The sequence below is a fragment of the Podarcis muralis genome, chromosome 2 (genome assembly GCF_964188315.1).
Source record: "Podarcis muralis chromosome 2, rPodMur119.hap1.1, whole genome shotgun sequence".
Taxonomy (NCBI): Eukaryota; Metazoa; Chordata; class Lepidosauria; order Squamata; family Lacertidae; genus Podarcis; species Podarcis muralis.
In genome coordinates, this window is record NC_135656.1 from 97,677,985 (window position 1) to 97,966,342 (window position 288,358).

A 288,358-nucleotide genomic window follows, 5' to 3' on the forward strand; every position below is an offset into this window, starting at 1 on the left:
AAATATTGCAGACAGCTCTCCCAGGGAGAAGAGGGATGCGGGTGGCGCTGTGGGTTAAACCACAGAGCCTAGGACTTGCCGATCAGAAGATCGGTGGTTCAAATCCCCGTGACGGGGTGAGCTCCCGTTGCTCGGTCCCTGCTCCTGCCAACCTAGCAGTTCGAAAGCACATCAAAGTGCAAGTAGATAAATAGGTACTACTCCGGCGGGAAGGTAAACAGTGTTTCTGTGCGCTGTTCTGCTTCGCCAGAAGCAGCTTAGTCATGCTGGCCACATGACCCAGAAGCTGTACGCAGGCTCCCTTGGCCAATAAAGCGAGATGAGCACCGCAACCCCAGAGTCAGCCACGACTGGAGCTAATGGTCAGGGGTCCCTTTACCTTTACCTCCCAGGTAGACTGAGCCTTCCAGCCTTTTTATGATCTCAGGTGACTCCAAGCCAGCGTTCGCTAAGCTCGTGCTCTCCAGATGTTTGGGACTGAAGCTTCCATCAGCACAAGTTGGTGATGGATGCTGGGGCTCGTCTGCACTCCCGCTTGTCCCATGCCTGGAAAACATGGATCCAAGCAGTTTCCCACTTCTCCCATGCTTCCCAGGCACAGGTACAAGCGGTTTTGCCTTGCTCTGCCACTTTCCCCCAGAAAACCCACCCTTCAGCACTAAATTGGAGCAAGTGTCAATCTGAAGAAAACCTGATTGACATTTGCTCTGATTCAGTGGTAAACAGCAGGAGAAAGTGGCAGGACAATTGGAAGTGTGCGTGAGCCCAAAGTCTCTCTTCTTTTCAAACTCAGTAGCAAAGCCCAGGAGGAGCTGTCCAGGGTCCTGCTTTGCCTTGCCTTGCCTTGCCTTACTACAATCTGACTTAGACTTGAAGAGGCTCTGGTATTCCCAACCACTCCCCCCGCAGGTCCCAAGCCCCAGAAGAACAGGATACAAGGAGGAGCTGCGTGCAGAATTGGGCTTCTGTTTGTGAATTACCCTCCCTGAGAACACATAATACTTTCTGTCCTTTCACATTCCAATCAAGGTTGTCATGGAGAACAACAACTCTACATCCACATTCACATTGCCGCAGGTGTGAAATAGATGATCAGCATTGGGAGTTTGTCATCCACAGATTTTATTTTGGGCAGTTAAGGGGGGAAAGGAGGGCCAGAACCAAGTCTGGCAGCCACTGCCTTCACCCGTCTTGTAAAAGGCAATCTGATCCATGCTGAAGTATCAGCGGACAGTATTTGGCAGACCTAGATCCATTTTCACAAGCATAGGTTGGGCCTCTGCTACAAAACAAAAAAAACTGAAAGATGGCATGGTGTTCAGATGCCTTTTCTTTTAAAATCATGATTGCAGGATATTTCTTTTTAAACACAAAACTATTGTTGTGTGTTTGGGATTTGTGGATTTGTAGGTCACCTCAAACTAAGGTTACCAGACGTCCCCATTTCCCAGGGACAGTCCCCGGATTTACACATTAGTCCCCATACCAAATCCATTGAAGTTGAAAAGTGTCCCTGGATTCATTGGGGAAAAACTGGTAACCTTACCTCAAACGCATGGTGAGGTGTGATACAAGGGTGCATAGACAGAGGCAATCAATTACATGTATAGAGGGGGGGAGGACAAAATAAAAAAGGGAGAGAGCTGTAAATATGATTCCCAAGGTGAGAAATGATACACTCTGCAAAGATACAAAATTGAACACCAATTGTACAACCTGTGTGTTGGAGGGGGGTGTAAAATTCATATATGCATATATGGTGGGACTGCTCCACATGATTTTTGTGTGGTGATTTCTGTGGCAATCTCTGATTTAGTTCAGCAAAATCCTATGCTCACTTTGCCTTTGATATATGAGGGTTCTCACATTCCTTATAAGGATTTGGTTATGCGCCTATTGGTGGTGGCATGATTGGAAGTGGCAAAGTACAGAAAATCAAGAAGAGGTGCACTTTGTGGTGCTAGTTTTCGTGTAGGTGTCAGGTGGCACTGTCAGAAAGATTAACTCACCAGGTTAGGTTAACAAGGGAAACAGTGAAATAATAGTTGTACACAGATCTGGTTCCCTTTCCTTGCATATGTTAATGAGAGGGTGGAGAAATCAAGCTGCCAGGCTATCAGAGGTCCAGCTGGACAGAAAAGAAAAGCTTGATTTCTGTGTAATGATGTACGCAACTGATGACAAAGAACCATTGTACTCAGGCAGGTGCTCATTGTTGTAAAAGTTCACAATCTAAGTATAAAGGCAACACAATCCATTATATTGCGTGTTCGTTTTCTGAGTGTAACATTTTGGATTTGTTTCTGTAGAAATTTTCCTGAGATAACGAGCTTCCTGGAAACACACTGGGAACAATTTTGTTGTTGTCATTTAGTCGTTTAGTCATGTCCGGCTTTTCGTGACCCCATGGACCAGAGCACGCCTGGCACTCTTCTCTTCCACTGCATCGCCTCCCACAGTTTGGTCAAACTCATGCTGGTAGCTTCAAGAACACTGTCCAACCATCTCATCCTCTGTCGTCCCCTTCTCCTTGTGCCCTCCATCTTTCCCAACATCAGGGTCTTTTCCAGGGAGTCTTCTCTTCTCCTGAGGTGGCCAAAGTACTGGAGCCTCAGATTCAGGATCTGTCCTTCCAGTGAGCACTGGGAACAATAGTCACCTCAATGTTCTCTTTATGTGACACAAGGATAATCTCTTCCAATGTGTACCTATTCCAGTCTCCCTTGCTGTTTCAATAAAGCCACTTCTGCCCTCCAGAGGAGGTGGGGTTGTGGGCTTCACACTCCCACCACACACGTGGTGGCTGGAGCCCAGCCCCCGTGCAATTGGGGGAATCCCCAGCCGCGTCACCCCTGGCCAGCCAATTGGCTGGCTCTGGGGGCATGGTCTGACCTATTTAAAGGGGGCACAGCCGGGATCTCCCTCTTTTGCCCCTTCTAGCTGATCGTGTTTCCCACCCTCCCACCCTTTAAGGTTTTCGTTCCTTGACCTTGCTATGGTCACTGTTGAGGGGCCTGGTAGGAATTTTTCCACTTGGCAAATTGGCACCAGTCACTTGGTTTTCACCTACCTCATAGCAAATCGTCACAACTTTCTTGATATTGGCAGTTAAGCATTGGTATAGTTCTGTAGATGGAAGAGGGGAGGAAGCACCATCACCTGCCCCGAATATTGAAGGGTAGTCCGATGAAGGATTCTGGGGGATGTGGCCCTGTCTGAAGCCTATGGAGGTGAGGGCCTAAGGCACACCCCCGAGTGGTGACCCCAGGGGAGTTCCTAGTTGATGTGCATCATCAGGACTCCCCCTACTGGTGGTTAACCCTTCCCAGACTATAAGCAGATGGGCTGAATCCGAATATAGTCAGTTAGGACCAATGCCTAAGCCGATACCACTCATCACCTGTAACCAATAAAGTTGTGGCCTTATTTAGCCCATTAACCTTAATAATTGTGTCGTGTGTCTTTATTTCCACTGGGGGGGGGGGGACTCGCTACAAACAGCATGTTTACCAGGATAGGGGCTTTTCCTTTGTTGCACCTAACTTTTCTTACCTCGTCATGGGGAGTCTTGTTGTTGTTTTTTCCTGTTGGGTTCTGACAAGAGACAAAATCAGTATGGGGGGGGGTTTGGTGTAGCACTGAGATTTTGTCCTCTGCGGGTTTTTGTTGGGGTGGTGAGCTGGTAGTTTATTTTCTTGCTTTGTTGCTTTTAATAGTTGCAGTTGTTGTTGTTGTTGTTGTTGATGATGATGATGTTTACTCAACTTTCCCCACAGAATGCCTGCCCCAAGCCAACTTTCATTAAAATAATATCCAATTAAAAAAATCTTTAAAAACACTGGTAAAGGGCAGGGCTTGCCCATCCTTCTAATTAAGGGCCAGGGGTAAAGAGTCATTGCCTGGTGCCTAAAAATAGATCAAGATGGTGCCCAGTGTGCCTCCCCAGGAATAGCATTCCCTAAGTGGGAGCTACCACTAAAAAGGCCTGATCTCGTGTTGCTTCCCTCTAAACCTCCTATTGAGGGGGCACATGAAGAAAGACCTGAGATGATGATTGGATCTTGTCAGTTCATATGTCGAGAGATTATCCTTGTTAGCTCCTTTGTTGTTATTATTACATTTATTACTCACCCTTACCCACCATACGCTACTTCAGCTTCTGTTGGTCTTTCTTCTGCCCCCCCCCCCCAATAACTGTGGTCACAACCATTCCCAGATCACTTTTTAGGTTTAGGATTTACATATTCCAACGACTCCAGCAAACATTCAAGCTGAGATCCAAAGATCTACTGTAATCAAACACCATTGGATTCACGACTTTCCCCCTTTGAACAGCAGGCCTGCATGCCATGTGGCAAACTGCTTTTGGAAAGGAATTTGCTATGTAGCCTGGATGAGCTGTTTTTGAGAAACATAAGCCCCATGACTCGGGCATGGAAAATTAGTTGGGCAGTCCTTTGGATCTTGGCTCCATGGACTGGAATGCCATTCAGGTATGCTTATCATTCACACCCCAGCTCTCCAGAATCAGGGATGGAGAACCTGTGGCACTCTAAATGTGGTTGAACTACAACTCCCATAATCCCTGCTGATTTCCTGTGCTGGAGTTGGAGCCCAGTTACTAGAGAGGCACAAGTTCACCAGCCCTGCTCCAAAGTGACATCCCAAACCCTTTAATGACTCCAACAGAAAGTTCTGGAAACAATTGTTTGGATCCTAATATAAGTTAATTTCAGGGCATTCACCTTGTTTTGGGCTATTTCCCCCTGACAATCCTGTCTGCCCATGCCATGTTGTTCAGGAGTCCACCTCATCCTCTATAGAAGCTTTTAAGTTTACAGGTGACTTCAAGGAGGATTAGAAGGGGAGGGGAAATGACCCTTCTACAGTGGTACCTCAGGTTAAGAACTTAATTCGTTCCGGAGGTCCATTCTTAACCTGAAACTGTTCTTAACCTGAAGCACCACTTTAGCTAATGGGGCCTCTCGCTGCCACCGCGCCGCCGCACGATTTCTGTTCTCATCCTGAAGCAAAGTTCTTAACCCGAGGTACTATTTCTGGGTTAGCGGAGTCTGTAACCTGAAGCGCCTGTAACCTGAAGCATCTGTAACCCGAGGTACCACTGTATAAACTTCTTTTAGCTAACTTATTTTAGGATCCAAGCGAAACCACCCTTAAAACTTAGCTTGTTAGGGGCTGGAAGGTTTGTGTGTTTTATATATCCCACTTTGATAATCATTGTTTGTTTGTTTGTTGTTTATTATTATTATTATTTTAGCAACTTCAAAATAAACTCTGCATAATTTCCTAGTGGCCCATGAGCAGAATACTTGGTCTTGATGTAAGCATATTGGTTATGAATCTTACATTTTCATTAACAATCAAGTTAAACCATAATGTGCTCCTGATCACTGGTGTGGAAAGTTAGTATTTGGAAGAGTTCATACTAGAGGCAGCTGTCTACTGCTTTAAATGGAGAAAGAGGGTAATCCCATCAGAAGAAAAACCCAATGAAAGCGAAAATGTTTGCCCGCAATGTATTAGAATATCAAGAATCAGTATACGTGGAGACATGAAGTGTAGCTTTAAAAAAGAAAGAGAAGGAAGAATTTAAATCAGGTTTATAATATGTCCTACTATTTTGATTCAGTGCCCTGTGTCTGCAGGATGCTGATGCTTTTCCAGATAATCAGGGATTGGAGCTGGGACCTTGGTCACTCCACTACAGAGCTATGTCCCTTCCCTTTCAAGTGTGAGCATGGGATCATTACTGGACGGCAGAGTACTGTAGACTCAGCTACATTCGTCACAATACATTTTGAATATGTTATAAACATCCAACACCAGATGGTGCCAGAGAGCACAAAGGATTATAAAATCCAAAATATATGGATATTTACATAGGGTTTTTTCTTTTCTTTTGTTGTAATGATTTGACTTATTTATAGCATTTTTAACCTGTGTCTAGATCCACCCTGTGTCCAGTTATGGGCACCACAATTTAAGGAGGATATATTGACAAGCTGGAACATGTGCAGAGGAGGGCAACCAAGGTGATCAAGGGTCTGGAAACCAAGCCTTGTGAGGAACAGCTGAGGAAGTATGTTTGGCCTGAAGAAGAGGAGACTGAGAGGAGATACGATAGCCATCTTCAAATATCTCCATTGCTGTCACATGGAAGATGGAGGAAGGTTGTTTTCTCTTGCTCTGGAGGCTGAGACCCAAACTAATGGATTCAAGGTGCAATAATGGAGATTCCAACTAAACATCAGGAAGAATAGTCTGACAGTAAAAGCTGTTTGACAGTGGAACAGACTCTCTCGGAAGGTGGTGAACTGACCTTCCTTGGAGGTTTTTAAGCAGAGGTTGGATGGCCATCTGTCATGGATGCTTTAGTTGTGAGTCCTACTAGATGACCCTTGGGCCTCCTCCCAGCTCCACATTTCTATGCATTTTCTTTTTCTTTCTTTTAAAAAATATTTTTAGCGATTTTTACAAATAATTTCCAAAAATCATAGAACATACTTTCTTATCTTATACAATGTTTTGGACTTCCATCAACTGCATCTGAAGATTTTTCAGTCTTTATCACTTAATCTGCATTTCATTATTTTCAGTATTACATTTAATACTCCTTCACTAATAATTCTTAATTCTATGCGTTTTCTGCTCAGAAGGTGCTCTTCAGCCTACTTTCTAAACTCCTCTGTGTTCAACAAGCACATACTGAAAACACAACTTTACTAACATCAAGCCCATCTGACATACCCACATGGTTAAGCTAGCAAGTGTTGTTTCAAATGTTATTTATAGTGGTGTGTGTGTATGTGTGTGTGTGTGTGTTATTTCCCCCCATAATTGTTAGTTTCTGTTTGCCACTGAGCAGCTGCTTGGAGTCACAGGACTCTGTTTACATTCCAGAGACCTTCCAGGCTATTGGAAGTCTCATGGAGGCAGAAGACGGATGTGATGTTTACTGGTTTCCTGTTTCCTTTGTTCCTTTGTTTCAGTTGCTCTCTGCTCTCATAGAGAGAGGATGTATTTTGCTGTCTGCGTAGCTTAGTAATAAAGCATAGCAATGTAGCCATAAATCTCATCACTTCCACGTGCTGTTTTGGATTCTCTGCTGAATGGGGGAACATGCCTTGGAGCCTCATCAAAGGCTCAGGTCGTTAATTATTCGTCAGGAGGGTGATCCAGGAAGATGAGCTTTATCAGCTTGGCCGAGCGGAGATCCCGACCATAATCCCATAATACTGAACTACTAAGAACATAAAAAGAGCGTGCTGGATCAGGCCAATGGCCCATCTATGGGAAGCTTGCAAGCTGGGCATGAATGCAACAGCAGTCTGCCTACCTGTGATTCCTAGCAAGCAGTATTCAGAGGCATAACGCCTCTGGCACTCAAGGTAGAACATAGTAGACACTAACCATTGAAAATGCTTTCATCTTTTTTTTTACTTTACACGTTTGTTGACTTCCAAACCAGTCCCCTGGGAGTTGGCACCTATGATTCATGGTGGGATCCTGGATTGAGGAGGATCATTCATGCGAGTGATCCAGAAAAGATGAAGGAATAACACCTCGGAGCACTGCATTGCAGTAGTGGTTGACGCTGCAATCCTGACCTCAGTTGCTTGGGAGTAAGCCCCGCTGAATTCAATAGGACTTCAAAGTCTGAGTAGACATAGTTAGGATTGCGTTGTTACCTGGCAGCAGGTTTCAGTGTAAAGGGTTGCACTGTAAGAAAAACAAGGCCCTAATCAGGATGTCAAATACAAACTGAATATTCACGCAGTTGATTTTATATACGGATATATATATTTTTAGGCAGCACCTGTCCCATCATAATTGCTAGTTTCTACACAAAATTTAAACCAAAACGGAAGGATGTTCAGTGAAGCTCCTAACTTTACTTCAAATATAAATAAAATTACCTCTTGGAAGACAGAACACTTTGAAACCTTCAGGCTGAAAGCCAAATAGAAAGTGTTATAATGAAGTTAAGTTGCCCTCGTTAACTCTTGCCTTTCCTACCATGAAGGTTACAATTAAAAACTCTGTCTGTTTATACTGCGCCAGCTGCTTAGCTTCTTTCAATTCACTTTATTCTTTTACTGTAGATTTTAATTAATGAGGCTTCCTGGATTATTATTGGACTGGCTGCCTTTCTACAAATGAAAATTAGTCCCTTGCTAAAAATGTCATCTTAGTTGATCGATAAAAAGCTCCTCCAAATAAAACCTATATCTATCTATCTATCTTACCGTGACATTTGAGTGACTGAGCAGGTAATTCAATAGAATGATGTACTGTCCACCCACTTTGAAAGATACAAGTTGAACAGAGAATCAAGCTCTGCTACATTTAGGTGGGGTGGGGTGGGGGGAGGAAACATTATTCATGAAGCCTTACTGTCTGTGTAAAATAACCTGACACATAGCATGAGGCTATGTGTACCCTGTGTCAAAATATAAGACACGTTCTGCATCTATGTGGGGGAGGGAGTGTTATTGGGTGATTTTGATTATGTATTTTGTGGTTCTATATTTTTATTCTTTGAACTTCCCTGAAACCTCTGGGTATAGGGCAATATATAAATTCAATGGAGAAGAAGAAGAAGAAGAAGAAGAAGAAGAAGAAGAAGAAGAAGAAGAAGAAGAAGAAGAAGTTTCTATTGTTGGACCAGATCCAAACTCTATCACTTTATCTTTAACAGCAGCCTTGTCAAGAAAACAAAAACAAAATAAAACCTATCACAAGCAAAGGAATGTGCCAGACTCTGTTTCTTTTTTCCTTTTTTGTACTCAGCAGCACCAAGCAACAAAGTATATTGCCTCTGACAATGGGGGTTCTATATCACATTGTCATGGCCAATATAAGATCTATACTCTATGTATTTATCTAATTTTCCTTCTCATATCAACTTCTATACTAGTGGTCATCATGATACCCTCTTCCAAAGGATCCCATGCATTTGCAAAAATTAGGGATTAGAATCTCTCTCTCTCTCTCTCTCTCTCTCTCTCTCTCTCTCTGTGTGTGTGTGTGTGTGTGTATGATACACACACACAATGAAAAATTGCAATAACTTTATTCCTTTTGACAGAAGTGGTTGAAATTTGCAGGCATACGAGCCCTTCTTGGGTGGATTACGTCTGCCATATTACAAGAAAATTGGTCTAGGGGAGACATACTGGGTACCTCTAAATTTTGTTTCAAAACAAACTAAAATAGAAAATGTCTATAACTTATTCATTCATTCGTTTTGCAGAACTGGATGCTGTTTGTAGGCATGTTTACTCCTTCTGATAAAAGGGACTTTGAGCCACACATACTACTTGAACAGTGTTGGTTAAGTGTTGGGGACATCATTAATATTCTCAGGATCTGATTACAAGCCGTAGAAAAACAAACACGTGTATCAATGCTAATGACAAGTCTATAATACTACCTTCACATGCCTATGCATATCCTGAATTTGCAATTCTGTGCGTGCTTACCTGGGAACACAGAATAGTCCAATTGAACTATGCATGTATACATACATAGAACTGCGTCTACAAAAGCTGGAAAAGCCAACGTTTTTTCTTAATGCCGATTTAGATTTGCAGAACTTTGGTGTACAGCCCTGACTGAGAAATTTTTGCACATGGCAAGGTTGGCAGGAGGTCACACAGGCAGGTTTGACTTTTATGCCACATGGTGTGACTTTATAACATGCACAAATCAAAGGTGAGCACATCATAATCTTCCCAAGCCTTTCCTACAGTTCTAGGGGGAAAAAACTGATAAAATACGATGCAGTTTATAGAGGTGAACAGGAGAGAGCAACACCCTCCAAATCACCTGGAAGACAATGTCAGGACTTTAGTGAGCCTTTCCTGTAACTAAAGAGACAAATTTCAGCTAAACTCTGATACTATGGTACCATGAACACATACAATCCTATTACTTTCCTTGTCTTTAGAGTTTCTTGGAAAGTTCAAAATGAAAAACAGGGGTTTTTTTTAAGAGTCGCCAATTCAGATGTGCACTCGGAATCGTGGGGCTGTAGCCAATGCTAATCCTTACTCCGAGTAGACAAACTGAAATTCATGATGCTTGGTTAGTCGGGTCTAGCAGCGTCGCTGGGTCTACTCTGAGTAGGACCCGCTGTGGCGACAACCCTTAGATCAGCTTTTTCCCTAAATGGGCATGCCATCTGTTCTCTCTTCCTCTTTATAAGATCCATGACTTCTCTCGCTTTCTCATTCTCTTCAGTCCAGTGAGAGAAAGACGTCTGAAAAATAGAGTGCTGAGAGGTATTATTAGCGTATTGTTACGCGAAGGGGTCCGTGCCTTTTCATGAAAGGCAATGCCTGCCAGATATTCGCTATACTCAAAAGGAAGATGCTGAAGAACAAAGTGTATTCCTACCTTGAAAAATACCCCAGACTGAAACTGCTCCCGTCTCAGCAGCTCCGACTGTTCATTGTCAGTGTTTATTAATCAGAGTCTGCATATGTGGCCTACCGTCAGGTGACAAGGAGCGCAAGAGTAGCTCACAATGAATAATAGGCCTTACAAAGATTCCTGGAACACCTGTCTGCCTGTTGTGTATGTCCCTCTAAACGATTTCTTATGCAGCAGGATTTGTAGGGGTGTGTTTTCAAAACCTGAAGACAGTTCTCGGCAGCCCCATATGAGGGGATTCTTTGGGATTTCCACGTTGGAATTGGGCTGCCATTCTAGGAATACACTGGTACCTTGGGTTAAGAACTTAATTCATTCCGGAGGTCCGCTCTTAACCTGAAACTGTTCTTAACCTGAAGCACCACTTTAGCTAATGGGGCCTCCTGCTGCCGCCGTGCCACCGCCATGCGATTTCTATTCTCATCCTGAAGCAAAGTTCTTAACCTGAAGCACTATTTCTGGGTTAGTGGAGTCTGTAACCTGAAGCGTCTGTAATCTGAGGTACCACTGTATAGGAAGCGATCTTGCAATATGCCAGAGCATTGTTCCATTTGGCTCGATATTATGTTCATGGACGGGCAGGTTTTCTCGAGGTTTCAGCCAAGTCTTTTCCCCAGCCCCACCTGGAGAAATCAGAAGGAGGAGGAGTTTGGATTTGATATCCCGCTTTATCACTACCCTAAGGAGTCTCAAAGCGGCTAACATTCTCCTTCCCCTTCCTCCCCCACAACAAACACTCTGTGAGGTGAGTGGGGCTGAGAGACTTCAGAGAAGTGTGACTAGCCCAAGGTCACCCAGCAGCTGCATGTGGAGGAGCGGGGAAGCGAACCCGGTTCACCAGATTACGAGTCTACCGCTCTTAACCACTACACCACACTGGACCTTCTGAATACCGAGCAGATTCCCTACCTGTGAGCTACAGTCCTAAATGCACTTATTGGAGAGTGAATTCATTGAACTCTGCAGGGCTTCCATTATAGTAAGCAGGCTTAGGATTGCTCTGCGCCTGCTCCCCCATTATTATTTTTTAATCTACTATCTATTTTGGCAAGTTGCTTGCTGGCATTTGGGCACCTCTTAAGATATCATAACCACTTTTTACAAGGTTGTCCCCAAGATCAAGATTTTTTGTCTGTGCTTGGATACAACTGGATGCCATTTTGAATCAAGATGGCAAAACGAACTGCACTGAGGAAAGGTAGCCTTTTGTCTCTGAGGCAACAATGGCACATCAAGAGGCAGGACCAGCCTCAGACCCCACAAGAAGAGCACTCAGCTTCAGCCAAATATTTCTCAGGGTGGGGTGGGGGAAATAGGCATTCCCAAGAGAAGCTATTTAAAAGTGTAATGGGTCGGGTGAGGCTTGTTCTTGGAACAACATCACACTCTTGTGCAGTCTCAGATTGCACCTCTTGATCCTGGACCCCTGACCCCAGGCCTTTTCCCTGAACTGAGGGACCCTCGAAGCTCCTGCACTGGCTTGATCCTTGCCACATCTCTGCTGCCTAAGGGAGTCTGGGCTGATTTCTGCTCTTCTCCTGTTACTGAGTTTGCACTGTTAGTCTGCTAGAATAAAGCTTCGGTTCTTATGAGAAAGTGCACTTGCCACTGTCCTTGGGTGGGAGCAGGACATCTTTCCTCAAAGAGGTCAAGGTGACATAAATTATCCCCCCCAATTTACCTCACAACAGCCCTGCGAAGTAGGTTTGGCTGAGGCGGAGAGAGAGAGAGAATGAGAGAGAGAGAGAGAGAGAGAGAGAGAGAGAGAGAGAGGGAGGCGCTATGGTCATTCAGTGAGCTTCATGACCGAGTAGGATATGGACCTAGGTTGTGTACAAACCATACATTTAAAACACACGACTTCTTCCAAAGAATCCTGGGAACAACAATTTGCCACTCACAGGGTGAGAATTCCCAGGATTCTTTGGGGGAAAGTCATGTGTTTTAAATGTGCTTTTAAATGTACAGTGTGTACGCAGTCTACATTATACCACAGGCTCACACACTCTACCATGTTAGAAGGGTGGAGTCATGCATACAGAATATACCTTTTTTCTTTTTAGTAAAAAGGCTAAAATCTGAGATAAAGATCAAAAAATAATAATACACGTCTAGATGCTTACCTCAAATGCCAGAACTATTTCAGTGATGCCTTTGAACAGAAGTTCTTTACTTTCTGTCATATAAATGAATATGTGCCACTCATTCATAGGAGGAGATATAAAGTGCTAGAACTGGAGCGAAAATGGAAAACCTCGCTGACAGAGCTCACATGGGCAGGGGACAAAATGTGTCTTTGCAGGCCTCCTCATCACAAAAGGCTCCACCCTTCATGACAGGAGTTCCATTAGCTTCTTGAAAGCACTTGGGATTGTGAAATGGAACACAGGTACTCTTGCTGGTTCTCTGTAGAGGCCTCCAGCCTCTAGTCTTTGCAAAAGGCCTCTAACCCCCATATAATTAGAAGTTTGCTTAAGAGCACCTGAAAACTCTGGATTCTCTCTCCACTCATCAAAGCTGCCCGTTCCCACTTAGTGATAAGCAGATTTCACAGAGAAGCTTTAATAGATGGAAATTCAATCAAAGTAAATGGAAGGTCTAAAATAAGGAGCATTTAAAATAAGCGAATAAAGCAGTGGGTAGCTTCCACAATGTAGGGTATTGCTGAGTGCACATTACCTGAATTTTATACATTAAATCTCCACTGACTCTTCAATGAGCTGCTCATTTATACTTTCCATTCTCCCCTTGGAATTTTTTTGGGCAATATGAATTTTCTGTCATATGTTTCTTATCACCTTGTTTGTGTGGAATTTGTTTTTAATCTTCTTGGGTTTTCACTGAAGAAGATAAAACACAGAATCTTTCATCAAAAGTAGATTGATATTAAAAATACAATTGGAAAAGATTCTGAGTACAGACTTCATTTTATGCATTTCAAGCTGAAGAGAACTAAACTGTATGCTGATTGCATGGTAAACTAACTCTCTCTCTCGCTTTCTCTACACACACACACACACACACACACACACGGTTAAACTCACAGATGCTCTGATCCTTTACTAACTTAGACTGAAAGCAGAACCACTGGCAGCCTGGAGCAATTTTAACTTAAATGTGCTATTTCATGCAGAATATCAGGATGGAATTTTCTGAGCTTTTACTACAGTCAGAGTAGTGGCTTGAGATGCTTTCACTCTGTTAAAGAAGCACACGGTGATTTGAAACTTCTTTACCTTTTTGCATGTTTAACCCAGTGTCCCTGGAAAATTTAGTAAGTTCCAGTTGAAGCAACTGATATATTTTATGATATACAGAACTGGTTGAATTGATTGCTGTAGTCCAGATAGGAAAATCCTTATACAAACACAATTGTGGAGCTGGAAGGGGCCAGAGGATCAACTAGTCCAAATCACTGCAATGCAGAATCTCAACTAAAGCAACCATGACAGATGGCCATCCAGCCTCTGCCTAAAAACCTTGAAGGAAGGAGAGTCCACCACCTTCTGAAGGAGTCCACTGTCAAAAAGCTCTTACTGCCAGAAAGTCATTTCTGTTGTTTAGTCAGATTCTCCTTTCTTGTAACTTGAAGCCATTGGTTCAAGTCCTACCCTACAGAGCAGGAGAAAGCAAACTTGCTCCATCACCCATGTGGCAGCCCTTGGAGATTTCTCCAGTAGTACAGTAAGGCTCAGATACTTCAATTGGCAGTACAGGTCTAGGATGACATGGGATATCTCTTCTGGTTCCAGGCACTCTATCCTTCCCATCAAGATTTGGGTCTGAAAGGCTAAGGAAATCTGTGGCCATAGGAAGGGTAAGTTGTAAACAAGCACAATTTGTGACATTGCTAAACTTCAGAATGGCTGCTAAGGTATTTTTGCCTTAGCTTCCAACTTCCCAGCTTTGTGCTCTTTGAGTCAACATAAAATAGCCTCACCTCTGATATTAAACTAGCAGGCACGTGTAATGTGTATGAACTTGATTTTCACTGAACATTTGAACCTGATAAAGTTACAGCAAAACCCTAATTTAGACCCGCGTACTCACTACACAGCCTTTAAAATGTTTCATTTTGAAATTAATTATACAATGAATTTGCCTCAATTTGTGTCCTTTTATTATTCAATTCTCTCCCTCCCTCCATCACACGGGTTCATTATGTCTGATTTACTGCATCCTCTCTCTAACCTCTTTTGGCTAAATTCTAAGAAAGGCACCTCACCTTATGTTTTAAAGATGACTCGATGACTTTCTGGAGTAAATCCCATGTCTGAAATGATGTGCAAATGTTTTGCTGAATGGATAATGCACAATGTGGCTCCCAGCCAGGCCTGCTGAACTTCAAAACACTTGGAAGTGGTTGGAAGTTCACAGGTCTGACTCGGAAAGCTGTAATTGTACATTACCGATTCAGAAAAAGAAAGTTTTTTACAAGACACAGGAGCCAACATCCTTCTTCAGTTGTAATATACGGCCAAACTAGATATCAGACCTAAGAAGCTGTGTTACACTGAGTCAGAGCAGTCATCATCCCTCTAGCTCAGTAGGGTCTACACTGGCTGGCAGTTGCTCTCTAGGGTTTCAGTCTAGGGGACATTGCCAGCCCTACCTGGAGATGTTGGGGATTGAACCTGGGACCTTCTGCACTCAGAGCAGATACTCTGTCACTGAGCTATGGTCCTTCACTGACCATGGGATACACATGAAATGCCTCCCAGTGTATCAGCCAGTGTATTAGTAGAGAAAGAATGGAGAGGCTGAGCAATGCCTAGGAACATACTGCAATAATAGTCTCCTGGATCAGGCCAATGACCCATTGAGTTCAGCATCCTGTTCGCACAGCGGCAAACCAGATGCCTATGGGAAACCAGGGAGCAGAGCATGAGCACACCAGCACTCTTCACTCCCATGGCATCCATTAATTAGTATTTGGAAGTATTACTGTGAAGGCAGAACACAGCCACCAATGGCAAGTAGCCATCAACAGCCTTTACCTCCATGAATTTGTTTAATCCTCTTTTAAAGCCAGTCAAATTGGTGGACATTACTGCCTCCTGGGGGAGCGCGTTCCATAGTCTGACTATGCACTGTCCTAAATCTTATCTTGGTCCATGGAGTCACAAAGAGTCGGACAGACTAAACGACAAAACAACAACAAATCTTATCTTTCCTAAATCTTCCAACATTCAGCTTCATTCTGTTCCTACCATTTGTCGGCTCAAAATCATGCCTCAAACCTTTTGGTCCCGTGGGCACCTTTGGAAGCTGGGCAAATAAATCATGGGCACTGCATGCATACGGCAAGAAAGCATGCATCACAGCCTGTTCCACTGGCTACAACAGACTCATTTTTTCCAGCCTAATTTCAGCAGGGAGAGAAGAAGAAGAAGAAGAAGAGGAGGAGGAGGAGGAGGAGGAGGAGGAGGAGGAGGAGGAGGAGTTTGGATTTGATATCCTGCTTTATCACTACCCTAAGGAGTCTCAAAGCGGCTAACAATCTCCTTTCCCTTCCTCCCCCACAACAAACACTCTGTGAGGTGAGTGGGGCTGAGAGACTTCAGAGAAGTGTGACTGGCCCAAGGTCACCCAGCAGCTGCATGTGGAGGAGTGGGGAAGCGAACCCAGTTCACCAGATTACGAGTCCACTGCTCTTAACCACTACACCACCACCACAGAGGAGACACTGTGGACGCCAAGGAAAGTTCCTCTAGGCACCAGTGGGTGTGATGTTGGTGACCTGTGCTCTGCCATACCTGATTTCACCTTATAAGAACAAGGATTCATGAGGGGAAGGGGAGGGGGAGGCCATTTTGATCATCCCACTTCTGTTGCTTCCCCACCTTTAATTTTCAGTTCAAACACACACAGAGAGACACACACAGATGAGCACATTGGAAACTGTTTACATTGTACAGGTTATACTATTGGCCTCAGGAGAGGGATTCTCCTCAGGACCGCAGGGGAGAAAGGAGTTTATTTTCCCCTCCATAACTTCCCTGAACCCATGAATTCTCGCCTTTCCTCGATGGATGCAAAATGCTTTTGAAAAAGAATAGGAAACCCTGCACCATAGGTATTGGTCCTTATTTAGGCCTCAGCAGAAGCCTGCGTGCACCCGCCATTGAAATCACTTATTCCTTTAACATCAGCATATGCGGCCGCTTTGATTTCCACGCTGGACAATTCTTTGCTTTGTCTTTATTACATCCACTACACTTGTCTCATCATATCCTTCAAGCAGCTTCTTAAGCAGTCTTTGAAGGGGTCACAGTCACCTTTTATCGGTGGTCCTTCCTCTTGAGAAGTCATTTTCCTCCACTAGATCTCGCAGCTCAGATCTTAGCGCTTTTTACCTCCTTGGTCCTCCATTGTCTCTGACAGAAACTCAATAAAATTGCCTCTCTCTCCCCGCAATATAGAGCGGCTCTGCCTATCTGGAACCGAGTGTCTTGCAACAAATCTCTCTCGATAGGCTGGGGCTCCCTCTCTTCTTCGCTACATAGCAGCCTTTTCGATAAAGATGAAACATGCCTTTCGTAAACTGATGTGCTGCTTGTTTCCAACCCATTCATTTCAATCATAATTACTGTCCTCTGTGTGCGAGTCTCTGTGTGTGGAAGTTCACACCATCCGATACCAAAAGAATGAGGGATGATTATTACACTCTGTCCACACCAGTTGTAAATTTCCTTCAAACACAAACACACACATTCTTTTGCTCTTGTTTCTCTTCAGCTTGCTATTTCCTCTTGAACGTTAGTAAGTGTTTCCTTGGAACAAAATTTTTAGCTCTCTTGAGGTAGGTGGAAAGGTTAGTCCCTGAGTTCTTTGGAGCTACGATTTCACTGCAGGGTTCTTCAGATCACTTGCAATGAAAGGCACAACCGCAGACCACCCAGACCACAGCGGGGCAACCCGCAGCCCCCGTTGCCTCACGCAGCTCCTGGCCTCATTTCATATGGCTCACCACACTTCCTGAAGCTGCCTCATTTCCCCATCCCTCAGACTTCCTTCCTTCCTATTCATTTCCTCCTTATTTCCTCCCCTTCTGCTTTTAACAGTGGTTTTTTTTTTTTAACATTCCTTCAGAGCAACTGGAAAGTGCAGTATTAGCTGTGATTCCTGCACTGACTGGGCGAAACTTCCAACTCTACAATTCTATGATTTGATAAAAATTAAAATAATTTATTTTTTTTAAAAAAAACCCACCATGGTTGTATAGCTTGTGGGAAAGAAGCCCCTTCCTTACCCGCCTGACAACAAATTGGTTGGTGAGGTTGGTGGGTTGCAGGTGCACCAGTGAAGCCAATCCTGCACTCTTGCTAGTGCATAATAATAATAATAATAATAATAATAATAATAATAATAATAATTTATTTATACCCCGCCCATCCGGCTGGGTTTCCCCAGCCACTATGGGCGGCTTCCAACAGAATATTAAAATACAATAACCTTTGTTGTTGTTGTTGTTTAGTCGTGTCCAACTCTTTGTGACCCCATGGACCAGAGCACGCCAGGCACTCCTGTCTTCCACTGCCTCCCGCAGCTTGGTCAAACTCATGCTGATAGCTTCGAGAACACTGTCCAACCATCTCGTCCTCTGTCGTCCCCTTGTCCTTGTGCCTCCCATCTTTCCCAACATCAGGGTCTTTTCCAGGGAGTCTTCTCTTCTCATGAGGTGGCCAAAGTATTGGAGCCTCAACTTCACGATCTGTCCTTCCAGTGACCACTCAGGGCTGATTGCCTTAAGAATGGATAGGCTTGATCTTCTTAAACAGGGCTGCCTTCAGATGTCTTCTAAAAGTCTGGTAGTTGTTTTTCTCTTTGACATCTGGTGGGAGGGCATTCCACAGGGTGCCACTACCGAGAAGGCTCTCTGCCTGGTTCCCTGTAACTTGGCTTCTTGCAGTGAGGGAACTGCCAGAAGGCCCTCAGCACTGGACCTCATTTGCATTTGTCAACCCCGACCCTACTGCCCCTCTCTACCTCCTGGTAACGTGACCAGCAGAGAAGAGTTCAGGTGAGTTGCAGCACTGCCCCACCACTGCTACTTATTTGAAAGTAGTGTAACTATTCTGAGAGTAACCCTGTCAAATCCTCTTGGGTTCAGAGGATTGAGTCAATCTATATTGAACAATCCCGAAGTCTTTTGCCTTTGGCTCCAGTATGCATCACCCCCAAATTACTGCCAAAAGGACTTGGCCCTCAACAGTGGGTGCTGCTCATCCCCTGCTCCAAACCAGCTCATTATCTATCCCTAAACATTGGTGTACCTGGTTTTTTTATACTAGCCAAACCCTTTAGAAGCCTATTTTGGCACTGAGCACTAAATAATAAACAGCAAGTCACCATATACTTATTGATTGGTTGAATTTATGTCCCACCTTTTTTTCTCCAAAAAGATCAGGGGGGTAAGCATGGTTCTTCATGGGGTAAGCCAGTGTGGTGTAGTGGTTAAGAGCGGTGGACTCGTAATCTGGTGAACCGGGTTCGCGTCTCCGCTCCTCCACATGCAGCTTCTGGGTGACCTTGGGCCAGTCACCCTTCTCTGAAGTCTCTCAGCCCCACTCACCTCACAGAGTGTTTGTTGTGGGGGAGGAAGGGAAAGGAGAATGTTAGCCGCTTTGAGACTCCTTCAGTTAGTGATAAAACGGGATATCAAATCCAAGCTCTTCTTCTCCCTTTGCTCATTACTCCTCAAAACAGCCCTGTGTGGTAGGTTAGGCTGAAAGGCAGTACCTGTCTCAAGGTTATCCAGTCAGCATCATGGCTGACGAGTTTGAACCCTGTTCTCACAGGTCTTAGTTCTATACTCTAACCACCACATCACACTGACTCTGATGCAGATACTTCCTCAGACTCTTTTTGGAAATTGCCAAGGAATGAGTTTCCACATTGGCCTGAATATAAGCCTCACCCCACCCCCCCAAATTCCGACTGGGAAAAGTTAAAGTGTGGCTTAAATTCGCAACCTTACAAAAATGGGCTTTTACGATATTGCTGCTGAAACAGACAAACGGTAAAACCGAACGGGTGTGAGTGCCTGCAGAATTTTAACGGAGCGGCTCCCCCCCCCCCGAATTGTAAATATAAGCTGATTATATTTGGGTGTGGCTTATATGTGGGCCAATACGGTAATTTACCTTATGGGTTTAAACAGTTTATTTATGCCAGGACCGTTCGGTGAAGGGCAGTCTGTAGGTGCAAATAATAAAATAAATTAGTGTCAAAACAAATCAGTCATTTGTTTTTCTCAGTGAGAAAAATCTGAAAGATGATTCCTCGCCTCCCCCCCTTTTTTTTTCCTTTTTGCTTGAAGAATTCCCACTTAAGTCAATGGGGACCAACAACATTGTGAAATGAGTGAAGGTGAATTTACTCTTGGTCTATTTCATTCTAAATTAGAATCTGTTATCCATTAAAAAAAACCAACAACAACCACACGAAGCCATAAATGTTCTTTTTTTCACTGCTGTAATAGCTGTTTTATTCTTGACATGTACCAGCAGGAGCTCAAATGATATTCAGGGCATTTATTTATTTATTTCCTTTGAAAGCTCCATGCAGCCCTGGTGGTTAAAATGAGTTTGTATTTGTTAAATAGTGTTTTTTTTATGCTTAAATAAAAGGTTAATGATAAACAACATTCCTTGACCTGCTGAGCACTCACCACCCAAGCGCTGGGCATGGCATTCATCTTGAACAAATCAGAAAAGGACCTACATAAAAGATATTGGGAATGAACAGGCTATTTTAGCATCAGCATGCACTGACAGTGGTACCTTGTACCATGGTACCTTGGGTTACATATGGCTTCAGGTTACAGAATCTAGTCCAGCATCCCGTTCTTTATTGGTCAGCCAGATGGCCATGGAAAATTTGCAATCAGAACCTCTTGAGAGTTGTTGTTGTTGTTACAATAGTGAGCACAGACTGGAACCCCCATTGCACCAATAAGTACGTATTAAAAGGGTGGAACATGCACCTGCTCATTACTCTTTTTTAATAGCCATCCTGGTTAAAAGGTCTTCATGGGTGATTAATTTTAAGGGGTCTGGGATGCTTGTAATAAAAGTGTTATACAAGGGTCACTACACATATGAAGTCGATGCATTGACCCCCATGCTCTGGGATACTTCACAAGCCACAGCCAATTCACATGGGAGATTTGTCAGAGATAATGAGGAAAACGTCATGTGCAAAGTGGCTCTAATGTTTGAAATAGGAAAAGTCATCCTTGCCGCCCAAAGCTGCCTGCTGCCCTCTTCTTACAAAGTCTTGTGGAATGCTGTCCCTGTTCATCTGGATCCTTCATTGCATCTCTTTTAGGCACCAGGCAAAAATGTTTCTTTATAACTCGGCCTTCGAACTCTCTATGGCCTTTTAAACGTGATTGTGGGAGGGAGGTTATTGGTTTGACTCTCTTGTATCATGTATTTTGTGTTCTCATTTTGGATTTGTGTCCTCTGAATCGTCCTGTGATGTTCGAATGACAAACTGAATAAATAATCATAATAATAATATGGGGAAGAGGAGGATCTGAAAAATTTCCCCTGGAGCTTGAATTTCTTTTATTATGGATTGTCTTGTTGGATGTTTTAATGTGTTGTAAACCGCTTTTGAGATTTTTCCTTTAAAATATAAAGCGGTATAGAAATGAAGAAGAAGAAGAGGCAGCGGCAGCAGTTGTATCGTGGGTTGTAGCCGCGCTTCTACCAAAACATCTCAACTGTCCCGGGACTCCGGGCCAGCTTTAAGGAAATCGGCTCGATTTCATTGGGACTCTCTCCCACATAAATGGGGGCACAGGAGCATCACTCCGGCAGCAGCAAGGTGTCCTGTGCAGATCAGCCCCATGTATGTACAGCTGCACCACTTCAGCCCCACCTTAGGCACGCCAGTGGGCTTCTTTCAAAGCAGCATAGAATTGCCCGGGCGCCTGAATCTGGACATGGCGCGCGGGTGCCTTTTTACGCGCCGGGGAAGCACGGCGAGGCGGTGCAACCGGTCGCCGTGGCATTAATTAGGCGCTTTTCGGGGCCACTGGAGTAGCTCAAAGGTCGCCGCGGGCCGGCGGATGGAAGCGGACGAAGGCAAGCCGCTCCCCGCTTCTTTCTCCTCTCGGAAAGAGGTGCACTAGCCCGTCCCCAAGCAGCGGTCCCCAAGGTCTGCGAGGGCGCATTTCCCCTCAAGCAGACGCCTCCGCCACGGCGCGCGGGCAGCGCTGGCGCTTTCCTTTGCCCGCCCGCCCGCCTCCGCCTCCGCCTCCTCGCCCTCCTCGCCGGGGCCGCCCCCTGGGCTGTCTCCGCTCAGGCGGCCGCCCCTCCTCGCTGCCCACGTGTGGCTCGACTTAAGATGGCGTCTCCCATGGCAAGCCAGGCTGGGACAGCGCTGCGGGACTTGGCTTTGCTCAGAGCTTCCCTGCTGGCGAGGCGCAGCCCGGTGAGTGCGCCCGGCCTCTCCCGGCGTCTCCGGCTTTCTTGCCCTGGCGCCGCAGCGTCCCGGCGGAGGGTTGGAGCGGCTGGCCAGGCTTAGGCGGAGCTTTCCCTCACTGCCCTGGGTCTCCTTTGGGTGCTGCTGCTGCTGCTGTTCTTGGGCAAGGGATCCCGGTGGCAGTTCTGCGAGCTCGGCTTTCCTCTCGGCCTTTTCCTCTAGGAGCGTGTTTAAATTCCTTATTTAGCCTGTGCTGATATACAGTATGTATATATATTACTGGACCCGTTCGCAGTGATAACGGAAAGGCACTCTGTTCATGCTCAAAACACTCGAAGCGCATAACAGCAACCTTTCGCTCTGATACACAATCCTAGGGGTGTATGCTCGGAAGCAAGTCCCAATGATTTGAATGGCAGTTACTGTATGCCTCGCCTTTCAAACCACACCGCACCAACCAGGGCTAGACTTTGAAAGATTCTTGGCAACGTGTCCATCCCCTGACTCCCGTAAAGGAGCCTCATCCTGCCACTTAGTGGGTGCAGTTCCCTTTGCCTTGCTCATACAGGCAATCTCAGCTAAGCCCTGGTTTAGGTGGTTTAAGGAATACTTGTTGACCTTTTTGCAGCTTCGCTGGTGCTAGTCTGGCTCTGCTGTGCCATGGGAAAAATAAGGCATTTTAGCTCCCTGTAGCTCCCTTTTGCTCATCCGGTGCAGGAGGCTGCAGCTAATAAGCTTGCCATCCAGTTGGTTTGGACTTCGTTAAGATGCCGTGGTGCTGGCCCTTTCCGCTGCACAGCCCAGAGGGCAGGTGGGTGGATGGAGGAGAAACTGCTTGCTCGCTCCAGCAGGATCTAAACCATCCAGCAGCGGTTCTCAACCTGTTGGTCCCCAGATGTTGTTGGACTACAACTCCCATCATCCCTGAGCTCTGGCCTTGCTAGCTAGGGGTGATGGGAGTTTTAGTTCAACAACATCTGGGGACCTACGGGTTGAGAAAGGCTGGTGGCTTCCTTGAACTCACGCTTGCTCTCTGAAGGAAATGAAGAGGAGGAAGTGTTTCAGCTGTCACTGCACAGTAGCTAGAAAAGAGAGCGGGCTCCTCTGCTGCCCGTTTAATAAGTGTGTGGATAGAAGACAGAACTACTGACCACCCTGCCACCTTCGCTGCGCAGAGAACGAGGCCCTTAGAGGCCTTCTTATCTGTGGTGGCGGCACCTACTGTTTCTGTATCACAGTTTAGGCAGGGGTTGGTACTGGTGGGCTATTCTGAGGAGGGCCGTAGCTCAGTACTGGGGCATCTGCTTTGCATGCAGAAGGCCTGTGATTCAAGCCTCAGCATCTTCTGGTAGAGCTGGGAGAGAGGCTAGTGGGATTCCTGACTGCTAGTCAGGGTAGATGATGCTGAACTCAATGGACTGATTTCAGACTTTTGGAACAAGGCAGTTTCCAATGTTCCTAGGAGCCAACAGAGCCCCACAGGCCTCACAGTCAACCTTTCCTTTTTAAAAAATCCTCTTCTGCCATTGCAGCTCATGTAAACAACTCCTGTCCTTGCCCCCAGAGTTCTGGCCTTTTTATTTATTTTTCTCTTATTTTCCCTCTCCCCACATCACAGCTCTCTTCCTGTCTTGCGTCACCATATTCTATGATCTTCATTCGTACTTCCCCCACCCCAATCCCTTTGGATCTCTCTTAATGCTTCTTCCACTTCAGGGCTCCCTTTTGTTTTTAATTTTTCTTCCTGATAATATTTCGGAGCAGCTCATGGAATGTGATTTCCCTTGGGCTGTGGCTGTGACGGTGGTCCTGCCGCCAGCCACTTTTACCTTCAAGAAATAGGGGAACTGGCCTAGGGGCCTCAGGTCGGCGATTGACCCTCTCTGTGGGTTGCCAGTGGGTGCCTGACAGTGGGTGGCCCTTTAAGATGTGGCCTTGGCACACACCCACTGACCTCTTGCGTTTTCATTTAACAGAATAAATGTGGCTGCGTGGAGTTTGCACCCTCAGTTCATTAGTTCTGATGTTCTAAGGGTGTGTCTTGACATCACAGATAAAACTCTGTGACTGAGGCCTGGTGAGCTCTGGCTCTGTGCCTAAATTGACACTTCATAGCAGAATAACAGTAGCAGTGAGGCAGCTTAAAGCACTTACCGTAACATGCATAAGCTCAGTAATGCTAACCGTAACCCTGCAGGAAGGGGCAGTTCATATCTAGCCTATATTGCGTAAGTGTGAGGATATGTGAGAGAGTTTGTCAAAAGCTACAATTATGGGTGGCGCTGTGGGTTAAACCACAGAGCCTAGGGCTTGCCGATCAGAAGGTCGGCAGTTCGAATCCCAGCGACGGGGTGAGCTCCCGTTGCTCGGTCCCTGCTCCTGCCAACCTAGCAGTTCGAAAGCACATCAAAGTGCAAGTAGATAAATAGGTACCACTCCAGCGGGAAGGTAAACGGCGTTTCCGTGCGCTGCTCTGGTTTGCCAGAAGCAGCTTAGTCATGCTGGCCACATGACCCGGAAGCTGTACGCCGGCTCCCTTGGCCAATAAAGCGAGATGAGCGCCGCAACCCCAGAGTCGGTCGCGACTGGACCTAATGGTCAGGGGTCCTTTTACCTTTACCTTTTTGCAATCATGGTGAAAAGAAAGTGCACCCTCTTTGAATTCTGTGGCTTTACATAGGAAGACATAATAACAATAATCTGTTCCTTAGCAGGTTTTAAAATTAGGTAAATACAACCTCAGATGAACAACGACACCTGACATATTACATAGTGCCATGATTTATTTAACAGAAATAAAGCCAAAATTGAGAAATCATGTGTGAAAAACTAAGTTCACCCTTACTGCTTCCATAGGAATTAAGAGGCTAAGTAAGCAGACAGGTGCTGCTAATCAAATGCTCTTGCTTAATTGATCATCAGCAAGAGTGCCCACCTCTATGAAAGCTGAAGTTTCAACAGTTTGGTGGTGTGGAGCATTCAGGTATGTCTTAACGCAGTGCCAAGGAGGAAAGACGACACAATGCTCTTAGAGAAGCAATTGCTGCTGCCCATGAAACTGGGAAGGGTTATAAGGCCATCTCTCAACCAATGTAAAGTCTATCATTCTACAGTGAGGAAGATTATTCAAAAGTGGAAAACATTCAAGACGGTTGCCAATCTTCCCAGGAGTGGACGTCTCAGCAATTCACCCCAAGGTCAGACCGTGCAATGCTCAGAGAAATTGCAAAATACACACACACGTACACCCCCCCTCCAAAGAGTTACATCTCAGGCTGTACAGGCCTCAGCATGTTAAATGTCAAAAGTTTATGACAGTACAGTTAGAAAAAGATAACAAGTATGGTTTGTTTGAAAGGCTTGCCAGGAGAAAGCCTCTTCTCTCTCAAAAGAACATGGCAGCACTGCTTAGGTTTGCAAAGCTTCATCTGAACAAACCACAAGACTTCTGGAAGAATGTCCTTTGGACAGATGAGACCAAAGTGGAGATGTTTGGCCATAATGCACAGCATCATGTTTGGTGAAAACCAAACAGCATATCAGCACAAACACCTCATACCAGCTGTCAAGCACACTGGTGGAAGGGTGATGATTTGGGCTTGTTTTGCAGCCACAGGACCTGGGAACCTTGCAGTCATTGAGTCAACCATAAACTCTGTATGCCAAAGTATTTTAGAGTCAAATCTGAGGCCATCTGCCCGACAGCTGAAGCTTGGCTGAAATTGGGTCATGCCCCAGGATCCCAAGCACACCAGCAAATCTACAACAGAATGGCTGAAAAAGAATCAAGGTGTTGCAATGGCCCAGTCAAAGTCCAGACCTCAACACAGTTGAAATGCTGTGCGGGACCTTAAGAGAGCTGTGCATAAGCAAATGCCAGCAAACCTCAATGAACTGAAGCAACGTTGTAAAGAAGAATGGGCCAAAATTCATCCACAGCAATGTGAGAGACTGATGATGTCCTACAGAAAACGATCACTTCAAGTTATTGCTGCTTAAGGTGGTTCAACAAGCTATTGAATCCTAAGGTGTACTTAGTTTTTCACACATGGCCTTTCCGTTTTGGCTTTATTTATGTTAAATAAATCATGACATGATGTAATATGTCATGTGCTGTTGTTCATCTGAGGTTGTATTTACCTAATTTTAAGACCTGCTAAGGAACAGGTGATTGTTATTATGACTTCCTATGTAAAACCACAGAATTCAAAGAGGGTGCACTTTCTTTTCCCCATGACTGTACCTAGTGAATTCATGGTGGATCTTCCATTGTGGTAGATGGTTTTCATAGGAGTGGCTGGCCAGATCCATCCCCTTCCCACAATATGCTTGCAACATTATCTAGTCGCAAGTCTGGTATATGCTTACAACAATGGTCCAGGTGCTATTGCACTACAATATCTCAAAGACGCCTGCTCTAAGGGTACACAATGGTCCGTAGGTGTGTTTGCTCCATATTTCCTCTTGCCGTCGTCTGCTAGATTTCTTAAAACACGTGACCCACCCTTCACTACATAACTCCAGTTCTGCTGGAGGTAAAAAGCTGATATTTAGCTGTTGGTTTTTATGCATAACTGATGACATATGGTAAAGTAAAAACATTTAGCGGGATGAAAGGATGCTGAAAACTGTGCACCACCTGGAGCGGCGCAAATGCTGTTAATTGGTCTTCATTGACTTATAGGTCTAACAATCTTCCTAGCCCAGGTGTACATTAAATCCTAAGGACATGTGTGCTCTTAGCATTGCATTTTGTCAGAAAACAAGAAGCGTCATGGTTGGATCATTGCACGCATAGGTGAGCTGTGGCATCAGGGCTCTTCCTTTGCTAATTGAGAAGCTCCGTCTACTGAGCCAAGGTTGTCCCTGAAAGCAGCTGGTACCAAATGACTACAGACGTTATTACTCTGCATTATATTCTGCTATAAGACCATGGTATTATACAGAGCGTGCCCTCACTGGCACTCCAGAATATATAGCCTTCTGCTCTCTGTTGATCATTTCCTATTTAAAGATGCCGATATTGTTTCACATGAAATTATTTTACAGTGTATGTCTGTGGTTTGTTTTTGTTTTTGTTTTAAAAACGAGAGATTGTTGACCAGAAGATCCCTGTTCCCCTCTTTAGTTTTGATGTCCAGTTTATTAGTTATGGAAACTTGGAGCTGCTGTTAACTTATACAGTGGTACCTCGGGTTAAGTACTTAATTTGTTCCGGAGGTCTGTACTTAACCTGAAACTGTTCTTAACCTGAAGCTCCACTTTAGCTAATTGGGGCTTCCTGCTGCTGTGGCGGCGCCGGAGCCCGATTTCTGTTCTCATCCTGAAGCAAAGTTCTTAACCTGAAGCACTATTTCTGGGTTAGCGGAGTCTGTAACCTGAAGCGTATGTAACCTGAAGTGTATGTCACCTGAGTTACCACTGTACACAGTCTAGGGCTCCGCAGTCCTCCAAAATTTTTTATTTCATCCAGCTACAGTGATTTCCAAACATGGGATAATAATAATAATAATAATAATAATAATAATAATAATAATAATAATGATGATGATAATAATAATGATGATGATGTTGGAATTTGCGTGCTGCCTTTTAGGATAAAACACAGAAGCCCTCTTCAGGCATTCACTGTAAACAGGCACTGGGGTGAGTGGGAATAGGTTGGTAGCCTTACACGCAAGGAAGGTAGCCTAATGGTGATTACGTATCAGCTGGGTATTTGCCCCAGGTGAATTCATGCTGAACGTCTGAAGAGGATGAGGGGGAGCACAATTATTCATTCCCTGTCCTTTCCAAATTACTAATTCATTGGTTCCTATGCTTTTAGCAGAGGAAGGGAAACTTGGAGATGACTGCATTCCCTTGGGGGTTGGCTACATGCTGGCAGTGGGTGAGGCTAGAGTCAAAGATGTGTGGGGCATCCGCTTCCCTCTCTACTACCCTGTTTCTTTCTTTCTGTCCTGCCCCCCTCCTTTTTGCCATTGGATGGGTCCCATGTTTCCAGTTACCACAGTAGCATTTCACACTTTAGCCTACCCTGTTTGGAAGATGAATTAGGGATGCTTACTAGACGAATAGGGATGTGGGTGGCGCTGTGGGTTAAACCACAGATCCTAGGGCTTGCCGATCAGAAAGTCGGTGGTTCGAATTCCCGCGATGGGGTGAGTTCCTGTTGCTTGGTCCCTGCTCCTGCCAACCTAGCAGTTCGAAAGCACGTCAAAGTGCAAGCAGATAAATAGGTACCGCTCCGGTGGGAAGGTAAACAGCGTTTCTGTGCGCTGCTCTGGTTCGCCAGAAGTGGCTTAGTCATGCTGGCCACATGACCCGGAAGCTGTACGCCGGCTCCCTTGGCCAATAAAACGAGATTAGCGCTGCAACCCCAGAGTCGTCTGCGGCTGGACCTAACGGTCAGGGGTCCCTTTACCTTTACCTTTTACTGGACAAATGGAAGCTTCTCATGCCCAAGTGGTGTGAAGGACTGTAGAGAAATCTGCTTTGTAGACAGGAGGCCCCAGGTTCAGGCCCTGGTGTCTTTTCCTGGGCTGGGAAAGAACCCCGCCTGAAACCTTGGAGAGTTGTTGCCAGTCGGAGTAGACCAGGCACCCCCAAACTTGGCCCTCCAGATATTTTGGGACTACAGTTCCCATCACCCATGACCACTGGTCCTGTTAGCTAGGGATGATGGGGGTTGTAGTCACAAAACATCTGGAGGGCCAAGTTTGGGGGTGCCTGGAGTAGACAGTACCTCGCAGGATGGATCAATGGTACAATATAAGAAATGATGCTGGTGGCGTGGTTTTTAGCGCAGACTCCCTCGGGAGGTTGTGGACTCTCCTTCCTTGGAGGTTTCTAAGCAGAGGTTGGATGGCCATCTGTCATGGATGCTTTAGCTGAGATTCCTGCATTGCAGGGGTTGGACTAGATGATCCTTGGGGTCCCTTCCAACTCCTAAGATTCTATGATGCCATGATTCCGCATTGCCGGTATTTGTTCTTGTTTTCTCGTCCGTCAAGGTAGAACCTTTACAGTGCAAGCCTCTGAATCGTTACCTGGAAGCAAGTCTTATTTTGTTCACCGGGACTTCTAAATAAATACGCATAACATTGCAACCTCATATAAGAATGGACAAGAAGCAAAATATTGCCAAGGTCTTTGCATTTTAAACGTATTATAAAAATGATTAATGTCTGGAGCTGTCAGCTGGTTGAAATTGCCCTGGAAATCCCAATTGACCCTTGAAGGGTAGAATATAAATTTTTGAAATGGAAGCGATAAATAAATCTTGCTTTTCTTTTTTTCTTTTCAATCATGTCTCTTACCTGATCAGTCAGTTGCATTTAAACATATTTGCATACTTACCAGAACCCAAACATAGCTGTCTTCTTGAAATGTTGAAGGAAGGTAAATTACCATTTAATGAACCTAAAATCTGTTTAGAAGGAAACATTTCCCTTTCTAAAGGAGGGAAGTCAGTTCTGAAGAACAAGTATAAATGTAAAATGTAATACAATATGTGTATGTGGAGTATCTAATCGAAAAACTAATAAAGATTATTTAAAATAAAATAAAATATTTTCCTTTCTATCCTCTAGTGATGCTTGAGCTGCCCTCCCCAAATCATAATTAGGTCACCAATTATGAATGCTCTCTGCAAATGCTTAAGACATACAGATTGTTGTTGTAAACCGGGTAGCATTTTCCTTTTGTGCATGCTGTGGGGAGAAAAAATTGTTGTCTAGACCAGTGTTTCCCAACCTTGGGCCTCCAGCTGTTTTTGAACTACAATTCCCATCATCCCTGACCACTGGTCTTGCTAGCTAGGGATGATGGGAGTTGTAGTCCAAAAACAGCTGGAGGCCCAAGGTTGGGAAACACTGGTCTAGACAACTGCATAACACCCCTTTCCTTTCCACATAGCTGTGTTGTGCATCATGACATCTTGCATTACGATTGGCTTATAAATTGGTTTGTTTTGTGAATTTTTAAAGTTGGTTCGTCGATCCTGAAGCCTCTTCCCCCCACTGCCCCTGCTGGCCCAATGGTTGCCATTAATCTGTTTTGAATTAATTTTATAATGAAATGATTTTAGAATGTTTTATCATTGTTCAGGGAAGTTTTTAATATGTAACGCTGTACTGTTTTTAACACTTGATTGGGAGCCGCCCAGAGTGGCTGGGGAAACTCAGCCAGATGGGTGGGGTATAAATAAATTATTATTATTATTATTATTATTATTATTATTATTATTATTATTATTCTGTTGTTAGCCACTCTGAGCCCGGCTTCGGCTGGGGAGGGCGGGATATAAATAATTTATTATTATTATGATGTCACATTTCATTTTTCTAAATAGTGGGTTTTTTCTGCTCATAAAGGCTTTATATACATCATGCATGTGCAGCAAGCATAAGCCATGATCCAGTTGTGTAGTGAACTTGAATGAGAGTTTAAACTCAGAGTATTTATTTCCACTTCAAGCAAATTTGGTGTTGTTTTTTTATTAAGAATGATGGCTTCAGAATCTTTCACTTCAGTATTTTGAAGCTTTCGTTCTCTATAAGATCTCTCTTAGTTAGTCCAGCTTTTGGCCACAATATGTTGTGTTGGGGCCATGATGATGTGATGCTGCCATAATGGCTTTGCCTGGAAGTGGTACCTGTTCCCTTGCCTCTTCCTCCACTGTAAGTGCAAAAAAGGACCTGATGCCTGGCAAATTTCAAACGCTGGACATGTGCATTGTTAGAAGTTGAAATCAGTTTGTGCAATGGCTGAATATGCAACTAACAGCACAGCAGCAGTGGTGGGTTTTTTTTTTATGCCCCTGGTTTTTGGAACGCAGACCCCACAGGAACAAAAGAGAAGCGTATGTTCCCAGAAGTCTTAACTTGATTGTGAGGAGGAGACCAGTGGCAAAGGAACTCGCTCTGTGTTTGTGAATTGTGAGCTGGGTAAATGTGCAGAGTAAGCTGGATATTTTCAAACTTCAATGGCATTAATAATAATAATAATAATAATAATAATAATAATAATAATAATAATAATATCCCACCCATCTGGCTGGGCTTCCCCAGCTATTCTGGGATGCTTCCGGCATATATAAAAACACCAGTACAGGGCTACATAGCTCATAAGCATAGTAACTAGGGCTGCAATGTTTTGATCAAGAAATCAGGCGTTTGCTATTAATTGGTCAGCAGGTTTTAGAAATAATGTTTTTTAATACAAGTGTATTGCAGACAAGTGCTTTCATAGGAGGCATCCCCTCCTTTGTATGAGGCTGTGGGTAGTGCCTCTTACGCTTGCTGTGAAACAGAGAGACTTTGCGCTTAAGAAAAAAAGACATTTAAATTCAGTTTCATGCAGATTTAACTAAACAATCTGATCATTTTACAGTTGCTTACACAATTAATTAATATTTCCTCAGTCAGTCTACTGTTTGAAAAGTAACACACCTGAACAAAATAAGATATTTTAAATGAGTGTGTGCTCTTAATTGATAACCTCACTGTTTAAATTTGGTCTTTGCTCACACCAATTAACCAACAAATATATGAATTGAGTGAGCTACTAATTAATTGGCTGCAGTCCTATTAATATCATTTTACCAAAATGTTATTTGGCTTCGTTTGAACTAATTGTTTCTGATATCATTCATAAACACAGGTTGTTGGGTTTTGTTTTTTAAATCTATTTTAGATTTTTAGTTATAAAAGGGCCTTTGAGCAAAGCCCTTATCTATTTTCTCTACTAATTAACGAGAAGAAAATGAATATTCATGCTGAATCAACTGTAATACTAATATTGTTTTCAAATGAGATTAAAACTAGTCTTTAATAGTTTTTAGGGTAGCAGTTATTTGTGATCAGAATTTCAGCTGCAAGTTTACTCTCTGAGGTCAAATCCTCCTCCTTGCAATTCAATCTTAGGCTACTTTACTGCAGAGAGAGCTTTATTTCAATTAAAACTGCCATTAGCTGTTTTAATGGAACACAGATGATCTCTGTGTAATATACAAGTATGTTCTTTAAATAATACAAGGGGAATCAATATGTTACGGCCTTGCAAATACTTTTTTCCTGCTTTTGTATAGACCAATTCTTACTATAGGTTGCACAATGTATTATCCTGGGTTAAAATCGGTCCCAAGTTAACCCAGTATTGTGTGTGAGTGAATAGTGATAGATGGATTTGGAAGTGAGAATAGGCAGTTGTGGTTCAGACCCGGCATGTGAGAGTGAAGGGTGGGCAAGAAATTAAACTACTACTATTACTACTAATAATAGGTAAAATGGGAATCTTTGTGGGTGCTAAAGGATTGGAAAAGCTAAGAACATAATAAGAGCCTGCTGGATCAGGCCAAAGGCCCATCTAATCCTGCGTCCTGTTCTTACAGTGGTCAACCAGAATAATAATTTTATTATTTATACCCCACCCATCTGGCTGGGTTTCTCAGCCACTCTGGGCGGCTTCCAGCGGAATAGTAAAAGCAAAACATTAAACATTAAAAACCTCCCTAAACAGGGCTGCCTTCAGATGTCTTCCAAAGTCAGATAGTTGTTTGTTTCCTTGACATCTGAAGGGAGGGTGTTCCACAGGGCGGGCGCCACTACTGAGAAGGCCCTCTGCCTGACTCCCTGTAACCTCACTTCTCGCGGTGAGGGAATCACCAGAAGGCCCTCGGAGGAAGACCTCAGTGTCCAGGCAGAACGATTGGTGCAAAATGTTCCTGGCGCCTAGCTAATTTTGAACATTGAGGGGGAGCTCCCGTTGCTCTGTCCCAGCTCCTGTCAACCTAGCAGTTCGAAAGCATACCAGTGTGAGTAGATAAATAGGTACCACTGTAGCAGGAAGGTAAACTGCATTTCCGTTCACTCTGGTTTCCGTCAGTGTTCCGTTGCACCAGAAGCGATTTAGTCATGCTAGCCGCATGACCCGGAAAGCTGTCTGCTGTCCTTCGGCCTGAAAGCGGAGATGAGTGTCACACCCCATAGTCGAATACAACTGGACTTAACTGTCCAGGGCTCCTTTCTTTTTCACCTGTGCTTTCTGTAATGTACAGAACCTGTTTCTAGAGCCAAGGCAGTCAGAAATTCTTTTGTGAATGCATTATGGAAAATGGTCATCTGTGGTCTCCAGTGTAAGGCCATGATAACAGGGTGTCTATCTGCACCCAGACTTTGGCAACAAGCTGCTAAAACAGATCCTACATGCCTTAGGTCTCATCTGCTTGTTTTCCACTTGCCCCGTTCTTTCTAGGCATGGGTCCAAGCAGTTTTGCCTTTGCCCCACTGCTTTGCCCTGGAAAACCCACTCTTTAGTGCTAAATCGGAACAAATGGCAATCCATTTGTGGATTGGAAAACTCAATTGTTGTTTGTTCCCATGCAGAGCTACACAGCAGGTTTCCTGGGAGAAAGTGCTCAAGCAAAGGGCAAGCGTGGATTTAAATAAAAATGCTTACCGTACTTTTCTGTGTATAAGACAGATTTGGTGACTCAAATTTAAGAAAATGGGGGGAGATGGCACAAAGTTGTTGAGCTTACCCAGGGTTATTGAACTTTTTTGGGGGGGCGGGGGACACATGCCGCAAAACCCGCCTCTTGTATGTCCCCTCACCAACAGAAGCTGCAAATCGCCTGCCGAATTGCTGCAGCGATGACCGATCAACACGACCAATTAACTCAGCAACCAATAACACTCACAACGACAGGAACCAAAATTAAAACTGGACTTTACACAGAAGTAGCTTTTAAGGCTTAGTATGTAAATATGATCTTGTTCTCATGTATGATGAAACCAGTTAAGTCATGCTGAAAGTAATAGCAGTAAATAATGCTGTGGATAAAAGAAGCTGTCAAGTTCTGTTATTTATTTGTATGCCAAAACTTCAAAATGCCTTTTCTCCTGCTTAAACATGGTTTGTTTTGTGGAGCCAAGCATACTTCGGCTATTCTCTCACAAGCTTTCAATTTTGCAAAGGGATGTTGCAATTGTAACTAAGTTTTTAAAAGTTTCTGGATAGGGAGAGGCTGAAAGAAGTAAGGGTTAGTGCTTTAAAATGCATGTTCTTTGTTCTCCAAATACTGCAAAGCCTTTTCAAAAGGGTATGTGAAATACTAAATGTGTTGATAAAAATGTTCAATTAATTCAGTGTCTAATTACTACATACAAGTGAAAAGACTTTCTCAAAGGCAACATTCTTCAGTTAACTGCATCACACCATATGAAACTGTCTAGGTTGTTAATCATAATTTTACTTGTCCCTTTTATATAATTTCTTACAAACTAAAAATGCTTTGGGTTTTCTGACGTATCTGGAATAACAGATACAGGATTCGCAATGACCAGGGGAAAAATAGAGTTTAATAACACGTGTACCTTACGGCAAGAAATAATTCCTTCTCTCCTGCCCTCACAGAGCCCCACCTCTGAAATACCTGTCTGAGAATGCTACATTTAAATTGCAAGTGTCGTTTTGTTGGTTGTTTTTTGTTTTGTTCTTTTGCGACAAAATCAAAGAAACTTTCAACAACTGTGCACAAAAGCACATGTTATCGACATCCCATTGTGGGTTCATTGTTTACACAGGTTCTAATGTAAGATGATGAGTGGGCTCCTTGGGAAGGAAGGGTGTGATATAAATCCAGTAAATAAATAAAATTGTTGTGGAGCTAGGGGTTGCAGCTTGGAGGATGTGCTAGAAGTTTGCAAAAAAACCTGTGGTGTTTTGAAAGAGGATAAAGGGGCCCTTTTCTCCCTCTGCACCACCTAATCAAATTAATGGGTTGTCAATTAAGGGCAGACGAAAGGGGAATACTTTTCAAAGGAACGGATAAGCCCGTGTTTCTCAAACTTGGGTCGCCGGCTGTTGTTGGACTACAACTCCCATCATCCCTAGCTAGCAGGACCAGTGGTCAGGGATGATGGGAGTTGTAGTCCAACGACAGCTGGGGACCCAAGTTTGAGAAATACTGGTATAAGCGATGGAATTTGGTACCATAGGACACGGCGATGGCCGAGGGTTTAGAAGTGGATTGTAGAATGCCATGGATGTGCAATTGTGGTTAAATGGAGCCTCTGTGTTCAGTACCAGTTGCTGAGGGGCCGTCACACCGTGGGAGAATGTTTGTCGTCGTGACTCACATAGACATGCCTCTGGAATTCTACAAAACACTGGTCCTAAGAGGTCTACATTGGTTCCCAGCAGTGCTGGTACTCACCATGAAGTTGTTACGGTCAGTGTCACACTTATTAACAACAACTAAAAGAGGTGCGAGGACTGCATATTCTTGACTACCCCCGGGGGAAAAACTGGTTCCCAGTATATTGACCCTTAAAGCCCTAAATGGCTTCGGCACTGTATACCTGAATCGTATACCTGAATCTCCACCCGCATCGTTCAGCCCAGACAGCCCATGTAGCTCCAAGGGCCTTCTGGCAGTTCCCTCACTGTGAGAAGCGAAGTTACAGGGAACCAGACGCAGGGCCTTCTCAGTAGTAGTGCCCACTCTGTGGAATGCCCTCCCATCAGATGTCAAGGCAATAAGCAACTATCTTACTTTTAGAAGACATTTGAAGGCAGCCCTGTATCGAGAAGCTTTTAATGTTTGATGTTTTATATTTTCAGATCTGTTGGAAGTCTCCCAGCGTGGCTAGGGGCAACCCAGTCAGATGGGTGGGGTACAAGAAATGTTGTTGTTGTTCCTTTGACGTCAGTAAACCGTTTTTGTAAGCTCTCCTTCACAGTCTTCAGTTTGGAAACCTGTTCTTGTTTTGAATTTGGGACCACGGAAGACCCTCTAAGTGACTTGGGAGGGAAGCAAGCTTCTCTCTGTGTGTCTCACTGGAGAAGGAGAGAGAGGGAGAGAGAAAAAAATTGGGAGAACTTCCCTGTAGCTTGTGTTGTGCTGATTATGTTCAGACACAAAGCAGAACCTCTCTCACAATTCATTATCCTTGGTGTCAAATCCTTCACTCAGTAATCGTGTTTGCTGAAGAAGAATGCTTGGTCCCCTGTTATGTACCGATGATTCATGCGCCGCATTTGGGTCCCTGGGTGATCTGTTTCTTTGGCATCAAGCCTCGAAAGGCTTTCCTCTGGTGGCAAATTATTTCGAGGGAAGGGCTTGCTAATGGCTCCTTGCTTTACTCTCTCTGAATCTGGTAAGTGTTCTTACGAGCATTATGAGATCAAGACGGCGAATGGGTCATTATGCCAAATGATTGCCAGGAAGATCCAGCAAATTGAAGCCTGTTAGCCAGGAGTTTCCCAACACAGAAATTGCATTAGGACACAGTGGCCGCTCTTTCTCTTATTATAACAGGGGAACAATAGCCATGCCAAGAAATGTTGACACAGCCCAGCTTCGATGGACAGGTTGCTTGGTTGTGGTGAAGCCCAGGTAGACAAATCGTCTCCCACCTCAAGTGGCAGGGCAGGTATGGAGTGGCATAAAAGGAACTCTTCCATGTAAAGTGGTACCTCGAGTTACATACGCTTCAGGTTACATATACTTCAGGTTACAGACTCTGTTAACCCATAAATATTGCTTCAGGTTAAGAACTTTGCTTCAGGATGAGAACAGAAATTGTGCTCCGGAGGCGCGGCAGCAGCAGGAGGCCCCATTAGCTAAAGTGGTGCTTCAGGTTAAGTACAGTTTCAGGTTAAGTACGGACTTCCGGAACGAATTAAGTACTTACCCTGAGGTACCACTGTAGTGAAGTTTAAAGCACTTATTGGCAACGTTGGCCAGTCGTGTAATGCACTTTCATAACCATGCCAGAAGGTCCCCAAACTTAAAGGCACCACGTGAACCAATCTTAGGAACACATCCTTGTAAAACCCGTGTGACTCACAGCCCCCTTTGCTCCAATTTGTTTAGGATTCAGGGAAAGTAAATGAATAACCATAATAGAATTTTTAGGGCCCTTTCGCACGATAGCTCCTCCAGGGACACGCAGAGTTTGGTTCAGTTGCATCTAGGTGAAAGATGATGCTGTATTTCCATTTAGTGCTCCTTCGATGTGCGTCTTTATTCTGAAATTCAGACACACCTATATTTTCAGTGCCTTTATACGAGTTACGTTAAAAGAAAGAAAGAAATGCTCATTGCCAGTTAAATGCTTTGAAGCCAGAAGCCAATATATTGTACTTCTGGGTTAAGAAAATTAACTCATTTGAATGAAGGCTGCTGGACATTGCATATTAAAATTTCACAAACATAATCCCCGTAAAGCTGTGCATTAGGTGGTTCAGAGGCTGTGTGTGCTTTTTAAAAGCAACCTCATAATGCATTTCTGGCTTTCAAAACCATTGCTGCATATTTGGCCCAATGACAGTAAAGCAGGCAATTTTTTTAAAATACCATTGTAGCTTTATGCAATTGCCTGTGAAACTTGCTGCTGGTGAGTTTGCAGCTCAAGGTAGGGAAAATGACACCATCTATATCAGGTATAGGCAAACTCCAGCCCTCCAGATGTTTGGGACTACAATTCCCATCATCCCTAGCTAACAGGACCAGTGGTCAGGGATGATGGGAATTATAGTCCCAAACAGTTGGAGGGTCAGAGTTTGCCTATCTATATCAAGAGTGGGGGAGCTCTGCCCACAGGCCAGACTAGGTCTTCCAGGTCTCCCCCGGTTGCTTTGGATAACCTGCCCTATACCTGATGTCATAATGCCTTCAGGTGAGGGCAGGGCTTCAAACATCTCTCCCCCCCCCAACCAATCAGGAGCTTAAAGAGAGATTCCCATTGTTCCTTTGCTGGAGCAAGGCACACTGATGGGTGGTATGAGCTTGCCTTGCACCGGGAGGGTGAAGTAGTATCTTTTGAGGAAACCACTTCTCAGTCCCCATGCTGCTTCCTGAACCTCTGAAAACTGGAGGTTCAAAGAGCAGTGTGCTGGGCTGTTTGAAAGCCCGTTTGCAAGCATCCCCCTGCCTCTCTTTAAACCTTAGAAAACCAGAGGATCAAGGAGCAGTGCAGGTCTGTTTGCAACAGGGCTTTCAAACAGCCTATTTGGAAGGCCCCACAACCTGGGCTTCGAAGTACAGCATTGCCTGGCAGCATAGTGACGCCAGGTGGCTGGGCTTCCCCACTTGTCAAATTTGACAGGGGGTCCCACTGTCAGATCTGTCCCACTGGCCAGCAAAAGTTCCGCACTCTTGATCTAATTGACCCACTGTGTTGACATGGGGTCTATATAAACCCCCACCATGATCTGGGAACAGGTGGGTGTGGCCAGAAGTAGGTGTCACCTCTCCTAAAGGCAAAAATGCCGTGTGACATTTTAAAATGTCCCAGGCAGCCGCACTACCTGTACACTCCTTGGCCTCTGTGAACATGGCACAAGTTCTGGTAGGCTGGGCAGAATGGGCACTTAGTGGTGGAGGTCAGGGGGCTTTTGTACTGATAATGTCGCCCGTGCCCAGCGAGGCCTGATCTGCTGGTGCTTGGCAGCAGGCGTTGTTTGCCTCACTCCAAAAACAGACCTCCGTCTCATAGCGTTGTAGAATTGGAAGGGACCCCGGGGGTCATCTGGTCTGTACATGGAGCTTTCCTGCAGGAACCATACACATAAGATGCCTTCTCAGAACGTTCAGTGCAGGCAAATAAACAAGGAAGGAGGGTATCTGAAGGTTTTGCTAATTTTGAGTTCCCTGGACACTTTGACGGACACTTTGATTAAATCTGTCTCTCTGTGTTGTGACAAGGAGACCTGAAGATGCTCGTCAAGTATTTTTTATTAGTACAAACCCAACACATTTGTCCTACTTACTTATCCTTGGGGAAACCAGCCGCGGGTCCCAAGTTTGCAAGTTGTACCCGGCAGTTGAGCATCTTTGCCTAGGCAGACACCTGCTTGAAGTCCGTGGAGGTCTCCGAGACAGTTTAATGAGCAAAATAAAAACCTCCCCCTTCAACAACCTTCCATTGCATCTGCGTTATTCCTATCTTGTTTAACAGTGTTGACTGCCTGTCATTGAAAAGAGACAGGCAGATGCTCGGCTTAGAAAAGGGCAGTCTTGAAAAGGCTGGAGATTATTATTATTATTTTAAGATTCCCCACTTTTTCCCCCCTCCCGAGTCGAGACGCAAGGTGTCAAACAAAACCCCTACAATATCAAAACATGGGAAGATGGGACTGAGACAAAGATGACTAGAATACTATAAACAGTGACTGGCAACAACGGAACCTTTTAAAGCGGCGCAACAGTAAATTAATTTGCGAATTAAGGGTGGAGGGATTAGTCTCAGCCTAGGGGCTACATTCCAAGCTGGACCAGCTTCTGGTAGTCACAAGATAGTCGTGCCAGGGTGGGAGGTCAACAGTGGGTGTGGTCAAGGACAAGTGGGTGGAGTAATGGGTGATGTACAGCCAATATAAAACCAGAGGTTTCTTCTCTCTAACATTCTTCAGTGTCATTCTTGATTCTTAGGTGTCAGATGTTCACCTTTACTCAGGAGCAAATCCCAGTGACTGGCCCCCGAATAAACGTATCTTTGCAGTTTAATCTGACACATGCCTACTTTGAAACCATTCCACCAAATTCAGTGGGAGTTGCCTGAAAATGCATGGGATTGTAACCTCGGTGTCCTAACCCTTCACTTGCACCTGTATTCTACAATCGTTTGGGAAGGTCAAGGTTAATTGTGTTCCTTTAAACCTATAACAGACCTGACCTGTTTCTTACTCTTGTTATTTAATCTGATTTGATGGCATCTGAAGGCACCCTGCGGTTCTCTGTGCCGAAATTTCACTTATGATTATGGCTTCCTTTTGGAAGGCTTCTGGTGCTACCTGTAGGGATATTTAAGTTTCATTGTTCTCTTAGCCTCTTATTTCTCCCTCCCCGCAATGGATTTTGATAATGTTGAACCTAACTCTTACAACTTACTGATAAATGCCAGCAGGTGTTTCGTATTGTAACAGTCTCTGCCTGGAGAAAAGTTTTCATGATTAATATCTAGAATTTGTGCCTGTAGGGAGAGGAAATCATGAGCAGAAGCACAATTTGTCTTGGTGGGTGGGTGGGTTGGAGTTGCATGCATCTTTTTAAAAAAGCTCAGTAACAAATCTAATTTTTAGGATGTTATTTCTCAGAATGGAAAAACAGCAGCCCCAAATCCCTCGGGTTGGGTAAGGTAAAAAGGTAAAAGACCCCTGGACGGTTAAGTCCAGTCAAAGGCAACTATGGGGTTGTGGCGCTCATTTTGCTTTCAGGCCGAGGGAGCCGGCGTTTGTCCACAGACAGCTTTCTGGGTCATGTGGCCAGCAGGACTAAACTGCTTCTGGAGCAATGGAACACTGTGACGGAAGCCAGAGCGCATGGAAACACCGTTTACCTTCCCACCGCAGTGGTATCTATTTATCTACTTGCACTGGTGTGCTTTCAAACTGCTAGGTTGGCAGGAGCTGGGGCAGAGCAACGGAACCGCCGACCTGATCGGCAAGCCCAAGAGGCTCAGCGGTTTAGTGCGGTTCCACTAGCATTGGGAAGAAGTAGCAGATAAACAAGACAAGCAAAGGGAAAAGGACCAAAGGTTCTGTGTATTTTCTTATCAGTTAGGTGGGTCTGTACAGGTCTAACTGTTGGTGGCAGTATTCCTCATGCCCTGTCTCCAAGCAACGCCAGCCTTTTGCTCTGCAGGATGAATATGCGACTTTAAAATGTCCAAGCAGTTTTAAGTTCCTGAAGACTAGGCTTTATCTTAAGAGTGTGTGGTAGAAAGAATACTGACCTTCAGGATTCAATGGACCTTAAATGATATCCCGCTTTGCCCTAAATTGAATTAGGCTTTTATGACTGAACTGTAAATGAAAGAGTATGTTTGCCAGAAAATGAATGGTTACTTCTCGGCATATCACTTTCAGCCGCTTAAATAAAAGCGCTCGTTCGGATGTTGTGTGCCCTGAGTAATTCAGGAATGATAAGCAAGCCTGATGACGGTAATAACCGGGGAAGGTGAAAAATGATAAGAGATTATGGTTTGTGTCACCCTCAGGGCTAATCCTTGCAACTGTGGCGCATGGGGGCCTCCTCTTCCCTCTTCTGCTCGGACTGCATCATATTCACGGCCAGCAGGTCAACAGGATTGCCTTTTCTGGGAGTTAGTGTGCTTTTGAGGGGGGTGGGGATGGGATGATTCAGATAAAACTTCTTGTGAGAAGAGCGCAGTAAAGAGCAGGAGGAAAGGAGCTCGAATATTCATGCGATTTGCTGCACCTGTTTTCAAGGGCTGGGGGAGATGCAGATGAGATGTGCAACAGGATACCTGGAAGCAAGGCGTCTGACACATTGTGCTTTAGTGGCTCAGAATGCGAGGTCTATCTGCATTGCAAACTTGGATCCAATTTTCCATCTCTTTCATAAAAGAGAGCTAGAGGGAGAGAGATTCATTTTTCTTAGAATCTGGCCAGTTTCACATGGCAAATATTTCTTTGCATGCGTCCTTATGTGATGACAGTTGGTACCTGCCATGTGACCGGAGCCTGTTTTGTTGCATGAGCTTTTTTAAAAAAAATCAGCTGTCATCGCTAGGGACATGTTAACAGGAAATGCAAAGGGGGCCTGCAACAAAAGGCTGCAATGTTTCTGTCAGCCATTCCCTCCAACCATGCCGTTCCACCACGGCCAATTTTCCATTTTTCTTTTTATGTTTTTCTGTGGCTACTGGGCATGCTCAGTCCCCATTAGTCCTGCTTCCCTTCTCAACCACATTAGAGTTTCTTTTTAAATATGTACAGGAAACCTGCAACTGACACACATTCAGTTTCATGGGCTTGGCAAATATTTTTTTAAGGGGGCGGGCATCTGGAAAAAAAGACTTTGGCAATGCTGCCCACCATTGCACCCAATATGTTTTGACTATGGGCTTTCGGTGCGATCCCTGGAACATAACCCCCATGTAAGTTGTGGGTTTACTGAATTGGTCCCTACCTGCTCATGCTTACCTCTTGCTTCTCAGGGGACCCATTTGTTGGTACCTGGTGTTATGTACTGAAGTTTTCACCTAGGGCCAGCAGGGGTATACTGTAGATAGTTTTCACTCAGGTCCACATATGCAAATAAGGGATTGAAAGTGACGCTCAGTGATTGGATAGTTACAGAAAATGGTTACTGTTGCGTTGTAGTGGAGCTCTATATAAGCAGGCTGGCAGAACCCTTCAGTTCAGTTCTGTTCTGGCCTGTGCCGTCTGATATGTTCACTCACAACTTAACACCCACCACCTGAGTTAGCTATTTATAAGGGAGAGTAGTTGAGGCGCCACTCCTTGCCCCATTTATCTGGGAGGAAGCCCTATTGGATTTAGTAGGTCTTCCTTCTGGGCGAACATGATTAGGATCGCGCCATTATTCATCTTGTGAAATCCCATGGTAAAACATCATCCATGTGATGATCTGCTGCTTTTGTGTGTGGACTGAACTTTTGCATTCGTTCTAAAAATGGTTCAGTCACTTTTAGTCCTGGGAATTGGTAGTTCTGTGAGGTTTCAGCTGGCCTAACCCTGCCGCATATACACGATCCCAGGAGTAGGTTGTCAGAGGTGGGAGTCAAGCCAAATTGCCGGCAATGGTGGTTCTCAACTGGGGACAGCAAAATGTCTTTTCGTTGTCCCCCCCCCCCCCCAATACCTATATTTCAATTGCCTATATCCTATTCAAGGTGGGGTTTACTATATAGTAACAATTGAATGATGCATAATAAACGCTAAATCAATCTAATAAACCATACCAAAAATGGCTGAAAAGACTGTTGTAGCATGGGATCAATACAATGGGAGTACTTTGCAAGCGTTCTATGAAACAAAAATGTCTTCTCGGTCCATCATAACGCCTGTGGGGCCAGGTGGGTCTCCTAAGTGATGTTGGGCCACAACAGAAAAGGCCGTGTCCCAGGTTTGCATTTGTTGTGTGGCACCTGAAGCAGAAGGAGCAAAGTTGTCAGGCATGCTCATATGGATAAACTCACAGGTGTTTACTGAGCTAGAAACAGCTTCTTTTGCTGTATCTTTATGCATGTGTAATTCAGACGTTTATACCTTTCATTTGTGCCTTTTGGGGACTAAATGTGAAATGCTGACTCATTTCCTTACTTTATCACCTATTATTATTATTAAGATTTGCACACCTGGGCTCTCCCATCATCCACTGAACGTCCCTATAAATGCTGTTCGTTGCTGCCCTGCTTCTTATGAGTTGCGTTGGCAGTGACCTCTAATACTGCAGCCTGATTTGATATAGTCAGCAGCTGGGTCTCCTTCAAGACCTCCTGAGTTTTGGTGGAAAATTGCTCTTCACCATGCCTTCCGCTTACCTGTTCTTGCTCTTACCACACAGTAAACGTTAGGGCATGTCTGAAAAAGTTCCAGAGGCCTAGTCAATGTTTGCATTTACAGGAAGCAAGAAATCAAACATCCTTTTCTTTTGTAGACTTTCATTTGCTAGGATTGTTTGATCTTTAGGGCCAACTTCTTTTATCATTGCAAGTAGGTGATGCTTGCCATTGTGACTTGCGTTATCAGTGCTTTCAGAATTCACTTGTTCTCAGTTCTGTGCCTCTCCAATCATCTTGTGTCAGTCATATGGATATGATAATTGAAGGTGATTTGAAGTGTGTGGAGGAAAATAGAAGTACAGTGGTACCTCGGGTTAAGTACTTAATTCATTCCGGAGGTCCGTTTTTAACCTGAAACTGTTCTTAACCTGAAGCACCACTTTAGCTAATGGGGCCTCTTGCTGCCGCTGCACCGCCAGAACACAATTTCTGTTCTCATCCTGAAGCAAAGTTCTTAACCCGAGGTACTATTTCTGGGTTAGTGGAGTCTGTAACCTGAAGCGTATGTAACCTGAAGCATATGTAACCCGAGGTACCACTGTAACTGCAACATTTGTTACAGATCTTAACACTCCAAAAGTGAAATCCTAAACATGTTTATCTGACAATAAGGATGGCTTATCATACTGCAGCATGCCAACGTATTGGGATTTTAAAGTACAAATTGAGATGATACAAATCGTAGCTGGCAAAAGCGATGGATTTTTTATTCTCCAGTATGCCCTCTTCTTATTTCTGAATTAAGAATTCCGAGTTGCGAGACAAACTTTAGTCACCTATATATTGGTATGATTTTTAGAGTTCAGTCCTGTGCATAGCTACTCAGAAGTAAGCGCCATTGAGAATTTCAGTGGGACTTGACTTATGTAGACAGTTGGGTGTAGGATTATACCATTGGTGCTACTGAAGCCTCTGATAATTTTCTCAACTGGGATCCATTCCTCTTCAAGCAAAGGTAATTTTTCATCACCTCCACAACTTGCTGCATTGCTCAGCCATTCCTACCATTAGAGCATTTTGCTGATACGCTGTGCAAACCTAATGGGCTGCAAAAAACATTTGTTCCCCTTTTTCTTTAGATTTTCTTCTTAGGCTGAAATGATCTGTCATTCTTGTTCTGTTCTTCTCTGTCCTCCCCCACTTCCATTCCACCCTCTGGCAGTTCTTAGTATGCTATTAAAAAAGACAATGACCTAAAGATTAAGGGAAATTGTGTACACTTGTGGTAGTGGCTGGGTGTTATAGAAATGTACAAGAACAGTAGAAATATGTGACTCATTAACCATCCCTACTAGTGTGATAGTCATTCTCTTATTGCAGACTGAACACAGCACTTTCTTTTTGTTGTGGAACACCTTCTGTAATGAACCACTGTGGTTGTAGTGAGCCCACTATTGTACTTGGACTGTAGAGAACTGGGTTTAGATCAATATTCTGCCAGAAAGCTAAGCTAGTCACTATTTCTCAGCCCAAACCAACCTCATAGACTTTTTTGTGTGAGAATAAAATGTGTCAGGAGCATGCCAGCATTAAATTACACTGAGCAAATGGAGTTAACAGAGATACAATCTGCACAGGACTGTCAGGCCTAATGAGCCCAGCGACTCATCTCCAGTAGGTCTTGGCCCCGTGAAGCAGTTGCTGAGGCTGAAGGTCTCTGCCTAAGTTCCCCTCCTCTCCCGGGTTTTTTTCCAAGCAATTGGAGACTGTGTTTGGCGTCGCCAATCTCCCCTCCGCCATTTTCTTGCTGCTTCTGCCCTTCTCAGGAGGGAGAGAACCTCTTAACCAAGACTCTTCTCTGCCTCTTGGCCTCCCTCCTCTCCTGCCTAAGCTTCTCCCTGAGACGTCTCTCTGCCCCAGATTCTCTTAGCTCACCAATCCATGTTACCTCCTCAGCTTCCAACAGCTCCCTGGTCCTTCCCGTCTTCTCCCTTTGACCACTCATCATTGGCCCCGACCACTCCCTGAGCTCTGAGCCTTCTTCCCTTGGTGGTTCTCCAGCTGGTTCCTTCCGCCATTCCTCTGCATCCAAACTGCCCGTGACAAATAGAAGAAGACTCATGCATACATCCCCATGCTCTTTGGGAGAAGGATTTGATACAAATCCGTTCAGCGATAAATCTCCTAGGCAGACAAGAAACATAGGTGTTGGAATTAAGGGCAAATGATATGCTAAGGCCACACACACACATTGTTGCACTGCTGAAAGCAGAAGTCTAGTTTGAACGTTGCCGACTCCAGCTTCTTACACGCATGGACTCTCCAGATATTTCTGGACTTCATCATTCATCATCTCTGACCATTGGCCGTGCTGGATGGAGCTGATGGGAGCTGGAGTACAACAGCATTTGGAGGGCTACAGGTTTCCCATACTTTGATTGCTCTGTGTTTTTCGGTTCAAAGAATCAGAGAACTGTAAGTTGGAAGGGACTTAGCGGGACATCTAGTCCCAACAGTGCAGGAATCCTTCTGGTTAACAGCCAGACGCACTGACCCATTGAACCACCTGAAAGTGATAGGATACAGCTGAGATGATTATGTTTATGTTTATTATTACGATTATGATTTTATTTATTACCTGGCCTTCACCTTAAGGTCCCAGGGCAAGTTACAACAATTTAAAATACATTAAAAACAGTTTTTAAAACTTTTGCTTGTAAAAAACACACTCTCTCTCTCTCTCTCTCTCTCTCACACACACACACACACACACACACACACACAGAGTTAGTCCTGAAGATATTCATCTCTGGTGTCAAAAGTATTGTGCTCATTTCCTCCCAGATGCTTATCCTTTCCTAAAGGATCTTCATAGGCTTTGTATTTTAAAAGAGATTTTTTTTGTTTTGTTTTGATGACAAAATCTATTCAATATTCAGTTTGGTTACTAACAGAAAGTCATTGACGTGGTCTGCCAAAGGGGTGGAATGAGTTGACCTTTGGGTCTTCTCTGATTCAAGCCACACAAAAGCTGCCTATTCCTGTCTTGTATGTTCTCCCTCAAGACCCCATCTCTCCAGCCATGCTTATTCCCTGGTTTGCTTGCCTCCTTTCTGAAATAAGCCCTTATTTATGCAATCTGCAATCTGGCTATTGCACACGAAGGAGCCTTTTTTAGACAGGTTCCCACAGCTTCCCCTGTCGAGACTCCTTTCCCTCTCTGTTCTTCGCCGGCATTTTCTCTCCCCTTCCTTTTCTCATCAGGGGTAGCCCATAAGTCTGAATGTTGGAAGATTCTGGACAGACAAAAGATAGTGCTTCTTCACACAGCTCATAGTTAAACTCTGGAACTCACTGGAGCATGAGGAAGTGAAAGCCATCAACTTGGATGGCTTGTAAAGAAGATGAGGACAAATTCTTGATGGATACGTAATTATTTATCAGAGAACCTGCCTACTCTTGGAAATCGCAACTGTTCAAAACATACTGTATTTTTCGCTCTATAGGATGCACCCGACCATAGGACACACCTAGTTTTGGAGGGGGAGAACAAGAAAAAAAATTCTCTCCCTCTCTGCGCAGTGCTCCTTCAGTGAAGTGGCAGGAGAAACGGAGCCCCTTCCATTCCTCCTCCCGCTTCGCTGAAGGGGTGCTGCGCAGAGAGGGAAAGCTGCTCAGCGCCTCTCCAGCAAAGCGAAACCAGGAGAGCAAGAGGGATCGGTGTGCACCGATCCCTCTTGCTCTCCAGGCTTCAGCAAAAGCAACGCAAAGCCTCCAGAGCACGGCGGGAGCGCTCCCCTACGCTTCGGAGGCTTCGTGTTGCTATCGCTGAAGCCGTGGAGCCTGCATTCGCTCCATAAGACGCACACACATTTCCGCTTAATTTTTGGAGGGGAAAAAGTGTGTCTTATAGAGCGAAAAATATGGTAATTAGATGGCACAGAGATCGTTAGAGACCAATTTTAGTCATAAGTAGTAAGAATATTTTTTAAGCGGCTGGCTTCTGTTTAATTTGTTACTGCTAAAGAAGAGGAAAAAATAGGTCAAGTTAGCTCCCAAGTTATATTTTGTATTGTGTTCAATATTCCTAAAGACACTTCAGTTGTGGCTAGGGTCAAGATTCCTTGTGCAGTAGAAATGACATTTATGTCAGCTACCAGATTTTTTAAAAGCAGTTCTTCTTGACAAGATCATTGATCATAAGTTGGCTTTACTAAGCTCTCAAAGAAGGTAGAGCAGCTTTGTGTGCAGCAAAACTACTGGAAAACACACACCAAAGATAGTAAAATAGTCTTTTTTTGTGCACTATAAAATCTACTTTTTTCTCTGCTGTATTAAATATGCAAAACACTTCTGTGTTTTGCATAAATATAATTTTAATGTAGTAAAATGATGAAGTTAGGCATTTTATAAGATCAGAGCAAAAACATTAAACTTTCCCTTAAGGTACTTAAAATAAAAAAGAACATTTTCAATGCAGAGAGAGAAAATAATTTCATTTAACTTTGGGGTTGCTAATGCATATCACATGCAATCTTATTTCATTTGCAAATGCAGTGAATGTATTACAGTATTTTATACAATTGATTATACAGTTGTATATTGCAGTGTGAATCTATTTTCATCAGGAACTTCAAAGTGCTTATTTTTTTAGGTCAGGAAAGCATGCCTTTCCCAGAGCTTTGAAGTTTTCATTAAGCAAAATAGTCATAAATTGACTTGAGTTAATTACATATGCAATATCATTTCTGTTGATAGCTGGCACATTGGAACTGAGTCACAGAATCATAGAATCGTAGAATTGTAGAGTTGGAAGGGACCCCAAGGAATACCTACTCCAACCCCTTTGCAATGCAGAAATCTCAACTAAAGCATCCATGACAGATGGCCACCTAACCTCTGCTTAGACACTTCCAATGAAGAAGAGTCCACCACCTCCCGAGGGAATGTGCCACCTGGAAATCTGATGAGCATCCTCTCAATTCCTTTATCTATAAAGACGTTGAACAACAACGGGCCCAGTACAGAACCCTGCAGCACCCCACTTTTTCCAGGATGATGATGTGAGCACTCTCTGGGTTCGGTCAGTCAACCAGCTACAAATCCACCTAACAGTTACCTTGTCCAGCCCACATTTTACCAGCTTCTCTGTAAGAATTTCATGTAGGACTTTGTCAAAAGCCTTACTGAAATCAAGGTACACTATCTCCACAGCATCCCTCTGATCCACCAAGCATTTATTAAAAAAGAAAGAAGGATATGTCTGGTATGAGTTGTGTTTGAGAAACCCATCCTGGGTCTTAGTAATCACAGCATCCTTTTCTACATGCTCCCAGACCAACCGTTTAGTTATCTGTTCTAGGACATTTCCTGGTATTGATGTCAAGCTAGTACTTACCGTATTTTTCGCTCTCCAGGCTTCAGCGAAAGCAACGCGTAGCCTCCGGAGTGCGGAGGGAGTGCTCCCTCTGCGCTTTGGAGGCTTCATGTTGCTTTCGCTGAAGCCAAGGAGCCTGCATTCGCTCCATAGGATGCACAAACATTAATTTTTGGAGGGGAAAAAGTGCTTCCTATAGAGCGAAAAATATGGTACTCAGGTTTTCCTTTCCCCCTTTTTGAAGATGGGGACAACATTTGCCCATCTTCAGTCTGCAGGAGCCTCACCTGTTCTCTGAGAATTCTCAAGGATTATAGACAGAGGCTCTGAGATTACACCTGCAAGCTCCTTGAGTGCCCTTAGACACTGGAGATTTAAATTCATTTAAAGTAGCTAGGTGTTCCCTTACCACCTCTTTTCCAATCTTGGGCTGCAGCAATCTGCTTGCATCGTTTATTCTGTTATCACCAGGTTGGGCACTGCTTTCCTTTTCGGCGAAGATAGAGACAAAGTAGGTGGTGTTGAGATGTTCTGCCTTCTTTCTGTCACCCAATAGTATTTCTCCATCTTCTCCATGCAGTTCACCTACCACTTGTTTGTTCTTCCTCATCCTCTTCACATAGCTGAAGAAACCCTTTTATTATATTTAACCTCTCTTGCAAGCCCGAGCTCATTCTGAGCTTGACCCGCCTGATCTTCTCCCTGCAACTGTCAACTACTCGAATATACTCCTCATTCGTGCATTATTTAGCATAGATATATTGTCTTTTTTCTAAACCTTCTTTTAAATCAGCACCTTCAATTGTGAAGGCTTCCAGGTTGATGATTTTGCAATTTTGTTCCTAAATAAACTTTATGAACTATGTTAGGTAAAGGTAAAGGTACCCCTGCCCGTACGGGCCAGTCTTGCATGACTCTGGGGTTGTGCGCCCATCTCACTCAAGAGGCCGGGGGCCAGCGCTGTCCGGAGACACTTCCGGGTCACGTGGCCAGCGTGACATCGCTGCTCTGGAGAGCCAGAGCCACACACGGAAACGTCGTTTACCTTCCCGCTAGAAAGCGGTCCCTATTTATCTACTTGCACCCGAGGGTGCTTTCGAACTGCTAGGTTGGCAGGCGCTGGGACCGAGCAACGGGAGCGCACCCCGCCGCGGGGATTCGAACCGCCGACCTTTCGATCGGCAAGCCCTAGGCGCTGAGGCTTTTACCCACAGCGCCACCCGCGTCCCCTTTATGAACTATGTTACTCACCACTCAAAATGTATAGGGTTCTGTCCCTCCATTGATGGAAGTCATATAGAAGCTTCAGTCAGTAGAATGGTGAGAGGTGATTTTTCAGTGATTTCCCTTCCTTCCAGCTGCTCCTTGGACCTCCCAAATCTGATACAATTTGCGGGGGGGGGGGGGGGACCTTTTGAACAGCATGGGGTGGCAGCGAAGGGGCTTGCAGAGAAAGGAAAATTTGTACCCGTTTTCTGGATTCGTGTAGTGGGAATGTTTTCAGATATGCCGCCTTCCATTGGCTCCAAATGAACCTCCAAATCTTCCTTTCCCTTTCTTAAACCAAATCTGTTTCATTTGCTGCAAACTTCCTTTAAGGTTTCATAACTTCTATCAAGCTTAAATGGAGTTGTTCAACTTCTTCTCAGCGCTAATGAGAGGATAGATTTCTTTTGAGTCAAAATGTTTTGGTGAGTTAATGCTGAAGGCTGAACAAATGAAGACAGACTGAAGAAAAGCAGAATAAATACTTGGAGATGCGTTTAAATTAATTTTTTGGCGGAGGGAGGGAAGTGATTCACAGCTCAGCGTTAAGTAAGCTGTTTAAGGGGTTTTGTTTCATTGATAATGTTTTGAATGTCCTGCAAAACTTGACTTGTAATTAAGCAGAGAAATTAAAGGGGGGACCCTCCCTTCCCCTCCCTCTTTTATTTTGGTGTGCTAAGTAGATAATCCAGCGATTCTGGTGGATTAGTGAATACAGTTTCAGTTCTATGGATTTCCCTCCAGTGTTTTAGCTTTTTGCTAGTTAGTGGGTTTATTGGGAGATGAGCTTTGTGTAGCTTGACACTTAGCTTTTGTTTTGGTCAGAGGCTATTAAGGGTTTCTGTAATATTCCATGCTGATTATCCCATTTCCTGTGGATTGAAACAGCTTTCAGTGTCCTTATTCTAATGAACCAATTTATTGTTCCACCGCTCTTCCCTGGTTGCAAAGATTAAGTGTTAACAGTGAAGCCAAGTGGTTTTTCTCTGTTTGTTGTTTCTCTGTTTGAGACCCCCAAACCACTCTCCTCAATTTCTGGTGCATGGAACGCCTGGTCTTCTAGCTTTTGCTGTTCAAAGACAGTGAGTAAAATTAAACATATAGTAAGCATGGAAGGAAAATGGCAGCCTGCTTTGAGCCAGAAAGAACTGTATCTGGGCTCATATCACGAGGGACAAAAGAAAGTCCTAGTCTTGTTCTGCTGTTGGAGTGTATCTCAGCTTATTGACCCTAAGTTCAAGTTTCTCATATGCCCTGACTCCTTGTATGATTTGCCTTCTCAGTAATATGACATAGTAACTCTACTCACACAGGATAAATAGCACAAAGATATTAAACGTTCTTACCAAAATGAAGGGGCTTTATGAAGGGCAAGCTGGGAGCCAGTTCAATTTTTCAAAGCTCATTTAAGCATCGGTAAGCTCCTGATTTTACTCACTTTCTGACCTTTTATCATTTCAGTGTGATTATTTACAGGGGAAGTTAACGGGTTGTATATTTAGAATCTTAACATTAAACTCACCGGAAAGGCTGAGGTAGAGGGCGAGAGAGGGCAGGGGAAAGTTTTCCTGATGAATTTTACTTTTGATGTTGTCCCCGCTTCTTGTTAACCTTAGCGTCAAGTTGCTTCATTTTCCCTGATCCTACCCCCCCGAGTAAATAGTAATTGTGGGATTCTCGTTTCTCTTGACTTCAATCTTATCTCATGAAGACTTTCCGATTAATTTCAACTCTCTTTATCTTCTGGATTCTCCAGTGTGCTCTCAGGTTTCCAGGGAGGATCTCTAGAACAGCCAGAATTACTAGTGGGGGAAAAAAGAGGCTTTCTCCCAGGACACTGCAGATTGTAATAGAGAACACACAGTAGCCTACAGTGCAGCGACTGGGTCCTGGTCAGACCAGAAAATATTCCCAGGAAGTCATTTGCACCTCCCCTGGGAGCCTTTAAACTTTGGGCATCTGTCTGGAAGTGGGTTCACTGATGCACACTCAAATTGTGCACTCTCTGCTGTGTCACGGACTAGTTGTGATCCACTTGGCTCCAGAGAGTTCTGATATGGACAATGGTGTTGCAGACAGGAAAGTTGGATGAAGCGTGACCTTGTTTCCTTAGATTTAGTTTGGATGGAGAACAGTGGGCCTCCCCCACCCCTCCCCACTAAGAGAAATGGGGAGAATCCTCCACAGTGGTACCTTGGTTTACGAACTTAATCCATTCCAGAAGTCTGTTCTTAAACCAAAGCGTTCTTAAACCAAGGCGTGCTTTCCCATAGGAAGTAATGAAAAATGGATTAATCTGTTCCAGACAATGGAAAACAACCCCTAAAAACAGCAATTTAACATGAATTTTACCATCTAACAAGACTATTGATCCATAAAATGAAAGCAATAATCAATGTTCTGTACTATAAAATAAATAAGACAGTATTGCAGATGATAAAAATTAAAATTAATGATGATAGTGCAAATGAAAAAGCCACACAAACAAAAACGCAAAAGATTAGCAAAAGCAAAAGACCAAATATCACTTCAGAACACTGCAATTAGAAACGGAAGGCATTAATTACAATGGGGGGGGGGGACTCAAATGAGTGGGGCAAGGGCAGAAGCAGGAGGGAAAAGGCTTAAATTAAAATGGGGGGACGCAAATGAGTCACGCAAGGGCAGAAGCAGGAGGGGAAAGGCTTGATTACTACGCGGGGGACTCAGATTTGCTGCGGAACAGGAAAAATGGAAGCTCAGGAGCACGTTCGGCTTCCGGGGCAAAGTTCACAATCCGGAACACCTACTTCTGGGCTTGCAGCGTTCGGGTTCGGAGTTGTTCGTGAACCGGGGTGTTTGTAAACCGAGGTACCACTGTACTTTGGTTATGAGTTCTCAGTACAGGTCTCTGGCACAAACATAAATTAAGGTAAAGAAGAGAGGGTCTCTTTCATAAGTCATCAGAATAAAGTTGATGCCATCTTTTGTTATAGCCAATAAAGGAATTTGTGGGGTATGTGAATACAAGAATATATGAAAGCAGGAATTGGATTAGGTTGCTTAGGAGAGATGTGCATGTGGTTTGCATTGTTTCTCCAAGCTCCACCTCCCCCGGGTGGATCATTGTAAGATGTTTGGAATTGGGAAGACTAGGGCAGTGGATTGTTGCTGTTTTTATGAATGGACCGTCTTGCAAAGTTGTGGAGTTCCCATGCTGTGACTCTAGACTCTTAAAGGAGTTTTTCCTCCTTGCTAAAGACTTGAAACATATGCCAAAGGGGTTTTTGGTGCCTGCTCTTCCATCCTGGATCTGGACGTTTGCCAAAATGAGTTATTATCTTTTTTAAAGGCAATGTTTCAAAACAATGGATGGAAACATGAAACTGGACCTAATCTGTCATGGAAACCAAAGGGGAAAGGTCTTGAACTGGGATTGTCTGCATTTAGAGTAGCTGTCTTGCTTGGAAAGCTGCATGTATACTATGACAGACCCCTTTGGGTCACCTTATTATTCTCCAGCCCGAGAGAGCGCTGCCCTGGTGATCCTTTTCATAGTTTCTTTGTGGGGACTTGTAGGCAAGACATCTGCTTTGTCAGTTGTCTTCCATATTTCGTCTTAGCCTTCCTGCCTTGGGTAACCGCACATCAATCTTTCCAGGCTGTCTGCACCTCCCATAATCATTCTTTTGCCCTCATTTACCATCTGCTATCCTTCTTTCATGCCCTTTAACACACTTTGGAGGAGTACCAAATGACAAGGCGTTTGCATGTCACCTTTGTCCATTTATTGTAGGCCCTGAACCTGCAGGAACTTTAGCACATGCCTGCCAGCACTTGCCATGGTTTTTTTGTGTGTTTTTTCAAAAGTCTCATAAAAATAAATTTAGATATTGAAGCCTATTGTGGTGGATGAACCTATTGTCATCCTGTAGTTTTCTATACTGAAATCTTTACATTTTGATCAACTAATTGAAATTCAGTTAATCAGATAAACGAGAAACCTTTAATCATCTCTTAGTTTTCTACGTAAATGTATGGATGTTCATATCTGAATATTTTGGTGCTAGGTCTAATCATTATGCCTTCAGAGCATTGCAGCAGAAATGCCCGATTTTGCATCTGTGCAGGACGAACAGACCATTGAAATTTAAATGAGAAAATAATGTTTTATCCCTCTTGAAGAAATTGCCTGTGAATACATGATAAAAATTTAATTGAAAGAATAATAAAGATACTGCTTCTAGTCATTTTTTCCACACATACGGAAAACCAATTACCTCATCTGCCTCACCTTTGGAGTAGCTCGGGTTAGTCAGATATTGTTTTGAAGAGATTTGAAGAGATTTTGGGTGGGAGAACTGGGTCCACAGAGTCATCCAGATCCACAAACTCACCAGTGGACCTACAGACTGTGTTGAATGTTGGATATCTCAATAGAGCATGAGACTGTTAATCTCAGGGTCGTGGGTTTGAGCCACATGTTGAACAAAAGGTTCCTGCTTTGCAGAGGGTTGGGCTACATGACCCTCGTGGTCGCTTCCAACTCTATGATTCTGTAATCTAGTGGTAATGTGGAAATGGGCCTTCTCTGTAGTGGTGCCTGTTCTCTGGAATGCTCCCCTCCCATATTATTTAGGAAACATCAACCGTAGTGTGTTTCTAACCTTTATCTGAAACACTCACCTTTTGCTCTGTTGTTTTCTGATGCGGGATGTGGGTGGTGCTGTGGGTAAAACCTCAGCGCCTAGGACTTGCCGATCACATGGTTGGCGGTTCGAATCCCCGCGGTGGGTTGCGCTCCCGTTGCTCGGTCCCAGCGCCTGCCAACCTAGCAGTTCGAAAGCACCCCCGGGTGCAAGTAGATAAATAGAGACCGCTTACTAGTGGGGAGGTAAACGGCGTTTCCATGTGCTGCGCTGGCTCGCCAGAGTAGCTTCGTCACGCTGGCCATGTGACCCGGAAGTGTCTGCGGACAGCGCTGGCTCCCGGCCTCTAGAGTGAGATGAGCGCACAACCCTAGAGTCTGTCAAGACTGGCCCGTACGGGCAGGGGTACCTTTACCTTTTACCTTTCTGATTATTAACAGTGGGTTCTACAGTCCTGTTTTTTAAAAATCTTTTTGAAGTGGTTTAATGTCTGTTTTTAAACTTGCGAACCACTTTGAGATTTTCCTTGAGAGTAAGCAGTACAAAAATATTTAAAATAAATAGACTCCCTATTGGGACGCGGGTAGCACTGTGGGTTAAACCACAGAACCTAGGACTTGCCGATCAGAAGGCCGGCGTTTCGAATCAATGGGTGAGCTCCCGTTGCTCGGTCCCTGCTCTTGCCAACCTAGCAGTTCGAAAACACGTCAAAAGTGCAAGTAGATAAATAGGTACCACTCTGGCAGGAAGGTAAATGGCGTTTCCGTGAACTGCTCTGCTTCGCCAGAAGCGGCTTAGTCATGCTGGCCACATGACCCAGAAGCTGTACGCCGGCTCCCTCGGCCAATAAAACGAGATGAGCGCCGCAACCCCAGAGTCGGCCACGACTGGACCTAATGGTCAGGGGTCCCTTTACCTTTAGACTCCCTATTAGAGTCACATGTGTTTTCAAAGAGACTGCAAGTATCCCTTAAAAAAGAAAGAGGTAGGATGTTGATATTTGCCATGAAATTAGGCCTGTATACAATCAGAGTGAACAAATCTGGTGAAAGGAACATGACATAGCTGGACGTTTGTCAAATACAGCAGAAACATTTACATCAGACCATCAGGTGCTCCTGTTTGTTCACAGAGTGATAGTACATAGGGTTTTTTATTTCCTTTTTTATTACTAATGATAACCCTCCATGCCTACCAGCCTGCCCCCAAATACTGCCTCTCACCCTTCTGATAGTAAACAAACAAACAAACAAACAAACAAACAAAACAACGCTTCTCTAAACTTGCCTGTAATTCTCTGAAGTCTTGGAGTTGAACTGCGCCTTTCTTAACTTTAATATTTGTTCTGTAACTGTCCCGGCCTGCATCAGGTCATGATTCCAAGGGACACTACAAAACAGAATCAAACCACAATAAAATGCACAGATTAAAATATAATAGCTAGCACTTCAATTCACTTGTCTGCAGAGCAGCAAATTGACTATTGCTCAGTAGTAGAATACAGGCTATGCATGCAGAATGTCTGAGGTTCCGCCGCCAGCATAACAAGGTAAGGCTGGAGAAGACCAATGTCTGGAACCTTGGTTGAACCACTGCTATCATTGTAGACAGGGCTGACCTGGATGGGCCAACGGTCTGACACTGTGCAAGGCAGCTTCCTGGGTCCCTCTGAAAAGCCTGGGTGCCAAAATGCCAGCAGCCTCTGTGCCCTTCTCACCTCAGTGGGAAGGTGTACAAAGTGGGAACACTATCACTGAAAGGGAGGGTGTTTGAAAATCAGGGCACTACCACCAAGAAGGCCTTGTCCTATATCCCAGCACATAAGTGTTTTGCCTAGTGATGGGGCAACAAGATGGGGCTCCCCCACAGAAATTAAAACATGGGCCAGTTGATAATTGATCTTTTGTCATACTATGTGCCCCCTGCCTCTGAAGCAATATTTATCTTGCCATCTTCAATACTAAGGGACATTGATGCAGGTCTTTGTTAAATGTGACTAGGTTCTCTGCTTCTTTTAGTTGCGTTCTTGCTTGGGGTAACAAAACCTCATGATGGGGGCACAGAGGAGAAGCTGTTCCTAGGTTGCCCAGGGCCCAGGCACTAGTTTATAGTCTGTGACCTAATGTGCATTACGTTGGGCCCATCTGAAAATTGTATTGGCTCAAGTTAACTTACCTAATACACCTTTGGCTATGAACAGCTGCAACAAAGGTGTTGTCAGTTATGTTTATTGAATAATTCAGAGTCTGCAATAGAAAAGCTCTGCTCATTTTATTGATGAATTGTACCCTTTTTCATTATAGACAACTTGGCGTATTTCCTTTCACGTAGTCTTGAAATTGCAAAGAGTGCTTTGTATTACAGGTCATAGCACACAAGCAAATCGAATAAAATGTTGAACAGCGAGAAAGGCAGTATATGTTTACTCTCTTCTTTCCCCCAGCAATGGATTCCCAATTCATCTGCCTTTTCCTGTTAAAGACTGTTTTCTAAATGCTTCTCTTCCATCCACCCACATAATCAAGTTTACTTTTGCTAACATAATGCCTTTTAAAAAAGATATTTCATATTTCTACCACCCCATCCAAGGTCTAAGTGACTGGTAGATAATTGTCTGGTAATTTGCAATGCTAGAGCGAATGAGTGAATTTTATTATTTCGGTCACAGACCAGTTCCAGCCCACATACAATACCAAGGAAGTCATAAAACACCATAGGGATACATTTGAATTTGCAATTAGGTATAACAGGGACAATACAGATATAGCAACAGTTAAAAAATATATAAATTAAAACTTAGTCATTAACATATAACCTAAAATTATCACTTAAGGCCTTAATCATTATGGTAGCACAGCTTGTTCCCTAAGTTTTATGGCAATTGCACAGAATTTGGCTACCCTTAACATGATCTCAGCATCCTTGTCCTCTACCAGGGATTTTAGACACTGAAGTTCAGATTCATTTGGAGATTTCTGCATAGCAGGGGTAATAAATACTGAGCGTATATCCCCGTAGAAATGGCAGCGTAGCAAGGCATGAGAGACAGTTTCTACCTCCATCAAGCCGCAGGGGCAGACCCGTTCCGCGTATGGTTTACCCTCGAATCTGCCCGGCAGCACATTGAATCTAGCGAGGGTAAATGACCATCTGTATTTAGGTATTTGTAATTTTGACACATAATTTGCTGGGGTAAATCCTCTCCCATTATCTTTTATTGCTGGGTGTTTATTCATCTCGCTCACGTGGCATTGCAGTTCCACATCCCAAATTCATTGGTGGATTATTGCTCTCGCTTTCTCATAACCTACAGCTATCAGGGCCTGTGGGGAAAACCCCAAGCCTCTTAGCTTTTCATGCAGTGTAGCTTTCCATTTGGATTGGTAGGAATCCAGTAGGGTTAAAGGTGCCAACCCAACAGGGAAAAAGATAAGTTTTAACCAATAATGGATCTTCAGAATCCATATCTGAGCGCTAACAGGGAGCAATGCTAGAGGTGTTCCAACACCAGCAGGAAATCTGTGATCCCAGGTTGCAAACAATGTCAGTTCAGTGAGGCAGCATGGCGAGAGGGAGAGGGCATTTCCTTCCATTCCCTTTACATACTGTGTGTCATGGAACTAGTGCTTTCTTCTTCTGCAGGACTTGTGGCTGCTGCATGTACGGGGTTTATTTCTGAAGCCTACTTCTTTGTGTTCACATATTGCTGTTTACTTGTATAGCCATTGGTAGGCCTTTCATCTTATTGAACACTTCAGTGTTGTAGCACTGTGACATCGTCCCATTCACTATGTTCTCTGATTCCCATGTGTCTAATACAGAAGGAAAAAACTAGCAGGAACTCTCTCTCTCTCTCTCTCTCTCTCTCTCTCTCTGTGTGTGTGTGTGTGTGTGTGCGTGTGTGTGTGTGTGTATAGCAGCTTCTAGAAGAACCAAAACGAATATTCAGATTGTGAATATTCTCACAAAGTGGTGTTGGTGCATTCCCCCAGTAAAACATTTGTTTTTCTGCACCCTTGAGATATCTTTCATCCCGCTTCTCTTGGCGCATTCTCTCCTTTAGTTCCTCCAATACCCATAACCAAACAGAATTAATGTTTGAATAAAGCACGGACAAAACCTAGAGTATTTGGTGCAGGCATACGTCTAAGATTTCAGATGTTTATCAGATCCATCCTTCCTAGCGTACTTCTCTCTGCAGCAATTTGCATTGCATCCATGCTTCGTATTTGTTTTACAGACCACGGAAACAACCTCTGCGCTATCAATATTTAAAGAATACACATAGTGTTTAAAGATTTAAAGTTCTTTTGTCTTGTAAACCGGGATGGAAAGTGGCTGAGAGTGTGTATGACATGATCTCCTTTGGCCTCCTGAAATAGTTTTCAAAGCGTCTCCAGCTATGCAGCAGCACACTCCCTGCCCATTGAGCTGGCAGAGTTTTTAATGGGTCGTGGGCAGGTGGACAGCTGGAAGCTGACTTGACCACTCGGGGCGGTCAGCTGTGTACCAGTCAAAAACATGCTTGCTAGCTTGCAGTTTGCATTAAAAAAAATTAAAAAATAAAACTCAAGAAGCTGATTTAGAGTATGAAGCCGAAACATCTAAAGTAGGTTGTGAAAACATGAAATGATGGTTCAGTGAGAGAGTACCAACTCTGTGTTATAAAGTTGTCTGAAAATGTTACATGAAGACACCTGCTGGGTGGGAATCCCTTACAGACGACCGCAGTGCCTGGAGGCGAGTCAGGTTGTGTATCCACATCAGTGACCAGAGGAGAAATGACTGCAGGGAGGTGTATAGCCTCTGTGTTGCACCTGTAGTAGCAGACCCAGATGCTCTCATCCGCCCCAGCTGCAACAAAACATGTATCTCCTGTATTGGTCTTCATAGCCATGGCAGGCACTGTTACTCTCCAATGGTTTGACTTTGCATTTGAAGGCACACTCTTCCATTGTCTCCATAGACAGATGGATGCCACCCATCAACATGACTCATAAGGACTGGATATCCCTTCTCTGTGGTTTCCTCAAAAAAATGGATGGGGGGACGACCTTTGGCTCTTCAGATGTTGTTGGATTCTAACTCCCATCATTCCTGCTTTTTAATGTATGGGAATTCTGCTCAGGTGCTAAGAGTCACTGTGGAAGTAGCATTTGATGTTGTTGTTTAGTTGTTTAGTCGTTTAGTTGTGTCCGGCTCTTCGTGACCCCATGGACCAGAGCACACCAGGCACTCCTGTCTTCCACTGCTGCCTGAAGTTTGGTCAAACTCAAGTTAGTAGCTTCAAGAACACTGTCCAACCATCTCGTCCTCTGTCGTCCCCTTCTACTTGTGCCCTCAATCTTTCTCAGCATCAGGGTCTTTTCCAGGGAGTCTTCTCTTCTCATGAGGTGGCCAAAGTATTGGAGCCTCAGCTTCACGATCTGTCCTTCCAGTGAGCACTCAGGGCTGATTTCCTTAAGAATGGATAGGTTTGATATTCTTGCAGTCCATGGGACTCTCAAGAGTCTCCTCCGGCACCATAATTCAAAAGCATCAATTCTTCGGCGATCAGCCTTTATGATCCAGCTCTCACTTCCATACATCACTACTGGGGAAACCATAGCTTTAACTATACGGACCTTTGTCAGCAAGGTGATGTCTCTGCTTTTTAAGATGCTGTCTAGGTTTGTCATTCTCCCAAGAAGCAAGCGTCTTTTAATTTCTTGACTGCTGTCACCATCTGCAGTGATCATGGAGCCCAAGAAAGTAAAATCTCTCACTGCCTCCATTTCTTCCCCTTCTGTTTGCCAGGAGGTGATGGGACCAGTGGCCATAATCTTAGTTTTTTGATGTTGAGCTTCAGACCATATTTTGCGCTCTCCTCTTTCACCCTCATTAAGAGGTTATTTAATTCCTCCTCACTTTCTGCCATCAAAGTTGTGTCATCTGCAATCTTAATTCCGGCTTGGGATTCATCCAGCCCAGCTTTTCACATGATGAATTCTGCATATAAGTTAAATAAGCAGGGAGACAATATACAGCCTTGTCGTACTCCTTTCCCAATTTTGAACCAATCAGTTGTTCCATATCCAGTTCTAACTGTAGCTTCTTGTCCCACAAAGAGATTTCTCAGGAGACAGATGAGGTGATCAAGCACTCCCATTTCTTTAACAACCTGCCATAGTTTGCCGTGGAGCTTTAAGGTCCTTGCACATCGGTCCCCACCCACGCACATTATTTTGAGTTTGCTGGAAGAAAAACTGGGATCTGAAAGTCACTTAGTAAATACTGTGTTCCCCTGCTAGGGTAGTATCAGCTGATCTTCATTATGCTACCCCTTCCCTGTGTGTGCAGTGATGAGAGAATTTCCAAGGCTCTTGAGTGACTGGATAAAATGAAACTGCGCATTATTGGAAGTGGATCTAAATCATCTCAAATACAGCTTAAATCTACTATTCACCACAGCAGTTAGGTAGAGTCAGATCCACTGCAGTGCTTATGCAGTGTGTTCATGCAAGGGGAGTTCCTCAACCTTTTCCCTAGCTGCAATGCCCTGTGCCCTTGGAAAGGTTTTGTGGAACCTTGGGAAAGGCTTAGATTGTGTGGTGGAAGGAATCAGGGAATGAGGCAGAGGTAGCTTATGCCAGCTCTAATGGCAGAAATGTATGGCTGCCCTGTTCCTTGGAATCCATAAATGCTTTTGCCATCTTATATAAATGGGCTAATAAAAAGACAAAGCCGGGAATTGGTGTTTGTAATAATGGTCATAGTGAGACTGTTTTATTGGAAAGTCGGTGGATAAACAAATTATGGGAAATGGCAGCCTTGTCGGAATCAACAAATTATGTTCATCTTCAGGACAGAAGACAAAAAAAATCTAATGACTTGGCTCAAAGATGGATAGCCTTTATTTATATTGGAATAATAGGTACCAGATAAATGTCGATAAAACTGTTTCTGTTTATTAAAGACCATTTCACGCATAATGGATACTTCTTTTTTCTTACGCTGCATATAAAGAAACACAGTTTTTTAAAAAAGGCAGTTGTGCAGAAAGTGCAGGATTCCCCATCCTGAATGCAATTTTTAAATGGTCTTTGAGAGAATCAAACAAAAATTACACAAATCCTCTCCCCAATGTTGATGCTTTACCAGGCAGTATAACATTCCTCATTGCAGTGTGTGTGTGTGTGTGTGTGTGTGTGTGTGTGTGTGACCTGTCATACTAGTGCAAGTCTTCCTTGTATCATGTGCTGGTGCATGCAGACAAATCTCATCAAATCCCAGTCCGATCAGTTACTGATCACTGGGTTCTGTAGTCTTCAGACTTCAAGGGCCCCGTTAGCTGTACCTGTGTGGGCTGTCTGCCAGGGCAGTGTCCAGAAATAATATGGAGCTCAGCACAATTTATGGGTTTGACCCTCATGGTTTATATCAAGGCTGGGAAACCCACATGCTGCCATTGCCTAGGACAGTGATGGCCAAACTTGGCCCTCCCGCTGTTTTGGGACTACAATTCCCATCATCCTTCATCATTGGTCTTGTTAGCTAGGGATGATGGGCGTTGTAGTCCAAAAACAGCTGGAGGGCCAAGTTTGGCTGTCACTGGCCTAGGACCATGGCCATTCTGTCTGGGGCTGATGGGAGTCCAACATCTGAAGGGCCATAGTCTCCACCCCAGGTTTATAGTCTTAACAAGTGCACATGAAGGCTTGAATGTAAAGATTTCAGAAATTCAGCCTTGATCTTCTGAGAAGGATGCTTACAGCTACCCAAGGGTCATGTGTGGTGAACAAATTCATGGAGGATATGTTTATGAATGTCAGGATGCTGTTGGCGGCTCCTGACTGGTTGCCCAGGAGAGTATAAAGACAAGGAAAAGTTTCTTGCCATCCTTTTTTATTTCAGTCTTTACAGAGAGAAGCTGTAGAACAAAGCCTCTTGGATAATGGCATCTGGTTGACAACTGTGATAAACATGATTCTGGATTAGATGTGCCTTTGTGGTGATCCAGCAAAGCTCTTTTGATTAATTGTTGGAAGTACAACAGCAGGGATCACTCTGTGCATGACCTAAGGGTTAATTTTAGATATGTTGCTTAGCAACAAGGGATCTTTTCCCTGTATGTTTGGTTGAACATCTCCTTGCTTGTGTACAAGGCCTGAGACGAAACCTCTCTGTTCCTTTCTCTTCGAAATATACTCCTTTTTTGGCTCAGTTTGCTCAGTAAAGTGTTACTGGAACTTTTCTCTCTGGACTCCCATCTGTGTTATTTAAGTGACTTTCCTAACATTTATCTCATTTTAAATATTTATATCCTGCCTTTCTATGAATCACACAGTTCTAACTAAGCAGTAAAGCGGCAAAAAATAAAATAAAAAATTCCACATCTTTGTGCAAAAAAACCAAATACACCACATAGACCTTTAAATATTTATGTACATTATTATGTACATTATTATTATTAGAATTTTCTACTTAGAAGCAAAAGATCAATTCTCAGCGTAATGTTTTTAAAATAAAAACACACTGTGAGAAGATGGTGTCCTCTATTTTGAATGAAATGGAAATGCATATATATATATTTTAAAAAAGATATATCACAGACAGACACACATTGCTCTCTTGTAAGTAAATCTCAGGTGACATCCAATGAACCTTGTTCGAACCCTGGTTTCCCCTGCTGTCCATCTGTCACGGCCAGGCCAGACTGCATGGCTACCTCTGGCATAATGCTGCAAAGGACATAGAGGTTCTTGACAGCAGCACGCAGTGGCAGGAAGGGATTGTCAGAATGAGTAGTACAGCTGGCAGGTACCTGATGCAAAAGCTGGATTCACATGCTGCTTTGATTCCCTGCCAAATGAAAGCAGCCTGTTTAGTAAGTCTCCAGGGGGCTACGCTGCCAGAGGGATGGTCTGAGAAATGTAGGGCTTCTTTTCAAACGTGAAAGTTATTTTACAGCTCTCATGCGTGCGACATACGAGGAAGGTTGGTTCGTGGTCTTTGCAAATATCTGGCACATTTGTAGCGTGGGCCATGCTTAGCTTTGTATGTTTCCTGCACACTGATTTGCACAAACATACTGCTGTGAGATTAATCCGGGCATAGGTAATCAATCAATCAATCAATCAATCAATCAATCAATATACCCCACTCATCTGGCTGGCCTTCCCCAGCCACCTTCCCCAGCCACTCTTGGCAGCTTTCAACAAAATATTAAAATACAGTAATGCATCAAACATTAAAAGCTTCCCTAAACAGGGCTGCCTTCAGATGTCTTCTAAAAGTCTGGTAGTTATTTTTCTCTTTGACATCTGGTGGGAGGGCGTTCCACAGGGAGGGCACCACTACCGAGAAGGCCCTCTGCCTGGTTCCCTGTAACATGGCTTCTCGCAGCGAGGGAACCGCCAGAAGGCCGTTGGCGCTGGACCTCAGTTTCCAGGTAGAACGGTGGGGGTGGAGACGCTCCTTCAGATACACATTGCTAGGCAAACTCCAGCCCTCCAGAGACTACAATTCCCATAATCCCTGACCACTGGCCCTGTTAGCTAGGGATGATGGGAGTTGTAGTCCCAAAACATCTAGAGGGCCAGAGTTTGCCTATGCCTGGATTAATCAATATAAAGAAGCAGAAAGCTGTTTGCCTGGATCAGGTGTGTGGAGTCCTCAGGCACTGTGGCTAAATTTGGCTGTCTGGAATCCTGTACCCAACCCTAGGGCTTTTTCTCAGGCCACACCCATTGCTAGGCCACACCCCTTCTCTGAAAGCCACACCCTCTCACCAGCTTTGCTCCACAAACAACCTTCTCACATGCTTTTTACCATGCTGGAATGTGCCCTTAGATGATGATTGGTTGATCCTTTATGAGGGACCATCAATATCTTTTAAAAGGTGTTTTTTTGGAGAGGACGGCAAGATGCATTGGCCACACTAGCTCATAAGATCATAAGAAGATCCTGCTGGATTAGGCCAGTGTCCCACCTAGTCCAACATCCTTGTCCTGCAGTGACCGAACAGATGTCTATGGTAGTATTTTGAGCGCCAAGAAGGTCTACATTGAAGATCAGGTTTGCATTAGTGTGTTACTGTTTTAATATAAGAGAGAGAAGTTAGGGTGCATTGGGGGGAGAAATAAGGAAACACCATTGAAAATGGGATGGGAATTCGACAAAACAAAAGAAAAAGGTATTATGTATATGTGAAATTTCTGGACATTTAATAAAATACATCTGGAAAAGAAAGAAAATCAGATTTGCAGTGCCCATTTGAAACGGCCTGGTGACAAAATAGTGAGCTTCCTCCCTCACATTCAAGGTATGGTAATTCATTTTTGTGCTTTCCTAAATATTTCACCCACTTTTAAAAAATAAAATAAAAATCCTTTAATATTACTTGAGATGTGAAAACCGCAATGTAAACCATTTGGATAGCTGTTCTTCATAGGAAGGATATTTTTCTTCTCTTCAGAGAGAGGTTCTATTTCTCTGAAGCTTGTAATGTAACTTTTAAACATGTTTTCTTTAGCTCTGCAGAGCTTTTAATACACAGTCAATTTCCAGCGATTTCCAAAGTGTACAGATAATCAATGACTGTTGTATGCAGGGGTAGGCTGCATTCATTCATCTTCACTGGTAGTTCATTTATCGCAAGGAGTTTGTGTATTGTGAAAAAACCTGATTGAAATCCTGTCTCAGTTGAAATTCAGGATGGAAAGTGTTTGCTTGACGATTGGAATGTTTTTTATGGTCCACAAAGGGAAATGTTGATAAATAAGAATGCCGGGCGTGTGTCTTTCTGTCTTTCAATTGACAATGTGCTAAGGCTTCTGATGATTTCTTTATACTGTCATTCTCAAGATTAGTTGCCTGCCTTACTTCCAAGTAAATGTTTCAACTTGCTAAACTTGCTGTAAGATTCTATTGTAAATGGGTTTGGGAGCTCTATGCAGAAAGGTGATATAATTTTTTTACTGGTAAGTAATAAAAGGAAAACTAGTTTATTTTGCGATCCTGTACAAGCTCAACATGTGCATTGCAAAAGAGAAAAGTGACCTTAAGAATTCTTCAAATATTACGGTGTTCAGTGATGGGGTTGCTCTCCAAAGTTTGCATCGGATTAAGAAATAATCCCAATTCTTGCAGGGGGGGGCAGGCGGGTAGGGAGGCAGAGAATATATGAGGAACTGTGACAACTTAGCTGAACCAATAACCAGGATTAGGAAAATGGCAAACACATCAAATCCCTTGCTTCTATGCACCCCCTCAGTGGTTTCTCCCATCCTTTCCCTGGCAAGTGGGGGGGGGGGGGCAGGAGTACCAGCAGGAGCACCAATGGTACCCTCCATTGTACCTGCCTTTTGGGTTTATTCTCTCCCAGAATCCTATGCTTAGCAACTAACCTGCAAAGTTTGTTCATTGTGAGCGTGAGTGTGCACTTGTCTGTTCTGAGCGTATATTAAGAACTTGGCCAATGACTAAATGAAAATCTGTGAAGGGAGAAAGTACTATAGCTGTGGGCTTTGACAAGAAGTCATATTTCTTGAATGTAGCTGCAAAATGGCTCGCATCCAGATTTGTACATAATATTTTACCTTCCAAAATAGCTTCCACCTGTTGTTTCCTAATCAGATATTCTGATTTATCCTATGTCCTATCTGGTGATGAAACAAGGACTTATTGCCTATATGATGCAATGCATTTATTTATTTTTTAGTTGTCCTGATATTTCAGTAGCTTTAGAGTGAAGCAGGTAAGGTCAGAGGCAAAGCCTGGTCAGGTCTCTTTAAGCGGAGGTGAAAGAAATCAGGACCCTGGACAGCTTCCAGTGAGCCTCCCCTACCTCTGCTATGGAGAGATGTTCTCTCAGTGGAGAGTTGAGACCACCTGAAGTCCTATGAGGACCGGTTAGGATTATATTGTACTTGGTCCTGCGTCTTGGAAGAAGTTCTGTCTTAAAAGGCCCTTGTCTGATTCTGCAAGTGTTTGCTTCTACAGTGGTGCCCCGCAAGACGAATGCCTTGCAAGACGGAAAACCCGCTAGACGAAAGGGTTTTCCGTTTTGGAGGTGCTTCGCAAAACGAATTTCCTATGGGCTTGCTTCGCAAGACGAAAATGTCTTGCGAGTTCCTGCAGGGTTTTTTTCCTCCCCCCTTTTTTCCCAAGCCGCTAAGCCGCTTATCAGCTGATCCGCTAAACCGCTTAACAGCTGATCCGCTAAGCCGCTTATCAGCTGATCCGCTAAACCGCTTAACAGCTGATCCGCTAAGCCGCTTATCAGCTGATCCGCTAAGCCGCTAAGCTGCTTATCAGCTGATCCGCTAAGCCCGCTAAGCCGCTAATAGCACTAATCTGCTAAGCCGCTAATGGGCTTGCTTCGCAAGACGAAAAACCGCAAGACGAAGAGAATCACGGAACGGATTCTTTTCGTCTTGTGAGGCACCACTGTATTGTGAAAAGGGCATGTGACTGTTATTGGAGCGTGCCCTATTCTGTGGAAGGTACAGAGGGACCCTCTGCCCCAAGCAGCACTGCTTGTTTTTCTCCTCACCTGTATCCTAGGGAGGGCTGGGGTTGAGGAATCACAACAGCTCACACTGCATGGGTGACATCGTTCTGGCACTAGCACAATGTGAGTCTCCATCCTGTTCGTTCTCTCACTTAATTGGCTCAAAGAGAAGACGCCTTACGATGTTTTGCTGTGGATGGTATCGCTTTTCAGTTCGGCACTGAACCTGGAATGGGAATTTCATTTGCATAAGCTCTTGTTTGTCTGATTCAGAGAGCAGACAAATCTGGGATCGCCACCCTGTCACTTGTAAGCCACCCAGCACCAAGGTAGTGGAACTAACCACAGGATTGGATGTCGTAGAAATACTGTCTTAAAAAATGCATATGTTAAGGGCATACCCTTTCATAGATTTAATTTCCCAACATTGAATGAACATGGAAGGCCCTGGCACAACTTCTTATAAACTGAAAGGTTTTCTTGTTTATTGAATTGTAATTTAAAATGTTTAAAGGACCTATGATCATTTATATTTATCAATAGCGTTACTCACAAAAGCGTCTCAAAGTGATTTGCAGCACAGTATAAACATTAGGGACGCAGGTGGCGCTGTGGGTAAAAGCCTCAGCGCCTAGGACTTGCCGATCGAAAGGTCGGCGGTTCGAATCCCCGCGGCGGGGTGCGCTCCTGTTGCTCGGTCCCAGCGCCTGCCAACCTAGGAGTTCGAAAGCACCCCCGGGTGCAAGTAGATAAATAGGGACCGCTTACTGGCGGGAAGGTAAACGGCGTTTCCGTGTGCTGCGCTGGCTCGCCAGATGCGGCTTTGTCACGCTGGCCACGTGACCCGGAAGTGTCTCCGGACAGCGCTGGCCACCGGCCTCTTGAGTGAGATGGGCGCACAACCCTAGAGTCTGTCAAGACTGACCCGTATGGGCAGGGGTACCTTTACCTTTTTATAAACATTAGAGCCGGCTACATCCAACCAACCAATAAAAACATAAACGACATTCACCATGTGAAATAGTTGCTAACTTCTTGTTTGAGATGCTTTTAAGGCAGGGCCGAGAAATGGAATCCTGCCAGAGGCCGGATCTGGAATATCCCACTCTCTGTGGGCCATTTTGACAGCTTTGGTGACAAGAAAAATGTCAAAAAGTGAAAAAGTTATTGATTCTAGTAGCTGGAAAGAATTTGGAGACACTCTCCTGGTTCTTCCTTTTGAATTTCACTTTCCATACCCTGAGCCTGAAGTCCTGTGGTGTCAGGTTGGTGTGGTTTAGCACAAGCCACATTATGACCCAAATGAGGAGACCTGGTCACCTAATTAGGGCCACAGGTTCTCCATAGCTCATTTTTAAGGTTTCATAGGTTTAATATTTTGCAAGATGTTTTCATTTAATCGTAGAATTGTAAAGTTGGAAGGGACCTTAAGTGTCATCTAGTCCAACCCACTGCAATGCAAGAATAATTTAAATATATTCCCGTGGTGTTTTAATGACATTGAAGATGTGCATGGTACTTTTACATCTGTGACATTAATCGTAATGGCCAGTGTCAACCTTCAGCCTGGTGCCGTCCAGACGTTTTTGGACTACCTCAGGTTAAGAACTTAATTCGTTCCGGAGGTCCGTTCTTAACCTGAAACTGTTCTCAACCTGAGGCACCACTTTAGCTAATGAGGCCTCCTGCTGCTGCCGCCGTGCGATTTCTGTTCTCATCTGAAGCAAAGTTCTTAACCTGAGGTGCTATTTCTAGGTTAGCGGAGTCTGTAACCTGAAGCGTCTGTAACCTGAAGCGTCTGTAACCCGAGGTACCACTGTATAGCTCTCAACAGCCCCAGCCAACAGTCAGTGGGAGCTGTAGTTCAAAACATCTGGAGCGCACCAGGTTGGGAAAAGCTGGTCTTTGTTTTAGAAGGCTTTTTCCAGGACTCATGAATGTTTCTAAATGAACAGTAATTGGGCAGTTATGATCTTAAAAAGGTTACAAAACAAGACAAATACAGGCGTGGAAAGGCGCCTGCAGAAACCCAAGCGAGTAGAATGCCAAAACTGACCCGTGTGATTGTAGTGAAAGGATAAAAAGCTGATTATCTGTTCCCTTCATTCCCTCCCATTTTATTGCAAACCCATCATGTTCATTTAGTGTTGCCGTTTTTATAGAGAGGGAGACGAGATTTCAAAAAACGGACCTTTCTTTCTTGCTTCCTTTGTCCCCCCCAGCGCACAAGACCTTGAGTGACTTGAGGTTAAGCGATGCGTTCTCTTCTACCGCTGCCTCAAATGCATCTTGCTCCTCCAGCCCCATTTGTTAGTTGCCCCCAGAGGTCCTCGTTCCTGCTGCTCCTTAGTTGCAGAGGCAAACAAAGAGCCTGTCACAAACCCCAGCTAACTGTGCAGCGAACTTGGCTGAGAGCCTCAAGGTCACCTCTGACAGCTCTAAGCATCTGTGCAACTCCATTCCCCTACTGCCGCGCGGAGTCTGGCGTTCGCTCAAAGCGGTTGTACGCGGAGGGGGGACGTTGGCAGGCTCCCATGCACGGGCCCATGCACAAAGCCAAGCTGCGCTTCTTTACCCAGAGTGGGGCGGAAAGGAAATAACTTAGTTTGCGAGAGCTTCAGCAAATGTCATTTTCAGCCGGTATTCGGCAAATACTGTGCATGCTGAGCCATCATCTAAAGGGCAAAAAATAGAAAAGAAAGGAAAATCATAGTAAAAATGTGCATTTTTTATTTATTTTATTCTTGCCTTTAAGATGGCAGCCAGGAGTTTCTGAACCTAAATAATCTGGTTTGTGACTCTCACCAGGTTTGCAAATTGCTGTTGGAGGGTTTGAGGAGCCTTCCCCAACCCATCAACAAGGGCTCTCTGTTGACTAGACAGCAACTGCCTATTACAGTGGTACCTCGGATTAAGTACTTAATTCGTTCCGGAGGTCCGTTCTTTACCTGAAACTGTTCTTAAGCTGAAGCACCACTTTAGCTAATGGGGCCTCCTCCTGTTGCTGCCGTGCCACCAGAGCATGATTTCTGTTCTCATCCTGAAGCAAAGTTCTTAACCTGAGGTAATATTTCTGGGTTAGCAGAGTCTGTAACCTGAAGCGTATGTAACCTGAAGCCTATGTAACCCGAGGTACCACTGACTGTCATTTAAGCCACATGCCTTCCTTTGGTCAAAGGCTTCCTCTTCCATTGAGAGGTGGGTTGCCTGCCTCTGGGGAAATGCCTGAGCTCATTTTCTCCTGAGTGTTGATTCCCAGCTTTGCATCTAAAAGCCCTCAAGGCTGAAGGAGAGCTTGTCTGTGAGGAACTGCATCCAGGAAGCCCTATGAGCGCCTTGCAAGCGCATGTCAGCTTCATAGACGAGGATGTATCTTTCTAGCCTCAGTCTTGGGAATCAGTATGTAGCCTGTTCTGAGATGCGTTGGGCCTCTGAAGCTGTCTTTGAAATAAAAAACCCAAAGCCAGGGTCAGTTTCCCTTCACTTTCTTCCTTAGCTCCGTGCTTCAACATTGGACTGGGGCTGGTCTGAACTGTGCTGCGGAGGCAGCAGAGGCATCTTGTAAGAATAGCAGGATATGGAAAAGGTCCAGACCTCTTCCGGTTGGGAGGAGTGCATCTCAGAATGGTTCTGAGCCTTGGAAGCTCATTAGGATTTTTGGCCAGCCCAAGGCAAGCCAATGTCTGTATATCTCTGGGTCATTTTGAAGTTAGCATCACAGCCTGTCTTTGTCAGGTTCTGCAACCAAGAGCCAATTGAGACATCTCATTTGGGACTTTTTAGCTTAGTGAAAAGTTGTGGGTGACATGTTAGAAGTTTATAATGTTGGATAGAGAGAAGTTTTGGGGTTTTTTACACTCTCTCTTAGTGCTAGTGCTCTCAAACCTCCAGTGAAGCTGAATGTTGGACGATTCAGGACAAAGGAAAAAAAGTACAGTGGTACCTCAGGTTACAGACGCTTCAGGTTACTGACGCTTCAGGTTACAGACTCCGCTAACCCAGAAATAGTACCTCGGGTTAAGAACTTTACCTCAGGATAAGAACAGAAATTGTTCGGTGGCAGCGGGAGGCCCCATTAGCTAAAGTGTTACCTCAGGTTAAGAACAGTTTCAGGTTAAGAACGGACCTCCGGAACGAATTAAGTTCTTAACCCGAGGTACCACTGTACTTTGTCACACAGCACATAGTTTAACCATGGAACCTGCACCTACAGGAGACGGCCACAAACTATGATGGCTTTAAAAGAGGATTAAGGATATTCATGGAGCAGAGAGCTAGGATTAGCTACAAGCCCTGATGGCTATGCTCTGCCTCCACAGTTGGAGGCTGCAATGCTTCTTGGGTACCATTTGCTGGAAACTTCATGTGTTGTGGTTCAGTGTTTCTTGATTTAATGAACCATAGTTCCATTTACGTCCAAGCTAGGGAGAGCTAGTAAGACCAGAACGAGCCAAGATCATAAACCATGTTTTGGAGTTGGCTTAAGATCCTGGCATGCTCTGAAGCTGGTAACCAGAAGTTTCCTGATTGGGGCATAAGAAACAATGGTCAATTAGCCTGGGAAATAACAACAACAACAACAACAACAACAACAACAATAATGATTTGCATACTGCTCTATACCCGCAGGTCTCAGGGTGGTTCACAGGATAAAACCACAATATAAAACCACAAAATACATAATCAAAATTAAAAACAAGAGCAACCCAATTACGCCCCCCGGGCATTTTTAAAGGGCATTGAATGTCAGTCAACCAACGGCCTAGCTAAAGAGGAACATTTTTGGAAATGTTGAATTGTGGTGCGCTGAGGGCACAAAAACAAGGTTCGAGGCTTGTTCATCGCTTGCTTGAATAAGCTGAGCTGCGTACATTCCAACTGGGCTATAAAGTGCTCCCTTCATGGAAGATTCACTCTGTGTAGCATTCCCAGGCATTTGAGAGCCCACAGAACTCTCTCTCTCTCTCACTCTCTCATACAGCGTTCCTTGCACATAACAAAGCTTTTCGTTCCAGCTCCAGCCCTCCTGTGTTGATTGAATAAGTAAATAAATCTCCAAATATACCCTTTAAACGCCAGTTTATTGCAAGGAAAGTCAACATGTTCTTACTGTTTTGTGTTATTCACTTTTTTGTGGCACTGCCTATTTATTGCATCCTACAAAACTTGCATGTTTTGATGGTCGTGGTCCATGATGTACAGTCGTAAAGTAGAGGCAGCAGCAGATGGGCGGCTGCTTTTGATATAAGGCTTTAATATTGCATGCAAGCCATAGACGTATATAGCTGTGAGATAATTACTTTTTTCCCCTGTAATGCAAAGCTGTCGAGGAAGAACCCGCTTCTCCACTGTGTGTGTGTAGATAGATAGATAGATAGATAGATATAAACACATTGCAGTATTAATCTAATAAATAATCCCTGTGTGTCTGTTTTGTCTCAGGTGGTGGACCAATAGTGGTTTTTTGCTTGATGAACAGCTGTTTGATTCTAGCAGGTTAGCTGCCAGAGGGGCACAGTTCATCTCTCCATAAGGAGGATGTCTTCCACAGGACATAGAATGTAATTACAGCACGGCTGGGTAGTACTACAGTTGCTTAGGTTGACTTCTCATTGCTATTTACAGCGAGTTTTTCCTCCTTCTCTCTTATTACTAGAACTTAGGGGCAGCCCATGAAGCTGACTGCTGAAAGATGCGGGGCAGACCAAAGGGAATACTTTTACATGGTCATATGACACCCTTATGACGCCCCCTCCCATGGGAGGCAATGATGGTCGCCAACTTGTATGGGTTGAAAAGAGGAATGGACAAATGGATGGAGGACTGGTTATGGTTGCAGGCAGCACGCCTCTGAACACCAGTTACAGTGGTACCTCGGGTTACATACGCTTCAGGTTACAGACTCCGCTAACCCAGAAATAGTGTTTCAGGTTAAGAACTTTGCTTCAGGATGAGAACAGAAATCGTGCTCCGGCGGCGCGGCAGCAGCAAGAGGCCACATTAGCTAAAGTGGTGCTTCAGGTTAAGAACAGTTTCAGGTTAAGTACGGACCTCCGGAACGAATAAAGTACTTAACCTGAGGTACCACTGTACTGGGCATCACAAATTTAGAGAGCTCTGTTGTACTTGGGTCCTTCTTGTAGGCTTCCCATAGGCCTCTGTGAAGACAGGATGATTAATTTGATGGGCCTCTGGCCTGATCCACTAGGGCTGTTCTTATGCCCTTACTGTGAATTCTAACATGATTGTCAGTAACTCATTATGCGGCCAATCCTTTGCAGGGTCGCACCCGTATGCCAGATAACGCAAGCATGTGGAAGAGTACAAGGGAAGAACTGGCATACTCAGCGTTGGGGGCGAAAGGGCGGGTTAGCCTTGCACGTTGAGTTAGCAAGGTTTCAGGATGGATAAGCAAGTGAGAATTTGTAGCAGGCGTATCCAGGACCTCTGAGTTGCTCAGACAGCTAGCAACTTAGACAGTTTCATATAGTGCAGGGTATAGTGGTTCAGAGCGGTGGACTCGTAATCTGGTGAACCGGGTTCGCTTCCCCGCTCCTCCACCTGCAGCTGCTGGGTGACCTTGGGCCAGTCACACTTCTTTGAAGTCTCTCAGCCTCACTCACCTCACAGAGTGTTTGTTGTGGGGGAGGAAGGGAAAGGAGTATGTTAGCCGCTTTGAGACTCCTTAGGGTAGTGATAAAGTGGGATATCAAAGCCAAACTCCTCCTCCTCCTCCTCCTCCACTTCTTCTTCTTCTTCTTCTTCTTCTTCTTCTTCTTCTTCTTCTTCTTCCTAATGTTGTTGGGACTACAGCTCTCACTTTTGGCGACCAGTGGCCATGCTGGTTGGCGCTGATGGATCAACATCTGGAGAGCCACAGGATCCCCATTCCTTAAATAGTATATGTTGAACACTGGGCTGTGTGTGGCGTAGCTTGAAGTTTGGTTTTCCAGGTGGAGCAGACAGTGGTAGGATGGAGTTTTGAGTTTGTGTAGTTCACAATTTTGGTCTCCGGGGCATAGAACTGTAGAGTTGGAGAAGAACTCAACTGTCATCCTTTCCAACCCCATGCAATGCAGGAATCTTGCCCACAGCTATCCCTGGGTGGGTTCGAACCACCAACCTTCTAGTTAACAGACAGACATACTGATCCCTTGCACCACAGAGCCCCTCATAGAATTGGAAGGGACCATGTGGGTCATTGAGTCTAACCCCCTGGAATCTTTTGCTTAGCGTGGGGCTCGAACCCACAGCCTTGTGATTAAGAGTCTCATGCTCTGCCAACTGAGCTATCCCACCTTGATAATGTGTTGTGGTTATATGGCCTGACTGATGCCTGAGTGGCAAAGGGGATGAGGCCCAGGGACCATGGTTCAAGATCTATGACACCTTTTAATCTTGGCATTTTGGTTTGAACTAGTGTAAAATGTAGCCATGCTCACAAATATTTAACTAGCATAATTTTTTTTTAAGTAAGTATGCACAGGATCATAGGGCTTGAAGAAGCTGTTAAGCTGATCAGGTTCTAATTTTAGGTCAACTTGAAAGTGATTATGGCAGCAAAATCTGAAATAGTTGTGGCGCTAGAAGAAACCATGCTCTTACAAGATTGTAATAGTAGGCTAGATCTTAAGCGTTCATTGTGTTCAGCACTGAGGGCCAACTTGCCCTGTTTCTTAGATTTGCAGATCTTCAGCTGTATAGGAAATAGAAATTTAACAGCCAATTCAACCCTCTTCAGTTCCATGCAAAGGTTTCTCTGTCTCCCCCCATCTTCTTTTTCTCTCTCTGCACAGTTCAGCCACAATTGGAAGGAGTTAGGGACATAGCCGAGGAGAGAAGTAGCCAGATTTGGAGCACATAACAAATTCATGGCTGATGAAGGATTGCAGCACAGAGCTCCCTAACCAGTACTCTGCTAGATATCCATCAGTGGATATGGATGAAATATCTGCTAGATCACAGTGGCTCTCATTTTTTTAAATATAGATTTTATTTAGAACCTGTTTGGCCCTGATGCCTTTTTTTAAAAAATGTACGTTTCTTGTTCATTTGGGGATGCTTGGAAAGTCTGAAACTCAGGTGAGAACTGCACTGAAATTAAGACTGAAAATCTCACAGTTACACAAGAATAAACCCCAATATTGTGACTGGGACTTGTCTGGATGGAAGCGTGAACAACCTAATCTAATAACCTGATAACGATGTTTTGTGCTTTGGGAGCTTGGGAGAGGGAAACCATCAAGATGCAATTTATTTCACAGACACTAGAGCACACCTGGATAAAATTAAGAAGTACTGTACCATACACTGGTGCCATCTAAAATGCCTTCTTCTAAGGATGCGGAATATTTTGCTCATAAACATGTATACAGTGTACTCTATGCAAAAATCTTAAAGAGTTATTTCCTAGCCTTGTTTATTGCAGGTTGCAGGTGACCACAACTATGCTGCTTAATAGCTCTGTTGACTGCTGCATGAACTGCTCATAATGAACATTGTGATCTCCTCCCCATCTCATTTCTGTAGGCTGTTCAGTTGGCCCCTAGACGATGGCTAAACCTGCAGGAATACCAGAGTAAGAAACTGATGGCTGATCACGGGGTCACAGTTCAGAGATTCTTCGTGGCTGACACTGCAAATGATGCTCTTGAGGCTGCTAAGAGACTAAGTAAGTTGACTAGTAATGAAGTGAAACCTGCAGAGGCTGTAAACCAGCCTGGAAAATTATGTTGTTATATTGTTGCATACATGTTGCATACAGTCTTTGAAGCAAAGACACGTTTTTATTCTAGGGATCGGAAATATATAAAGATAACGAACATGGTTTCATATGCAATCTTTATTCCATTTAGTCCCAGAGGCTCTGAGTGTCAGCATATATACATATATAACGGAACGTGTAGTGTAGTGCAGAACAGCAGATGCTGTTGCTCAATATGACTCTTCCAGAATTTCATTTCCCTTTCTTGCTATCAGTCCTGCTAAACAGCAAACTTGGATAGTGAGCGCTGACAGGATTGTAGACAAACTGGGACCACTGATAAACAGGAGGGATAGTCCTATACTTGGGCGGGATGCGGGTGGCGCTGCGGGTTAAACCACAGAGCCTAGCACTTGCTGATCAGAAGGTTGGCGGTTCGAATCCCCACAACGGGGTGAGCTCCCGTTGCTCGGTCCCTGCTCCTGCCAACCTTGCAGTTCGAAAGCACATCAAAGTGCAAGTAGATAAATAGGTACCGCTCTGGCGGAAAGGTAAACGGCGTTTCCGTGTGCTGCTCTGGTTCACCAAACGCGGCTTAGTAATGCTGGCCACATGACCCGAAAGCTGTTCGTCGGCTCCCTCGGCCAATAAAGCGAGATGAGTGCTGCAACCTCAGAGTCGGTCACGACTGGACCTGATGGTCCGGGGTCCCTTTACCTTTTAGTCCTATACTTAGGGTAGGGCTTGGGACCCCAGTATTGCAGAATCTTAGAAAATAAAAAAAATAAAAAATCCACCAAAGGGGGCAACCTCCCCCCCAAAAAGCCCCCCAATGTGGGATGAGCATGCTCACTAATTATGAAATGTTGACTATCAGTTGGAAAAGGAAAGTGGTGTGTAGGAGAGAATGGAATGGCATTCCAGAATGGGGCAGGGCTGGCTGCCTAGGCCCCTAAGCATGAAACTTGCTGTTAGATAATGAGGGTACTACAATCTTGTGTTGCCAGGTCCCACATGTACTTTATAAAATAAATAAATGAAAAAGAAAGTATGGCTGGCGGGAGGAATTGTTGCTTAGTCTGCATGGTGACCAAGCTGCCAGATGCCATTAGCTGGTTACTAGATATGTATGCAAGTCTACATCTCTGCATTCTTATTTACTGAGCTGATTTTGTTATGTCATTAGTGTGCTGCCAAAACTCCCCTTGGCTGTTATGCCAGGGGGTGGGGGTGGTCTCCCTGTGCATGTGTGAATTGGAGGTGTTTGCAGTATTAATGTTAATGGCTTATATGAATTTTTAATGGTATAATGTGTTTATGTTTATGTAAGTCACTTGGAAACCTTGGTAATAAGTGACTAATACATCTAAATATTATTACTATTATTAAGTAGCAAGTTTCCTCAGACTCTGGGGCTTATTTCTGCAAAAAACCTGCATAGGACTGTGCTGCAAGCCATTGCTAAGTAGTTTATTTTATGTTCGTTACATTTCTACGTAAAAGTCCTTGGCTAACCAGGTAAATAAACTGTCACACAATAGCAATAAAAATGTTCCAACAGTAAAACCATCAAGATCACCAAAGGCAATTAAAAGCCAGGAAATGAAAGCTGTTTTAACCTGGTGCTTGAAAACATCATCTGAAGTCTGCATAGCTGACCCCATGTAGCAGGAATCTAACCTAGGTATTGCCAGCAGATTACACTTGTATGAACATCCACAGATGGGGACCTAACAGCACTCTGTTGCTGTGAACCCAGTTTTAGGAATAGTGCAATGTCATCCAAACCAGAGTTAACTATTTCATGGTCAACTCTATCTCCATCCACAAATATATTGATCGAGTAATTGAATTTCAGCCATCTCATTTCTGACTCCTGATACCTATTTAGAATGTCCACAGTCACACCTGGGTTCAAGGGAAAGGGGAAACGGAGCTTAATGTCTGATGCGTCACTCCAAATCCCCAAATAGCTGCATGCGTCATGTAGACATGAAACAGAATGGAAATCAAATCAAAACAAAACAAAACAAAATGTTTTGTGCACAAAACGTGCAGAATCCAGTATCATAATGTCATGGGGAACCTTCTGAAATCAGTCAGGTACAGTGGTACCTCGGGTTACATACGCTTCAGGTTACATACGTTTCAGGTTACACACTCCGCTAACCCAGAAATAGTGCTTCAGGTTAAGAACTTTGCTTCAGAATAAGAACAGAAATCGTGCTCCTGCGGTGCAGCAGCAGCAGGAGGCCCCATTAGCTAAAGTGGTGCTTCAGGTTAAGAACAGTTTCGGGTTAAGAATGGACCTCCGGAACGAATTAAGTACTTAACCCGAGGTACCACTGTAGTTGGTTTGGAATCCTAGCATATTTCATTGAGCACTTTTATCCTGCTTTATAGCTCCAAAGTAACTTACTAAAGATTCGTATAGTATAATGAGTCTTCCCTTATATGTTCTTTCGGCCACCACATACTGGGCAGCAGCTTGTACTGAGTACCTCTGGGGCAAAGGAGTGGGGCGGAATGAAGTCTTGTGGTGAAGTCTCACCTTTCCTTTCCCTGTTTTATGAAGGGCAACATGATTTCTGCCCAGCCTGTCACACATGTGAAGATTGGGCAAGTGCCATCTGACTTGGCTGCTTTGTGCTCTTGTCGTACGATTAATTCAGGTCAATTGGGATGACACACAGGCACTGATAGTTAAGAACTGAGCCAGGGACAGGTCTGGCTCCATGCCATTCAAGCCACGTACAACATTCTGGAAAAGTGGCAGAGGTATCCGGGAGCTGCATGGGCTTCTCTTAGCCCCGTACCTCGGTTGGAAACCTATTGGCTTTAATGCAGGCATAGGCAAACTCCGGCCCTCCAGATGTTTGGGACTACAATTCCCATCATCCTTAGCTAACAGGACCAGTGGTCAGGGATGATGGGAGTTGTAGTCCTAAACATCTGGAGGGCCGGAGTTTGCCTATGCCTGCTTTAATGGGACTTCAAAGTCAATTCGTAACTGTGTGCTTAGTGCCGGTAAGTGCTGCGTTCCAAATTAAAGAACTAAACTCTACATATGCAGCCTTGCTCTTCCATAGGTGAAAGTTGTTTCAGTAATAGTCCTTCAGATTGCAATGACAATAAGGCAGCAGAATGCAGCATGTGCCACTTCAGCAGATTAAATGAAAATTATCTCCTGTGAGGCTCTGAACTCATCATTTTTAATCTCTCCCTTTTCATTCTCTCATCAGCTCACTTTAAGGACTGCTGAGCCCAGAAAAAGATCTTGTAGCGTACCTTTACTCGCTGCTTTTAACTTGAGATGTGATACTACTTAATAAGATAAGGGCTTTTATAAATAGGACTGAAAAGAAAACTAGTTGTATGCCTGTCATAATAAAAAGAGTCGGATCTCTAGACTGAGTAATGTTCTCACTGTTCGGCATTTCCATGGTTTATTAATGATATTGCCATTGATTGCAGTGTATGATTACAGGGATATTAATATCGGAAGGGGGGTGGGAAGCATATTGTGTTTTTAAAACATGGAGCAAACAACAATAACAAAGGGGCCGGAGTTGTCAAGCATGGAATGTGTTTCTGCTTGCACAAGTTTCTGCCAGCTCCCCTACTTTTCTGCAGGTCCCCATTCCTGAGAATCACCTCACCCAAACTGGGCTCTGAAGTGGGGGTTCATACATTGGGCAGGTCATGGTTGGTCCATGGACTGGAGCAAGTCAGGAGCCCAGCTGTGACTGAACAATGGTGTATGAAACTGGAATGCATAGTGGGAATGCATAGTTTCAGAGCCTAGCCAATGTGGACTTGGAACAGTTCTGAAAACAAGCATGATACGGAACGATGGAGGAGGGTGTTTCTGCTGAAGTACGATAGCCCCATCTGTACTGGCATTCTGTTGGCTTTTGAAAATGGACCTGTTTACACAGGCATTCCCTTGATCTCCTGACCTTTTAAATTGCTCTGTTTAATTGGATTGTTTTATTGCCTGCGGGAGGCAGTGGAAAACAGGAGTGCCTGGCATGCACTGGTCCATGGGGTCACAAAGAGTCAGACACGACTAAACGACTAAACAGCAACATTGCTTCTTTTATTTATGGGTGCTTATATTTAAATATTTGTGGCTTTTTGCACTTTGTAAACCACTTAGGGGCCCATTTCAGCATTAAGCAATATATAAATTTATTTATGTTGCTGCTGCTGCTGCTGTTATTCTGCTGTCAGTGTTCCATCACTATGTCAGTAAAACACATGGCGGTGGAAAAATGTTTATGATTCATTCATTGAACTGTCTTGCATCTTCCATCTTTGAAAGCATGTTTCCATCATTCACGACGATAATGTTCCATTTTATTTAAGTGTATCAAGTGCACAGTGAATTAACTGGATTATTTAAGACATCTTTGAATTTTAGTGTAAAGGGAATTGCAAGAGCTATGAAATTACTGCCATGCTCCACTAAGCCGTTAATTAACACAGTCCTTGTAGTTAACTTGCTTGTTGGGGCATCATTTTGTTGTGTTTAGTTAAATTCGGTCTGAATAATGCATTTCAAAATTGATATGTTGTTCCTCTACTTATCCCTGCAAACCAACGTATGTTTCATTTAGTTATCTAGAACGTCATTTGGACCATTGCAGGATACGACGCCATGATAGTTACATAAACAGAAACCACCATTGCACTTCTGTAGATTTCCCAGATGGTATACAGAGCCATGTGCTTCTCTGCTGTACCCTGGGGTTGACAAACCCTGGCATTCTCTAGAAAAAAACAAAAAAAATTCCTTCCAGTAGCACCTTAAAGGCCAACTAAGTTAGTTCTTGGTATGAGCTTTTGTGTGCATGCACACTTCTTCAGATACACTGAAACAGAAGTTGCCAGATCCTTCTATATAGTGAGAAGGTGGGGAGGGGTATTACTCAGAAGGGTGGTGGGAATGGGTGATTGGCAGATAGCTGTGATGAGCCTGTTGACGACTCTTAACGACTGCAATAGGTCTTACAGGAAAAAGCAAGGGGTGAGAAGGTGAAAAATGGCTTTGTCATGTATAATGAGATAAGAATCCAATGTCTTTGTTCAGACCAGGTCTCTCCATGGTTTTAAGTTTGGTAATGAGTTGCAATTCAGCAGCTTCTCTTTCCAGTCTATTTCTGAAATTCCTTTGTAGTAAAACAGCTACTTTGAGATCTTGTATAGAATGTCCTGGGAGATTGAAGTGGTCTCCTACTGGTTTCTCCGTCTTGTGATTCTTGATGTCAGATTTATGTCCGTTTATTCTTTGGCGTAAGGTTTGGCCTGTTTGTCCAATATAGAGAGAAGGATCTGGCAACTTCTGTTTCAGTGTATCTGAAGAAGTGTGCATGCACACGAAAGCTCATACCAAGAACTAACTTAGTTGGCCTTTAAGGTGCTACTGGAAGGAATTTTTTTTGTTTTGACTATGGCAGACCAACACGGCTACCTATCTGTAACATTCCCTAGAAAGATCATCTTAGCTGGGTGTCTTCTCTTTCTCCATGCCCACAAGATAGATGAAGTGGTAAGACAGACAAAGACCAGTAAGAAACCTGGGTTAGTTGTGTTCATGTCTTCAACCAGACCTTCGGTTGATTAACAGTCTATGTCCTTTTAAATGTGTTCGGTTGGGGGGGTATTGTTTTATCACTGTTCTTATTAGGTATTTTGTGTTTATTTATATTGTAATTTTATGTTGTGAACCACCCTGAAATCTTCGGATGAAGGGTGGCATACAGATCATATAATATAATATAATATAATATAATATAATATAATATAATATAATATAATATATAGAATAGAATAGAATGTTCACCACAACCATAAAGTTTAAAAAACAGATTTAAAACTAAAAGAACTGAACTACAGGAGTTGTTTAAAAATACTTGGATGAAGCAAAATGTTTTCTCTTGGCATTGAAAAAACCCCCCATGAGGATACGCACTTGACAGCACTGGTTGTTCCAGAGCCTTTGTTGGCATAGATCACAATGTGTGAGTGTCCATTAGGTCTTAAATGGTTTGGGGGCAGATGTGACCATTCTCTGTCTCTTCACAAGGGATTCATTTTGGTTTTTCCTCTTTGGCTTGCATTCCCCTTTCTCTCTGGTCTGAATCTCTTCCTACCTGCATGATCTTCACCATGCTGAATGCTAACTGTAAAGGTAAAGGTACCCCTGACTGTTAAGTCCAGTCGTGGACGATTCTGGGGTTGCACGCTCATCTCACTCTATAGGCCGAGGAGCCGGCTTTTGTCCGCAGACAGCTTCCGGGTCATGTGGCCAGCATGACTAAGCTGCTTCTGGCGAACCAGAGCAGCGCACAGAAACGCCGCTTACCTTCCTGCTGGAGTGGTACCTATTTATCTACTTGCATTTTGACGTGCTTTCAAACTGCTAGTTGGGTAGGAGCTGGGACCGAGCAACGGGAGCTCACCCCGTCGCGGGGATTCGAACCGCTGACCTTCTGATTGGCAAGCCCTAGTCTCTGTGGTATAGACCACCCACGTCCCGAATGCTAACTGTAGTTCGATATAAATCAGCATTTGAAACCCAATTCTGATTATTGTTTCAGCTGACCATAGCATCCCAGCTTGAGGGGCGCAGGGAGCGTGTGAGCTCATGATCTCTCATTCATCATGAGTCAAAGACTGGGAAGCATTGCATCTGCGTTGAGCCAGGGAGAGACAGCCTTGGAATAGTTTGCCTGACTGCCACTGCTTGCAGTTAATAAACAGCTTCCAAAAGTTTCTGTTTGCAAATGGAAATTTTAGTGGTGGATACAGTTCCTTCAGATACAAACCTCTGCAGTACTAAAGTCGGTGGCAATGTTAGAACGCCCTATGTGTTTAGTACATTTCTTGATTAACGGTTTCCCTGAAAAATATGTCAAAAACTGCTGGAAGTTGCTAGTGAAAAAGGGGGAAAGAACATAAAAGGATTTGTAAACATGCTTAATGGAGTTGATAGACTCCCCCCACCCCAAGCAAAGCGGATGACTAGAAAATTAAAGTCATGGCATTAATGCATGCCTGCAAAGGGGATTCTGTTTAGTAAAAGACAGGACCCAAAGGATTTTTGGCTTTGCACATTGCCAAGCAATTCTTAGTTGAAACGACTTTATAAGAAGCACTGCTTATAAGTCAGCGTTAAGTCATTTTATGCTCCAGGTCAAGAGCTTGCAAGTATCCAACAAATAAGGAAATAACACATTCTGTATAATCATGAAAGTACTCTGTTATGCCCAATCTCCCTTATGATAGAAGCTCAGAATAAACAACTTTGTCTTTTTATATCTGTATTTAACATGGCATAACAAGCCAAGAGATTTGAGAGCTTGCTTCCGAATTCGTCTGTGAGGGAACGATCATAACGTATCATTAGTATTTCCACGGGGCTTTCGGTCGGCGTCAGGTATGAGGCTGAACTTCTTTAGAGAGAGGAGACAGATGGGATTAAGGTAGCAACCTAAAAATATCGGCATTGGTATTGGCTTCTAATGAACCTGAATAAACAACCACATTTGCAAGCCGCAGGTGCATTTGAAGTTGCTAGATTTTGGTTTTGCTGCATGAACAGAGTAAGATCAGATTTCCCTTTATGGCTTTGACTTGCTGAGGGCAGGTTTCTCTGGAAGGGGGCGGGGGGGGGGCACGCTGCCTTCAGTTAGTTCTTTGTGACAAAGGAATTTAATACCAGGATGTGAGCCATGCTAGTAATTGTTGTGTATTTTGGATTCCCACCTCCACCTATCCCTGATCAAGAATTTCATTTGGTGGGGTGAGTGAAGGTTCGGGCTGTGTGAGAAAACTTTCCCATTCACTGTCAAGAAGAGGAGAGCTCTGTGCGGGGTTGTGTACAGTGGTACCTCGAGTTACAGACCCTTCAGGTTACAAACTCCGCTAACCCAGAAATAGTACCTCGGGTTAAGAACTTTGCTTCAGGATGAGAACAGAAATTATGTGGCAGCGGCACGGTGGCAGCGGAAGGCCTCATTAGGTCCGGAAGGAATTAAGTTCTTAACCCGAGGTACCACTGTAACTTGGGTTACAAACAATTCAGGTTTCAGACTCCACTAACCCGGAAGTAGTACCTTGAGTTAATAACTTAACCTCAGGATGAGAACAGAAATCGCACGGCAGCAGTGGGAGACTCCATTAGCTAAAGTGGTACCTCAGGTTAAGAACATTTTCAGGTTAAGAACGCACCTCCAGAACGAATAAAGTACCTGAGGTACCACTGTAGTTCCTTGGGTTCAAATAGATGTTTCTGCAAGCAGACATTTTTTGCTGAAAAAGCAGCATACCCTGTGGGTGGGGGATGTGCTAAGCAGCTAATTTTGATCTCCTTAACACTCCATCATTCCGCCAATCCATCCCATTGCATGTATTTTGTGTGCACAGAACGAAAAATATGCACTTAAAGTACATACATTTAAATGTTTTTCAGTGAGTTCGTCGATGCACATTTGCACATTGGTAGTTTACATAATTTCATAAACCTCAAGAAGAGGTGGCGCATCAAGAAAAAAGAGGGAAACTCACTGGAACAACTTTGCAAGTGCCACACATTCTTGGAACTCTTGTTGTTAATCTTGGACCCCTGAACCTTGGCCATTGCTCCTGGACCGGATTTACTGTTGCTGCAGCTTTCACAGGCCCTGCTTCACTACCCCAGAATGTTTTTGCCTGATTATTCTTATATATTAAATTTATATACCACCCTTCATCCATAGATCTTAGGGTGCTTCATAACATAAAATTACAATATAAAAAACACAGAATACACAGTAAAACTAAGAACAAAAACCAACTTAATAATTCTCCCTCCCAGGGTGAATAGGAATCCCCAAGAAGCTGGCAAGGCGGACAAGGTCAAGTAACACGTTTTATTTTCTGTTTTTCCTTCTTTTGACACACGAACAAGGCACGGCTGAACGTCAGTCAAACTTGACAGATCTTATCGCGATGTCTCCCCTCCACTGAGCATAATTTTGCAGAATTCACCCCAAGCCTATCAGGGAACTTGGTTTCCGTCAATTTTTTCAGTCACTTCCTTGTCATCAGAAGGACATGCAGATCTTGGTGTCTTCTCCCTGCTGGAAGGAAGAAGAAGAAGAAGAGTTTGGATTTGATATCCCGCCTTTCACTCCCCTTCAGGAGTCTCAAAGCGGCTAACAATCTCCTTTCCCTTCCTCCCCCACAACAAACACTCTGTGAGGTGAGTGGGGCTGAGAGACTTCAGAGCAGTGTGACTGGCCCAAGGTCACCCAGCAGCTGCATGTGGAGGAGCGGAGACACTAACCCGGTTGCCCAGATTACGTGACTACCGCTCTTAACCACTACACCACACTGGAGAACTCCCGCAGCTCCATGCCCCTGTACTCTATCTCCTTGTAATTGTGTCTCTGTGCCCTGATGATGCCTCTTCTTTTATCTGGATGGAGAATAGAGAGGAGTGTGTCTATAGAAAACAGCTTTCTGTGCAGAGGTAAAATTTACATTCGTTGCTCCAGCCACTTCTGTCTCTGGCCATGCCCACTGAAGATTGCCCCAAAGTGAATGACATCTCTCGATTGTGAAAGGTTCCTCATCCCTCCCTTTATGCCAACTGGGAAACCTGAAGTTAAGCTGCAAACAAAGAAGCTGAGTATGTAGGTAAGAACTGATGTTGGGTTAAGGTGAACGAACAAAGGCTGCCTTGACACCTCTTCTAAGTAACTAATTAATCTCCATGCTAGCTAATTATCATCACTACTCCATCCCTCCTTAATATGTTTCATTTACCACCTATCTTCTTTTTTGCACCTGAGCCAGAAGGCAGTTTTGTTGCTGGAAATTAATATGGTGTTGAACTCCCAGTCTAGCGAGAGCTTCTGAATTTTCCATTTGCCATGCCGTCCCAGCATTATTTTGAGGTTCCAGGGTGCATAAATTGGCAGTATAGACTTTGGGGAGGGGTACCCAAATTAGGGACGTGGGTGGCCCTGTGGGTTAAACCACAGAGCCTAGGAGTTGCCGATCAGAAGGTCGGCGGTTTGAATCCCCGCGATGGGGTGAGCTCCCGTTGCTCGGTCCCAGCTCCTGCCAACCTAGCAGTTCGAAAGCACGTCAAAGTGCAAGTAGATAAATAGCTACCACTCTGGTGGGAAGGTAAATGGCTTTTCCATGCGCTGCTCTGGTTCGCCAGAAGTGGCTTAGTCATGCTGGCCACATGACCCGGAAGCTGTACGCCGGCTCCCTCGGCTAGTAAAGCGAGATGAGCGCCGCAACCCCAGAGTTGTCCGCGACTGGACCTAATGGTCAGGGGTCCCTTTATCTTTACCCAAATTTTGCCCCTTAAGACTTTGAATGTACTCGAGATTCTGTGAAATTAAGGGGTGGATTTATTCATGTTGGCTGATTTTACAGACACAGACAAAAGAGAGTAAGCCATTTGCCCAACACCACTGAGAAAATAAATACCTGAGCAGAGATTTTGTATGTAAGCCTGCTTGGCTGTCAGTCAACAAGGACCTCTTCAGTGTTGGTGGCATTTCTCATAATATTTTAAGTCAGTGGGTAGGGAACCCATGGCCCTACAGAATTTGCTGGATTCCTACTGTCCCTGACCCTTGGTTATGCTGATGGGATCTGGAGTCGAACAGCATATGGAGGGCCACAGGATTCCCTAACCTCAGCTCAAAGTAACATGTGGTCTCCAAACAAATCAAGCTTAATTAATAAAGCAGTGTTGATAGGGAAATTCTCGAATAAGAAAATTACTCTCCCTTCCTCCCTTATTCCCCTGCCCTCCAGCACTTAGAAGTATCCATTTATACTTTTAGAAACTTTCACTAAGGACGTGAGTGCAAGCTGCAGCATACCTTTAGCTATTTTATAACCCTTCTCTGCCACCAAACGTCTTTGAATCAAATAGATTTATAGTAATGTGAGTAATGGATAGGGGGCCAGCAAATCAAAATCTCATTTCAGCTGTTTGACACTAATGTTGTGCTGAGTTACTGTTCTCTGTGTTGGATTTCTGATCAAATTACTAAAATTGCCACTTGGAAGTGGGAATGGAGACGAAAATACAAACAAAATATTGTTATAAATTGAGTACTGAATTTCATAGTTAGCATATGCCATAGAAACCATTCTTTTTAATCCTGGCTATGTTGTGTGGTTTGTTTGTTTTTGTTTGTTTTTGTTTTAAGGCGTTTGATTGGTGACTTTTTCCGCAGAAGGCACAATACCTAATATATAAATGTGATAAAAAGCCAGATTGTGTTACAAATAACACGAGCACAAGGATAATTTGGGTTCTTTATTTCTAATTTATCGTGATGTATATACTGTTATTCTTCAACTGTGAAAATAACTAGGCGTGCAAGCAAGGATGTGTTGCGAGTAACTCCACCTTCCTAATGTGTAAAATACAGAACTATTGCATGCTTAACATGGGCTGTGTTTCCATGTACGGCAGTTTGACACATGCTTTATGGACTTCAAGTCCTCCAGTCTTCTCACTTGAGGAAACCATGTACACATGAGTGTACCCATGCCCACCCAACCACTTTTCCATGTTGAATTTTTTCCTCTCTGACGCAAGATATACAATAGCTAGCAGCATCCTGTGGTGAGATGTCTAACCTACATTCCATGTCAACAGCAGTTCCTGGTGAAGGCAGGATAGCCTACTTAAGACACTGCTTAACCTATGCAACAGGACTGGGCAACTTGTTGTCTCCAGATGTAGTTTGGCTCCAACTCTGTTGGCCTCAGCCAACAAGACTGGCATGTTGGAGCTCGATGGGAGTCATAGTCCAGTAACATCTGGAGAGCCACAAGTTGTCTATAGAGGTATTGTTGTTGGTTTAATTTTTATCCCACATTTTCAATGAGAAGCTCAGAATGCTTACCTACGATTGAAGAATGGGGGATGAAGTTAATGGACTATGCAGAACTAGATAAACTAACAGGAAGAATTCGAAACCGGCGGGACCAGAAATTCACGGAAGGCTGGAGTAAATTTACAGACTATTTGAAAAGTATTTGTGAAGATCAGATGACGTTTGTAGGTTTGCAAGAAGTTCTGTGAGGAGCATTATTAGAAGTATTGCAAAAATAGATAAGGGGAAGGATTATTTGTTAAGAGACTTAAAGGCAATATAAAGTTAAATGTATAAGAAGTGGATAAAACGGTGGATTATCAGATGTGCTGATGGAAGTCTAAAAAGATTGTATAAGTGATAAGTTTTGTGGTATATTTTATCATTTATATGTTAAAATCAATAAAAATTATTATAAAAAAGAGAAGCTCAGAATGCTATACATGTTCTCTTCTCCCCAATTTTTTCTCCACAACACCTCCGTGAAGTAGGTTAGTGAAAGAGAGAGAGAGAGAGACCCAAGGTTGCCCCACACTCTTCTCAGACAGGCATGTGATTTACACCAATTGCATATGTAGCATCGGAGAAGTGAAATTGCTAACACTAAGTTCCTTTCAAGTTGCCATTGTAGAGAGGAAATTCACTGCTTCCAAGCTGTTGGGCCTGGGAAAATCCTGGAAGACTCAGACTGCCAGTAGTGACCTCTACTTGCTACTACAAGCCAACTCCATAGAAATGGAAAACAGAAGGTTCCCTTGTCGTAAGCCCATTTTACCAGGGAAATATCCATAGTTAAAGGGGTGGGGTGGGGCTCCCAGTGACTGCTGGATCTTTCTATCAATGGCCCTTATAGAAGAACCCGAAAGAGGGATCCATCAGAGATTTGGAAAGGCCCCCTTTAAAGGGAAATGGAAGAAGGGAGGGTGGCCTGTAACCATTCCTCTTAATCTGCTATTCGGTTGATTTTCTGAGGATAGAGGAATAGTGCGGCATTCTTGTTTCTCGGCTTAAAAAGTTCAAGAACGTCTTCCTAGTTGTTTTTCTTGCTGTCAGAGCAGGCTAGGTATGATTGAATCAGAATTTCCCAATAGCATGGAATGCATTAGTACAGCAAGAGCTGTCAGTTTGTTTTGACATTAATTTTGCTGTCACTTTCATGTTCCTGAAATACTCAGACAAGATGTAAAATAATAGTCACGGTTGAAAAACCAGATAGCGTGTGATTGCCATAACTCTGTCTTCCTTCCAGAAACAGTGTTATCCTGATGTCGACCACTGGCATCACAAAGGCTTCCCCAGAAATTACCTGTTAATATTGCTATGTTCATTAGCACAGATTGGGTTAGTAATATTCATTTGGATCCAGCGCAGCTTCCTGTGAGCACTTCTCCATAGGCTGGAGGGGTGGAGCTTGCAGGTTTTTCCTGAGGGACAGGCTGTAGACGGTTGGTGGTAAAAATGGATCTCAGAATGTGGACCACTGTTTCTTTAGTTCTTGGCAGTCCCCGATCAGGTTAGGGATAAGCCACTCCTCCCCTGCATGTCCATTGCAGAACCATGTTCCCCTTCTGCTGCTTTGTAGCAGAGAAGGGACACCCATGTTTCTAGTCCTCTGCATGTCTCCAGACTTTTTTTTTTACTTCTGATATGTCACTATGATATGCTGAAAAGTATGACAACAGCTATCTGGCTATGTATTCATGCAGAAGAAGAAGAAGAAGAAGAAGAGTTTGGATTTGATATCCCGCCTTTCACTCCCCTTCAGGAGTCTCAAAGCGGCTAACATTCTCCTTTCCCTTCCTCCCCCACAACAAACACTCTGTGAGGTGAGTGGGGCTGAGAGACTTCAAAGAAGTATGACTGGCCCAAGGTCACCCAGCAGCTGCATGTGGAGGAGCGGAGACGCGAACCCGGTTACCCAGATTACATGACTACCGCTCTTAACCACTACACCATACTGGCTCTCATGTATGCAGTGCTGTTTTACCTTAAAAAATGTTTAAGGGTGCTCTCATTTTGACTCAAGAAAATCACCATTTTATAGTTCAAATCGGGGGAAATAGATACAGTAAATGGACAAAGATTCACAAAATGTTTAGGGGTATGCGTACCCCTGTGTACCCCCAGAAAAAAGGACTTTGTTTGTTTGTTTACCAACCACTCCTTGACACTATCTATCTATCTATCTATCTATCTATCATCTATCCATCATCTATCTATCATCTATCTATCTATCTATCATCTATCTATCTATCTATCTATCTATCTATCTATCTATCTATCATCTATCTACCATCTATCTATATCTATTTAAATCACATTTTTTACTCTGTAGGTGAATAATAATAACATATAAAATATACAGTGGTTCCTCCATTTACGAACTTAATTCGTTCCGGAAGCCCGTTCTTACACCGAAAACGTTCTTAAACTGAGGCGCGCTTTCCCCAATGAGGCCTCCCGCTGCCGGTGCCCTTCCACCGATTGGCTTCTGTTCGTCTTCCGGGGCAAAGTTTGCTAGCCGGAACACCTACTTCCGGTTTTGAGGAGTGCGTTGCCCTAGTCGTTCGTTAACAGGACTGTTCTTTGACCGAGGTACGGCTGTACAATAATTATCCAATATACGGAACTTAAAACATAAATTTAACTTCTAAAATTTAAAGCGTTCAATAATTTAAATTCTTTTCTTTCTTTCTTTTTAAGTAAAACACCTGAGAAGCATTCAGGGTACAGCTTTGTCCAGGTGTCTGAATCTCAGTAGGGATAGTGCCTGTCTAAACTCCTTGTGGGAGGGAGTTGTGGCTTCAAAACTGAAGGCTGCTGCAGGTAGAGGTGCTCTATCAGAGGTCCCCAGGCATGGAGAGCTTTGTATGTTAATGTCCTCACACTGGATGTGAGAATGTATAGGCAGTCATTGCCATCTCCAGGCACCAGTTCAGCATCAACACAGGTACGTCTGGTACAGATGCCATATTGCAAGTAGAGGTCCACCTGGCCTAAAATTGCCATTGTGGCTTGCAGCAGGTGTCTGTTACTTCCAAATAGCGGTCATGCAGATGAGCTGCTTGCATAGAAGAGATCTGGGTTGACAAAGAAGCAAAACACGTTGCTTCAGCTTTCCCCAACCTGGAGCTCTCCAGATGCTTTGACTACTCCTCCTATAGTCCCTGACCATTGGCCATGTTGAATGGGACTGATGGGAGGACCCCAGGTTGGGAAAGATGGGGTGCTATATTGTGAGCTACAACCCCCACACCCAATCTCTCTGAACAGTAACCAGGTGGCTAACAGTTGGAAAAGAGATTCATTTATCAGTGAAATATTCTTTTTGGCAAGCAAATGTTTGGAAATGCAACATCCAACTTTGAAAGTAGGTCAGCGTAGACTGACTCTGGTGTCTGTTCTGTAGGACGTTGAGTGCATACGCCTGCTCACATTTCTTGAACCATCTGTCTCTTGTATGTTCTAAGGAATATTATGCTTTCTATGGTACTTCATTAAATTTATAATTTTTGAGGGTGATGGGGTGGGGGAAGCGAACGCTATGGTGTTATCAGGAAAGAAACTAAAAACAGCAGTGCTAGAGGGTCGCAATGTCATTCCCGTGGCATGCCCCTGTTTAGCATGCACTAGGCTCCATATCAAAAGAATGCGGGTGGATACAGTACAGTGGTACCTCAGGTTACATACGCTTCAGGTTACACTCTGCTAACCCAGAAATAGTGCTTCAGGTTAAGAACTTTGCTTCAGGATGAGAACAGAAATTGTGCTCCAGTGGCGCGGCAGCAGCAGGAGGCCCCATTAGCTAAAGTGGTGCTTCAGGTTAAGAACAGTTTCAGGTTAAGTACGGAACTCCGGAACGAATTAAGTACTTAACCCGAGGTACCACTGTATAAGGGCATAAGAAGATTCATCATGTATCAGAACAAAAGTCCATGTAGTCTGGTAGCTTTGCTTCCTATGGTGGCCAACCAGAGGCTTCTTGGAATTCCACAAGCCGGGCTCAAAGGCCACACCCTACTTGTTGTTTTGTGGCATATTTCAACTAAACTGATAAAAATGATTGGGCTGTTTAGGAAAGCCTAAGTAGGTTGGGGATCCTCAGCTCTGGAAGGAGAAGGAGAAAGAAGAGTTAAGCATGATAGAATTTAATGACGTGCAATGAAATTGAAATCGCAAACAGTAAACGATAAAAATAGACGGCCTCGATTCACACAACACATAATTAATAGAATTTGTGTTGTGATAACAGTATCATAAGGTGTGGCCATTGGTTTGAGTGGCTTTCAAAAAGGTTGGATAAATCCCTGAGGTCGAGTCTGTCAATGCCTATTAGACGTGACAATTAAAAGGTATTGATTCTTTGGTCAGATGTGAGGATCGGCAGGGGGCTTTTAATCTGTATCCTCTCCCTGCTGGCAGCTGCGCATGAGAGTCAAGCTAGAGTGCTAGGCTGGGTCGACTTCTTATGTGATTCAGGGGGGCAGTTTTTATGTTGAGTAAAGTGTAGAGGAATGGATTTTAATGGTGGGAATTGTATTGTTAGGCTTTTTGCAAAAGACGGAGATTGTGTGGGTCGCAACGCAATGATAATGTTATCTTGCTCCTATTAAAGTCCATTAATTTTATTGGGTATACTCTCAGCATGACTAACAGATACAGCCCCTAAGTGTTGGGTTGAGTAACTGGTTGAGTAACCAGTTTTTCTGTATCAGAGAATCATAGAATCATAGAGTTGGAATAGACCACAAGGGCCATCGAGTCCAACCCCCTGCCAAGCAGGAAACACCATCAGAGCACTCCTGACATATGGTTGTCAAGCCTCTGCTTAAAGACCTCCAAAGAAGGAGACTCCACCACACTCCTTGGCAGCAAATTCCACTGTCGAACAGCTCTTACTGTCAGGAAGTTCTTCCTAATGTTTAGGTGGAATCTTCTTTCTTGTAGTTTGGATCCATTGTTCCATGTCCGCTTCTCTGGAGCAGCAGAGTATCTTGGCTTGCAAATGAAAAATGGTATGAACGTAGGAGCAGGGAATGAGAAAGTAAAATTGCAAGGTTGTAGGAAGCTCTACTGGACAGTGAGAACATATAGAGAAGATATGGAGAACAGTTTTTGTTGGTTTGTTTGTTTTTTCTGTTGAGTTGCACATTGCACAAGTGACAATCCTTGGACTAGCACAAAACACTAGTTAGATACCACCCAAGGTACTCAACGGGACGCTGGTGGCGCTGTGGGTTAAACCACAGAGTCTAGACTTGCCGATCAGAAGGTCGGCGGTTCGAATCCCTGCGATGGGGTGAGCTCCCATTGCTCGGTCCCTACTCCTGCCAACCTAGCAGTTCGAAAGCATGTCAAAGTGCAAGTAGATAAATAGGTACCACTCTGGTGGGAAGGTAAACGGCGTTTCCGTGCGCTGCTCTGGTTCGCCAGAAGCAGCTTAGTCATGCTGGCCACATGACCCAGAAGCTGCACGCCGGCTCCCTCGGCCAATAAAGCGAGATGAGCACCGCAACCCCAGAGTCGGCCACGACTGGACCTAATGGTCAGGGGTCCCTTTACTTTAAGGTACTCAACTTAAGCAGCAACATCACTTTAACTGTCTCCTGCACTGAGCTTCTACATACCTAAGCGTGCCTTCCCACAAACCTTTTAATCGCAGAAGTCACGCTTCCTTCAACCTCCAGTTCACTTTTGGTACCATTCACATGAACCAGTTATTCCTGATTAAATCATGGCCCACAAGCTTAAACACTGCCATCTTGTTTGTCAGCATGTTTAATCGTGATAAGGGGGTGTTGCAGTGTCTTGGAGTAGTATTTTATATATTGTAGAGACCACCCCTCTGTTGTTAGGAGGAGTTTCTCAAAACTAGTCAGTGGCCTGGTGGACTTGTCAGCTTGCTGTACATAACAAGAGAGCTTAGTCTCTTTCCCTCTCAAAATGCTGCTTTGGGTTCCCCACCACCACCACCTCCCTTCCAGCAGCCCTGCACAAAAAGCACTCCCATTCTTCACATCTCCCACACCTCCTGCTTCTGCCATCAGAAGGCTCTTTGTTCTGTTCTGGTCCTCCTACTGAATGCTCCAAGTCTCATCCCAGCAGGAGCCTGAAATCTGTTTTCTTTAGCGGGACCATAAGCATGGTGTATGTCATTCTTCCCTCAAGAAAAGCAGCATGCTCCAGGTTCTTCTGCCCACCTCCCTTCTGCCCAACTTCTCAGTTCTTCACAAACTAACAAGTTTTGCCCCCCTCCCCTCAAAAAAGGGTTCTGGGGAGACAAGCTGTCAGAAGGAAGGAGCTGATTAGTTAGAGACTTCTTGTACTTGCCTTTGGGCTGCATGGAAGGGCAGCTGGGAGAGAGGCCAAAAACAGAGGAACATCATTGGGGAGATAAGTGGAGGCTGGGGGAGAAACAGGGATTCAGCTGAGGATGGGACACCCAAATCAGGTGGGACACATCTAGCTATCTATTGTCTCTTCCAGGTGTACCAAACATGGCATCTTTCAGATGTTCTTGGACAATGACTCCCATCATCCCTGACCCATTGACTCTGCTGATGGGAGTCTGACAACATCTGGAGAGCACCACATGGGCCTCCCTGGTTCTACGCTAACTTCCCAGGGTTTCAGACAGGGAATCTTTCTCCACCTACCAGGAGATGTCAGGGATTGAACCAGGGATCTTTGGCCTGCGAAACATCTGCTCTCCTGCTCAGACGTGGCCATTGGATCCAGCCTTTGGTCTCATCAGGCAGGGTTCTCCTTAATTTTCGTAATTAAGATTGCTAAACTTTCATTTGATTGTGCCCTGAATGATATTATTAAGGGGAATAACATGCCACTGCCACAGACAGTCTTTGCCGTCTTTAATGTGTGTTGCTGAAATTGACACACACACTCGTTGTTTGTTTTCCTGCTGGCTTTTAATCCCGTATTGTTAATGGAAGGTCATGGATGCAGTTAAACTTGTGTGTCAGCTTTAACATGTAGATTTGTATTAAAGTCAGATTTCATTTTGCATGCAAACGCACACACGCTTTAAAAAACAAGAACTGATGTGATTATTAACCCTCCCTCCTTTCCAAATGCTTTTAATTCTTCCCAGTCACAAAGAAGGAATGTGTCTCAGGCCTCTCTTTCCAGGTAGTTGCAGCAAGTGCTTTGTCCCCCGGGTCTAGAAATGAAACTAACAAGCCCCGAGGGACACAGATAGCTGGGAGGATTTGCAGTGGGAAAGAATATGGTCTTATTTATAGCTCCTCGTGCCAGGTATACTGCTAGTATTTTAACTTTCCCCATGAATTTAGAGATGTCCACTGCCACCATGTGATGTGTAACAAAAGGAAGTTTTCTTTTTGTTTACCTACGCCTGGAAGTTACTCAAGTAACCTGGAATATGACGGAAAATAAGCTCTCTGCTGACTTGAAGGTCCACTTGTAACTTCAGTATTTAGTTGTCTCCTAAGCTTTACATATACAGTCGTACCTTGGAAGTCGAACGGAATCTGTTCAGAAGCTCCTGCAGCCAATTGGAAGCCATGGAAGTCCCGTTGGACGTTTGGCTTCTGAAAGAACGTTCCAAAACCAGAACACTCACTTCCGGGTTTCAATCGTCTGGGAGCGTATTTGTTTGGGAGCCAAGGTGTTCGAGATCCAAGATGCGACTGTATTTGCTCTCTCCCCCCCCCCCTTTAATTTAGTGAGGATTTTAGATAAGCATTTATAAAATATCAAGACATTACGGTGAGTAATTCCGTCATCATAAAATGTGCAATTGGACTCCAAACACCTCTTACATTCTGATATTAACTGGAATGCACCAGTTTTGCAGTTACCTTAGCTATTTCATTTCCCCTGAATCAGAAATTTATTTCCATTGTTCTGCAAATATGATCTTGCTGCAACGCACTGGGCCATGTAAATTCATAGGAGAAGCCATTCCACACACACACCCTGTCACTTATATGATCTGCCTACCTCATATTGATATGCATAGCAAGAACAGTCTTCATTTCTTAAGCCAAAATCTGCAGCATGAAGACAGAAATTACATAATAAGCTAGTGCTGCCTAGTGATTTAAAAGAGTGAGCTGTGGACTGGGATGAACTAGGAAATTCACCTTGGCCTTCTAAGCTATCTGACATGCCTTAGGCAAGCCAATCTCTTAGCCTCAATTTTCCCATTTGTTCTATGGGGAATGCTGTCTTATCGTCTGTATTTATAGTATAAAAGGTAAAGGGACCCCTGACCATTAGGTCCAGTCGTGACTGACTCTGGGGTTGCGGCGCTCATCTCACTTTATTGGCCGAGGGAGCCGGTGTACAGCTTCCAGGTCATGTGGCCAGCATGACTAAGCTGCTTCTGATGAACCAGAGCAGCGCACGGAAACGCCGTTTACCTTCCCGCCGGAGCGGTACCTATTTATCTACTTGCACTTTGACGTGCTTTCGAACTGCTAGGTTGGCAGGAGCAGGGACCGAGCAATGGGAGCTCACCCCGTCACGGGGATTCGAACTGCTGACCTTCTGATTGGCAAGTCCTAGCTCTGTGGTTTAACCCACAGCGCCACCCATGTCCCATTTATAGTATACAAGAAGCATATTGTGCATTTGGCATTTATAGAGAATGTTTCTTAGACTGATTCTCCTTAAACCTATGTGAACATAGACACATACACAAATGCCCATTGCTGGGGAGTCACAATTGGAGAGGCCTATTGCCTTTGCCCTGGCTGGCCACTGTTGGAAGCTTTGGTCTGATAGGATGAATGGACATTTGGCTTGATCCAGCAGAACTGTTTTTTGTATTTGCTCAATAGATTTTGACTGATCTCGATGCCAGCAATTATTCGTGGTCACCACAGACTGCACTCCTTCCCCCATCTTTCCTGTCCTGCTGAGACGATTTAGCTTCTCACTTTGTTCCAGACGTTTAAGACATTTATGAGAAGTGAGAATCTCTGCTCTGTTTCAGGGGTCTGTGAAGCCCAAGTGTGAAGTGTAAGTCCGATGCTCTCTTCTCCTATGTTCTGAGCACATGGCAGACGGCTCAAGAGAGGGCAGGGTCTGTCACTCACCAGCCTCTTCTCAGATCTTTGTGAGGCACAGAGAGTTAACAGGAAGGGCATCTCACTTTGTGATGGGCATCGTGGTCACCAGAAAGACACCTGGAGTTACTGCTGGTCGCTTGGTGAACGCATGCGAAGAGCACATTTGTTCAATATCCTTGAATATTTTGATGGTCACTATGTTGGAGATACTTTTAAGAGCAGCTCTTAAAAATAACCAGTAAATGTAGCAAAAGCTAGATTCTTCCAACTGAATCCAATAGTTGGAAGTCGAACGGAAGTCGGACTTCTGAAACATTCAGAAACCAAAGCGCTCAGTGGCTTCAGGAAGCTCCTGCAGCCAATCGGAAGCCATGGAACCCCATCGGATGTTTGGCTTTCAAAAATAGTTCACAAACCGGAACAGTCACTTCTGGGTTTGCGGCATTCAGGAACAAAAACTTTCAGGAACTAAGCTGTACGGCAACCAAGGAATACTCCCATTCTATAAAGAGATACACTCTTAGACGTGTTTAAATACTCTTTTTTAAAAAAGTAAAACCTGCAAATTTTGGAAGTACTATAGAGATTTGAAAGTCATAGCAACTTCTCAAATCTGAAGCAGCAGATTAAGCAAATGCCAGAACATCTTCAGCTGTACGAAAAGCTTTCCCAATTTAGTTAGAGATTAGCTAGGGGGAAAAGCACAGCACATAGAGGTAATGGAGTTTAATTGCAATTTCCAGTGATAGTTCAGTGTTAAAATCCAATCTTGTTAACGCTTCTTTACATGCACACAATTTGGTTTTGATTTTCACATATCATGCTTTAAATCATACCTTAAAGTGCTCGCAAAAAGAAATGTCTATTTTTGTTCACCTGGAAACAGACAGTTGCCTAGAACAACCTTTGCTGTCCCACCAACCCACCCACCAGCCTGTGTTTATACACTTGAGGGATGCTCTCCTGATAATACTCTCTACTTGTTTGTCAGCATAGTGAAAAAGGGAACCATGCAAAAGCTGGTCTGTTCAGGAACGTTCAGATTTACCCCCTCACGCATTTAAAGCGCACAAGAGAGAGCTGTGGGGTCAGCTCTGCCCCACTGCTGCTAAATCTGCTGCTTCATTGAGTAGTGGGAAAGGGTTGTTGTGTTCATGTGTCAATGCACATGCAACAAACAACTCCATGTGGCCCTTGTGCTATTCAGGATCTCCCCTCATATAGATAATAATAATAATAATAATAATAATTTATTATTTGTACCCTGCCCATCTGGCTGGGTTTCCCCAGCCACTCTGGGCGGCTTCCATAGAAACCAAAGATACAGTAAAATATCACAGATTAAAAACTTCCCTGAACAGGGCTGCCTTCAGATGTCTTCTGAATGTCAGGTAGTTATTTATCGCTTTGACATCTGATGCGAGGGCGTTCCACAGGGCGGGCGCCACTACCGAGAAGGCCCTCTGCCTGGTTCCCTGTAGCTTTGCTTCTCGCAATGAGGGAACCGCCAGAAGGCCCTCGGCGCTGGACCTCAGCGTCCGGGCAGAACGATGGGGGTGGAGACGCTCCTTCAGGTATACTGGACCGAGGCCGTTTAGGGCTTTAAAGGTCAACACCAGCACTTTGAATTGTGCTCGGAAACGTACTGGGAGCCAATGTAGGTCTTTCAAGACTGGTGTTATGTGGTCTCAGCGGCCACCCCCAGTCACCAGTCTAGCTGCTGCATTCTGGATTAGTTGTAGTTTCCGAGTCACCTTCAAAGGTAGCCCCACGTAGAGCGCATTGCAGTAGTCCAAGCGGGAGATAACTAGAGCATGCACCACTCTGGAAGTGGTGCATGCTCTAGTTCTCTTCTATAGAGAAGCAGAATGTACTTGCCAAGTGTGTAGCCAGCAGAGGAGAAGGAATGGTTGGTGGAGGAATAGACAGTGTTGGGGATGCAAGCTTCAGCGACCCCGCAGAACCCCTACACTTGCTTTGAACAAATGAAGGGGTTTGTTTGTCCATACCTCGCATGGGGAAGTCAAACAGAAGTTCCAGGTCTGTTTTGGGTTTTACCACAGAAGTTGCCGAAATATAGTTTGATCCCTAGAGAAAACCTTTGGTTCTGGAACGTTATCCTTTCTGAGAGGTACCATATCAAATTATGTGGCAAAGGCCCCTGCTATCAGCCCCAGCTACATAACCATAGAACTTTGAACTTCATAGCGGTACCATTGGAGGAGACCATAAAAATAAATAGTCTTGCACTCTCCTGGTCCAACCTTGCCACGGGGTGGGGTGGGGAAAGGGAGAAGGTGTACCACATGGGTAGACCCGATCGCCTTCTAAATCTGGCCTGTGGACAGTCTGGGAATCACTGTGTTTTTACATGAGTAGAATGTGCCCTTTTATTTAAAATACATCTCTGGGTTATTTGTGGGGCCTGCCTGGTGTTTTTACATGAGTAGAATGTGTGCTTTTATTTAAAATGCATCTCTGGGTTATTTGTGGGGCATAGGAGTCCGTTCTCCCCCCCCCCCCTTCCAAAATATAGTCCAGCCCCCCTCAAGGTCTGAGGGACAGTGGACCGGCCCCCTGCTGAACAAGTTTGCTGACCCCTGATCTACTACTTACTTTGAAAAGGTGCCACGTCCCCCTCTGGCATGGCATCATTGCAAGGAAGTCTTGGAGGTTCAGGAAACAGGAAGCAGTACACCTTCCTGTGTAAAAGAGGTGGCACTTTTTTAAGGTAGGCAGAGGTGCCAAGTTTCAGCAGAGGTTTGGAAGCCACTGGAAGGAGCTGTCCTAGATACTAGTGGATTTACATTGATTTGCCCCTAGAGATGTGGATCTGGTTGGATTTTAGGAAGTTCTGGAAGCATATTTATCCATCAGTTGAGCAATGCGCAGGATCTGGGGATCTGGTGGGATTCTGGATCTTCCTATGCAAGGCCCAAGTTGACCTCTTGCTTGAGGTAAATTGCCTGATCCCATGGAAGCCTTTAGGTGTGTCAACAATGATGATATGTGGGTTTCCCTGAAAATCTGCATAGGGTAATTTGCATTAGAAAATTTAGCATATTTACTTGTATTTAGTAAACAAAGCTAGAAAAAAAGACACTAGTGTTAATTTTTGTTCCAGCATATTTCAAATATTTCACCATGAATATTGGAGGGGGCGGGTGGGTAAGGAACTAAAACATACTTTATGTGATTATAAATATTATATTGGACAGAAATTTTAATTGGAATACTACTTAAAGACAACAGCATTTCAGACAACGATTTCATTGTTTAAATCTCAATAAAAAACACAAATGTACCGAAAACTGTTGACACGCCAACAAATTTCTGGCAACCCAAAGAATTGTGTACAATATGCTGACTCACATACTTTCTCGGGCTAATCACCTGAAAAATGTTAATTGCAACTATGAAACTGCCAAGCTTGCCTAATATTGTATTTGCCGTTAGCATCCATTCATTGTTACTAATGCACTTACAAAGCAGAGCAATTTCCACAAAAAATAATGCACTGAATTGAAAAAATAGAGGGATGAAAAGGGGAGACAGAAATGAAACACGGTTTAGGTCTCCAGATTATCGCTTCTGCATTCTCCTCCTACTTTTCTTTCTTTTCTTTTTTACTTCTAAATGAGACTTTAGGTATATAGCTATATTAGTACAGTATTCAAAATGAGTAATAACAGCCGTGAGAGCCACTGAGTATTACAGTCATACCTCGGGTTGCGAACGTGATCTGTGCAGGAGGCACGTTTGCAACCTGCAGCACCGCGTCTGCGCATGCGTGTGATGCGATTCAGCATTTCTGTGCATGCGCAAAGCACCGAAATCCGGAAGTAACCCATTCCGGTACTTCTGGGTTCAGCGCAGTCCGTAAAAACGTGCAACCCGCATTGTTCTCAACCCGAGTTATGGCTGTATTAAGAGCTGGTACAAAAGCACAAAATAAAATTAGCAATTAACATTCTCCTACATTTTTATCTAGAAAAGCCTGTCTAAATTTTGCTGCTAAGAAAGCAAACTAGGTCACTTCTAATGTTACATATTTATCCTTGTAATTTAGCATTTATCTAAATCTATAAAACAATGACCAGCTTCTATTTTTGGCAAAAGAAAAACAACGCCAAGTGTTCCTTCTAGAGTGCTATGAAAGAGAGTATAAATAAAATAAACATGCAGAATAAAACTTCTGCCTTGTGTGTTTGTGCATGCATGATTAAACTTTTAATAGATTTTTTAAAAAAACTGTTTTCTGAAGCATTTGATGAATAAAAGTCCTCTCTGTGGCAACTCTGGAATTGTTGGTGTGAGAATAGGTGCCTGCTTTAATAAGTTTTGAACAGTTCTTATAGGGTTGTTTTAGTATTGGCATATTTGCTGCCCTTGGCTCCTTTGAGGATATAAATTTAATTAATTTACTGCTACTACTATCATAATAATATTGTGAGTATGTGTGTGTACAAAGAGAGGGGTGCCTATGTAGTGTATCTCCAAAGTGCTGTCCTTCTGGAGTTTATTACTCTCTGTGGTTTTTTCTCTTGTTTCACAGTTTCTCATTGCTCTTGTTAGTCGTGGACAAAGATTTAATTGTCATTCACCTTTTAAATCTGAATTTTTACTTAAGATTTTAGTATTCAGCATGTAGTTAGAAGAAACAGCATTACACAGAAAATTAAGGATTTTAAGGCACCCTAGACAAATGGAGGAATGCAAAATCGTGACTGCATGTTACTCTTGAATATCAAGGGAGATATTGGAAAAGCTGGGTACTGATATAAAGAACACTCCGACAGGAACATTTAGTTCATTAACTTAATTGTAATGATGGAGAGAGAGTAAAGGATAATCTCCCACTGTCTATGTTTCTTTATCTGTTTGCAGCACAGTATTCCACAGTCTCTGTAAGGACAAGGGCAGCAATTTAAGTCCCCTGTGGATAAGTTACTGAAATGCCCATTTTTTCCAATGGAGCTACTCCTATTGTAGGATGCAGCCCATTATCATTACTAATTACCTAATATTCCACATTCTGGAGTTCTTTGGTATATGAGAGCTGAAACCTGATGTGAAAGTCCTTGTGTACTAACAAAAAACCAAACACATTTCTATTAACTTCCTAATCAGCCATTTCCCTGTTTGTTGAGGTGACTGGAAAGTCTAAAGGTTTGCTTGTTCATAACAGCTGTCATTTAACTACAACGCAGCTGAACTCAGCGATTCCTAAACAGACCATAACCATAAAAGATCTACCTGTCAACTTACAAGTCAGAAACTCCTTTGGTTCAAAGTTTGAACACAGTATTTTCGGAGTTCTCTTTCCATACTACTAAAAGAAATAGGAACTATGCACTTGATTACAATATCTTGCTAGGGTTGTGATAGCTCCCAAATAACTAATCATGAAGTAACTAATCCAGGTAATATCCTTTTTTCTCTTCTGTCTGGTCATTGACTCTTCCCTCTCAGGTAGCAAACCAAAATGGTGATATATTTTCACCCTCCATCTACTTGTTATAGGCACAGTCAGATTTAAATACAGTGGTACCTCAGGTTAAGAACTTAATTCGTTCCAGAGGTCCATTCTTAACCTGAAACTGTTCTTAACCTGAGGTACCACTTTAGCTAATGGGGCCTCCCGCTGCTGCCGCACGATTTCTGTTCTCATCCTGAGGTAAAGTTCTTAACCTGAGGTACTATTTCTGGGTTAGCAGAGTCTAACCTGAAGCATCTGTAAGCTGAAGCGTCTGTAACCCAAGGTACCACTGTAGTTGTCATTTTCCTTTACCTTTTGCTGACTTACAAGTTATGTTAGGAAGTACTGATGGAAGCCTGGTTACTGGAGAGTGAATTGAACCCATGACCTCTCCAGGGTAGGGTCTTCTGCTCTTTCCCCAGGCCATACTGGTGTGAGGAAATGACAGATTGCAACTGACAACCACAGTTTTCCTGGCATTGAAGAAACTGTGCAGCAGACAGAGGCATGCAATTCAGTTGTGGAACAAATTGGGAGTCCCACTCATTGGATTCCCTTGCCGGACGTCCCATCAAAGGCACAGATGTTGGGAGCTTCCCTTCTTCACATGTTTAACATACGCTTGGAGGGGGTGCCTGAATGTGGACAGTGTTCACTCATTCTCTCTCTCCCCCACAACCCAGTTAAGTAGAAATTTGTCAAAAGACCACTACCCAAAGATATGCAATTATGACAATGTCGGAGATCATTTCTGTGGTTCCCTCTCTGTTCCTGAGAAAAAATGGGAAGGAGGCACATCTCCGTGATATAGGAGTTTGGTTTTTGTGTCACACCAAGGCAAATCATGGCCTTGCACAAAAATACCACCCCTTGGAGAGTAGATTGTGGTTGCTTTGCTCCTCCCTAGTCCTTCTGTGCTACACTCATAGTTTAGCTCTCCACAAAAGTCATGAGCTACAACCAAGGGGTTTTCAGCTTGTGGTTTGTCTGGGAGAGCTATACAATTAGCCTGGTTTCAGACTACGTGCTGAGGCAAACTTTGACTTAGTTCACTTAGTGCAGCAGCAGAGCGACCAGGCAATAGCAAAGCAGATGCAATCTGACTTAAGTTCCGACTAAGCCATGTTTTGGCTCAGCACCACGTGGGAAAAGGGAATCTCCTTTTTTAGGTGGTCTCAAGCAGCAGGAGTGGGAAAGAGTTCTGCAGGTGGTTGTGGAGAACAGGGGTAGACAATAAAGACCTAGGTGGACCTCAAGTAACAAGATAGACACAAAGGAAGGTTCATATGCTCACATTCATCACCACTCCAAAACATGGCTCCGTTCTTCAGCTAAAGCTGAGTACCTCCAAAGACATTTTTATATGGTCTTACAGTGCAGAATTTCCCTCTTTTCTTCTTTCTTTCTTTCTTTCTTTCTTTCTTTCTTTCTTTCTTTCTTTGAGATTCTGTTTAGAATGCCTTTACAAGGTTCATTTTGTTTTGTTTTTTTGAGATATTAAAAAAAATCTCCACATTGAGGCAACTTTGAGTGATTAGAAACAGCTGTTCTGTGAATTATTCTGCAATGAATGAATTTCTGAGAGCATTTCTTTCCTGTAATCGAGTTTCCCAAAACAACAAAGATGATTGGTATTCTTTGTGTATAAATAAGGAAATAAGAGTTTGTGGGGAGAATGAAGAATCTTTTAATAAAACATCGTCCCTTTTCTACTTTTCGCTCATCTGGGAAAATCAATTTTTGGGTTTTTTCAAGTGCAGAAGAGAGATCAAAAGGAAGAACTGACAATCTAAACAAAGGGCAAGGTGCGAAGCGCTGCTTGCTCTCTATTCCCTGGTGAGCTTTATCTAGGCATTTCTCTAAGCAGAATGCACTTGCTGAAAAATAAAGTTTATGCCACACACCCTCCCATAAATCAATAATGTTATGAGTTATAGAATTTTAAATGGAAAAGAGCTTCAAAATATCAAGTGCTAGATTAATTTTTATGGCATTTCTAGGTTTCTTGCGACTGGAAAAATGACATACAGAGGCTTATTCAAATAGTTTTCAGGTGCAAGTTAACACGCAGCACTAAGCGAAACCATAACTTAGCACAAATGAGCAAATGTTTAGGTTCCTGGAGTGAAGCTCATAGCCATATCTCTCCACTCCTGGTCCTGATGCTGCCACACTACCCGAGGCTAAGCTATGGTTTAGAATTTGGCTTAGCATTACAGTCAAACCTCAGAAGTCGAACACCTTGCCAGTCGAACGTTTTGACTTATGAATGTTGCAAACCCGGAAGTGATTGTTCTGGTTTGTGAACGTTCTTTGGAACCCACATGGAGCCCACATGTCTCTTCCTGCAGCCAATCGGAAGCCGCGCGTCGGTTTCCGAACATTTGGGAAGTCAATTGGACTTCCAGAATGGATTCCGTTTGACTTCCGAGGTAGCACCGTATGTCCAAACTGAGGGTCATGGTTTGTATCCCCCAGGCTAACCATAAACAGTAAACCAAGAACAAATATTGGTTATAGCTTGTGGGTTATCTAGAGCCAGACAAGCCATGAGCCTGGGTTCAGACATAATGCTAAGTCAAACCATGGCAGGACTAGAGGAGCAGCACAGTGGCTACGATCAGGCTAAGCCATGGTTTATGTTCAAACCCAGTTGGTGAAGAAGCAGCACCAAGGGCTGAGTGCAGCAGTCATGGTCTTCATTCTGGGAACCCACACATTTCCTGATTCATGTTAAACCATGGTTTGGATTGGATTAGTGTCATGTGTGAACTGGGCCAGTGTATCCTACTTACCTCATTGAGGACAATGCTACTTATACAGAGAAGAGTTAAAGTGAAGGATCCAAAATATTTTTTTTCTTTATGCAAAAATTGCAAAAATTAGAATACTTCCCCCATTCCCCATTTCACAGTAAATATGACTACTTCTACCATAGAAAGCACAAGAAACTTTGGGATAGCCCTACATAACTGTTCTGCCCTACTATTTGAGTTATGAGTTCCAACAGCCTCAGTCAGCTTGATAGAAATTGTAGACCTAAACATCTAGAGCAGCCTTTCTCAACCTTGGGTTCCAAGATGTTGTTGGACTATAACTTCCACCATTCCTAGGCAGCATGGCCAGCGGTCAGGGATGGTGGGAATTGTTGTCCAAAAACAACTAAAGACCCAAGTTTGGGAAACTCTGGTGTCAAGGTTCTCCACATGAGGAAGGGAGGAGATACTGGGTCAAACTTGACTTCCAGAATCCAAAGATGTCTATCATTCGTTCTTGAAGGCTTCGGAATTGTTTCTTGAGCAGCAAACACACACAGCATTGTATAGCAAATACTGATAAAATTCAAGAGCTGGTTATAGACATGATGTGTGTTTGGTGTGAGGTATGTAGCCTATTGTTAAATACTAAAATATATATTTAAAAAAATTCTCTAACACAGACGTCGCCAACATGGTACACTCTAGAAGTTGCTAGACTCCAGTTACCATCAGCCCCAGTCAGCATAGCCAGTGGCCATGCAGTATGGGAGTTGTAGTCCAACAACATTTGAAGGATGCACTTTGGCTACCCAGTACCTCAAATGTAACTGAATAGAGATAAGCTTTTTTGGAGGGGGTACCTAAAACCACTCTTTGAACCCCAGCTTTAGTATCCAACCTCTTCAGAGCATCAGTTATTGAGTCTCCTTGTTTCTTTTAATGAAAATTGCATTGGGTCAACTTTCTACTTTGGATCGTGGTCTTAGAAAACAGCATCATTCTGGCTCGGGGAATTGTTTGGGAGAGGAGAATAGCTTTTGGTCTTGTTTGAGTAGTTTCAGGCGACTCGATCCCTCGATAGCATCCTTGGAGATGTCAGCAGAAAATTGCCAACTGTGCCCCCTTGGTCTGCGATGTCAAGGAAGTGACATTGTAATATTTCATTGCTTTATGTCACCAGCAAAAGTGTGTTAGCATTTCTTTCGGTTTAAAGGAACCCTCACTTTATTTTCTCCTCTCCTGAATGCTTGTTGAGAGGAGACCTGGGGGCCAGCTGAAAAGCCAGTCTTTGAGAAAGAAGAGAAGGATGAGGGCAACTTTTTGTGTCAAACCAGAATAGGCTCTAGAAAGCACCCTACAAATGTATTAGTTATATCAACAGCTACACCCCCACTCCCAGAGGAAATGTGTTCCATTTGATTTTTGATGCATTAAAGTGGTGGGCATGTATCTGATCTTGATTGTTATATATATAGAAACATGTTAGGATGGATATTGAATTATTGAGATTTGAATGAATGATTTTATTGCAGTCTGAAATGTTGTTTATTTATGAGCCAGGATATCTATGTTTAATCATACAGCGGTAAGCTTACAAGTCTTAATCAAAGTTTAGGCTTATTATCATGTTTTGTGTCTGCACTTCTATTTCTACTCATGAGTGGCCTTTTTCATTTATTGATTCATTTAAAATTTTTATCTCCTGCCTCATCCTTTGAGGCAGCATGGAAAGAGAAAGCAGATCCGTAAATCTCCCTTCACCCAAAATGTTTTGGGAATCATATGCCCTGTTGTTTTTGTAATTTCACCTTCCCAGATGTTGCACTAGGAGAAGGCCAGGTCGTGCAATGTAACAGGTTGACCTTCTTCCTCCACCAACAGCTGCAGCCCCCTGTACGTCTTGGAAAGCTTCTCATGATAATTGAAGGCTTGTCAAACGTTGTGAATCATATGGGGTTGCAGGAGGAGGGAATGATCACCCCAAATCAGGTGGATGAAATCATGTGCTCTGTTTGTGCAAAATTATTGCACCTGTTATGAGGCTATCAACCTCTCCCAGTATGAACCCATACGGCTCAAAATTTAGTAAGTGCCTCCTATACTCTGAATCCAAACTTCAATGTCCAAAAACCCTGGTTAGAGGACAAGGATGCTGAGATCACGTTAAGGGTAGCCAAATTCTGTGCGATTGCCATAAAACTTAGGGAACAAGCTGTGCTATCATAATGAATAAGGTTTTAAATGATAATTTTAGATTATATGTTAGTGACTAAGATCTGATTTCTTTCAGCAAGGCCTGTAAGACAGAGTTGTTCCGCCTGGCCTTTGGCTTAGAATCAGTTTGATTCCCTCCCCCTCTTTCTTTTTCCTTTCTCCTCCTGTGAAGAGGCTGCATTCTAATGTTTTAATGTTGTATTTTAATCTTATTTTTCAAATTGTATTTTAATCAACTTGTTTCTATTATTGGTTGTTAGCCGCCCTGAGCCCGGTCTTGGCTGGGGAGGGCGGGGTATAAATAAGATTTATTATTATTATTATTAATTTATATATTTTTAAACTGTTGCTATATCTGTACTGCCCCTGTTGTAAAGGTAAAGGTAAAGGGACCCCTGACCATTAGGTCCAGTTGTGACCGACTCTGGGGTTGCGGCGCTCATCTCGCTTTATTGGCTGAGGGAGCCGGTGTACAGCTTCCGGGTCATGTGGCCAGCATGACTAAGCCACTTCTGGTAAACCAGAACAGCGCACGGAAACGCCGTTTACCTTCCCGCTGGAGTGGTACCTATTTATTTACTTGCACTTTGATGTGCTTTCGAACTGCTAGGTTGGCAGGAGCTGGGACCGAGCAACAGGAGCTCACCCCGTCATGGGGATTTGAACCGCCAACCTTCTGATCAGCAAGTCCTAGGCTCTGTGGTTTAACCCACAGCGCCACCCGCGTCCCTTGTCCCTGTTATACCTAATTGCAAATTCAAATGTATCCCTATTGTGTTTTATGACTTCCTTGATATTGTATGTGGGCTGGAACTGGTCTGTGACCGAAATAATAAAATTCATTCACTCCGATACTCTGGAGAGGTGTTTGGGAAAGTACAGGTGCCTACAGGTGAGAAGGTAGTACAGGTAGGAAGGGGATAGCTGTTTGCCCTGTCCGTGTCTGAGCTAGGAGACACACAGACATCTTGGCTTGATGCCCACAATCTTTTGCTAGGGTCACACTGGCTTAGGCTCATTGTGCACAATGAAAGTCAGTTATGACTAAGTCCCACTACCGTAAGTGGGATTAAACTGCACAGTTAAATGCTTAAGTCATGGGAGGGTTAGAGCGTCCAATGCAAGCCTCGCTTATGTCCTCCATGCGACGCATGCACAAATGCAGGGAGAAACGATCGCACGTGGATGCAGCTGGCAGCGACCTCTGTCACTTGCTGTGCTTCTGCCAGCCACTGTTTTGCTACTTCTTTACGGTTGGCTAAAGCTTTTATCTAGTGCTTCGTTGGAGAGGGCTAGGAGAGCTGTTTTATTCTAGGAGAGATGATTACTCAACCTCACACATGTTCTGATTTTCCTATGCTCACACACACACACACACACACACACACACACACACACACTTTCCATGTTCCAAGTCCACAGCCAATGCTGTTTCTCTGAGGATAGCAGTTCTTATGCTTTGTTTTCCTCTAATTCAGATCCGGCCTTTATAAGAGACCTGCATCTTTTTTCTCAGAGGGTGGAGTTTCTCACTGTACACGGACCATTAATCCTCAATGCTCAGGGGGCTGGATTTTAGGAGAGGAGTAATCCATTTCTCTTTTTAATACAATTCCCTTTGTAGGAAAAATAAATAAAGAATAAACCAGGACTGTGTTGATACTCCAACATTGCTTCAGGCTGTAACTAAGAAGCTAACCTCAATTTAATTCCTGCTGCTTACATGTTTCATAGGCAGATGTACCGGGTCCTGTAAGTGTCTGCTGAGTTAATATTAGGTGGCGGCGGGAGCGGGGTGGGGGTGGGGAGAAAGACATAGGCATTTAACGTGGCAATCTCCCTGGCTCAAGAAAATGACTTGATTGTACACGTTTGGGTTTCTGAAGAGCGGTAATGAACTAGAAGACAATTATTGCACACATTATCTCATTTCATTTCTCATTTACCCAGTAAAATTGGCTTTAAAACACCAGTCCTGAAGGCTGTGTGTCAAATTTGCTTTGAAGAGCAATCTAGCGAGAACTCGCCAAGACGCTTTTCATATCTCCCCAACCACAATATTGTCCCTTATTAATCTGGTGTAACCGTAGCTGGGGGGGGGCACGGGCAGGGGGGCAATTGAGTGGATTCAAAGCCATAGGAGAGCAGCTGTTTTAATATTAGTTCTTTGTGAGCGTTTAGGAGGAGGGAAAATGGGCACAGTCTGGCATGACTTTGGAATTGGGCCACTCCCCCTTCTGTTCGTGGAGTCCCCTCATGCATAAGGTATGTGAAGAAGCCTTCAGTTGTTCCCAAGTAAGGGAGGCATATGTTTAATTTGTACTGCTTCGTTTTAAATCGAGTTTTATTATTTAGTGTAATTTATTGATACTTTGTTGAATGCATTTTGAGATGTTGTGCCCTACCCTGGGACCATGTTGTGAAAGGCAGGATATAAATTAGGGCTGAAGATTGTCTAGTCCCATAGTTCCCAACGTGAGGCACACGCCCCACAGGGGGGCAATTCGAGAATGTGTTATTAACGGTGAATGATGGCCTTTTAGGCTTCCTCCATGTGAACAGGAGATCATTTTTCGAATAATAAGAATTATATGTCACCGGGGGTGAGGCATCAGGATTTTACAGATGTTTAGGTGGGGCATGGACAAAAAAAGGTTGGGAACCACTGGTCTAGTCCAATATGGGCTGTATTGGACCAAAAACAAGTCTGCGTTAATGAACCAAGAACCATTATGTAAGCAAAAATGCTTTGTAAAAAAACGTGTCAACTAGGTAACGCTGGTTTGCATAATAATAATAATAATAATAATAATAATAATAATAATAATAATAATAATTTATTATTTATACCCTGCCCATCTGGCTGGGTTTCCCCAGCCACTCTGGGCAGCTCCCAACAGAATATTAAAAATAGAATCAAACATTAAAAACTTCCCTAAACATGTGTGTATTTTAGACAAAATTGCATTACAAAGCATTTTTTTTGGTGCTAAAATGCTGATGAATTTCCATGAGGCCTTTTAAAAAAATATGAAATCATGCCCTGGAGGTGTAAATGTGGAGGACCAAATTTAAGACTGAAAAATGGAAAACTATGGGCTTCCTATCACGATTGGCCACTGCGAGAACAGAATGCTGGATTAGGTGGGCTTTGGCCTGATCCAGGTGGGGAGTCTTCTTTTGTTCCTCATCTAGTCCGTCTTCTTCTCCCCAGTCAAAACAAAAAAAATTCCTTCCAGTAGCACCTTAAAGACCAACTAAGTTAGTTCTTGGTATGAGCTTTCGTGTGCATGCACACTTCTTCAGATACTTCTCCCCAGGTTAAATTAGGGCACAAAGGCCACGGTGCTCCCCTGTTTGTCCCCTGACAGAAGCCGGGAAAGATTTTATTTATTATTATTTTCTGTATCAGACAAAGAAAGGGGAAACATGATGGAAGAGGAGAGCAAGATATCAGAATGTAAAGGAGGGTGGAAGCGAACAGGGACACCATTTTTGGTCTAGTCTCTTTCTCCTTTCTGATTTCAAGAAGTATGTGGACCCTAAATTTCACATTCCCCATTTAATTGAGCAGTGAGAAGTTCAAGGGCAGCACTTACCCAGCTTTCATCTCTTCGGAATAAGTGATCACTGGATACTTTATCTTGTCTTTGGGTTTATTTGCAAATTGATCTGTTAACCATAAGGTGGAAGCCGACTACACTTCTGCAACCAGCAAATTCACTGCCCCACATGAGATTCCCCGAGAGGCAAAGGCTTATTTTTTCATTATCCTTGAGACATAGCGAGAACTAGAGTGTACAACAGCATAGTGAAGGGCTGAATAAAACCATAAGATTAGAAAGTGTTACACAAAGCCTGGAAGCTTTGGGTCATAATACAATACCACAGTATGCAACATCTTGCATATACACATCTTTGGAATAACGTCCAAATAAAGACTGAACATGACAAATGTTTATAACTAGAAATGTACTTAGGCCTCCTCACCCAGTAATATTTCGCAAGGATGATGAAAGATTCTATCTATATTTTTTGTTGTGCCCGTTAAGAAAATGCATGACTCTGTTAAGCTTTCTGCCAACATCCTTAAGTGTTTCCGTAAGGAACTCTGGTGTACAAATTTGTTTGTTATGTTTTGTAATGCAATTTGCAGCTAAAGTTCTTAAAAAATAATCAAAGGAGAGTTTCCGAAGATTGGGCTTCTGACTAACTAGATGGCTATTCTAGCAGTACAGTGGTACCTCGGGTTACAGACGCTTCAGGTTACAGATGCTTCAGGTTACAGACTCCGCTAACCCAGAAATATTACCTTGGGTTAAGAACTTTGCTTCAGGATGAGAACAGAAATCACGCAGCGGCAGCGCAGCGGCAGCAGGAGGCCCCATTAGCTAAAGTGGTGCTACAGGTTAAGAACAGTTTCAGGTTAAGAACGGACTTCTGGAATGAATTAAATTCTTAACCCGAGGTACCACTGTACAGAGGAATGGTGGAATGGGATGCTGATGGACTGCTTCTTAGGGTGCTGCAGAGGTTTTTGCCCCAAGACATCTTTGTCCCCAAAATTATTACAATTTTCTTGCATCTAGTTGTTCAGCCCTCTGAGAAGTTACTCAGACCTTTCTCTGTTTCCTCTGCTGAAAGTTAATGACAAGCATGTTGTGGTCATGAGTACAGGGATCTCTGGCCTTAACAGGATGCTGTTGCCCTTTCTAGAAGACCACTTCCCTGACTGCGTGATTTCACCCAATTTATACTATGCTGATTCGTAACTTCCAAGGATGGTAGCTCACATCTTGGTTTTTCCGTGGCAAAAGCCGGTTTATTTGAGATAGCCATTAACAGCTTCCAGCAGTTTAAGCAGAGATAATATTCATTCCAGCATTCACTCGTTCATCTAGCTCATGATTGATTACATTAAAAGCTGTAATAATAGAAGCTTAGTGCCATTAACTCATGAGTATATATCACACTTACTGTACAAACTAATATCTGACTTACTGTGTTGCATGACAGGAGCACGCTTGCTTTCCTTGGGCAAAATGCAAGAATGGTGCAAGTTTTGTGACATATAAAGATTGTTCTTCAAGCTTTGATGTGGGGAGTGGCAGCCACTCTACCAACATCTACATCTGTGTTTCCCAAACTTGGGTCTCCAGCTGTTTTTGGACTACAACTCCCATTTTCCCTAGATAGCAGGACCAGTGGTCAGTGATTATGTGAATTGTAGTCCAAAAACAGCTGGAGACCCAAGTTTGGGAAACACTGATCTACACATTCAGAAGGCCTGGTGAGGATCTCTCCCACATGGAAGATGTCTATGCATGTATAATAATAATTTATTATTTGTACCCCCCCCCCCCAAATCTGGCTGGGTTTCCCCAACCACTCTGGGCGGCTTCCAACAAAGATTAAAAATACATTAAAATGTCACAAATTAAAACTTCCCTGAACAGGGAATATTGGTACAGTGGTACCTCGGGTTACAGACGCTTCAGGTTACAGATGCTTCAGGTTACAGACTCCACTAACCCAGAAATAGTACCTCGGGTTAAGAACTTTGCTTCAGGATGAGAACAGAAATTGCGTGGCGGCAGTGGGAGGCCCCATTAGCTAAAGTGGTACCTCAGGTTAAGAACAGTTTCAGGTTAAGAACAGACCTCCAGAATGAATTAAGTTCTTAACCTGAGGTACCACTGTACACTCTTCCAATGTGCAACCAGTGGGTGGCATGGCTGCTCTTATGTTGTAGGGGTGGAAGCTGGGCACAACCCTGCTCCCTTAGCAACAAGTTCATATGAACACCCTCTGGATAAGCACTGAAGTCCTGGTGATTCCACTGGAACCCTATCATTCCAGTTGCTACCAACCTCGATGCCTTTAAAAGATGGATTAGACAAAGAGGGTGATCAATGGCTGCTAGCCACAGTTGGAGGCAGCAATTCTTCTGAATACCAGCTGGCGGAAACCACAGGAGGGGAGAATCCTGCTTGCTAGTTTCCCACGGCCATCTGGTTGGCCACTGTGGGAACAGGATGAAGGGACTAGATCCAGCGTGCCAGTGGCCTGATCCAGCGTGCTCTTCTTATGTTCTTCCCATGTTTTTATGACCTTATTCTCTGAATTGTGCCTAATGCCTTTGATCTTTTAAGTTCTCTTAGATCACCAGCTCACATTGTCAGAATCAGAGCAGCTGTTTATTTTGATTTTATCAACTTCCGAAGTTGGCTCGTGGCACAAGTAAAAACTAAAAATGGGGAAAAGCAAGATTCCCTCTCCGGAAGATGACTGAAGTTATGACCACCAAAGTTTCATTTTCTCCATTGTCTGAAAACTATTTGTATTTTTTTTTCCCTTTACCGAGTGAAGATTAGGAAATTAGTTTTAATTATTACTTATGAGGCACCATATGGCTACTCTATAATTTTGGCTTCCCATGGAGCCTTGTGTGAGTATGGAAAATGAAATTAATTAGGATTCACACTTTGAAATCTATTATTAACTTAATAAAGCTGGCAGCTTGTAGGGTGCCTTCGTACACTGTGTGATGTAATTGTTTATGATAACAAGCCACTATTTATAAAGCCGCATAGGAAATCTGACACACATGGGGAGTAAAGGTCAAGAAAGAGAGTCTACAAGGTAGATATCATTTCTATCCAAAGTAGTGCTTTGCAATTAACTCTGTACACATCACACACAAAAAACCCTTTCAGCAGCTTTGACTAAATTCAGCAGTATTTCCTTTGAAGCTGAGGACTGAAAACACAGTGGTGTGCAGTCTGCAAAGGCTGAGATGCTAGCCCATTAAGTCCTGTATATCAGCTTCCCCAACCTGGTGCCCTCTAAAAGTTCTGGCCTGCAACTCCCCATCATCCTTGACCACTGGCTACAATGGCTAGGGCTGATGGGAATCGTAGTCCAAAAGATCTGGAGGGCACCATGAGTAAGGAATGTTGGTGTGCAGGGAGAATTGGGCTGGCTTCTCATTGCAAATTCTGCTTTGTGTTTGGTTCACTAGAATCCCCATGAATAATCAATATGTGTTTAGCTTTATGAAGTTTATGAAGTGCCGGCTCAGGAACTCTTTGCATTTAAGGCATAATTAAACTGGTCAAGTGATCTTGAGAAGGCACTCAGAGTAAGCAAACATCAGGTTTGCCCTGCTCAATCAGACCGAGGTTTGTTTTCCTGTGCTAGCATTCTGTCAACTACAGTCGTACCTTGGAAGTCGAAATGGAATCCGTTCCGGAAGTCCGTTTGACTTCCAAATCGTTCAAAAAACCAAATCGCGGCTTCCAATTGGCTGCAGGAAGCCCCTTCAGCCAATCAGAAGCTGCGGAAGCCCCGTTGGATGTTCAGGTTCCAAAAGAACATTCACAAACTGGAACAGCCACTTCCGGGTTTGCAGCGTTTGGGAGCCAAAACGTCCGAGTTCCAGGGCGTTCAAGATCCAAGGCACGACTGTATTTGAAAGTCGGTGGCCCACAAGTGAATTGCAGATACTTTCTTCCCAACCGTGATGTGTATGTATATATATAGGTTTGATGCTGAAATATCAGTAGGATGCAGTGGGCTTGTGTACAAGATCATTTGAAGTCTCTTATTGTTTTATGCTAAATGCTTACAAATATTTAAGCAGCTCTTATAACTGGAGTCCATAAGGTGTTCCTATCTCTCGTCTTTATTTAGCATTCTGTAGCTCTGTGGTTCTAGAATAAATTCAACAACATATGAGTGTTTTAAGGCTGACATCTGCGCTATAAAAATGTGGCTTTTTAAAAAAAAGAATACAAGATGTAGTATTGTTAAAGAGCTAGCAAGACTTCAACATTCTTTTGCAATTAATACTTTGTTGATTATTTGTTTTAATTTGTACGCTGGCTGCCATTGAATGTTATATATATTTTTCTCTTCCTCCATTCCCTTGCACCTTGCAGAAAATTGTGAATGCATTACAGTGTCCCTTAGCTGACTCAAGCTGTGAGAATTCTTTTCTCGCAGTTGCTGATTTCCTTTGAGCAAGGGTTCTCAACGTGTCGCCACGAACCACGAGCTCCCTTCAGGTCATCTGTGGCATGTTTGTAAAGAACACTTACAATTTCAATTCTGAAGAATTCTATGGAATTCAAATTATAATGCAGTAAAATACAATATAAGAAAACAAAGAAGCAATAAACATATAACTAGAACCCATTCAGCATCTAACAGTTGCTACAGCAGTCAGGAAAATATCATGAAGTGGCCTGCCTGGACCCTCAGCAATTGTCAAGTGGTCCATGGGAAAAATACTTGGAGAGCCACTGCCTTAGAGCAAAGATTCCTTTGCTCAAATATAGAATAGACACATCTCAACCATCTACACTTCTAATACACAATAGCACAGCCAGTCTCAAACTAGTGCCCTCCAGATTTTTCGGACTACAGTTCCCTTCAGTCCCAGACAGGGCTGACAAACGTTAGTATTTTCTCTTCAGTTTAATATATCTGACAGGAACTTCCAGAGATCCTTCCAGTTTGTACCTCTTTCCTACTCTGGGCAGTGACAATCACCCTCACATCCCCATCTCTGAAGACTTTGGTGCTCTACCTCATGTTGATCCAGATTCCCCATTGGTTCAGCTTCTGCCTGTCCACCTCAGTGTCAAATAAGATATAGATGAGGTAATCTTTTTGTTTGCTAGTTTAATACATCTGGCATATAAGTGGAACTTGGCAGCTTGCTCAAACTGTTAGGCTTGCTAGATGTTGAATTTATATTCCCTTTTAATATTGTGTCCTGCTTATCTCTCTCCCCATACCCTCAATCATTAGCTTCCTAAAATAAGCCCCTTATCGTTTGGGATCCTGGAGATTGACTGGTAGTTTTCAACCACTACTGTTTATCTTCCACGAGTCACACTGCTTGGGAACATGTTCCAAGGTCTGTGCAAACACATTTGTGAGAGGATAGGCCGACTCTTGCAGACATCTGCGACTGGAGAGAGTCTGATGGCAGGTTCCCAGTTCCTAGGATAAAGCCTGAAGGTTGTGGGTATCCCTTCTGCTCATTAGCTTAGGGGCTCATCAGCTATTGCTGGCATCCATCTGTCTTGGGAGACAATGGAGGAGAGCACCCATGGGAGTGAAGTCAAACCATTGGAGAATTACAACGCCGGCTATGGCTGTAGAGATCAATATGGGAGCGGCATGTTTTGCTGCAGCTGGGGCACATGAAGGCATCTGGTTGAGTTGCTGCAGATGCACTGTGGTGTTTCTTCTCTGTGTGCTCCTCCCAGTGGTCATTCCTTCTCTGGTCACTACTATGGATGCATGACCTGACTGCCTGTCTCCAGCACTGTGGTCATCTGCAAGGGTTTATGTTGCAAGCCTCTCGTTTGCAGACATCTTAGGTGGCAAAAATAATTTGCCTTCCTCCCCCTTCTCAGCCTAAAAATTTGGAGCGTCTAAGGAACAATTCAGAAGTTTAGTAATTATATGTTTAAAATAAAGGTGTGATACTTATTTACCGTAGATTCCGGCGTATTAGGTGACTGGGCATATTAGACAACCCCCCAAATTGGCAGCTGCGAATTTGGGGGTTCGTTTTATAAGCCCAGTCGCCTAATACGCTGGGCAGCTCTGCACCGGGAGAAAGCCGTACCTGGCGTATAAGACGACCCCTGACTTTTTAACCTTTTCCGGGGTTAAAAAGTCATCTTATACACCGAAATCTACGGTACTTAGCAAAATGGATAGCATTACAAGAGATGGGATGTGTCTGTAGTAACAATTTCCAAATTTCACTTCATATGGGAGATTGGGGCAGCCATGATTGAATGGTCCTCCATACAAGATGATTTCTCTGCACTTTATGGGGTTGAGTTCAGGTGTAACAGAAAACCATGGCTTTTGCCAGCCTCGATTCAGAACTTACTCCTTATTTGAGCTTCCTTGTGTAAAACAGGAAAACCATACTTTTGAGTTGTTTTCCTGGTTTTCCCCATCTGCTCAGTGCTTAGCATTGTCAGTTTGCTCCCATCTCTATGGTGAAGCAGCCTGTTGAGATGGAGCAGTTTGTGTAACCATGGTTTGTCAGTGAAATCTGAACTCCGAAATAGCAGCAAAGCATAGTTATCACAGACTGTAGTGTCAAACCAGTTTCAAACTGCTGCATCAGATTCCCAAACAGCACCAAAACAAACCACAACTTGTGGGCTTAACCGATTTCAGATGCTAAAGCAAACCGTGGTTTTGTTTTATGTTTGAACCCAGCCTGGATATAAAGGAGAAGAGTTCTAACCTAGCCTTCTTCTTAACATTTCTAATGATCTATGTGCATGAAACTCTTTTTAAAAAATAGGCATTTAAGTTACAGGTAAACAATACAGTGGTACCTCGGGTTAAGAACTTAATTCGTTCTGGAGGTCTGTTCTTAACCTGAAACTGTTCTTAACCCGAGGTATCACTTTAGCTAATGGGGCTTCCCGCTGCCACTGCACAATTTCTGTTCTCATCCCGAAGCAAAGTTCTTAACCCAAGGTACTATTTCTGGATTAGCGGAGTCTGTAACCTGAAGCGTCTGTAACCCGAGGTACCACTGTAATGAATACCTGTCATGTACCCATTACGTCCACCGGAATGCTCTCCTCAAAGCTGTCTTTTATTTTAAAACAGTTTTTGGAGATGGGCTCAAAATTTGTATGTTGCAGAATTACCAGTGCTCAGTTTATTATTTGTTCTGGTGTATATTAAATTATAAAATGGTGGTGCCTGCTTCTGAGGAGACTTCATCTCTTTGCAGTAGTTAATATGTACCAGTTGCCTCGGGGCCATAATATTTCTCCCTCTCTCTCTCTTTTGTACTGTTTAATGCAGTCACTTTTCAATGGTGAAGTGGGGGAGTTCAGTGCTGTGAATGCTCGCAAATAAAAACTCTTGGCAGATTCCCCTCACACCCTTCAATAAACAGGGCAATAAGACGCATTCAGAAATAAATATATGCCTCACTTTCCTTCTGCGGTGTTTCTGTATATAATTAGTCTGCGGTTCCCCACCCCCTCTTTGTTTTGTTTTCCTCCTTTTGAATATAGCCCAGTGGCATCTATAAGGAGTGTCCCTCTGTAGCTTGGGTGAACTGTGTTCCCTCGATTCTCGATGGCGTTAGACATGAAAATAAGCTTTTGACCAGCAATTTCCAATTACTCAGCCTTCACTGCACAAAAAAGAAACATCATAACGAATTCCCGTCAGATTTCCACTCCCCTCCCCAGTCCCTTTCATTTTTATTCCTTTTATTTATTTTTTTGCTCTCCTTGTGTCTCTGTGTGAAACTTGCCCCTAAGCGGAAAGGTCAGCACAAGGACAGCGAGCCAATTTAGTTCTGTTTAGATCATGCAAGGAAGACTTGAATAGTACACAAATCTCTCTGCACAGAGATGGGCTCCGTCCTCCCTGTGTCTCATATTTGACTGCTCACATCTATCAAATGGATGCCAAGACTCCACAGGTGTTTTTTTTTGGGGGGGGCAGGGGGGTCGTCACTTGCCCTGGGTGAAAGAGCCGGGCAGGTGATGACAACATCTTTACTTAAACGTTGCCCTGTCTTCTACCTCCTCCTGTTCATATAAGAAGCTTTCTCTCCATAGAACATTTGCTTGTTGGATTCAATGTATTCTGTTGTAGTTTTTTTCCCCTTTCCCTCCTGCTGGTGGGCGAACTATTCTTTCCAGGTTTGGAATTCAAGTCTAAAAACAGTGTAATCTCCTCCTCTTCCTCCTCCAAACTAACCCCCTCTTTCCTTCTTTCCTGGCCTGTGCAATTTGGACTCTCCTCCAGAACACCTTCACAGTGGTACCTCTCTTACTTTCAAATCCCTTCTCAGATCAGTCCCCATACAAAATCCTATCATTCCTACTGAAGTTAAAAAGTGTCCCCGGATTCATTGAAAAAAATCTGGTAACCTTATCTAAGGAGTGATCTAATTCAGCATGTTTATATTATTGTATTTGGTAAACAAAGTTAGAATATTTGAAACTGCCAAGTTTCCGTAATATTTGAATAATATTTAACTATTATTATTATTATTATTATTATTATTATTATTATTATTATTATTTTCAGTTGACTTCCATGTGTTGTTAAGCGTGTTCTCCATAACAGAGAGCACGTGTTGCGGTTGGGGAAAACAGGCCACCATGCAGTGACTAGGCAAATTTGGTGAGGAACCCAAGCCTTTAAGTGGTTAAATTTGGATTGCTGGGGAGTTTTGAATGTGGCCAACTTGGAGGAGGGGTCAGAGTCCTTAAATACAGGGGCCAGACGTTGGACGCTCTCTTGGCCGTTTTGCATCGGATCACCCGCCCTTTTATAGGGTGGTTTTTTGTTTTGCTCGCTTGACCTTGCTATTGCCTGTCATGGGGTCGTCCGCCTTGGTGCGGGGGCCTAGTAGGAATTTTGCCATCTGGCTGATTGGCTGGTGCCATTTGGTTTTTGCCTACTACGTAGCAAATCGTCACAACTTGTAAGGTTGGCGGTTAGGCATTGGTTAAATTGGTGCTTGGAGGGGTAAGTGCCTACCCCTCCAAATGATGTGGAAAGGGAATTCCGTTAAAGGAATCCAGGGGCTTGCCATACAATTTGTCCTTGTCCCCGGAGTCGGACCTGCGGCCGTGCAAGCCCCACCGGAACATGAGGGTGAGAAGTGAGGGACTGTTGCCCAGTTTCAGATTTCTCACCCAATACTTGTTTCCCACGCTGGCTTCCGTTGGTGTCCGGAAGGACCAGCTCTGTCCTTGAGGGCAAGGACAGATAGTCATAACCAATGCCTAAGCAACCACTCACATTTTTGTATTTAAATAAAGTTGTGGCCAAAATTATGCCAAAAACCTTAAACAAAAAATCATGTGTGAAATGTGAATTTTTTGGTGGGTGGCACTGTGGGACTCAACATGCAACTAACGAACCTACGAAATGACCATGTTTTGTTTGTTGGTTGGTTGGTTTTGTAGAAAAATAAAGGACTAAAAAAAATTGTGTGCCCCTCACCACTATATTCCTATGTCAGATTTTTGATTGTTAGACTCCGGGCGCAGGGTCTTGTCTGCCTGGACTTTATAAAGTGCGCCTGTCCCAATCTATTGGAGTGTGTTGATTTATTACATAGCAGTAGCTTTTGCAGTGTGGTCTATTCTGCTTGCTTGGACTATGATGATAGGCTTCTGGCCACCAGAGCTCCCCAGCTTGTCTGCCATTGATAAGAGGTTCCCATTGCAATCCAGTGCATGTCTCCTCAGAAGCTAACCCCATTGTCATCAATGGGACTTGGTGTGTGTTGGATTATAGCATCAGTTACGCTTTGCCATCCTCACAGTAGGGCCCAAGTGCTCTGTCAGGCATATACAGTGGTATTTCTCCTTACGAACATGATCCGTTTTGGGGTGCCATTCGCACCCTGAAAAGTCCGTAAGTAGAGTGCTGCTACTGCGCGTGTGCGAAGCGTGCAGATCGCTTCTGCTCATGCGTCAAAACTGGAAGTAAACACGTCCGGGTTTGTGGCGTTCGTAACCTGAAAAGCCACAATGTGAAGCAAACATAACATGAGGTATGACTGTACTTTCTTAAGGAAAACTTATTTCTGTTTTAAAAAAAATAGAGAGAGAGAGGGGGAAAAAAAGATGTATATTCACAAAGCTATTCTAATTCTTCATTTTCTAGAGTTGGAGATAAATAAAAATTCCCACTGTGAATTCCGCAGTTCAGCCATGCATAAAGAAGCAGGCTAAAAAGCAACGGTTCTCTCTCCCCCTCCCACCTCCCAGCTCTGTTCTGCCATCATTACAAAAGACAAGGGGGGGGGGGGAGGAAGAAATCAGTCCAGGAGCACAGGTGTGCATATTGTTGCTGCTAGGGGCAAGAGCTGTGTATTTCGTTCTTAATGACTACTTGATTTCAACACTGCCTACTTCATGATGCATAAAAAAGTTATCCTCCAAGCTGCATTATAATAAATGCTATTATGAATCTGAAGACACAGCTGAGCAGTCTTTCGCTGCTAACGTTTATCTGCATTAATGATAATAATAATTTTAAAGAACGAAGGAAGGAAGGCGGGGAATACCTCCTGTGTGACTTCCCTTTGTCTGCTCATGTAGCTGTTGTGGGTAGAAATAGGGGACTGGCTTACCTGTTTTCCCAAGCACGATTGCTGTACTGAGTTGGGTCCATCATAGCCTCCAATGGTAGCTGATTATAGCATCTCTACCTGTTTATCACATCTCTTGCTTTATGTGCAGGTGAGTTTCAATGCGACAAGGATAGAGCAGCCACCGAGAAGGCTCCCTCCTGCATGCCCACCAAGCGTCCCTGTGAGAGAACCCAAGACAGAGAGAGGGGCCTCCCACAAATATCTTAATACCTGGGCAGGTTTTTCAGGTAGCAATCTCATATAGCTAGGACCAAAGGTGTGTAGGACATTATAGGCCACAACTAGCACTTTGACTTGTGCCTGGAAACAGATCAGCAGCCTGTAGAGCTCTTCTAATAAGGGAGTTGTATTCTCCTGATGGGACGCGGGTGGCGCTGTGGGTTCACAGAGCCTAGACTTGCCGATCAGAAGGTCGGCAGTTCAAATCCCCGCGACGGGGTGAGCTCCCGTTACTCGGTCCCTGCTCCTGCCAAGCTAGCAGTTCGAAAGCATGTCAAAGTGCAAGTAGATAAATAGGTACCGCTCCGGCGGGAAGGTAAACGGCATTTCCGTGCGCTGCTCTGGTTCTCCAGAAGCGGCTTAGTCATGCTGGCCACATGACCCAGAAGCTGTACACCGGCTCCCTCGGCCAATAAAGTGAGATGAGCGCTGCAACCCCAGAGTCGGTCACAACGGGACCTAATGGTGAGGGGTCCATTTACCTTTACCTATTCTCCTGATAACCAGCTCCAGTCGACAATCAGGCTACAGCTCTTTGAGCCAGCTAAAGTTTCTGCAGGACCATCTTACCCATAGGCGCTGGGGGTGCGGGGCAGGAGTCCGGGGCCTGAGAGTTGAGTCTGGGGAACAGCCCACCGTCGGCGCGAGTGCCGCGACGGGCTCTTCTGCTCTGCGCTGCGAGTTTGGGGGCAACCGAGCCTGCGAGACGCTGAGGCGGCCGGCCGGCTCTGCCCCCTGTGTGCCTGGGACTGGGCAACCGGGGGGGGGGGGCGCCGTGCAGATCTTTGCACCCCGGTGCCACATATGCTTAAGACAGCCCTGAGTTTCTGAGCACTTTCCAAAGGTAGCCCCATGTAGAACACATTACAGTATTCCGAACGGGATGTAACTAAGGCATGTGTCACTGTTGCTAAATCAGACATCTCAAGGAGCGTGTGCAAAGCTTTAACTGTGCAAATGTCCTCCTGGCCACCACAGAAACCATGGCCATCACCTTGCTCAGGTCTGAGTCCAGGAGTACATGCAAACTGTTGTGACTTCAGGGTTAGTGTTATCCCATCTGTTGCAGGCTGAATCTTGATTCCCTGTTTTGCCTTCTGACTGACCGAGAGCACACCTGACTTGTCAGGGTTAAGTTTCAGTTTGTTCACCCTCTTCCAGTCCGTTACTGAGAACGGACACTGGTTTAGAACCAAAGCAGCGTCCTTGGATTTAGGTGGAAAGGAGAAATAGAGCTGGATGTCATCAGCATGCTGGCGACACCAAGCCCCAACGCTCTGGACAACCTCTCCAAGCAGTTGCATGTCAATGTTAAATAGCATGGGGAAACCTTGAGGGACCCCACAGGCCAATGGCCAAGACATCAAACAGGACCACCTTCTGGGTTAACTGCTCCAGGAAGGAACAGAACCACATTAAAACAATGCCTTCAAGTCCTATCCCAGCAAGTTGGCCCGAAGGATACCGTGGCTGATGGTATCGAAAGCCTCTGAGAAGTCCAGCTGAATGAACAGGGACACACTCCTGCTGCCCAGTTCATTGGCAGTCATCCACCAAGGCAACCCAAGCCATCTGCCGCATAACCTGGCATGAAACCAGATTGAAATGGATCTAGATAATCAGTCTTCTCCAGAAACCCCTAGAGCTGAGATGCCACCACACTCTCCAGTACCTTGCCCCAAAATGAAATATGGGTATCTTCAGTATTCACCAGCATAGCTGCTGAGTCCCTCCCTGCAAGATTCAAGATGGCAGTGTGAGCCTTCTGGTAAGGTTTGCCTTATTACTGTGTTCCTTACATCATTGATGCCACATCTGTGATAGCTGAAGAAAGCATTAGCACTGTTAGAGTACTACTACTACTACTACTACAACTACAACTACAACTACAACTACAACTACTACTACTTTATTATTTGTACCCCGACCATCTGACTGGGTTGCCCCAACCACTCTGGGCAGCTTCCAACAGATATGAAAACATAATAAAACATTACACATTAAAAAGCTTCCCTATACAGGGCTGCCTTCAGACGTCTTCTAAGAGTTACATAGTTACTCAGCTCCTTGACATCTGATGGGAAGGCTTTTCAAAGGATGGGTGCCACTACCGAGGAGACCCTCTGCCTGGTTCCCTGTATATATCCTTTTGTACATATTCTCTTTGGTTTCACCCACAGCTATAATATAAGGTTGTGACATCATATCCTACTGGGGCCAGGCTGACTGGAGCTGTTGGAAATTATAGATCAGGGCACCAGCTTGCAGAAGGCTTTCATATACCAGACAACTAATTAAGCACATGCCTGTGCTAGAATCCATGACCTCAGAAGGTTGCCATGTACACGTAGCTTTTTGCCACATAGAAGAGGTACTTTGCGGCAGTCAAGGTACACCATAGTTGAGTTTATCTAGCTTCCCCCTCCTCAGTTTTTAATATTAGTGAAGTGTGTAATAACAGATATGAAAACAATTAATAACATTGGCTGATGGGATCAAGAGACTGGGTAATTTATCATTATGGATTTTAATGAGGCCTACAATCTTGTAATAAATACACAACATTTTGAAGAGGTTGGAGTTATATATATATAAAAAGATGATTAATCTGTCTTCAGTTCTGAAACGAGGGAGGGGAGAATGTATGGGGCAGAATCTGGAAACCTGTGTGGAAAGGCCTGACTGCATCTGTGGGGGATGAAAAGTAAGAGGGATTGCTTAGAATGTGGGTGGCATCAATTTAAAAATAAAAAACCGTGCAAGTTGCTACGTAGGCATTTAACATAAATATGACACTGCCGATTTCTGCTTGTGAGTGGGAGGCTGATCTCTGTCTTGTAGAGAAACTTCAATTTCACACCTCAGTTTCATTTATTCACTTGTTATTTGTGGGAGTGCTATCTTTATAAAAGCAGAGGCTGCTTTTGCATGCAGGTGTCTTGGCCACCATTCTGGATCTTCTTCCTTGGAAGGGGAGCAGGGGAGGGGAAAAGAATTGCCACTTCCTCTTGAAATATTATTGGTGCTGCAATCTCTCTGTGACTTGAAGGGTCATCAGCTCCCAGGTTAGGTTGTCTTCCTTTATTCTGGCCCCAGTCCCCTGCCTATAACAGCAGAAGAGGCTTTTCTTCTGCTACTTGGATCTCTATGCCAGGGGGAAAAAATTCACCTGCTAGGTTTCTGTGATAGGAATATAGCCCATATAAATAAAAGGCCCAGGAGTGTGAAGGGGCCATTGTTTTTTAAAAAAACATTTGTATCCTACTTTTCTCCCAAGGAGCTCAAAAGTGATGTACAGTTGTACCTTGGATCTTGAACGGCTTAGTTGCTGAACATTTCGGCTCCTGAACGATCAAAAACCGAAAGTGAGTGTTCCAGTTTTTGAACGTTTTTTTGGAAGCCAAATGTCTGATGGGGTTTCTGTGGCTTCTGATTGGCTGCAGGAAGCTCCTGGAAACGCTTTGGTTTCCAGACGTTTTGGAAGTCGAATGGACTTCCAGAATGGATTCTGTTTGACTTCCAAGGTACGAATGTACTTGGTTCCTCCTACCCTCTCCTCGTTTTTTCCTCCCAACAATCCTGTGATGTAGGTTAGGAAGAGAAACTGTGATTGGTCTACGGTTACCCAGTGAGCTTCATGGCTGAGTGGAGATTTGAACCTGGTTCTCCCGTGCCCTGGTCTAATTCTTTAAACCACTGTACCACCCTATTCATTTTGTTAAAACCATATTCTTTTTGTTAGCTACCGTATGGTCTGTACAAAAGGGGGAATATAAATCCCTAAATAAATAACTGGATCAAGCATTCATGAGAGCTTATTTAAAAGTTTTAATAGTTGTTTGATTATTTTAGTACAAGTGGCTCCCCCCCCATAATAGCCCAATAACACACTCATATCATGGGATGTTATTTATGTGTAGAGAGCAAAATATTTTTGTTACTATTCTTGCAGCAGACTGTAAACTCCCATCAGTGTGAATGGAATATTAGAACAATGTGTAGGTAGGTAAAATTAGCAATCCCACATCAAAACCTCAGTCACTGTTCTCACCCAAGCATATTGTTTCGTGATCAGGAATCCAGCAGTTAAATAGACACAGCAGTGGGCTGAAAACAAGCTGCTCGTTTCTGCTCCAGGCGTTTCCAGTGGACCAGAGCAATCATAGTTGCTAAAGTAGGTCCAATTTTTATTGATTCACAATAAGCTTTCATTATAGTATGGAGTCCTGTTGCAATTTCAAGGTGCAGCACTTCAATTTGTATTCACAACACTAAAACGCAAGGAGATGTATTGTAAAATCTAATACCAAAGGTTTTGTCCCTTGAAAGAATTGCTCTGTATAGATTTAATTCATTTGCTGCGACGGGTCGGCCCAGACTGAGAACAAGTCTTTTGAATTGGACACAATCCTCCAAACAAGCACTCCTTTCATCTAGTTGCCACTGAAATGAACTAGAGCTAGGAAGCAAGCAGGTTTAGAACGATGGCATCCAAGGCTACATTTCTCTCAAACCTTTAGCTCGTGGGCTGAGTGAGGGTGTAGCACAGGGTAGACAGACAAATACAAACCAGCCCTTTGTGCAGAGACAGGAAGGAGCCTGGCCTACTGTAAGAATGAGGTGCAGATCAGATCTCTTGTTGTCAAGGCTGAATTAGATAACAGGCAAACGTACTTTCAAAGGAGGCATAACAAACATTGTGCATTGTGTCCTGTGCCACAAGTGCTCTGCTTTCACTGCAAACCTGGCAGACTGAACTCTCTGTTTGGGGAACAGTTCCTTGGCTGCAATGCCAGCCTGCCTTAGTGTTGTTCATTCTCAGGGAAACCAAAATGCTTGTTTACAAAGCTATTGTACTACCAACCTTACCATATGCTTGTGAAACATGGACTACCTGTGAATGCCATCTCCAACTCCTCAAAAGATTCCATCAATGGTGTCTCCAAAAAATTTTACACATCACTTGGGAAGACAGGCGAACTAATATCAGTGTACTGAAAAAAGCAAAGATCACCAGTGTTGAAGCAATGATTCTTCAATATCAACTTCGTTGGACTGGTCATGTTGTGCGGATGCCTGATGATCGTCTTCCAAAGCAACTACAGTAGTACCTCAGGTTACATACACTTCAGGTTACATACGCTTCAGGTTACAGACTCCGCTAACCCAGAAATAGTACCTTGGGTTAAGAACTTTGCTTCAGAATGAGAACAGAAATCGTGCTCCGGCGGCGCGGTGGCAGCAGGAGGCCCCATTAGCTAAAGTGGTGCTTCAGGTTAAGAACAGTTTCAGGTTAAGAACGGACCTCCGGAACAAATTAAGTACTTAACCCGAGGTCCCACTGTACTCTATTCTAAACTTAAAAATGGAAAGCATAATGCTGGTGGTCAACAAAAGAAGTTTAAAGACTGTCTCAAGGCAAATCTAAAAAAATGTAGTATAAACACTGACAACTGGGAAACAGTGGCCTGTGAGCGCTCCAGTTGGAGAACAGCCTTTACCAAAGGTGTCACAGAGTTTGAAGACACTCAAACTCGGAATGTAAGGGAGAAATGTGCTAAGAGGAAGGCACGCTTGGCAAATCCACACCGTGATCAACTCCTGCCCAGAAACCAGTGTCCCCACTGTGGAAGGACGTGTGGATCCAGAATTGGCCTCCACAGTCACCTACGGACTCATTGTTAAAACCGTGTTTATGGAAGACAATCTTACTCGGATACAAGTGATTGCCAAAGAAGAAGAAGAGTGTTGTTCAGCCGGCTGACCCCAAAGGGCCGTTTCTTACCTACCAAACTCTGCAAGGGCCCTTTTTCCTAAGCCCCTGCTCCCAGTCCCCGTCCTGTTCTCACTGTGCAATTGCTTCTCGTCTTTGTTTGCTGCTTGGGGACTCACCACCTGCCTGCTGTGGACCATGCAATGTTTGCAGCCCACTTTGATTCCCACAACTGGACTACCTAGAGTCCGGCCCTTGCTGAGGACTGACAGCTAGCTGTGCAGCTGTTTAGACAGTAGCTGCTGTTAAGCAATCTCCCTGCTTCCCAGAACCATACCTGAAAGAGCATTTTTCTGCTCACAGCAGCCAAAGATCTTTCTCCCTACACATGAATATTAAGGTTCCTTTTCAACCTGTAGGATTTTTCCAACCCTGTAAGATTTTTTTACATGGCATAATTGGCCAGCATTCTTTTCATTTCTTTATAAAATTTATATCCTGGCCTTCCTCCCAAATCCATTGAATTTCAGAAGACCCTGGGGGTGAACCATATTAATTTGGCTTCCATCCCTCTGAAAGGGTGGAGGGTGGCACTGTGGGTTAAACCACAGAGCCTAGGACTTGCCGATCAGAAGGTCGGCTGTTCGAATCCCCGCGACGGAGTGAGCTCCCGTTGCTCAGTCCCTGCTCCTGCCAACCTAGCAGTTTGAAAGCACATCAAAGTGCAAATAGATAAATAGGTCCGGCGGGAAGGTAAACGGCGTTTCCGTGCACTGCTCTGGTTCGCCAGAAGCAGCTTAGTCACGCTGGCCACATTACCTGGAGGCTGTACGCCAGCTCCCTTGGCCAATAAAGCGAGATGAGCGCCGCAACCCCAGAGTCGGTCATGACTGGACCTAATGGTCAGGGGTCCCTTTACCTTTTACCCTCTGAAAGGTGGGGAATCTTTACCAAAAGACCTCACTGGTCTGACCATCACAATAATGTTATTCTACCACCCTGCATCATTTTTAGATGGTCACTCTCACACCTTGGGGCAGAGACCATATGTAGAGTATGACCCATGGACATCCACAGAGAGGATAAGAGGGCATTCCTAGCTGCCCGTGCCTGGTGATCAATAACATCTAGATTCCCAGCTTTCATTTTAAAAAAGAGTAAGTTTCTCGCAATTGCAGAATCTAAAAGACAGGCAAATGTACAGGCACTGTTCTTATTTGCTGGTGGCCCAGACACTCTAGAGAGGGCTTTTTTTATTTTATATCTCTCCTGCCCCAGCCCACACATCAGACTTCTTACTCATCTCCTGTAATTTCTCCTCCCCATTTCCTTTCATATCTAACTTGCATCCCAAGTTGTATTAAGCAATTTCTTATCATTCCTACTGATTTGGCCTCAAACCTCCAATTCGTGCACTACCAAGTTTCAAATCAGTCACCCAAATCCTTTTCTAACCTAGGTGAAAATGCAGACCCAAAAGTTGTTGAGCTCCCCCCCCAAAAAAAAAGTTGTTGAGCAGAAATAATTGCCTATTTTGAGTTATAATTTATGCAAATCAACAAAAACAGCACTGCCGACATGGCTTGCCATACGTCCATATTTTCCAGGACATCATTTCTGCCAGGGTATATCTGGGAAATTTCCGGATGTATAGAAACCCTAGTCTAACCCTAAGCTGTAGAATCTGCTGGATTCCGTTCAGCCAACCCCATCTTAAGACAGGGCTACAAATTTCAATGTCTTTTCCCTTTAATTCAGTGGAGATTCACATATATATGAGGTTAGCCAATCATCCTGTTGTAATATAATATAAATTCTCAGGAAAGCTTTTTCATGGCTAATAATGCATTTTTAAGATTTGCTGGTACAATACTTAATGACTGAATTGGTTACAAAAGCAATGCACTTCTAACAAGCATTTGACTTATTTTACTAATTTGTTGTTGTTTTTTACTTTGGAGCTCTACAAACACACTAATGTGTTTCACAGTATGTCTTATCGGCCAGAAGATGGGACTAGCAATTGATTGAGAGGCCTTAATTGCAAAGTGAAGGAGTGTTGAGAATGCTACATTATATTGCACTGTAGCACATCCCCTGGTTGTAAATATCAATATGATACTAGTTGTGCCAGCCACTTTCTAAAATTACATAAAATCAGGGCTTTCTTTTCAGCTGGAGCTCACCGGAATTCAGTTCCGGGACTTCTTGGGTTGGCACCATTGCCATTACAGTGGTACCTCGAGTTACAAATGCCTCAGGTTACAAACGCTTCAGGTTACAAACTCCGCTAATCTGGAAGAGTTACCTCGAGTTGAGAACTTTGCTCCAGGATGAGAACGGAAATCATGTGGCGGCGGCGCAGTGGCAGCAAGGGGCCCCATTAGCAAAAGCATGCCTCTAGTTAAGAACAGTTTCATGTTAAGAACGTATCTCCGGAACAAATTAAGTTCATAACTAGAGGTACCACTGTATAAGAAAACAAGGGAGGCATTCAATTGTGAGTTCCGGCACCTGATTTATTTATTTATTTTAAATAGCAATACAGTGGTACCTCGGGTTAAGTACTTAATTTGTTCCGGAGGTCCGTTCTTAACCTGAAACTGTTCTTAACCTGAAGCACCACTTTAGCTAATGGGGCCTCCCGCTGCCGCTGTGCCGCCAGAGCACGATTTCTGTTCTCATCCTGAAGCAAAGTTCTTAACCCGAGGTACTATTTCTGGGTTAGCGGAGGCTGAAGCGTATGTAACCTGAAGCGTATGTAACCTGAGGTACCACTGTACAGTATAGGGATTTTCCCCACTTTCTCACACAGAGACATACATATACATGCAGGAAAAGAGAGAGAGATCTAGTATGTAATTAGAAAAAGATTTCTCTCTCTTGGAATTATTTGTAGATTTATTGGAGCTGAATGATAGACGTTAACTGAAGAGATCCATTTTAATGTCGTTTCCTGAATATGGGCTTATTTCATTTCCATACAAAGCCTGTTAGAAGCTGCACCTTTCTTTTGTGCATCATCCTGCGAGGACAGTCGAACCATGTATATATTTTCGGATACAATTAAATTTCCTGTGCGAGGTACTCTTTCCTAACGCAATCTGGGAATTCAGGCAGGAGACAACACGGAAAGCGCGGCGGCAAATAGGAATTGGTTGTGGTGCGCTTTGTGAGAGTCGGATCTTTAAATAAAATGGAAACGGCGACACTGGAGGAGCGAATCAGCTTGGTAAATACTAAACCATCAGGCCTAGTTACTGTAAAATAAGATTTGGCTGGTTTACTTCATTTTCCAGAGCTTGGGCAAATAACTGTGGAATTAAATTACTCCATGTCACTTTCCCCTAGGGTGTCAGGAACCTGTTTGTAAAGTGTTCCGCTAAGTCGCTATATTGATTAGTACTTGAGGCCTAACCTTTCCATAGTTATGCTTACTTTCCTTATGCACTTATTTATGGCTTTCATACTTGTTGCTGTGAAAGTTCTTTCACGGCCTTGATGCTCTTTTGGCAGGTTCACCGAAGTTGTTTGTTTTTTTTTAACCGCCTCTTTCATCCCTCCCTTACCCCTCGCTCTCGGTCTGTCTTCTCTCCTTATTTGTTGTTGCCAAGTGAAAAGTAATCAGTATGCAGGCTATGAATGCAACTGACTTGGCCTGAAGAGCCTGTGGCACAAAGGGTAATGATCGCAGTCATCATTGACAGCACTTACCATGGTGCATACAAGGCTTTCATTGTCGGGATGGTTAGCGACTCAAAGTAATCTAATTAAATGCTCGTAGCGTCTATTAACAATGCCAAAATAGATGTTTTATCACAGCGGACGGAGCAATTCCTGGCTTTTGCTATCGTCAGTTGGAAAGTGGCTTATTTTTTTAAAAAAATCATCTTAATAATTTGTATGCTTAGACAACACAGATATGAAACTGGATTCGTTTTTTATTTGATTTTTTTTGGGTTGCATTTAAATTTCCTTGTTCTGTGCCTTTTGGCGGCATGAATTATAGAAAAGCTGGGGATGGGGGAAAGCGGGGGGTGGGGGGGTATTGGAATGCACGGCAGATCTTCAAGGGGAAGGATTTAAGGTTCAAAGTGATAGGTGTCAAAAAATAAGTGCTTGGGAAGCAGATCTTTTCTAGTGCACGCCTCCGACAAGCTGTGTGGAGGGGAGAATGTAATTTCTTTTCCTGGCTTAAATTTTATGCTTTTATAATAGGAAAACACACACACACAAAATTTAACTCATCAATCCTGTTGCAAGCTCTGCCCGTGTATGCATAGATCTCCTAGGCTTCTCAGTAACAAGCCAGATATGATGCAGGAATGCTGAATCTTAGATCTCCCACTTCTTTTATAGCAGCAGCTTGGGTGGGGTGGGGTGGGGTGGTGTTAGTGGGAATCTCCGTTTGGATGGAGTCGCACAATTTGAAGGCACTCCATGATCCAGCTTTGTTGCTTGTGCTCCAGGTGGCCTCAGAGGCCATGTGTGCATGTTTCCAACGTAGACTGGTTGCCCCTTCTGAGTTAGGGTTGATCGGCCACAATGATCCATGCTCATGCGACTTCAGGATTGGACTACTGTCATGTGCTTTGTGTGGGGCTACCTGGTGAACCCATATTCACCTATTTTGTAGGAGCTGCACCTGCTGCCCATTCGCTACTAGGCCCAATACGAATGTTAGTGTATGAACCCATACTACGCAAAGCAGACCCCCCACTGTAAAAAGAACCTCCTTCTCTCATATCTGCCCTAGGACTCTGTCAGAGATGCTCTCTCCATGGTCCATTGATGGGCAAGGCCCAATATCACCAGGGGAGGGGGAGGGCCATTTCCACAACAGTTTCCTGATTTTGGAACTCCATCCCTTTGGAAATACAATGTTCTCTTCGCTGAGGGCATTTAAAAGTGAATTGAAAACACTTTTCTTCAGACAGGCATTTGAGTGAGGGCTGTAACTCAGATGAGCTTGTTTAGAACCACTGTGCTGTTTTAATTATTGAATTATTGAACTGATGCACTTATTTTAACGTTATTTTATTGGTTGTGTGTGCTACCCTGCTATACGTTGGATGAAGGACAGTCTAGGGAAAAGGCAAAAACAAAATTTTAGATTTTATTTATTTATTAAAAATCGTTGACCACTTGCCTTTCGGAGTGGTGCACAACAGACTCAGACAATAAATTCGTTCACAAAATGCATTCATATTAAAATCCCTCAAACCATTAAATAGCCTGTCTATAAAATCACCATCGTTTAGTAGAACAAGGACAGAGCACAGCAAGCAAAATGTAAAGAGCAAGGGAAACAAATAGCTGGGTAGAAGAGTACATTGTATTACGTTACAATTAATATGTCACTTTTTGACCAAAATGGCCCCAAAGCAGTGAACAATCCAAAAGAGAAATACAGTAAAAATACAACAGACCAATCAAAGAAACATAAAATAGCAAAGTCACCTAACACCCACCCACCACACTGAATATACATTTGTACATTGAATGAATATATATTCATTCTCTCACTACTGACACAGCTTCCAAGCATTGTACTTAGAAGTAAGGTTAACTCATATCTCCACTCCCTCCACTCCCAGTCTGCTCCCATTTCTCATCTAGGTGCATGCCCATCCACAAGCAGTTTCCCAGAAGACGTGTCCTCGCTTTCATTGTAGTCTGCGGGAGTGACCAGTAGTGACCCAAAGGGGACGTTTCTCTTCGGGGCTGTCCCAATGGTGGCAGGTCGCACAACAACATGGTTTGGATCGCACAACAACGTGCCTTGCGTTTTGTTTCACAGACGCTACAGAAATTGTGTTGAAGGCTCAAATCTTGGCCGGAGGAAGAGGAAAAGGTGTTTTCAGCAGCGGGCTGAAAGGAGGCGTGCATCTAACCAAGGAGTAAGTTGGGAAATTACAGCAATATTATTTGTTTGTTTTTTTAAGCCATCCATCTTAATGTCGATTTTTGCCTTTCTCTCTCCCTTTTCTAGCCCTAAAGTGGTAGGGGAGCTTGCTGAACAGATGATTGGATACAATCTCACCACAAAGCAAACTCCGAAGGGTGGTGTCAAAGTTCAGAAGGTAGGAGAGTCCCCCACCTGCAAATCATAATAAATGTTGTCAGGTGTAGCTTGAAGCTAGTAGACGCACTGCAATATGTCTTGTGCTGAGTGAGGCAATTGGTCCATCTGCCTCAGTACTGTTGACACCGACTAGCATTGGTCCTCCAGGGTCTCAGATAGGCCTTTCCCAGCCCTAGCTGGGGATTCTGGGGATATGAAACAGTTGCCCATCCTTTTCACAGGAAAGCTAGCTGTCCAATGGATGCAGGGCTGATATGGACTTGATATGGTGGGAATATCAGGAAGAGGGCTTGAGAGTGTGATGGGAGGCTTGGCAAATAGAAGTTATTAACAAGCAATGATCTAGCAGAAAAAACCAGGAACTAGATTATGCCCAGTGAATGCTAAATGTGATAAGCAGATAATAATAAAGCATTCTTGACTTAAAACGTTTATCCCAGCCTGCAGTTAACTGCTCCCTTTTATGTGCAGAAGTCACATTGATTTCACTGGATCTGTAATAATTGTGCGCAGGATCGTTGCCAGGATGTTTTAGGTGCATGAAAATGACACCCATCTTTCCTAAATGCATGTGCTCTAAAAAGGGCCCGTATGTCTCCAGTTACTGCTTAAAAACTGCCTTTGGTACACCGACAGGGAAATGTTTCTCTTTCACTTGCAATTGAAATATTGCACGTCCATTATTAGATGGTTAGGCTTGAAAAGCAGGCGTTCTGCTTTTCTTCTGAAATCGATATGGAATGAAAGCCTTGTATGTTTAGAACAGATTATTCAAATGAATGTGCACTGAAGTGCCCTTTTGATGTTCTCCCAACCGCGTGGAAGCTGCTTATCTTTCAAGAGCTCCTGCGCAGCTGAAAAAAATGCTTAAGTGACCTAACTGTGTGGGCAGTTTTTATTAATGACTAGTGTGGGTGAGAGAAAGGGACGGAGAAGCATGTTGATGGAATTTGCAGATGACATTAAGGTAGGAGGCAATGTCAAGTAATTTGGGAACCAACGCTGAGTATTTTTGCAATGAGATGAGACCAAATCAGCTGGAGGGGAATGGCGAGGAGGAAAGATAATGGTATTTATTCGTGGATCACAAGATGACTATGAGCCATCGTAAGATGGCTATCGAAAAGCTTGTTAAAGTGTCCCAATGGACTAGACAGGACTCCAAAGGCCAAAAATTGTTGGAGAAGATTTGTTTTAATGACAACCTCAGAAGGCCAGTGAACACACTGCAACTTAGAAAAGTTAGAACATATTCTTATTCACACTGGTGTATTGTCTGAGCTTGACTAAGGCCTTCTCAACATTTCTGCCCTCAATACAGGCTATCAGGACTATTTCTGTCTTGAGACACTTCTTTCCCCCTTCCCATTCCACAGCTTGTGGGATGATCACCAACATCAAGCATGTTGATTTGCTCCAAAGCCGTGCTCGTTAACAACTATAAAAGCCATCAAAGTGGTACCGTTTCAAAGAGGGCAGATTCAGCCCATTGAATGGCATAGAAGGGTGTTTCTGTCCTGCTGACACATCTGAATTTTGTGTCTAATTTCTCAACCATACTTGAAGAAAGATGAATAGAAGTTGGACCATTAAAAGTGAATTGCTGCTAAAATGATTTGGTCTGTCGCTGTAAAAAACCATTTGCTCAGACTAAAATGATCATAAATATGAGGAGCAGAGGTTACAAGTCTGTTGAGGACACCTCATGGAACTTGGCAATAGATTAAACTCATTGCCCCGAGTCAGATAATTGCAAGTACTTTGGCTCCCGTACAAGTAGATCTCTGCTTTCCTTCATTGGAATGGCCACTTCAGTACACAAAGAAAGAATCAGAGCAACTACTTTGACCTGTTTTCAAAAGACATGGATCACAATCTATTTCCTGTTTGAAGTCCGTTTTGTGGATTTATCCACAACAAACAATTTCCCTTCTTTCATCTCACCTTCCTAGCTTTCCTTGAAGCTTACAAGGACAGAAGCATGTCATGGTTGTTTGTTTGTTTATTACATTTATATGCCACCATTACCGGTATTTTCCAAAAAGCTCAAGGTGGTACACAGGGTTCTCCTCCTCCCCATTTCATCCTCATGAAAACCCCGCGAGGTGGATTAGCCTAAGGGATGGTGACTGGGCCAAGGTCACCCAGTGAGATTCAAACTCTGGTCTCCCAGGTCATAGTCCAGTCCTCTAACTGGCTGCCCTGTGCTAAATGGCACACAGTCTCCTGTGTTAACCTTCTGTAGTCCGTGAATTGGATGCATGTGTGTGTGTGTTTGGGGCCATTGTCCCCCCACCACAGTAATTATTTTAAAATGTTAGACATATTTGGCAGATGTCAAACACTATAAAATTCACTCTGTAGCGAGGATTGTGAAATATGGACTTACTTCCTCTCCACCTCTATTGCTGCCTCTGTTTTATACCCACCCCACCCCTGCTCCCAGAAGCCTGGGGATGTGATCCTGCAAGTGGTAGCAAGAACCACAAATGCAGAATTATCGGCAACCCAATGAAACTACAGTACTGAGGCCTGCTGGGAGGGAGGAACTAGGAACATTGTGGTTTATGTCCTGAGTACAGATGATGTCCTTATCAACAAATGAGCTTTAGAAGGTAAAGACTTTCCTTTCCCTGAAGTAATGCTTAATATGTTGGTGCAAGATCAATCTGTCTTAAATAAACAGCACTCCCCACGGCTCCTTCAGAAGTTGGCAGCTATTTTATAGGTTTACATAAAATTCTCTTACGGCCTCATGGCATTTGGAGAACCTGGTTATCTGCAAAGACAGTTTCCGTTTATCACAACTCACTACCTGTCCCTTTTCTCCAAGCAATTAGGGAATTAACTTTATTAAAGTTTGAATTAAAGATCTGGGTGATTATTTTTTAAAAAAGAAAGACTTCAATGTCATGGTAGATCCTTGGAAGATATTACACAACCGCTCAGTAATGGGTTCTAAATACAGGAGTCCATTCATTCATTTAAATTCATAGCGGTCCTCATCTTGAAGGCTTGGAGCAGAAATAATATAGTGCAAGGTAAAAGAGCATTCACAAAAGCCAGTCTACATGGATATATCTTGCAGAGCTCCTGAAAGATGCTAAGATTTCTGAGAGGTGGAAGTGCTGTCAGTATGGGACAGCCACTAAAAATGCGTTTTCATGCCCTCTTTATTCCTTAATCTAGGGTATCTATTGAGTCAAAGCCTGTTTGATTTTCAGAAGCAACTGAAGGGAAGGGATATGTCGGCATTTAGATTAGAATGCTGAGTTTCCACCTCTTCTCAAAGCATTAGGAGAATAACATAAGGCATTACAGTGGAACCTTGGTTCTCAAACTTAATCCATTCCGGGAGTCCATTCGGCTCCCGAAACCGTTCAAAAACCAAGGCGTGGCTTCCTATTGGCTGCAGGAGCTTCCTACACTCAGTCGGAAGCAGTGGAAGCCACATCGGACATTCGGCTTCTGAAAAACATTCGCAAACTGGAACACTTACTTCTGAGTTTATGGTGTTCGGGAGCTGATTTGTTCAACAACTAAGCCATTTGGGAACCTTTGATATGGATCAGATCAAAGGCCACTGAAGTACAGATTCCTGTTTTCCACCCTGGCCAACCAGATACCTCTAGTTAGCCCATGAGCAGGGCCTGTCTATGTGCATGAGGGACCAATAGAGAAATGATGGTTATGAGCTGGCTGAACATTGCATGCCACAGGCCAGTTGTATTCAAACAACATAGCGTGGTGAAGGAGACCACCTCAAGCCTGTATAAGAGCCTAAGAAGATCTCTTCTGGATCAGGCCAACTGCCCATCTTGTCCACCATCCTCTTCTCACAGTGGCCAACCAGTTGCTTATGGGAAGTCTAAAAGAAGGAACTGAGCACAACAGCACTCTCCCCGCTTGTGATTCCTATGCATTCAGAGGCATACTGAAGTAGAACAGAGCCATCATAAGCGGCCACTAACAGATAGCAGAGGGACAAATGGATATATGCAATGTCGTGCATAAACCACTATTATTATTATTGCAATCGTTGTTATTATATTTTTTAAGATCTGAATTCTGTTCAAAGTTGCCCAGAAATCTGTACCTGAATTACTGCAACAAATTAGAGCATACTGTATTTGTATTAATTTCTTCAAATGCCAAGGCTTTTTTTTTAAAAAAAAAAAAGGGGTTGTGTGCTTTTTTGGTTTTGAAAAGAAGGAAGGAAGGGGGTACAAAATCTAGATAAAAAGAGGGGTACATGCAGTGCCAGAACTCACCGCAGACACATCTCTTGATCTCTTATAATGGCAATGATGCCCACCTGAGAGGTGCTGGAACTGAGTTCTGGCTGAAAAAAAAGCCCTTGTTAAGTGTCAGGGGAGGAAGGGGGGAGAGAGATTCTCAGAAATGGGAAAATAGCAAAAACAAATATATGGGATATCAACAAAACACTGCCATTTGGGTTCATTCATATCTGTTGGAATTCTGCCCGGTCAGAGGAATGTGCCACAGCGTAGGCACCGGCAGATATTCCTTGTCGACCTCCCCGCGTCTCCCTCTGCTGATAAGCAGGCGAGGTCTCGGCGATTCTTCTCAGATGTGTGAGAGGAACACACCGTTCTTCCTCTCTCCCCTTTGGTGTCCCCCAGGGAGGGGAAAGAAGCAGACAGAAAACTATTTACATCTTTTATTTTCTGTCTCTCATATCAGTACAGAAAAACATGTCTGCACTCAACAACAGCAAGAAGAAACTCCACCCAAGTACATCCAGTACGGGTCATATGACACACACACTGAGCTAACATCCGGTGCTCAGTACAGAATGGACTGCCCCTTTGTTTCCATGGCAACAGTCACAAACATCCTGTCTGGCTTTCCAGCCACAAGCAGCTGACTGAGCTGCTAGAGCCTTTGCTGGCTGCAGCATTGGTGCTTTATGGTAACATACTCCCCCTAAAGTATCAATGCTTGCTGCGAGCAAAGCGTCATCCAGAGAAGAAAACAAACAGTTGTTATACTTATAACATTCCCCTGTTGTTTCAGCTCCACCCTTGGAACTACCCGCCACTGGTTTAACCAATGTACCTCTCTGGTTGTGTGACTTCGCATTAGCTTGGTTAACAACTCTCTGTTGTGCCTTTGTCTCTGACTCAGACACAGCTTCAATCTGTCCTTGATCGTTTACAACAGCAACATATGCAAGGTTAGCAAACTCCTTTGAATACCTCTTGGGTGGTACACCCTTTGTTGCTCTCTCAGACCTACGTAAGAGTTGCTTCTCTTCTCTGCTTTCTGGTTCAGCCTTTGAACTCTCTGGAGAACCAGTACTAAGCTTAATCAGTGGTTCATCCTTCTCTTCTGAGGGTCTAGTCATTATTTGAGATTTCCTCTCAATGACTGTGACAACTGAGCTGTCTGAGCTATCGCTGTCATCATCAGTACCACTGAACTCAATAAGATCAAACTCATCATCAGAATCATCTGAATCCTCTGTGGGAAAAGTGTGAACAATCACTCTCTCCTGTTCAGGAGCACTCTCTAGAAATTTTGTGAGAATCACCTGACCAGATTCAGACAAAATTACTCTATAGAGACCTTTTTCATAACCCACAAAAATGCCTCTGACATTCTTTATCCCACCTGGAGCTTCTGTTCTCACATGAGACCCGAAAACCTTAAAATAGGCAACAGAAGGTTTTCTATTGAACAGCTTCTCAAAAGGAGAACATCCCAACTCTGTTGAGACTTTTCTCAACCACACATGAAGATAGGACGCTAGCGATTCGGCCCAATATTCATGTGGTAAATGTGAACTAAGCAATTGCGCATGCATCCCCTTTTGCAATTCTTTGTTCACCCTAACACAGACACATTTCTTCCATGCTTCTTCGGAACTAGCAAGTTTGTGTCTTATCCCTTTTCCATCCAGGAACCTCTGGAAATCCTGTAACAGAAAAATTGGCTTGTCATCTGTGAAAAGACAATCAATGTTAGCATCATGCATACTTTTAACCTTGTCACAAAACTCCTGAAACTTTTCTAAAGTTTCCTGCGGTTTCTTCATCACATAAACCCAAGAATAATTAGTGTAACAATCAACACACAAAAGGTAATATTTTGCACCGCCTCTAGATGGTTCTAAAGGACCAATCACATCAGCATACACCCGCTGAAACGCTCTGTCGACCTTGCTGGTCACCTTCCTGGTGCTCACTCTGGTCACACCTGCAAGAGAAATTTCGTTAGAATCAAAAGTATTACATTTCATGTAATCACTTTGATCAAAAGACAACAAATACAGTCCATCTTTCTCTTTGGCAGTAAGAAACAGTTCTCCATCTTTGTAGATCTTGCATCTTTTAGCATCATAGTACAGTTTTAGTCCTTTCTTTGCAATCTGCGAAGCACTCAGCAGACTAAATCTCAGTTCTGGAACCAGGTAAACATCGCTTATAGTCAAGTTCAGACTCTCAAGATACACAGTCCCAATTCCGGTCGCTTCCAGTTCTTGACCGTTGGCTTGTTTCACAGTGAAGCTTTGCTTCTTCAACGTCGAAAACAGTTGTCTGTGTGGGCAGAGATGCTTCGTTGCACCCGTGTCGATTATGAATGCGTTCCCAACATCTGGCGTGGTTCCTTTCGCCATCATAGCCTTTGCAGGTTTCACCTCACACTTGGTACGGCTTTTGCTTGATGCCTCAGGCTTTGCTGAGCTGTTCTTGGCTCCTTTTGACTGTCGCGGCTTCCTACAGTTCCGCTGTAGATGCCCAGTCTGTCCACAATTATAGCATCTGACGGCGCTCAATGCTACAGCATGCTCTCCAGTAGCATTAGCAGTGGGAAGATTTGAACTCTGTTCTTGCCTCCCTCTGTCCTTCACTTCCAGTGCAGCAAGTCTGTCGTGTTCGTTCAGGACCACCGCACACACTCTCTCCGCGGTCAGGTCTCGAGCCGGTAGCGAACCAAGCTGACTGGCAACGGATTTGTAAGTCCGATTCAGGCTGTTTATCATCATGAAGCAAAACACTTCCTCCTGTAGACGAAAATTGCGTTCCACCATCTGTTGACGCAAAAACTTCATTTCTGTCAGGTGCGCTTGAACATCTCCATCAGGCGCTAATCTCAGATTGGTCAACTTCTCAAAATACAGCAACGCTGAAGAACCTGCATCTCTCTGATGCGTTGTACGCAGCGTATCCCAAACCTCTTGCGCATGTTCCAAATGCTGAATATGTACCAATTGATCATCTGAGACGCACAGAATTATAGCAGTCCTAGCCTTCACATTCTGTGACTCCCAAGCACGCGTTGGTGCTGCAGGAATGGGGTTCTCAATCACTCCAAACAGTCTCTGATTCTGTAGCAGGGCCTTCATCTTTACAGACCAAGATGAATAATTGTCATTGGTCAGGAGGGGTGGAGAAGGCAGGCCTCCCCCCTTCTTAGCATCCATTTTGAGTCCTTGCATTGACTCTAAAACACAAGCCTCTAAAATCCAATAGCTGGCTTGTTTACTTCCTTTGCACCTGGCAGCTCTGACTCTGGCTGCGTTGGAAAGTCCCTTCCACCAGTTCGTGAGGACCTAGTCATAACAAAACTTTGTTTTCGCCTCTCTGAGGCATAGACTGACTGTCCAGCCCTCTCGAAGTAACTTTCCAGTCCTCCTTCACTGAAGGACGTCGCTTAGCAACAGTGCATATCTTTCCTCGGACAGGAAACCACAAAAATGCTTGGCATGCAGGCCTCTTCTAAGTTGGAGCTGCTTACCCACACACGCTCTCCGTGAAGCAGAGAATGAATCAATCTGCATTCACACTTTTAAGCCCTTATAAATCTCATACCTTGGGCATCGGCTTGGCTGTCAGCTTTTTCTGGTCAGCTTCTGGCTGCAGAGGATCAGCCTCTCACACCAGGCTTCCATGAAGCAGAGGAGGATTCACCAGCCTCTCACGCAGATGTCCGATGAATCGCAACCATCCTCTGCTACCACTGTTGGAATTCTGCCCGGTCAGAGGAATGTGCCACAGCGTAGGCACCGGCAGATATTCCTTGTCGACCTCCCCGCGTCTCCCTCTGCTGATAAGCAGGCGAGGTCTCGGCGATTCTTCTCAGATGTGTGAGAGGAACACACCGTTCTTCCTCTCTCCCCTTTGGTGTCCCCCAGGGAGGGGAAAGAAGCAGACAGAAAACTATTTACATCTTTTATTTTCTGTCTCTCATATCAGTACAGAAAAACATGTCTGCACTCAACAACAGCAAGAAGAAACTCCACCCAAGTACATCCAGTACGGGTCATATGACACACACACTGAGCTAACATCCGGAGCTCAGTACAGAATGGACTGCCCCTTTGTTTCCATGGCAACAGTCACAAACATCCTGTCTGGCTTTCCAGCCACAAGCAGCTGACTGAGCTGCTAGAGCCTTTGCTGGCTGCAGCATTGGTGCTTTATGGTAACAATATCCCTGCTCAGCCATAAATACCTCACTGGGAGACCTTGGACCAGTCACTGTTTCTCAGCCTAACCTACCTCGCACAGGAAACCCTCAGGTTTCTAAAAGAAGAAGATGTAAGATAATTCTCCCATCATTCTCAGCTTTGGACAAAGTTAAAATTGCCCCTTTTAAATTTTCCTCTTATTTTTATTTCCTTTGATGTAAGGGCTTGCTAATAGGACCGAGGTAAGTATACTGTTCCTGCATTTGTTTCAAATAACTTGTCAAAACGTCCCTCCTTAGTTTGTGGTAGTTTCTCCTCTTGTGTTCTCTCATCTCCATTGTGGGTTATTTCCATAATCCTGAGGAAAATGAAATGGAAAGGAACTGTATGATACCAATGTCCTAATGAAGTCATTGATTTCTTCCGTGACGAGAGAAATCAATGATGGATTCAAGAATGTGAGTCGAACTCCAGTGCACATTTATTACAGTACAATGTGTTCTCTCTGAATAATGGCCACTTCCTCACTCGGAAGCCTGAATTTCCAACGCAGCTAACGAAATACTGTCTCCGTTGGATATTGCCAGCAAAGACGTGCTAATAATACATTGCCAAATTGTACTTTGCAGGTCATGGTGGCAGAAGCACTAGACATTTCAAGAGAAACTTACTTTGCAATATTAATGGATCGAGCTTGCAATGGACCTGTTCTGGTTGGCAGCCCACAAGGTGGGGTTGATATAGAAGAAGTGGCAGCTAAAAGCCCGGAACTCATCTTCAAGGTACATTTCAAAGCTTGGTGACTTAAGTTTTTAAAAATCTCTACATTATTACTATTATTATTATTTACACCAGCAAACCTTGTATGGGAAATTGGAGCTTCCCATGACCCCAGACTGAAAATTTCTTCCAATATCATGAAAAAGCAAACTGGGTGTGTTGAGTTCCTTTAGCCAGGTTCATACAGCATACAATAACAGGTCTAACTTGGTTTGGTTTGGTTTCATTGGGAACAGCAACAGACAGCTTACGGTACAAATGGGAAACTGTGTTAGAGATTGTCAGCTATGGCTGTGGTACTGGATTCGATCCACATCATTATCTCCTATTCCCCTGTGGACCAAGTTTTTCTGGTGGGCAGCTCTGACCCAAATCATGCAGGCAAAAATATTGTTCTTTGCAACCCCCACCAATGAGTACAGCTGATGGTGTCATGTGTGGGGAAGGAGGGCGTGGCTTGCCTTGGATAAAATCACCTCGCTGGTCAAATGGGGAGGACTGGAACATCTAACAAAGATCCTGGTCTGGAAGTTCTCTACTTATAAGTTACGACATCCCTGACAACCATCACTTCTTTTGCAGTCTTTCAACTGTGTATGCATCTGACTATTACAATACCAGTGCTCAAATGCAGATTGAATTGATACATTTACTCTTTGCCGCTATTATATCAGGTCCTCTGTGTGTACAGTGAATGTGTGTGCAGGAGCCAGTTTCACCAGCTGCTCGCAGAGACCATGCACACAGTGGCCCACATAGAACCCTGCCATTTCAGAGTTTGCAATGGTATGGCTTGCAGTCTCCATGTGTACAAGATATGTGCATTTGGCGCATTGCAGAATGGGCTGCTCATGTGCCAAACATGTGTTGTATTGGAGGGGTCAGAGCTCAGGGTGCTTTGCGTGGAGATGGCCCTAGGCTGAAATTCTGGTATCTCCATAGCTGTCAACTTTCCCCTTTTGCGAGGAATCCTATTCGGAATAAGGGAATTTCCCTTAAAAAAGGGAAACGTTGACAGCTATAGGTATCTCCAGAGGATTACAGAGACTTTGAAGAGTTTCGGCTACTCAGAGCAGCTTTTGGGATAGATAGGACCAGTGGTCTGAACAAAGTATTCCAGAGCTTCATGTGTTCACAGACACTTCTCCTGACAGAGGAGTGTCATAGCAAGTCAAACGATGACTTACCCGGACTGCAAATCTGATGGCTCCCTGAGAGGAGCTTAACACTCGCTCTGCTCCTTCCAAGTCCTTTTACTTTAGCTCAGCATGGCAGTTAAGCCAACTTCCGGCTTAGCGTGTCATCTGAACCCAAGATAACAGTTAAGCCATCTCCTCCTGGACCAAAACAAAGCTCTTAATATTCCACACCCCACCTGCAGCCTAAAGGGGCACATTCTAAGAGAATATTTGCCACCAGATTCTGCTGGTTTTCCAAACTGACCCTAAAGAGAAAGGTCACTTAGGTTGAACACAGTGGGGCTTACCTCTGAGGAAAAAGAAAATTGGAGTGTCAAGGTGCCTGGCTTCCACAATCATAGATGCGATTTCATGAGGGGAGCATCCAAACAAACAAGCATTGTTCCCTTACAGTCTGAAGTGTATTGTCCAGCAGTGGCTATCTATCTGGTTCTGCGCCTCTATAAATTAGTCTCTATTGCCCCCTCAGCAAGAAAATACTCTTTCGCTCCTTAGCAATACAAATGGTTTACTCGCTGTTATGAAATGCCGTTTCCCCTCACATTAGAGCTAGTTGTTATTTCATGTTACAGTACTGGAATGCTTGATTGTATTATGACCTTCTAATAGTGGTTACTGTCTTAAAAGTATTTATCATGAGACAGTCACTTAGCAACAAGGATCCCTTTTATACATTTGGTGAGCTAACGGTACATGCATGCAGAGTTCCATAATGCACATTTGAAACATACACAAACAGAGAAACGTTACCGGGCAGTGACACCAGTGCTCTGGTTCCTTGCCAGAACCAGTCACAAAAATTAACAGACTAAGTATTCATCGATGCCATCTGTACAGTAATTAAAAGTGAAAACTGGTGTCAGATTGTCTTGTCAGCATGCCACCCTGAAGAATTACATAGTTTTTTTGGAGGGACTCTCTTCCCTGGCTGGCAAAGTAATTATAACATACCCTATAGGCAGCTGCTATAGCCTCAGTCTCAGACTTTTGGCAACTTGCCACATTTTAATTAATAACTTGCAAATATATATTAAGCATTTTGGGGGTGCTTTTGAAGTTATGGGTCTGTTTTCAAACTGAATATCTTAGTTCTGTTTTGTGCACTTTATTGCAACAGGAGGAAATAGATATTTTTGAAGGGGTGAAGGATCTTCAAGCCCAACGGCTGGCAGAAAATCTGGGATTCAAGGGACCTCTGCAACAGCAGGTAAATTTTCCCAGGAACAAGACTGTGACTGCATTCAGATGTCTGGGACCCTTTTCCACTCAGTAGTTCTCTGGAGTTCCAGGAACTTTTTATACATAGGGAGGATTGCACCTAGTGTGGCAGTGACCTTGGTGGCATCAGAGCTCATGGGATACCACTGCCTCTGGTTTCCTTTCTCATTTAGGAGTTATGGCAGACAATCAGTGTTCAAAATACAGGTTCCAACTAAGTCATACTCGGAGCAGATCCTTTGAAATCCACAGACTTACGTTGATCGCAGTAATTGATTTCAGTGGGTCCCGTACAAGTAGACTTGGTTGACTTCATCCCAAGAATCTATTCTTAGAGCATGCCTACTTGGTTTGGGATAACAAATAGGTAGGATCTAGATGTAGGCTTGCTGAGCGTAGAACCGTTGAAATAAATGGATCTACTCTGAGCTGGACTAAGTTCGAATCCAACCCAATAAGCTTTTCACTACTTACTGGAAATGACCTCCTACTTTCTTCAGGCATTACCTTGAATTGTGCTTCCCCGTACGTCTTTCCAGAAGCTCATTCCCAGAATTCCATCATGTCCCATGACCAAGAAACAGCATCAGTGGCCCATATGTAGGTGAAGGGATGATGCTTTACTTTCTCCAGTACACAGGAATTTCCACCATTTGCAAATCCCTGCTCCTGGCTGCAACTTTATGATGAGGACAATGCCAAGTGGTACCCCAATGGCTGTATGTAGAGTGTACAAGATTACATGCACCCACAGTATACAAACTGTCCATTTTTTACTCTGCATAACAATGGAGATTTATATTACATTACGTTACGTTACGTTACGTTACGTTACGTTACGTTACGTTACGTTACGTTACGTGACATTACATTACATTACATTACATTACATTACATTATATATTACAGTCGTACCTTGGATCCTCAATGCCTTGCGAGTCGAATGTTTTGGCTCTCAAACACCGCAAACCCAGAAGCAAGTGTTCTGGTTTGTGAACATTCTTTGGAACCAGAACGTCTGACGTGGCTTACGCCGCTTTCCATTGTCTGCAGGAGCTTCCTGCAGCCAATCGGAAGCCACGCCTTGGTTTCCGAACGTTTTGGAAGTCGAACGGACTTCCGGAACGGATTCCTTTCGACTTCCAAGGTACGACTGTATATTAATTAATTATTTTAATTTCAGTTCTACTCTGCCCTTCCTCCCTAAGGAGCCCAGTGCAGCAAATCATAAAATAACAAATACAATACAAATATATAAACAGGTAGCACTTCATTCTTACGCTGGATGCTTATGAGAAATGTCCCTGGCCATCCCTTCCAGGGTAACCAATCCTGAAAAATCAATGTGAAGATGCCTGCTGGTTGAAATGGCTTTGGAATGCAGTGTTGATCTTTTTGCCACCACCATCCAACACGGCTCTCTTCTGCAATTTTTCTACAGAATTTTTTTCCTGCAGTTTTCTTCAGGTTATTATTGAAAAGCAAAAGCTTGCCATTTTGTAGATGGTAGATTCTCAGCATGCTTTTCACTCCTCTTAAAATTTATCATTCATGTTCCAAAATGGGAGCATGAAAATGCAAGCCACCAGGCCTGTTTTGCAACTAGCTTAATCTTTATTTTACTGCTCTGGGAAGAGAAGGATGATAAATTGTTTTTTTGTGAGGGGTTTTGCACAGAATTTCCCATATCATCAAAATGCCACTTTTGTAAAACCTTTGAATTTTTAATACACCACTTCTAATTAATTTCTATCCCAACTGTGCAATTAACAAATGCATAATCATTAAGATGATTAACACCCATTTGAAGATTTAGCAGTATCTTTAATGAGAGAGAATTATTATTAAATCTTTCTAGCTTTGCATGTTCTAGCACTTAATTATTAGCACAATGCATGAACTGCTTAACTAAACAACAGCTAATACATTTCTTCCCATGTGCTATAACCTTTGCAGTGTGATTTACTGGAGCATAGAAACATAATGGCTACATCAGTACAATCAAAGGTCTATTTAATTTGGTCTTATCATAATCGTTTATATTCCCCAGTAGGTAGATGCCAGAAGAATTCTAGTTAGTACGACAGTGAAATTCTTCCGTTTAACATACTGTGGAGTCCTTGTGACAAATCTTAATACTGCCTGATGACTGCCTTGTGGGGTGTTTTTTTTGGAGGGTGGGCTAAATTTCAGTTTGTACTAACATTTCCCATTGGTATCCAAATTATTTCAAATATTAATGTGGAGAACTTTACTGTAAACATGGTAAGTATTTGATTTGATAAAATGTATGGTTAGGGAACTGCCGTTTGTTCTTCAGATTAAAAACATTTGGGGTTTATAGTTCTGGCCGTGTGGAGCGGTTCATTCAAATTACAATTGGATCCATTCTTTAAAGGCCTTGACTGATGTTCGGTGCACAAAATGTCAGTGAGAACCATAAGTGCCGTTGGGAGAAGTAAACTATGAACAGCTACAAGTAGTCACTAAATTACTTATGGCATCAGCATGTGGAATCCTTGGGCAGCCGGAAGAAACCACTGCTGATGCCTGCCCTCCCCTCAGCTCCATGCTTTGAGCAGCACCACATGGCTAAACCCAACTGCCATTTTAATTCCTCCCAAATGTCCCTGATCATCGTACAGTTGCTCTGGGGCACTGTGGGAAATCAACATGGCGGTGTTCAGCCATCTAGTGCTGTCTCCGGCAACTACTGCTCTCCTCAAAACTCCCTAGGCCACTGGTTCCCACTTATATAAGCCACTTTTTGTGCAGAGAACATCAGTCAAGGCCTTTAAGGAAAGGTTCTCATTGCCTCCTCCATCCACGTGAGGTCTGGAAGGTGGCAACACGAGAACAGATTTTTCTGCAGTATCTCCCTGTTTGTGGGATGCTTTCCCCAGGGAGATTCAACTTGCACCTTCATTATATATCTTTAGGCACCAGGCGAAAATGTTCCTCTTCAACCAGGCCTTTGGCTGACTCTATGGCCTTTTAAATGTGTCTGTGGGAAGCGGGGGTTATTGTTTTGTTGTTTCGGTTTTAACTATTTATCTGTGCTTTTATCTTGGGAACCGCCATCTCTGAAGAAGAACGCACAAATACAATAATAAGCATTTAGGCCATTTAAGTAGGGGGCAAGGATTAAGGGGTTCTAGTGGAGCAGGTTCTTCGCAGCTAAGACCAGGAGCGATGGGCATGTATTGCTGAACGGCAGCGTTCTCATCAGTCCTGTTCCCCCTTCCAGCACACAGCCACAGGAGATCGTATGGTATCCTCTAGGTCACACATGTGAAGTAATACTGAATCAGCAACACAAAACATGCCCCAGAATCTTCTAATACGCATGGGAGTTCCTGAGCAGGGAAGGGACTGTGCAAGAGTTTTTTTCCTGAAAGCAGAAAGTTTGAGGATCACTGGAGCACCTGAATCACTTACTCCAAGAACAAGGAACTTGTGGTTCTCCAAATGTTGTTGGACTACAGCTACCATCAGCCCTGACCATTGGACACATTGCCTGGGGATTATGGGAGCTGAACAGCATGTGGAAGTTCCACATCCCTGAGTTAAAGTATTTGAAAATACAGTGGTGCCTCGGGTTACATACGCTTCAGGTTACATGTGCTTCAGGTTACAGACTCCGCTAACCCGGAAATAGTACTTCGGGTTAAGAACTTTACCTCAGGATGAGAACAAAAATCGTGCGGCGGCAGCAGCGGGAGGCCCCATTAGCTAAAGTGGTGCTTCAGGTTAAGAACAGTTTCAGGTTAAGTACAGACCTCCAGAATGAATTAAGTACGTAACCAGAGGTACCACTGTATTAGGATATGATGATGGGGTGGGGAGATATTGGAGAATAAAGGACTCCTTATTGTCCCCAGAGAACAAAATTTGGGGACAAACAGTTGAGTTGCCCTCCTGTAATATAGTTATCAAAGTAGAACACTGAATGAATTGTAGTTCATGGCAAGGAAGGTTGCGGGGGGATTATAAAAGGCTCAGCAGATCATGAAGTTAATGCCGTTTCTAAATAGTGGCCTCCCTATTTGCTTTTTTACAATTACATTTAAGGAATATGCAGCAGTTATTTAGTTAGTTCTGATCATGTGCCAATGCTACTTACAAGAAAACAGATAAGAGCTGAGTTTAGAGAGCAAAGAAGCCAATTTTTCAACAATTGTTTCTTCAGTCAGAGTTGCAGTTTGATGCTGGAAGGGAGGGTTTATACATTTTCCAAACAAATTCAGCAACTAATCTGCATTTGTCAGCTGCATATTGCTTCACAGTTTCTGAATTTAGTCTCATTAAGGTAATCACTTTAACTTCAATATCAGCATAATGTATTCATTATCAACTCTCAAACTTGGTTCATTGTGCTTAAATTAAGTTTGTTTGAATTAATGACACTGCTCTCTCTCTTTTTTTTTAACTACAAAGTTCTATTTAGTGCACTGCGAAGAGTGAGCCTCTGTAATGTTTGACGTTTCAAATCAGCATTCCATTTCCTCCTGGCTAAAATAATCGGCCACTGATTTAAAAGCAATAGATAGCATTAGTGTTTCATAAAGGAAGGTTATTATGTCATTAACTTTTTGTAGCTGCTTTTACACTGATACAGAAAATACAAACATCTTTAGCGTCTTAATTCAGGATAATTCTCTGCCCGCCTCCGCTGGTTTCCTTTTGTGTAATTATGCACCACTTTTTTTTCAACTTTAGGCTGCCGATCAAATTAAGAAGCTGTACAACCTTTTCCTGAAAATTGATGCCACTCAAGTTGAAGTGAATCCCTTTGGCGAAACTCCAGAAGGACAAGGTACGAAAGAGAAAAATAAAGATTTTAAAAAGCATATTGATCTAGCAGAGAAATAGGAATTTCTAGATGAGCTCACATGCATGGGAGTTCTATACTACACCCTTGTGCCAACATAAGCTCCCTAATTTTCTAAGAAAATGTGCCATGGGCACACAATCTGCCTCTTTTCCACCATTGTCACATTCAAAATCCCCACCTCCTTTCCATGGTTTGACTGTGATGTGTGATTCTGCGCTCATCGATGCTAAACTCTTGTCCTGTTTGCATGTTTCCTTGCATAAGCAAATCCTGACTCCTGCCCAAAACACGATGACAAGGGCTCTTACAGAGATCTTCATTCACATAAGTAATGATACAGCCAACTTGACAGTAGGTGTCAGGAGTTCAGGATACAGGCAAAGAAGTTTGGAACTGAGCAGGAGCAACCAAGATGCCCCAACCAATTTCCACACCCCTCCCACCAAGCTTTTAAAGGCCAGGTCCGGTGTGCTTGTTTGCATGGCTCTCTTGCCGTGCAAGACTGCTGAGGTTATAAATACACACTCTGGGAGGGTGAGTCTCTTCCCATCTATGGAGAGTGGCACCTGGTCCTTGACAACAATGCTGCGTCCTTCCCTATGGTTTTCCCAGTAGTGATGTATGGAAGTGAGAGCTGGACCATAAAGAAGGCTGATTGCCGAAGAATTGATGCTTTTGAATTATGGTGCTGGAGGAGACTCTTGAGAGTCCCATGGACTGCAAGAAGATCAAACCTATCCATTCTTAAGGAAATCAGCCCTGAGTGCTCACTGGAAGGACAGATCCTGAAGCTCCAATACTTTGGCCACCTCATGAGAAGAGAAGACCCCCTGGAAAAGACCCTGATGTTGGGGAAGATGGAGGGCACAAGGAGAAGAGGACAGCAGAGGACGAGATGGCTGGACAGTGTTCTTGAAGCTACCAGCATGAGTTTGACCAAACTGCGGGAGGCAGTGGAAGAGAGGAGTGCCTGGCGTGCTCTGGTCCATGGGGTCACGAAGAGTCGGACACGACTAAACAACGACAGCCTCTGCTGCCTCCAGCTCAAATGAAGCTCTACGCACCATGGGAGAGGCAAAAGCGGGAGAACCTCCATCCTTGGTCATCACAAACCCCCACTACCACCCAGAGTTCTGCTTCTGCTTCATGAGTCTGAGCATGCCTGATCCTGACAGGACCACTGGGATTGTGACATTGAGAGGTTGACGTCCCTGCTCCTCTTGCTGCATATGAGCACCCTAAATGTAGGCACGCTCGTGGATAGGGCAGTGGCTAGTTCTAAACAGAATCGCCTTCATAGCCATAGCTTGAAACTCACTTTAGGCCTGCGCCTCAACTGGTTAACATGGCATTGAGTTAAAGGCCAATTAGACTCTCAACAGGATCTTTATCTCCCTTAACAGATGTTTATTTATGGGAGGCTTATATACACAACTCTTCTCCTAACAGCTTCCAGCATAGTTACTGTCACATTTCAAGCAGCCAAAATCTCATTTTCCATGGATTTTCCGCCCTATTGTTGCTTTACTTGATTATTTTCCCCATTTCTGATACAATATGTGAGTGAAACTTGTAATGATTCATTTGTGTCATAAGGAATGTTCAGGGATGAAAGACAATGCAAAAATGCAGTAGTTTCTTTCTTTCTCGGCAGACAGACAGTATCCCAAGACTGTCCAAATCCCAAGAAACGTGTGGACTAGATTGAAGTCTAAATAGTGCAGTGCTTTTAGGGTGAGCAAGCTAGTTTTTATTCTATTTTACTTCTGATATTTCTGGGAAAGCTTTGCACCATAGATAGTCACAAAAGCAGTGTACACAACCGTCAATGATGATACCCATCAATCAAAATAATTCAGCGTTTGAAACAAAACCCACAAGTAAAAACATATGCTGTATTATGCTTGCTCATGGAATTTCATAAAATGCCTGCTGAAATGGAAATATCTTTGCCTAGCACCTGAAGTTCAGCAGGGAAGGGCGTATCTGACTGCAAATGGGAATTCCACAGAATCAGGCCCACAAAGCCGAACCCTTTCTTCCTGGTGGATGTGAACCATAGATCTGATCCACTGACGGAGAAAGAAATATAACTGTGCATAAAGAAACCCAAATAAATGAGAAACCCTTAATGGCTCAAATGATTTGACATATTTTTTCCTACGTCTTGGTTGTCAAAATGCAGCAAGTTGCCACTGGTTGTAGTCCACACAGTTATAAGCAAATAGCATAATCTTCTCCAGTAATTTGTATCTAACAGATAAACCCAGTAAGGAGAACTTGCCACATTTAGTGAATAAAACAGAATGTTTTGAGTCTTAGAGCGAAAATCTCTGGTTACTTAATGGCTCTCTTAAAAGCCACAGATCTTCGATGATGCAGGAAAGATACATTTCCCTTTGCCTCAAGATTGTGTTCCTTTGGACACACAAAATGAAATATAGTAAAGTGCCTTTTTTTTAAAAAAGAGCAAAACATCATAAAAATAATTCATTTATAGTAACACATGGCAATAATTCAGAGATTGAATTACAGTCATGATCAAGTGTGTGTTTGTTTTATGACCGTAACACACAATAGTCAAATTAAACTGAATTATTGGGAGAAATGATTAATGATCAGAATTTACAAATGTTGCCTCTGTGCAGGAGCTGCTGCTCTCCCCCTCGCCTCTAAAAAATTCCCTACGGCATTTTGAATAGATTTGTGGCACTACGAACAGAACAGTAAAAGAAACCAGATTCAAAAAAAATTGGAAAAGAAAGATGTATTATTTGTAAATTATTGTATTACACTTTCTAGCTGGATTCTAGGTGTTTTGCATTATACTAACTGCATGCAGATTAGGGCTGCAGCCACACAGCAGTTTATTCCATTTCCCTGATGTTTCCCTCACTGTTTATTTCTTCATTGTATTTGAGCTTACACGTAATGTAAAAGACACTTCCAGAAAACTAATGGAATATGGCACACATTTAGCACTCGTTTCCATGTGACCTGATTCCAGAAAAAAATCCATTTGTAGCTCCCTTAACCCAGGAAATTGTGCGAGTAAAGTGACAATATTTGGGGCAGGATCCCAGCACAGCACACTATACTTTCCTACCATTTTCATTGGGAGACAGAAGCATGTGTGTGCACCAAGGGAGGGGGAGAAGCCATGTTGTTAAGTGACATATTAATCACTGGTGTGAAAATTCACATCTCTGTAACGCTTTTATGATAATTTTTTATTGATTTTAACATATCAATTATAAAATGTACCACGAAACTTATCACTTATACAATCTTTTTAGACTTCCATCAGCACCTCTGATAATCCACCGTTTTGTCCACTTCTTATACATTTCTTAACTTTATATTGCCTTTAAGTCTCTTAACAAATTATCCTTTCCCTTATCTATTTTTGCAAAACTTCCAATAATACTCCTCACAGAACTTCTTGCAAACCTACAAACGTCGTCTGGTCTTCACAAATACTTTTCAAATAGTCCGTAAATCTTCCGTGAATTTCTGGTCCCGCCGGTTTCGAATTCTTCCTGTTAATTTATCTAATTCTGCATAGTCCATTAACTTCATCCTCCATTCTTCAATCGTCGGTAATTCTTCTTGCTTCCATTTTTGGGCTAATAATATTCTTGCTGCTATTATTGCACATGAAAAGAGCTTACATTCTTTTCTATTTATATCACTCCCAACAATACCCAGTAAAAATGCTTCTGGTTTCTTTATAAATGTATATTTCAACATTTTTTTCCAACTCATTCACATCTCCGTAACACAACAGGTATGAGAGGAACATTAGACAATGGAACAGAAGTGCCAGCATTATAATCAGGAAATTCTCCCCATGTCTGAGAGTGGATCCCCATCAGTTAAATGTGAGCAGCCCCATCGACATCTATGGAAATTATCAGCCATACAACCAAGTGAGATTTCAGTCTCATGCTTTCACTACTAAACATTTCCCATTCCTTTCAATGGAAGCCAATGCATTAGATAGTGGTGGGTTTATTGTACTCTATCCTGTGATCCTGACCTCAATCCGGATACAGTAGTTTGCAATTGTTAGGTAACATGTCAGTGTTGGGATACTGCCAGGGAGACAAAGTCCATCATGGCCCCACGTCGCCTCCGGATGTCCATCAATCTCCCGTAGACACGCAGTATCAGCAATTAGCGACACGAGCTCCAGAAATAGCTTGCCACATTCCAGAGCTGATGCACGCTCTTATCAGCAGATAATGCACAGCGAAAGATGCACGCAGGAGAGCATTATTTGAGTGTATTCAGCGTTGGTCAGAACAAAGAAAAAACATGACCGCCTGCTTCAGTGTTCAGGCACCGAGAGAGAAACGAAAGCAACAGAAAACATAAACTTCCTGTGAACAGGAAATACGCAGACTCTGTGACTCACAAAGCCTGCTCCCTTTTAAGGTGGAACGGAAATATCCTAACAATCACAAGAAACCTAGGATAATTATCTTCATTTACATTAGTTACAAGAAAGGAGATTCCGACTGAACATACGGGAAAACTTTTCAGCAGAAAGAGCTGTTCGACAGTGGAACTGTTTCCCTTGGGAGGTGATGGACTCTCCTTCCTTGGAGGTTTTTAAGCAGAGGTTGGATGGCCATCTGTCATGGATGCCTTAGCTGAGATTCCTGCATTTCAGAGGGTTGGACACGATGACCCTTGGGTCCTTTCCAATTCTATGATTTCAAGACTGATGACTGAAGCCCATATAAATACAGTGATGCCCCGCAAGACGAATGCCTCGCAAGACGAAAAACTCGCTAGACGAAAGAGTTTTCCGTTTTTTGAGGTGCTTCGCAAGACGAATTTCCCTATGGGCTTGCTTCGCAATACGAAACGTCTTGCGAGTTCTTGCGAGTTTGTTTCCTTTTTCTTAAAGCCACTAAGCCGTTAATAGCCGCTAAGCCGCTAATAGCCATGCTTCGCAAGATGAAAAAACCGCAAGACGAAGAGACTCGCGGAACGGATTAATTTCGTCTTGCGAGGCACCACTGTATCCTGCATTAATATTGGGAATGGCATTGGGTGTTCTGCATCCAGATGTGTATCCACATTCAATCTATGAGTGCGGTTATGAATAGGATTTGAATGTTCTGCTGCTTTGGAGCAAGTAGGCAATTTGTTTACCTCCTGTATCACACACACACACACCGGCACTGCTTATGAAACCCTAGATTAAATTAATATCCTTTTTTCCATTGAAAAGAGATCAGTGGTCTTCAAAGAATGCAGAAATAACTGTTCGTGAAACAGGAGAACTTCACCTTAGGCCCCATATGCACTGTGTATTTAAGGCAGTATCATACCACTTTAAGCAATGGTCGCTTCCCCCAAGGACTCTTGGGAATTGTAGTTTTTTAAGAGTGCCAAGACATATTAAGAGACTCCTCTTCCCTTCACAGAGCAACAGTTCCCAGAGTTCCCTGAGAAGTGGAATTGACCGTCAAGCTACTCTGGGAACTGCAACTCTGTAAGGGAATAGGGGTCTCCTAACAAATCTCAGCACACTTAACAAACTACAACTCCCAGAATATTGGGGCAGGGGAGCCATGCCTATTTAAAGTGGTCCCCCTGGATTCTTTGGGCGAAGCCATAACCCTAACCCTGCTGCTTTCAATATATATTGCAGGTGGACCAGAGTATAAGCAGGTACATTCTAGAGAAGGTGAACAGGAACTGCAAAGAACTCTGCAAGTGTTGTCGCAGTTCATGCTTAAATCGGAGATTAAAATGTCTGTCCTAGATGGCCCCAAGGACTGCCAGTGTTCTTGCCCCTTAGCATAAGCTGTTGAATTCGCGCATCTCTGACAGCTTCATGTCAATAGCAAAAGCAGAGGGAAAGCACTCCAAGAATAGAAGTGCCGGGGTTCTCTTTGATATTTGTTCAGAAGAAGAAAAAAGTGCATTTGTATAATCTATCATGTATGTAACAATATTCTTTTGACGGCAGAAAATGTTTTATAAATATTAATAGGTGGGCTTGTTTCCCTGCTGTTTTGCAATGTTGCTCTTGTTAATGGTGAAAGTTCTGCAGAAATGAGATTTCCATGGTGATGTTAGAAAGGGGAGTCCTACTAGCGGTTCAGGCATGGATCAGGGTTTCGTATCTCGGTTAAGAGCAAAACCTGGTTAAGGTTGGAGCTGGAAGCAGGAAGGAGATGTTAGAATTCCTGCTCCATGATTGCAGTCATGGGATTTTTGTCTGTCACATGACGGTGTATGTTTTGACTCCACAAAGTGGGAAGTGACGGAGACAGAATGTTTGTGTTACTGCGTTCCGTGAAGTGGGACTATTGTCCTTTGTTCTTTGCTGTCTGATGCTATGCAAGCTGCAAAGACTCTGCGGATCCCTAAGTGTGCCGGTGTCTGTTGGCATCGGTCACTGTGATGTTCAGGCAGAAGAAAGCTTTTGAAGCTCCCAAAAGAAAGACCACGAGGGAGAGAACATGCCAGTCGGGCATGTGTCTCTGCCAGGGTCCTACTCAAGTGTAGCACAAGCTCCTGACAGGAGAGTGCAATCTCACGGCTCCTCGTGTGTGTGATCAGCTTCTAAAATTCCAGCTTGTTTATATTTAGCTGCTTTTTTGTTTGTTTGATTACTTCTGTTTGATTTTAGGTTGCATTTCCTCTTGTTTTTAGATCTGTTTGTTATTACATTTATACCCCACCTTTCCTCCAGGAAGCTCAAGGCATATGTGGCTCTCCCCCTCTCTAGTTTATCCCCCTGTTTCTCTCTGACTGTGTTTGTTTGTGCAGGAAATATTAAAACAATCGCTTAAAGGCTTTACTAACATAATGCATAAGAGCTACAGCTATTACAGATTTGTAATTAAACACATGCATTGTTACGTCGGTCTGTTGAGAACATTTATGGGAGACTGCTCTGTTGAGCTTCCATTTTCTGCCCTCACTTTCATTGCGTGTTTTCGCCACGCTGGCGTTCCACATCTTAGTTTAAGACTCTTGACACCTGGTAGGCCTATGGCAAATTGAGTTTTGATGTCTGCTGTTCTAAGTCCCTGAAGCCTGCTTCGGTATAATTCCGTTGGGGGGCAGGGCGGGGAGTTATATTGATTTTGCAGAGATCAGGACTGTGGACTCTCGATACTGAAAAGTGTGGTGCTTAAAAATTATGCAACTCTATTTCACATTTGGAACTAACCACTCAATAGCTCTGATGTATTGATTTCATTTCCCTTTCATTTAGTTGTGTGCTTTGATGCCAAGATAAACTTTGATGACAATGCTGAGTTCAGGCAAAAAGAGATATTTGCCATGGATGACAAATCTGAGAATGAGCCGATAGAAAATGAAGCTGCCCATTATGACTTGAAGTACATAGGCCTGGATGGAAACATTGCCTGTTTTGGTAAGCAAAAATATGGTCATACTATACATTTCTGGCTTTGATTCAAAGACCTTATATGTTAAAAGATGGGGGGGGGAGTATTTGGAAACGGGGGGAGTTTCAAAACCAGCATGCAATAGGTCATAGAGGTAAATGAAAACCAGTCAACAATTCTGCCATGCATGCAGGTCTTTGATCATGACTAAAGTTGTCTTTTGGATTCCCAGCCATGTGTTTGACATAACTGTTAACAACCATGGAGGCTGCGTTCAAATAATCATATCTCAGCTTAATGAGCCAAGGTATGAACGAGCCTCACGGCTGCATCTACATCCCATTTGCACAAGGTCCTGAACAAAATAGAAAGTTTGCAGTAAACTTGGCTTTCCCAGGAAATAATAATAATAATAATAATAATAATAATAATAATAATAATAATAATAATAATAATAATTTATTATTTGTACCCCGCCCATCTGGCTGGGTTTCCCCAGCCACTCTGGGCGGCTTCCACAAAGACAAAAAAACACACACTAAGATGTCACACATTAAAAACTTTCCCATAGGAAACTATGGTTAACAGCTTCAGATATTGAAGTTAATATCTTGGCTTGTTCTGAAGCTGTTAACCGCAGTCTCGCAGGTTGGACGAAACAGGAAACTATAGTTAAATGAAGACTTCCTGGTTTGTTTGCCAGCTCAAAGGTTGAAATCAAAGGCTCATTCATAGATTGGCTAATTAAGCTGCAATATCATCGTCCAAACATGGCCACTTAGTAACATTAAAAATGTGCGGCAGAGCTGTTCTTCACATTTAAGCTGCATGCAGTCATTATCCTTGGCATATGCGCACTCTGTGAACATCAAAGATGCCAAATGATGGCGGGTGGGTGTTTTACTTACTCCACAACTGCATTACTGGAATTGTCAGCCATGTATCCAAAAAGTTGTCAACGTTTGAATAGAAATGAATTCTAAATAATGGAAGGAAAAGTAATTGCTGCCCCAAGGAATCTGGGCAGAATGTTTTGACTGCATACCCAGAACTATCATTTGAATTTAGAATCAGTGTTTTCTCTATTGCTTCCTGTATGGAAAACCATCAAAGAAAATGTGCTACAGAGAATGAATGGGGCCTTTTTAAGGGTTCATGCTCTTCTGCACATGCATAGACCTATCCACTGGAGCAAGACATTGTGTTCTGGTGGACGCCAGTCCAGGCTCCCCACCCACCACCCAGGCAAGATTTTAGAACAGTTGAGACCTCAACTACATGTCACTCAAGCAATCCGTGATCAGAATCTTTCACTTTTTTTAAACATCAAAACAGCCATATGGGACTATTAATGGATCAGGGGAATGGGGAGTGGACTTTAGCTGGTTCCTCCCATGAATTTCCCCCAATCTAAATTGCCTCTCTCCCCAAGCTGCTATTAGCAATTTGGGAGTGGGGGTAGATAAGTCTCTAGATCTATGGTTCCCAATTGGTGGTCTGTTGACCCAGGGGGTCAGTGGCGCCATTTACGTAACAAAAGCTATCATAGATAATTTAATTTTTTTCAAAAGCAGGGAGGTCCATGGCTTGGCTTTTTAAAAACAGGGAGGCCAAAGTACTTAAGCTAATTGGGAACCGCTGCTCTAGATCAGGGGTCTGCAAGGTTTACCTTGCCTGGGCCGGTTCACTGCCATGGAGATTGCTCTGTGGGCTCTATCGCACATGCGCAGATGCGATTTCGGCGCTGTAGGGGCTTGGTTCGGGGGTGTGTGTCATGGGCCGTTTAAATGACCCACCGTGGGCCGTTTGTGGCCCATGGGCTGCAGGTTGCCAACCCCTGCTCTAGATCATATTAGAAGCCCCAGTGCAGCTGCTTTGTTACTAAACAACAACAGAAGGACCGCAGATCTCAGGTATGTCATGGCTACAACCATACCATACATTAAAAGCACATGGCTTCCCTCAAAGAATGTTGGGAATGGTAGTCCTGTGAGGGGTGAGCTACAGTTCCCAGGATTATTTTTGGGTAGCTTTTTTCTTCAAATGAATGGTATGGATGTGACCCATGCCTGGCTTGGCTCTTAGTGAGAAGCATGGCACTATTTTTGAGAGGGCAGGGGGAAGATCCTCTTGTACACACAGAATCTTCCTACCCAAACCTTTGCCTTTGGATTATTGTCTCTTGTTTCCTTACATTTCTTGTTCACTTTTCTTTTTTAAAAGTTAGATTAAAGGTAAAGGTAAAGGTACCCCTGCCCGTACGGGCCAGTCTTGACAGACTCTAGGGTTGTGCGCCCATCTCACTCTATAGGCCGGGGGCCAGCGCTGTCCGGAGACACTTCCGGGTCACGTGGCCAGTGTGACAAGCTGCATCTGGCGAGCCAGAGCTGCACACGGAATGCCGTTTACCTTCCCGCTAGTAAGCGGTCCCTATTTATCTACTTGCACCCGGGGGTGCTTTCGAACTGCTAGGTTGGCAGGCGCTGGGACCGAGCGACGGGAGCGCACCCCGCCGCAGGGATTCGAACCGCCGACCTTTCGATCGGCAAGTCCTAGGCGCTGAGGCTTTAACCCACAGCGCCACCCGCGTCCCAAAAAGTTAGATTAGGTTAATAATAATAATAATAATAATAATAATAATAATAATAATATCTTATTATTTATACCCCACCCATCAGGCTGGGTTTCCCCAGCCACTCTGGGCGGCTTCCAACCGAATATTAAAAACACAATGCAGCATCAAACATTAAAAACTGCCCTAAACAGGGCTGCCTTCAGATGTCTTTTAAAAGTAAGATAGTTGCTTATTTCCTTGACATTATACTGTGGTTTCCCCAGCATGTTAAAAGCCTAACCTGATAAACAGAACTTACATGTGTGGCCATGTAAATCTGGGATCCTGCAAAAGACTGTATTGTTTGAAAAAAGTTTCAGTGAATGGAAATAAAAGATTAAATTATTTATCTGGACCACTTATATTTAAGCAAAAACTCTTTAGTGCTTTACAACATAGCTTAAAACATCTGAAATAAACAGGAGATACCAAAAAAAAATAATAATTCCCAGGGAATTTTTACATTCTGCAAACACTATTAACAACTAGAGCATCATTTTTAGTACCAAAATAAATATTAAACATAAAAATCAGCTTCATATATAGGAGGAAAATTCATAATAAAAATGGAAATAAGAGCTGAACCAGTCTATATTTGACATAAACATTTCATTTACACTTTTTTTTTAAGCCTTCATGGGATTTTTTTTTTAAAAAAAACAACACGTAGAGAAGTAGCTTTTTGCTCCTCACAGTTTTTGGCACATAGATTTCTCTCCATGCTTAATTGCGAGATTCAGAGATTGTGGTAGAACAAATTTGTAGCTTTGGTACTGAGGTCTTAATCTAACTGGAATTAACATTTTTAAAAGGATTTGTAGCTCATTAAACCAATAGCACCATCAAATTATATGTCTAAAACATCCCATTCGGATTGTAGGCTCCTGTTCAAGGAATTTTTTTAAAATAAAAGCTTACTTTGTAGAGAAGCAATCAATTTAACGTGCCAAAGCATTTTCTTCTCTCTTACCCAGATGAGTTAATGTATTTGCAACACAGGCAACATTTAACATAGCAAAGGTGTCAACCATTAAAAAAAAGAAGATAAAATCTAAAGCATTGTCATCAAAAGAATATCCAGTGGGAGTTTGGTTAAAAGGAGAACCGAGTTTTTAAATATTTTCCAACAGGATGTTAGCTTTATGCCAAGGTTAATGAAATTAGACATGGCCCATAAAACTGCCAAGGGAATTAAGGGATCAGTGGTAAGTGAAGGAGACGTTTCGTGGGGTTTCTGCTGGTTTCAGAATATGCTTTTTGCTCCTAATTCCCTGGGAAAGTATATGCAAGTTCAGAACATAAAACTGTGAAAACATCATTGTATTATGCACAATTAAAATTATGCCTCATTTATTAAGTACTAATCAATTAAAATTACCCTATGAATGGGCATAATTTAGCCTGCAAGTCACATGCAGTCCCCAAGCAAGGTTAGCTTTATGTTTTCTTCCCAGCATCTGTCAGGGTTCCTCTCATTTTCTATACAAAACCAGCCGGGAGCCTGCAACAGAACATTGCAGTATATTGCCCGACTCTAAAAGGGACTGTTCCTCTTCAGCCAGCCTGGAACAGGAACCTTGTGCCACTGTTTCGGACTTCTTAGCACCCCATTTCCCCCACCCCGCCATACTGTTTTGGGCCTTGAACCTAGTGGTGCAGCTAGAGTTGAACCATGAGGCCAAAGTCCAGGACTCTGCAAATCACCACTCAGAGAACGGCAATTGGAGAGTCAACAGCAAACAGGCCCAATGGTGTCAGCTGGGCATACTTGGGCTCTCACTGGTTACCACAGCATTCTTTCTGCTTTTTAAAAAAAGTATTCAATGTGATTTGATTTATTATATTCTTGTGTCGTTTTTCATTCAAATTAATCCCAAAACAACTTACAAACGAATAATAATATGCTTTATAGTCAGGGTTGTCTGGCCAGACACATACATGGCGACCTTCGCATACATAAAATGATGAAATTTGGTATTTTAGCAAAGCTGTGATTGTGGCAGAGGTTTCTTCTGCCCTCCACAATCAAATGGTAGCAAGATAGAAAGGACTTGGTTTATGGAATTCCTAGCAAACCCAGAACTTCCCTTTTCAGACAGTTGTATTTTTTCATTGTGTGGCTGTCCTGGAAGGCCCACTTTAAAAAGCAAAGGGGGGGGGGACACCCTTTAATTTACAAATGTATTTACTTAGATATGGTAAGGTGTCCTTCAAGTATTTTTGAAACCACTTCCTTAATTTGGGTTGTTCCATTTTGCTTTCAAACTGATAGGCACCTGAACCACTCGAATTTAAGGCTTGGTGACTATCTGTCTGATTTATATCACATCCCACCCTATCTCTGTGATGTAGAGTCAGTGTGGTGTGGTGGTTAGAGTGTTGGACTATGACCTGGGAGACCAGGGTTCAATTCCTCACTCAGCCATGGAGCTCACTGGATGACCTTGGTCTGATCGCTGCCTCTCAGCCTAACCTACCTCACCGGGTTGTTTGTGGGGAATAAATGAGGAGGTGGAGAACCACATATACCACCTTGAGCTACTTGGGGGGAAAGAGAGGATATAAATAAAACAAAACAAACAAACTTCAGCTAGCATCTTAAGGCACCTCCCATTTTGTGCTCCTCTTTTTCAACACTCCATGTACCACAGTGCTCCCTCTAACTCTTCTTAAAGAATGCATATATTTAACCGGGGGGTGGGGGAAGTACATTTGCAAATAAGGTAAAGGTAAAGGGACCCCTGACCATTAGGTCCAGTCGTGGCCGACTCTGGGGTTGCGGCGCTCATCTCGCTTTACTGGCCGAGGGGGCCGACGTACAGCTTCTGGGTCATGTGGCCAGCATGACTAAGCCGCTTCTGGCAAACCAGAGCAGCGCACGGAAACGCCATTTACCTTCCCGCCGGAGCGGTACCTATTTATCTACTTGCACTTCATGCTTTCAAACTGCTAGGTGGGCAGGAGCTGGGACCAAACAACGGGAGCTCACCCTGTCTCGGGGATTCGAACCGCCGACCTTCTGATCGGCAAGTCCTAGGCTCTGTGGTTTAACCCACAGCGCCACCCGCGTCCCTACATTTGCAAATAGTGCTGCTCTATTTCCAGAGATAAATGGCAATTGCAGCAGAGAGCAGGAAGTTGCTTTGTGGCCTTTCTTGCTCTCTTTCTCACACACACACCCAATAGTAAAACGTGTCTTAGTCCATTTAGTTCTGCATAATCACTGGGGGGAAATGAATCAATAAATAGCAGCCTAAGAATGCCAGACACCAAATATTGCTGATGTCTTCTTTGTGTCCATGTACATTAAACCTGAAAGTCCATCTCTTTTACACTGTTCCCTGCTCTCTCTCTCTCTTTATTGTATTATTAGTTACAGCGTTTTTCTACCACTCTTCAATGGTAACTTATCTGGGTAGTGGTAGTGGCACTTTCCAAACGACATCCCTACGAGTCTGCACCTCGCCATTTTAAAATGCACAACTCTGATTCTCTTAATTGCAGTCAATGGCGCTGGGCTTGCTATGGCAACGTGCGATATCATTTCCCTTAATGGAGGAAAGCCTGCCAACTTCCTGGATCTTGGTGGAGGCGTGAAAGAAGCACAAGTGTATCAAGCATTCAAACTGCTCACCGCTGATCCCAAGGTAAAACCTGTTGACTCCGCACAGACGCTTTCTCGATGCACTCGTATGTTTGTCTTCATAAAGCCAAAAAGTGTGCACTGAGTAGCATCGAATGCAGCAATTCTCTGAAGTTGTGACAGTTCGAGTCTCCTTGGCTCAATCCTATTCAGCTACAAGAGGAGGGCTTTCATGGCTCAGTGGCAGAGCTCATGGAAGCACAGCTCCTGCACTGAGAGGAAATGCCATAGCTCTGTGGACTGGTAGCTTCACATGCACAAGGTCCCAGGCATCTCCCGTTTGTCCATGCACAAAGTTACGGTATTCCTAGCCCTACTGATCTGTCTCAACACCCCTTTTGAGACATGCATCTGCATTCCTGGCCCCCGGTTATGTGTGCTTGGGCCGCTCACAACTACAGCTTGATCACGGGAGTGAGGTCACCACCTTCTATAAGCCTTCAGCTCAGATTCATTCACAGTCTAACCCAAAATCTAGCTGTGATCCCATTATTCTGATTCCTTTGGAAGCAACACCAAGCACTTTTTCACCCAACCATAGTTTTATTGCATTTGAAATATTTAAATATATTGATTGCATGAGGGGCAGATGGGGCTCTTCAGCCTGGGAAGGTCGCCCATGTAGAAGGACAACTCTAGTCCTAAACCTCCACTGCTTTGCAGGATATCTTTTGAGAAGAAAGGGCTAAGGAGTAAACCCTACACAAATCCAGAGTGGAGTCCCTAAGACAGTTGGATGGCTCCTTGTAGGCCTCCTTCCGGCAACTCCTGATGCTAAATGTATTGCTCTGTTTTCCTTTGGACCACATCAGCGAGGCCAAGAGGGGGGTCTTGTCATCTGGGCAGCCCAGGACCTCCATACACACTGCCCAGGCTTGCACCCTGGGGAGGTCACTTCAGTGCTGCTAACGCTGTGGTTTGACTTCACTCCTGAAGGCACACTCCATGGTCTTTTGAGGCAGATGAATGTTGATTGTATCACAATGTAAGCAAACCGTAGGGAAGAAGTCGTGTCATAAAACTGAGCAGGCCTTTGGCCGTTTCAACCACAGCCATCACATTTTGAAGCTAGCAAGCCCAGTAAGTCTAATCTCCCAATGCCACACATTTATGCATTACTAGTTGTGTGGCGCTGGTGCTGGCTCGCCAGAGCAGCTTTGTCACGCTGGCCACGTGACCCGAAAGTGTCTTCGGACAGCGCTGGCTCCCGGCCTCTTAAACGAGATGAGCGCGTAACCCTAGAGTCGGACACGACTGGCCCGTACGGGCAGGGGTACCTTTACCTTTAGTTGTGTGGGAGCCATTTCTGTGGGGCTATCTCAGAAGGTGGTGGGCTCTCCTTCATTGGAGGTTTTTAGCCAGTCGTTGGATGGCCATCTGTCAGGAATTTAGCTGCAATAACTGCATTTTAGGGAGTTGTACCAGATGAAACTTGGGGTCCCTTCCATTCTATTATTCTGAGTTCCTGCACCACTGCGATCCAATGAGCATCTGAATACAGAATATACACAGACCGCTTTCACACTTGCTCACCATGCCAGTCATGTAATGCCATTTTATTGGGTAGCTTATGTGGATATTCTAATGGCGTGAAGGAGAGAAGCACAGGAGTCTTGATGGGGAATATATGACTGGGGTATTTATAAATTTCCCAACATCATGGAATCACAGTGCACTGAGAAGCAGTTCCATTGTTCTTAGATGAGTACAGTGGTACCTCGGGTTACAGACGCTTCAGGTTACAGACCCTTCAGGTTACAGACTCTGCTAACCCAGAAATAGTACCTTGGGTTAAGAACTTTACCTCAGGATGAGAACAGAAATCATGCAGCAGCAGTGGGAGGCCCCATTAGCTAAATTGGTACCTCAGGTTAAGAACCGGACCTCCGGAACGAATTACGGTAAGTTCGTAACCAGAGGTACCACTGTATGTAAAAAGGGGCATGAACTGAGCCAGTTGGGCAGGAAAGACTAGTGTAACTACCCCTGCCTACATTTTTTTTCCATATTCAGATTATTACTGCAGCAGTGACTGGCAACGTGTCATGATTCAAGGGATAAATGTGAGTGGCGCCAAAGAAACAACACCACAACTGGATTTTTGTACTCGTTGTTAATATCACTGTTCGCCAAACAACAGCTCGGTTGGTAGAACGTGAGGGTTGTGGGTTTGAGCCCCACGTTGGACGAAACATTCCTCCACTGCAGGGGGTTGGACTAGATGGCCCTCGTGGTCCCTTCCAGCTCTACAATCCTATGATTCTCATCTCAGAAACATCAAGTTTCAATTCCTGGCTTTGCTGGAGACTTTCTGTGGCAAATGAATCAAAGAGCCTGGTGCATTTGATCATAGTGTCTATTCCGTTCGGGGTTTTTTCTTTTTTCTTTTTAACCCGTCGCAATTTTATTTAATAATTCTGATTTCCTTTCATCTGCTCCTTTTGTTTTTTCTGTTTCATGTTATCTCTTTTAATTAATATTATCCACTTGGCTCTCTGATAGAAATGCTTCCTGTTCCGTAAGTTGGAGGGAATTTGGCCACCTCGAGCTTGCCTCTCTACCTCGCTCGCCACGTTTGTTCTTTTTCACTCTTTCCATTTTTACTTTCTCGGTTCTTCCTCCAGCTTGCCTCCTGCTGCTTTTCAGAATATGCCTTTTTACTTTTCACTTTCATTTTTATTTTTTGTATATAAAGCATCCCACTGGACAAGTTGGGCTTTTGCCATCCTTTGTAAAATAAGTGCCCTGCTAAAAGCGGTGTCTGCCCTTGGGCGCCTTGCTAATAGGAATGTCAGACCTTGACAGGTAGGTACAATTGGAGCCTGTGGCTTTGTCCACTGTAGATTTCAAATCAGACAGAAATTATTGCCATCATCCTTTTTTTAAAAAAAGGAAAAATATTAACCTCTTTGGCTTTGACTGTATGCCTCTGTATACCATTGCTATTGCTTCCTGAGTTGTTGTTTTTTAAAATATATATTAAATCTATTCATGCTGCAGTTCCCTTTAAATCAGGCGCATCTGAGCTCCCTGTCCCTTTGGTCCTGCAGAGTGAGGCTTAAGCGTTATCCCTCGTGCCACTGCTGTGGTTGTGCACACCAGAGAGATCACGTCACCTTTTCCTTTCCACAGCAGGTTATGAGGAATTTTGCAGGGGGAACCGAATTGGGATTTCCATCGATACATTTCAAGTGATCTGTCTCCTGTGCAATGCAGACATGCATCAGCTAGGCATGGTTTCAGAAGAAGAATTACAGATTGCCTCTTATTCAGAATAACCACTCCAATAGTGTGGGGCAGTTTTCAAGGCACCATATGAGCTGTTGGGACGTAACAGACAAGAACGCTTTTTTTGCAAAGCCTTTCTAAAAATCCTCCTGCTCCACTTACATTTCCTCTTGTCTCTTCCGTGCTGCTTCCCATTCATCTGTCTCAAATCACCTTGTGTTTATGTTGCTGAAAAGAACTGTTTGGCCTTCCACCGCTGGCCCTTTAAGACTGGGACAGACAGCATCAGGACATTCATTCCCTGAGTTAGAGGCAGCCTTGAGATGCTGTAGCCAAGCTACTCCTCAAATCCCTATACTATCTGCTCTCAGATCCAGCACAAGCTCCCTGTCCTTACCTTCAGAACCCTCCATGGACTTTCCCTCCCCTACTTCCTTTGCTCTTTTATCTCAATACATCCCTGTCTTCACTATTCCAGCTCCACCAGCACCCAACACCTAAAGGTCTCCTCCTTCTTCATAGACCTGTGTGATGCCACCTCTTCCTGTTTTCAGATCCCTCCTCGAAGTCCACCTTTTCCATGAAGCCTTTGGTATTATCCTTTAGTGCTTCCCATGCCCTTCAGTGACTCAGTGTGCAACTAAGCCTAAGCACATGTTACTGAAACACATGCATGTTGCTTCCCTGTTCACAGTCTTGTCTCTACCAACCTCCCTCCTTCTGTTGTTTCTCCTCTGTCAAATTCTAGATTGTAAGCTCTTCACAGCAGGGGCCTGGACTCTTCCACTCTATAAAGCACACCCATGTACACTGAGGGTACAGTGAAAACTTCTTCTTATTCTTCTTCTTATTATTATTATTATTACTACAGTGGTACCTCGGGTTACAGACACTTCAGGTTACAGACTCTGCTAACCCAGAAATAGTACCTCAGGTTAAGAACAGACCTCCAGAACGAATTAGTACCACTGTATTATATTTGCAGAGCCAGTGTGGTGTAGTGGTTAAGAGCGGTAGTCTCGTAATCTGGTGAACCGTCCCCGCTCCTCTACATGCAGCTGCTGGGTGACCTTGGGCTAGTCACACTTCTCTGAAGTCTCTCAGCCCCACTCACCTCACAGAGTGTTTGTTGTGGGGGAGGAAGGGAAAGGAGAATGTTAGCTGCTTTGAGACTCCTTAGGGTAGTGATAAAGCGGGATATCAAATCCAAACTCCTCCTCCTCCTCCTCCTCCTCCTCTTCTTCTTCTTCTTCTTCTTCTTCCTCCTCCTCTGCCTTTCCCACCCCTAAAGACAGCAGTGGACAGCACAGAGGGGTGTTGCTGCTCTGCTTGATGGCAGAATTGCTACGACTTACTAGGATGGGGCAGGGGCAGGGTGAAGGCAGGATCAGAGCTGTGCAGTAGTGGGAGCACCCGATTGGCCCTGCCAGCATGCCTGCACCACCTCGATCTTGCCTCTGCCCCACACCATCCCAGTCCACAGCGATGCTGCTGTCAGGAGGGCAGCAGCAGAGCACCATTCCAGGCACCAGTTGCTTCAGGGCTCAAAACACAGCTGCAGCAAGACCTCTCCTCACCTTTAGTGCAGCGTCCAGATGACAAGAAGGGCAGGTGTGGGTGGGGAAGTTTACTTGTAATGACTTCCTTAGATGCTGTTTTTAGAAAGCTAGAGGGAGAGCATGGCTTGGCTAAAGGTTCTCCACCACAATTGGAGCACTGATGCCACGCCTCTCTCATCCTTCCCCCTATCCTTCAAGGTTGAAGACAGGCTGCCATTAGACTTTCAGGCATTCCCTTCTGGGAAGCGTTGTTGACATTGCCAGCATAAAATGTTCGGTGGCTATTACTGAATGGGAGTGGCTAATTGCATCCAAGAATTGAAATCTTTATATATCTGGTATGGTGGGGTGGGGAAATAATAACCTGACATTGTTGTGACAGACTTCACAATCCATTTATTTCTAGACACTTCTTGCGTTGTAATTTGTTTCTGTAAGTTGCTCTCCTCTTTCCTTCTGATTATTTGAGCAATGGTATTAGTATACAGGGACGCAGGTGGCGCTGTGGGTTAAACCACAGACCCTAGGACTTGCCGATCAGAAGGTCAGTGGTTCGAATCCCCGAGATGGGGTGAGCTCCCGTTGCTCCTGCCAACCTAGCAGTTCGAAAGCACATCACAGTGCAAGTAGATAAATAGGTATCGCTCCGGCGGGAAGGTAAACGGCGTTTCTGTGCGCTGCTCAGGTTCACCAGAAGTGGCTTAGTCCTGCTGGCCACATGACCCGGAAGCTGTATGCCGGCTCCCTTGGCCAATAAAGCAAGATGAGCGCCGCAATACCAGAGTTGGCCACGACTGGACCTAATGGTCAGGGGTCCCTTTACCTTTACCTTTTTATCAGTATACAGAAAGCCCGCCATGTTGAAACAAATCCTCACTGTTTCAGGGGCATGGTTTTCTGTAAACAAGTGAGTAATAAAAGAAGTTTCTTCGAGGTCACTGATGCTTCTGTGATCAAGTTCAGGCACGGATCTCACGCAATTCCTCTGTAAGCGTAGCAGGGGAGGCTGTCTGCTCTCCTCAGGACTGACCTGTGTGAACTCTTGTTTCCTTTCCATGAGGCAGAAGGTTCACACAAACCTCTGCATGTGACTGCAACACACTTGCCGTAGGCATGGTGTAAGCTCGGGTCCTGCTTGCCAGCTTCCCATAATCTTGTTGGCCATGGTGAGAACAAAACGCCGGACAAGCTGGGACCTTTGACCTGGTCCAGAAGGGCTGTTCTTCTACACTCATATAGCAGTGGAGTGCCTGCTATAGACAAGTGATTGACTCAGGTTATGTTGAGCGTGTCTAATGCTTGGCTGTGGTCAATTGCGCATTCTTAATTGTTAGAATCTTGCCCTTGGACCAAAATCTGCTTTAGATTATTCCTTCTTCATTTGCTTTAAAAAGAAAATCAATCTTTTCTGTATAAAATACCCAAGGCAGCTCACAAAAGAACCACCAAAACAACAATTAATTAAAACATGACATTAATAAATTTAAAGTGGTGCTTTAAAAAAACAAACCCATAGCCGCATAGGAAGTTAAATAAGTAGATAGATAGCCGTAGAAAAGTATAGGTAGCCATGGCATCATATGCCTGCAGAAATGAGGCGGTCTTTATCCTCCACTGAAAAACCAAAGGGGGGGGGGGGAGCCCCAATCAGCATGGCCAATGGCAATTGTAGTTCATCAACAACTGGAGAGCCAGAAATCCCTCATTCCTGTTCCAGAGTCTGGGAGAAACCAGTGAAAAATCTGTATGTGAATACCCACCCCATTTCATAGCATCAGAGAACACAGAGGGGGAACCTAATACAGGAGCCAGCAAACTTTTTCAGCAGGGGGCCGGTCCACTGTCCCTCAGAACTTGTGGTGGGCCAGACTATATTTTTTTTTGGGTGGGGGGAATGAATGAATTCCTATGCCCCACAAATAACCAAGAGATGCATTTTAAATAAAAGGACACATTCTACTCTTGTAAAAACATGCTGATTCCCGGATTTAGAAGGTGACTGGGCCGGATCCGGCCCCCAGGCCTTAGTTTGCCTACCCATGGCCTAATATTTATTGATTTCTAAAACTTATGTCACACTTTTTATGCCTGTTAACATTGCATATTTGCCACCACAACGTGGTGATGGCCAGTAGTGGACAGCATGGTGGGGCAAATGTGCTTACCTGACCACCTGACAGGGGAGTCACTGCTCTTTACTGGAAGGAGAAGCGATGAGGCAGGGAGGTCAGTGGAGTGCAGACACCCCAGCAGGAGTGCCAGATGGTCTCTGCTGATGTGTCTGCACTGCACAGACCTCGCTGCCTCTTAACACCCACCCCAGTAAACAGTATTGACCCACCTATCTGGAGCTCAGGGGAATCCCTCTAACTGATCATGCTGGTGATGACCACGAGCTTCAGTGGCTCTAAAAGGGGATTAGACAATTTTATCAAGGACTAGGCTGGTCATGGCTACTGGTCATGATGGCTTTATAGTATCTTCGGGATCAGAGGCAGTCACTGGGTACCAACGGTGGGAGAGAGCTAGTGCCTTCATCTCTTTCTTGTGACCTTTCTGGTTGACCACTATAGGACTAGGTGGGTTCTGAAATTTTCTCTGTTTAAAACAAGGTAATGTTATTTTAAAAGTAGGTTTGAAAAGGCAGGAATAGCTCTTGCTAACGGAACAGAAGCTTCTACTTATAATATTTAGAATATGGTCAGTAATAACATTAGACCTTTAATCAAACCAGCTGATTATTAATAACTGTTTACTTGTCGTATTCAGAGGAGATTATATTGACTGACATTTCTCCAACACTGTAAAATGTTGGCTATTGGCAGCTGTTAGCTCCCATAAATGGAATAATTGATGACAAGCTTAATTTGTTTTCTTCTGCAGCCATGCCTCAGTCCAAACACAGACTGTTGTTTTCTGAATATGGAATAAGCATTTCTTATTCATGTCACTTTTCTTAAGCTTGTTTACTCCTGTCCAATGAATCACTTCTGTCTAAGGCAGCGAAGGTAAAATAATGGCAGGGGAACATCAATGCCATTATGCTGTGTGTGTGTGTGTCTGTGTGTATATGAATTGGAGATCTTTTGGCTTTCCATTTTCTCAACATCTCAGGCAGTGACCAGAATCCCGAAAAGAAGGTATCATTAAATATTTCTGCTATTTGCTTATTTTTGGAGCTGTCACGGGTATGAAAATAATACTAGTTGTCCTTTTAAAAAAATACTTTCTTACCACTGCTGTTTTCCTTTTGAAGCAACAATTCTTCTGGATTTCTTTCCCTAAAATTGCAGCCTGTTCTGCAGCATAATGGGCAGCTTTTCTGATTATCAAGCGTAGAAGAGGTCAAATGGCGGAAGAGGAAATAAATGATATTTTAGATGTTTAGTAAAACAAAACAAAAAATAGAAAGTGGAGATAGAGGAGGGAGAAATATAGCACCACAAATAGGTATGCTGTCGCTATTGACGTAGAAGCTGGAAGAACCTGCCCCCACCCCCGTTTAGAAAACCTCTGGCTTCCATTAAAATACTTTAAGCTGCTTGCAATGATGAGTCTGGGCACCCAGTTTTGTGGGGTGGTAAAGAGAATTGCCTCCTTCATGGATCACTGCCTTGCCGTGGCGAAGGGGCTTGAATAACTCAGAGAATCTATGAGCTATGCCGTGCAGGGCCACCCAAGATGGACAGGTCATAGTGGAGAGTTTTGACCAAACGTGATCCACCTGGAGCAGGACCTGGCAAGCCACTCCAGTATCCCTGCCAAGAAAACTCCATGGACAAAGACAACAGGCATATAAAAGTTATGACGCTGGAAGATGAGCCCCTCAGGTCGGAAGGTGTCCAACATGCTACTGGGGAAGAGCGGAGGACAAGTACAAGTAGATCCAGAGCTGATGAAGTGGCTGGGCCAAAGCCGAAAGGACGCTCAGTTGCGGATATGCATGGAAGTGAAAGGAAAGTCCAATGCTGTAAAGAAAAATATTGCATAGGAACCTGGAATGTAAGAACCATGAACCTTGGTAAGTTGGATGTGGTCAAAAATGAGATGGCAAGAATAAATATTGACATCTTGGGCATCAGTGAACTAAAATGGACGGGAATGGGCGAATTCAGTTCGCATGACTATCATATCTACTACTGTGGACAAGAAACCCGTAAAAGAAATGGAGTGGCCCTCATAGTCAACAAAAGAGTGGTGAAAGCTGTACTGGGATGCAATCTCAAAAATGATAGAATGATCTCGATACGAATCCAAGGCAGACCTTTTAACATCACAGTAATACAAGTTTATGCACCAACTACTGGTGCTGAAGAAACTGAAATTGACCAATTCTATGAAGACTTACAAGACCTTATAGAAGTGACACCAAAGAAGGATGTTCTGCTCATAATAGGGGATTGGAATGCTAAAGTAGGGAGTCAAGAGATAAAAGGAACAACTGGCAAGTTTGGCCTTGGAGTTCAAAACGAAGCAGGGCAAAGGCTAATAGAGTTCTGTCAAGAGAACAAGCTGATCATCACAAACACTCTTTTCCAACAACACAAGAGACGACTCTACACATGGACATCACCAGATGGGCAGCATCGAAATCAGATTGATTATATTCTCTGCAGCCAAAGATGGAGAAGCTCTATACAGTCAGCAAAAACAAGACCTGGAGCTGACTGTGGCTCAGATCACCAGCTTCTTATAGCAAAATTCAAGCTTAAACTGAAGAAAGTAGGAAAAACCACTGGGCCGGTAAGATACAATCTAAGTCAAATCCCTTATGAATACACAGTGGAAGTGAGGAACAGGTTTAAGGATTTAGATTTGGTGGACAGAGTGCCTGAAGAACTATGGATGGAGGCTCGTAACATTATACAAGAGGCAGCAACTAAAACCATCCCAATGAAAAGGAAATGCAAGAAAGCAAAGTGGCCGTCCAACGAGGCCTTACAAATAGCGGGGGAGAGAAGGCAAGCAAAATGCGAGGGAGATAGTGAAAGATACAGGAAATTGAATGCAGATTTCCAAAAAATAGCAAGGAGAGACAAGAAGGCCTTCTTAAACGAGCAATGCAAACAAATAGAGGAAAACAACAGAATGGGAAGAACCAGAGATCTGTTCAAGAAAATTGGAGATATGAAAGGAACATTTTGTACAAAGATTTCCATAATAAAAGACAAAAGTGGAAATGACCTAACAGAAGCAGAAGACATCAAGAAGAGGTGGCAAGAATACACAGAGGAACTATACCAGAAAGAAATTGATGTCTCGTATACCCCAGGTAGTGTGGTTGCTGACCTTGAGCCAGACATCCTGGAAAGTGAAGTCAAATGGGCCTTAGAAAGCATCGCTAATAACAAGGCCAGTGGAAGTGATGGTATTCCAGCTGAATTATTTAAAATTTTAAAAGATGATGCTGTTAAGGTGCTACACTCAATATGCCAGCAAATTTGGAAAACTCAGCAGTGGCCAGAGGATTGGAGAAGATCAGTCTACATCCCAATCCCAAAGAAGGGAAGTGCCAAAGAATGCTCCAACTACCGCACAATTGCACTCATTTCACACGCTAGCAAGGTTATGCTTAAAATTCTACAAGGCAGGCTTAAGCAGTATGTGGACCGAGAACTCCCAGAAGTGCAAGCTGGATTTCGAAGAGGCAGAGGAACCAGAGACCAAATTGCAAACATGTGCTGGATTATGGAGAAAGCTAGAGAGTTCCAGAAAGACATCTACTTCTGCTTCATTGACTATGCAAAAGCCTTTGACTGTGTCGACCATAGCAAACTATGGCAAGTTCTTAAAGAAATGGGAGTGCCTGATCACCTCATCTGTCTCCTGAGAAATCTCTATGTGGGACAAGAAGCTACAGTTAGAACTGGATATGGAACAACTGATTGGTTCAAAATTGGGAAAGGAGTACGACAAGGCTGTATATTGTCCCCCTGCTTATTTAACTTATATGCAGAATTCATCATGCGAAAGGCTGGGCTGGATGAATCCCAAGCCGGAATTAAGATCTCCGGAAGAAATATCAACAACCTCAGATATGCAGATGACACAACCTTGATGGCAGAAAGTGAGGAGGAATTAAAGAACCTTTTAATGAGGGTGAAAGAGGAGAGCGCAAAATATGGTCTGAAGCTCAACATCAAAAAAACGAAGATCATGGCCACTGGTCCCATCACCTCCTGGCAAATAGAAGGGGAAGAAATGGAGGCAGTGAGAGATTTTATTTTCTTGGGCTCCATGATCACTGCAGATGGTGACAGCAGTCACGAAATTAAAAGACGCCTGCTCCTTGGGAGAAAGGCGATGGCAAATCTAGACAACATCTTAAAAAGTAGAGACATCACCTTACCAACAAAGGTCCGTATAGTTAAAGCCATGGTTTTCCCAGTAGTGATGTATGGAAGTGAGAGCTGGACCATAAAGAAGGCTGATCGCCGAAGAATTGATGCTTTTGAATTATGGCGCTGGAGGAGACTCTTGAGAGTCCCATGGACTGCAAGAAGATCAAACGCATCCATTCTTAAGGAAATCAGACCTGAGTGCTCACTGGAAGGCTCCAATACTTTGGCCATCTCATGAGAAGAGAAGACTCCCTGGAAAAGACCCTGATGTTGGGAAAGATGGAGGGCACAAGGAAAAGGGGACGACAGAGGATGAGATGGTTGGATAGCGTTCTCGAAGCTACAAACATGAGCCTGACCAAACTGCAGGAGGCGGTGGAAGACAGGAGTGCCTGGCGTGCTCTGGTTCATGGGGTCACGAAGAGTCGGACACGACTAAACGACTAAACAACAACAAAGAGAATTGCATTTGAAGAAGGATTAAACACCACCTCTTTTAACACTGCTATTCCAATCCTCATGAGAAGAGAAGACTCCCTGGAAAAGACCCTGATGTTGGGAAAGATGGAGGGCATAAGGAGAAGGGGACGGCAGAGGACGAGATGGTTGGATAGTGTTCTCAAAGCTACCAGCATGAGTTTGACCAAACTGCGGGAGGCAGTGGAGGACAAGAGTGCCTGGCTTGCTCTGGTCCATGGGGTCACGAAGAGTCGGACACGACTAAATGACTAAACAGCAACAACAACATTCCAATCCAGTCTCTGTTAAAAGATCAAAAAACCTTAGGAGATCCAACCATGGACTCTACATCTCGCATGTACATTAACAGTACCAATTCCTGACCGAAGCTCATTCTGGCACTGTCTGCAGTAGGAAGAGTAGGAAGAGCTTTGTCCCAAAGTATATTTTTCTCCCCTCCCCACTGTGGGTGAATCTTCATGGCAGCTCCAACTACTGTTCCTTTTCCGCCAGCGCCAAGCAAGTTGCTTGGCTCAAGGCAGCCTTAAAGAGGGTTCTTCATTACTGCTATGTTTAAATCAATCTCTCATAAAAGACTTTTGCATTTCTTGGGCGTAGTCCAGATAAGATAAAAGTGCCTGAGCTCCATTGAAATCAATGAGACTTCAGTCCACATCAAAGCGCTTGAGCTGCATTGAATGTAGCAGGACTGAAGAATGCCTTCGCTCTTTTTATGGATTACGCTTCCTGACACCCAATGGCTCTGTAAAGACTTCTCCTATTTGTTTGTTTGTTTTAAGAGGATGCCTCCCTCCCCCACCCTCACCCCCCGCTGCCCGGTATACCGTTGCTGGCAGGCGGTAATGAACGAAGCAAAATGTCAACGGCCTTCGCTTCTCAATGTAACGCGGTGTGTCAGCAGCGGATTTATTTGAATTGTCAGATTGCATGTCATTAGGTAATAGAGAAGCAACCATATTTTTCTGTGGTCATTAACAAGCCTTTTGCATTCCGATTCAAATAACCATGCATCTTTTACACGCCTCATTGCCCAGTTCTCCTCTGCGCAGCATGAAAGCGTCTTTCATTTGTGACTTGCTTTCCCCCCCCCTCCCCCCGATGCAAGGAACGCGGTATGAAGTTGCTGGGAAGCTGGAGGAAAGCTGGGGCGAAGAAAAGAAAGTTTATTTCAACAAAGGCATAGGCAGGGGTCAGCAAACTTTTTCAGCAGGGGGCCGGTCCACTGTCCCTCAGACCTTGGGGGGGGCAGACTGTGGGGTTTTTTTGGGGGGGTAGGAAATGAATTCTTATGCCCCACAAATAACCCAGAGGTGCATTTTAAATAAAAGGACACTTTCTACTCATGTAAAAACACCAGGCAGGCCCCACAAATAACCCAGAGATTCATTTTAAATAAAAGGACACATTCTATTCATGTAAAAACATGCTGATTCCTGAACCGTCCACCAGCTGGATTTAGAAGGCGATTGGGCCAGATGCCTTAGTTTGCCTACCCATGGGCATAGGGGTAATAAGATTAAACTATGGCCCACATCACCTAGCCTGCAGAGGGACTTGTGCTTAGGGTTGAGGTCACACTGGGTAGAGCATAATGTCTTGCATGCAGCCCTTAGCATCTCTACTGTCTAAGATGCAAGAGAGCATCCATTCCTGGGCTGTGTGACTCCACATAGTTCTAGGGTTCATAAATTCAAATGGAGATGATACAGATGAGGGGCTGGCAACCATTTGAGGACAGTGGACACACTGAAATTTCGCGAAAAGGTTGTGAGTGCCAGTAACAAAATGGCTGGCATGGGGTAGGTGGCATATCACAAAGTGACTGCTGTGGACATGTGGCATAGAGCAAAATGACCACCACATCCAAAGGGACAGAAAAAGGATAGAATCACACAAAATGGTGTGAGTTGAGCTTTTTGTACCTCCTTTCTGTATGAGAGAAAGAGGTTGTTCAGCCCTGGAATACAATGAAATACAGCCATGTTTAAGGGTGAAGATTCACTCTAAGACAGGTTGAGCCAGAAACTGAGCAGGAAGAGGAAACAGTCTTTTGTTCATTATGGATTTTTGAGGCAATATTTACCAAGACTTTTCTCACGTACCGCAGATTGCAGCCCCCCATCCACATACACAAGGCTTTAAACCTTATCAGCAACGGCATATCTGAATACAAAATTCATAAATAATATGTGGGAAATGTTCAGAATTTGACCTTGGAAAAGCCTTTATGATCTGGGGCACATAATTTCAAGTTTAGTTGATATACGCCATATAAGGCCTTATCATATCATATTTGATTTATTTAATGTCTATATAGTGCTTAATATATTAAAAATATCCCTATGCAGTATACTAGAAAGCAGCAACAACAGACAACTTAAAGAAAACATTAGAAAAAATACAGTTACATATAAAAATATAAAACAAGTTTTACACACACACACACACACACACACACACACACACACATTATATATATATATGAGAATATCAATTCATTTTCCTTCTGACACAATCATTTTCCATTTTCCTTCCTCCTTCTTACCCAGGGTCCAAACAAACTCTTGCCCACAAAAGTCTTACAATGAGAAGAGTTCCTGGAAACAGCGGACATCACCCTAGTCTCTCACTCTAGCCTTGCTTTTCGTAGGAGGCCCAAGGTGGATGGTCCTTCCTCAGGCTGCCCATAGCTGCATTCAGCTGCACTCTGCACACCTAATTCCATGTATAGCAGGTTTGTTGAGTTTCCCAGGGGGTCCAAAGGATGGGGAAAGGCCCCTGCTCCACTCACAGCTCTTTCTTCACCCACTGTTTGAAGGGTTTCTGTTTGAAGGAGACACACTCTTATGGGTCAGAATAAGGATGTTGTCATTAGGCCCAGGCCACATGACACTAAGAGACACCTGTGTGGATTGTGAAGCACTGTTTGAAGAGCTTTCAGGTGCTTATTCTGGTTCAGAGTTTGGCCACTGAGCCCTGAGAAGGGCAATGAAATAGACTATTTTTTACATTCTGAATTGCACTTTATTTTTAGCAGCATTTTAAACCCATCTTTTGTTGCACGGCACTCAATAAAAATACTAAAATACAATAGAAAACACTTAATCTGTGATTTTGCTACAATGCTTAGTCTTAATTCTGTTTTCTTTCTTGTTTTACCGGCAAATAACTGGGTGTTCAGGCAAGCGATTTTCATTTTGTATTGTTGCATTTAGTGCATTTAATTTCCAGTGTTTCCCTTTCCCAACCCCTCCTTCCTTTTTGGGGAGCAGGCGTTTTCAGCCATGATTTAGTGCACTGTCCTTCCTTATTACAAGGTAGAACCTTCATTTGCTGTGTGGGCATTTTTCAAGCCATTGGAAGGAGAAGTGATTTAATACCTTTTTATTTGATGAATGGAGATGTAATGGTTTGCTTAGAGTGGGGGGTGTTAATGGAGGCTTTGTCAAACTTAGCCACAAAGTCCTGCGCTAGCAGAAGCATGCTAACACAAGGCTTGATGCCACCAAGGCTTAATTAACCATTAAAATTCTTTGCAGGTGCTGAATTCCTTTTATTTTGAAATAGGTATGAACAGCTTAACCACAGAGTGCGGATACAGGTGGTTGCCTGTGGGCCTGATTCAGTTTGCTTCCAAACAAGGAATTTAGGGTGAAATTGCCGTTCTGCATTCACACACTTTCTGCGTGTGAATACTTTAATATCGTCATCATCATCCAGTCTTTGTCCTCTTCCACTTTCTTTAGTCTTTTCTTAGACTGAAGGAAATCTGTCCTTTTCTAAAATAACAAAATTTGGAGCAGTAACACATGATCTTCAGGCAAGGGCAGCCATGGGTGGCAGGGCGAGAGGAGTATGGGCAGTTGCTCCCATTGAATGAATCATCCCAATTTTTCCAGCATAAAGATAGAACAAAAGCCATCAGTGAAAACGTGAATTGTATGAATGAAGTTAATCTGTGTGTATTTTGGGACGTGGGTGGTGCTGTGGGTTAAACCACAGAGCCCAGGACTTGCCGATCAGAAGGTCGGTGCTTCAAATCCCCGTGACGGGGTAAGTTCCTGTTTTCCGGTCCCTGCTCCTGCCAACCTAGCAGTCCGAAAGCATGTCAAAGTGCAAGTAGATAAATAGGTACCACTCTGGCGGGAAGGTAAACGGCGTTTCCATGCGCTGCTCTGGTTCGCCAGAAGCGGCTTAGTCCTGCTGGCCACATGACCCGGAAGCTGTACGCCAGCTCCTTCGGCCAATAAAGCGAGATGAGTGCCGCAACCCCAGAGTCAGTCACAACTGGACCTAATGGTCAGGGGTCCCTTTACCTTTTAATTTTGTTAGAAGGTAAAGGTAAAGGACCCCTGAAAGGTTAAGTCCAGTCAAAGGCAACTATGGGGTTGCACCTCTCATCTTGCTTGAGGCCGAGGGAGCTGGCATTTGTCCACAGGTCATATGGCCAGCATGACTAAACCGCTTCAGGTGCAGCGGAACACCGTGACAGAAACCAGAGCGCATGGAAACACTGTATATCTTCCTGCCGCAGCGGTATCTATTTATCTACTTACACTGGCGTGCTTTCGAACTGCTGGGTTTTTAAGAGGTGATTTAATTATTGGTTGATTTTATATCAATGTTTATATTTGATGTTAGCCGCCCTGAGCTCAGTCTTGGCCGGGGAGGGCGGGATACAAATAAAAGTTTATTATTATTATTATTATTATTGTTATTATTATTATTATTATTATTCAGTTGGTAGGAGCTGGGACAGAGCAGTGAGAGCTCACCCATTTAGTAGATTCGAACCGCCGACCTTCTGATCAGCAAGCCCAAGAGGCTCAGTGGTTTGGACCACAGCGCCACCCGCGTGTTATGCACCAAGGGCAATGGGGAGGGGAAGTAGGGAGAGTGCTGTTGCACTCAGGTCCTCCTTGTGGGTTTCCCATGAACAACTGGCTGTCCACTGTGAGAACAGGATGCTGGACTAGGTGGGTCCCTTGGCCTGACCCAACGGGGCTCTTCTTATATATTTGATTTTGCCCTTAGTCAAAGTCCCTTGCGGTATGTGGCAGTGTGCACAGCAGGGTTGCCTCTGAGGAGCAGCAAAACGTAAGCAGTGTTTGCGGCAAGGGGATGACAGAGGAGCTTGGGTGGGGGGGACTTGAGAAAGATTAAAACCGCATTTGCCTTACATAGGGGAAGTGAGAGCATTTGATTTAGGGGAAGGTTTCAGAGCCATGTTATATGAACTGTGTAGTAACTTGAAAATCCATTTCCCTTTTCTACATTTTTCATAAGGATATCAGTGCTGGCAACAGTTTTGTTCTACTACCAAAGCTTTTTGTTTGTTTGTTTAAAAGCATTTCTGAAACGTTTTATATTTAAAAATCTCTAAGCCCGTATACAGAGATGCAAGCATAAAAGGAAGGAAGGAAGTTTCATAAAAACAGAGATACAACATGAAAGCCAGTAAAGCAGTATTTTACGAAAAGAGAAAATCAGCAGTAGCAGAGTCCAATTTTATGGGTCAGGGAAAACACAGGCAAAAGGATGCATCTTTTCTAAGACGTCTGAAGCAACTCAGGGATGGTGGTTTAATTACAGCATTGTATTAGTTGTTGTTCACTCTGGGAAAAGAAAAGAAAACTTGCTAAGCTGTGTGCTCTGTTCTCCAACAAACAAAATATCTCTCTGTTTATTAAATTTAAAAAGAGCTCTTTGAAGTCGTGGCATCAAATTAGATTCCGTGTTTAGTTCAAACTGTTTGGAGGGCAGCAGGTTGGGGAAGGGTGCTCAGAGTGATTAAGGATACAGCCGTAGAGAAAGGCATCTGAGAAAGACATCTTGAAATCAAATGGCACAGCCAAGCATAGAGTTGCACTGTAAATACCTTTAAAAAAGCAAGGGGGGGGGGGAGAAGCCTTATGTTCTGTGGCAGGAAAACATAAGTGAACATTTTCAGGGAAATATCTGCACATGTGTCATAGAAAGTTTCACATTTGGGTTCTGACTTATTGGCAGGAGTTGGAGTTTCTTTTGGGGGGGGAGAACTGGCTTGGAGATCTAACGCAGGGATGGGGAACTTGTGGCTCTCCAGATGTGGCTGATCTACAACTCCCATCATCCCTGAGCATTGGCCATGCTGGCTGAGGCCGATAGGAGATGTAGTCCCACAATATGTGGAGGTTCCCAGGTTTCCCTTCCCTGCTCTGTAAGTTTCCAGAAACTGGCAATGTAACTAAATTTGCAAGCTAATGTACAAAAGAGTGAGATAGCAGGTCTCAAATCCGCCAGGTAATGTTTGTGTGAATTTATTCTCTGTGCTGCCGTTCTTGTTAATCTGAATTGTAGTTTATATATTAGTCTTGGCTGTGCGGTGAGAGGAAAGGCAGGGGTGTAACCATTTAGAAGAGAGTAAAAACACATTTCTTCCCTGCGCCCTCTTTGGTAACTGAATAGTCACTGTGTAAAAGCGTGACTGTATGCAGGTCCTGTGCATTTTGATGACGGATGTTCGGGAGACATTTACGGCGCCTTTCGCAAAATCCCTGTTGCACAGTAAAGGGAAGGCACATTATCTGAGAGGAAGGTGGTGGATCTGCAGAAGCCATTTCAGACAATTACTTGGGTGGCAGAGCAATTGAAGTGGTGGCGGAGCAGGCACACAGCCCTCCTTTCCGCGATCCATGCTGAGGCCTGTGTGCGTGAAGGCTTGATTGTGCAATTCTTTCCCCTCAATTAGAATTGAACTGCGGGCCACCCACACAGAGCGTCTCTGCCTGACTTTGGGAGTGCGGTGGCGGAGGTGGGCAGTGCCGCGTCTTCTCGCCTCCGTTACAAAAACGGCATCAACCAGCCTGATAAGTTTACCAGCAAGGCTACCGGGTCACGTTTGTCCCAAGGACGGCGTTTCCATTTGCACAAAGTTGCGAACATATTGGACCGAGCCAAAGGTCGTTTTACAGAAAAGTAAAATAGTCGCAGAAAGGCGATGTTCAAAGGGGAGAAGAAAAATCTTTTAATTTGGTTTGCAAGCACATGCCAGATTGAGTTGTGCTCAGAAATGAACTCCAGCTGAGAGTTTTATTAAGCGTGAGAGTTTGTGAAGCTTTATTCTTGTTGACAAGGTAATGTCAACTGTACGTGATTAAAGCGAGCACATTAAGACAGAAAACATGTAACAATGATAGATTTCTTAAAATAATCATTTCTCTGAACCCAAAAAAAGGGAGCTTGTTAACTAATTGGGTTTTCTAAGTTTGTTTGTTTTGAGTGTATTATTATTATTTACTGACAACATTTTTATTTTGCAAAGTTAATTTTGTTGAAACTAAGTCCCGATTAAGCTAGGCCTTCTGGTTCCTATTGCAGGACTCTTCAGAGGCAAGTCTTTGAAAAAAGAAATCAATTACTGTTAAGAGTAAGTCAGAGAGAGGGTATAGGGAGGGGAACGAATGTGCAGAGTCAATATTTTATAGTAGGTGATGAAACTTGAATGCCTGATGCCCAGAAAATCATTTGATTTAAAGGTTTTGGGACTGCAATGCATGGCTTTTCATTGAAGAAATATAAAAGAGCAAATTACTATTTGCTGGAAAGTCACAGAAACCTTACCAGAATTGTTTAGTTCCTCCAGCTCTCTAGAGGTTTTCCTCTTCAGACCCTGATTGAGTATGTGCTCTGTGGATTGTGAAAGATTTGCCTTTAATCAAAACTTTCATATAGCCTTATATACTTTTTTCGTATTGTGCGATACTTAGAATAAAATCTTATTTGGCAGCGGGGTATTTTGTTTTTATCACAAGCCACAGAAGTCCTTTGAACTAATGACGGTTTTTAAAAATTACTAAACCAGAACCATCTACACTGTTAAGTTTCACCAGTATATAACCCTTTGAAGGTGGTTAACAAATAATTAACACAATAATTAACAATAATAACTTTAAAAAGGATTGGGAACCTTTTAAGATATATATACAGAAGCAATACATTGAAATGAACTCACTTGCAGGATTTGAGTAATACACTTACAATGAACAAATACAAATAGGGAATAAGAGGTTAAGAATAAATTAGGAAATAAATTTATTTTAGCATGGAAGGTACATAAAATTATATGCAGAACAGAAATAATATACTCTAAACCAGAAAGGGAAGTTTGGGGGGGGGGGTTTAAACTGAAAATGTAAAATGTAATTTGAATTTTCTGAATATGTTAAAATTTGGTGAAAAATCTCAGTAAAATTATTTACAAAAAACAAAACAAAAAACCCACATAATTAACACATGCTTATGAAGAAAGGCAGCTTCCTGATCTAAACTTCTCAGAGAGTGATCATGCCCACAGAGCAGGGTCTTCCTCTTTCAGTTCAGTAAGATTGTGTTTGCCACACAATGGGGAATGGAGAAGCACTCAGTTGAGCAGGGCTCCATATATATTGGCACCAAAACCACCAGATCAGGGGAAGAGCCTGATTTCCTGGTCTGCAATAAAGCGGATCTCTAGAATAAAAATTTTCATCAAACAATTGCTCTCAGTTTACAACTGATTACACATTTTGTTTTCAAACCAATATACTATCCAATATACATCTTGTCCTAACTGTGATTTAGCCCTCAGGCACATCAAGCAACAAGATGTTCTGACTGTCCCCATTTTTAACTAGATGCTCTGGAAGAAGCGGCTGATGTGGGTCTCCTCAAACCTACAGCCTATGATTGATTGGGTTGGTTGGTTGATTTCATTTTGTATCCTGCCTTTCCTTCAATGGGTTCAAGGCAGTGTATGTCGTCTCATTCTGCCACCATTTTATCCTCACAACAATGCTGTGAGGGTAGATTGTTCGCTGGTGAGTGGTCCAAGGTTACCCAGTGGGCTTCATGGCCAAGTAGGGATCTCCCCATTCCTATGCCTGACACACTTTAAAGCCCTTTCAGCTGGTTGTCAGGATTTAAAAGCATGCTGGCTTGTCTACAATGGCCTGTCAGACCTGATTAGGCCCATGAGTCAAATTTTCCTCACCCCTGCTCTATGCAGATGAACCACAGATGTGCTACGCAGTGGCCACAGACCCACTGAGAGTCAATATTCACCTCATACTTTGCAAAATGAGTTATTGCTATAGAAGATTGATGTTACAAAAGCAGGTCCAGGATCTCACGAGAGACAAAAGTGGAATTACAGTGGTACCTCGGGTTACATACACTTCAGGTTACAGACTCCGCTAACCCAGAAATATTACCTCGGGTTAAGAACTTTGCTTCAGGATGAGAACAGAAATCGTGCAGCGGCGGCGCAGCGGGAGCGGGAGGCCCCATTATCTAAAGTGGTGCTTCAGGTTAAGAACAGTTTCAGGTTAAGAACAGACCTCCAGAACGAATTAAGTTCTTAACCCGAGGTACCACTGTATAGATAAGCAGATGTACAAAATTATATAGAAAGCAGTAACTATGTACATTCTGTTAAGCGGGAAACGGTGGCTCCTCACACTTTCTTGGACTCCCAACTCCCATCAGCTACAGCCAGAATAGTCAGTGGCAAAAGTCTATTAAAGCAGCCAAGCAACAACTGGAGAACCACAGCTTCTAGCATAGCCTGAGGAAGTACCATCCGCCTTGGGCCTGCCCATAAAAAACAAGGCTAGAATGAGACACTAGGGTGATGTCCGCGGTTTCCAGAAACTCTTCTCATTGTGAGATTTCTGTGGGTGAGCAGGGAGCTTGTTTGGACCTTGGGTGAGAACCTGGAAGCTCTGAGAGAGGAAGGAAAATTAATGTGTCAGAAGGAAAATGAACTTGTGTGTGTGTGTGACTTTGTATTAGTATAACGTTTTTATATGTTGCTGTGTATTTTCGTAATATTTTGTTCAAGTTGTCTGTTGTTGCTTTAGTTTTTTCGTACTCTGGTTAAAGATATGTTAAATAATAAGTGATATATAAAATAAATAATCAATCATACTTGCTATGCTGAGACACACTATGTTCCATCTGTTTCAGCATTCTGTCTTCTGTGGTGTCCACGCACAAGGGCATCCATCTGGAGCTCTTGCTAGCGATGTCCATTTGCTGCTGTTAATCTCGCATCAGTCTGCAGCCAGGGGCCATGATGCAAAACAGCCTATCGTAAGCTACTGATTTTAGGGTGCGAATACGCACTGGCAGCATGTTATGATACTTTCAGCTTTTGCCGTGTGTATGCTCGGACACCCCCCGCCCCCCCATCCTTTGGCAGGGCAGGCGCTCCAGGGGAGATGATACTTAGGCTATAAGTAAGGTGCTGATTGCCCAGTCAGTCAGCACTCTGAGGAATGTAGAACTTCACAGATTGATGCTTGACAGAATAATTAGAAAACTGTCACTTGAAGTAACCACTCCAGTGTTCCCTAAAGAAATGTGGCTAAGCCAAATGTGTGCTGTCCAAATCTAGAGGTTAAATGTTCAGTAAGACAAAACACAGCCTGTCACTCGAGAAAATTGCTTCAAACATGCGGTGAAAGTGATGCCCCCACCCCTCTCAAAAAGAAGTAAAAAAATAACTGCACGGCTTATTGAACTTACCTGCTTTGAGATCATGTCCCGGTATCAAAGGGATTCCTGGTCAGCTCCGACTTAGATAAGATGTGAAATATTATGGCTGCTGCATGGCGTTGCTTGCATATTGCGAACAATCATTTTAAATGCTCGCGTGTTTATATATCTTCTATCCAGCGGAGGGACATGGGTGGCACTGTGGGTTAAACCACAGAGCCTAGGACTTGCTGATCAGAAGGTTGGTGGTTCGAATCCCCGCAACGGGGTGAGCTCCCGTTGCTTGGTCCCTGCTCCTGCCAACCTAGCAGTTCGAAAGCACATCAAAGTGCAAGTAGATAAATAGGTACTGCTCTGGTGGGAAGGTAAACGGCCTTTCCGTGCGCTGCTCTGGTTCACCAGACGCGGCTTAGTCAGTGCTGGCCACATGACCCGGAAGCTGTATGCCGGCTCCCTCGGCCAATAAAGCGAGATGAGCGCCGTAACCCCAGAGTCGGCTACGACTGGAGCTAATGGTCAGGGGTCCTTTATCCAGCGGAGGACCTCTACCTAAGTTCTTGGAGCTCCACCACTGATTAGAAGTAGGCAACATGAGGATTAAGTATGGGCACTGAAATTCTGTAGTGGGCTATGGAATCCCAAAAAAATGTCCAGAGTCCATTGTCCAGTCTTGCCCTTCGCTTGCATATGGTAAAGTCAGGGTGCATTAGACCCACCCATTCCCTAAAGGGAAGTCCTCTTTCTGCATATAACTGCTAGTTCTCCTTCTGCACAAAACTGCACAAAACTGCTGCATTTTGGGGAAGCCTTGCACCTTTCCTCTTGCATTCTGGGAAGTCTTGCTTATAATCTTCTCCCTGCTTTTGCACACACTGTACAGATCTGTTCTAAACACCAGGACATTCCTTTCCTTGTTCAGTCATCCTAAGCTCATGGAAAACAACATGACCCGCTCTTCATGCCTAGCTGACCACATCTACAGAACTTGATTGTTATATTGTTTCATGCCATGATCCATCATTACAATTTAATTAGGAGGCTTCATGCCTGTCTAGTTCTACCTTCGATTCCCAGCCGATTCCCAGCCTTTAATCCACCGATAATAAATGATCATACGTAACCCCCATTTCTCACATGTAATTCCCGCCTTATGCTTATGTTAACCAATCAGCAACAAGTTTCTTTGTGTATGTATGTATCAACCAATCAGCAACAAGCACACCTGTGGCAATGCTTGTAATATTCAATAAAACAGGCTCCCAGGGTCCGCCCTGGCCAGACGCCTCATGCTGCACCTGCCTCTCTCGTCTCCTGTGATTTTTCATTCTGTGATTTTTCATTCCTACAATTCCCAGCATCAGACAGAAGTGATGCACATTCATGTACCATTTTTGCACGTGGCCGTGTTTGCCATTTGACGGTTCCAGGGCATTCACCAAGTGTATGAGGGCCTGCAGCATTCCTTCATGGCTGTCAGCAATCTGGCGGTTTGAAAACTCACTGTAGCATAGATAAGATATTTTCAGGAAGGGAAACCTTTGTCCCAGATGGCGAGGGAGGAAGGAACCATGAGAGTAAAAAAAAGGGGGGGGAGCCGCCGCAGCAGGAAAAATGACACAGAAGAAACAGTATCAGTAAAATATGTTGAAGATGTGGGAAAGCATAAAATTGTTGCTACTTGTGCAGAGAAAATCTACATAGTTTTCATCTGTATGGACACCCTTGGGCTTAGAAGTCATACCAAGAGCTCTGTTCATAAAATCTCTTTAGGGCCTTGTGCTGTTCCACTTCATACTTCTCCCATAATTTTCCCTCTGCCACATAACCAATTTTCCACACATGTTTTATATGCGTATTTTTATCACAACAAGTGTAAGCAAACTTTACCTTGAAGCTATTATCCAGTTCGGATGATTTGTTGGTGTGTGTTCGTGTGTGTGTGTGTGTGTGTGTGTGTGTGTGTGTGTCGCTTTCTCCCCAAATTATATCACAGTGCTACTCTCTCTTAGGCTTAAAAAATAATAATAATCCATTTTTCCCTCTTGTAAATATTTTTAAAGGTCAGGGCGAATTTGATATTTGCCATTAAACTTTACTGTGCACGGAACTTGCTTTTCAGCTTCCAAAGTGTTGCCCAGAATTGTCTCGACAAATAGTAAAACTTCCTTGCATAAACATTGGGAGGGGGAAGGGTTGTAGAGGCTGCACCTAGTTATCTGTATAAACAAACATGGACATCTTCGTGCATAAGCAATGGGTGTTGTGGTGGAGCTTCACTGACCATCAGGTCTTACAAAGCCTAGAGCACAGCTCTCCACAAGCTCTGACTGCCAGCTGTTTTTTGGTGCTTTGCAGATTGTTCCTTTGTTGTCATTGTGATGTCAGGTGGGCAACACTGTCCATTTGTCAAACATGGGCCTACTGGATCTGGCCCACTGCAAGGATCAAGCTCCTCTCCTGACTTCCCTAGCAGAAGTTATATTCGAGATCACTATCTGGTTTCTGTTGAACAATTTATTCCTGACTCTGGTGTTTAGGAACTTTCTTTTGTTTTACATGAAAGCTCGAAGAAACTGCAAATGCCCAACCCATAACAAAATGACCTGTGGCCTCCCAGAACTTACTGGACTACAACTCCCGTTCGGCCTATGATACGCCACGCTTGCTATGGCTTATGGGAGTTGGAGTCCAGCAACACCTGGAAGACAAGACTTTCTCCATCCCTGCTCCAAAAGGCCACTTCCCTCAGTGTGCGAAGATGAGAAGGTGCGTCTTTGAAAGAGAAACGGTCAAAGCAATGGAAAACCAAATGAATCTGCCAAGCTGAAGCTCAAGCTGAGCCACATGGACAAAGAGGCATCCTGCTTAGCCTTATAAAGATTCTTGCTCTTTCTCTTAACAGCAGTGCTTTTTGTCTAGGAACAGTGTTATACTTTTCTCAAGGGGCTGCTTACATGCCCTATTGCAAGAGTCTTTTGTGTAGGAGTGATGATTTGGGACTCCTTGTCATTATCGACCTCAGCTTGCTGTGCTCACATGAGATGGGCGCCTATGGCTGCCTGCTCTGTCTGTGCCCCTTGTGCGTCTTTGTGTGCATTTGGTTTTTCCCTCCCCCCCCCCAAAAAAAAAGCATTTCGGCACCCACCATTTTTATCTGAAATCGATGGGCACTTCCATTCCTTTTCCCCTCTGAAATATCAAGACCAAGGAGGTCACTCAATATCAAAGGCTAAATTGGAAAATGTAAACCCTAATGATTTCTCTACGGACACATGTCAAGTGAGTAACAGAACCAGGTATTGATCTTCTGTGTCTCATTCAGAACTCCTCTTTTGGCCAGTTCTTGAATATTGAATTTTGCCTAATACCTTATGGTTCTCCTTTCTCCCCAACCACCTCGATCCTTTATTTTGGGTCTCTTGCCTTGTAGAAGGACCATTAATGTGATTGCATACGTGTTTAATTCTATGTAATGTGATTTTGTTTTTGCTTTTCCAGAAAAGGTGTGTGTGTTTGTGTGTGTGTGTGTGTGTGTGTGTGTGTGTGTGTGTGTGTGTGTTAGCTTCATCCTACATTCAACCACCACAATGAAACAGTAGGCATTTTGATGAGCAAACCAGATATGGTGATCAGTGGCGGCTTGGGCTCCTTTGGCCTAGGAGGGGAGAAGACAGAGACCCCAAACATCACAGCTAGAGCCAAGGACAGGCAGAGTCAGATAATAATAATAATAATAATAATAATAATAATAATAATAATAATAATATATTATTTGTACCCCGCCCATCTGGCTGGGTTTCCCCAGCCACTCTGGGCGGCTTCCACAAAGACCAAAAATACACTAAGATGTCACACATTAAAAACTTCCCTGAACAGGGCTGCCTTAAGATGTCTTCTGAATGTCAGATAGTTGTTTATCTCTTTGACATCTGATAGGAGGGCGGGTGCCACTACCGAGAAAGCCCTCTGCCTGGTTCCCTGTAGCTTTGCTTCTCTCAATGAGGGAACCGCCAGAAGGCCCTCGGCGCTGGATTTCAGCTTCCAGGCGGAACGATGACGGAGGAGACGCTCCTTCAGGTATACTGGGCCGAGGCCGTATAGTTAATAACTAATTCTAGTTTTGGCCCCATCCTCCACCTACAAGGGCAGCACTGAGACTAAGGAGGAGAAGCTGACAGGCAGGTAGGGGCTGCGGTTTGGTCAAGTCGCTTTGGTCTTACCCAGCTTGTCAACTGCAGTGAAATGCAATCTTATAAAGCAGGAGGAAAAATTACTTTTTAAGATTTAAGCCCTGGGAAATAAACAAGTGTGATGCCTAAGCAGTAACAATTCAGGCATTGAGACATTTCTTAGGGATTAATGACTAGCGGGGAGGAGCTGATGGCTCAAGTATAATTAAGGGCAATTAAAGTCAACTGATCATCAGTCTCCAAGGAGTGGTTTGCATCCAGCTCACCTTCGTTGTTGCAAAATAAATATCAGGGTGATAGCTGAGCACTCTGGCGTGTGCCACTCGTGGTCCTTTAAGGGGATGGGCATGCTGCAGCCACTTAGGCAGCCATTTTTACTTTACAATTGAACTAACTACACTGAGCTCCTTACTGGTTTTCATACCTTCCTCCATAACCGCCCCATAGTTTCTCATTCTCATTTATAGGCCATTAGTCATGGTTTTGTTTTGAAAAGTGTAGGTTCTTTCATTGTTGCAAGTAAAGTATGGGGCATACCATAACACACCTTCCCCCAAAAGATATACGCATAATAATGTTGGGTTTTTTGGTTTGTTTGTTTTTTGGATGAGACTTCAACTGGAACTCCAGAATCCACATTCTGATCTCCTCCATCCCTGGACACACAAAAAAGTACTCCAATGTTTTGGCTACTTTCTTGTGGTACTTTCTTTGTTAACTGGCCTGAAGGTTTCCAGGAGAGACTGCTGTTGGAGGAGGTTTCCCCACATGTCTCATATTAGAACCTGTGGTCATCCTTTCCACTTCCTCGCCACAAGAATTCTTGCTGCTGTGGTGGCATACATAAACAGTGGTCTTATGTCTTTTTTAATTTCTAATGGTAAAAGGCCTAAAAGAAAGGTCTCTGGGGGTTTTAAAAAAAGTGAGTCTGAATAATTTCTTGAATTCATTATAGATATTATCCCAGAATTCCCTAATGATTGCACAAGTCCACCACATGTGGTAGTATGACCCCACATCTATTTTACAATAGCGACAATCACAGATTGGCAGATACTCATGTTAGAATATTTACAACTAGCAAAACTGACGGGAAGAGTTAGAGGAGAATTGAACCAGAAAATATTTGGAGAATGGAGAATATTTAAGGGTTATATAATATCATATTGTACCAACCACACCATATTAGCAGAACTTGAGTGATACTTGTAAACACAACAAATACCGTCTGTGGAGTAGACGGGAACAATATTAAAGAATATAAAACTGTGCGGGGGAAATGACAACAGTATAAACAGTACAATGAGAATGATTGGAAGACTCGTTTTGTCAGAAGTCTTTTTTATTTAAGTGTTTATTTAAGTATTAATTAGGAATATTAAGTTTTTTTATGCACATAAATCTGCTTTTTCTTCTTTCTTTTTTCTGTATTTTCTTCTTTTCTTTTTTCTTAATTCTTTTTTCTTTCATTTTCTTTTTGTAGTATGAGATTGTACAGTGGTACCTCGGGTTAAGTACTTAATTTATTCCGGAGGTCTGTTCTTAACCTGAAACTGTTCTTAACCTGAAGCACCACTTTAGCTAATGGGGCCTCCTGCTGCCGCCACGCCGCAAGAGCACGATTTCTGTTCTCATCCTGAAGCAAAGTTTTTAACCCGAGGTACTATTTCTGGGTTAGCGGAGTCTGTAACCTGAAGCGTATGTAACCTGAAGCGTATGTAACCCGAGGTACCACTGTAAATTCTTTGTAAATTCTTTGTATATGTGTGTAATTTAAATGAATGAAGATTATTTGTTTAAAAAAAAGAACCTGTGGTCATCCAGTGGTAACACCGAATGGACAGACAAAAGGAAATACTTATTCGCCCAGTGCATCGTAAAACTGTGGAATTTGCTACCATAAGACGTTGTGATGGCCAGCAATTTGGATGGCTCTCAAAACTGCTTAAACGAATTCTTGGGGAATAAGGCTGTCAATCACTCCTGGACACGATGGCCTCCGGGATCAGAGGCACCATGCCGGCTTCTGAATACCAGTCATTGGGGAACAGCAGCAGGAGAGGGCTATAAGCTTATGCCCCACTTGTGGGCTTCCCATAGACACTTGGCTGGCCACTGTAAGAAACAGGATGGGTTTTGGAAGAAGCCTGTGTGTGAATTTGTTTTACGTGTGGGAGATCAGTGCACGCTGATCAGCGTGTAGCCTTCACAGGGCTGGATTGACCTTTGGTGAGATCCAGCAGGGCTTTTCTCAATGGTACAGTAGTCCAGGCTTGGGCGCAGCAAGCTTTGGTGCTCCTGGCCCTGTCTTTTCATTTTCTCAGGATTTTAAGCCCCTCTACCTTTCCCCCAGTTCTTAAAATGCAAATATTACATATATATAGATATATGGGTTATTTTCGCATTGCATTATTCATAATACCTGCTTAGTAGCTTGAAATTAAAATCCCTTTTCCTACCGATTTTGCCCCTTTCTATTTGGCAAACATTGATTTCCTTCCCACCCTCCGTGTCTCTAATGGACCTTGAAATTACCATGTCCTTTTCAGTTTCCTTCTCAGTGCACCATCATTGCCTGGGTTGCCGTAGCTCCCCTAATTGTCTCTTAGTTTGGCAAACAGTGTCCCGGACTAGATCAGCAATTCCATGCAGGCGTCTGTGTATTCTAAGGGGTCCTCTACCCGCTTTGATTTTCAGGATATGCTGTCTTCATCTATCGGATTAAAGTTCTGCCATTCTTTTCAGCATTTTTCCTTCCTTTTCTTTCTTTGTGTGTGCATGGTTTCTGAATTACATGAAAAAGTGGTGCATTTTCATCAACAAAAGAAATAAACACCATGGACGGGCTCCACAGCTGATGGAGATTAGCATAACTCAGGAGAAATTGCTGGAGCTAAGATGATTTCCATGGCAGAACATCTGCCATTGTGTCTCGTTAATTTGTGGGGAATCCAATTGCAACTTTATCCTCAAGCAACCCCTCACCTTTATTGTGGGGTGGGGGGGTGGAGGAGAATCCAAAGTAAAAGTCACATTTTATAGGTTCGCGGCAAACAGACTGAAATGGAACCAATTGTGCAAATGCCTCCTCAATGGAAGTAATCCATCCGTCAAGCTTAATTGGTTAGACACACGCCCTCTTTGGTATTAGTGGAAGTGGTGACTCCTTATTCTGAACAGTATGGCTGGCTCAGTCGACGCCAGTTCACATAATCGTGGTGAATCTAGACTGGAGCTCTTTATACTAGAGGTGATTAGTGCAGGCATGTTTGCTCAGGAAAAAAAGCTCCCTTCATATAGAGGGAGCTAGCATGTCATGAATTCAGCCTAGCTATGCAGGTTCCTCCCATCCTCAAATGAGAGAAGCATTTAACCACACAATTGTTCCCCTTCAACATGAAGTAGTATAGTCCAGGGAAAGGGTTCTCCTCACAGTATAGCCCAGAGGTAAGGAGCCCTTTTGGCTCCATGGGCCAGTTTAGCATCACGGGCCAAATAAGACAAGGTGAAGCCTGGACATTCCTTGGATTCTTCTGTGTTTGTTTTGTCAGGGATAGGAGCATGTCTTAAGAGCTCGTCTCTTTTGGAAAGACTTGTTTCTTACCACGAGTGCCCCAGGTATGTGCCAGTTACACATTTTATTTTATTTTTGTGCAAAACACTCTCTCCTGCCGCAGCTGATTGTGCAAAGTTCCACAGACAACCACATAAAGGAATTAAAAACAGAGGGGGGAGAACAATCAACAGCACCACAAAGGATGCTCTGTTTGAACATTTCCTATAATGCTTCCTAAAGAAGATTTTAGATTCAGAGAGTAGAATTACAGGGGAAATGAGCAACAAGGCAGCTGAGCCTTTCAGTAATGGCAAGTCCCACACAGTTATCCAACAAATCAGAAGAATTATGTCTCTTCCTTTCAGGTTTTGCCTGCAAATGTAAGATTTTACAGCGTGCTCTTGGGTGTCTGGCATGGTTAAGATGTTGTGTGCTCTGAAATAGATTTCAGCACAGATGGGGCAACATGGTTACAGCAACCGTTTCATGAATACGTTTCATGACCTGACTATAATAGCAAAACCCTAACAGTCCCTGCCCACACAATATGTGCAAAAATGACGCTCCGACACAGATGTCCCCACCAGGCTAGACTGTGCGTTCTTGGTTCATCTTATGGAGTGGCTGCTGTTCAGCTAAATCTGGCTTCAATTCTTCACTCCCGTTTGGGAAACTGTGTGTTTTCTGCATAACACCACAGGATTTCTGAAGACAACCCCCCTCTTACCAAATGAAAAGCATCAGCATTCAAAATATCGGTACTATGGCAATTAGATCAGGTGGAGAAGCCAGAGAAATGAGGCTCTGTCAGAGATTAACTCTTCACAAAAAGCATAGCTGTTCTATTCTTTTTTCCTCCCCCGCCCCTGTTTGGTGTGTCACCTAAAGTGAAAAGCCATGGTTCCTCCATGATAGCAGCCCTCCCCTGTTTTCTCTGAAGGGAGCCCTTTTTATAGCTGCAACAAGTATGAAAAGGGATCAGCATCACTGGCTTTGCTGATAACCTGATTAATCAACATAGAGGATGTCAGGGTAATGCAGTGCTAATACAGTTGCCTTTCAGACTGCAGTGAGAATGGGGTAAAACAAATTCCTCAAGCGTTAATTCCAATTACTACATTTTTATTTTATTTTTTATTTTAAGAGAGTTATGAATAGTGGGGTAGGGGAGAGAAAGAAAAATATGCCATGAGCCTGGAGGGCAACATCAGGCTTTGAATTTGATGTGCTACAGTTTTGTGATACTCTGAGACTGTTGCCTAACAAACCATGGGCAGGTAAAATCATGACGTTGTGCTGGAAATCATTGGTTCAAAGCCGTTGGGACACAACCCACATCTCGTTGCCGCATGCTTCTTTCTCCAACATATTCAAGAGAGTGTCCAGCTGCTGGTTCCTCCTTTGGTTAGTTGATGTAGCACTTAGTGTTAAGCCAGGTGTGAAGAAATGCATCTCCAGGGAAGTTGCTTCCAGATGGGAAGATTTTGGAGCAATACCCAGCCTGTACACAAGACTGGACTCGTCTCCCTGTGTTAATTGTTTTTGGTAGTTGAAACAGCAGCGAAAGGCACAACGTGAGTCTTCTCATCATTGTTTATATCCTTCTCCTGGAATCCTGGAGAATGGGGCTATCAGTGGCTACTAAACCTGATGGCTAGGTTCTACCTCCACTGTCAGAGGCAGTCAAGAGTAGCAGTTGCAAAAAAACCACGATTTTATAAGATTTACCACAGGCATCTGATAGGCCTGTGTCAGGGGCTGGACTGAGGAGGAATGGTGGGGACTGCCCCGTCCCCCTTTGCTGAACGTTCCCGAGAAGAGGAGGACAGTATAGATTTACAACAGTGGTTTGCAGAAGGTTATAGTTCAGAGGCTGCAGAGGGGAGACGCTGGGAAATATTGGGAGGGCAGCAGGAAGAAGAAGCACCAGGGGAGAGACAGCTGACAGACTCAGTGATTTTAGAAAGCATTCCTGATTCCCTCACCACCCCCCATCCCAGGACCCGGCGTGCTTTGAGAGTAGTAGAACAGAAAGCTCAGAGGCAGAAAGCACAGATAAGCCGGCGCAGGGATGACGTAGAATAGAAGAGACAGAAGGGGTGGGACTTTACTTGGAGCAACAGCATTATCTAAGTTAGACTGCATTTCTACGTTCTCTCTCTGTGAATATTGAATAAAATACTTGGTAAGAATTTTTCTTGTTTTTCTGCTTCTTGGCTGCCACCGTGTGAGGGATCGGATTCCCTGAAGCCTGACACTATGGGAAGAGAATGCTGGACTAGATGGGTCACTGGCTGTTCTTATGGGGAAAAACATGACCCACAAACAAGCATGATCAGAAAAAAGGGGATTACAGTACAAAAGCCGACAGTCCTTTGCAGATGTTCAGTTTTTGATCAGTTGGTCATCTGAATGATTAACATTAAATGAGGTTTTATAGTGTATAGTGTACACTGTCTTGATATATATTGTGATGTGGCAGTACAGAAATGCTTTCTAGATAAATGTTTTTTCCACCTTTAATAAGAACACGGCCCATATTAGTTGGTACTCTTTTAGGATAAGGGGAGCTGTGGCCCTCATAGACGTTGTTGCCGCTCCAGAGCTTCCCTGACCTCACTGCCCCATTTCCATTCCAACAAGCACAGCACTAGGGCTGGGAGGAGGTCCCACTACCATCCAACTCACAAGTCACCACTGAACAGTCACGATAAAACAATAACTGAGGGGAAATCTACCTCAAGGAAGAGATTCTAGCTAGAGAGGAGCGAATGGGTGTAAGTTATAAGCTTGTCGATCCTTCAGACCCTATCGTCTTTCTAGGTCCAAACTTGTCATTCCGTTTATTACTGCAGTGATTGGCATGGTGCCCTAAGGTTGCCACATATTATGCACTCTGAGGCAGAACATCCAACATTTTAAAATGGGGTGGACTTTCCATCTAAAAATGCCTAAGGAGTTTCCTCTACCGCTCTACCCTTCACAGTCTTATCTTCTCTGCCTCTGTGTCTTGTTGAAGACATTACTAATGCATTCGTAAAGAACTGCAAACAAAGGTCTAGACCACGTTTTCTATTTAGCTCACCAGGTCCACTTAGCATACCTGCAGTTTTCACTATGCAACTTTATCACAAGCCATTTTTGTATACCTGGCAAATTGTAGAATGTCTTCCTGTCGTTAATACATCTTCAGGCGGCCCACTTCCATTTGCTGCTATTTCCACAAAACAACATGGCTCCCGCTTAGTTAATGCATTCATCCATGGTTTTCTATTCCCTCTCTTTCTATAAAAGCTTCCGCATTTTTGGCCTCCTGCCCCAGCCCCACATACCTGTCAAGCATAAAGTTCACTCTTGCACTGCCAAGGTCAGAAATGTTTAAGTAATCCATTAGTACATTCTGTAATCCTGCTGTGGTGAAAGGACTGGAATTCTGTGTAATGGGTAGTGTATTGTACCAGGCAGTACCACATTCACGTCCAAACTCGATGTGATGTTAAAACATGTCACACTGTCTGTCCTGATTATAAAAAATATGAAATAGCAATTGCCTGACAGCTGGAGGGTGTGAGATTCAGATCGTGACTGCAGGGAACAGGAGCTGTCTGCTAAAGATTTATTGTTATTATTATTATTATTTATTCATTACCTTCATATACAGTGGTCTGTACTTAACCTGAAACTGTTCTTAACCTGAAGCACCAGTTTAGCTAATGGGGCCTCCTGCTGCCGCCACGCCGCCGCCAGAGCACGATTTCTGTTCTCATCCTGAAGCAAAGTTCTTAACCAGAAGCACTATTTCTGGGTTAGCGGAGTCCGTAAGCTGAAGCATATGTAACCTGAAGCGTATGTAACCCGAGGTACCACTGTACCACCTCTATCCTCCAAGGATCTCAAGATGCTGGGGCAACCCAGTCAAATGGGTGGGGTACAAATATTATTATTATTATGTGGTATATATGGTTCTCCCCATTTCATCCTCACAACAACTCTGTGAGGTAGGTGAGGCAATAGTAGTAAGGAAATGCCATACACCTTCCACCAAGACTGGGATGCCAATACAATTCAATCCCTGCTTGAAAGAGAGGGGGAGAATAACATGTCAGGCAGCAACGTGTCAATGTTTTGTCTAGGGTGTCCGTATCGGTCTCTGCAGTCCAGGGGGTGGAGAAGCAGGTGTTGCTGGGGTCTGCTATATCGAGGCTTTTACATTTTGTGTGGTTTTTTACATATTCTTTTGTTCCCTTCAGAACAAAACTGAAGCTAGTAGTCAGGCAAACGTTTTGGAAAAATCCCATCAGTTCCTCTCTGTTTACTAATTTGGGGATTGTTGGTTTGTTTGTTTGTTTGTTTTGAAGAGGCTGAATAATGCACACCAGCACCGAGCAAAGTTTTGAACCGTTGCCCAGTCATTCGCGGAGAGAATTGGATTGGGTAGCTCAAGTTTAGGAGCTAATTCAAAAGAATTTTCCCGTCTCTGACGGGCAAGGGATTATAAATGGGTCTATCTGTCGGTTGCAGACACTTAGACAAATGACAATGTGAAACAATGATAATGAATGTATTATCATCTGCAGTTATTCCAGAATAATTTTGTCGTCCTTTGCAGAATTCAGCAGAGCTCTAAAATTAAACTGATGCTCTTCTCCCCCCCCCCCCGCCTCCTCTATGACACAAATACACTTCTTCTTTTTCACATATTATTATTTAGCCTGCTTATTTGTCAGAAAAAGCTGAAGGCACCCTATGGCCATTGGGTGAGATTAGGGCTGTTTCGCCCCGGGATGAGTATCGGCATGCAGGGTGTTCAGGGCTGCATGTGAATTTGCCACCACAAATAGCAAATACTGTGTGGATTCGGTGGTATTGATGTGTGCAGTCGACAACCATTTTGCACAGAGGTTCCATTCCCGGCCCCCGTGCAGATCGGAGAAGCGTGCATAAGCATGTTACGCCCCGGTCTGCCCCGCCGCCATTCCACCTTTTTAATGACTTGTTTAGCGCCATTTTTGGGTCGCTTCCTGGCTCAGTGCCATGTGTGATTGTGCAATCGTGCAGCATTCGGATGCCCATTAATCAGTCGCTGTCTGTATTATACATGGCAGGTAAGGCCTGCAATACAATGCACACCTGAAGAGGAATGCTTCTATCCAGGGCTCCCATCTTCCCTGTACAAGAGTTGTGTATTCCTGCAAAGACTTCAGAAGCTGTTGGAGATTTTCAGGAAGGGGAATGAAAAGAATTGGCATCCTTCCCTTTCAGTTCTATATACAGTGGTACCTCGGGTTAAGAACTTAATTCGTTATAGAGGTCTGTTCTTAACCTGAAACTGTTCTTAACCTGAAGCACTACTTTAGCTAATGGGGCCTCCCACTGCCGCTGCACCGCTGCTGCACAATTTCTGTTCTCATCCTGAAGCAAAGTTCTTAACCGGAGGTACTATTTCTGGGTTAGCGGAGTCTGTAACCTGAAGCGTATGTAACCCCAGGTACCACTGTAATGTTAGAGGGCTGGTTGGGGGCTGCCTTGCAGCTCTGAACCTGAGTATTTTATGGCTGTTTAGCAGAGAGAGGATTGTTTCTTTTCTTTTAATAACTATTTTTTATTTTGTATTTGTATATCAATACAAATTTACAATCAAACAGTTTATGTAATCATTTTGTGAGATTCTATGAATCTCATGACCCCCCCCCCCATCCCCTACATGGGTCCTTATTACAATATTTAAAACTACATATCAGTACGTTCTCCACAATTTTCATTTTCCCAAGTTATCCATAATCTTCGTTACTTTACAAGTGATTCTTTAGAGTCCAGCTAAAGTTTTGATTTGCTTACAATGGTCTCCTAGGTAAATTATATATATATTAAAAAAAATTCCCCATTCCTTTTTAAAGTCCTTGTCTTCTTGGTTCCTGAGTCTCCTAGTTAGTTTTGCCATTTTGGCGTAGTCCAGCATTTTGGCTGGGAGAGGATTGTTTCTACGGTGTAAGGAAAACTGCCCTTTTAAAATTTTCTTCCTTTTATAGTGTGGGGATGGGAGGCGTAATCTGGATGATGATGATGATGATTTTGAACCTCACCACACACATCCTTCAAACTCCATTCTGCCCCTCCAGGTTACATACTGTAAGCTGCTGGGGGCTTGAATGGCCTACTCTGCCCCGCCCCCCTTGTTTTTTTCTCCTTGCACAAGTCTCAAAATCTTACAGGTCCCCGTAAGGCTCATTGGGTCTTAAAAATAAATAAATATTCAGTTATATAAAGAGCATAATATGAGCCTGCTGGTTCAGGCCAGTAACATCCCTAGTCCAAGATTCTGTTCTCCCAGTGGCCAACCAGATGGGAAGCCTAAAAGCAGTAGTGGAGCGCAGCAGCACTCTCCCCTCCTTTGATTTTCAACAACTGGTATTTGAAGCATACTGTCTTGTAACTGGAAGAAGGAGGTCATGCTTCTGCATATGCGGGATAGTCCCTTATGTAGGAGCCACGACCTTACATTTCCAAGCACAATTCAAAGTGTGGTGCTGACCTTTAAAGCCCTAAATGGCCTCAGTCCAGTATATCTGAAGGAGCATCTCCACCTCCATCGTTCTGCCCAGACACTGAGGTCCAGCGCCGAGGGCCTTCTGGCGGTTCCCTCACTGCGAGAAGCCAAGTTACAGGGAACCAGGCAGAGGGCCTTCTCGGTAGTGGCGCCCACCCTATGGAACGCCCTCCCATCAGATGTCAAAGAAAAACAACTACCAGACTTTTAGAAGACATCTGAAGGCAGCCCTGTTTAGGGAAGCTTTTAATGTTTAATAGGTTATTGTATTTTAATGTTCTGTTGGGAGCTGCCCAGAGTGGCTGGGTATAAATAAATAAATTATTATTATTATTATTATTATTATTATTATTATTATTATTAGCTGGCTCTGTTTCACTGCCAAATGGATGGGGCACTCCACCTCCTTAGTTCACACTTGGAAGAAGGACTGGTGCCTCCAACCTCCCCACTCCTTCCTCCTCTTGGATGTTGTCAATATAGCATCCAGTGATAATATCGCAAAGCGCATAAGAACTTTGAAACCGAGTATCAAACTCTTCTTTTAATAACATCCTCTAATCTACTAAATATTTGTTCTGTTTATTCCCAGCTACATTTTTCTTTTCTTTTCTTTTCTTTTTGCCTGTGCAGTAAGAACTCAAGTATTTTTATTATTATTATTTTCAAAGCAAGTTAATTTCCTCAGAAGCTAAAGGAGTTATGGCGGCTCTCTCAAAGAATTCATCTTGACCCTTGACCTTTAACATTTCTGCGCCACCAGATTTTTGAAAAGAGTTTTCAGTTAATAAAGGGTTAGCTTCTTAGCAGTGAATGCAGATGGAGAAGCCTGCAATTAATAGATAACCTAAAACAATAATTTTAATAGCCCATGATAGAGAGCGTTTAATATGTGAGGGGATTTTCTTAGTTTAAAACAAAACAAAGGCTGAGTGAATGCGGGCGAGATTAGCAACATGCATCAAGGGTATGGTATTGTTTCTGCTGAAAAGAGCTGCACATGTGTAGATAGTTGATAATGCAGATAATCATTCATTTGTATATAGCTGACTTTCACAATGGGAGAGGGGCTACAAGTTCTGTTTGTGCTTTTTTCTATGTGGTCTGAATTAGATAGGGAAATGATTAATTACAGAGCTATATTTCTTGTCAAGTCATGAATAAATATGTTTAGCATTAGTATAGCTGTTTACAAACAAGGAAGTCGCGTACTCGCTAAAGATTTGATTAAAAAAATATATCAAAAAATCCCAACATTCAGTTCATCTCAGTATTCTCTGTAGGAAAGATCTTTGCATTTGTATAGTTCGGCACGTTGTAATTAAATGGTTCTTAAACATTTTAATTAGACCGAAGGGTAGCAGGAAAGTCTGCACTTTTTGTCTGAGCGCTCTCTCGGGGCGCCACCAAGCAGAGAGTAGTTTGTAGATGCGGCTCACCAGGGGTGGGGGCTGGTTGGAGGGAGGTTGGCATGGTTTCCGTCGCATCGTGACACAGCTCTTTACCCTGGCCTTTGACTGCGAATTCAGATTTATGCAGTTGGCTGGGGGCGAAAGGAAAATAAAGGGGCTGGGCTTCCAGGGGTAAAAACATTGGCTGTCCCACCCACCATTGCACTCGACTTGGGAGAGCGTTCGAAGGAGCAGAGAGTATCTTGGTAGAGTACATGTGGCTTTGGGGAAGCAGAGAGTGTGTGTTTTGACCATACGCGTTTTGGCTTTATGCGTACCTCAGGTTAAGAACTTAATTCGTTCTGGAGGTCCGTTCTTAACCTGAAACTGTTCTTAACCTGAGGTACCACTTTAGCTAATGTGGCCTCCCACCGCCTCCGCACGATTTCTGTTCTCATCCTGAAGCAAAGTTCTTAACCCGAGGTACTATTTCTGGCTTAGCGTAGTCTGTAACCTGAAGCGTATGTAACCCGAGGTACCACTGTAATAGTAATCCAATGCTCCTACTGGTGCATTTACACCCTGTCATCCTCCTCGCCCTTCTTCCCCCAGCAAAACAGCAGCAGCCTATGTGCTGGGAAGCCAGCACAGCAGTTCCACCTCGCCCAGGTGAGACACTTCTGATGGTTTGTGTTGCAGCAGGGCCATCCTCTCAACAGGTTTCCTGCAGCCACACAGTTGACCTGACTATTTGGAAGTCTGGGAGAACGGGGACACCAGAATGGTGACACTCGGCTTGCTTAAATTGACACATTTATTGTGCTAGACTTGAAGTGATCTTGGCCACTTTAAAAATAAATTTCTAATATGGTTTTGATGCTTAAGCAATGAGCTGAAGATAAAAGTGAAAATATAGTATAATTACACTAAAAACCATTACATGGCATAATAAAAAGAACAAAACCATTCTGAAATAACTGAGGAGAATAAAACTTAAACTCTCAGACAACAGCTGGTTCCTTAGCTGGTTCTTTCCATCTGACGTTTCCTTGCAGCTAAAGCATGTAATGTTGTTTTGTATGTCACAAATTGGTAAATATCTTCTAACAGAAAGCAGATAGTTTCTTCATTAGAACGGGTTGTTAAACTAGACAAAATATTTCTCAAGAATGTTTCCTTTGGACCATCAGATAAAAGGAATTCCAGTACACAAAGGATTGCATTCTCTGCCTTCTTCAAATTACAGATGCAAATATGTTAGGAGACAGGTATCTCTTTGTAGCTTCTGTCCAATGTAGCAGAAGGCAAATCTGTAGGCATAATTCTAGAAAAGCCCTATGTAGGATGGAAACTATCAGTTCTTTTAGGTAGCTAGATCTTATGGTGTTCTGTTTTCAAAGAAGAGACTATACCATTGGGAAAATTTAGATTGTTGTCGCAACCTCCCATCTTTCCCAGCTTGGTCTTCACGTCACCTGCCCCATAGTTTTTCTTCATCCAAGTGATCCCAAAACACTTTGGGCAGGTTATACAACTGCAACAAAACTGTGATAACGCCACTTTGATGTCCCATGCTGCTTGAGAAAAAAGCAAGCTTGTTTTGCCAACTGTTTCATTTATTTGTATTAAAAATACATATTTCTATACTGCCAACTCATATAAAATATCAAGGCGCTGCACATCAATATATGCAAATTCAACAAAACACAAAGGGCTGTAAAAGCAATACAAAATAATTGTTACAATGTCTGACTAATCCTGAGGAAAAGATGAACAACCAAATAGGGCTGTCAGTATAAAATGGTCTTCAGGAGATTCCTGGAAGTGAGCAGCAATGAGGCCTGCCGAATCTCCAGAGGAAGAGTGTTCCACAGCACAAAACCAGCAGCAAGACTCCTGGTTGGGGCCTCTGTAACACAGGGAACAACCAGCAGTGCTCTTTCATATTTGCCAGAGTTGAAAATCCCTGCTCACAGCAATATGTTGTGGGGAACTGTAAAACAATAGCCAATGCTCTTGAAGAGCCACAGGGATACTATTTCTGGTTGTGTGTGTGTGTGTGTGTGTGTGTGTGTACTGTACTGTACTGTACTGTACTGTACTACACTCCACTACACTACACTGAAATGTTTAAAAGTTTCTTTGATTGTCCTTGAATCTTCCTACCGTGGCTTGCCATCCGCTTCTGCCACATCCACCCTTTGACAACCACTGCCTTAATGTATCAAGGGGCCCACGTTGTTTAGTGCTTTGTGTATTACCACAAAAGCCTTGAACTTGGCTAGTAGTATATGGGAGAATATGCAATTAATCAAGCAATGCTCTCAGCGCTCAAAAGTGCATAAAACGAAGTTCTATGCCCTGTATAAGAGAGATGCACACTGTTGTTTAGTCATTTAGTCGTGTCCGACTCTTCGTGGCCCCATGGACCAGAGCATGCCAGGCACTCCTATCTTCCACTGCCTCCGGCAGTTTGGTCAAACTCATGCTGGTAGCTTCAAGAACACTGTCCAGCCATCTCGTCCTCTGTCGTCCCCTTCTCCAACATCAGGGTCTTTTCCAGGGAGTCTTCTCTTCTCATGAGGTGGCCAAAGTATTGGAGCCTCAGCTTCAGGATCTGTCCTTCCAGTGAGCACTCAGAGCTGATTTCCTTAAGAATGTAGAGGTTTGATCTTCTTGCCGTCCAGGGGACTCTCAAGAGTCTCCTCCAGCACCATAATTCAAAAGCATCAATTCTTCGGCGATCAGCCTTCTTTATGGTCCAGCTCTCGCTTCCATACATCACTACTGGGATGCACACTATAGTAGGCCATCTTTTGTGTACATGCAGAGAAATCTGCTGAGTTGGATGGAGCGAGTCTCAGATGTATATCCAGATGTGCATGTCATGTGCATCCAGCTCTTGAAACCTCTGTAATCATGCAAGCTGAGTGATATGCATGGAAAGAAGCACTGATGGGGGGGGGGGGTGTTTCCTCAAGCACATAATGATGGTAATGTGCATCTTTATTGAAGCCACACATTGCAGGTTAGGATATGCGTCTCAGTCCTTCTTGCCATGCAGATGAGAATACCTTACCCACATCTGATCTCTGGATCCATGTTCCTTTGTTGCATGCCACACTTTGTTTTGGCTAATAAATCAGGTACATAGCACATGTAAATGCGGACACCTTCATTTTTATGCCTGCTTCAGATTTGGACTAGAGCATTACATCTGAAATGTGATTTGTTTTAAAGCTGCCCGGCAAATTTACAAATATTATAGCTTCAAATTGGCAGTGATAAAAGGACTTCAAACTCATTACCGAGCCTGTGAGCCATCTAGTTCATCCTATAATGTGAATTCTGAAGTTAGCACTTTAGTTGTATGAACGTTATTACTGATCATTAATTTTTAAACTGTCACAGTTATTCAGGTTCTTTTTTATATAAAAAAATCAAATTAGTTTTATATAACCCTGCAGAAGATAAAAATGAACATTCATCTTCCCAAAACTTTGCTCACAATGGATGGCCTTTAATATACTCAGCAAGTAACCTGGCAGTCCCTGAAGATAACATTAAGGACAAAAGTTCTTCCTTAAGACCTTTTAAGTCTAAGTGGAAGTGAGCAAGGGACCATATTTACTGGGTATACTAAGATGCTTCATTATTATCCTACTCTGAAGTAATATTTTGACTGCTTTTCTTAGGAGCTTGTGTACTATAATTATTTGCATATTCAACCCACACTCTTGTCGGAAGTTTGCACTGTCTTTGCTATTCACCCATCACTTTCCCCTTAAACCCACTTTTAACTTGCAAAGAGAACAATTGCAACACAAAGTCAGTGTCATGTCCCAATGCCTTCTGAGTCTCCTGATCCAGCTATACTCCCACATGGGCTAGAATCCAACAAAACGCAACCAGAAGACCCATTCACTGCAATTTAGCATTCAAAAGGCAAAATTATTTCACCAAATTGCATCTGCATCCCAGATCTCCATTTTGAACCCTATTAACCCTGACAGGGGCGCGGGTGGCGCTGTGGGTAAAACCTCAGCGCCTAGGACTTGCCGATCGCATGGTCGGCGGTTCGAATCCCCGCGGCGGGGTGCGCTCCCGTCGTTCGGTCCCAGCGCCTGCCAACCTAGCAGTTCGAAAGCACCCCCGGGTGCAAGTAGATAAATAGGGACCGTTTACCAGCGGGAAGGTAAACAGCGTTCCATGTGCTGCGCTGGCTCGCCAGATGCAGCTTGTCACGCTGACCACGTGACCCGGAAGTGTCTGCGGACAGCGCTGGCCCCCGGCCTCTAGAGTGAGATGAGCGCACAACCCTAGAGTCTGGCAAGACTGGCCCGTACGGGCAGGGGTACCTTTACCTTTACCTTAACCCTGACAAGTTTGTTAAAACTACTCACCTCCTTAACCCACCCCAAAGACAACTTGCCCAGTGGCTATACACAAGTAATAGCACTTCACTTGGGAGGCCAATAGACCGCTGAATCACAAAATCATAGAGTTGGAAGGGACCCAAGCATCATCTAGTCCAACCCCCTGCAATGCAGAAATCTCAGCTAAAGCATCCATGACAGATGGCCATCCAGCCTCTGCTTAAAAACCTTCAAGGAAGGAGAGTCCACAGCCTCCTGAGGGAGACCCTTCCACTGTCAAACAGCTCTTACTGTCAGAAAGTTTCTCCATATGTTTAGTCGGAATCGCCTTTCTTGTAACTTGAAGCTATTGGGTTCGAGTCTACCCTCCTGGGCAGGAGAAAATGTTGTGGTTAGTCCATCTTCAATTCTCTCACCACCACCATTAGGATTGCACCCTCAGCCAACAAAATCAAAAAATATGTTTTAAAAAATTGCCACAATTAAAGTACCCTTTTTGATTACTATGTTCTCATTGCTAAAAGACCCTTTTAAAATTATTTGCCAGGTGCAAATATTTGACATAACAGATGCAATTCAGCACTCCTGACATTGTGTTTTTATATGTTAATTACTCTCTTATTATTAAGAATCCTAGAAGCGTCTGTCTATCAATTAAAAAGTGGCTTGACCTAGATAAGAATTACTGAGACGCTGCTTTTTTTTCTCCTGCACAGGGAATAAATGCCAAAGATGTTTCTCAGGTGACAAAATGCTGAAAATTCCCAAATCTCTCCTAGCTGGTGACTAACTGTTTCTTCGTCTGTTTTTATTCTGGTGGGTGGGTATCAAAAGTAAATGTTTTGACAGGTGCAGTAAGTGAAGGCAGCATATATTTGGGGAATGCTGTTTAGCAGGGCATGATGTTTCTTCAGGGTGAGATTTTGGTGTTCCCTTGTTGTATGTCCTTTTAAAGTATAGCACTTGCCCTGCGCCCTAAGGAAAATATGGAACTCTGCCTATAAAAGAGACAGCAATAAATGTCAGCCAAAAAGAGAGAGAATTCAGCATTCTGTGTGATTTTCAGAAGGTCGCAGTAGGAGTGTGGAAAGAACAGTTTTTGCTTTCCAACCTATACATTAGCCCTCTTCAGTTTGGGTGAATGCACTTTGATACCTTGAGATCGGGAACCCTGATAAGACAGGGGTCTTTTCCACAAAGAGGATTGCAAGTCAGAATTTCCCTTCCAACCTTCCCCATCAATGCAGGAAGGTCTGAACTGGAGCTAGCATGCAGAGGATGGGGCTTACTTGTGCCCCTCTCCCCACTTCCAGCCCACACAGTTCTGGGAGAAGCAAGACTATACAGATAGACAATGCCAGAATAATCTCCATGCAGCCCTTGAGTTGAGGGTCGGACTTGGGTGAAGATTCATCAGAATCATCATAGTCGCTTCCTCCTTCTAGCCACCGGCCCTCAATCCTTCACCCAAGCCTCTTGGTTCCACTGTATGTCAACAGTAGCCACATCTTTAATATTATAAATAGGCATGGCTCTCCCCACCTCTTTGTTCTAGAGCTCTAATTTGTTAAAGGTGCTGAGAATTGTTAGGAGACCCCCTAGTCCCCTCACAGAGCTACAGTTCCCAGAATGGCTTAACACTCAATTCCTGAGAATTGTTGCTCTGTGAGGGGGAACAGGAGTCTCTTAATGACTCTTAGCACCCATGGCAAACGACAGCTCCTGGGATTCTTTTGGGGAAGCCATGACAGTTTAAAGTGGTGTCGTATTGCTTTAGTTAACAGGGGTCAGCAAACTTTTTCAGCAGGGGGCCGGTCCACTGTTCCTCAGACCTTGTGGGGGGCCGGACTATATTTTGGGAAGGGGAAAAAAGAATGAATTCCTATACCCCACAAATAACCCAGAGATGCATTTTAAATAAAATGACACATTCTACTCATGTTAAAACACGCTGATTCCTGGACCGTCTGCGGGCCAGATTTAGAAGGCAATTGGGCCAGATCCGGCCCCTGGGCCTTAGGTTGCCTACCCATGGTTTAGTATGTGGTGTAAATACAGGCAGCATTGGCCACACTTTGGACCTCACAGAGTAGCTGAGGCCCTTCAGCCGAAATCCAAACTGTGTAGGCCAAAACCTTCCACTGAGAGAGCCAGTCACTGAGGCCTAGATTTATGCTTCCCCTGAACCTAACTCACAGAGCCATCTTCAGAGAAGCAGCTGCAATTTTTGGTTCCTTGGAAGAAATTTACATGATATGTCATGGTGATACATAACGCTTGCTAATTTGGAAGGTTGCGGTTGATTAAAATAGACCTCCTTATTTCTTATATAAGATTCTTTTTTTGGCAGAAGAACTCCTCTAGTTTTGTTTTCGTTGGGCATTCTCTTGCCTTCAGAACATTCACACATACATGGGATTGTGTCATTTCAGAAGATTATCGCCCTCTTCAAGTGGTTAAAGTCGCTCAGCCCCTTAGCTTTGTAACGCCACGTAGAACATGATGAGGTTGTACAGAAACGCGCTCTCTGTCACAGCGCATTGGTAAAACGCCGGAGAAATACACAACCTGTTGTGTCACATTGCTTAAATTATTAATCCTACGCTTGCTTTCCCCTCCACACCACCCGCTTTACTTCTCAGATCACTGCATAATTCTTGTTTTGTTATATGTCACTGGAGCTTTCGGTACATTTTTAAAAGTGCCACGGACTAATTGCAGAGGAACATGCAGCGCGTTGTTGTTGCACTGGCTTAAATAATAAATAATTTGAGTCCTGCTTCGTTATTGTTATTATTCTTCCTTTTTTAAAAAAAGAAAGAAATCCCCGTTTTCCATAAATCATAAAAATAAACACAAATTGAGATAGCTTCCTGAGATGTGAAGTGGTGTCCGCTCGATAAAATGGCATTATGTATTCACCCTGTGCAGGAATGAATTTAGCGCTGCTGCATCTTATTTACCATCTATTTCCCGATGATTCAAGCCAAAGCTGTCCTGTAAACAAGGCACCGCGTTAAGCCCTGCCAGTACCTGGGGTGTCTTACTAGAAAACGGAGATTGAAGCTGACGTGATGAGCAGCGCTGACAGGTGTCACTTGGCCACATACCATGTCTGTCCTGAACTTTATGATGGCAAGGAAGGATAGCCCTTTAGCCTTTTTTCCCTCCCTACAGTAGCTGAAGCCTCCGGCAATTTGGCTGAAGGAAACTCTCCTTCAGCTGCTATCGCTGGAAGTCCTGCAACCCGCGTCCCAGCAGCCACGATTATATTGAGCATTCTAATCACTGCACTGATTATACCAATTATACGGTAGGATACTGATTATACCACACTGAGCAGGGACTGTGGCTCACATGCTAGTCAGTTCATTACGAGGTTTTTCCCTGATACGGTGGCCAAGTAGGAAAACAAGCTATTAATTCCTGAGCCTCTCCACATAACATGACCACTTTGGGCACAGAGAGGGCAAACGGGAAGGAAGAAGAAAACGTTTCAAGTTGATTCCGATTGAGAGCCAAGCTAGGCAGTCCTAGCGCATGAGCCAGCTAATCCCTTGCTATGGGATCTGATGGGTTCTTCAGGCCACCCTTGAAATAAGTGGCGCATTTGACGGAAGCGACTCGTTTGCGTTATCTTCCTTGTAAAACGGCAGTGCTTCCACTTCATTTGCTTGGATGGTGGATGCCAAGACATAACAGAGATGGGTTTTCATTTGCCCTGGCAACGTCCTGGAATTGTTTAAATTCAGCTAAGAAAAATAAAATTGAACCAGCCCCTCAAAAAGTCATGAAACGGGGAAACAATGAATTATGATGACTTTGGTAGGGGCAAGTGTGATAAAATGGGGCTCCTTGCCATTTCATTCCTATATTCGTTGTTAAATTTTCAATCATAAGGGCAGTGGAGTTGAGAGACTTACAGGTTTCTAACAAGACCCAACTTAGTATTCAGACATCTCCCCATCATCACCACTGTCTTCCCTTGATTTTTAAGGAAATCTTTCCTTTCAAGATATTTTTTTAAAAAATCAGTTAAAACACAACCATTTCCCTTATGAATCTCACCTGTAAAGGAATGGCCACAGCTGAGTGATAGAGCACATACTTCCAGAAAGTCCCAGATTTGGTTCCTGGAATCTCCCAAGTACGGCTTGGAAGGTCCGCTGCTTGCAACTATGCAGAGATGCCGCCATTTTGTTTGGGGTGCACAGTAGTCAGCTCAGTGGGCCAGTGGTTTGACTTGGCATAAGGCAGCACCCTATGAGATGCACTGTAGTTGTTGAACCTGGGAGGTCAGTGTTCAAATCCCCACTCAGCCACAAAGTTCACTGGATGACTTTAGGCCAGCCACGGTCTCAACCTAACCAGCTCACACAGTTGTTCTGGGCACATCCACACTACAAACTTGAACTTTCACATGGAGTGCACCCCCTTACAAAACAAATTGAGCCCCATTTCCCAGGGCACAGGAACCATCCACCCACAGAACCTCCCATCTTGCTAGAATTAAGCTGTAGTTTACTGGCCATCATTCAACCTATTACTGAAACCAGTTCCTGGATTGAGTACATCCATCACATCACCTGATTCTGATGACAAGGAGAAATATGTGAATGTCACCTGCTTATTGTTGGCATTGCACCCCAATGATCTTGCCCAACAGTTTCATATACAGTGGTACCTTGGGTTAAGAACTTAATTCATTCTGGGTGTCCGTTCTTAACCTGAAACTGTTCTTAACCTGAGGTACCACTTTAGCTAATGGGGCCGCCTGCTGCTGCTGCCACGCAATTTCTGCTCTCATCCTGAAGCAAAGTTCTTAAGCCGAGGTACTATTTCTGGGTTAGCGGAGTCTGTAACCTGAAACGTCTGTAACCTGAGGTACCACTGTAGATATGAAAAAGGAAATAGAACAGGATGGAACTCTGAATTTCATAGCAGAGATGGGGCCTAGCAGTAGTCCCTTAGTCCTGCCTTCTGGTCATGGTCTTGCAACTAAGAGCAGAACATCCCTGAGCCCACAGAACCAGTCCAAAGGGATACTTCATCGAAGGCAATTTTGTGGGAAAGGTCACAGCTGCGTGGTAGAGCACATGCTCTGCATCAGGAAAAGGTCCATGTTTCAACCCCTGGCAACTCCAGGAAGGGCTAGGAGAGACCCCTGCCTGAAACCACGGAGAGGCATTGTCAGTCAGTGTTGGCAATAATCGAACCAATTGTCCGATTCCATATAAGACAACTTCCTGTGTTCCTAAAAGAGTCGCACCAGTTAGCTAGTTAAATTCGGCCCAGGGTGGCTAATTGTAACTATCCTTCTTAGGCTGACGGGAGAGGTGGTGGTATTAAATTACCTTGCATGTTTACTTTCCTTGGCTCTTGAAAAATCCACACCCCAAAGTATTGAAACAAACGACTGATTTTGGGTTTTTTGCTTTCTAAAGCCCCCATTGCATTTTTATTTTCCCTTCCCATTCTGAATTTATACTGTCCTCTAGTGGAAGTCTGAAGCAATTGTTATGGTAACATTATCTTAAATCTCTCCATGTTCATCCCAAAGAGATGCTGGGACTTATTTCTAACAGAGTCGCTGAAGAGATCTGCACTCCGATTTTAGCCCTTCTATGGCTGATGCAAAAGGTCACGGCAGCAACACCCAGATACTCAAAAATGTTCCTTAGTTCCCGTGTTAACTTGGCTTCTCCTGTGCCTGGGAGAACTGTGACAGTAACATGTTTGTGAAATAATCAGAAGGGAAATGCTGTCTTTAACAACAGGGTTTTGGGTACCACTGCAGCCAGTGAAAGGGTTAAGCGGAGCTTGTTTGCCTTGGGAAGGAGGAGTGTTCAACAAATGCATTGAGCTACCTGCAGGTGTAAAAAGGTTTTGTCAGATTTCAATCACCTCAGGCTTGAGGCAAGCTCTCTGCCAATATGTAGCTTTTAATTCACTGCAGACACGGCTTTACTGACAGTTACTGAGCTGCTTGTTTCAGCTAAAATAAATGGATCAAGCTACAGAGCAACAGATTACAGCAAGGTCAGACAGCGATATCAGTAATTTTAGAATATTGTTTATAACAGATTTTTTTCCTCTCTCTCCCTGTGCTGGTGTTTTCTGATGGAGATATCTGACACCAGCAGCAGATGAAAAACTAACCCAGAAGATTAGGTTTTCCTACTGCTGCAAGATTAGATAACATTTAATTTGTCTTCAATAGAAGCATCTCATAAAGAGAACATTAGCAGCAGCTTTGATTCTTGGGATCTAAGGACTCCTGTTAATTAGCCCCCTCAATTACATACTCGATGTGTGAGAGAGAGAAAGGGAGACTGGGGCTTGTTTTTAAAATTATTTCCCCACTTTATATTGAGAAGACCCATTGTGTTTTGGAGAGGTCTTTATTTTGAATTAACATGTGCCTATAAAAGTATCAGAAAGTACCTTTGCAATCTCTCATTTTAAGTCAACATTGATGCTGCCTTATGAATTAATCAGTGTTTCTGGCATTCTGGTCCAGAAGCAGCTGGGGTTGTTTTTCTCACGGCCATACCGAATTCTGCTCTTCGTCCTGTGCTGCTAATAATAAATGTTTACCAAGGCTTTGATGGTGTAATACGGACACCATTGTATTGGTCAGTGCTTTCTAAGAGGGTTCCATATCGGAGAAGCCATTTTGAAAACTCCTACAGTGGCATGCACAAATCCTTTTAGCCACTGTTTGCAATATTCATTTTGCTGATGTAGGATTCAAAGGGTACCTGTGATAAGTGAGATTCTTGCTGCATCAAACAGCTAGACTGTATATAGATTTATAGATGTGTTCTCTGCATGTGGTAGGGCTTTTCGTTTTTTCCCTTTTGAAACACAAGGATACTTTAGTAGATTTTGCCTAGTTCAGAGTAACTGTGTGTATAGGGGCCATTGTAGACATGGCAACAGCAGCCATGTTTGTTGTTCACCTCCTTATGTGAATGTCTAAAGCAGGAGGGGGGAGCCTCTGATTCTAATCTTAAAAGGGAGCTTTGGGTGAGCAGAGATGAATTCTCCCCTTTTTCCGACTTCCAACTGCCCATTGGACATCATTCGCTCCCTGACATGTCCAGAGCCATGCCCAGGCTCAGTAATGGAGTGGCAGACTGAGATAGGCAAGGAACAGGAGGATGACAGAAGCTCAGATTATTGGGAAACAGAAGGGCTCCCCTCGGCCCTCTTGTGGGGAGAGGCACAGCAAAGGAATCTGGGGAGGGTGCCAGACCACAGCTATGGCGTAAAGAACCACAGTCAGAAAGGGAGGGCACAGCCCAGTCACCCACAACCTAGTGACACTCCTGTTGCATCCTTCCTGACACAGTGCACATCTTGCAAGGAACAAATGCATTAAAAATAAGCATGTGTTGCCTTGTCTTGGTGGGGTAGCAATCCATGGAACTACTTCATTGCTTCCATGTAGTTCTGAACTCCTCTCCCTGACCATGGACTCTTTAAACTTGGGCTGTTGCTCCCAGCTCCATCTCTCTGTTCCAAGAGTTGAGGGAGGCAGTTGAGGTGTTAGACTGGTATTTAAGGGGTGTGGTGGACTAAATGTAGGCTGAGAAATTGAAGCTGAATCCTGAAAAGACAGAGGTTTTATGTGTCCCAAGTTCTCATGTCTGGGTGGTGGGAGATGGCCTGTCTTAGAAGGAGCAGGGCTGAGGTTGCTCCTGGATCTAGCCCTGCCCCTAGAAGCTCAGGTGGCCTCAGTACCCTTTTCCAGATTACTGAAACAGCTCTGCATTGGTTGCCAGTTTGTTTTCGGGCCAATTCTAGGTGCTTACATTAGTGTTTAAAGCCCTAAATGACTTGTGCCCCAAATATCGCTTGAGAGGTATGTTTTTATGATCTATTCTTGTTATGATTGCAATTATTTTTATACTGTTTTTACTGTTGCATGGGAACCTAGGGTGAAGGGTCGATAATTCACTAACTAAATTAACTAAGATGGTGATGATAGGCGGAGATTTGGCTCCCTTCACCCACACACCCCTTAGGTTGAAATTGTAGCCCACCCCACGTGAAAGACACATGGACAAACAAACACAAATGGTACCACTGTCGCCTATATTGCCATAATTTGGTGTTGTCATCCATAGATTTGCCTCTTTTGCTGGTTATCCCTGACTGCACATCATTTGTAAATAAGTAAACTACTTTTCCTGTTGTTATTGTTTTAAACCATTTATGTATCCATTAGAGAACTCAGCCCCTAATCCCTATATGAACCTAGCATTAGGTGTAGACATCTGCTGGGAGAAAATCTGTGAGTTTTAATTCAGGTTCCAGATCTGGGGCTTTCCTCCTGTATCAGATGCAAGGCCCTGCTATTCCTTGATTTTTTTCTTGCTTTGAGCTGTGAACTTTTTTATAGGTTCACCTATCGATAGCATTATTATTATTATTATTATTATTATTATTATTATTATTATTATTATTATTAAATATTATTTTAGAATAATAATATGCTGCCTGTTCAACCGCTCACAGGTTGAAATGGCCTTTCATTTTATTTTGCTGTTTATCAGGGGGTTAGAGAATGCATAATATATTCTCTTATGAGATGGTTTCCTAGTTGACCTTCAGAGACGATTCTGAACATCTTTCTTGAGGGGACCAATACATTCACGATCAAACAGGTGGCAAAATATCTGAATGTGGTTGTGTCTCTCTCTGTGACAGTTGGTCCTCAGGTTGTCTTTTAAAACAAAATAACCTTCTTCTGATGCTGTGGTTTTGTACAGTGGACCCTCAAGTTACGTACCACTCTGGATACGTAACTTTCGGGTTGCAAACGCGACAAACCCAGAAGTGTATACTTCCGGGTTTCGTCACATGCGCAGAAGTGCTATGCATGCGCAGAAGCGCTCTGCACACCATGTGCATGTGCAGAAGCACTCTATTTTGCCGTGCACGTGCGCAGAAGCGGCGCCTCCAGTTACAGAGTTTTCAGGTTAAGTATGGACCCCTGGAACGAATTTAATTCATATCCAGAGGGTCCATAGTACTTCATATTTTGTATATTGGTTGGTAATAAACCGTAATAAGCTCTTGACAGGATTAATAAATTAACAATAAGCAGGCACGTTGTGGCAACTAGTTTATGAAGAATGGGTCCTGAAGGCAACTCAGTAAGGGTGTAAATGTGATTGGCTAATGTAAATGGATTGCATGGAGGTCCTTGTTCCAGACAGGCAGGAAGTTAACCGGCCCCCATCTTAACCCCCTAGGGATCTGGCTGCTAAACGTCATTCTCGACTTGCAGGTACCAGAGATGCACTGTATTCTGTGAGTAGCTTGTGAGAGGCTGTTGTAAAACGCTGACAGTCCTCATGTAGCACCTATTTCCCAACATTAATCCTTCGTATTGATGAGCTGCGCGTTGGCCATAGCAGTGGATGTCTTTACATATTAGCATTAGCTGTTGCCGTCGGCCGTGGCTTCCCTTTGATGGATATTTCATGTCTGCTGTGTCAGTAAAAGCAAACAGTTACCGGACAAAGATGCTTGCATCTTTGCTTCCTACTAAAAGGCTACCTAAGAGATAAAGCTCTGCCTTGCAAGGCATGAAGCAAGGTGGAAATGTTAATCATTAATATGCCATTTGAGGAAATCGCTCTCTTCTGCAGGCAGGGTACTCTGTTCTCTGTGCACATTTTATGTTCTGTGTCCTCAGATGCTGGATATGTTAATGAAGACCTGTTTGCAATATGCAGTGGGTGGTTTTTCTTTTCCCCCACTGAGCACTTTTTCAGTCTCCTTCCTTCTTCTGTGAACACAAGAATACCCGAACGAACCCCTTCATCAGAATGCATTGCCTGAATGTTAAAAACTACAAAATCCATTTAGGGCAGCAGAGAAATGATAAACAATGTTCACCAATTTTCAGCAGAGTTTGTAACGGAATCTCTTGGCTGTTTAAACCGGTCTTTAGGCTTATTTATAAAATTATAATAAAGCCCATGATTAAATTCTCCACCTGATTCAGTTTCCTACTGATTGAACTCATTCAGGCTCCTCTCTAATTTAGCTGATTTTATTTATATTATTGTTGTTGTTATTATTAAAGCCAGGCACACGTAATGTCGGTTATCCAGTGCCAAATTTAATTTTCTTCCAAAATACTTTTCTTCTTCTTCATGTGGCTGCCAATGGAGCTGATTAGAATTCAGCTTGAAAACTGAAAAGGCAGATCTTTAAATGAGGGGGGCTGCATTAGGAATTAAAGTGTCTATATTGGGCATAAAATCCTCTTCCTTATCTTTAATGATATAAACACGCTTTCTTAAGTGGATCTGTCATGTAGCTGGTCCAGTGCCCCAACGTTAGGAACAAGTCAGAGAGAAAAAAGTTTGAAGGTTTTCAGTTGTGTTGGCAACAGAGCTCTGGAGAGCCAGTGTGGTGTAGTGGTTAGGAGCGATAGACTCATAATCTGGTGAACCAGGTTCGCTTCCCTGCTCCTCCACATGCAGCTGCTGGGTGACCTTGGGCCAGTCTCACTTCTTTGAAGTCTCTCAGCCCCACTCACCTCACAGAGTGTTTGTTGTGGGGGAGGAAGGGAAAGGAGAATGTTAGCCGCTTTGAGACTCCTTCGGGTAGTGGTATCAAATCCAAACTCCTCCTCCTCCTCTTCTTCTTCTTCTTTTCAGTGGATTCATTTTAGAATATCACGACTGAGTTGTGATACACTTCTTTACCCCCTTCCTTTCCTCAAGCAACTGGCTCAATAGAACACTTCCTGGTTCATAATGAGAGCTGGCTCGGAAGATTTGCTCCAACCAGTTCGCCAGTTCAGATATCGTAGCAAACTTTGACAAACCAGGAAGATTTCTGTTAATGGGAAGAGGAAAAGGGAAGGATAAAGCACGTGTGCGCACAGCTTATTCCCGCTCTTCCAAGTCATGGTTTGGATCAGGCACCCCCAAACTCAGCCCTCCAGATGTTTTGGGACTACAACTCCCATCATCCCTAGCTAACAGGACCAGTGGTCAGGGATGATGGGAATTGTACTCCCAAAACCTTGTGAGGGCCGAGTTTGGGGATGCCTGGTTTGGATGATCAGATAATGTAATGTTTGAATATGTCTCTGCTGGCACATTAGTTAAACCAGAAGGTTTTAAACAGGCATATGCTGCTGGAAATCACGTTTCATTCCTCTCTTCTGTCTGTAGTGTATAATAGAAGTTTACTTGTCCACGTTGGTTGCCCCTCACAACCAGAGACGTGGGCAGTGGAGATGGAGAAATACAGAGCATTGTGACATCACAATGCCTGGCAAGCTCTACTGGTTCTTACAAAGAGAAGTTAAACACATAGCTGAAAACTGCAAATGTGTGCACATTCAGGATATTATTTTTATTTTATTTTAATTTATACCCCGCCTTTTCCCTTGACTCAAGGCAGCTTAAATATGAGCTGCTACAAATATAGAAAAAACACAATCATTTAAAACAATTAAACATTTATAGATTTTTTAAAAAATATATTTAATTGTTTTTTCGATACAAACAACAACCGCAAAAGACGCATACAGCAAAAACCATAATAACAATAACACAATTTGACAATTCAGATTTTAATACACTGATATACCTATGACTACACCTTTTTTAACAATATTTTCCCACCTCTCTCTCCTCCCCCTACTTCCCACCACTATCCTCCTTATCGCTTAAATATTCGTTCCAGATTTCTTCATATTTATCCATTTTATTTTGCGTCGACATGCAATTCATTCGTATGTAGCTAATCTGTCCATATTATCCATAACTATCTGCATATATAAAATCTGTTTAAAATATACCAATGAGTACAATAAAAGCAGCATGGCACCAGCCCTTAAAGCAGTCAATTCCCAAAAGCCTGTTGGAACAACAAAGTCTTCACTTGCTGGCAAAAGGACGACAAGGAGAGATCCAGTCTAGCTTTTCTAGGGGAGTTCCAGAGTCTGGGAGCAGCCACCAATAAGGCCCTCTTAATATTTCAAAGCCTACATGCATTGGTGAATTAATAATAATAATAATAATAATAATAATAATAATAATAATAATAATAATAATAATTATAATAATAATTTATTATTTATACCCCACCCATCTGGCTGAGTTTCCCCAGCTAGTCTCTTTGCTTCCAACTGCGCCAGTGTAAAAGGTATTATGGTCCTATTTCGCCTATTCCAAGGCGAAATATGTGATCTGCAGAGAAATAGGAAGGTGGGATTAGTTTATGTTGCTGAAGGTCCAGAAATTGAATCTTTTCTAATTAAAGTGGTTCCCAACAGTGGTAGCTTCAACTCCATCTATCTCTGGATTATTTGTTTTCGTTTTCTGAAGAAGCTATATAAAAGGTTTTCAAGTTTTTCTATCTCAACCGTGAGATTAAGAAGCAAGTCTTTTCTTCCCTTTAAATGAAAGGTCAAAATCAGCAGAGACTATTCATAGTGCATTCTTATCCTTCATAAATCCCTTTACACACATTTTGTCTTATGTGGCTCCAATCACTTATTTCTTGACTAGGGGAGCTTCGCTGTGGTAATCCTTCTATGCCATCAAGTGTGGTATTCAATGCAGTATTTAGCAGGGAAATGTAAAAGCAAGATACAAACTATTCTAGACTGCAAGGGAAGCACAAAAAGAATATAGTAAAAACTAGTTGAAAAGGAAGTTAATGGGAAGATACCAGTGCCATCTTGATCATATTAAAATGACACTAAGCTTAGCATTCCCTTGTGCTCTTAATTCTGCATATGCTTATCCTAAACAATGGTCCTGATCTGAGAGAGCACTGAAGAGTTTTAATGAATCCATTTCTGGCATGGAAGGATTGTTTTACAGACATAATATGGAGAAGAACATTCTAATGCTAGGAAGCTTCTGTTTTACTGCTGTCAGGCAAAATTACATTGAGTGGTATTCTGTTTTACTCAGAGTAGACCCATTGAAATCAATGAACATGACTAAGTTAGGTTGATTTCTTTCAGTGGGTCTAGTCTTGAGCCAAACATCACTGAATACCACCCATAATAATAATAATAATAATAATAATAATAATAATAATAAATTTTATTTATATCCCGCCCTCCCCAGCCTTAGCCGGGCTCAGGGCGGCTAACAACAATAAAACAGTACAAAAGTACAGCATAAACAACACTCTAAAATCATTCATTCTAAAATTAATTAATTAATTCAAGCCACTGGCAACCATTGGGCCAGAACTCCGCGAAGATTGCCGAAGGAGGGAGTCAGGCTGTGCCCTTGCCAAAACCTGGTGGAACAGCTCTGTCTTGCAGGCCCTGCGGAAAGATGTCAAGTCCCGCAGGGCCCTGGTCTCTTGTGACAGAGTGTTCCACCAGATCGGAGCCACAGCCGAAAAAGCCCTGGCTCTAGTTGAGGCCAGCCTAACTTCTCTGTGGCCTGGGACCTTCAAGATGTTTTTATTTGAAGACCGTAAGTTTCTCTGTGGGGCATACCAGGAGAGGCGGTCCCGTAGGTACGAGGGTCCTAAGCCGTATAGGGCTTTAAAGGTTAAAACCAGCACCTTAAACCTGATCCTGTACTCCACCGGGAGCCAGTGCAGCTGGTATAGCACCGGGTGAATGTGATCTCGCAGCGAAGACCTCGTAAGGAGTCTCGCTGCAGCATTCTGCACCCGCTGGAGTTTCTGGGTCAATCTCAAGGGCAGCCCCACGTAGAGCGAGTTACAATAATCCAGTCTGGAGGTGACCGTCGCGTGGATCACAGTGGCTAGGTCAGGGCGAGAGAGGTAAGGAGCCAACTGCTTAGCTTGGCGGAGATGGAAAAATGCCGCCTTTGTTATAGCTGCAATCTGCGCCTCCATGGAAAGGGAGGTGTCGAAGATTACACCCAAACTCTTAACGGACGGTGCTGGCACTAATTGCGCCCCCGCAAGAGATGGGAGTTGCCCCCCCAATCCTATATCGCCCCGTCCCAGCCACAGGACCTCTGTCTTCGAAGGATTTAGCTTCAACCGGCTCCCACGTAACCATCCAGCCACAGCTTCCAAACATCTGGTCAGTGTGTCTGGGGCCGAGTCAGGATGGCCATCCATCAACAGATAGAGTTGGGTGTCATCAGCATACTGATGGCAACCCAGCCCAAAACTCCGAACAAGCTGGGCGAGGGGGCGCATAAAGATGTTGAAAAGCATCGGGGAGAGTATCGCACCCTGAGGTACTCCACATACCAAGGAGTGGCGCGATGACAATTCCCCCCCAAGCGCCACCCTCTGCCCTCGACCAGAGAGAAACGAGCGCAGCCATTGAAGGACTGTGCCCTGGATCCCCACGTCGGCAAAGCGGTGGTCCAGAAGTTCATGATCAACCATGTCGAAAGCTGCTGACAGATCTAGAAGAATCAGCAGCCCCGACCTGCCTCGATCCAGCTGTCTACGAAGATCATCTGTTAGGGCAACCAGAGCCGTCTCGGTCCCATGACCAGCGCGGAAGCCGGACTGGAATGGATCCAGAGCCGATGTTTCATCCAGAAACCCACCAAGCTGTTCAGCAACCGCCCCCCCCCCCCCCCCCGCGAGCACAGGAAGCGATTCCCGCTCACAACCCCTCTCCTCTGGGAAGAGTAGAGGCTTTCCCAGCAGCCTATGGCTTCTCCTGCCTGTAGCTCCTCTCCTGCTCATGGCTCCTCCACTTTCTGTTTTCCTCATGGGAGCTCTAGTCATTTTCAGTGTTCCTTAAAAGATGTTCCCCATAAGTAGTTAGAATGTTTGTGGCTATTGTGTACCATCACATTAGCTAGGGGCCTATTTCTTCATCTCTCATGCAGTACACTATTTGTACCACCAAGCACACTGGATAATTTTCACTTACGTCACAACAAGGAACTTGTGGTACCATGCTGAACTCACCTGATCTACATAGTTCCCAGGTGCACATAAACTTTGTGGTAAAATTGAATGTGTGGAGTTAATTAAGGCAGCTTCCATGGGATGTGCAGATAGGCCACAGGGAAACTTTTTATGTGCATGTGTCCAAGTAAAATAATGGCCAAATGGGAAGGGAATTTCCATAGGGCAATTTGATTGTAAGTTACATACCAGAAATTTCGATTCCTCCGAGTTGATGGACAGCCCTTTTCCTGGTGGGACTTAACTATTAATCTGTTGTGATGAACTCCCTACCACTTACCTCTCCTTGTTGATTGTAAAGGATTTTCTTACCCCGTTTATCACGTCAGGACAAGTACTTTACCTCTGTGAGTCTCCTCTGTTTTGAATGTGGAATATGCCCCAGTGATTTCAGCAAAAATCCACTTGCTAAATACTGTGGTTCAGATTATTCAGGCAATTGACTAAAGAGAAGGGAAAGATGTCTGGCCTTTATGTTTTCTCCTTTGTTACATTCAAGTAATGTACAGTGGAACCTCAGTTGTCAAACGCCTCCGTTACCGTATGTTTCGGCTCCCAAACACCGAAAACCCAGAAGTAACTGCTCTGGTTTTCAAACAATTTTCAGAAGCCGAACATGCTACACAGCTTCCGTTTTGAGTTACCTTATTGTATTGAGGCTTCTGCTTTCAGTTTTCAGTTTTCAAACGTTTCAGAAGTCGGAACAATCTTCCAGAACGGATTATGTTTGAAAACCGAGGTTCCACTGTACTGGGTTTTTAAAAAATAAATCTTTTTGCCACAAACGTCGCTTATCAGCTACCCAGATCTCACATGTTTATTTAGTCATATCAGTGGGAGCTGTTTAAACCCACAAGGTTTAAAAAGTATGAGCCAGGCCGACCAAAAGTGAAGTTTATTTTTAAGAAACATGCTGTGCCTTCATGAATGGCTGATGTGGAATTTCTGGCCTGAATTGTTGATAAGCCCCATGCAGTGTTAGAGAGGTATCCCCTTGATAGCAAGAGCTCTCCTGCTGTTGAGTTCCTTTGTGGACATTTTCCTGTCACTTTTAAAGTGTAGGAACTAGCTGTCTGTTGATGGCGCTTTCTTCAGAAGCACTCAGAGCATAACCTGGTCACATGTTACACTTTGCAGAATACCAGTGCAATTTCCCATTTTCTGGCTATTGTGGTACAGTGGTGTCTCGCAAGATGAAATTAATCCGTTCCGCGAGTCTCTTCGTCTTGCGTTTTTTTCGTCTTGCGAAGCACGGCTATTAGCGGCTTAGCGGCTATTAGCGGCTTAGGGCTATTAGCGGCTTAGCAGCTATTAACGGCTTAGCGGCTTTAAGAAAAAGGAAACAAACTGGCAAGAACTCGCAAGACGTTTCGTCTTGCGAAGCAAGCCCATAGGGAAATTCGTCTTGCAGAACGACTCAAAAAATGGAAAACCCTTTCGTCTAGCGAGTTTTTCGTCTTGCGAGGCATTCGTCTTGCAGGGCACCACTGTATATTTTGTCGCACATTATAGAGTGAGAAAGGACAGCTTTCTTGGATTGGCATAACCACATCTCTGAAACCTGACTCAATGTGCACGGAGCAGGCAGCGTAGATGATTTCTATTTATTATTATTATTATTATTATTATTATTATTATTATTATTATTATTATTATTATTTTAATATGATTAACGAGCAAAAGGTTCACATAACTCTGGAGATTTGTTTTGAAAGCTTATCTTCCTGAATCCCCCATCTAACAACTGGATGAGATCTCCCACGTTATAATTATAGTGTTAACACCTCAAAAGAATTGAAGAGGAATAAGCATTTTTAAAAAGGGGGGGAGTTTACAAAATAGAGCCATTGCAGGGGACATCGCCGCTGCTCACTAATCGTGGCATACATTATCCAGCAGCTGTCCGTGACACTTGCGCCATCTCATTCCACAAAGCAATCACAATAAGCAGTAGATGGCAAAACCTTGGGGGAAGTTTTGCATTTTCTCAGGTATTATATACTGTGTTTCTAACTGCTGGATATGCAAATCTCCCAGTAACAGGAGTGCGACCTATAGGTGCATATTCTGCAACAAACGAGAAAATTATGCAGATTACCAAGACGGATGGCACTGAAGGCCTCTTAAGAACCTATTTATACAGGGCAATCTTAAGTCAGAAGGTCTGGCTGAGTCACTAATCACCATTCTCAAAGCTCAGCCTATATACTATATATTTCAAAGTACTTCAGTCCATTACCTTATGCATTTTCATCACACGTTTACTGATGTTTGTCAATATTACCACAATTTTATTCATGGAAAATTACATCTGAAATTATCTGGCTTTCCCACAGCTACTCATCTGAACCCAGAACTCAAACATTTCAAGGCTTTGTAAAACCAAGAACCCAGACCTTTCACATCAAGAGTATGCCAGCTGGTCCCTAATAATCTGAAAGATTTTCTTCGGTTTTAAGTCTGGCAACAAAAGCCAGTTAAGTTCTCTGATACTCAAATATGAGCTCCTGGAGCTCATAAAGATCTCCTTAAAGAAAAGGCAAGCTTTTCCAGCTCAGATTTTAATTCAAGCTAGAAAAGAATTCTTGGCTTGCCTGCCGAATTCTCAATATCCCTCCCCACTTCCCTTCCAATTAGAGATGCCAGACCAGTCCTTAAAAGCCACACTCAGAAAAAATGTCAGGCGCTTGTTAAAGCTTGCCTCTCAATAGGACCTGGAGAATAATCACTGCCTTCCCCTATGCAGTGTAACAGAGCTATGTCACTGCTTTACATTCCTTCGAGCAGGGGTGGCTAACCTATGTCCCCTGCAGTGGTTGTTGTTGGACTCCAAATCCCATCAGTCCCAGCCAAAATGGCCAGTAGTCATGGATAATGGAATCTGTAGTCCAGCAACATCTAGAGGGACATAGGTTCTCCATCCCTGCTATAGGGAAAGAGAAGAGGAAGTGATATATCTTTTTTCTCCAAAAGGAAAAGTGGCTTTTGAGAACTGTAGTTTTCCCCAGGGCCACTTTGGCGGCAAATAGGACAAAGGGTGAGGACAACTTCTGAAGTCTAATTGGCTCAGAAAATAAGCTTCTGACTTTTGAGAAAGCAGCCAAACTTCTATCTAAGCCTGTCCAATTCAGACTGCGGGGAGTTCACCCATTACTGCATAATATTGAGAAATCTACATTAACTTTTCCAGCACACTATATGTTGAATCTCACAGGCTTCCACTGGCTCAGGTCATATCCATCCACTTCTAGTAGTAGCTGCATCTACTGCTACTGCCTTACGCCTCCATTTTAAAAGGCACACGTTTTAACAAATTTGACAGCATGTTTCTTTTTCTCCCCCAGGTTGAAGCAATTCTGGTCAATATTTTTGGTGGGATTGTCAACTGTGCCATTATAGCCAACGGCATCACCAAAGCCTGCCGAGAGCTTGAACTGAAAGTGCCTCTAGTGGTCAGACTTGAAGGTAAGTTTGAAATCTACAACATTCCTTTGCATACGTTGACCTTTTTTATTATTATTAGGGTTGCACACCTACCACACATTCAGTTCTGACTCCAATTCAGTGGTTCAGAAAGGAGCAACATTCAGAAGCCTCAGGGTCTCAGTTTGATTCAGAAGAAAAGAAACTTCACACTTCCCTCATTCACTGTTGCCCATAACTTATTTCTGTTTGACAGAAGTGGATAAAATTTGCAAGCATATTAAATGCCCTTCTGAGTGGATAAATTTTGACAAATTACTGAAAATTCTATCCAGCTTTTTGTGTGTGTGCTGGGGGCCTTTGAAACGAGATTTCTCTCTCTCTCTCCCTCTCTCTCTCTCTCTCTCTCTCTCACACACACACACACACACACAGACACACACACACACACACAGAGAGAGAGAGAGAGAGAGAGAGAGAGAGAGAGAGAGAGAGAGAGAAGGAACAGTACAGTGGTACCTCTGGTTACATACTTAATTCATTCTGGAGGTCCGTTCTTAACCTGAAACTGTTCTTAACCTGAAGCACCACTTTAGCTAATGGGGCCTCCCGCTGCCACCACACTGCTGCCGCACGATTTCTGTTCTCATCCTGAAGCAAAGTTCTTAACCCTATTTCTGGGTTAGCGGAGTCTGTAAACTGAAGCGTATGTAACCCGAGGTACCACTGTACATAACTTGTTTAATTTTGTGTGCATCCTGTAGAGAGCATCCTAGAGCAGATGTGGGTGAGAAATGTAAGAAGAGTCCTGTTGCACCAGACAAAAACCCTGTCTAGTCCAGCAACCTATTCTCACAGTGGCCAACCAGATGCCTATGGGAAGCCCACAAGCAAGACCAGAGTGCAACAGCCCTTTCCCCCACTTGTGATTCCCAGCAAATGGCATTCAGGGCTCTGCCCTCTGGCTAACAGCACCTCTGACAGTGGAGGTAGAGCGCAGCCATCATAACTTTTAGCCATCGATAGCCTTATCCATCATTCATTTATCTAATCTTCTAAAGCCATCTTGGTGGCCATCTCTCCAACTTGTGAAAAAGGTCCTCGGGGTCTTCCAGAACATCCCTTTCATTGAGGAAAGATGCCCCACATGTAAAGATCTCCAATGTTTTACTCTTTCTATATTTCATTTTTATTTTGGGGTTTTTGGATCACCGGAAGCATCGTTTTGTTACAATCTGCATCTGAACAGCACTATACTTGTAGGCCAAAATCGTGTGACACCAAACATCCACCCTCAAGTTTCGTAATCATTGGCTGATATGCATGTAGATTTAGTTTCTTTAATCTTCCCTTGTAGCTGATCCTCCATCGCAGACCCTTAATCGTATTATCTGCTCTTCTTTGAACTTCCCAACGCGTGGAACGAGATTAAAATTAATTAAAATTAATAATTCCTTATTTTTTTATGGAGATACTGGAGTCCACAGATACAATAAAATACATCTTCATAAGATGGTGAAGAGGGACCTAGTGTGGTTTGTGTTTTCCATTTGGCACATTCCCCCCTAACTTAAGGTTCATGATTATTCCCATAAATCTTTACAGATTTGTGCCCTGGACTTTAAAGACTATTTGCCCACATGCAATGTATTACAAATGTCTGGATGAGTAAAGTTTTAATCAGTCAGATCTGTCTTGATTTAGCTGGATTTTCTGGACAAATCTTTGTTCCCAGCTATATAATAATTACCAGCTGTTTTACCAGTGGATAAAGAAAGGATTATTCTCCCGTTTGAAAATGGTAACTTTATAATTACATGTATTTTCTTGCTCGATAAAAGAGAGAAGAGAGAGAGAATGAATTTTCTAGCAGAAAAGCCATTTCTTTTTTTTTAGGAGCCAGGTTGACTAGAAGAACTGTGTATTTTGCATTTTAACTTGAAGTAGTCGTTTGTGCTGGGAAAGAGCAGCTCCCCGTTAGCAATTTTTTGTTAACAGGATTTTCATAGCAAATAGTTAAAAGTATTGGATTAAAGCCAGCATTGCTCACACAAAGTATAGACACAATTGCAAAATAATACAGGGTTTTTCCTCAGTCATGATGCTCTGGGTTGTATCCAACTTAAGTTCTACTCAGAGTAGACCCATTGAAATTAATGAGCCTAAGTTAGCCATATCCACAACACACCAAATTTCTATATCTTCATTCGTTTTAGCGGAAGCAGTAGTTCTGATTGCAGGTGTACTTTTATGCAGGGACACACCTGTTCCCTCGTATTAAATGAATAAGAAATCTCCTTAATACACCACTGAATGAATAAACAAACCACAATCTCTTTCTCTTTAGTTATTCTGTGTCCAGGGCAGCTGTTTACCAGCTCCATCTGGTACGCAGGCTGAGATCCTACCTGCCCACAAACTGTCTCGCCAGAGTGGTGCATGCTCTAGTTATCGCTCGCTTTGACTACTGCAATTCGCTCTACGTGGGGCTACCTTTGAAGGTGACCCGGAAACTACAACTAATCCAGAATGTGGCAGCTAGACCGGTGACCGGGAGCGGCCGCCAAGACCACATAACACCGGTCTTAAAAGATCTACATTGTCTCCCAGTACGTTTCCGAGCACAATTCAAAGTGTTGGTGCTGACCTTTAAAGCCCTAAATGGCCTCGATCCAGTATATCTGAAGGAGCGTCTCCACCCCCATCGTTCAGCCCGGTCACTGAGATCCAGCACTGAGGGCCTTCTGGCGGTTCCCTCATTGCGAGAAGTAAGGTTACAGGGAACCAGACAGAGGGCCTTCTTGGTAGTGGCACCTGCCCTGTGGAACACCCTCCCACCAGATGGCAAAGAGAAAAACAATACCAGACTTGTAGAAGACATCTGAAGGCAGCCCTGTTTAGGGAAGCTTTTAATGTTTAATAGACTATTGTATTTTAATATTTTGTTGGAAGCCGCCCAGAGTAGCTGGGGAAACCCAGAAAGATGGGCGGGGTATAAATAATAAATTGTTGTTGTTGTTGTTAGGGACCAATTCACATAAACTCAGTGCATGTGGCACACCAGGATCATTGTCATCCCACCTCCATTTCTGCCTCACTTAGACCATGCATTGGTGTAACATATGCAGATGATGAACATCCGCCTATTACAGTATGTAGATACCAGATTCCCGCAGAAGACACTACAAGGCAGTTAAAATTCGACATCTGACAAACGCAGGTGTTCAGCTCCAGAATAAATGGTTGATTCAAGCATGGTGAAAATGCCTTTGAGCACATTTCCCTGCTGTTCCACATCAAAATTTTGTTATTGATTTAAGACAGGCTTCCTCAACCTCGGCCCTCCAGATGTTTTTGGCCTACAACTCCCATGATCCCTAGCTAGCAGGACCAGTGGTCAGGGATGATGGGAATTGTAGTCTCAAAACATCTGGAGGGCCAGGGTTGAGGAAGCCTGATTTAAGAGGCACCTTTTTGAGTAATCCATGCTTAATAGTGAAGGTATACATTTTGGACTCGGACGGATACATGCTACAAAAGATGGGGCATGGAATACGAGTAGGGGAGCTCTAGTGAAAACAAGCTGAGGGACGTTACTAACTGTCCCACTGCATCAAGCAAGGCATAGATTTGTATGTGGCTTCATGGCAGCCAGATATAGAGATGACGAATCCCAGGACTAATTGCTAGGCGAGCAGCTGTGCTACTCTTTAGCCCTGTTTAGGTGTGCAGCGCACACCACGAGGCGTAGTGAGGATCAAGCCCCATCGCACCCCCTTGCCTAGCCCAGCCACTTTCCCCGCCTTGCAAAGACAAACGTGAGGTGGGGAGCCTGTTGTGCTTACAGAGGTTCCTTGCACAATTTAGGATCTCGAGAGGGAGGGTCTCTGAATCACTTGGTGATCCACCACAAGTACAGCCAGAGCCCTGCTGCAGACACTTCCCACCCAGTACATGGAGGGTAGCAGGGCTATGTTGTTGTTGTGGGCATCCGTCTGTCAGTGGAGGAGTGTGAAGTCAAACCATTGGAAGGTTGCAGCGCCTGTTGCGGCTGCAGAGACCAATGCTGTTTTGTTGCAGCTGGGGCAAATGACGGCATCCAGTTGTGCTGCATGCGCCATGGTGTTTCTTCTCTCCTTCTGCTCCTCCCAGCAATCATTCCTCCTGTGGTCACTGCTATGGATACCGTACTTTTCCATGTATTGGACGAGGTTTCCCCCAAAAAAGATCACGTTCAGAAATGGGAGGGCGTCGTATTATACATGGTCAGTGCACTTTGTTGATGTGGGATTGGTCGGTCTGCGATGTCTTTGGTGGCTGCGACAAGTTCTGGCGTCTATTTGTTTTTGCCATGGTAACAGGGCTGGCATTTTCTGTTTTTTTGGCGGGGAAGAAACAGTTGATAGGCGGCTTTTGTGGAGCGTGGGCAGCAGCACTGCTCAGACAGGTGAGCAGTTTTCGGCAATAGGTAAAGGCAAAGGGACCCCTGACCATTAGGTCCAGTCGTGGCCGACTCTGGGGTTGTGGCGCTCATCTCGCTTTATTGGCCGAGGGAGCCGGCGTACAGCTTCTGGGTCATGTGGCCAGCATGACTAAGCTGCTTCTGGCGAACCAGAGCAGCGCGCAGAAACGCCGTTTACCTTCCCGCCAGAGCAGTACCTATTTATCTACTTGCACTTTGACGTGCTTTCGAACTGCTAGGTGGGCAGGAGCAGGGACTGAGCAATGGGAGCTCACTCCGCCGCGGGAATTCGAACCTCCAACCTTCTGATCGGCAAGCCCTAGGCTCTGTGGTTTAACCCACAGCGACACCCGCGTCCCCTACATTTTAGGGGGGGATATTTCGGCATTTTATACATCCCCCTAAAAAAAAGCTCAACAAATCTACCACCACCACCCCAAAAAACCTGGACAACCCTGGTCAATCATCCACAAAAAAAAAAAAACCTGAACAGCTCTGAGCAATCTCCCCCCATTTTCTTCAGTTTGAGTCCCCCAAAATAGGGGTTGTGTTATACATGGGGGCATGTTATACACGAAAAAATATGGTATGTGACTTGACTGCCTGTCTCTAGGCACTGCGATCACCTGAAAGGGATTCCCACCGCAGGGCTATGTAATGGGGATGCAATGGAGGGGGGCGGAGCTAAACTATGCATACCCACTTCCCCCGTATATGATACTAATTGTGTGAATGCCTAGACAAGACTCTTGACTACTTCCCAATGCCACAGTGCTCAGCACAGTATCATACCACCCAAAATAAAACAGGCCATATTTTTGCACTATCCACTAATATCTTACCCAACTTCTTCCATTTGATCAAATCATCCATTCAGCTACCTAATGTGCACCCATCCAGTTTAACTTGTGTTCCCCCTTGTCCTCCATTCAAAACAAGGGCCAGCTAGCCACTGGGCGTACAGCGGCCTTGTGCAAATGGCACGTACCATTCATACATGCAGGTCTCACTATGCAAACACTCATTATACGAACCTTCAGTTGTCAACCTGGTCCCTACCGCCCACTACTGGGCATTTCAGGGTTCTAGGTGGGCGGTAGGGGGTTCTATGGCTTCCATCAAGCACTGGTGGGCGGTCAGGAAATTTTACCATCAGGAAAGATGCATCAGGGGGCAGTAGGTATAAAAAGGTTAACTACCTGGTCTGAACGATGGGACCTGCATTCGTACAAATCAGCAAGCAATTGTTCAGCATCCTGAACAATTCTCTCAGCGGGAATGTGAGTGCGATCTCTCCTTATAATAATACTGTTGTTTAGGGCAGTGTTTCCCAACCTTGGGCCTCCAGCTGTTTTTGAACTTCAATTCCCATCATCCCTGACCACTGGTTTTGCTAGCTAGGGATGATGGGAGTTGTAGTCCAAAAACAGCTGGAGGCCCAAGGTTGGGAAACACTGGTTTAGGGTTTTGCTGGACTTTTTAAAATCGTTTGGGAATTAAACTTCCTTGGTTGGGAACACAGTAGAATTTTCCCCACAGGAAATAATGGAAATGCTCAACTTGCTATGTAAATATTTGCCCTACGAACCGTTTCTCAGGAACGAATTAGGCTTGCATAGCGGAACCTAAGTGTATATGGATCTGCACTGCCGATCTTGTGCTTCTCCCCCTGTTTTTGTATAATTGTTTTACTCTGTGCAGCATCTTGCATGAAAATTTGACATGTTTTTCTTTCTTTTTTTAATCTCTCCATGGATCTGCAATAAATGTTTGGGAACGTATTCTTATAATTCAGGACACTTATCTGAAACTTGAGAAATGAAAATTCACAGACATTTGCCATATCTTTCATCTTCAGATGCAAGTATGCATCTAAAAGTAACTTTACTGTGCCTTCTAAAAGTAAAATTGATAAATAAAAATAGTAAATAAATGATGTGGAAAACAGATGTATATTTGTCAGGCCATCAGTGGCCCAAATTTGTTTGGTGCCCAGCTCCTCAGCGTATTTAATAAAACGGTCCATCATTTTGCCCCACTTTGCAAGAGTTAAAATTTGAGGGAAATCTTCCCTATTATCCGGTGTGACTGGAGTAAGGCAGTATAAATCTCTCTTCAAATCCCATGCCTTTTCTCTGTCAAACTTGCTTTCGTGCAAGCGAAGTGCAGATTATTTTGATAGCTTTGCGTTGGAAACCTGTTTACAGTTCTCTAACACCATCCAGTGGCAGGAGGTTAATGCTGGTTTAGTTTAGAGGGGGAAGCTTCTCCCCCCCCCCCCCCCAAAAAAAGCCTGCTTCTTGAGCTTTCTAGGTTTCAAATGTTTCAGTCTTTGCTATGCTTTCTGGTGATATTCTCCTTCATGTCTCAAAATAAGCAAGGTTTATCAAATTCCTGTGCTTTCTGGCAGGAACGTGGCACAAACAATTGGTTGCTACCATCCGTTTTAGTTCATGGAACGCTTTTAGCTTACATTTCTGTTTCTTGACATCCTTGAAATGTCTCCTCTGATTTTAAATAAACCTCACCATGCTGTGCATAGTTAATTTTGCTCAAAGTCTATTTATTGCCTGTACATCATTAGCCTGTTTCATTTCCGCAAGACAGTTTAATTCAAGTGTTTGCTTTGTGCGACTGATAATCATATGAACTACTCACACGCGTTTATATTCCTCGTGAGAACACACGACTTTGTCCATTTTACTTTTTTTGCATGGAAACTTTTACTCACATCAATTCTGTTTACTGTCCTTTGTAGAGCTGCATGTAACTTTTGAGTAAAAAATTATAATAATGAAAACCAAAACACCAGAGAGGAGATTTAAAAAAAATAAAATGGTTCGGATAAAACAAACCGCTGATTATTCCTTGCCATTAGTGAGAATCTTTACTACTTTCCATTTTCACTCATTTTTAATGGCAATAATAATAATAATAATAATAATAATAATAATAATAAATTTTATTTATACCCCGCCCTGCTCGGGGCAGCTAACAACAAATTTTAAACACTTAATTGTAATACAACATAGAAGCAGCATAAAATACAGTATAAAAGCATGAATAACAATAAAATTCAAAGTTCAAAAATCAATTTGGGGGAAATCCATCCAATAAGCATTAGCTAGTCACCGGGGCTAGCTGGCTGAATTAGTCCTACTTGGGCCAGCGAGGAGGCCAGGGGAGAATTAGCTGTGGGGTCTCAGAGCGGGTAATCTTCATAAAAGTGGAGGGGGAGGGAAGAGAAGGGAAGAGAAATAAAAGATCAGGCTGAATTCAAATTAAAGGCCAGGCGGAATAGCTCTGTCTTAGAGGCCCAGCAGAAGGAGGTTAAATCCTGAAGGGCCGTAGTCTTGTACGACAGAGCATTCCACCAGGTCAGAGCCATCACTGAAAAGGCCCTGGCCCTGGTGGAGGATAGTATGACTTCCTTAGGGCCCAGGACCTCTAAACTATGGTTATTCATGGACCTTAAGGTCCTCTGCAGGGCATACCAGAAGAGGCGGTCCCATAAATACGAGGGCCCTAAGCCAAAAAGGGCTTTAAAGGTCAAAACCAGCACCTTGAGCCTGACCCTATACTCCACCTGGAGCCAGTGGAACTGGTAAAGTACTGGGTGAATATGCTCCCATGGCAGGGACCCCGTGAGGAGCCTCACTGCTGCATTTATAGAAATCTAAATGTTTTCTGAAGAAGCCTCATGGCCCAAGTTCTAATACTTTACACTACTGCACCTACTTGCACTGCCAGTTTTGTGTCGTCATGAATTTCAGCTCCAGTGAATATCCCTTCTGCTTCCTGTTGGGATACTATCCATATTGGCCTCCTTGCCATTTCTGTAGATGCAGAACTTCCAAGAGTATCGCCTGCACTAGGAGACCACTATTGAAGTCACTGTGCATTTTGCAAATGATTTCCGCATACAGCTAGAACAAGACATGCAAAGAGCCCTGCTAGTTCAGCACTCTGCTCTCACAGTGGTCAACCAGATTCCCATGGGGAAAGACATGTATAATCATTCCTGTTCCAAAGAAAGAAGGGCAAGGGAATCATAGAATTGTAGAGTCGGAAGGGGCCAGAAAGGACATCTAGTCCAGCCCCCTGCAATGCAGGAATCTTTCGCCCAGAGTGAGGCACAAACCCCTGACTCTGCAATTAAGAGTCTCATGCTGGACTGACTGAGCCATTTGGGCATGAGTTTGCTGTCCCTTGGCAACTTTTGAGGTATACTTGCATGCCTGGGTCAGAACTGTCATTTAGCCAAGTACAGTGGTACCTCGGGTTACATACGCTTCAGGTTACAGACTCCACTAACCCAGAAATAGTACCTCGGGTTAAGAACTTTGCTTCAGAATGAGAACAGAAATTGTGCTCCAGTGGCGCGGCGGCAGCGGGAGGCCCCATTAGCTAAAGTGGTGCTTCAGGGTAAGAACAGTTTCAGGTTAAGAACAGACCTCTAGAACGAATTAAGTACTTAACCCGAGATACCACTATAGTTGGATAACACAACAGAACTCCCCTCCCTTTATTTCTCCTGTGTGCCCCCTGTCCCGCACTCAAATCTGCTATGGAAAAAAGGTTAAGTAAAATCTCGGAGCAGATTTGGGGTAGGTGCAGGTGGTTTTCCATTGCACAATGCCATTTCACTCATGCAATGACTTAGTTGCATACAAGCCCAAGTGTCTCTTGCCCTGCTCATATTGCTCTCCCACATGTTTTAGAAATATCTCATCTATGTAGCAGAAATAATCCTTTATGGTTAACAGCTAAGGGGTGTCATTAGAAGAAAGCTGCTAGTATAATTAGCTTTCTTTTAGGAGGATCTCATTAACATTCCCTTAAGCATTTTGATGTGGCAAAATGAACAAGGAATTTGGTTTAGGGAAGGCTGTCGAGTAAGGAGGGAGCAGGGCACTAGTGTGGTTTTAGACGTACTGTCTTGATGTTTCATGATGTTTCAAAAGTGTGAAGCCTGTAATGCACCAGAGTGATCTCTCAGTGACATTTCCCTGAAGACAGCTCCAGCAACCATCTTCAATGTATCGCAAATTGTAGCCATGCAACTCAGTTTTGAGGCCTGCTAGCATTAGCAAAGTGACACAGGTGGCACTGTGGTCTAAACCACTGAGCCTAGGACTTGCCGATCAGAAGGTCGGCGGTTCGAATCCCCACGACGGAGTGAATTCCCATTGCTCGGTCCCAGCTCCTGCCAACCTAACAGTTTGAAAGCATGTCAAAGTGCAAGTAGAGAAATAGGTACCGCTCCGGCAGGAAGGTAAACGGCGTTTCCGTGCGCTGCTCTGGTTTCGCTGACCACATGACCCGGGAAAACTGCCTGCAGACAAACGTCGGCTCCCTCAGCCAGTAAAGCAAGATGAGCACCGCAACCCCAGAGTTGTTCATGACTGGACTTAACTGTCAGGGATCCTTTACCTTTACCTTTACCTTTACCTTTACCTTAGCATTAGCAAATAATTGCTCAAGTGCTGACCACTATTTGAGCACAATGCCACCACATGTCATGAGACAAACCCAGGGTTATCAGAACCTTAAAACAATGGGTTCAAATTAGCAGAAGGAAGATTTTGACTAAGTGTTAGGGGAAACTGATGGGGAAAGCGATTTAGCATTGGAACAGGTTGCTCAGAAGGTGATAGGCTCTTTTATTAGAGGTTTATTGGCAGAGGCTGGATGGTCTCCTGTCAGGGAAGCTGTATTTCCTACTTTGATAGGGGGTTGGACAATTTGGCTTTTGAGGTGCTTTCCAACTCTGATCTGTGATACTCCAGTTTTTCAACAATTTCATTTCAAAACCTGCTTCAATATCTTGGTGGAATGCGGGAGGACATTTCACACAGTACATTGGATGTATTTGTGGAGTCTTTTTCTCTCAGAGCATATTGTTCATTCCCTAAAAGGAGCAGGGGAGTTTCATGATTCTCAGCTGCAGTTGCCTCTGCGATTTTCAGTGTTCCGAGTACTCAAACATGAGAAGTTAGAGAAATTAGTGTACCGGAGATCTAAAAGCTACTCGTTCATGGCTCTTTTGCACAAGTAAACCACTTTACCTGGTGAATGAAAAGTTCACCTAAGATTTTATGTGAACTGAAGACACTGAAAGTCAATATACTGCAGGAGGGATTCTGTATTGTTGATACAAAAGTTGGCAAAGGGGGATATCAAGAGCAGGAAAATAAAATCTTTAAATCCCTCTATGAAAGTATAAAAAGAATTTGGCACACACACCCAAATTAAAATGATCTTGATGCAATTTGGAAGCTTAAATTGGTTCAGCATCTTATCCCGTTTAAAAATTCCCCATTCTCGTCCTGAAGTGACCTGATTATAATTTATCTTCACATTCTGTGGAAACGTCCTGGCATATTCATGAGCATAAGCAGTAGTCTCCAGAATGACTAACATCCTTCTGCTCTCATTTAGGATTATCTCCGATTAAAAGGGCTGAAGCAGCACAAATTGTTAAATATTGAGATGACATTAATTACATTCTAGTGGCAAAGGAAGAGGGAGTTAAGGTCAAAACTGTGTTTGTCTTTTGGAAGCTGCATTGGGACTGCATTATGTGTGCAGAAAGAAAACAGGGCAGAAGGAAGCTCTGAGCACTTCCAAGTGATAGTTTTTCAGAGATTGCCAATTATCAACAAAAAGTGGCCCAGATAAGCTCTTCTTTGGAAGAAGTTTCCGTGACCTTATTTCTGTGTTTTTCAGCACACTTGGTGCATAATCAAAGTAAAACTTATTGTAAGGTTTTTATGTATACCTCTCCAGATCGCCGGCACTGCATGCCAAAGTTCACTTTCCCTTTAAAATGTTGCATCAGAAGTCCCTTTTGACTAGAGCTGGCCTGAAGTCGCCTGATTGCATTTTAAGACTCCACAGGGCCTCACTACACATTCAAGAATTTTGTTCAAGTTGGAGCTATCCCAGTCTTTTAAATGTCAGATAAGTCAATTCATAACTCTTGAGTGTTTTGTGGCAATTAATCATAAGAATAATTCCCTGCTCATGCACAGTCCCAAATGGCCGCCTCCTGAGCTTGCATACTCCCTCTCAGCCTCTCCTACTGAGGAGAAATTCAGAAGCTTTCCTCTTCCCTTACCCATGGTTTATCTTGCCACCAGGTGCAACAAACTGTGGTTAACAGTAACTCTGGGTAGTTTCAAACATGTCATTTTGAAACACTGTTCATGAAAACTGGCTTCTTTAAACAAACCATAGTTGTTATTAACCACAATTTTCAGTTTGGGCAGCATGGGAAGTTTCTGTTAACTAAAAGCAGTCACATGGGAAGAAAGGGTGAGCGGAGCATGCAGTCCTCAATGAGAGGGCAGGCTTGTGCACATTGTGCTAAACTATTTAAAAATCGTGATGGGGAACCTGTGGTCTTCCAGTGGTTTTTTGCACAATGGTGCCCATCATCTCTTCTCATTGGTCATGCTGTCCGAGGCTGATGGAAGTTAAAGTTCAACAATGATGCAAACATTGTGATATTTGATTGAATATTAGATATAGATATAGATAGATATAGATATAGATGATATAGATATAGATATAGATATAGATTCTGCACTAACTGTCCCAATATCAATTGCCTTTTAGATAGAATGTATTAGCCTTGGTTTTTGTGTGCCTGCATTTTGTAACCTCCGTGCTTTCTTCCTATTCTGTGTGAACATTGCCTAGCCTTCTAGACCTATCTGACCCTAGAAAGGGAAATGATTATTGTCAAAGAGGTATGTGTTGAGTTCGCATCTGGAAGGCAACGGGTCATTCAGCCCTGGTTTAAGCATTCAGCAAGACAGAAGAGCACAGCAGTGAAATCAGCTGAATTATACAGATAGACCCTGGCTTTGTTCTCTGATGACTTAGTTGGAATTTCTGCCAGGTAGAGACAAGCCATGGCTACTGTATGATAGGAGGTTCCTCTGCTCCATCCCGTTTTTGAAAAAAGTATGCTGACTCCACATTCACCACTTTGACGCTAAGGGATTGTTTTTTCAGTTTCCCTCCGTGCATCACAATCAAGCAGTTTTGATTGGAGGTAAATGAGTTGAATCAAGATAATCTTTTCATGGGTATATTCAGTGCAAAGGTGCATTTAGTACATTACTATAACAAGAAGTATTGCAAGTTTGGCGATACTTTGAACAAAGAAACAGGCTAAACCTATCACAGTGGGTGGTAAATGACTAATATAAGTGGTCTTCAGTGGTTTTGTTACTTACAGTTCGAAGCTGAGTAAACACTATTGAACTGGCCTTCCTGCAATTGAGATGGAGAGATTTTACCTGCTGTTGGGACTGTGAAACCATTGGCTCTTAAACTTAAAGATCGATGTTCTCGCTCACATGCAATTTGAGGAAAAGATTTTGCAAGAATTTTTCCATCCGCCACAATTAAGATAATTCTGCAGCTCTCTGGTTAGTGGTGATTTAAGCCACCTACTAATATTCCTGGTACGTGAAACTCATTTCATCCAATTGAAATGTAGTTACTTAACGAACGGGCATAAGCCTCTGCTTATTTTGTGTTCAAGTGTAGAAATTGAAGACCCACAGAGAATTGAACTTCTTGAGCATCCGCTCTGAATAAAAATAAGTCTCTCAACCAGCCTTCCCCCAACATGATGCCCCCCGCAGATATTCTGTACTACATCATCTCTAACCATTGACCATGCTTACATGGTCCAGCAGGGATGACGGGACTTGTGGTCCATCAGCATCTGGAAGATCACATTCCCCATCTCTAGTATAAATGCATAGTAGTAGACCAGCTCCTGTAGGGCATAGGCATTTGAATAATACTTCATTGGTGCATATTTATTGAGCCGCTTTGATGCTTGTTGCACTTGTTGCATAAGACTTTGCCAGCCAGCCCTACTTAACTAGAAGAGCTGCCGATCACTGGTAGACCATTCAGAAGGTCCCTGGTCCAACCTCTGGCATGTCCAGGAATGGCTGGAAAATGTCCCCAGTCCAAAACCCCGGAGAGCCTCTTCCAATCAATGCAGACAATGGACTTGTCTAAAACAGCTCTGTATGTTCCTGCCATCCTGACTTACATGGGGGAAATATATCTGTTCCACGTTATACAGCCAGACACTGATCCCCTTCCCGTTGATTTATTGCCACGCTTTACTGCTCCAGGAATGAAACATAAAGGTGACTGTCCTCTTTCTAGCTTTAGTCCCAACATAGACGTGTGGATATTTTACCCAAGGCCCAAATGAGGTCTCCACTCCCAGGATGGTTCCGAGACGGCACTTGTCATTTTTGTATTGATCTTCCTTATTGACGTTCAGTGCCTGTGCTTATTAAAGCCTCCAGAGCTTGGGGGAGGGGGGGAGCACCTGTCTCAATTTCTGACAGACCTTTTTGTCTTGTGCATTGCCCTTTCTGCTACCCCGTGAAAGGTGCCATCATTGTCAGGAGATGCCCAAAGCGCATAGGAGGCTTTTGGGAAAGCTGGAATTTGTATGATCACTCTGCCAGAACATTTCAACTGCGCCTATCTTTTTTCCAGCATTAATGAGCAAAGAGCTACAGGATGTGAGCAGCAATCAGTCATCTCTTTTAATTAATCTCCTCTCATTTAGCTATGCATGTGCCTTTATAGGAGCTTGACAGAGTGTAACGCACACTTCCCTGAAATGTCTCTCTTAATTTATGGCATTTTTTTTTCAAAGGGGAAGCAGTGCTGCTGTTGACTGAACATGAAGTGTGCATCAGCTAATGCGGCTCTTACTATTCCGTCCTGTGCACATTTACTCAGAACTAAGTCCCACTGTCTGTTAAATTAAGCTTACGTCCAGGTAAATGTGCACAGGATTGCAACCTTAGGCTCAAAAGTGTGTTCTGTTGTTCCAAGGAACATGCACTGCATTGCAGCAACCTTAATCTAAATCAGTGTAGGGAAAAATTAGCCCTCCATATGTTGCTGGACTGTGACTCCCAACGTCTCTGCTCATTGACCATGCTTGCTAGGGCTGATGGGAGTAGTAGCTTAGCAATGTCTAAAGGGCCCAAAGTTCCCTGCCCCTAACCTAAACAATTTACTGCTGAGCACATATTGGCCTGTTTTGAAGATACAGCAGGAGGACCTTTTACTCAGCAGTAGAACATATACTTTGCATGCCAAAGGTCCAAGGTTCAATCTTTGGCATCTCCAATCAAAAAGGTTCTACGAGAACTTAGAAAACTTGTTGTTGTTTAGTCAGGTCCGACTCTTCGTGACCCCATGGACCACAGCACGCTAGGCACTCCTGTCTTCCACTGCCTCCCGCAATTTAGTCATGTTGGTAGCTTCGAGAACACTGTCCAACCATCTTGTCCTCTGTCGTCCCTTCTCCTTGTGCCCTCCATCTTTCCCAACATCAGGGTCTTTTCCAGGGAGTCTTCTCTTCTCACGAGGTGGCCAAAGTATTGGAGCCTCAGCTTCAGGATCTGTCCTTCCAGTGAGCACTCAGGGCTGATTTCCTTAAGAATGGATACATTTGATCTTCTTGCAGTCCAGGGGACTCTCAAGAGTCTCCTCCAGCACCATAATTCAAAAGCATCAATTCTTCTGCGATCGGCCTTCTTTATGGTCCAGCTCTCACTTCCATACATCACTACTGGGGAAACCATAGCTTTAACTGTACAGACCTTTATTGGCAATGTGATATCTCTGCTTTTTAAGATGTTGTCTAGATTTGTCATTGCTTTTCTCCCAAGAAGCAGGCGTCTTTTAATTTCGTGACTGCTGTCACCATCTGCAGTGATCATGGAGCCCAAGAAAGTATAATCTCTCACTGCCTCCATTTCTTCCCCTTCTATTTGCCAGGAGGTGATGGGACCAGTGGCCATGATCTTCGTTTTTTTGATGTTGAGCTTCAGACCATATTTTGCGCTCTCCTCTTTCACCCTCAATAAAAGGTTCTTTAATTCCTCCTCACTTTCTGCCATCAAGGTTGTGTCGTCTGCATATCTGAGGTTGTTGATATTTCTTCCGGCGATCTTAATTCCAGTTTGGGATTCTTCCAGCCCAGTCTTTCGCATGATGTATTCGGCATATAAGTTAAATAAGCAGGGAGACAATATACAGCCTTGCCGTATTCCTTTCCCAATTTTGAACCAATCAGTTGTTCCATATCCAGTTCTAACTGTAGCGTCTTGTCCCACATAGAGATTTCTCAGGAGACAGATGAGGTGATCAGGCACTCCCATTTCTTTAAGAACTTGCCATAGTTTGCTGTGGTCGACACAGTCAAATGCTTTTGCATAGTCAATGAAGCAGAAGTAGATGTTTTTCTGGAACTCTCTAGCTTTTTCCATAATCCAGCACACGTTTGCAATTTGGTCTCTGGTTCTTCTGCCTCTTGGAAATCCAGCTACCAAATCAGGCCATTGGAGATTCCAGCTAAACATCAGAAAAAACTTTCTGACAGTACGAACTGTTCGATAGTCTCCCTCAGGAGGTTGTGGACTCTCCTTCCTTGAAGGTTTTTAAGTGGAGCTTGGATGGCCATCTGCCATGGATGCTTTAGCTGCGTTTCCTGCATTGCAAGAGGTTGGACTAGATGACTCCTGGGATCCCTTCCAACTCTATGATTCTATTCTTCTACCCCACGCTCAGTATTGTATACACTGGCAGGGACTCTCCAAGTTTCAGAAGATTGTCCTTGAAGTTGTATTTCTGTGGCTCTTGAAGCCTTAACAGACCCCGTCTTTGTGTTTTGAGATTATCTGTGCAGTCATGAATACTGGAAACCTGCTGAGTTGTTGTTGTTGAGTGTGTGTGTGTGTGTGTGTGTGTGTGTGTGTGGCGATTTCACATCAAAATGTTCATTAGGTGTAAAATAGGATCTCCATTCGGTCTCCTTCTTCCGGACCTGCAAAATCTAGAAGGCCAAAACTGGAAGTTAACTTTTCCCCTCCTCTTTCTCCCACCAGGGACAAATGTTCATGAAGCCAAGCGCATCCTGACTGAAAGTGGGCTCCCGATCACCTCCGCAAGTGACCTTGAAGATGCTGCCAAGAAGGCAGTGGCCAGTGTGACGAAGAAATAGAAGACACTTCCAGCAAAGGACTTTATATAACATACAACATTCCCCAAGTTGTCTCAAATGCATATCTTTTAACCAGCCAGGAGTAAAACTCTATTTGGTCAGCCTAACCTATCCATAATAAAGTACAAGTTTTTTGGTGTATAAAAAATAATAATTGTTTGGAACTTCACACAGAGCTCCTGTTGTTCAGTGATATTTCACAATGGTCCACGAGTACAATATGATGAGTAACCACTATCTATTTCCACTCTGGTTTCTTCCTCATATAATATGCCATTGTTAGTGACTTGTAATTTTTGTAAGGTGTTTTGGTACATCTTTAATGTCCTGGAGGGATAGTAGAGAATGGTTCAGTCTTTATTGGTCATCATGGCCAGGATCCAAGGAAGCACACAATGGGAATTTTGTTTCTCAAAAATAGCAGCCTTCCAACATGGCAAAAAACTTTTGAAAGTGTCACAAATGCCATTTGTGATAAGACTTGCCAATTGAATTTTTAAAAGACAAAAAAAAAAAAAAAGACTCCAAATTGGGTATGCCCAAAAGCCTTCAGGGTGTAAGATACAGCTTTCTGAATCTTGGCCATTTTTAAAAAAAATGCTTTTCCAACTAGGGCTAGAGAAATGGTTACATTTATATTATGTCATTTGAGCCAAAATAACAGGAATTGGATTTTTCACTTAGAAGATGTGTACCTGTTTCACACATGCCTTAAAATTAAATGTTTGTGCTTTGATATCCACTGTATACCTCACATCAGAAGAAAACTCAAAAATGTAGCTGTGTGAAACCATATTGATATATCATATCATGAATGAATGAGTTTCTCGTGTGAATACTTAAGCAGTGAAGGGTGAATGCAATGCATAGTGCCATGTTATTTTGATAACTGTGTGTCCACTTAATACTGACTGTGACCTTCCTAAATCAATGTGCATTGTTGTTGGGGAATCGACATAGTGTAATGAAGATCTTTTTGTGGGGGAGGGATGACATTTCTTCAAACATTTATACTGTTATCCCACTGAGATTAGTCAAACCTGCCTAGTGTGAGCTGTCAGATAACCTGCCGTCATTAAAAAGAATGTGAAAAAATATATAAACCATAATGAGAATTATTAGGGCATAATCTGGCTTGAGATAAGAACTTTCCAGTTCTGTTAATTGCAAAGAAGGTATTAATAATGTGCTTCATTTTCATTTTGCAATAAATTGAGCTTTCAAGTACTTAACGTTGGCTTTATCGTGCCTTTGATTTGTGGAAAATATGTATGCAAAAAAGGTGCAGAAGCTGTTGAACTGATTCAATAACCATTATGCTTATTTCACAATGGAAAGATTTGTTTTTTTAAAAAAACACAACTGGAATGTTCACTGTTGAAATCTACTTTGTTTTCGGTGCTGGTAATTCACACGAGCTCTACAATAAGGAAACAGAAGTATACGCCACATTGTCTAACTAACTTAAACCACAAATGTATGTGCCGAACTTTTTTTGTTTAATGTTCAGGAAAGACTATTGAAACTAATTTAAGTGAAAATTATCTAATAAATTTTTCATTGTTAATATCTCATTAGTTCCAATTAATGCTGTGGGTTTGTTTTTTTATACAAGATTCTCATGAATTCATAGGCAAACCGCCAATTCCAAAGCTGTGTTGGACCCATACTAGCAAGATGGGAGGGAATCTCTATTTTCTCTCCACCCCCCACTGTAAATTCTGATGCTCCTCTGGGACACACTCCCAGACACCACAGAATTGCACCATTAATGTTAGACCACACATTTTTTCACACGCAGAAGGTTCCAGCCTCTGCATATAGGGCTGGAAAAACCCTTCTGACATCTGGACTGGCTGGATGTAATGGATTGGCTAGACACAAAAGAGTGATGGGATGCACCAACCAGGAAACCCCCAAGGGAAGAAGGCTCAGAGCCAGGGAATTGGCAGTGGGACAGTGATGAGTGGTCATAGGAAGAAGGAGCAGACTGAGAGGAGGAGGTGTCAGAAGCTGAAGAGGTAGCAGGGTTTAGTGAACAGGAAGAGGCTACGGCAGAGATCGGTTCAGACTCTGACTCTGAGGCTGGAGAGGAGGGCAGCCAAGAGACGGAGCGGAGACAGGCTGCGCCAGGGAGTCTCCCCCTTGGTCTCCTAACGAAATGAGAGAGCAGAGGGTGATTGTGCACAGACACAGCATGAGACTGCATGGGAAAGACCCTGGAGAGGAGGATTCCAGGTGGGCACTGGGAAGGCGGCAACCTTCAGTCCTCACAACTGCTTCATTGAGGCAAGACCTGGGAAGAGTTGCTAAGAACACTAGGCCTGAGCTGTGGCTTGTTTCTTTGAATAAAGATTTAATTGCAGGTGATCTATTGTTTTTGTTGCTGACCTATGCCTGACTCTAACCCCGAGACCCAGTGTGGTGTAGTGGCTAAGAGCGTAATCTGGTGAGCGAGGTTCGCGTCTCTGCTCCTCCACCTGCAGCTGCTGGGTGACCTTAGGCTAGTCACACTTCTCTGAAGTCTCTCAGCTCCACTCACCTCACAGAGTGTTTGTTGTGGGGGAGGAAGGGAAAGGAGAATGTTAGCCGCTTTGAGACTCCTTCGGGTAGTGATAAAGCGGGATATCAAATCCAAACTACTACTCCTCCTCCTCCTCTTCTTCTTCTTCTTCTTCATCTTCTTCTTCTTCTTCTGACATGTGGCCTGACTCGGTATAAGGCATCTTCCAATCCTTCTTCATTTCCCCCCAGCATTAATTTATGCAGCAGTCTCTCTCATTCCAACAGAGCTTCCTAGTGAGTGCACTTCTGATCACAGTCTTGGACAACAAGGATTCCCTTTAAAATTGCAAACGCCTAGCAGCCCTGTTACCTTAACTGGTTTTCTAGTCCTGGACCTATGCCCTGATGCAGGATGTATTATCTGCATAGCTAAAAAGTGTACCTGCCATTAATAGCTCGCTTGACTCTGTTGGACTATAGCCAGTTTGTTCCTCCAGATTTTACAGGGGGGGAGGGGGGAGTGGAGCCAACGTTTCCCCCTAGGGCAGATGTACAGGAGCGGTGTCGGAAAGTAGTCTGATAATCTGACACTAAATTCCTATTGAAATCAAGACTAATTTGTTCTGAAAACTAATGGGGCCAGTCGGTGACAGAAGTAGGTTACTCTGTGAATGAGCTGCTGCTGAGGGAGATGACATGATGGGAGTTTGAGGCAGACCTCTTTACATTTTGTAAACTGACGCTTCTGGAAGAAAGCAGGTCATGGCGGGGAAGGCTGACAGTGACAAAGCATCTGTTTACAGATGGGTAGCCGTGTTGGTCTGCCATAGTCAAAACAAAAAAAAATTCCTTCCAGTAACACCTTAAAGACCAACTAAGTTAGTTCTAGGTATGAGCTTTCGTGTGCATGCACACTTCTTCAGATACCAAAGCATCTGTAAACACTTCTGGGACGGCAAGGCTCGAAGGACTATCCACGTTAAGACAGACTTCCTCCCGCAAATTCCACAAGCAGGAAAAAGAGATGTGATCTTTCCATCATAGTAGAAGAAGAAGAATTTGGATTTGATATCCTGCTTTATCACTACCCGAAGGAGTCTCAAAGCAGCTAACATTCTCCTTTCCCTCCCCCCACCCCACAACAAACACTCTGTGAGGTGAGTGAGGCTGAGAGACTTCAGAGAAGTGTGACTAGCCCAAGGTCACCCAGCAGCTGCATGTGGAGGAGCGGAGACGCGAACCCTGTTCACCAGATTACGAGTCCACCGCTTTTAAGCACTACACCATGGCTGACCTGGTTCGCTCCAGATGTTTTGGAGCATAACTCCCATCAGTTGCAGCCAGCACAGTCATGCTAACTGAGGCTAATGGGAGTTATGGTCCAAAGCATCTGGAGGGAACCAGGATGACAACAGATCTTCTGTTTTAATGGACGCAATGTGTTGTTGGCCAATACAACCAAACCAGCCAGTTTTGGATACTTCTAAGACTCTTCACTGTTTCCCTGTGGCAATACACGATCAAGGTGTTGGCCAGAATTCAGGGCCAAAGGACACAGGAGCACACCAAGGTTTAGGAAAACCTTGTTGCTTAACAGGAAGTCTACCTGTCCTGATTGGATGGACAATCCAGGCTCTGAAGAGACGAAGCTTCCTTGGGAGCTGCTACAGCATGCAGTTCAATGACTCACCACATGGGGCAGCCACACAAGGGTCCCAATCCAAGCTCTGGCAGCTCCTGACACCCCCAAACTTCTCTCAGCTATTGCATCACCACCAACCTTTTTTCAAATTATTTTTAATTATTTTAATGATTATGGTAAACTCCTATAGTATAATTACAAAATAGAGTAATATTTCAAGAATCCAAACATGGGCCAGTGTACATAAACATTAAAACATCAACACAATATTAATGAACAAAAATCAAATATAGCAAGGTCTGAGAAGTAAGAACCGGAAGCTATTCGTCAAGCTAAAAGGATAACAGTAAATCTGAAAAACCTAGGCGAATAAAAATGCAATAATCTGGTGCTGGAAAGAGTACAATGTTGGCACCAGTCTTGCATCCTTCAGCATGGTAGTTTGAAGCCAGAGTGGTTGGGTCTCCTGCTACTTAGCTCCATTCTTTTTCCCTTGCTCCCCCTTATTCCTGGAACAAGCTCCCTGAAAACCTTCAAGCTGTTATCTCAAATCTCAGGTCTTCTGCCGAGGCTTCAGAATACATTTCCTACTGAAACTCATCCTGAACTGAATGCACATTCCCCTGTTTATCCTCCCTTCCATTTGTCACCCTGTGTCAAATTTCAGCTTGCAAGCTGCGAGGGACAGGGGCACGGAAGATAATCATAAGTTTGCACAAAATCTGGGAGCGAACAAGGAGCTCTCTGTACTTAAGGAGGGACATCACATGCCCACAGCCAGTGCTTTTCTGAAATCTGTCCAATTCCTTCCCCTGTGGAAAAGGCTTCCATTTTGCTGCTTTTTTCTCGGAGCACATTAGAATTTCTTTAGCAGTTCTGTGCATGTGGGCCTTTCAGCTTATCATTGCAAGAAAGCTGTGGGCAGTGTATGTGTGTGTGTTTTAATATGATTAAGAGGAGTTCATCAGCTTGACAGTCTATTCTGGCTTCGTAAACCATGGTCTAGGGCAGGGTTGAGGAAACACTTTCAGCTCAAGGACCTTCCTGGAGTCACCTGCTGGTGGTGGACATGGCTTGAGGCAAAAGTGGGGTAGGTAATGAATGTGACATTCCCAAATTCAGAGGCCTCTCTCACCCACACACACAATCATCACAATTCAAGACCACATGCTAGCCAGGCAAAACAGTTGAGGAAACTGAGGGTGTTCAGTTAATGGTGTGACCTATGGGATATTCCATGGTCTGGATAAAGAGACCCATTCAGTTTCTGGGCAAAAGGTTCCTCTACACCTGGTTTAGGAACTCAGGACTGTTACATCCAAACAGGCCCTCAATCTTTCCCTCGAGGTGCCAGGGATAGAAGCTGGTCCTTTTGCATGATAAAGCTGTACCACTGAGCTACGGTTCTCTCACCAAGGGATATGGCTCTAGTCCTGCAGCCTATTTTCAGCTGGAGATGTGTTTCCGTTGGCACAAGTGTTTATGCCTGTCGACACCAAGCTTGGAGATTTATATGAACGTGATGGGTTCGTATTTCAGTCTGTCAAATGTCAATAGGCAAAGCAAAATGTTTTATGCCGTAGTTACGGGATCCAGCAATTAAAGCATTTGACGAAAGTGTTTTTATTAGAATATCCATCAATATTTGTCCCAATTATTCTGCCGTTAAGCATTAAGAATAATTGAAGCAAATGGTGCCCAATAGAAGGGATACATCTGCTCTGATATATTCTAGCCAAGAATCATTGGGTCTCCTTTTTCTCAAGCAATATATTTCAGTATTACTCTCTGTAGCTAATAGAGTGAAGCTTCTGGAGTTTATTATGACATACAAATTAGGCTGCTTGAAACTGGTAACAAATTATCTCTCGTAAAAAGAAAAAGGAATAGAAACCAGACTGGTTTCATGGAACCAATTCTGTTAGGAACTGAGCAACAATAAATAAGAACGTTTTTTAAAAAAGAAACCAAGGAGTTACGATACCTCGTTATGGGGAAAGGGTTGGGCAGGGGGTGGGGTAATGCCGCAGACTTATCCAAATATTTATTGCAATGACTAGCTCTGTGGGACCTCCAACCAGTAGGTGGCGATATACTATTGTCTTATTGGGTTTAATCACTAGCCCATAAATGCACAGTAAAAGTGCAACCTTGGTGGAAGATGCCTGTGTTAGTGCTGTTTGCAGTGTTCATTTTGCTATTGCAAGTGGGAATGGGTGGGATCACAAGGAACCTCGATCCGCCACTACTTCTTGCACTTCTGCGCCTATTAAACAGCTGCCCAGAGTGGCTGAGAAAACCCAGCCAGATGGGCGGGGTATAAATAATAGATGATGATGATGATGTCAGTCCTCATGTAATTGCCCAAGGTCTGTACCAGGTCTTCATTAAACTTCTGGTCTGGCCACTCTTGTACAGGGCTGCTCTTTTTGTGAACCAACAGCTATACTTCTACAGTGTTGTTCCTCTAAGGTGTTTGCGATGGTGAAAGGTGGTCAGTTGGTTTCTTTGAGATGCAGCGCTCAGCGGCTCCACAGAACAATTTTGTTATATAATAATAATTTTATTATTTATACCCCGCCCAAATGGCTGGGTTGGCCCAGCCACATACACTCACACAGAAGCATCAGCTTCTGCAAAGAGTGCTTCCCTGTATAGGAAAGTTTTTGATGTTTTGTTATTAATATTTTTATTAATTTTCATCAAGAAAAATACATATACATTTCAACTTAACAAATTTTCTCATTTTTGGACTTCCTTCAGCCTCTCTGACAATCATCCGAATTAAACTTTTTAATTACACATTTCCTAAATTTTCTATTGCCTTTTAACATACCCTTCCACATCTGTTTTTCTTTCTTACAATATTTCTTAGGTTTTTACAGAGCTTCTTTAAATGCCACTAACGTTATTTCATTATCACTTATACATCCCCAATACTCCACTAGCTTTCCCCAGTCCTCGATAAACTTTTGATCTCGTAGATATCTGATCTTCCCTGTCATTTTATCAAGTTCTGCATATTCCATCAGCTTCATTCTCCACTCCTCCAATGTTGGTACTTTGTTTTTGATGTTATTGTATTTTTATATTTTGCTGGAAGCCGCCCAGAGTGGCTGGGGCAACCCAGTCAGAAGGGAGGCATATAAATAATAAAACTAAAATTGAATTCTGTAGAGAAGGGCCGTTGCTCAGTGATAGAGCATCACTTTGGCATGCAGAAGGCCTCAGATTTAATCCATGTCATCCCCCATCTGAAACTTGGAAGGCTGCTGTGAGTCTAGACCAGCCTTTCTCAACCTTGGGTCCCTGCTGTTGTTGGACTATAACTCCCATCATTCCTGACCGCCGGTCCTACTAGCTAGGGATGATGGGAATTGTAGTCCAACAACACCTGGGGACCCAAGGCTCTTCTTCTTCTTCTTTGGCGATCACTCGTAGCCGAGTAAAATCGTCTTCCATAAACATGATTTTAACAATGAGTCCGTAAGTGGCTGTGGAGGCCAATTCTGGATCCACATGTCCTTCCATAGTGGGGACATTGGTTTCCAGGCGGGAGTTAATCACGGTGTGGATTTGCCAAGCTTGCCTTTCTCTTAGCAAGTTTCTCCCTTGTGTCCTGAGTTCGAGTGTCTTCAAAGCCCATGACACCTTTGGTAAAAGCTGTTCTCCAACTGGAGCGCTTGCAGGCCTGGACCCAAGGCTAGTCTAGACAATACTGAGCTGGATAGACCAAAGGTCTAATAAATAATAATAATAATAATTTATTTACAATAATTTATTATTTATACCCCGCCCATCTGGCTGGGCTTCCCCAGCCACTCTAGGAGGCTTCCAACAAAATATTAAAATACAGTAATGCATCAAGCATTCAAAGCTTCCCTAAACAGGGCTGCCTTATTCAGTTTAAGGCAGCTTTCTATGTTCATGGTAAGAGCGTAGCTTTGCTGCTAACTCAGAGACTGGGGACCTGCCTTCTTCCAGGTGTTGCTGGACTACAGCGCCCATCATCCCTGGCTATTGGCCAAGCTGGCTTGGGCTAATGGGACTTGGAGTCCAGCAACGTCTGAAGGACCCCAAGTTCCTCATCCCTGTGCTAGCTGAACACAATCCTGCAGCAATTTTTGTGGAGGCTGTTGTGATGTGTGAACCAGCCCACAGGATCCCTGGAGAGAAGAGACAGGCGTCTCCGTAAGTCTTCTCCGTTTCTTCACTCTCCAAGGAGGAAGCCTGCCAAGCAGAGGGTAAATGTGTATAAAAGAACGCAGCTTGCATATTTTGTTTCGATTTCGATGACCTGCGGTTAGAACCGCTTTGTTTGGATTGCTTCTCTCCACAGAATATGCAACTCTGTGTTCTGTGGCATTTGTTTCTTTGGCCACTCATTGTAATAGGATGGGACTTGTAAAGCTGGATTGGAACTCATTAAAAAAAATGTTGAGTGTTGTTGCAACATCCCAGGGGAATATAGGGCAGGAAACATGGGCTGACTGGGCCAGATAACGGAAAGAACAGGCAAGAGGAGCTGGCGCATTAGCTGCATAAGCATTTTGAAGAAGCCATGAATTTTTTACAGGATATTTTAAGTTCCCTGGAAGGAAAGGTGGTAACTTGATATGAATCCTGGATACTCTCAAATATTCAGTGTTCACTAAGAATATATTCCTTTTCATCCATTTTTTTTTGGGGGGGGGGGGTAGGTTCATATCTCCGGTGTGCCTCAGTAATGTTGGAGACATTGTAGAATTTTATTTAAAAACCAACACACACAGTGGTTGCATTAGCACAGGAGGAGCTAAAAAATTCGTGGTAGTTCTCACTTTGAAAAGCTTCCTAGAATCATTTGTCCTCTTTTTGATGTAATCCGCAACTTATCTCATATCTCTTAAAAAAAAAAACCAACAACCCCAAAACGAAGCGTCATCTCCAATAATAACAAAAATTAGGCAACTACCAGATAGTAGAAATTCCCATGGACCATCATGATCCCTAAATTGGGGTTATGTCCAAATGAAGCCATGCGGCAGGACGGCCAGCGTGGTTCCCTCCAGATACAGTGGGACTACAAGTCTCATCCTTGACCAATGGCCATGCTGGCTGGGGTTAATGGAAGTTGGAGTCCAACAATATAAGGAGCACATCTAGTCCAGGCTTCCTCAACCTCGGCCCTCTAGATGTTCTGAGACTACAGTTCCCATCATCCCTGACCACTGGTCCTGCTAGCTAGGGATCATGGGAGTTGTAGGCCAAAAACATCTGGAGGGCCAAGGTTAAGGAAGCCTGATCTAGTCCAATATCCTGTTCTCATGGTGGCCAACCAGATGCCTGTGGGAAACATTCAAGGAGGAACCAAGCACACCAGCCCTCTCCCCTCCTCCAGCATACCCATCATGGCTAGTAGGCATTGATAGCCTTCTCCTCCATGAATTGGTCCAGTCCTATTTTAAAGCTATCCAGGTTGGTAGCCATCACTGTCTCCTGTGGGAGCAAGTTCCATAACAAAGACCTGTGTGAAGAAGTACTTTAGAGAATAGCTTAGACCTGAATTTGGAGAAGTCGGGACCTGGCCCACTGAGACTTTTTCAAACTGGGCATTGTTCAAACTGAAGTATTTCAGACTTCCACCATTCCAAGTTCAGTCCCTGGTTTCTTGAAATGCAAAGTGTTAAAAAAAACAAACCCGCTGGGTATTATCCTGTTTGGGAGTGCAACGAAAAGCAAGTCAACGTGCACACTAGTCAGAAAGATATTTTCCTCGGTTCATTTAGGGCTAATAATCACCTTAATGTCTTTCTCTGAATCTGAGGCACTTTATAAGAAATACTGGTTTGGAGCAAATGATTAGAGCAGTGGAGCATGAAATCTTATGAGTGTAACACTGGCAAAAAAATAAAATAAAGCCAGCAAAAAATAAAATAAAATCCCAGATTGGTGTGTTGTTGTTTTTGACCTAGCGTGATAGTTTTGTGTGGGAAAGAAATGCAGTGAAGCTTAGCAAAAGTTACAAGGCCTTTTGTATCTATTTGTTATATTGCTCACTGAGTAAATTGAGTCTTTTTTGTTGTGCTGGTGCAAGCTTAAGCGTAAGTTGTATATTGTATGTGGGTAGCAATTTTTGCCCTGTATAAGTGTACAAATTGTGGCATTGCCCAGTTAATATGAGTGACTTCCAAACCATGATTTGATGACAGCTTGAGGAACCTTGGAAGAGGTGCTATTTTTCAAGAAAAAGAAGTGCCAGAACTCACCTCATTCTCTTAGAGAATGAGGTACTTCCGGGTTTCAGCAGGTGTGTAACCTGAAAAAATGCAACCTGAAGCAGCTGTAACCCGACGTATGACTGTAGTGTCTACACACAGTCACACATCCCTCTCGATACTCCATCCAGTCAAGTCAGAGGCATGATCAGAGTTCAGGGATCTATTCCAGCCAACCAACAACAGCCCTAAGGGGTGTGCTAGGGAGGGGTGTGGCCTGGGGAGAGGGTGTGTGGCCTTAAAGAGTTGTATAGTAATAACTGGGCTTTATTTTCATTGTATTGAGTTATTTGTACACTACTTAGGGATGATTAAGCAGTACAGTGGTACCTTGGGTTGCATACGCTTCAGGTTACATACGCTTCAGGTTACAGACTCTGCTAACCCAGAAATAGTGCTTCAGGTTAAGAACTTTGCTTCAGGAGGAGAACAGAAATCGTGCTCCGGCGGCACGGCAGCAACAGGAGGCCCCATTAGCTAAAGTGGTGCTTCAGGTTAAGAACAGTTTCAGGTTAAGTACAAACCTCCGGAACGAATGAAGTACTTAACCTGAGGTACCACTGTATGAAAATTGTTGAAATAAAACAAAAAATAGAGCGGATTAGAGAGCAACATGTGGCACCCAGGCCCGAGGTTCCCATCCTTATTCTAACTTAACAGTGCTGACAGACTTCCAAGCAGAGCTTTTTTTTCTCAACCGGAACCCACCAGAACTCTGTTCTGGCACTTCTCAGGTGGGTACCATGTGCAAACTGTGTACATCCCAGACTATGCCCTAGAATCCGTCGCAATGCACAGGACTTCTATGGATGACATGAAGAGGTTCCTCATCAAGCATGGAAGAAACTTCCACAGGGAGAGTTTCCAGACTATTGGTTAGCTCAATGTACCAATGTATATCACAGTCAGAATCTAGTGGGGCCAAGAACACAGCTGAAGCATGTTCACGACAGCCCAGGCTCTGTGAATGATGGCATTTCAATGTCCCAAAGTGGGAGATGATTCCTGATCCATCATCCGCTCCATTTGCAGCCTCTCCTTGATTCCTGGTCACATGGGACTTTAATTCTCCCGTCCTTAAGAGTGATGCAGAGATATATATGTTGGCTCTGCTCAAGTGCTAATCAAGGGCTCAGCAGCTCTCAGTTTCCACGACTGTTCGCTTTAGAGTGGGAATACATCAGGCGCAGGGCAGGAATGGCATTTCTCAGCAGTGTGTCATAATGATTGGTTGTACAGGGGTCAGACGTCGGCAAGAAATGCACCGCGTTTCATTCTACCGTCAGGTCCGCTGTCTCGCCGGGAAACATTTGTAACTAAAACTGTTGTTCATTTGCAGAATGTGCGAGAAGAATGAAGCCTCGGCTGAAAATATGCTGAGGAGCTGCTGTAATAAATTTGATATTATATGCATGACATGGATGGATAGACCATTGTTCGGAGGGCCCAGCAAATAAAACTGGTGCTGTGGAGCGAGAATTGCTGAGAAGGGGGAGCAATGCTGCTCAACAAGGCATGCCTCAAATAGAAACCTGGTCGGAAATAGCCATTTATTATTCCACTGCTCTTTTTTTTTAGGGGGGAAATAACCCTGAATGATGAGGAAGGCTTCCTTTGAAAAGATATTGTGCCTTGATTGATGGCCATTAAATGAACTTCTAAGAAACTTTCTTCCTTGTAAACAGAAACTCCAGTGTACTTTCTCATTGCATTTGAATGCTCAAGACATCAAGTGCAACTGGTCTAGCATTGCCAAGCCTCCAGGAATGAACTACTGATGTCTGAATGTAGCATGGACTTGTTGGCTCAGATGAAAAAGTCCATTCAACACACAACTAGCAGATCAAGAGGCAAAACTGTTCCTGGGTGGAGAAAGCTTAGAAGGAAACTGTGATTGGACTAGACGACCCTTTGGGTCACTTCCAACTCTACAATTGTTTGAAGGCACTGCCCAGTGGAAGACTGTTGTTGTTGTTTAGTCATTTAGTCGTGTCCGACTCTTCGTGACCCCATGGACCAGAGCACACCAGGCACTTCTATCTTCCACTGCCTCCCGTAGAAGACTACCTGCTTTTAAATTCCTTCCATCTCTAGCTAGATGATAGTAGTTCTGGGGAAGACCACCACCAGTAGATGTAGCTGGTCTGTGTGAGCCCCCTGCTCCTGTGTAGCCCTAAGAACAGACCTTTGCATGTGATGATGCTCATATCCATGCCATTCTAGGTTTCATCTGCTCATTTTGGCAAATGAAGCTGCTGTTAAAGGCATAGGAGCAGGCCAGGCTTTTTTTTCTGGTCAGTTGGCAGCTCTAGATCTATTGCCTGGGTAAAGCAAGATTTAGTCACCCTTGATTTGTTATATGGGAAGTTCTGGGGGTTCCTTTCTTGCATATTTCTACTTGACTGGACTCTTTAAGATTTCTGTTCAGCCCGAAGCTGCATTTAGAATGGGATCCATTCCACTGCTTTCCCCATTTTCGTCCATCATTTTATCATTCTTTTCAGCCAGCCAGTTTTCTTCCATAATAAACGCCAATCAGATCTTCATGTGTAAAGTGTGAGTCTCACGAAGCTGTTGGATTCAGCTTTAATATCCAAAAAGGGCCCACTGCATGATCATTTTTGACATCAGGCACAATAAATTATATAAGCCTCAAACTTTCTGGAAGTTATAAACAGGCACATTAGTGTTGATTTCCAATTATTTTGCAAACATTGCAATATTTGTATCCATAGGCATTTACATAGAGGAATAAGCAACTGATCTCTTCTTCTTCTTCTTCTTCTTCTTCTTCTTCTTCTTCTTCTTCTTCTTCTTCTTCATTCGCTCGTAGGTGAGTATGATTGTCTTCCATGAACACAGTCTTAACAGTGAGTCCCTAAGTGACTGTGGAGGCCAATTCTGGGTCCACACATCCTTCCACAGTGGGGACATAGGTTTCCGGGCGGGAGTTGACCACGGTGAGGGTTTGCCAAACGTGCCTTCCTTTTAGCACATTTCTCCCTTTTGTCCTGAGTTTGAGTGTCTTCAAAGTGACATAATGCTGTAGCATAAGCGAACAAGTGCTTACCATGCCGTTCTCCAGCAGTTTGCAAGGGAAAAAAATGGCAATCAACTAAAATCTAGGGCAACACACTGGCTACTCATCCATTCACAGCATCGTTGTTAGGTTTAAGAAGGATATTGTGAGTGAAGGGGTAGCCAATATGGTACCCTCCAGATGTTGTTGGGCTACAGTTCCCATCATCTTAGACCATTGGCAATGCCTTCTGGTGCCCTCTGTTCAGAGACAACATGTGGGATATATGCTCAACAGTTTCCACACGTAAGTAGACTTTCCTTTAAGTCACAGAAAGGAGAGTTTGAACAGGGCCTCCTTCACTTACTCCAGTGCTCTGACAGGAGAAGCTGCAGTCAACAGAATTCTCCCTTCTAGTTGCTAATAAAGAGGCAGGCAAGAACCCTGTTTTTTCCTGGATCTTTCAACTATATCCTTCATTGATGTCTATGAACTTTAATGCTGAGAGTATTCGAAGGTAAAATCAAATGAGACCTAATTGTACTATGTCGCATCCTGTTATGAACTGGCTGGTTACCTGGATCTCTGCTTTTGATGCTCAAGAATGGCAGGTCAATAATTCACTTTAAATACGTTAACCATATGTGCTGCATATTGACTGAGCCATTTCTTCTACTGTACAGGAGCTGTGGGAGCCAAGCAATGATGTCACCTGACCACATTTTGGGGTTCAACCAGCACTGGCATAGTACCTGGAAATATGAATGCTCATTTAAAAAATAGCTGTGTTTCTAGCTTTGGGAAAAGGAAAGAATTACAAACTGAATATCCTCACTTTCCCTTCCCCTTTTCCCCAACCCAAAGGCATGGTTCAGATGTAAACAATAGTAGTAAGTTCATACAATCACTGAAGTGGCAAGAGACTAGAAATTGCTAATATCAATATGAAGGAAATAGTTAATACAGCCATATGTATTAAGGAATTTAAGCAAGTACATTTTTGTCCATGTTTGTGTGCTGGATGAATGGGTCCAGTCTGCCCTGAAAGTCTCAGGTTTGTTGCCCTCTAGCTACACAAGTTTTTGCATTGGTTTTCAGATCCCAAATTACATTAACAACAACTACAACAATTTGTTTTGTGTACCCATCCATCTGTGTTGCCCCAGCCACTCTGGGCAGCTTCCAACAAATATACAGTGGTACCTCAGGTTAAGTACTTAATTCGTTCTGGAGGTCTGTTCTTAACCTGAAACTGTTCTTAACCTGAAGCACCAATTTAGCTAATAGGGCCTCCCACTGCTGCAGTGCCGCCGGAGCACAATTTCTGTTCTCATCCTGAAGCAAAGTTCTTAACCTGAGGTACTATTAGCGGGTTAGCGGAGTCTGTAACCTGAAGCATATGTAACCTGAAGCATATGTAACCCGAGGTACCACTGTACAAAGACACAACAGACCATCACATATTAAAAACTTCCCGATAACTTCCTTGTTATACCATTTTTGTACATTTAAACTCTTCACTTCTTTCCAGTTTCTAGCTATCAATATTCTTTCTGCCACTAATAAGTAACCGATTAAATGTTTATACGATGACCCTTGTTTGTCACCACTGAATGTATCCAGCAATGCTATAAAAATAACCATGTTTCTAGACCTTATGGTGGCTGACAATCCAAGAGCAAGACCTGCAAAAGAGGGGTGGGTTGGGTGACTGTGACCGCAAGCTTCTCCTGTCAAGTTCTCTTAAACGCAGGATTCCTATTACGATTTGCTCTTACCACATTATTCCCTGAAATAATTCTCCAAATTCTATAAAAAAAATCCTCAAATTCCCTCAATAGGGAATTCAGAACAAAGCATGCAAAAATAATTACATGCAGGTATATAACATTTGCATTGAGGGGCTGTAGAGATTCCTTCCACCTCACCAGTGCCAAGCTTTTTTCTTTTCCTCTTTTTAAGAAAACAGTGTTTGTGTCGTGCCTGCTCCAGTAAAATACCCTGAACCCTAACTAATGCTTAAACGTTCCCCATATTTAAGCACAGTGTTTCATTTCATTTCAAATGGAATGCCATTTCTAAATTCTCACAACTGTGTCTGTTTGGAAACAATGGGTAGGATGTGCACAATTAGACAAATACTCAAAGCTGCATAACACGGTGTGTAATGCAGTCCTGCGAATGTTTACGCAGAAGACTGCAAATGGAGCTGAAAAAAATGTAAAGCCTGAGTTCTCATAACCTTCTTATAATCGCTTTAAGGGAACTAGCCAAAGAAGAACTAGAAAGTAATGGGTTTTATATTTTATTGTACACCTATCGTTGTACAGCGCCCTGATAATTTACAAGAGAGCAGCACATAAATACTCAGATAGAAATAAATAAGTAAGATTGCAGACAGCACCTGCATATAGTTTGACACAGCATAACAATTTAACAACTTTGTCTTACTGGGTTACTTTGCCCTACGTCCAGAGGATATTTGAGCAGATGGCCTAAGAGAAACCCTCCAACTCCACACTTCTGTGATGCAGAACCAAACTTAATATTGGCTGGAGCTTGGAAATAAATTACCCGTGGACATTCTGTGGCGGTGACTTGTATATAGAAAAAGAGAGGGGAGTGGAGAAGGAACTATTCCCTGAATACAACAATAAACCAGGCCTATTTCTCATCGCCTCTGTACTTTATATTTTTTAAAAAAATAAAATAAATGCACACACTTGACAAGGGGCTAAGGGCCTCCGGAACATTCCAGTCCCTCAGACAGAACATTACTCATGTTCTGGTGTCTCTGCCACTGACTGAGGTTTCAAACTTGAGTAAAATGAAGCTGTAAAATGGTATGCTGTGGGGATTTGTTTATTTATTTCATTTTGTTTGCTTCTGCTTCCGTCGACGGCGTGTTGAAAGCAGCTTCCCGCCTGCGGCAAAAAGGCCAGGGAAATGGCCAGACGTTAATTTTCTCCCGAAAGTGTTGGGTGTTCCGTATGATAAAGCTGGATGTTTCTTGTCATGGGTTCTGAAACAAGGTGGCTGTGGCCTGCACTGTGAAGCTGAGAGCGTAGCACTGCTGTTGGCGTGCACATAGTCCAGCCTTTCTCAACCTGTGGGTCCCCAGATGTTGTTGAACTACAACTCCCATCACCCCTAGCTAGCAAGGCCAAAGCTCAGGGATGATGGGAGTTGTAGTCCAACAACCTCTGGGGACCCACAGGTTGAGAACCACTGAATAGTCTATGTTTGTAATCCAAGGCGAGGAGTGAGGACTTGTATTGCTTGAGGACTGCACATCTGGACTCGAGACATTGCTAGGTGACTCTATCGGTGGGGACAAGAAGCACAATTTCTGCTGCATGTAATACTAATAGGTGGGGTGCTTTGACCTGTATCGTACCATACATTTAACTTACAGAGGCTAAGATGGAATCAATCATGTTGAGCCTATAAGGCAGAAAAAGCTAAAGGACCCCTGGATGGTTAAGTCCAGTCAAAGGCTACTATGGGGTTGCGGCGTGGTTGCTTCAGGCTGAGGGAGCCGGCGTTTGTTCACAGACAGCCTTCTGGGTCCTGTGGCCAGCATGACTAAGCCGCTCTGACGCGATGGAACACTGTGATGGAAACTAGAGTGCACAGAAATGCTGTTTACCTTCCTGCTACAGTGGTACCTATTTATCTACTTGCACTGGCAAGTTTTCGAACTGCTAGGTTGGCAGGAGCAGGGACCGAGCAACGGGAGCTCACCCCGTCGTGGGGATTTGAACCGCCCACCTTCTGATTGGCAAGCCCAAGAGTCTCAGTGGTTTAGACCACAGTGTCACCCGTGTCGTATCACCTGTTTCGTACCATACATTTAGCTTACAGAGGCCAACATGGAATCCATCATATTGAGCCTATAGCCAGTAGCGGCTGGCAGGGTGGAGTTGGCTGGAGTGGCGTTGCTTACCTGGCTTCCCAATGTGGAGGTCGCTACAGGGGTGAGGCAGTGAGGAGGTCAGTGTAGTGCAGGCACAGCAGCAGTGTGAATCCAACACTCCCAATGCTGTACTCACACTGCACGGACATCGTCCCTCCTCTTCCTAGGGTTTTGGCAGAGAGCTCCATGTTGAGAAACTAGGAAAGCCATCCCACCCCACACTGTTCCATCTGCTACCACTACTGAGCCTATGACTACCTCATAGCCCTGGGCAGCACATCCTATTCTGCCACCTGAGGCAAAATGGAAAAGGCAGCTAAAATACAAAATGAAGACAACTACGTACGTCACATGTTCTAAAGAATCTGCAGGACCATGGTTGTGCTTCATAGCATTAAAACATCTTGTTTTCTCAGAGGTACCAGATTTGGTTTTAAAAGCAAGTTTCTAACCCTCAGGATTTGAGTGAATAGTTTTAAACAATGAACAGGCTACCTCGGAAGGTAGTGGATTTATTTGAGGTTGGCTGGCCATCTGCCAGGGATGCTTTATTTCTGAATCCTGCATTGCGGAGGGGCGGGGTGGGATTAGATGGCCCTTGGGATCGCTTCCAACTCTACAATTCTGTGTTTCCATGACTCTCTTTAGTCAGATGCTGTTAGCAAACTATCTGAGAACAGGACGGCAGTGTTTCTGTTGGAGAAAGGGCACTCTATATTGAAGCTGTCACTGAAGGCCACTGCCTCTTCTGTGCTTTAAGAAGAGTTTGGATTTGATATCCCGCTTTATCACTACCCAAAGGAGTCTCAAAGCAGCTAACATTCTCCTTTCTCTTCCTCCCCCACAACAAACACTCTGTGAGGTGAGTGGGGCTGAGAGACTTCAGAGAAGTGTGACTGGCCCAAGGTCACCCAGCATCTGCATGTGGAGGAGTGGAGACGCAAACCCGGTTCCCCAGATTACAAGTCTACCGCTCTTAACCACTACACCACACTGGCTCTTAAATATATGCATGCATCCAAGATTCCTCCAGTCTTAGAAACAGTTGTGTTTTTAAATACAGCCCTGGACATAATCTGCATTGCCTCTCTGAGCAAGATATTTGGGCTTCATAATTGCAACATCTGATGTGTTGTGAACAGCTACCACCGTATGAGGAGAGGAAAGGAGAATGTGCTGCGCTACATGCTCTGCCCAATATGTTGCTTGTGTGTTGAGAGAAAAGGGAAGGTCACCTTGCAACAACTGAGAGCAATTATCTGAAGGAGTTTAGCTCTGTGTCCTCTTTCTTTGTATTATTCTCATAAGCTGCATTCTGTGGCATCGCTTAGAAGCGGGGAACATATCAAACCTGCATATGTCAAATGCTATTGACATCAAATACCTTTCATCCAGCCCCAAGCCTCCCCAATGTCTTTTGAGCACTTCACCCACGAAAGTGGCTTGTCACAGCTGATTTTTCCAAGTGAGGAAGCATGTGGCATAATGAGACAATGTCGTTCTGGCGCATACCTTCCAGCTCGTTCCCCCTACAGTTCGGGCTCCAAACATGAGGCTGCATAGCAATTAGACTCTCAAGGAACACTGAGAGACATCACATTAGGCTCCACTTTAAGTTCTTCCCTGCAGTTTTTGAAACATATCTCCTAAACTACACACACACACACACACACACACACACACAGAGAGAGAGAGAGAGAGAGAGAGAGAGAGAGAGAGAAGATTCAGGTAGGTCTGATGCAGTCGAAAGAAATTAAAAAATTAAAAAAAAATGTCCAGTAGCATCTTAGAGACCAACTATATTTGTTCTGGGTATAAGCTTTCATGTGCATGCAGAGTGTGTGTGTGTGCATTGTAGATAGATGATAGATAGATAGATAGATAGATAGATAGATAGATAGATAGATAGATAGATGATAGATAGATAGATAGATAGATATAGATAGATAGATAGATGATGATAGATAGATGATAGATAGATAGGTGATGATAGATAGATGACAGATAGATAGATAGATAGATAGATAGATAGATAGATAGATAGATAGATAGATGATAGATAGATAGATAGATGATAGATAGATGACAGATAGATAGATAGATAGATGATAGATAGATAGATAGATGATAGATATAGATGATAGATAGATAGATAGATAGATAGATAGATAGATGATAGATGATAGATAGATGATAGATTAGATGATAGATAGATGATAGATAGATGATAGATAGATAGATAGATAGATAGATAGATAGATAGATAGATAGATGATGATAGATAGATAGATAGATGATAGATAGATAGATAGATAGATAGATAGATAGATAGATAGATAGATAGATGATAGATAGATAGATGATAGATAGATAGATAGATGAGAGATATAGAGATATAGAGATAGATAGATAGATAGATAGATAGATAGATAGATAGATAAGTAGATATGAATGCAAACAGAGACAGAGATGGAGTCATACTGGATCCTCTTCTCTATGCCATGACCTTGGACACCATCACTACTTCTCAACTTTTGTTCCCACAAAAATCAGATGCATGGTGCAATCCGTAAACATTGTGTTCTGTGGATTTTAAAATGGCTATGTAATAATCATAGCAACTATAATTAATATCCGTGGTGAAACATCGTGTTAAGCATAGTGATTTAATTTACTGAAATTGGGAATGCTTACATGCCTTACTGTGTGTTCGATTCCAAAATGCTCCCCAGTAACTCTTGTGTGATTGGTTAACTTTGGTCAAATGGGCGGTAGCCTATTACATTCTCCATTTTGTTTTGTGTGAAAGTGACTTAACTGTTATGGCTACATCTCCATGAACAACACTGAAGAAGAGACAGGGTTAGATAACTCTCTCTCTCTCTCTCTCAAAATGCAATAGAGGAGAGGTTTGAGAGATAAAAAGATTGTGAAAGTTGCAAGTGCGTTCATTTCATCTATTCGTAAGAGAAGAACTGATGCTATTACAAAAGGGCTTTGTGTCTAGACAGATGGATCCTTGCATCTATTGAGTTGACTTATAGAATGTCAATCTATGTGAGTTTCAAAACAGTAGCCCTGTTAGCTTGTTATTCCAGCAACATCAAAGAGTCTTGCTGGATCTTAAAAACAAACAATTTTTTAAGGCACATATATTTTCAGAGACTAGAGTCCATTATACTTGAGACACAGCATGGGAAGCAGCCCTTAGGCTGGAATGAGTGTCAAACTAGAGGTTCGTTTAATATATAACCAATGGAGACTTTTTTCTAACTTTCCAAGCCATGTGGAGGTAGATCTTATTTCTGTGGGGAGTGAAGACATCAGATTCCCCTAACCTGTGCTGCCATTCCAGTAAGAATCAGGCTCAACTGTGCCTGTAATTATTTAAGGGAAAACAAGATAGGTTGTTGTATCATACAAGGAAGCATATCGTTTGGCTCTATCCCAACACAGTTTCTGTATCACTGTGCAGACAGGAGGGAGCTATGGGTATGCAGCAATCACAATGCTCTCCTAACATGAAAATCCGCAACCAAACATATCATCCCAATTTATGTGCATATATGGTGGCTTTCTTTTACAATGGCTCTGGTTATCTATGCACAGCTTGGCTAGATGGAAGTTATAGCTGTTCAGGAAATTGTTGCATGTGACAAACAGCCTTAAGCACTACTTCTGGCCGCATGAACTCTCCCAGCTTGTGCAACTTCTTGTGCAAAATTTTTGCTTTTCAGCTAGGAGGAGGGAGTGGATGTGTAACTGAGTGAAGTGGGATGACCATCTGCTCAGTAGATACAATGCATTGCACACTAGAAGCTATTCCAAGGCATGTGGTGTTCATGTGCACAAGGTTACCCAATGTGGCACCCTCCAGATTGTTACAGAACTATAACTCCCATCATTCCTGCTCATTCGCCATACTGTCTGGGGCTGATGGGAGATGGAATCCAACAACATCCGGCTACCTCTGAACCACACAAGCCACCGGATAGCATCTAACCCATTGATTCTATGTTAGCAACACAGTGTCCTACAGCACAGGGACAATATCCACATAGATCTACTTGTTGCTGCACCATAAATACTACAACAAGCAACTATATTTTTCCTGGTCAATCACCATGCCTCCTTTTAATGTTGCTCTCTGTTTCACACACCCTTTAAAAGTGACAGCAGGAAGAAACTGTTCCCAAGCAACACAGTGTAGATACTGAACATTTCTTGGGCAATTCTATCTTCTAATGTAGACTTCTAAAATGTATGAGTTGGCACCAGACCAGAAGAGGTTGTTGTAAGCAGTTATAAGAACAATAGTTCAAGGCAACCTCAACAAACTGGAAGTTCCGTCCCGAAACAAATAGGCTGGAATTTAATAAAGATAACATCTTGGGTAATGCATGTGGCACACGTTTGAATTATTAACCAATAAGGCAGCAATCTTATGTGGGCTGGATATATTTAAAATATTAAAAATATATATCACAAAATTAAGTAAGGAATGTAATAATACTGAATCAAGCAGAATCAAATAAGGAAACAAAATGCAAAGTAAAAAAAATGGGAGGAGAGAAGACCCCCAATCAAAACGTTTTATCATTATCACCCAGTAATGAAGAAACAATGACTGGTGAATGTGTTAGATTTTGTGAGTCTGTGGAGGCAATTCTCTGTCAGCTTCATCTCTACAGCTATCTCTGAGATTCCTGTATGCCATTTGTACCAGTTTGTGGTTATGACTGTTTTGCATGAACACATTATTCCACAATTCCCTTCATATTGCCTAAAATGACACTTGCTGAGTGCAAGAATTCCCATCCATATTCAAAATCTAGCATTTCCAGTTGAAATACCTGAGGTCAGGGATGGGGCATCTGTGGTCTGTTGCCTTATCCCATGACCCCGATCCTTGACCATGCTGGCTGAGGCAGAACGGAATGGATATCAGCTACATCTGGAGGGACATGGAACCAGGGCCGGATTTAGGTTTGATGAGGCCCTAAGCTACCGAAGGCAATAGGGCCCTTTATATGTTCAGCTGTCCTTTGTCAACAACAAATTGCTGCTGTTTTTTGTGTTGAATATATACTACAGTATATTGTAATTTATGAACCTAATAGCCATTTGCACATGTTGCCCTGCAACCAGTCCATGCAGAATGTAGGCACCTTATATATAGAAATGAGCAAACCAGTGATATTTTAGGGAGCAGGCAGGGCACATTACTTACACCATAGGAGCCTACACAACACAAAACACTATTGCTGTATGTAGGTTTTATTTTATTTATTTTTTATCTTATATTTTGGAAATGTACATCCAGTTGTTGTTTTCTTTTAAAGCTTCCTTTAAGCTGTAGCTTGTTTAGCTTATATATAAATCCAGCACTGCATGGAATCCCATCTTTGCTTTAGGCAGACCTCTGTCTATAGAAACACTACCTGTTGGAGTAAGCAGCACTGTGCTAGACTGTTAGGATTCCTGCTCCATGATTGCAGTCATGGGATTGTTGTCTTTCACATGATGGTGTATGTTTTGACTCCACAAAGTGGGAAGTGATGTAGGCAGGATGTTTGTGTTACTGTGTTCCGTGAAGTGGGACTATTGTCCTTTGTTCTTTCTCTTTGCTGTCTGATGCTAGAGAGAGAGGGAGCCACGTTGCAGTGCTCCGTGTGTGTTTATATGTAAATAAAGTAGATTAGCCAAAATGCTGAGTTGCTGAGGTCTGTTACACAAGCTGCAAAGACTCTGCGGATCCCTAAGTGTGCTGGTGTCTGTTGGCATCAGTCGCTGTGATGTTTGGGCTGAAGAAAGCTTTCGAAGCTCCCGAACGATCGACCAGGAGGGAGAGAACATGCCAGTTGGGCCTGTGTCTCTGCCAGGGTCCTACTCGAGTGTAGGACAAGCTAATGACCTGACTTGGAGATAGATCTTAAACTGGTTAGTCAGGACCTATAGCCAGGTTGTAGTCTGATCTAAGGTGTGTCACAACACACAGCCACCATATAAGTATATGTTAAACCCTTAAGAAATGCATACTTTGGTTAAAACTGGGTCCTGGATCTTAAAAAGTTGAAGAATACTGGAACAAGGCAACTTCATGCGTTCAATCCAATCCCAAATCCCAGATGTCATATGCTGTGACCTCATCTTCCACCTAGTCTTAGCTCAGTGCCGTATGCCAGAGTCCCAGGGATCCATCGCCAAAAGTTTTGAACAGTCTTGACACAGCATGGATAAATGGCCTAGCGCAGTGAGCAATATCCCTCACCTCTGGTGATGTGCAGAGGTTATTCCTCAACCTGGAAATGGGAAATATTAGCATCATGTTTATTTCCTCTTTTCCTCTGACAGCCCCCTGAACAATGGTGTTTTAAAAGCTGTTTTTTTGTGTCAAGGACTTGTCAGATCATTTATTATTAAAAAGCGAAGAACAATCATTCTGGGTAATAGAGTGCTGATGCACCAGCGAGCTGCCTTCCTTTAATGTATTCATAAAGGGCTACAGTTGTAGATTTCTCTTTTATGCAGGTCAAGCGAGGGCAATGAATGCTGAATCGATGCCTCTACCTCCTTGCTTGTTCAAATTTTCAAAGAATGCATTCCTGCTAAGGTTTCAAACAGCCTTTTATTATTATTATTATTATTATTGTGTCTCATCAAACGAAAATTCACATAAGGTGAGTCTTTTTAAAAAAAAAATAAAAAATAAGGGTGATTTTCTGCTGCGCAAGAGACGCTTTGAGATTAATGAATAAAAAGCAAGCTATGCCAGCCTGGAACATCAGCATCACAGCCTTCTCGCTGAATAAATTCTCCCAGGTCAATTTGAAAACAGTTCAGGGTCAAACTCTCATCTAGTCACCTAGATTAAAAACCAATTTAGCCAAAGTTTATCCTATATTGGAGCTTTTTCATGCAAATAAATAGCCAGGGTCCTCATTCTTTTGAGCTTTATTAGTTGTGCATGTCATGAATTTGAACGGGGCATGTTATTATTTGCTAAAATTCCATGTGCTTTATTTTTATTTTTTTAAAGCAGGGGAGATTAGGAACTACACTTTTTCTTGGCATGCATATCACCAATGAGCATTTTTAGAACTTCAGTTCAATTAGGGTAGCCGTCATGGTGGCTCATAATAATGTAAACACTTTATTATTATTATTTTTATTTTAGTTCATGCAGGATTAGTAGGAGTAACGTGGAAGCCATTCCTTCCATCTGAGCAGAAGCAAATCTAATCACAGCCAATCCGTGTCTAAATTGCATTTCGGCCCAAAATGGATGGCAACATGCCAATCTATGAGGTAAGGAGCATAAAAAAACCCAGATACTGATTAAAGATAAAATAAGCTATCTTTTAGAAACCAGCTATTAACAGGCCACAACTTTCACAATTTTTTTTACAAGAGTATGCCAGAAACCTTCCTTTTAAGATTACCCATTTCAGTTTTGCTTTATCTGTTGAAAGCTATCTTCAAAACAAGTAATAAAACCTTTTTTAAATTTTGAAATAAAACCTAAACCCCAAAGGTGTTTCCCCCCCCCCCCCTAGTACTTGTGGACCTCCAGAGGCTGTGGACTCCAGCTCCCATCAGTCTTAGCCAGCTTGGTTAAAGGTCAGGAATTGCCAGCCAATGTGTGCAAATCTGAGATGGATCGGTAGTCTGCCTTAGTGTAATTCAGCTTCCTGTGTTCCTGAAGGTTGAAGACAACTACAGTGGTACCTTGGTTTATGAATTTAATCCATTCCGGAAGGCCGTTCTTAAACTGAAACCATTCTTAAACCGAGGCGCGCTTTCCCTAATGAGGCCTTCTGCCACTGGTGCCCTTCCACCATTCGGATTCCATTCTTAGACCGAGGTAAAGTTCTCAAACCAAGACATTATTTCCGGTTTTGCAGAGTTTGTAAACCGAATTGTTCTTAAACCAGACTGTTCTTAAACTGAGGTACCACTGTAATCTAATTGACGGCAGGCCTATAACAAATGAGTTAAGTCCAAAACCTAGATACTCTCTCACACACACACTCAAAACATCAAGAGAATCACAATTCCTTTCTTAGGACCAACCAAAACAGTTGCATAATAGTCTACATTTATTTATATTTGTGCTTTTCTCCGGCTGCATGTTTTATTAAACAAAAATGGCAAAGGGGATGTTTGTGTTTCAGAGCACATTAGAAAAGCAGCAGTGTGAACCGCCATGCAATTTCAGAAACAGAGAAAATGTAATTTCAGAATTAAAATAGAAGCTTGACTTTCTTAACATAGTGAAATAGTATACATGGGATGGGGTCATCACGGAGCCACGATACCTGTGTATGGACCCCAGCATCACAGGAAGGATGCCTCTGAATACCAGTTGCTGGGAAATGATGTTGCACTGGTGCTGCTTGTGGAGTTCCCAAAGGTATGTGGTTGGTCACTGTGAGAAAAGGATGCTGCATTCCTTTGGGCTTTTGTTTTGATCCAGCAGGGCTCTTCTTATTTTCTTATTGTCTTATCTGTGCTGGATGGGGCCATTATTACAAGTTGGTACTGGGGGCCAGCACAGATGCTTGGCTCTTGAGACTAGAGGTTGAAGACTTTGCCAATGCCCATTTGTCTCGGTTCCTTTTTCCCCCAGTCTTATGTCCACTATGCCACATTTCCACATCAGTTTGCGCGCGCTCTCTCTCCTTCTTCTCCTTCTTCAATTTCTTACCTCTCTTTCACCCTATGGTCCCAGAGCAAGTTACAACATTAAAACACAAGTCCTCGCCAAACGTTCATTGGCATTTTAGTGGGCATCTCTTTTAATATGCACTCTTTTATGCAATTTTGTATAATATACATATTTTGGCAAGCCATTTCCCCTTAAATAGTACATTTTGTGTGTGTCATTTCCACGTTGCACTCTTCTCCCTAATATACAGATTTTTATACACATCTTTTTTGTTTGGAGAACAGCATCGCCAAATTCAGAGGTGTGTGAATGTCAAAGGGCAGCCATGTTCACATATTGTTTCAAGGAGCGAGAGGTAGCTAGGCTCACACTGAAATGCGAACTGCAAGGGATTTCTCCTCATCCCTACTTGATACTGACTTCTAGGCCTAAAGATATATAAGGCTGAAGGATAGCAACTGGTACCTTGAGATTCATGACTGGCAGAACTGAGACTGTCTTCCTAAGCTAAGTGTAACACCTTATCCACAATGCCCCTCTAAGTCTTCCTATTATTTAGGCCTCAATGAAGGATTTTAGCATTATCCAGGGCAGGGGGTGGGCAGGTAGTTTCATTTAACATCGAGCATCATCACTGCTGAAATAAATGTATTCTGACTAAAATTATTCCAAGCTTAACCTTTCACTTGGCTAAAACCGCCTGATGGTCTGTCTATGTTTGCACAATCCCCTCAGATAGGAATAGCTATTAAGGAAGGAAAGTGGGGCTCTGTCTGTGTTCTGCAAGAAGTTTTGCTGTAGAGTAAATACATTATGACTGAGAAACGGTGGGTGGAAGATGCGTGGCAGAGGAGCGGTATCTTCTTGACCAAATATTCATACAAACAGAGCACATCTCATCATCTTCGGTGAGCAAATACGGCGTCTCTTGCAAGCAATAAAGACCCATTACCTAGATAAATGATGGGATGAAGAACTTGCCACCAATATAAAAATGGCTTAGTATTTTAAGAGCTTTTGCTCAGGTCTTCTCATTGGCAATTTCTTTTCCTTTTATTATATCTGCTAGGCTCCCGATTCATTGGTATCCAAAAGGGGGGGGGGCATAAAGTTTATCATTTGCACTGTTTAAAGGGTTCCTGTGGAATGCTGTTAAGTTTCGTTGAAGTGAATGGATCAAATTAGTTGCAATGAAGTGATGGGAAATGGTTTCAGAGGGTTTCTCATCACAACTAACTTAAGCCGGATCAGGATTGTTTTTAATTTTGATATAGAGGTGAGCTTTGGTTTGCTTTTGAGCAGGCCTCCAGAAACGTCTATGTGGGGAAACCTGCGAGTGAAGTCTACTAGAAATGTCTCAGGCAGAAGCTGCTTGGCCCAGGGCAACCCTGTAAACCTCCTCAAGACAAAGCAGAAGGTGGTGCTTGAATGGTAGTGTCCTCCACTCTTGCCCCTTGGATAACTGGATCAAGGCCAACATACAGAGAGCACAAAAGCAGCAAACTTTGGGGTGAGGCATACTTTAAGAAATTGCCTCAACATTGCCTGCATAAACAGTGGAGTGCAAAGACTCGCATCATATATAGTGGTACCTCGGGTTAAGAACTTAATTTGTTCTGGAGGTCTGATCTTAACCTGAAACTGTTCTTAACCTGAAGTACCACTTTAGCTAATGGGGCCTCCTGCTGCCACCACGCAATTTCTGTTCTCATCCTGAAGCAAAGTTCTTAACCCGAGGTACTATTTCTGGGTTAGGAGAGTCTGTAACCTGAAGCGTCTGTAATCTGATTCGTCTGTAACCCGAGGTACCACTGTATCTAGGAAGAAACCCAAACACATAACACACTAGACCTCAAGTCAAAACGATTTTTTGGATCTCAGGCTATTTACTTATTGGTCTGATATATTTATATCTCGCCTATCTCCCCAATTAGGATTCAAGCTGGTTTATATTTAAAAGAATTAATCATAAAATACAGAATGATAAAGACATGCCCGTTAATAATTAAAATACGTTGCAACGTATTTAAAACAGCAACTGAAACACAATTTGCCCTCACAGCAGCCCAGTGATCAGTATTGTCTGCACATGGCTTTTGACAATGGGCAGGTAGTTGCCCAAACAATGATCTTATTTTCCACAGCTTTGCTTACACCAAAGATCAGTACAGATGTGTACAAATTCTCACCAAATTTGGATTGGATCTGTGGTTTCAGTGCTTCATTCCTGCTTTGGTTTGTAATCTTTCTTTTAAAAATCTGGCACTCCAGTGTTTCATAACACGAGGTCTAGCAATTAGTTAAACAGAATAAATAAATATTTCTCCTCTCTGTTAACCTTCACCCTCATTCATCTGTTTTTAAATGATAAGATTTCTGGGGAGATTCAAGCTATGATTAGGATCTGTAAGTGTGTTACTTTTAGCAATCTAGGGGCAGGAATGAGGCTGGAGATTAGATTAAATCATTTGAGCATAACGATGCTTGAGAAAACACCTAATGCCCTAATGAATGTTCAGATATAAAGGGCAAATTGTTTATTATCACTGATTTAAACTTGAGATACCCTCATTGTAAAATAAAATAATAGGATAGGTTCTGGCTATAGTCTTGCAGCTGGCCTTATTATTGGCTTATTGGAACCTGTGAATAGGAGTCCTCTTAATTACATTTTATCTTCGTTAAATCTAAGACTCCATGTGAAGGATTCCATTTGTGTGGCAAGACCCCAGGGCCTAAAGTTCCCCTTAGATAATAAACACACAGACACAAATATTTTGAGTTAATGGAGTAAATAAGACCACAACTTTGTTGGTTACAGATGTGAGTAGTTTGGCTTAGGCATTGGATGAAACCAGACTATATCCTGACTCCTCCCCGTCGGCAGGAAGTCTCTGAAGGCTCACCCACCAGTAGGGGGAGCCCTATGATATACATCAATTTAGAGCACCTCCAGGGTTCCTGCTGGGGTTGTGGCATGGCCCTAGCCCAAGCCCAGGCTTCGAACAGGAACCACGGCCCCCGGATCCATTTAACAGGATACCCTTAACGAGGAGGGGCAGCCGGAGGCAGCAACCTCCCCTCCCATGAACAAGGTTGTGACAATAGCTACAAGGTAGGTGAAAACCAAATGGCTGGTGCCAATTTGCCTAGTGGAAAAATCCCTACCTGGCCCCAACAATAAGGCGACCAACATTAGTCCATAGCAAGGCCAAAGTTAAGCAATGCATAAGAAGAGGGCAGGTGGGCTGGGTGATCCAATGAAGGAGGCTGCCTCCCAGTTGCGTCACGATTTAAATGGCAGCAGCCACACACCCTGGCTAACCCGATTGGTCAGCCATGGGGCATGACACGGCTGGGAGTCCCAATGATGCGGGCGGCATCACTCCACCCCCTGTCAGGTCACAGTGAGGTCCGGGATGCCCTTCCACAACTCCACCCCCCCGGGGAAGGGGAGTGGTCAAACAAGAATACAGTACTGAGATGATTTTGGTCTTAATTTCCAAAATGAGCATACCAATTAGCCACATCACTTTTTAAAACTATCCAACTGTTTGAGCACATTCACACTACAAGAAAGGTAGCTTTGACCACATTCACTTTTGTAAATGAGAAGGACGTTAACATTGGTAAAATGTAAATTATGCCTTTAAGATAAGGTTTCCAGATGTCCCTATTTCCTGGGGACAGTCCCCAGATTTACAAATCAGCCCCAATACAAAATCCATTGAAGTTGAAAAGTGTCCCCGGATTCATTGAAAAAAATCTGGCAACCTTACTTTAAGGGGCTAGAAGTCGTGTATCATATCCAACATATTGAAAACAGCCAGTAAATGTTACTCACTGTATTTTTCAAACATGAGATTACGTTTGCAGGTTCTTTGCATGTCTGAACATGCAGGTGACAACCATTTGCTTGAATTTGCATCTAATCTGCAGGGTTGTTTAAAAATGCAAATAGTATAAGCTGGGTGAAGATAATTACTGGGACCAGAGCAGGCCTGGAGGGAAATTTAACTCTTGCCTGCCTCTACTGTGACCATGAGGGAAATCCCTCCTCTGAAGCTGGTATTTATTTTGGGGGAAAATCTTCCATTGGTGCCAAAAAGAGATTCTACTTGAAAACAAATGTGAAGGATATTCCTCAGGACTGCCCCTAGGTAGAAAGGCTACAATTCCCTTTCTACTACTGTTCCATTAATTATCAGTCTCTTCCACTCATGCCATTTGCATTTTTTAAAAAAACCCAAATAAAACTGCATCCTTGACACAAATATGAATTTAACTTCGTGTGTAGTTTGCTCATCAAGTGTTCCGGAAACAGAAAAAGCCTGGAAGCCAAAGAAAGGAGACACAGAAAATTGAAAAACAGGTATCATTTTTTCATGATAGCAAGCCATCTTCCTGAATTTTATTTAGTGTTGTGAACTTCACCCTCTTGAACATTATCAGCAAAAGGGTGTTGTCTTTCAGTTACTGGGCTTGAGGCCCCTGCCTCAATTTGATTCCATTCCCATTTCTCAAGATGAGAAACGATCACTGAGGAAATGCTAAAGTGACAACGTCCTTCTACAAATATCCTTCTAAAGTAAACCCATGGCTGTGGGCTCCTCCAGACGACCTGTTGGTTGAATATTTATCCCGAATTACTTGCACAAAGCTTATGCCAAGGTTAGACTATGTCAGGACTTTATGGGGCATTTGTTTTGATTTGTTTGTGTGGAAGTTATACAGTGAGCATTCATCGTGATTTGCTTGTGCAGCTTTAGACATCTTCTTGTTAATTATTCAGACCCCATCCTACACCTTTCAGAGCTATTCAACAGTGGAACGGTCTCCCTTGGGAGGTTGTGGGTGGTTTTTAAGGAGAGGTTGGGTGCCCATCTGTCTTGGATGCTTTAGTTGAGATTCCTGCATTGCACAGGGTTGGGCTAGAAGACATCTGGTATTCCTTCCAACTCTATAATTCTATGATCTCCCCTTCATTTTCCTAACTGCAAACAGTCTCTGCATTTTTAAGTGGATTTGTTACACTAGGCTAACAAGAGTATATTCATCCACTTTAATTTAACCTAAATTTACTTGCACTCAAATCCCTCCTGCCAAATACTGACAACCTATGTGTTTAGAAGTGTGGAGTAAGAGACTCTTTCAGCTATTTTATTGAGCAGACGATGATTTAAAATGATTACAGAGAGGTATTTTTTCTAACACTGTTGCCATGTGAAAGATTGCCCTTTTAAAAAACCAAACATAAACGTGATTAGGTTTTCTGATTGTTTAAGAACGCCCATTTAATGCTTTAATGCTTTTTTTTATGAAACCAGAGTGAAATTCCCTATATCAGCTTTTCCAGGGAGACCCATTAAATCTCAGGTACACAGTAGCCGCTTTGGAAATGTGAATGTACCAGCCACCCATTTTATTTCAAGAACAGGCAGTGCTGCAAATGTCCTTTTTGTTAAGATCTATCTGTCTAGATTTTGTGCCAGTGTTTGATTGGCTTCCACAGTGCCTCGATTCAAGATGCCGTGGGATGATAACACTAGCCTGCTCAAACCTCGGGTACTTATGGAATCCCATTAGATAGAGAAGTGAAATACAAATAAATTCAGGCTGGCCACCGCATTTCAGTTTTGTTTACAGAGCTCTGCATCAGAGCCCCAGCATTCTGCACCATCCATTTGTTTGCTTCAGAGGGAACAATTTATATGGGTGAAAATTGCGATAACCTGTTCAGTTATATTGCCGGTATGAAATCCAATCTGAGAGGGGCTTTAAGCTCCTACCACTCATCATTCGAGTTATGCTGTTTGTCACTCTTCTGAATAATATTGTATGGAGTAAGGAATCAATTACAGTCTTTGTCATGAAAATGAGGTACCAGGGATTGACTGCACACACACACACAAAAACCGTCACACAGTTGTCAATAGCACAGTGCTGAGGGCTATTTTAGTTCTTTGGGATTTGATTGGTTGGGTGTTTGGTCCTCCTTGTTTATGAAGAACTGGGGCAATCAAAAGGCAGAAGAAACTCCAACAAATCTGCACAAGGAAATGGAGAAATGGAGAAAACCAACATAGATTAATTCAAGATTTCCATACACTTGGACACCAAACAGCAAGATTTATGATTCCACCCACTTCCCCCAATTAATCCTCACAACAACCTGTGAGACAGGTTAGATTGAGGAGGGATTGTGTGGTTTCATAGCTAAATGGGTACTTCAGTGCCAGAAGGCCTATGGCCATTTTATCTGAGAGATGAGCAAGACAATCCAACCACTGCCAGGGCACAAAGTGGCAGAGACGTTGCCCCACCCACAGCCCTGTTGCTTATTCTGGCTGGGGTGGAAGGCGAGAAGCAGGCAAATTGTGACACTATCCTGGAGTGGGCACAACAATTGGGCCCAATGCCATCATACTGATGGCAATGAGCCCAGTTCAACGGCCAGCAGATCCCAGGACCCACCAACCCCAGAATGCCCTGTTTTAGGGCTTTCCTTGGAAGCTGAGACTCCAATACTTTGGCCACCTCATAAGAAAAGAAGACTCCCTGGAAAAGACCCTGATGTTGGGAAAGATGGAGGGCACAAGGAGAAGGGATAAGATGGACAAGATGGTTGGACAGTGTTCTTGAAGCTACCAGCATGAGTTTGACCAAACTGCGGGAGGCAGTGGAAGACAGGAGTGCCTGGCATGCTCTAGTCCGTGGGGTCACGAAGTGTCGGACACAACTAAACAACAACAACATGGGCTACTGCCAGCATGTTTGGTAGGCAGAAGGTGTCGGGTTTGGTAGTCTCTCCCACACAAGACACAACCTCTGACAGTTTTATTACTTCAGATTTATTCAGTAATTAATGGGCTCAGCAGTCTGCTGCTGGATCTAGCTTCTTTTTCCGGCGGAATCATGATACTCTCCACCTCTTCCCCCTCCTTTTCCCTGTCATGCGCTTTTCTGCTAAATGACCCAATCTCCAGCTTTTTGGAGACTCTGGTCCTCCAAGCGCTCCCCCCTCCTCTGTTGCATCCAGTTCTCTCTGCTCTGTGTTACTTTCAGGCTGAATTCCTGAGTGAGATAAGTCTATCTCACTCTCACTGTGTGAAGGAATCACGTTCCTACTACTCTCTAGTTCCTCCCCCTCCCCTTCTGATTCCTCTCTGTCTGTCAGAAAGGTAATGTCTCTGACAGAAGGGAGAGTTTTGTACCAGAGAACTAAGACTGGTATAACTCCATGGGTGCAGGTTGGTAGAAGCCAGCAAGGCTGGGCAGAGGGATGCCTCCACTGGATCCTAGAATCATAGAATCATAGAGTTGGAATAGACCACAAGGGCCATCGAGTCCAACCCCCTGCCAAGCAGGAAACACCATCAGAGCACTCCTGACATATGGTTGTCAAGCCTCTGCTTAAAGACCTCCAAAGAAGGAGACTCCACCACACTCCTTGGCAGCAAATTCCACTGTCGAACAGCTCTTACTGTCAGGAAGTTCTTCCTAATGTTTAGGTGGAATCTTCTTTCTTGTAGTTTGGATCCATTGCTCCGTGTCCGCTTCTCTGGAGCAGCAGAAAACAACCTTTCTCCCTCCTCTATATGACATCCTTTTATATATTTGAACATGGCTATCATATCACCCCTTAACCTCCTCTTCTCCAGGCTAAACATGCCCAGCTCCCTTAGCCGTTCCTCATAAGGCATCGTTTCCAGGCCTTTGACCATTTTGGTTGCCCTCCTCTGGACACGTTCCAGTTTGTCAGTGTCCTTCTTGAACTGTGGTGCCCAGAACTGGACACAGTACTCCAGGTGAGGTCTGACCAGAGCAGAATACAGTGGCACTATTACTTCCCTTGATCTAGATGCTCTACTCCTATTGATGCAGCCCAGAATTGCATTGGCTTTTTTAGCTGCCGCGTCACACTGTTGGCTCATGTCAAGTTTGTGGTCAACCAAGACTCCTAGATCCTTTTCACATGTACTGCTCACAAGCCAGGTGTCCCCCATCTTGTATTTGTGCCTCTCATTTTTTTGCCCAAGTGCAATACTTTACATTTCTCCCTGTTAAAGTTCATCTTGTTTGTTTTGGCCCAGTTCTCTAATCTGTCAAGGTCATTTTGAAGTGTGATCCTGTCCTCTGGGGTGTTAGCCACCCCTCCCAGTTTGGTGTCATATGCAAATTTGATCAGGATGCCCTTGAGTCCATCATCCAAGTCGTTGATAAAGATGTTGAATAAGACCGGGCCCAAGACAGAACCCTAAATCCCTCCCTGTTGTCAGTGTGAAGGAGGTTTGGAAAACAGCCTAATCATTCCAATTAGTCATTGTATTAGGGGAAATTGCTTGCAAAAATATGCCTGTTGCGTATATTAGTCAAAACTGCATACAAAAAAAATATGTTTATTAGGAGAAATTTGCATTAAAGTGTTGACAAATTTCCATGAATATACAGTGGTACCTCTGGATGTGAACAGGATCCGTTCCGGAGCCCCGTTCACATCTAGAAGCGAATGCAACCCGTGTCTGCGTGTGTGCAGGTTGCGATTCGCTGCTTCCACGCATTCACATGACATCATTTTGACCGTCTGCGCATGTGCGAGCGGTGAAACCCGGAAGTAACGCACTCCGTTACTTCTGGGTCGCTGCTGCGCGCAACCCAAAAATACTTATCCCAAAGCTACTTCAACCCAAGGTATGACTGTATATATATTTTTAATCACAAATTGTTGTGGGGTATTGGGGGAAAATGAGAAACTTAGAGAAACAGCTCGCAAACACCCCTTCTACCTCAATAGCAAGGTTTGCGGGTTCTACTGCTCTGTGTATTCAAGACTTAATTGCAAAAGTGGGGGTTCCAGGAGGGTTCAGGACTGTATTGGTTGTGATTATTCCATAATAACTAGATATATAGATCTGAAACGTGGGGGGAGAGGGGCTCAACCTCTGCACTCCATACATTTAACCCCTCCCTAAATCCCAGGGATACCCAAAGTTGTGCTATAATATACAGTTGTCTTAATCCAGTTTGTAATCACCCTTTCCTGGCTCCAAAAGCAGCAGCCGTATCTTCCCTGAAGATAATTCAGTTGAGCAGCCATATAACAGCCCCACTCCACCCCCAGCACCCAAATATGTCAATACATTTCCAGCAACAAATGGATATTTGTGTTATTGTCACTGGAGGAAGATTGATGCTAAAGCAGGTATTCGGGAAATATATTATCGAGCTTGTTTCCTTGTAGATGTTTGTGCATGCTTCGTATCGCAAAAATATTTAAATTCTGTTTGGTTAAGACAGGATACTTATGTTATACAAAGCAGCAGTCAGAAGGTTATAGCCCTCACTAGACAATTTGCCAGCCAAGAAAGATGGGCCTGTAATGATACTGACAGCTTTATTGTCCGGATGCTGGCAGAAAAATAGGCCAAAAAAAAGAAAGAAAAGATTGCACAGACAGCAGCTTGCAATGCAACCTGAAACTTGAGAAAAATATTAACCAGTTGCAAACAGATGGAAGTATTCAAGGTTCTTGCATTTCAGGTATAATGATGCTTATTGCAACATTTCCCTCCCCCGCAACCAAATTATATACTTTCTCTCTCTCTCTCTCTCTCTCTCTCTCTCTCTCTCTCTCTCTCGGCTGGCAGTACATAATTCTTGGGTGAGGTATGGAAGCTTTATTTAGCAGGGGGAAGTACAAATAGCTGTGAATCACTCCAGGCTGAATCAGTCTATTGATTCCAGTGACAACCCCTTGACAATTTGGCTCATTTAAAAATATATTAACTGTTGTGCTTTTTGCAGATCTGCCCTATCCTTTCATTCCCTTGCCAGGCCATTAAAGCACACCTGTAGAATTACAGGCAACTCTCAACTTACGCGGGACCTACTTCCAGAGATAGCGCAGAAAGCCAAAAACGCGTGTAATTCTGCCCCCTTTCCATTGCCCTTCATCCCCTGATGTGTCCTCAGTGGCCCACCACTACTCCCCTGGCTCTGATTCTTCCTCCTCTGAGACGTCCCTAGGGGGCACTCCAACTGGAGTCTCCCACCACTTCTCATCATCCCATCAGTCGTTAACATCAAGTGATGCTGGACTGCCAGGTTTCAAGCCAGGATATTGTACCTTTCAGTTTTGTCCTGGCTGGATATTCAGTAGACCTCCTACACAAATTAGAAACTCGTTGAGCACTGGTCTTTATTGGAACAACACCCATCTTTTCTGGGAGCTGTCCTAGGTCCTGTTCCATCCAGTCCTGCCTGGCTAAATTCTATCGGACTTTCACCATAAAGCAACCTCCCCTCGTGGGCACAAAGCCTTTGTTACTATACAATTGCAGGGGTTTCCTGATCAATTTCAATGGAAGAACCAATCTATGTATAAATTCCACTGCATGTGCAAATTGACTGCATGCATTGAAATAAATAAGGGAGCCCATGCACATTGGCGCTCTCTGTGTAGCCTCAGATAAATATTAAGTTGACTTGGAAGCAAGAGCTGCCTTTTGTATATGCTACAAATATTTCAGAGCAGTTCGGGAGTTTGTAATTCAACGTTAGTAGCTTCCTGCAGTGCAACCAACATACTGAATAAATGGAATTATAAGGGGAATGAGGCATGCTTCAAAAGCTAGAAGAAAAATAGCACATCCAAAGGAGGGGGAAATTCAATCATTTGGTTACATGCACTTCTGAAGCTAAAAACTATAAAGTAGCCTTGCTGACAAAGCAAAGGTATATACCTCTGAAAGATATTGTGTGAGATGATTTATTTCTTTTTTCCAATAATGGGAATTCTGGAAACATGCTGTAACAGTAGGCAAAGGAAGGGTAATGGCCTTGTAAAAGTACAGACAAAAACTACAGCAGAAACCTCTTAAATCAATTGGGAGAGAGAGAAAACTTTAGATTAGACATAGGTTTATGGCAGGACTGGGGCACCTGTGGTGTTCTAGATAATATTGGATTCTAACTCCCATTAGCTGTAGTCAATGTGTTCAAATGGGTGAGGGATGATGGGATTTGTAGGGCTGCAGGTTCCCCATTCCTGGTCTATAGAGCTCAAGGTGCCACACATAGTTGTCCCCACTCTTATTTAACCCCCACAACAACCCTGTGATGTAGGTTAGGTTGAGAGACAGTTATTGGTCCATCCCCCCCCCCAAGTGAGCTGAGTGGGGATTTGAACTCTGATCTCTTGGGTACTAGTCCAGCACTCTAACCGCTACACCACACTGGCTCTTGATAAATAAATAACATAGCTTTTCCAGCAGTATCCCACAAATGCAACTGTAGGTGTTTTTTTGTTTTGTTTTGTTGAGTGGCGGGTCTTATGATTCCAAATTGGCTTTGAGTGTGTACAGCAAGAGCAGCAACTTCTCTAGGGAGTTTTATGACCTAAAATGATCTTGTGGGCATTTCTAAGGCAGCCTGCATCTCTTAAACAGGTTTGCTTCTATGATCCATGAGCAGCACAGAGTCAGGTATGCCATTTTTGTGTGCAGCCGCCTCCATGATTGCTTGCTCTCCCACACACATTCCTGTAAAGTATTCCATAAAATGTCCACCGAACAAATTATTAAGGTCCTCTGCAGAAATTGCATTTCTTCAAAGCTAACAGCAACCAACATCACCCATAATTGCAGGCTTTTAAACAGATTGTACAATCAAAACCTGCCTGTTCGGTAAAGAATTATTTGAGCAATAAAGTTAAATACTTTTGAGTTTATATCTTGAGGGCACTCTCAGCCTGGTGTAAAAAGAAATGGGGAAGGATCATGCAAGTTGTGTGCCCAGCTATGAGAGTGTGGGGACACAAGAAACAGGTAATCATTTTCAATTTGTGTGAGGCGAGTTTTCCTAAAAAGGATGAACAGGCATATTTTCTGCTTTCTAGAAGAGAACTGCATTGGAAAGTTAGCAACTTTCCAAGGGCGCCCAGTGGATGTGGCTGCAATGGAATCTGAAATCAGAACTCCCAGGTCCAAATATTTATTTCACTTAAGAACTTTAAACCCACAATTTCCCCCCTGCTACAATCACCCCCAAGGTGGTTCGCAAATCGATAAAAAACAATCTAAAATATCACAGTAAATCATTAAGCACAAAATTTAACCTGAATAAGCAGCAACATGCTGTAGAAATCAAAGGCAGTAGAAAATACAAGTAAGAAATGGTGTACAGTCAATAAAAACAATTACTCTTAAAAGGGTGAGGAAACAGGAAACAGTATGGACTAAGTCTTGTATTGGGGAAAAAATACTTAAAGAAGATTCCAGGTGAAGACGAAGACGAAGAAATTTATTATTTGTACTCCTCCCATCAGACTGGGTTGCCCCAGCCACTCTGGGTGGCTTCCAGCATATACGGAAACATAATAAAAAAAACCCAAACATTAAAAACTTCCCTATACAGGGCTGCCTTTAGATGTCTTCTAAAAGTCAGATAATTATTTATTTCCTTGACATCTGATGGCAGGGCATTCCACAGGGTGGGTGCCACTACCGAGACGGCCCTCTGCCTGGTTCCCTGCCTGTGTTTGGAGTGGGAGTTCCATCACCAGGGTCCCACCATTAAAAAGGTCCTCTGTCCAATGGCCACCCTACTAACCTCTGCAGCCTTCGGCACAAGGAGAAGAGCCTCAGATGGTGATCTAAGTTATTGGACAGATTAATGTGAGAGTAGGTTGCCTTGCAGATATGCCAGCCCAGCATATGTGGCATGGCCATTGCACATTTCAAGTAGAGAAAGTTGGGAGTGGTTTGAGATACAAATTTGTCAAGCCCATGCTGTTCGGTGCTGTTCCTCTTTCCCTTCTTGCCTCTAGCTTCTTCTCCATCTCAGATCATATTCTGAACCAGGTAAGAACTCCCCAGATCTGTCCAGCTAGTGTGGTGTAGTGGTTAAGAGCCTCGTAATCTGGGGAACTGGGTTCGTGTCTCCACTCCTCCACATGCAGCTGCTGGGTGACCTTGGGCTAGTCACACTTCTCTGAAGTCTCTCAGCCTCACTCACCTCACAGAGTGTTTGTTGTGGGGAGGAAGGGAAAGGAGAATGTTAGCCGCTTTGAGATTCCTTAGGGTAGTGATAAAGTGGGATATCAAATCCAAACTCTTCTTCTTCTTCTTCTTCTTCTTCTTCTTCTTCTTCTTCTTCTTCTTCTTCTTCTTCTTCTTCCTTCTCACCTGGCCTGGCATAGCAGTAGAGGCCAAAACAGCAACAAACCCATTGGAGAGAAAATAATGCTTAAGATTTGAATATTCCAAGCACCTCACAAGCGTTATCTAGCTGTAAGTCTTTCATAGCAACCCTGTAAGAGAGGTTGGAGTTACAACCCCACAGACTGCAGAGCAAAGCTCACTGAGATAATGTTTTCCCCAGCCCAAAAGTGGCAAGAGGTGATAGGAGAATCTTGATTCATAGCTCAGTCTCCTAGCCACATTTATTTATTTATTCATCTACTTCAGATGCATAAGCCACCTCAGATGCACAAGCAAACAAATGAGCCTAATTCTAAACTATTGCTGTTAAGGCCATGTGCCCTTGAACACAACCATCTTCTTAAAGTCCTGGTGGTCTTCCTAATGGTTTCATCAGAAGTCGGCCAACATTGGACATATTCTCACGGCAGCTCTTGTGGTAACCCTTTCTGGGTCCAAGGGCCACATGTTAGTGTGGATGTGGCCCATACTCTCTCACCTACACTCTGATGTGCTGATACCATCATTTCTAATAGGCTCTCCCTTACCACCTGTCGTTGTCTTTAAATGTCCTAGCAGAACTGCTGATGCTAATAAGTTGCCAGAGGAAGGAAATAGCAATGGGAGAGCCTACTTGGGAGGAAAAATCCTGGCCAAATGTCAAGCACTGATCTATGCCTTTCATGTGTAATGCAAGGCCTTATGTAGATAGTTCACATGGCCAGAAATGCAAGCACATTGTGATTTATTGCCTATCTTTCTTTGGCTAGGGCAGCCATAATATTGGCTAGGGCAGCCCACTTAGTATGACTCCAGGCAGCCACAGGGAGAATCTCATTATTGCCCCATGGCCTCTAAGCTGACTTTAGGCTATTGTTTTCCTAACAGCAGGAATTGATCTTCATTCCTGTGGATGTGCTGGTACAGAGACCTGAACACAGCCATCACTTTGGGAAGCATATTCTTCAGTCAATCACAGGTGTTGGACTTGACCATCAATCTACTTTCTGTTGCTCAGAGATGAGGAAGAGGCAACATTCTGGCAGAAACTGACACACGAAACAGAGTGTTTGTCACCCAATACAGGGGAAAACAAGTGCCATTCATATGTGCACTGCTTTAAACAGCAAGCAGTAGCTTGACCAAACAAAAGTCTGTGCTAAAATAACTCACATAGCTCTCACTGCCATTCCTGAAGATGCTTTCAGACCAACAAGCACACCCTAATGTCTTAAAAAACAAAAACAAAACAAAGACCTCAAAAGTATTCAGTTGACAGTTGCATATTACACAGCAAAGCGGAATTCATAATGTGTGCTCTAGGCATGTTTTTGTGGAAATGAAAAACTAAAATTGCATGCTGAAACGCATGTGTAGTAGAGCCCTAAGTACTAAGTAGTCAAAGAAAATGCCGACAATTAGCAAAAATAAACATTATTTTTTAACGATAAATCTAAACAAATTTGAACTGTAAGTGGTGAAATTAAAACGCGCCGTTGTGAATGACAAGTGCTGCCGCTGGCACGGCACGTCTTTGGTAAATGAGCACACAAAGTCGAAAGTCCTTTAGTGAAACAGTAGGTATACATTTTGGTAATACCTAGGTATATGTGTATTTTGTTTTTCTAGCTTGATCAAAATTATTTATTATTTCATAACAGGTAGATAGTTAAGAGTGGCTGGCGCTCGATGCCCCCCAGAATTCGGCGCCCAGGTGCCCCCCACCCCTTGCATCCCTGGGTAAAGACGGCCCTGGATCTTATACAGAATTAGAAGACTTATCTTAACTGTTTCTGAAAATGGGGATTCATTAAGTTGCATACGAACGATCAATAGATGCCTCAGTAGAGGTAGAAAAGTTTTGTTTTATGGGCAACATTTACTTTGGAAATGTGATGCATTATAACGTCTCCAAGGTGCAATGTACCTCAGAACCAGTTCACATATTACAGTTTTATTAGTACATGCAAAATAATTCACATAGCCATGTACAACAGTGCCTGGCAAACACCAAATGTATAATTCTGGCCACATGCCTCATATAGGCCCAGGAGTTAGGAGGAGTAGCTGCAACTTGTGGGTCTCTACGGCAGGTCCACAGTCTCCAAAGTACATTCCCTGAATGGGAAAAGCAGCGGGAGGTTGGTACATAAAAACATTTTGAAACGCCCCCCCCCCCCAAGAAAAAAAGCTTCAGCAGGATAAATAGATGAGGTATACTGGGAATAACAGAATGTAACGTTTTTGCCGTTCACAACTGAAAGCCAAAGGGTTATGTAGAGGATGCTCCGCAGAGTGATTCATGACTCTTTTTCCTTTATGCATTGATAGACTCTGAAATTTCCAGTCCTGTGTTCTTGCGTGGCTCTTTCCTCCATCTGCTCAACAGAATTCTAATTCAGCTATTGCTTTATTGCTCACCGTGCCTGAGCTGCGCTTAGGAGGAAGTAAAGCAAAGTTGTGTGTGTTTTAGCTTAATGCATAAAGATAGATAGGCCTTTCATAACGCAAGGTTATGTGCCCAAGGACCAGCATGGAGAAGACCTTACTGACTTTCAGCTATTCTGAACTGCGCCAATTGAGCTTCACTACCTAAAGTGTAACTGAAATGCTGCATCTACAGATCCTCTTAAGGAGCATCTAGACAGTTTCCTGTACAGGGTTACAATCCGCACAGAACATAGGAGACTTTGCAAGCTGCCTTAAACTGAGTCAGACCATTGGTCTATCTTGCTCAGCATAGTCCACACTGGTTGGCAATGGCTTTCCAGAGTTGGATTCCTTCCCAATCCTACCTGGAGATGCTGAAGATTGAACCTGGGACCTTCTGCATACAAAGTAGATGCTCTGCCACTGAGCAATGGCCCAATGCAGGTTGCTCTAGGTTACTCTGGTTCCCAGAAATCCACATAACTGGCAGGGGTAGAAGCCTGGGTGCCACATGGCTTATTACTTCAAAGGCATGGGATCGTCATTGGACTTGCACACTGATCCCTGGAGCCTTGAAAGTAGTAGTAGTAGTAGTAGTAGTAGTAGTAGTAGTAGTAGTAGTAGTAATTTATTATTTATACGCCACCCATCTGGCTGGGTTTTCCCAGCCAATCTGGGCAGCTCCCAACAGAGTTAATTATAATAATAGTAATAAAATGATAAAACATTGGACATTAAAAACTTCCCTGAACAGGGCTGCCTTCAGATGTCTTCTAAAAGTCAGGTTGTTGTTTATTTCCTTGACATCTGGTGGGAGGGCATTCCACAGGCTGGGAGCCACTACTGAGAAGGCCCTCTACATGGGGGTTTTGTTTGTTTGTTCTCTCTGTGTGAGCAGCGATAGGTGGGCAGGATTTGAAGTAAAAAATAAATGGCCTTTTAGATAGTAGTCCAACGACTTTTGAAATTTCCAATAAAATGGGAAACCCTTTCCTTGTGAGTTTTACAATCATGCTAATTCCAGCCATCTTTTGGAGAATAGCAGTTCATAGCGGTTGAAACTGAACACACAGCGCTGATGTTGAGCAAGGGCCAGTCCAAGGCATTTTGCTGCTTGAGGCAAAGGACGAGATGGCACCTCCTCCCTGTCCCCATTCCTGAACTCTGGTAAGGAGAAGAAGAGAGATGGGGAGGCCAGCAAATCCACCTCTCCTTACCAATATTGAGGCCTGTGAGTTTCCTGAGGACTGGGAAAGGGATAGAAATAGCTGTTACTGTAATAGCTGTTACTGTCACTCTCTCTTTTTTCTCTTTCATATTTGTCTTTGCTCTGTTGTGACTGTGGAAAAGGAGTGGGACAATTCATGCCACTCGGGGTGAGAACCTGAATGCATTGGGAGTGGGGGTGGAAGGTTGCTCAAAAAGCCCCAGAGTCTGATGGCACAGAGTGGGGCCCTCTTGTGTGAGAGACAGCTGCCATTAGTGAAGAACAGGGTGGGAACTGTTGCTAGGACAGTTTAATCAGTTTGAAGGTCTTCTTTTTTTTCCTTTTCATTTTTGCCTAGGTATTTGGTTAAACCTGAAATTTTGATTATTCTCATTGCAGTTTTGCTTGTTTACCTTAAAACACAGTTTCTAATGCTAATTCATTGTTTATTGGGTCTGTTTATATGATTGTACTTTGGTGTTTTTCCTCATGTTTATTTTTCTTACTTTGTTCCCTGCTGTGGGATTGAAAATATTCAATGAACACAAGGCTACGAATACAAGCAAATTCAATGTACTGAAGCCAACAAGAGTGCAGCTGAATGTTACTTCAGCACAGGTTGTAGGGAGCCGCCTCCTCCATCTCCATATTCATTTGCGGCAAACTAGCTTAGGAGGCATGTGGTGATACAGTTCTGTCTGCTCCAAGCCCCTCAGCTTCTGCTGCCTAAGGCAGCCACCTCACTTTGCCTAATAATAGGGCTGGTCTTGGGTTTGGCTCTGTGCATAAAAGCAAATAAGAGGTAAGCCTCTCTGGGCTCAGACAAGTGAAAGGGAACTTACATTAGGACCAGCCTTTATTAAGCAGTCATTCTGATTTGTTTGTGGAGTGGTTATATACCAATGAGCATCTGTTTGTTTATTATTATTTTTAAAAGTGGATTCGCTGTCCCAGTGTGACAGGAAGCATTTTAACCCACTTTCATTACACAGCTAATGCACTTGAACCACAAAATGCTGACGGTCTGGAGGCAGCGGAAAGAATAGCCGGTGCAAAATGCCTTTTGGGAGAGGTAGTGACGAATATGAGTAAAAAATAACCGAATCTCAAACTTTCTGACAGATAGTGCCTTGATTCAGAGTGAAGCATGATGCCTACCCTACCCATCCCATAATATAATGCAGAACATAGTGCCTCTTTCTAGAAATGAGGAAACATTGCAGCTCCGGGTACTTTCTCATAACATATCTGCATTTCTTTCTCCTATTTCCTTGACGTTTGTTGGTATTTACAACTCTTTACGTCTGTGTTAAAATGTTGCCCTCTGTCAGAAGCAATCTGAGGCTCAAGAGAGTGTCGGCAACTTAACTTAGGCATGAGAAGCTCGTTTTTCAGGACAGCAGAAGGCATCTCAAGCATTCTTTCAAAGGCCATGCTGTTTGCATGCTGTTTTAGTTTGTTCTCAATAATTTATTATCCATTAATGTTCTTTTTATATAGACTTTTTCAGTCACTTTCTCAGTTGGTTCCGAGGGCACATTTAAGCACAAGTTTTTGCAGGGAGGAAACAGGGGCATTACTTCCCTCTAAATGCTCTAAATTCCCTTCCTTTAAATGATCATATCTTTCTATTGAATCTTTTTTTAAAAAAAAGCATCTATTTAATGCTAAATATCACTCTCATAGCACATAAAGAATGGTGTCTGGTAGATTCTGGGCAAAATATTTCTAAGTCCTTCAGCTGTATTCTCTCCCCCCCTCCCCCCACCAGTAGGCTATTAAATCCATATAGTCTAAAGGAAGCTGATGTCCATATATAATATGGTCATATTAAATAGATCTCTCTTAGCAATAATCTATTTCTGGCACAACACCCCCCCCCAAAAAAACAACAACCAAGAAGAAGACCTTTCCTCCACCCACAGCGTGAGAATAAATTTAATATGGAGATTTGAAATGGTGTGAGGGAAACAGTCGATCAAAGGGAAGAGAATCTGGAAGGAAGGTGAGGCAAACAATTCCAATATATGTGTGTTATCATATCTGGGCAGAAGTTTATTTATTTGAATTTGCTTATTATTTAGCTACTCCCCATAGTCTGCTTTAAATAGTCTCTTGGGTGATTTGATCTTGTTCAGGCATACACCCTCCAGAGAGCAGCAGTGCATCCCAATTTATTAGGCTCACTGATCGTCAGAGAACGGATGTTTATAGAAGACATTCAGCTTGTAAAACACACCGAGCCTGAACAAAAGATATCCAGCCAGCTGAAATGCAGTGTTTGCTTTAAATAAGAAATGCAGATGATCCGGTGAAGTACTGGCATTCACAGAGTTAGCCTGAAGGTAGGAACTCAGTCAAAGAAAAAGAAAGAAGTATCTAGCCTCTGCTTGATTATTATCCTTGTTTTCTACACTGTTGATCACAAAATCATGAAAAACTGCTGATTAATTTGCCAGAGCAAGGACGACCCATCTATTACCCTGGTGGCATCACTCCTACTCTGAAGGAAGCTCCATTCCCCTGTGCCGCCTCCTCCCCCTTTACCACTGCCTCCAGTGCTACTCCTCCCTTGCAAGATACTCACAATGAGTTGTTAGGGACTTGAGCAGGCTGTTTTACTTCCCTTGCCCCCTCCCTTCTCTGCACAGTTTGCCTGGCTTTGTATAGTTTCAAAATCTTTTCTCTTTCACTCACACAATAAGCACATCTGCCGTGGACATTCTGTAAGTCCTGTGATGTTACAGGGGCTTGTGTGGCCATTCTTGAGATTTCTGTTACCGCTGCTATTGTTTTCTATATTTAACAAACGTTTATTTCTGCATACCTAAAGAGAAACCTGGGCGTGCATTAGGGCTGTATGAATCTCTCAGTTTTTGTTTATCTCATCGTTTTCAGTCTTAAGTTCCATTCTCCATGTTTTCACATGTGTTTGTGATTGTTTTTAGTCTTCATGAAAATTCATCACATTTTAGTGCAATTTTCTCCTAATATTCATATTATTTGTATATGTTCTTGTCTAAAATACACATTTTTGCAAGGCAGTCTCCCCTCATAGAGTGTGTTTTTGTATGTTAGTTTAATGCACACTTTACCCAAGTATATGCACTTTTGTACACATTATTTGGCTGCAGAACTATACTGAAAAGTTCAAAGAAGTGTTTTTGTTTCAGTTTGTGTACTGCTTCAGAAAGTGAAAATTAGGGGGGGGGGAGAGAATGTAGGTAGAGTTCATTTTTTAAATGGGAATGGAATTGATCATCTCCCCCATCCCTTGAACAACAAACCACTTTTCTAATGTTTGGTGGCCCAGTTCCAAGGCATTCCACTCTCTAAGTTCGCTATCAGAGAAAGGTATAGCAGAAGAAAAATAGTGTCAAAAAAAAGTTGTGGTTGCATTAAAAATGTGTGTGTGTGAGTGTTTGTGGCATCATTGATGAAAAATGATGGAGGATCAATTAAAGTTGTAGTCGATTAATCTGTCAGCTAAGATTACATATTTGTTTTCCTTTCGCCACCTCCATTTGCTCAGCTGCTTGTCGCACTGAACAGATCAGACGAGACCGCCTTCACAAAGCACATCAGTGACTTGCCAGGCTCACCTCTAGGTCCTCTCTGTCAATTTCTTGATGTGTCAATGCCGTGATAGGAAATGGCCCTGGGCACTTTGCTCCTGGGAAAAGAAAGTAAAAAGATTGCAAAGGACCAGTCTAGTAGCCCCTCCATGCTCATCAAGAATCAAGTGCTTTCAGACATCCAAAATCAGCCTCGGTATCTGTGTTACTTTAGTGGTAGGGGAGAGAATACGGGATCATTTCATCCAAAAGCGAAGTCTTGTGGTGCCTTGCCTAGAGCCAAATGTCTTAAGCTGCTGCATTTGGACTTGCGCTGCAGCAACACAGATGAAAAGATGCTTCACTTCCTAGCACCCAAATGCTTCCACTGCTCAGGAACAGCAGGAGGTATAAGAATAAACAGAGTTTTTAGGTTACAAGGAAGCAAGGACTGTTAGGAGAGAAGCAATTGCATGGCTATTTAAAGATCCAAAACTATCACTTGGAATGAACCCGGAAACCAAAATAGGAGCCAGTTAAGGATGGGTGAATTTGATCTTTTCTGTTCCTCTTAGTTTCTCATTATTGCGATCTTTCAGTTCAGTTTGCAAGTACTAATATATATTTTAAAATCCTCATGAAAATTCAGCATTTTCACGTGAATTTCTCCTACATTTTTTTTGTAATTTTGCTTAATATATTCATTTTCTGCAAAGCAATTTCCCCTAATATAATTCATTTCTATGTGCACCTCACCCTGATATGTACTCTTTTTTTGGTACACATTACTTGGCTAGAGAACTGGACTGCAAAATTCAGAGAAGTGCAAATTTCAAAGTATGGCTGTGGATCAGTTCGCAAATTCTGTTGGAATGTGCAAATTGGGTAGATTCGCCTTTAAAAGTGAACTGAATCAAACTTCATCCTAATGCCCAGTAAAGTTATTTCAGCGATGACTATGTTCACAGCATCAGGGCCAGTGCAAGACATTTTGCTGCTTGACGCAGAGCAGCAAATGTACATTGTTCCCCTAAAGTCCCCAAAAGCACCTCTCCCTGTAAGTCAACAATGCAATAAAATTTAAATTAGACAACCAACCTTTTTTGAAACACAAAACCAGCTGCCCAAAGAAGCAGCCTCACTCTGCCTAATGATAGGACTGGTGCTGCACAGCATTCTGTAGCAGCTGACAATCTGCCCACAGTTTTTCCTTCATAAATCATGCACCAAATCCAACCATCTACAATCTCGACTTGGTCCCCTCTTCTTCTTGAACTTTTATGACCCTTAATTCGAAGTTTTACAGGATGTTTAGCAGCTCTGTGATAGGAGGCCCAAACATCCTTGTTTGTTCTCCTTTATTGTGAAGGAGGCACGGTTTTAAATATGTATCTATTTTTATGTTACCAATGGCTCTTGGTTTTTGTGAAAGCAGAAGAAAGGAATTCGTAGGCAGACGGATCCCACCCCCCCACAGGCTGGCGCTTTGCTTTTTCTCTTCTGCTTTTGGCACTGAGATCAAGCAAGTTTTACGGCTCAAGGCCTCAAATCCCCCACGTAAATAT

The 288,358-nt window shown here is 43.5% G+C and overlaps 1 protein-coding gene across 2 annotated transcripts; it reads left to right on the forward strand.

Moving 5' to 3' along the window:
- The first annotated feature begins 21,748 nt into the window (after positions 1 to 21,748).
- Positions 21,749 to 241,965, forward strand: SUCLG2 (succinate-CoA ligase GDP-forming subunit beta). 2 transcript variants are annotated; one of them, XM_028719446.2, is made up of 11 exons: positions 21,749 to 21,900; positions 75,466 to 75,607; positions 132,963 to 133,062; positions 133,155 to 133,245; positions 142,311 to 142,463; positions 144,778 to 144,867; positions 149,598 to 149,694; positions 156,956 to 157,117; positions 163,210 to 163,352; positions 223,789 to 223,909; positions 240,281 to 241,965. In XM_028719446.2, the coding sequence occupies exons 1-11, from the start codon at positions 21,814 to 21,816 to the stop codon at positions 240,394 to 240,396; spliced, it is 1,302 nt and encodes a 433-aa protein (XP_028575279.2). In that variant the 5' UTR covers positions 21,749 to 21,813; the 3' UTR covers positions 240,397 to 241,965. The 2 variants fall into 2 exon arrangements, with proteins under 2 accessions (XP_028575279.2, XP_077781182.1); XM_077925056.1 differs by lacking the exon at positions 240,281 to 241,965 and adding an exon at positions 233,478 to 233,623.
- Positions 241,966 to 288,358: the final 46,393 nt, after the last annotated feature.

What these genes read in the sequence shown, in the direction of transcription:
- SUCLG2 (XM_077925056.1), top strand. Translation starts at nt 21,814, where the DNA reads ATGGCGTCTCCCATGGCAAGCCAGGCTGGGACAGCGCTGCGGGACTTG. An exon ending in GTGGTGTCAAAGTTCAGAAG is followed by an intron (nt 133,246 to 142,310) that starts GTAGGAGAGTCC and finishes TGTACTTTGCAG; the next exon opens with GTCATGGTGGCAGAAGCACT. An exon ending in TCTAGTGGTCAGACTTGAAG is followed by an intron (nt 223,910 to 233,477) that starts GTAAGTTTGAAA and finishes CTTGCCGATCAG; the next exon opens with AAGGTCGGCGGTTCGAATCC.